This window comes from Drosophila takahashii, chromosome X (assembly GCF_030179915.1).
Source record: "Drosophila takahashii strain IR98-3 E-12201 chromosome X, DtakHiC1v2, whole genome shotgun sequence".
Taxonomy (NCBI): Eukaryota; Metazoa; Arthropoda; class Insecta; order Diptera; family Drosophilidae; genus Drosophila; species Drosophila takahashii.
In genome coordinates, this window is record NC_091683.1 from 25,212,438 (window position 1) to 25,497,756 (window position 285,319).

Genomic DNA, 285,319 nt, shown 5'->3' on the forward strand with positions numbered 1-285,319 from the left:
AGACGGACAGACGGACATGGCTAGATCGATCAAAAATATATATTCTTAATAGATTCGGAAACATACTTTCCGACGAAAACAATATACCCTTTTACTATACGAGTAACGGGTATGAAAACACAAATAAAACGCAGTGGAAAGCCGGGAGTTCTTTGACCCCCATTTGGCCATCGATTGATGGCCAATGACAGTTGGCATCTGGATCTGTTGGATGGCAAAAGTGAACGCTGTCTGGTATCTGGCATCTTCTCCCTTTCTCTGACCCAGACCCGGATGGTTGGATGGTTGGATGGATGGATGGATGGTCCGCCAGATGAGTGGGTCACTGCAGTCGCAGTCGTCCAAGTAGGTCAACGTCAACCCACAAGTGGCACCCACAAGAGATCAACAGAACACGATTTCCTCAAGTAACGCAATTTATTCGCCAGCCCAACATTTCAGCTATGCATTTCAGGCAATCTGCGAGCCGCAATCTAGATCCACCAGCGGCTTTCTTGCGCAGCTCGGCAATTACCGGCGATGGTAACGATCGAGTGCCACACATTTCTTTCTAACTAGTTTCTGCTGCTGCCGCTGCACTTTCACTACGAAATTGCACCAAAATCTAAGCCACATTGCATGGGGATTTTCGAGAACATTTTGGTCATGGCAACTGGAAATGCCTGGCCAAAATCAGCGGATGCAGAGAGACTCCAGCCTCAGCGACTCCCAACTCCCAGCTCCAAACTGCAAACTGCCAACTCCACAACAACATCAGGGGCAACGACAGCAAAACACATTTGACGTACTATCTGCGATGTACTTGATCTTTGTCGAAAACTTGACACACTTTTTTCGGTCAACGGCTGCTGGCGGCAGCAAATGGCAACGACTTCCAGCTCGGTTGCGGAAAATTCGAGGGAAATCGCCTGGCTGTACACAAAAAACATTCATCCCAATTGAGTAAAATTTGTTAATATTTTATAAGAAATTCGTATTGGATTTTATGTGTTATTTTGTCAAAAATGTATGAAAAAATTGTTTACAAAATAAAACAAGAGGGAACGTTATAGTCGGATGCCCCGACTATCAGATACCCGTTACTCAGGTAAAGGGAGTGCGAGGGAGATGGAGATAGAGATAGAACACGTTGATCACGCATAACTTTTTAACGAATGGTCCGATTTGAAAAATTTCTTCTACATTTCGATAGGTATTGATAAACACAATAAAACTGCATTTTTACTTTTCCAAAATATTAAAATTTTTAAAATCGTATATAAGCGATGGTGGGCGTTAGAGGGGGCGTGGCACCATTTTGAAACAAACTTGCGCTGCGTAGGAATTCCTAGAATCTGCATGCAAAATGCCAATCTTCTAGCTTCTATAGTTTCCGAGATCTCAGCGTTCATACGGACAGACGGACAGACAGACAGACGGACAGACGGACAGACGGACATGGCTAGATCGACTCGGCTAGTGATCCTGATCAAGAATATATATACTTTATGGGGTCGGAAACGCTTCCTTCTACCTGTTACATACTTTTGCACGAATACAATATACCCTTTTACTCTACGAGTAACGGGTATAAATATTTCCTTTTTATGTAAAATTGGTGTAAATTTAGTTTAAGATTTTAATGATATTTTGGTTACAACATTTTTAAAATATTTGAGAACAATTATTTGATTTAAAAAAAATTGTGTAAAATGATGTTAATTATTTTATTTTTCATTTAAATGTACTATGTTTTAAAGTTTTTTGTGTAAATTTCAAGTTAGTTAATAATGATATTTTGTTATAATTTTTTAAATATTTGAGAGCATTCATTTGATAAAATAAAATTTTATAAAATATGACTTCTTATTGTCAAATATAATATTTGGAATGAAAATGTACGAGTTATTTTGTATTTTGTTTTATATTTATTAAAATACATAAATTAAAATTTCATAATAATAAGATACTTCTAATTTTATTTACCATCATAATTTTTAAGTACAAATTCAAATGATTCTCGCATTTTTGTTCTGTGTAGCTAGCAAAATAGCAAACTTATAGTCATCGCGTCATCAGCATCGTTTCAAATGCAATTTTAAATTGAGAAAGTTTAGCGGTCAGAGATTGTGAATTTGCGACAAGCGGGGCCGCAGATGCAAAGATCTATGGAAGCAGAAATGCAGAGATGCAGAGTCTTTGGCTCCAGGCGGTAATTGACTTCCTGCATGGCGCTGAGAACGCTGGATTCTTTCGGTTTTGGTGGGTGGTTTGCATGGATAGTTGCATAGATAGATAGCAGTTCTTGGCCTCTGTTGTTTTTCACTTTTTTGCCAGCATTCAGCGCAGTCACTTTCTGCGCCACTGGCCCAGAAACGGGCCTTGTTTGCGGAGCCATCGAGAGCTAGGAGTTGGAGTCAAGTCGGTTCCTCTCCAGAGATCACAGATTTCTCCACTTCCTTTTGGCTGACTGCCAAAGCTGCTGACACAGAACTGTCATATCGAAAGCCAAAAGGGGAATATCAAAGCGAAAACAAAACGAAACAAAAGGGTTTTCGAACCAGAAATGCCGGACAGCTGCTGGGATTTCACCGGTCGGAAAAGCGGATTGGTTTTCCCCTGTCTTCTTGTTGTTACGGCACCAAAACGCAACGAGAAAAACATAAATAAATCAAATGAAATCCGCAACTGCAGCAACGCGTTGCAACGGCAACAACTTGCCAAAACAAACCCAAACTGAGAGAGACCCAAACTGAAAACCAGTTGCGGCAGTTTCCTTCCGGAATCAATTATTTTTCACTTTGCTGATTTTTCACGTTCATGGCCACAAATGTGCAGCAGCGGCAGCAGCAACAACTTGCAACAGCGTCAGTGTGTCAGTAGTGGCAGCCACTAAAAGCCCCACTAAAAGCCGGCAAAATCACTTGACTGACTGCCTTGTTTTGTGTTTTGTATTTTGTAGCTTTTGTTGCTTGTATTTTGTATTTTCTGTGTGTGCGTTTTTGCACATTTTTTTGGGCTGATGCCACCTTTTAGCTCCTTTTAGCTGGCTTTTCGTGTGTGCTTTTCCGAATGCATCGCATCGTATCGCTTCCCCTTTTGCGTTAAGTGACGGACTGGTAAGACTTTTCCAAGAAATTTCTATCGCCAACTCGACATTAGTTTAATTGGTGAAATTGGCTTCGGTTTTTGATTTGGATTTGGATTTTTGTGATGCGATGTTGCTTTTGTTTTCCACAACGGTCCCAAAGTCGCATTGGGCGAAAGTATCTGCCGGCCATATTCGGTCATCCAGATGGGAGCCTGATTAATGAGACTTTGGCAAACAGTTGGGGGACTCCCCGACTCTGTAATATAGCCTAAAGGGCAGATAATTTGTAGGCATCTTCCCCGTGGCTAGAAATTAGCCACATTATTTTAAAAGGGAATGAACAAGTGAGAACTAACTAAGTCTTTTTTCCAGACCATGTAATTTTATGTATATGAACGTAACAATCTGAATAAGTAAGATAATCCGATAAAAGTGTTATTATACAAATTAAAATAAAATTGCTTTTAATTGCCACGAAAACTAAAAAACAAAAACATACTTTGAGTTTTATTAAATTTAAATTTTTTTCGTTGTGGAACTTAAATTATTTGTTAATTTTGGCATTTTTAAAATGCTAAAAAATAGCCAAAAAGTGTGTGTTATCGTTGATAATAATAAATAATATATAATTGATATAGAATTTAAACAGATTTGTTCCGAAACCCAACCATATTTTTTCATTCTCTATAACTTTTGTATTAAAAAAGTTGCCAATTATTTTTGAAAACTATTTATTCTTTGAGAGTAAATTGAGGTGCTCTTATCGCTATTGAACTTCGCTGATTTCCCCCCACCGACTTTTCCCGAAACGAAAGACTTAGGCAACGAACTTGCTAGAAAAGTTGCAGCAATTTGCAAGCAGAGCGAAAGTTATCTGGCAATTGATTGATTACCAACTTTCTACTCTCAGAGAAATTATAATATGTGCAATTTGAGATGATTCTATTTGCTATTTGGGCCACAGCGAAAGCAGAACATTGCAATGGAGTGCCGTTACTTGTACTCTAACTATAGGCTAACTTCCTCTATATATCAGTTGTTAATGAACTTGCAGGAGACCTTGTTGAATCCCCGAAAAATGTGGCAAATGGCATTACCTAATTGGTGCGGTGCCTGAGGCCAGGGTTTGTGCCACTTTGTGGCCCACGTTGCGCATACGCCACCGATCCCCACTCTCTTTGGAGGCCGCTCTTTGGATCTCTTTCCCTCTCTCTCTCTCTCTTTAGGTTTGCCTGTTGCGGTTTGAGCGCTTTGACGTCGCCACTCCGCTCAAACATGTTTGAGCTCGATCCGCCGCTGTTATCAATTGGCGCGCGATTGGAGCCAGCCATTCGGCAACGCGCCGCGGCGTTGATAAGACGCAACGGGCAACTCGGCAGCGGGGCAACTGAGCAACCGAGCAACTAAGCATCTGAGCAACTCAACAACTGAACAACTGGCAACTGCAACTACAACTACACTTACAACTACAACTACAACTGCAGCCAGTTGCGTTTGATGTCTGATAACAAGCCGAATGCCAAATGTATGCCAAATCAAGTGCATTGAACTCGAGCGGGGCCACGACGTCGCTGCCGACGCTGGCTGCTACTGCGACGGCGACGGCGGCTGCAGCAGCGACAGCGCAGTCACCATCCTATCTTTAGGATAAATCCTTAGTAAATCCTTTATAAATCCTTTATTAAATCCCACTGCGATTTTCTCAGCATTTTCAACCTTAAGCTTTTGGTGGCGAGTTCAATGACATTTCACCTACTTGCACCTCGGAAAGATTGGTATTTTGAGGCACCCCCTTTTCTGGCCAAGCAAATTAAATTGCAATTGGCATTCATTTCGAATGGAAACTATTGTCCTGGTTTTTTATTTAAAAGTACATAATGGTCTCTTTATTTTAGAGTTATAAAGCTACAAAATATTAAAAATATATTGCATTATTTAAATAAGAAAATATATAGGATTCCATTCTTGATGAAAAAGTTTGATTTATTTTTTAACTTCATATTTTTGACTTTCAAAGCTCATATCTTGGTGAAATGGACTTGGATCGACTTGACATTTTGATGACGTATTCTAAAATGGTTAAACTTTAAAACTATAAGGACATATATTGGCCTGCTAGGGGTTTACTTTTACTTTCAGGACCCTTTTCGTTGGGCTTGCAGTGGAGGGAAAGGTGGGGATGGGGAATGGAGCATACAGATCAGAGACCCTCGGTGGACAAGCAAAGATCCCCAGCAGCTGCCGCTGCTACTGCTGCCACTGCTGCTGCTGCCTAAAAGCAAATTTATAACCAAACTTTCTAAAGTGTGAAAAGAAATAAGAAACATTAAAATTAAACAAGAACTGCTGCTGCTGCTGTAGCTGCGCGCAGAATCTGCAGCCGCAACGCTATGGCAACAGCAGAAAGAAATTTTTTCGGCCTATCTGAAGAGATGGCTTGTGGTTGTTGTTGGTGGTTGTTAATGGTTGTTGGTGGTGCCGCTGCCGCCGAGGCCCCGTCTACGATCCGCATCCGCTGCCCCCTCTAAAAGTGCCTGGCTCTTTTCATTTTTTTTTTTTGAGTTTTGGAGTCGCTGTTTTTTTTTGTTTTTTTTTTTTTGAGGGCAATTAAAAAGTTGTCGAGCTGCGTTGTCGATTGTCTGATGTCCGTTTGTCTGTTTGCCTGTTGTATTACGGCTGTTTGGCCAAAAAATGAACCGTTTTCGTCTTCTTGGGGCCTTTTTGTCCACGAATATTGTCCACGAATATTGTATATATTTTGGGCCGAGTCTCGGCCTATCTGCCCTGGCTTTCTTCTCTCCTCGAGCCAGGCAAAAAGAAAATCCACACAGTGTTTGCCTTTAGTTCCCAGCAATTTGCACTAAAAACTGCGGCAAATTGTTTGCCGTAACATGCGGGTGGGCGTGGTGGTGTTTGATTTGATTGAACATTTTCTGTTTGCCAGCTTTTATTTGGCCAACACAAACAGGCGGCAGTGGCAGCAGCAGCATTGAAGGGAAAAAGCGGCAAGAGTGCGAAATTTCTCTTCCTTGTGCTTCATGATTCATGACCTACCTTCAGAATATCCACTATATATACTCTCTATATCTTTTTTATCTTGGTAAATCTTTTCTCTCTCCCTGTTCAGGACCTCTCTATATAGCCACATCGCCTAGATGAGCTTTCTTCTTGGCCCAATCGACATCAATACGGCGGCGCAAGTCTGCACATATTCATATTTAACAACTTTCGGAGATGCTTTCACTTCCATGCCAACAATTTGGCAGCTGCTCGGCGGCGGCGACTTCTTCCGTGTGCGATTTGCATACTGCATCCGCATCTCTGGGATCTCTGAGTACAGATGGGATTGGTATGGATATATATTGGATAGATTAGCCAGATCCTAACTCTCGGATCCTGGGATCCCAGTGGATGGTGTGTGTGGCAAGCGAAGAGTAGGATGAGGAGGAGGCAATAACGTGAATATGATCATTAGCATAAATAATGGTGAAAAAAAACGGAAAAAAAATCAACACACACTCGTAGCTCTACCTCTGTATCTGTATCTTTGACTCTACCTGTGTTTATGTATCTGTATCTGTATCTGCGGCTCTTGCCTGTGTTTACAACACACATTTCAAAAGTCGGTGACTGTGGCACTGAGTTAGTAGTGCGTTAAGTCAACGAACGCAGTCGCGCAGACGTCGACGCAGCCGTCGACTGAGGAGCAGACGACGCCGACAGAGGCAGCGGGCCTGGGATTTCCAAGGGGGGGCTGCTGACTGGGATTGGGGGGCTCGCACTGGGACGATGTCATATGCCATATGCAATGCAAACGCACTTAACAGCTCTTTGGTTTGCTTGGGTTTGGCTTGGATCGTTTCGGTTTGGTTTGGTTTTGGTTTTGGCTTCGGGTTGGCTTTTTTCGCCTGGTTTTGCATGGCTTTCACAAAAAGCGTTGCAAGTTTGCTTCATGGCGCCGCAGTCGACGCAGTTTTATTTTTTTTTATTTATTATTTTTTTTTTGTTGATTTTTTGGCAAACTCTGGCATACACAGTTTATTGAACCCTTGGTCTCAGGGGTTCTCAGTTCTCGGATCTCGGATCTCGACTCTCAGTTGGGCGCCATTCATCATTACCATTCTCATTCTCGACGTGATTATCGCTCTACGCGGAGCACGAGACTTTCTCCAGCGTCGTCATCTCAATATTTATTCATATTCATTATTTGTTGGCCAGCGGGATTGGGGGAGTGGGTAGCGCAAGTTGAGTGCACCTGGCGCCCTTGTGGAATTCCTTGTTTGCCGACCATGTTTGCCGGCGATTGTTATCGAGAGGAGTAAGTACTTGGCCGTATCTGTATCTGTATCTGTAACTCTCCATATCTCCGAAAAAGTCGGTCAAAATGTTGAGGGCAAATATTTGAGGTGTGGAGATTGAGAGTGGGCTAACTTTTAAGCCTTTTGTCCGCCTGATAAGGTGGCTTACACAACGATTCCCCCACGTGACACCGGAACAGTGATTCGAAATGATATGATATGATACGATTCCTTTGGGCAGCACTATTACCATTGATGCTGCAACCGCCTTTTGGGCTGCCGTTCGCCAGTCCCAGTGGTTATGTGACTTATAGACTTATGGACTCAAGTGTCGTTACAAAGAGAAACACGCACCGTCCAACGGAGAGTAGGAAAAATTTCACCGCTTTTTTCAAGTTAACGATCGCTGCACGTTCAAGGGCCTTACGTAAAGCCCAAGTCGATCCGAACCGATCCAAGCCAAGCCGCTTCAAGTCTTGGCCCTTTATGCACAATGCGCATGAAATTAATTTGATTTTTTTGATTTGACTGTCGTCGCATATTGTCCAATGTCGCCCGGCACAAGCACGCCCCCAGTAGCAGCAGCCATTTAGACCCAGTTATAGAGATGTGGGCCCAGATCAACGGCCGCAGCTCAAATTATATTATAGTTGGTCGATTTCAAATTCAGTGTTTTCCATGTTTTGCATAATACAAATGCCTACCAAACGAAAAAAAGACAGATCGTTGAAAAAATCATTCGAAAATTAATGTAACTGGCGCTTGAATGCGCCTATGTTTGCTACCTTACAAGCTTAGAGGGTATACACGACTTATCACGACTTATGGTTTGTCACCTCAACTTGTGTCTTGCTTTAGTTACCTCCTCCAATAATTGTATGGGATATTTAATTATTCGACTTTGTGTTCATTTTAATACAGGGTATTCCCGGATCGGGTTGGTTTGTGATCAGCTTTGAACAGATTGTGACATGCTTTTAGGGTCGCCTCCGTTGGTGGCTCTTTAGGCAATATTTCTACTTTGCATAAGTAGAAATTTTTGTTCGACTTTGGTTTGAGTTTGGATTTTAGTTTGGCTTTGTATTTTATTTGCATTTCGTTGCCATTGCGGTCATTAATTTTATTTATTTTCGTTTTTAAATCAAAACTGGTTGGACCCTCCGATTGTTTGCTGTTGTTTGCCGTTCGGTTTTTGGCTTTTGTTTTATTTTAAGTTTGGCTTTTAGGTTTGGGTTTTGGGTTTTGGGTTTTGGCTTTTGGTTTTTGGGCTTGGAGCGCTGTCAACATTCATAATTTGTCATCGAATGCGTTTGTAATTTGAAGTGATTAAGCATTTTTGTTTTTGTATGTTTGCTTTGGCTGGTTTTTTTAATTTTGTCCGTTTTCAGCCGACTTAATTTTAGTTTCTGTGTGCGTGTGCTTTCATGATTTTATTTTTATTTTCTTTATGCATGGACTTTGCACTTTCTCCAATTAAAATGAAACTAAATAATCGCTTCAAGTTTTGGCGCCCTAACTTTAAATGATCAGGGAATTCGGCCCTTGTAGTTTAATACGCCTAAATTGCAATGAATTTGTAGTTTTTGTAGCTCAGAACTTAAAGTAAAACGAATTTATTTTAGTGTAAAAGTTAATATTTATATTTAAAATAAATATTTAAATTCCTGGTTAAATTATTTTAGCATCCTAAGTTAAAGATCAATTTATTTAAATATATTTTGGTTTCTCTTGGGAATTCCATAAAAACTTTTGGGCATTTTGGAACTTTTTTTGTGAAGAACTACAACAGGATATAGGATTGATATTCCGATTCCGATTTCGAATACGATCCCTGTCCCTGTCGATTTGTCGAGCCAGAAGCCCGTCCATTGGAGCGCAGCAAGTTGAACAAACTTTGCAAAGAGCGTGGATAAAAATTAAGCGCTTGAATTATCGTTTTGAAGGCCATCGCGGTATGAAAATGATCGGCGAACGAGGCTAGGCATGCGCAATAGTGGAGAGCACCCTCCCCAATGCTCTTCCTCCATTTACCAGAAGCTGGAGAAGATGGGAAGTCGGGGATGCTGCAGGGCGGCAAGGGGAAGGGCGGCGCGAGGTGACACGCTCAAAGTGCACAAAAGTTCAATAAACTAAAAAAGTGTCTTTTAAAACAGGTAAACACACACACAGATAGACAGACCGACATGCCCGCCTTATGGAATGGAATGGTATGTATAGTATGTTTACCATGTGTACATTGTTGCTGCTGCAGTTGAGTTGTAAAGCGAAATGCAGTTCTTGTCAAGCAAGCTGCTGCACCACCACCATCGCCACCGAGAATCAGAATATATAGCTGACGTATCCGATCCCAACCAGAATCCGAGCACAAGTCCCACCCGGCCAGCGGTGCGTATGAGTGATATGCAAAAGGCAAGCACTGGAGCATGGATCACATACAATACAATAGAGTACAATCAAAGTGAAACCTCAAAATATTTCATTTTTAACTGGTAGAGAAACAGCGAACTGTGTGAATTTAAAGTATTGGGATACATGGAATATAATATTCATACTTTTTACAGTAGTTACCTTAAAAACATAAATACTTATTGATATTCGATAAAAATAATACTTTACTTTAATAATATAATATTATTTTTCATCATTAAAATCTATGATTTTAAATTACTTGTTTCCTAATTTATATATTCCTACACAGAAAAAAATATGAAATAGGGTCATTTCTACAATATTTCATATCAATAAAAAGCCAATATGATGTTGATACTTTATCATTTAATTAAAGTTATATAAATTATTTTTTATTTTTTAAACAAATATTGTAAAATAAGATAAACATAATCTTAATTCATATCAAAATGATTAGAATAACTTAATCTTTAAAAAATATTAAAACCAGCACATATCAATTTGATATTTTGTGAATTTTTTTCTGTATAGTAATTAAATGATATAGTATTTTAGACTGGGGTTTATCTGATGTTTCTATCCCAACAAGAACTCCTTGGCACTGTGAAACTCCGGTCAGTGACTCTTAGTACATTGTACACCCTCATTGCTGATCGAAGTCTTGCAGCTGTGTGTGCGATTTTGAAAGTACCCGAAAAAGCCTGGCTGAGATTACCGGACCCGTTTGGCCAGGCCAGGCCAACCCAGCCGCCAAAAGTCCGGTCGACGGTCGAGAGCAGCACAGCACCACTTCCTGCCCAGGATGTTTTGGATCTTGCCTCTTGGATCTTGGATCTGGTTGAGTTCCGCTCGGATGGAGACCCCTTTTCGCTTCGCTTCGTATCATTTGTCTTGGCCAAGTGCACATATATTGATTAAGATTCCCATTCCCATTCCCATTCCGATTGCGAGTCCGAAACTTTCTCGCTCTCGCCAAGTGAAATGCCTCCGAGTGGAGTGGCCGGCAATCAGAAATCTACAGCCATCAACCTTTATTGTGCCACAAGAAAGAATCTTCGTGCTGTCTTCGCTCTTCTTCGCTCTTGTATCTTGGCTCTTTGGGGTTTTTGAACTTTAGAGCTTTCGTTTTTGTCGGCCAGCTGATGGGAGATTCTATGCCAATGACCAGCAGAAGGCTGTGATTAAGTTCCATATGCTCCAATTCCAATGACCCAAAGCTGAATGCTTTCATATTCAAAGTATCTGTATCTGTATCTGTTAATGTATCTTTATCTGTATCTGTATCTGTGGCTGGAAACTCCAAGCTCGAACCGGAGACCCACTAAAAAGTGAAGAAGCGAGAGTTGGCGGATGATGATGACGTTGAATGGCGATGGCGATGGTGATGGCGATGGCTCTTGAGGTGGCTTTCTAATTGTTGTTGCTGCTTGCCAGCTGAGTGCTCAGTCGCCGAGCAGCTGATTAGAAGTTCCCGCAGCCTCGGCCATGGCGATTCGATTGGCAAAACCACACTCGGACGTCGACGGAGGCAGAGACAGAGCTGCGACTTCTCTGTCGACGCTGGCTGCGACCGGACTGGGTTTGTCTTGGCTTGAATACAGATCTCTGATCCGCGGGTTCGTTGACCGGCAAAGTTTTTGAAGTTTACTGCTGTCCGTTGGCCGCGCTTTCAGTGAGCCAACTATGCAACCAGGAACCTAGATATGTATCTCAACCCCTCACCCCTTCCGACATCCCCTCCTGGGTCAGCTGTTTGGTCAGCTGTTCTAGCCAAAAGCTTCCGCTTTTTGGCCGCGTTCGTTGCCTTCTCTTTCGTTCGTTCGTTGGTTGACTAAACTCGAGTCGCAGACCGGACCGGATCATCATCTCCGGATCGAATCGAATCGAATCGGATCAACGAACGGGGCAAAATCAAAATCAAAATCAAAATCAAGTGGCTTCTATTTCGGGCACGGCGCTTAGATATTTTTGGCACGCTTCTTCCGGTGACTTCAAAAGTCGCGATGTCTTCGACCTTTCGGAATCGGAATCGCTATCAAAATGGGACTTTGAATGGGCATCTCTGCCCGCTGCCACCCACTAAATCGAGTGATTTGTATTCGATTTGTTTTGTTTTCTGTCGACAGCCTGCTTTTTTTTTTTTTTTGGCGGGGTTGACAAACTTTCCAGTTTAGCCAGCCAAGATCAGCTGTGTTTTTGACTGTATGGATGGTGGCTCCGCTGATTATGTAACACCAAAAAGTCAACGCAATTTTTTGAGTTTATTGACTGTAAAGTTTAAGTTTTTTTTTACTTATTTATTTTTTTTTTCTTGGTGGGATGCTGCGCGGCATCGATGATGAAAGTTTTTGGGGGTGGCGCCTGATGTCGAAAGAAAGTTGCCCGAAATAACCACAGTTAAGGTTGCCAAAAAAATCAAAAAAAAAAATAAAATAATAATTCGTTTAAAGTTTATTGACTTTTGATCCCAACGCATTATTGTTGGGGTGGGTAATGGTTGTTTTTGTTTTTTTTTTTTAATTTTTTTCCGTCATTTTGCTGCTGCCGCTGTTTGCGCAATCCTCTGCTGGTGTTGTTTTGACTGCTCATAATGCATATACGTAACGGTATCGACAGGAAGTCGATGTGGATGTGGATGTGGCTGTGGATGCGGTTTATCCGCCGCAGGAGTTCATTCAATGCCGGCTGCGGGTTCCAGTTTTTTCAGCGCACAGGGGTCGTCGTCGCATTTGTTGTGACTGTGACTGCTGCTCGGGAGCACGTGCTGCACTTGCGCGGGATGCCCAAGGTTGGCCAGTCACTCGAGGAAGTTGGCTGTGTTTTTTTGTCTTTTTTAAAAGGGGGATCTAAACTGCCGGGGAAATCACTTCGTTTGATTTCATGATTTATGAATCATCTCCTAGGAGCTTGAAAACTATCGATATTTTTTGACAAAACTAATGTGATAATATAGATATTTTGATGTTATCCATTAGATCTTGGAAACTATCGACATTTTCGATATTATTTGGCAATCTGGATTTGATAGTATCGATTTCTTACGCCATCTCTTTAATGCGTAAAACTATCGATATTTTCGATATTATTTGACCATATCGATTCGATAATATCGATGATTTGAAGGTAAATAATAATAAAATATCGAGAAATAGCAAACCCTTCCACTTTAATCCAATCTACTATCTCCATTCCAAGTTCGTGTCATTGAAGTCTTTTGTTTTAAAAACTCCCAAGATTCCCCCCAAAGTTCGTTGCACAAGTACAAGAAGTTGGGAAAAAGAACCTTAACTTGAAATCGATTTGCCACCAAGTTCGTGCCATTGAAGTCTTTCGTTTGCATGCCCATCGAGAGAACGCAAAAATTCTGGAGCGCTCGGAGCGAAAGAGACGGTGCTGCGAGTTCTGTTTCTGTTTCTGTTGTGTTGCCAACACAACAACGTTTCCCAGATCCCCCTGTCTTCCCCCTGCTCCCCCCTCCATTAGCCGTGTTGCCATGTTTTCTGGTTTGGCAGCTGCTTCTTGGGAACACTCACGCTCACACCGGCACACGCCAGTCGCCATCGCCGTCGCTATAGCCCCTTTGCAGTGGTATATGTAGGTCTACGTCCGATTTTACTTTCACTTTTAAAGGTTTACGAACTTTTCTGTTTACAAGTCAACGCTGCTGCCGGCTTCGTCAGCAGCACCGTCAACGCTGACGGAGACGTCGGCGTCGCCGAAGACAATGTACACGGGAAGAAAATGGAGATCATGGCTATTTAATGGTTACCTTAGATATTTTTTGTACCTTGTCTATGGGATAATAATATTTAGTTTTATTCTGTGATTTCATTAGTGTGTTGATAGCAATTATTATGGGTGTATTTTACATCTTTAGGGTCGTTTTCTTTCTCGCCCGTTTGGTAAATTAAAAGTGGAGTAACAGGCGGTCGAGAAAACGGCGCTGGGGTTTACTTAAATTTAAATATTTAGTTTGTATATATGGGCACTTTGCTGTCAGAGTAAACCAAAAATAGGCTTTTGTAGGAAGGTGTCAGGTTCGACACCCACTGATTATTCTTATTATTTATTTTGCTTTTTAATAGGTCTACAAGTGTATACTTATTTTTAAAGCTTTTATAAGTACTTTAACTGTATTATTATTATTATCTAATGCTCCCTTATACTCATTTGGTATACTTTTATACTTTGATCGTTTATTTTAAATTGAATTAGCAAATATTGAAGGCCTTTATAACCTTTTTTCTTTTCCTGTAGCGCACATTTCAAATGACGTTGACTTGGAGGAGGAGTTGGAGGAGGAGGGCATGAGGAGATCCTACCTCCGTTGCCCCGTGGCCCACTCCTCTGCACAAGGAAGTCGCCTTTGCGGCGCTTCGACTTCCTTGACATTGAAGCAAGGATTTTGGCCCCGCCAAAAGCGCACTCGCCTCGGAAGTCTCGCTAGCTTATAGTATTAGTGTGTGTGTGTTTCGGTGGCTCAGTGGTTCGCTGGTGAAGTGCTGGTGATGTGGTGGTGGTGCGGCAGCTAGCAATGCTGTTTTTTAGTCGGTCGGTCATTGACCGAGCCGTTGCGGCTGAGACGCAGTGACGCCGCTGCCATTGGCATGGCCGACGCGACGCGACGCGGCAGTTGCGGCAGTTGCGGCAGCTGCGACGTCGCTGTTATCCTGCCATCTAACCAAGCCAGAGTGAGATGCGGATACCCAGCGATCTTTGGCTCTGATGACGACAACATTAGCTGGTAGCTGCCGCTGCCGCTGCTGCTGCTGCTGCTGCCGTCGTCTACCCAACTTGTTGGACAAGTTGACGGCCTACGCGAGTGTGGAGTGTGCATTGCATTGATTGGATTGGGAATGGGAACGGGGGGGACTAACCAGGGGCAGGGGTACTTGGAGGCTTGTGCGTTTGCGCAAAAGTCAATGAACTCAGTGCCTGCAGCAAGCAGTGCAGCAGTGGGGGCGTCCAAAGTGGTATAGTAAAGTCACTACATAGCGACTGCTTGGAATTCGCACGCAGACACTGGCTGTTTGGGAATGTAGGTAAGCCACTTGTTGTTGTTTCTAACCTTTTTGCATTAACCAATGCATTAGGCAACCGACTCACTGTCAACACTCGGCGGAGTGCATTGATCTCGCCATTGAGTGCGAGTGTTTGGCTCCATTTGGCGTGTTTGCTTTGGGAATGGTAATGGAATGGATAATGGTTTAAATGGTTGAAATGGTTGAAATGGTTGGGGGGATGGGATGGCTTGACACAGTGACCGGGAAACGGATTGGCTTAATGACTGACTCTCTTTCGCTTTTTCAAAATCAATGCTCTGGCAATTAGAATGCAAGCTATCAAAGCCAAGCCCCTCTTTCTTCACCTTCTCTCATCGCCAGTGGGTGTCGCAGAACAGTTGCGGCACTCGACTGGCTGAAAAGCCATAACCATATAGCCATATAGCCATAGCAATAGCCTACGGTTGTAGGCCAGCGGTCAACGACCGCCAGCAGACCGACGACTAAAAAAGCAGCCGCAGAGTCGCCGTTGCCGCCGCCGCCGCCGCCGCCGCCGCTCAACCAGTTGAACGACCCACTGAACCAACTTGTCATTTGACCATGTCGCTAAGCTGCCGCTGCCGCTGCTGCTGCTGCACCATCACCACCATCACCATAAGTAATCAGTGGAAGAAGTCAGGAGGCACACACAATGTCCTGGTCCTTAATGGCTGTAATTATAAGCACACATTTCACCCATTTGTCAATGTGGCATGCAGCCTACCATGGGGCATGCAGCATCCCTTCTTCCGTGTGCCCCCAATCCATGTCAATTACCTTGCGAAAGTGCTCGTTGGCGGATATGAAGCAATAATAAAACCATAATGAGAGAAACAGCACGAAGAGGTACAGAATTTGGCAATTACTTATTATTGGACGCTGCCTCTTGGTTGACCAGCTGCCAATTTTCTGCGTTTCACGAGTTTGGAGTCTTGAGGTTCCTGTTCCCGCTGCCACTGCCACTGCAGTTGTTGCAATTAAATTTGGCCTCAAAAAAGCCGCCTCGCCAGCAGTCGAGCGCCCCGGGGAGAAAACCGGGAGTGGCTGCCGCAATCTTCAGCTCTGCGGGTCAGCGGCAATGTCCGTTGGGGTCATTTTGCGGCAACAATGTTGCAGGATCCCCATGTCGATCCCAGTGCCACAGGCCAAACGGATAGGCGCAACTGGTTGCCAAATGTATCAATTATCGACTATCACCTTCCGCGGGCGATGAGTGTGTGACCCACTCAGCTGGCCAGTGCTGCCCATGTGTCCCTTTTTCGTACTCGCCCAGTGCTGCCAATGTGTCCTTTTTTCCGCACTGGTTCCATTTTCAGAACTGTTATTAACTGACATTGAAGTTATCTAGAACAAGAAAGGAAGCTACCTTCGGCCAGCCGAAGCTTATATACCCTTGTAGACAAAGTGATGCTCACTCGGTGCAGTTCCAGGGATTCCAGATTCAGCGTTTTTATTTTAATTTTGTTTATACATAAGTAGTCAAGAATCAAAACGCCTACTTCCCACAAAGTTACAATGAATTTTCGCATAGAAACGGACAGACAGACAGACAGACGGACAGACGGACATGGCTAGATAGACTCGGCTATTGGTGCTGACCAAGAATATATATACTTTATGTGGTCGGAAACGTCTCCTTCACTGCGTTGCAAACATCTGACTAAAATTATAATACCCTCTACAAGGGTATAAAAAGGATATACCTTGCCTATGCCTATAACTGTTTTCGAGTTAATGTAGAAAATGATCATACATATTCTTTCCTAACAATATATTTATTAACGTTAGTTAGTTAGTTTTCAACGACAAATTAAAATCAGTATGTCGTTAAAAGCATTATGTTCTAACTTTAAATCACTTTATACTATGAAGCTTGTAAATATCTATAGATTTTACTAAATTGTGCTTAAAATTAAATAGTTTAATATCATAAATATCATATCATTTAATATCGTAAGCACCATTAGTTTCACAATATAATTTAATTATGCAGAGAGATCGAACAGCTTATATTTACTATGCAATTTAATGGGAACTTTGGGTTTACTTGGTCGATCTGTCATGTTTTTACCGTAGCTACTTGGCAGCACTGCTCCGCCGAAGTCACGTGTACGCGGTGTTTGGGGCTTCCCATTTGGCCAAAAATAATGCCAGGCACACAGTCACGGGGAAACGAATAGGGCTGATATTTAGATAAATATATATTTGGTGATTGAGAGACCTTACAGAGATCATGTACGAAGCCTGCTGACTAAAAGATCTCCCGTAAAATCAGAGATACTTTACTGTTTCAATTTTATTTTTATTTCTTACTATAGCAGGGTCTGTGCTGTACTGTACCGAGCCATGTTTAGGAGCCCAATGCATTTGCATGCAGCGCATGAATCGCGGGGAGCCGAGTCGCAATTGCATGCTGATGCGGATTAGCATGCTCCGCCCGTCCCGTCTCTCTTGTCACTTTATATAAATGCCAGGCACTTGGGGCTGCACCAGGTGCTTCCCCTAGCTCAGGGCCTCCCACTGACCACCCTCGCATTCTTGGTGCGCACTCTACAGGGTAGCAAAGTTGGCAATTTAGCAAGTGTCGCATTTACATTGAGATTTGTCGCCGTAATTGAATTGCCAATCGCTGACATTGTAATTGCCAGCGGGCGCAATTCATGCAAATGGAGAATGGAAATGGAAGCTTTCAAGATGAGATTTGTTAATCTCGCCCCTTGATTAGAGAGCCCCCCCCCATCCACCTTCCAGTGGGACAGTAGATGGGAGTCCGTGGAGCGTTGCACAATCAGAATGGATCGCCGCGTTTCATTGAGCTTGTCAATCGAGCGATGTGCTAGCCGCTGATCGATCGATCGATCGATCGATCCTGGCACTGGCACTGGCACTGGCATTATCCAATGCCTAGTCCAAGGCCTGATCGAAATTATCATATTATTATTCGAACGTATTGGAGTGCGTAATCACTGATTTTGGCCAGATCGATTTCGATTTCTATCTCGGGGAAGCTGCAGAACCCTTGCCCTTGTGGGAAATACCCAATAATATCGAATACAACACAACCTTGGATGATTTTCCTCTCGAAGAATGCCCGATGTCTTTAATCTTAACTCTTAAATCTGAGATCTGGTTATCTAGCTTTGCTATCTGGCCGAGATCAACGAACGCTTTCAATAGGAAATTGAAATTGAAATCGAAATCTAAAAACGAAATGAATACTGGCCCGCATTTTTCTTTGTCTCCATCATATATTGATTTCTGTCGCTATTCACGCTGTTTTCTTTCTTCAGTTTCTGCCACTAATATATGCGATGATTAGCGGATTAGTGGGCTGGTTATGAGCGATTAAGCAGCTTCGATTCGTTGTGGCTTGGAATTGGTATTGGAATTGAAATTGGTATTGGATTGGAGCTGATTCAGTTTCAGCATCGAGTCGCTGCGATTCGTTGACCCCGTCGTTGCAGAACCTTGGAATTAGCATAAATCGCTGCTGCTCCACAAATGTAGGTCCGACTCTTGGACACTCCTTGGCTAATGGGCGGGTTCGCCTGGTCAGAGTGATCATTTCATGGACAAGAGAGTTGGAACTAAATGAAATCACAGCAAGTAGGATACAATTTTCTTTTTTATTTCACATTTATTAGCCATTGTGTAATGTTTAATTATAATGTGTCTTCTTAGGAGGCAAATTACTAGAATTGAATTGGAGCAAAATGCAGTTGTAGTTGAACTAAACTATTAAGGATTGTCATATATTTATGTAATTACATAGAAGAGCAGTCGTTTCGTTTTATATTTTTATCATGTTTCATGAATAAACAAACCTAACCAAGATAAGTATGTTTAAAGTATATAAATAAAATGATATAGATTTCTGTTAATAGGATCCTCATTTACTTATTTTATAAAAAAATCGAATGAGAAAGTAAATGGAAATTTTTCAAATATAATCCTCCCTAAGTCAATGGAATATTTTAAATATTATAATATTGGCCAACGGCTTCCGGTTAAGTAAAAGTTAATCAAAGTGAAAAGTAAGTCAGTCGAAGGACAAGTTGGCAGCACTGGTGGCCTGGCCAAGATCCGCGGTGCTTCCCCGGCACGGGCCAGAAAACCCCCCAACTATTTTCCACGATGACTTCATTAAAGTGCGAGCGTATCAGGGTATCGATATCGTATCGTATCGGGTATTTGTATTTTCTTTTGTATTTTCATGTATATGTGAGCGGCACGTGCAAGCGTTTGCCTTTGTTTGTTGTTTGTGGATGGTTGTTGCTTGTTGTTGTTCGTGTGCTGGGCGGGCAGGTGTCGAAACAATGTGTGGCGCGCAGCTTAATTAGAATGTTGCCACATTGGTAAGGCAGCCAGTAAAACGCGCCCGAATAAAAGTGTCAGAACAAGTTGAGGCGGCAATTTGTCAACCAGCAGCAGCAGCGGCAGCGGCAGCGGCAACCAACTAGATACGCGGCCAAGTCAAGTCCCCACTTTACATTCGAAATGCATTTTTTTCGCATGCGATATACCGATGCATTTAAAGATACAGATACAGATACAGATACAAAAACAGATGCAGATACATACGTATATCCGCCAGCTCTCATTTTCAGATTTTATTTCAGATTTTTTTTATCTGATTTGTTTTTATACTGATTTACCAGACAGGCTCAAACTGGCTAACTTGGTGAGTGTGTGTCCATGTCCATGGATCCGTTCATGCGCAAGGTTTTCGGCTGTGGGGCCCGATCTTTGGCCACCCGCCACCCCAGCAGCCCACTGGCACTACTGCCACTACTGAATGCACTGGGTGCATTGACCTCAAAATGGCTCAAAAGCCATTGAACTGCTGCAGTCGCTCTTACTGCGGCGCGGCTTTGCTTGGCTTGTCTTGGATCGAGCTTGGCTCGGATCGGATCGGAACGGAACGGATCGTATCGGATCTGATCGTACAGAACAGAACAGAACTTATTCTCACAGGTAATAAGATAATTTTCGCAACGCTCTATGGGCACATAGCTCGAATGGATGATGCCCTGTATTAACAAAATGCCAGGAAGAGCCTTTTCCCTTCTAATAAGGGAAAGCTTCTCACTAAATAAACTTTTTATAGAACCCATAACGTATCTAGAAAAAAATATTTATTTATCCCAGACTTATCAGAGCTTTGGGTACAACCAGAGAGGATATAGAACTCCGATTTTGAAAATTAAAATTAATTTTAGAAATATTGATTAATTTGGTATTTGTTTTGACCTCAATCCTCATCCATTATCGATCCTTTCTATATGATAATCTTTGCACTACTTGATAATAAGGAAATGCCACAATAATAACTTAAATTTCAAAATAATAAGATTATATTATTATACGGTATAAACGCTTTTGTCAACCAGTGACTAACCTCTTCAGAAATAAAAAAATATTTATCAAATGATGATTACTTATGTTGTGTTTAAAAAATAAACTGCTTACATTTTTTAATTGAATTTGAATTTAATTTTAATTTAATAATTATAATTTTTGTACTTCCTAAAAGTGATGAGATCTTTCGAATAAATATTCTCTATAGATTTAACAAACAAATAAAATAATGTGAAGTATTTAACCCATATGGAATTATGTTTCTAGCCAGGTTTTAATGGTTCCAGCTTCGGACTCAAATAAAAATTGGAATCGCAATCTGCGAAGCTGCGGCCATTGAAACCGAGAATGAAATGAAAATGTGACCGAATGTAAATTCTTTTAATTTTATCGCCAACGCTGCGCCGGCTGCGGTTGTTCTAAGACCCAGCAGAATGCAGTCACTGGAATCCGCTGGCACGTTCTTTGGGTGGCTGCCGTAGCCGCAGCCATAGCCACAGCCATAGCCATAGTCGTCGGTTGGATGGGTTAAACGAACGCTCGCTTGGCCTATGAAAGATGTCAAGGTATCTGAAAAATTCGTATTCGATTTTGTACGCCAATCACATCCGTCCGTTCGTCCGTCTTTCTGTCCGTAAGTCTGTCCGTCCGTCGTGCAAACACAGCCGCAAATCACACAAATCACAGAAAACAAAGCCACTAATTGCTGAAGTCGCAGTTTTTGGGAGACGCCAGATGCACTCAGGCCCCCTTCACCTAAAAAAAAAAAAGAATAGAGATGGGTCGGATGACCATAGGCAGCTGACTTTACTCAGGTGTCTTCTTGAACAGACTACGGATTGATTTAAATGTAAGCGACGAATCGGCGCATTCCGCTGTGGCTTCCACCGCTGCCACCGCCGACTGACTGATGCACTGCCTCCAGTATTGCGAAGGTGAAAGGTATGGGGTATCCAGAAGGCGACTCGCCGAAAAGCGCTGACTCCGGGCGAAAGAGCAGACGAGGGCCTGGCCAGCTCGGTTCTGGGTCTCAACCTTGGACTTTGCCACCAAATGCGAGATGCTCCATTAATGTCGCTAAACCATCGGACACAGCACATTTGAAGTCTTGAATTACCATTCCATTCGCGGCGCGTGCCATAAAGCCTCGCATCGCATCGCATCGCATAGAAGCAGCGCGCGCAAAAAAAGGCAACCAAACACATATATTGGATGAGTGTATAAACATTGGAATTGGGTTAAAAAAAATAAAGCATGCAAACTACCTTGACACATTTTTCTGCACTGCAGCAGTAGCGGCAGAGGTTGGGTGGAGGTAGAGACGGGAGAAGGGAGAAGGGAGGCAGCGCTTTCGAAAATATTTGGTATGGGGTGTGCTAAGAGTAAACATGATGGGATGCGGATGCGGTCATACAGGAGGAACAAAGCCCATTCCCATTACCATTCCCATTCCCATTCCCATTCCTTCACTATCATCAATATGCTGTTGCAACCACATATACAATGGAAAACGCTTGACGAAACCCGTGGCCTGATAAGAGAACGCGAATACGCCACGTGAGCTGGGCGATCGTCACCACGAGGTGCCCCCGATTCGATTCGATTTCCACTTCTCCGGACTCCGAATTCCAAATTTCGTGAGCAATGCGCTGATTAGACGCATTATATCAGCATGAGTGAAAATGCGTCGTTCGCTTTCTGTGGGATGAGTCTCTTTTTGGATCTTCTAGTACCGATCCTTGTGGAAAAAGTTCAAATAGTAAATTAAAATGTATTTTAAATGCTATAACTGGACATTTTTAATTTTTGTTCTGATCTTTGTGGAAAAAGTTAAAATAATTCATTAAAATGTATTTTAAATGCTATAACTGGAAGTTCTAAACATTCAAATTCGATTTCCAATTCTGTAATTTTGATAACAATTTGTTTTTAATAAAAGATCGCTAGAATGGAATGTTTAGAACATGTTTTTTATAACTCTTAACTACTTATTTTCGAAACCCTATAAGACGGCCTTTAGAACTTTAGAATTACCCAAAGTTAATAGTTTTTTTTTTAAATTATAACGTTTCCGAATTAGGTGCTATCCCAGTCCCAGTCTCTTTGTCGTTTTTTTTTTATTTCGCCACACTGCACTATGGGCAAATATTCAGTCCTTGAGGCATAAACTCCAGTTTTAAAGATACAAATCTAAAATTTTTGTTATATACTTTTAAGGCTAAGATGTAATTTCGGTTTTTGTTGCTTTTTGAATCGGACCACATCTTCATCCTACGCCCACGCCGCAGATATACATTTGAAGGCAAGGATTTAAAGAAAATGTTGTTTGTGTTGGTAACTGTAATACAATTTCTGTTTTTGTTAAATTTTGAATTGGACCAAGTCTCCATCAACCGCCAACGCCGCATATTTACTTTTAAAGGCAAGGATATAAAAAAAATGAATTTGTTAATAAATATTTCATATTTAACGCCTTTCGCAACAAAACTGAAGTATCTTCTTGTTTGATATTTTTTGCCAAATAGAAGCACCATGCCAAATTAATGGCATCGAATTTTCTTTTTCTTTCGCCAATTGAGATGCCACCTTACGCTTTAATCGTGGTCCTGCCTCATTAGAAGTTAGGCATTTGCGACCAGGTTTGTCGCTTGGCAAGCCCTTTTCCAAAAATGAAATTTTCATGTTCGACGAAAGCCGCAGGAAATGTTCTTCCTTGAATCGGTCTATTATTCTATGACATTTTGGCAAATTACGACTAAAAAAGGCAACAATCTGCCTAATTTTTTTTTGACTATTGTGTGCTGACTATCGCTTAATTCGATTCCGTTCATAGTTTGCAAAACAAATTCCATCACAGCGGTTTGTTGCCGGTTGTTGCCGATACAAACATTAAGCAATGTGTAGTGACAGAACTCGAATGCAACTACAACATGGAGGTTTTACGTATAACGTGCAAAAACGTGCAAAAAGTATTGATATGGTTCGATTAGCAATTGTTTTGTTTATAACTTCCTATTTTTACCTTGCCTATACTCTCCTATACTCACATCTTACACTCCACAGAAAGCAAAAATACATTTCTTATTTGTCATCTAAAAACTAAGCGACAACTCATTAAACAAATGGACAAAAAGCACATATAATAAACATTCAGTGTTTATAATTTATTTAACAATCCTTCACTCTTTGTATCCATATTTAAACTTTTTTGGTTGGCTTACAATAACCAAAGAAATCGAGGTGTGAAAACTACAAAGTTTTTCGTCCCTTTTTGTAAACGTGTGACCCTATTTCAAACTTTCGAATTTCTTAAGGGAAAAAATAGCGAAAAACGCCAAATAAAATTCTTTGAAAATGGATTTTAGGTTCCTTTAAGTATTGTAAATAACCACAGAAGGTCATTTATGTAATACTGAAGAACAAAAAAATGTAAAAATGCCTCACTTTCGAATTTTTTGCCCATAGTGCACTGCCAAGCCGAAGTCAAAGGGTTTAAAAATAATTCAGGCCGCGTTGACAGGCTGCATCCGCTCGCCTCTGGGTTCATGTCCTTTACCTTTCCCTTTGCCATAGGATGTTGCCCCGACAGGCCAATGATCTTGGCGTCTGTTGAACCGTCTGCCACTCAAGAACATTGTTTGGGATGGGATGTGTAGATGTGTAGATGGGGAACCTAGTGTCTGGACAATGGAAAGGTTCGGCGACCGCTGCACGCAGCCAGATCCCAGATCCCAGAGTCCGTTGCCACTGGCGGGTCATTAAAATGTACAGGTAAATTTAAAGTTAAGGCTAAAGCGGCGATCTCAGTGATCGTAGATCTTGATGCTGCTCCTTTGTCCACAGTCCCCGTCGCGAGGAGGAGTCAATGGCCGGCGGATCTATTTTAGCGCATGCCATTGGCCCTGAACTTGTTTTTTCCAGTCGCGCGAGCCCTTCCACTTCCCCTTCCATTCGCCATTCCTTTCCAGAAGTTGCAGCACTGACATGACTCAGACTGTCCAGGCCGCCGCTGGAAATCCCCGGGCAAACCAAAAGAAGCTCCTTCTTTTGACCATAATCCTTATATTGTTTCGATTGTATGATCATTTCTTCTCTGTGCCGGGAAAACCCCGCCATATACGCGGGGTAAACCCAAATTCAAGCGGCGGTTTTGAGGAATACACAAGAAAAGTGCAAATGTGGCAGAAATAGAAATGGAAAGGTATCCGTAACCGAATAAATGTATCTGCCTGTAGAACGCCGAAGTTAGGTACTCAAAAGATGGGCCAGCAGGGTCGCTGAATACCCTGCGATATGATATATGATAAAATATCTAATAGAGCCCGGCGTGAACCAACAGTATGCTTATTATCTATAGATATCACACAAAATTTTACTACACAGAGACAAAAACGGAACAATATGGAACTGATATTGTTTCATATCCATTTTTCCATAACAAAATGGTATGTTTTCATATCAATATGGTACAAAATCATATGTTCGGAAATATCATTTTGATATGAAAACAGATGGGACCAAAATTGCTTGAAAAAATACCCGATGTATGACTATTTTTGATCTTATTTTTCTCTGTGTACTTATACTTATAAAACTATACAAAAAAGTTAATTATTTTTACATTTTGCTTTAGTTAATAATTAAGAGTAATATATTGGTTAATTTTACAAAAGTTTTTTGTTTTTTGTGTAAACAGATCAATACACAGAGAAAAAAAATGGAACAATATGGACTTGATATTGCTTCGTATCAATATTTCCTTAACAAAATCGTTTGATTTCATATCAATATGGTACAAATTCATATGTTCGAAAATATCATTTTGATATGAACACAGAACGGAAAATTGATGACTATTTTTAATCTTTTTGTTTTTCTCTGTGTATATTTAGATATCCTAAAGCAACGTTCTGTTGAGTGGGTGTAATGAATGTGCATATGATGAATACCCTCGGTAGGGAATGATTTAGTTTTCAAATTTTACTTTCGCACTCTCTTTTTTCCTCTTCCTCTTCTCGATGCCGAAACCGAAATCGAAATTCAAACTGGGATATTGATATTGCCGAGACCGATGTTACCATTGTCTGGACGGCCTTCGGCGGTCGCTCTTCCTCTTGCTCCTCCTCCTCCTCCGTCTTCCTCTTCCTCTTCCCGTTGCTGACGTAGACAGACGTTGACAGCTCGCCGCTGCCCTGTTTGCATTTCTGCCAAAGCGAAGACTCGTTTCAAATTCTAAAGAAATTCCAGTAATCGCAGAGCTCTGCTGGCGACTGGACGTCGGGACTCGAGCCGAGTGGAGGAGAACTCAAGAACCCAAGAAAGAAAACACCTCTAACAAGGAGTGAGTAAAGTTAAAAGTGAGAGCGATCGGAAATCGAAATCGAAAACGAAAGTGATGTCGGCAGCAGCAGCAGATACTTGGATGCCCTCGGCGGAGAGCCTGGGCCTTCTGCTCATCCCCGGCCTGCTCATCCTGGTGATCCTCTATCTGTGCGAGCACCAGTACGATGACATTATAGGGGTCACGCCGCCGGGACCCTGGGGCCTGCCCTTCGTGGGCTATTTGCCCTTTTTGAACGCCCGGGCGCCGCACAAGTCGCTCCAGGCGCTGGCCAAGCGGTACGGCGGCATCTTCGAGCTGAAGATGGGCAGGGTGCGAACGGTCGTCCTGTCGGATGCCAATTTGGTCAGGGATTTCTTTCGGCGCGACGTGATGACCGGCAGGGCTCCGCTCTACCTGACGCACGGCATTATGGGTGGTTATGGTGAGTTAACGCGATGATCCTTTAAGGACTCTGGTGATTATACCTTCTCCACAGGCATCATTTGCGCCCAGGGTGACATTTGGCGGCATGCACGACGCGAGACCATCGATTGGTTGAAGGCCCTGGGCATGACCCGTCGACCGGGGCAGCTGAGGGCCCGACTGGAGGAGCGCATCGGTCGGGGAGTCGACGAGTGCGTCCGGGTGAGTGATTACTGACTTACTGCACAGAAAAAAAATTGACAAAAGATCACATTGATATGTGGTGGTCTTTTTTATATTTTTTAAAGATCAAGTTTTTTGTATCATTTTGATATAAATAAAGATTATGTTTATCATATGTTGAAAAAATTGATAAAAAGATCAGATTGATATGTGCAGGTTAATTTTATATTTTTTAAAGATCAAGTTTTTTATATCATTTTGATATGAATAAAGATTATGTTTATCTTATTTGTTCAAAAAATAATACATTTGGCATTTTAAATGATATGATAAAGTATAAATTTGATATGTTTAAATCATAGATTTCATAAAATCATATGGGCTTTTTATTGATATGAAATAATGTAGAATTGAAACTATTTCATATAACATTTTTGTCTGTGTTCATACTGTTCGCATGCAAAAACCACAAGGCATAAATTAAGCCTTTTGTTTTCGCGTTTTTCCCTACTAAACTGACAGTGCGAACTCCTGTATAAATATAAGTATTTAAATAAAATGGAGAATTGGAATTTTTTGAGATAGAATATATATCATTAAAGCAGAGCTCCCTCAAAATTAGCTGAAATGTTAATATCCTTGTGATATCTGATCAACTGCTAATGCAAAAGTTGTAATTCGTCTATTTAAACTGTATTTTAAATTAAAATAAATAAATATATATACAAATATTAATATTATTTATAAATAATATTTTAGTTTTAATTTTTTTTAGTTAACATCTAAAGTTTTGTTCATTTTTAACCAGGGATCGCACGTAAGAATTACTTTTTTAAAAAAATTGACAAATAAGTCTTATTTTTCAATTTTTATTATAAAAGTTGACAAATAACTCTTATGCTTCAATTTTGTTGATTTTAATAATAAAAATTGAAGCATAAGAGTTATTTGTCAACTTTTATAATAAAATAAAGATTGAATTGAAATAACTCTTGAACTGTGGGGTACATTGGCTTAAAATTTATATATGTATAATCTACGCTTTAATACCTTTCTGTTGATATATTTTTTATAATAATAATATTTTTTACATCATCAAAAATATTTTGGGGACATATGGCATATCAACAGAAAGGTATTAAAGCGTAGATTATACATATATAAATTTTAAGCCAATGTACCCCACAGTTCAAGAGTTATTTCAATTCAATTTTTATTATAAAAGTTGACAAATATTTGTTGATTTTTATAATAAAAATTGAAGCATAAGAGTTATTTGTCAACTTTTATAATAAAAATTGAAAAATAAGACTTATTTGTCAATTTTTTTAAAAAAGTAATTCTTACTTGCGATCCCTGTTTTTAACCAATATGGCATGATTTAATGAAAGCAAAATATTGTTTTTTCATATAGAATTCTATTCTAGTAAAATTTTCATTTGTGAAATCTGCAAGGGTATTAAAACTTCGGCTAGCCAAAGCTGGCTTCCGTTCTCAAATTCCCGTTTTAATTATAAGTAAGCACTAAAATTAAATTGCAATTGTTTTTTTTTTAAATTTTAGCCAAGCACTAAAATTAAATTCCAATTGTTTGAAATCTCACATCCAATATAATATAGATAATTATCAAATGTCCTCTTCATTTTCCCCCGCAGCTTTACGAGGCTGAGGCGGAACAGAGCTGTGGCTCGGAATTGAACCCGCAACCGGCTCTGCACCACACGCTGGGCAACATAATCAACGACCTGGTCTTCGGCATCACCTACAAGCGCGACGATCCCGACTGGCTGTACCTGCAGAAGCTGCAGGAGGAGGGCGTCAAGCTGATTGGCGTCTCGGGGGTGGTCAACTTCCTGCCCTGGCTGCGCCACCTGCCGGAGAACGAGCGCAACATCAGCTTTCTGCTGGAGGGCAAGGCCAGGACGCACGCCATCTATGATCACATAGTGGCGGCATGTGCCAAGCGGCTGGCGGAGAGGCAGAGGGAGTTCAAGGAGCGCCAGGAGCAGAGGCGGCGGGAGAGGGAGCAGGAGAGGGAGCAGGAGAGGGAGCAGGAAAAGGAGCAGGAGAAGGAGGAGGCTGCGGAGGAGCAGATGCCGCAGGAGAACGATGAGGAGCTGGAAACCGACGAAGAGGACAGCGACGGGGATGAGTACGAGCCGCAGAGCATCCTGGAGCACTTCCTCATCCACCAGGATCGCGAATCGCAGCTGACCTGCGACGACCAGTTGCGCCACCTGTTGGCCGATCTCTTTGGCGCCGGCGTGGACACCTCGTTGGCCACTTTGCGTTGGTTCCTCCTTTACTTGGCCCGCGAACAGCGCTGCCAGCGTCGCCTGCACGAGCTCCTCCTCCCGCTGAGCTTGAGACCAACGCTCGAGGAACTGGAGCCGCTGACCTACCTGAGGGCCTGCATCTCGGAGACATTGCGCATCCGCAGTGTTGTGCCGCTGGGCATTCCGCATGGCAGCAAACAGAACTTCACCATGGGCGACTATCACATTAAGCGCGGCTCGATGATTGTCTCGCTGCAATGGGCCATCCACATGGACCCGGTGGCCTTCCCCGAACCGGAGGAGTTCCGGCCGGAACGCTTCCTCACACCCGAGGGCGCCTACGCGGCGCCACCGCAGTTCATCCCCTTCTCGGCGGGCAACCGAATGTGTCCCGGCGACGAGATGGCCCGCATGATGCTCACCCTCTTTGCCGGACGCATCCTCAGGCGCTTCCACCTGGAGCTGCCGGCGGACTGCGAGGTTGACATGGAGGGCGAGAGCGGCATCACCCTGACCCCCGCCCCCCACAGGCTGCGCTTCACCAGGCTGCCGGCGGTGGAGATGCGCGAGGAGCCTGACGGAGCGGTGGCCTAGGAACCGGGGATTGCCTGTCAATTTTATCGCACTCTTTTTTTTTGTATTTCCCTACGATTATATTATAAACTTTTGTGAATGGTGGCCGTTTAATCTTTTTCTTCTTTTGGGTGGCTAATACATAATCATTACGCATTTAAGAACTATTATTTAGTTAAAGATTTATCATTTAAAATTGTATTTAAGCTTTAAAAAAAAACTCTTAGCATTTTTTTGTTCTTCTTTTAAATATTTCATTAAAAAATAGTTGTAAATATTTGAAAAAATTATAAGGGGATGCTTTGTCTAAGAGGCCAAACTTACCTTTGGTTTTTCTGAGGCAATTTTGGTCCGACCTTTTCCTATTACCTTTATTTTAATGTCCATTTTTTTGTCCTCATAATAAACTGTAGTAGCTTTTTATTTAACTAGAGTTTAAGCTCAAAAGAATAGATGAGAAAATCAATGTATTCATTTTTGATTTAGCTGAATTTGGCTTAATTCTTGAAAAATTACTTTCCGAAATATGAACTACTTTAAAATACTGTCTGCTCTATTATATTATATTCCTTTAAAAACTATGGCATTGTTTGGAACTGATCCGAATATAGAGTAAGTCAGCATTAAGTGTACGGATTCCAAGATTGCCATCAAAATCTTCCATTTTTGAATACTTACGTGACCTTTAACACACATTTCCAAAGTGATTTGCCCCGGTTATTCGCTCGCTTTTATAGTTTCTAGTTTTTTTCACAGGTTTTTCTTTATTTTCGAATCGTTTGCCTATTTTGATGTGTGCTTGTAAGACTAAACCACAGTTTGTTTTGTTGTTTGTTGTTTGGACATTAAGCTAGCACTAATACTAGGAATAAACAAGAACGTTAGCTAACTAGACTTAATCGGCCTGCTGGCTTTACACATAGCAATATCGTAATATTAGCGATAATAATATTAATAACTAGTAATTAATATAATAATTAATAATAATAAAAAACATTAACATTAGCCGTAGAATCGAACGTAACTAGGCTAAAACTAGAACTAGGGATTTAATTACAGATTACAATTAGTTGAACACAGCTTCTTGGGGGTGAAAGAATAGAATTGGTTGCAGTCCTCTGTGTGTGTTTTGTTTTAGTCACAGCTTCCGGCTGCTCTCTTTGCTCCTAGCTCCTTAACATCCTTGGGGATTGGGGAACTGCTCCTCCCACGGGCGGATAACTACTAGTTTTTTTACTTTTTCCCTTAGCATTTTTGTTAATTTTTGTGTGTGTTTTTGTGGGTTCTTGTGTGTGTAGGAACAAAACCGTGCTCTGGAGCGGCTCTTCGAGCACATCAATTGGCGCCCACATTGCGCATGTGATGCGGATCGGCGGCGGTGGGCGCCAGTGGGCGCCGCTTGAGGCAGACCTTGAAGGCCTCCGGCGTGATGGTGGCGCCCACGTTGCCCTTCAGGCTGGGCAGTGGCTGACCCTCGGGCAGGGCGATGTCGAAGCAGTGCATGAAGGAGGCGAAGAAGAGGAAGAGCTCCATCCGCGCCAGCACATCGCCCAGGCACATCCTTCGTCCCACGCCAAAGGGGATGAAGTACTCCGGCTTGCGCACCTTGCCCTCCGTGTCGATGAATCGCGAGGGGCGGAACTCCTCGGGCTTCTCCCACAGATTGGGGTCCATGTGAACGCTGTTGATCAGCGGGATGACATGCGAGCCGGCCGGTATGGTGTACCCATTGACTTCCACATCCCTAAAATGATTGTAATGAGAGGGAGGAGCAGAAAGGAAAGGAAGTGATTAGTTGTGTGATCGATGCATCGGTGATTATCAGCTAAAGGCAGGGGCTGGGCCCACTGCGCACTGCCACTAATCTGGTTGCAGCTAAAAAAGTGGGCCACGCACTCGAAAAGCCAGCTGAATGGAGAGCCACGACAATGAATGGCTATCGCCGAGATCTGGTGTGAATGAACGGACCTCGCGGCATTTGCGTAGATCTAAAGCATCCAGTGCGTAAGCACTCCATCTGCTGATAGTTCAAACCCCTCCGCCTAGAATCTAATAATCTTTACAGAGGCTTACCTTGTGGGCGAGTGAGTGGTGGCCAAGGGAACGATGCTGGAGCGGCGCATGGACTCCAGTATGGTCGACTCGGTGACGGGCAGGTACTGCAGATCCTCAATGGTGGGCAGGCGATGGCGTCCCACCACCTGGTCGAGCTCATCCTGGACGCGGCGCATCTCCTTGGGGTTGCGCAGCATGAACACATTGATCCACAGCAGCGTGGTCTTGATGGTTTCCATGCCGGCGGAGAACAGATCGATGATCACCTGGACCAGTTGCTCCTCTGGAAAGACGAGGGACAGGAGGAATGGAAGGTCAGAGGGGGTTCTAGATGGACATGGCTATGCCCTACTGCTCAAAACTGGTCTAGACCTTTGAACTCACCATGATTCTTGCCATCGAAGAGCTCGGCATCCGTGCCCTCGGCCTTGGCCTTCTCGATCTCGCACAGGTAAAAGTCCACCAAATCCCGAATGTTGCTGGGATCGAAGCTGCGCTTGTGGTCATCGATGACGTCCTGGTAGAATCTCTGCATTTCGGCGCGATTCTGGGCAATCTTGTTCTTGGCCGTCGAGATGCTGGGGAAGCACTGCATGGTGGGTATGTAGTCGACGGTGTGGATCTCGCCGAACAGCCGCATGCCCTCCTCGATGAGGAAGTTGAAGCGCCGGAATTTGGGGTCATCGATGCTGAACCGCGTGGACATCATCAGGCTGCAGATCACATTGCTGACGGCCACCGAGATGACGGGCGACATGTCCACGGGTTTGCCATCGCTGGCATGCAAATGACCAATGAACTCGTGCACTTCCGTCTATTTGAAAAGAGGAGGATATCATCTGTTTCTGGGGAGGATTAGCACAAGCTTATCCCAACTCACCATGATGCGCTTCTGCATCTGCTGCTTGCCGCTGCCCATGTAGGTCATTCCGAACTGGCGGAGCTTGTCGTGCAGAAAGCGACGCTGATCCTTCCACAGCTTCCCGGTGCTGTTGATAATGCCTGCAAAAATGGGTAAGCGCAATTTGAGATACGGAATCGCCTCGATAAGCTCTGTTTTTATGCCGCAATTTTGCACATTTAATTGAGGTAGGCTCTTGCCCTACTTCGTCAAAACAAAATACCAGAAAAGAAATCCCAGCGGGAAAGGAAAAAAGGTGCCGCAATGCCTTATCATTGAGTGTGTTTCATATATGTATAAAGTAAAGTGCAGCTAAAGGCGATCGCGATCGCAATCGAAATCAAAATAAAATTAAAAATATATATATAAAATCGAAAACCGAAAATCGAAAATCAAAGAGAGCGTAAAGAAAATAAAAATAAGCTGACAAAGAAATGCCAATGGAATTTCTTCACTTAATAGGGGGCTTTAAATATTTAATGCATTACTTGTTCCCTTACAATCTCACTACATCTCAGGTACTATATACATATATATATATATATGGACTTGGCTCCCTTCTACAGATGCGTTGATAACTTTTCGCTTTCGCAGCGGATTTAAGGGAAATATTTCCAGTATTTATATTACAAACAGGTAGTAAACAGAGTAGTAAAAACTAATTTCATACAAATAGTATGTATGGGTTATCAGACCCCAGTTATATCACTTTTTCTTCCCCTTATTATAGACTAAGTGGGTAATAACTTACCGTAGCCGTTGAGGGTCTGCATGAAGGGAGTGTCCGGGCGTCCGGTGAACTCCTCGCGCCGGAAGCACTCGCGGATCATCTTGTAGTCGCTCATCACCACGGTCAGCTGGCTGCCCAGGCGCGTGGAGAAGAGGGACCCGTACCGCTTGGCCAGCTCCATGAAGCGGGTGTGCTTCTCGTTGCCCATGAAGAGCAGATAGCCGATGACGGGCAGGCCCCAGGGACCGGGCGGCAGCTTGCGGAGCTCACGGTAGTTTCGCAGCAGCCACTGGAGCAGGCTGACGAGGGCCAGGAGGCCCAGGAAGACCAACAGCAGATGCTGGGCATCGCCGTCCTGCTGCAACTGCAGTTGGCGCAGCAGAAACTTGATCAGGTACGAGTCGGCCAGCATGGTTGCTCCTTTCCTCCTTTGCTCCTTGCTTTACTTCAATCTCAACTGGGTTCTCTAGCGGATTGGGATTGCTTTTTTCCCTGGCTGCAGTTGGCGATGTCTCTTATTTACAGCACTGCTCGGCGGCCATTGGTCACTTTTGCTTTTATTCGCTTTCGACTGGCACTTGAAAAAAATATGTAGAAATATTTTTCGGGGGTGATTGTAGGTTGTAGGACCGAACAAAAAAAAAATTTGTCTTTATATTTTATTGTGTTGTCTTTGGGTCGGTAAATCGGTACACGGTATTGGGTATTTCTTTTATTTGGTTACGGCTGCTACGGAGTTACGGTGTCGGAGACTCGGAGACCCGGAGACGATTTCGCGTCGAGCGTTTATAGTTTTCGACTAATGGCTCGACCGTATGTCCTTGCCACTTTTATAACAACTCGAGCCCGCTTCGAGCGCGCGAGTGAGCGAGCGAGCAGAGCGCCAAACGAATGATCGACGGCGATCGAAGCGCGCGGCGCTCGGTCTCGGCTTCGGATTCGAATTCGGCTTCTCGGCGGCCTCAGCTCTTCAGCTTCAGCTTCAGCTTCAGCTTCAGTTTTTAGCTTCAGCTTTAGCTTTAGCATGCGGCGAAGCTTCAGTTCAGTTTCAGTGTTTTCAGCTCTTCAGCTCTGCAGCTCTGCAGCTCCGAGCGCCCGACGACGTCTGTTTTTGGGGTCTCCGCCTCTGGCTTTTTGGACGCCGTCTCGACGCCGGCAGAGGGTCAGCCCCCTCAGCCCCCCTTTAAAAAAAATATCTTGGGAACCTAAAGAGGGGGAGGGGGTTCTCTAGCCCCTACCCCCTTCCCCGGGTCACGACGAGCTCTCTAGACGAAGCAGCGCCAAACAGTTCAACAAGTTTAACCCCCCTCCCCCCTTGGAAGACCAAAGCAGCGCAGCCTCTGTCGGCGGCTCAGTGGCCACTATCACTCGGTTGCATCGAACCGGCAGCACCGATCCAACATCGAGCCCCCAATGCGATCGAACATGTCTGACCAAACTGTGTTTGAGTGGGGAGACGGAGACAGTGGACTCAAGAGATCGAGATCCGAGCTGCCACTCTCACTCTCTCTTTCTCTTAGCTTACCCAGAGATTTCTTTGAGTCTTACCATAACAACTAATCTTTATTTTATGCACTCGTCAAAGGGTTTATTTAAAGATCCCCCCATTTTAAATTCCTCTTCAGTACTATTATCATAGTAAGTTCACTTAAGACCCTTAATTCACCTTAATTTACCTAATAAATTAAAAAAAAGTGAATAATGTTTGTGTAAAAACAAGAATACCGTGTTATAGATCTTTAAAATTAAGCATTATAAATTCTTTACTTATGTAAATACATTAGGTAGATTTTATCTTACACGAATTTAAATTTGATTTTAGTTTAAGGATTGGTGTAATCCCAAATTCTGGAAATGTAATTTCCCAACAATAGCAAAGCTGAACCGAAATAAACTGCGATACGATATGGAAATGGATTTGAATCGATAGGCGTGAATGGCGGCTTTATAAAGTGTAAGCCCAGAGCCGCAAAAGCGGAAGCTGCTGCACTGGAGACCTCATCCGCGGATCCGCGGGTCTGCAGCTCGGGCCAAGCGGAATCGAAAGACCGAAATCCGATGCAAATTTGCATTTTGGGTCAATAGCGAAGCCTTCAGCGAGTTATCGCCGATCTAGAGTCGGGGCTCGAGAGTAGCATTTTGCGATATGGATTGTCGGGGGACTTTTGGGGCAGAGGGCTGGTATCCTACTCCTCATTCTCCAGTGGAACTCCCACAGGCCGTTGAACGGGTTTTCGGCGTGTGACGTCAACGGCTTGTAGCGTTTATTCAAGTTCAGAATCGATATTAACAATCAACATAACGATATAAACCATCAAGTGACAACAGAGACAGAAACCCACCTGAGCTCATTTTCGGAATTCAAAATTCAAATTCAAATGCATGCATCTGTAATCAATTCTGCAGAAGTTTCTGTTTCGGCTTCGATTTTTGTTTTGTATCTCTCGCCTGAACTTTTGTTTGTTTTCGGCTATCTTGGCTTTTAATATTTATCTGTTATGCCGGTTCTTTTGGCTTAAGGACAAGGTCCGACCCTCGGATTGGCTGACGTCGAATACGGAAAATACGCACAGTCAAGTCAGTCAAATTTCGAAATATTCATATGCATATGAAAATGTTGTGATTGTGATTGTCATTGGAATCAACTCGAAACGCAGAGACCCAAACAAATTGGATCGGCATTTCCATCGAGTTGAGCAAGAAGACTTCACGTCGTCGTCGTTGTCGTCGAAGGTTGCCCCATTGGAAAACCCTAGAAATTTCGATGCCTTTGACCCACTTATTCTACCTGGAATCGCCCAGGGATTTTGATTTTGATTTTGGGCCCATGGCAGAGCACAGCTATGATCCGGTTGTGTCCAGAAACAATTAACAAATATTTATGCAAATTGCATCTGGTTGAACAATTTATATATCATGTTCTGCGGCCAATGAACTAATTTGCATCTGCTCAATTTCGAATCGACATTAGAATACTGCCGAGAACGGATGACCCGGGATCTTGTGATCTGTTGTCAGGCGATTCGGCTTCGTTTTGGACTCCATTAGACCCAAGACGGCACGAGCCAGAGAGCTGGGATTCCAATTCCGAATCGGAATCGGAATGCAAATGCCAAATGTGAAGATGCAAATATCAAGGTCAACACGCGCTAGGGAATATCGATAGGGAAATCATATAATATCATATCATATCTGTTGTACAGTAGAGCCCTTGTCCACGAGGCAGGTACAGAGATTGGTATACTGATACACTACACTCAAAATAAATTTAACCCTAAATTTTAGAAAATCGCCATTAAAATTTCTTTTTTCTAAATACAAGAAAGTTATTTCTAAATCTAAGGAAATTTTTCTTAAGTCAAGAAAGTTTTCCTTAAATCCAGGAAGTATTTCTTAAATGTAGAAAATGGTTACCATGAACTAAAATCACCCTAAAATCTAGAAAAAATGCCCTTAAAATTAGAAATAATTTTCTGAAAAATAGAAAGGCAAACGAAAATAATAAAATATTTTGGCAACACTTTTTCTAAAAATGAGTGCCCTAACCCTAAAATTAAGCTAACCCTAAATAATAGAAACATTTTCTAAAAAGTAGAAAGTTTTTCTAAAAAATAGAAATAGTTGTTTTCACATGCTCTGGCACACCAAAATGTTCAATGCCAGAACTTGTCAGCTGCCGGGCGGCTGTACTCGTAGCGCAGACGGTTAATACGCTTGGTTAGAAATCGAATCGACCCTGGTTCGAGTCCCAGAGCAAACTATTTTTTACCTTTTTTTTAAGTTTTTTTTTTAAGTTTTTTTTAAAATTTGTTTTTTTACTCTTTTTTTTATTCTGTTTTTTTATTGATGGCAAGCGGTAAACCGAAAATAATTTGGTTTATATTTAGCTATTTACTATATACTACACATAATATAAATTGCGATAGCATAAATATATACATAAGTATATATGTATGTAAATAAGTAAAACGCGAATGGTCAAAATTATGCAATTAGTATTCAAATGTATTCTCCGCATGACCCTTTACATACAATGCTCGGTTTGCCACAGCAAATTTAAGTGCTACAATGGCCCAGTATGTAGGCCGTTCGCTCCTCGCGCGGGAGACCCGGGTTCGATTCTCACCGACGGACAAGTAAAAATGTAAGTTTTTTTCATGAAGATAAAATATTAACTAATCATAATTTCTACATTCCCAATCTTCCGCAGTCCCGTAGTCCACATTTACAACCAAATTTGGCTTTGGTTAGATAAGAAATCCAAGCGCAAATACATGATAATAAATACATAACCTTTAACATTCACAATATACAAGACTCACAACGCCTGCATATGTATATAGGGAGGAGTACATAATATAAACGTATATTAAAAAAAAAATCATGATTGAACATGTTTTTTTGTTTTGTTTTTAATTTCTATTTTTTAGGAAAATTTCCTACTTTTTAGAAATTTTTGCCCTTAAATTTAGTAAAATTACCCTAAAATTTAGAAATATGACGTCAAAAAAAATCAAAAATATAGAAAAATGTGACCCTAAAATTTAGGGCGAGCTTGTCTTGAAGACAAAAATAGGGCGATTTCCTTGACTTTAGGGTTAATTTTATTTTGAGTGTAAGTAGTCATTGAACCCGAATCAAGATCGAGCTGCCAGCTGCACATCTTAGGACACTCAGGTTACTAAAATATATACTGCCTAGGAAATCGAAAAAAACAAAGCACTTGAAACGCAGAGAGACAGGGTCAATGACTCTTTAGATCAGGACACAGTCCACTGTTCGCAATCAGGATAAACGAAGTAATGAAAAATGAAATGAAAAACGAGAACAGGAAAACTGTTTCATCGCTCTTTCTCTCCAAATGGCATTGAGTGCGGTCATTGGCGCAGGTCGCCGCTGTGCGCAGAAGTTTCCAGGAACTGCTGCCAAAAGGCTAATGACTGCTAGTCGCGATGCGAGCCAGTTACCAAGCCGAGAAACCGAGGGAAACGGCAGCAGCAGCAGCAGCCCAATGATCCCAACTCTAAGCGTACAGTCACGAAGGGCCTTCAAGGATGCCGCTGGGCAACTCAGCTGGATGACTCACAGCCCAGGAATGCGTCAAATCAGGAAATCTCTGGACGGGCCCAGGAATGCGACTAGCTACACCCAAAGAAATAACCATAGCTTACGTCTTTATAGTCCTTGTATTATAAATATAATAGATGTGGTATACAAGCGAGGTATACATAGATAATATAATGAAAATAATATAAAATACTAATATAAAACATGGTATAGTTATAATATTAAATAATGCAATAGTATTGTAGTATTACAGTGTTTAGATTTTGTAGTTTTGATTCTATACCGAAACTTTCAAAAGAATAATATGGTATAGTAGATGTAATACTAAATAATATAATATATTATAGTATAGAATTATTATATGGTATAGTAGATATAATACTACATAGTATAACATATTATAGTAGATATAATGCTAAATAGTATACTGTATTATAGTATAGTCTTATAATATAGTATGTATTTAGGTATAGTATTATATATTATATAAGATAGTATTACATAATGTTTAGATTTTGTAGTTTTGATTCTATACCGTTAGTTTCATTTAATATTTGCAAAAGAATTTATTTGGTTACTATGATCATTTTTTATCGCGTGTAGTTATGGGATATTGGTGGATAGTGCAAAAGGACTGGGTTGGCTGCTTCCGTTCGAATCGGATTCGAGGAATCCCTGGGCGATTAGATCATTAATTGTGGAACGATCGCTGCGATAGCGACATCATTCGATTTGATAACGTGTTTTGCGCCACTCGCACTCGCACTCACATATCTCTGGTTGCGATTTATGCATACCACTTATATAATATAGAATATAGAATGCTGATTTCACACACATCGCATATACATATGTGGAAACATTGAATTTAATGCGCAAGTAAAGCTTTGCCAGCGATTGCGAACGCAATTCTATCAATATATTCCAATGCGTATTAGTATTATATTATCTTCCCCAGTACCCTGCATCTGAGGTATATGGGGCTTGGGGAATGAGGCAAAAGCTTTCTGCCCCCTGATATTAATAGGGTATCGCCTCTTCGGTGTCTTTCGCCTGCTCCTTTGGCTCGTGATGCAATATTTAGAATTGTTTTCTGATGCTGACGGCGCTGCTTTAATGCGCGTCGCGACCTTGGGGCCGCCGAACAAAGCACCATTCTATACTTAAACACAAAACGCAATAAATAACAAATTTGCCACTGCCAAAAAAAAGAGAAGCACACACACTCGGCATTAAATACCACACAGGCACAGAGTGCGATGGGGATGGGGATGGTATCAAATGGAATCGAATGTTGTGGAGTCGAAAGGCATGGAAAGGGGTTTGGAGACTGAATGAACAACGCTTTGCACGCCTTTAACATACCCGAAATACGAGCAGTCCCCTCACAGAACACAGTCACAAAAGCAATCATCGATTGAAAGTTGTATATTATTCGACTATTTTTGTTTCCATACGCTATTTAAATTAACAGTGCGTTTCATTACTGTAGAATAATTATCATTAATCATATTAAATAAATAATATTACAGCTAATCATAAATACAAATAAGGTATCAATTTAAATAGTAGGTATGTTTTCATTGGTTTACCTAAGAACATGATGAGTAACAGATATTTTTAAAGAGTACAAATTTTTATTTGCATTTTCAAAGAGTTTTACCTTTCGATTTCTAGCATATTAAGTATTAATTGATCACTAACCAATTAAAAATTCGGTTTCCACAAGTGAAGTAATGTTCCCAAAACTGCAGCCTAATGTCATTATATCCAATTAAAATTGACTAAAAATTAAAAGCAGATGTTTTAGCACAAAATTGACTAAATGCCATGCTAGTAAATGCCAGAAAAATAGACCGCAATACCGAGGAGGAGTTATGTTTAATTGGCAGAGTAGGTTATTCATGATAGCTACAAACAAAAGCAGCTTATTGACCTGCAAAAAAAGAAACCAAAAAAAAAAAGCAAAACAAACAACATGTGTGTATGCATTCAATAGAGCAATTTTTCCACTTTAATGGGTCTTTTGTTATCAGAACGCATTGAAGATTAATGTAGTTTCAAATGCGAACACCATTAAAGCGTTGCCAGAATATCTAGGCATCCTGGTGATGATGATGATGATGATGATGGCTACCTTGAACCGGAATGGAAGTCGCTTGTTTATTTCACCAGAGGAGGGGGATGGATGACCCGTTCCCATCCATGGAATTTGCCAAGTGAGTGTACAAGTGTAAACAATTTTGCTGTTGTTGTTTTCTTGTGCTTCCCGAAAGTTCTGCGCAGAAGAAACCGAAGAAGATAGTCCTAATGGACTAAACAACAGACAAAACACTCGCCCCATACGATTTGTGGCGCGAAATATGCTAAGCAGCACAAGCACACCTCGTTATTATCGAGGTGCTCTTGAACTTGAAAAGCGACTCGAATTCCTGGTAAGCAACAAAAGCATAAACAACGAAGAATTAAAGAGAAAAATACAAATAAATACAGAAATAAATGCGAGAGCCTCATGACAACAAAGATGTCGCAGGCGGTCGCTTGTGATCTGGACATTGGCGGAACGGGAATCAAGTGGAATATTATGAAATCCGCGACAATAACAAAAATAAATCAGACCGTTCGATCGTATCGTATCGTATCGAATGGTATCGAATGAAATGGAATGGAATGGGTTGGCTGGCAGCTCATCTACATATTCCCCATCGCACCCATCCACCTCTCACTATTCGAAGCCCCCTGTCGCCCAGTTCATCCTTGTGGCCTTGAGCATTCATTAGTTTCCCATTCACCAACGCAACACGAAGCCAGAAGCTGAATTCTAAAAACGCCGCCACTCGAGACGTCTTGAGAATTTCACGGCAATTGAGCGGACAAAAAACGTGAAGAGCTTCGTGCTGGTATGCCATGTCAGGTGCGCTACAGCGATTATACAATCGCCACCTCTAACGTAGAATACTACCAATTATCACCCAGATGGGGTGTGGATTCTGTGGACATTATATGCTCACTCGTCAATATCCTTTCGAAGATATCAAAAGATCTAAGGCGAACTGGTGCCCTGAAATATTGCCATTCATTTCCAAGATCTATAACTATTTGGTATGTCCCTTCAATATCTCATTAAATATACCTTTATAATCGTTACAACTCACTTAGAATAATACCAAAGCTTATCAGATAGGATCTGCTTATGTGGGGATTATTTAACCTCAGGTTACCTCATATCCTTCCATTTCAACACTTCAATATAATAGATAAGATTTATAGATGTTGTGGGAACTATATCATAACTCAGGTATTTGCTTTTATTTCCAAGATCTCCTTCTGTGGGGATTATATCCTTTTATTTTATCACTTTTAAAATAATTACCAGGCATATCTTGGCGTACCAAACACCACACACACACCTTATATTACCATTTCCCAAGCTGTCACCCAAGACAAAAGCCCAGCGAAATCGGACACCCTTCCCGGTTTGGACGATGGTCAAAACAAAAAACGATGCCTGGCCTCGTAAATTGTTGTTTTACGTAAGCCAAGTCATTCATGCCGGGCGTGAAAGAACCCGAAAAAAAGAGCACGATCATCAGAATCCACCTCCTGCTGCTCCCCTGCACTTTTGCAGAGCTCTGGCTTCCAGGCTAGGAATACGTGTGAAAATGCCTGCAATTCATTGAACCCGTCTGGGGCGGGAAAAAACACACACAAAAAAACTGTTTGCGCTGCATTATGCAACCAAAACTTCTGGTGGTGGGGGTGGGATCCACTGCGTCGTCTACAATTCGCTACAAATAATACAAAAATATAAAAAATAAATAAAAAACAACAAACAAGAAGCACCCAAACAGAGCTGTCCGCTCGTAAATATGCACAGAATATGCGGTTCATTAAACTGCCACCGGCTACTGGCTTGTTGATCGGTTAATCGGCTTTAAGGGCCCGTCCCCGTCCGAAACCGAAACCGTAAACAAAACTGCGACATTTCAAGATCTAGAAGGTGGAAGGGCCCCCGTTTGAGGCCGTGGGGCAGGGGTATTTTGAATTGGGTATTTTGTATTTGGAATTTTTGTATTTGGAATTTGAAATTTAAAATTTGGCTAGACGTCATTCAACCTGTTGTTGTTCATGACTCATGGGGCAGCCGTCCGTTCACAGCCCTCAGTGGCCTTGAATCTCTGCGTTTTTGATTATCTGATTATAGTCTTACAAAAATAAGGGCAGCGAAGAAAGTGAAGCTTTTACTTTTACTGGGAGAAAGGGAGAACTCTAAGCCATTTAGGGATTCCTTAAAGTGACTGAAAAAATGAAAGAATCATGATAAGAATCCAAAGATTATTAAGAAGTTACCTGAAGAAATAACAAGTGATTTCTTTTACCCGGGCGAGTAAATGGATTTTAAAACTAATACTTGTATTTGTTGTTTTGTTTAATATTTTTATGATTTTAAGGGCGTTTAAAACAACATATTATGGGTTTAAAACAATATATTATGGGTGTTTGTATTTTTTTATATTTTCATATTATTACTATTTTTATTTAAAATTTCCTGTATAATACTTAAAAATGCTATAATCTGAATTATATGTATTTTACCTTAAATATTAATCTTTTGTTTGAATGTAAGGATAAGAACCCAAGGAATCCTGAAGATTAGTAGACAAAAACCAAAAGCACCATAGATCTTTAGAGACTTCCCTCAGTAAGCATGACTTGGGGCTTCTTTGGAATTGTGAACTAAGGGCGCGTGTCTGGGTGGCAATGAACTCTGAGAGGGGGAGGCCCTGCCTATCTTACTATTCTGCCTTGCGTAATTATTCGAAACGGGTTCGTCGCGCATTCCCGCGCTTTCCGACCCGAAAGACTCATTATAATTACCAAATGAACTGCTGCCGATTATATAATGACAAGCGATGCGCCACTCCACTCCTATCCGATTCAATCCACACCACACTTCACTCCATCCATAGACGAACGGCCTTGAGCGCGGACGCTGACACCTCCAAACGGAGCCGGACCACCAGGCATCATCGTCTCGGTAGCTTGTGTGTTTTTGAGCTACAGCTAGAGCTACAGAATGAGCATGGGCTTGAGCTTAGATGGTGACCAGAGACCAGAGACCAGCGACCAGAGACTAGCGACCATAGACCAGAGTTGGCAACACGTCAATGCCCAATCTCAGTCTCAATCTCAAGCGGTTTGTTTAGCATTCTTGGCGCGGTTCTGGCTATTGCGCCATAACGGGCTGGGTGGCGTGGGTCGTGGGTAGTGGGTAGTGGGTAGTGGGCATTCGAGGGGTTCGGTTCTCGATGGTGGTGCCTGGAACTGTGAACCCTGGTTCAAGCACCTCTGGGGTGGACCGAACCGCCTCCCCCTGAACGGCACGCATAAATTTAAGTATTCCGCAGAATCTGTTGGTCGTTCGATTTGCGTATATGGAACCGAATATCACCCCGATATCATCAAAGGCAGCGATCGGATAATGTGATTGGGGGGTTGGTTGTATAGTCTCTAATCGAGAATATATAATGCGAATTCTTCTTGACTTTTTTTTTGCCAAAACAAATGACAATCCAATTTCATCGCGCATTCCTGTTTCCCCCGCCACAAAACGGCGGCATTAGTAAAAGTTCGAAAACAAAACAAGCTGTATACCTGATTTTGTTGAATGATTCGTAGATTTCCGGATTACTAACAGGCGGGCAGGTGGCGTGCTCTTACTAGCTCTGTTCTAGCCATTCTAGCCAGTCTAGTCAATCTAGAATGACCATCTGCCTGAGAAAGCCCGCCAAAATGGCAAAGATGACTGAAATGCTCGTTGGGTTTTTTTGTCATATTCTTTGAATGGCGCTCGTAACCCCGCCCCGTTCCCCTGGAACCGCTTAGAACTAGATCTGCGTGCGTGGCTCCATTGAAACCTCTCGTATTGGGTTGTAAAAAAAAACACTATCCGCGAGGAGACCAAAACAGAACAGAAACCTCGTGGACGATCCATGCCGTCCGTATATCGAGTGTTTACGTTTTGCCTCTGATAGTTTTCGGATCTTCGGATCTTTGGACTTTTCGGCATTCAAGGTTACTCTTGTTTTCATGTCCATTGACCTATTTGGTTTTACAGGCATGCAAATGAGATTTTGGCTGGCTTGTTGTTTTGCGTTTCGGTTGCCGGGCCATTTGGTGGTAAGGTGGTAAATTCCTGGAGGGGCAATGCAAGTCCGCGAATGAGTCATCGAAGGGCCTAGGATGACGCAGTTATCAAACCCATCGAAAATAGTCACCCTTAGTCACTCTAGGAAAAAAGTGCTGGGCACAGCACAAAGTGTCCGATTGCACTCGTCGTGGTCATGGGCAGTCCAAGTATTTTTAGCTTTGAACTTGGAGACCTTTGTTTGTTTGTGGCGATTGGGTAACACGTAGCACGTTCATTGTGCCAGGTGTTTTGGCCCCAGAGTTTCTCAGTTGCAATCTCCGATGCTATCAATAAGCTATCAGTATTTTTGCACTTGAGAAAGTGCGTCATGGAATGTGCGTCATCATTTGCTGGGAAATCTTTGAGGTTCCTTCCCCAGCTTTAGTCGCTAATGAAGTGTTGGCCAAATAATCAAGTAAGCAACGAGTCGAATCGAAAATTGCTCCTTTTGGCTCGAATACTAAAAGACTGAAATCCAAATCCCCGATTGTTGTGTTTGCTTCTCCGGATTCTAATCGGATTAAATCGACATGTGCACTCGTCCCTCGTTCAACACACAATGCACACACAATGGGCTCTCTGTCTGTCTGCCTGTCTTTTTGTGGCCGGCAATTTAATTAAATTTTCTATTGCAGACATTTTTACCACCAAGCTGACCCCCAAGAACCTGCAAATGCTTGATTAATTTGTGCTCCTGATGGAAATGAAGTGTGGTCTTAATTGCCACTTGCATTTGTGCCAGCGATTCGGAACTGAAAGAACTGAAGGCTTAGAGCAGCAGGGTTTTGTCCATCAACATCACTCATACGCAACGGTGAGCCAGAGGCAGGTGAGCACTTTTGGTGTTGAACATGAGTTGCCAAAATGTATCCTCACATTTATCAAAGCCTTGTACTCTAAATCCTTTCGTAAGCTGAATAGACGCTGTGTGAGCATAAATCAGAAAATCTGGCTTGGCCAAAATTACTTTTATTTAATATTTATTTTGCATTTAAATTTCTTAGAGCAATCATTTCAATTCGGAATGAAAAATAAGAAATTCGATAGAGTTTGTTTATTTGTGGCAGATTTTAGTTGATTTGCAGGGCTTCTGGTTTTTTAAATCGTTAAACTTGTGAATGGTCTCGAGTGCCCTTAACAGCTAAGGTTGTAAATCTGTATTATTATTATTAGCTGCAAGCAAGAGAGTTATTTGCTCCCTAAAATGTATAGACCTAATATTGTTTTTTTTGGTTTGTGAAGGTTCCATCTTTTAAAAACGTATAAAATGAATTGTCTGCTTCGGATCGGAATGCTAGAAGAATACAAATAATTTTTTTGCTGCTGTACTATTTTTATACCCGTTACTCGTAGAGTAAAAGGGTATATTAGATTCGTGCAAAAGTATGTAACAGGTAGAAGGAAGCGTTTCCGACCCTATAACCTATATGTATTCTTGATCAGGATCACCAGCCGAGTCGATCTAGCCATGTCCGTCTGTCCGTCTGTCTGTCCGTCTGTCTGTCCGTCTGTCTGTCTGTATGAACGCTGAGATCTCAGAAACTACAAAAGCTAGAAGGTTGATTTCCCACACATATTCTTTGGCTTCCTACGCAGCGCAAGTTTATTTTAGCCGAGCGCCACGCCCCCTCTAACGCCCACAATCGCCCACTAACGATTTTAAAATGGGTCCTGCGCCCACATCTTTAAAGATTTCCGAAAAGTAAAAATGCAATTTTGTTGTGTATATTTATTCCTATCGAAATGTAGAAGACATTTTTCAAATCGGACCATTCATTAAAAAGTTATACGCAATCAAAATTTATATATCTATCTCCCTCGCACTCCCTTTAGCTGAGTTACGATTATTAGTCGGGATACCAACCCGAGTACAGCGTTCGCACTCCCTTTAGCTGAGTGACGGGTATTAGATAGTCGGGACACCAACCCGACTATAGCGTTCTCTCTTGTTTACTTTGGAGTCTATAATTTAAAAAAATTTTCAGAGCTACAAAATAATGGCTGGCATAAAAACAGTCGAAAAATAAATAAAAAATGGTTGGAAAAATAAAGCTTGTACTTTTTTTTTCATATTTTCTTCTATTTTAATTTTTAGAAAATAGTTTAATTGAACATATTGGATAAATATCTTATAATCCTGCAATTAAATGTAGGTAATGTGATTATAATTGTGTGATACGTTTTCTCAGAATCGTATAAAACAGATGATATAGACTGGTCGCCGGTTTAAAGACGAGCGGAAAAGATATCGGCTACAACAGGAACACACACCATATATACGTGCCTTAGAGTTCTACAGGTTCTGATCTCGGCTGCATTTCCACCGCCAGGTGGCGCTGCTACTGCTGGGATTCTCGACCTGAAATCGTTTTCCCCCCTTTCTTACTACCATTCCCATCCAATCGAACCGATCTCGTCTCTCTTCTGACTTTTCGGGCCTTTATGCAATGAGGCGCGCTTGCCACACCTGGCAGGTAGCTGGTCATCTGGCCGGAATACTTGTAGGCCGACTTCATGTAGGCTTAACAAAACTTTCACCGAATTTTTCAAGTGACAAGCACTCGGAATTCATGGATCAAAGACGACAAAAGATAATGGGAAGTATATACCTATAGCCGAACTAAAGGCAAATATGCTCTCGTACTCGTACGTACACGATGGTACGTCGACAATTTCGCTCGTTCGAAGGTCACTTCTCCCAAAAAAATAACACAACAAAAATAAAATAAAAAACCGATATCATACTCGGCGCAGCGTTTCGAAATTTAGCCAGATAAACAGCATAATTAATATACAATATACAATTCGAAACCCGTTTCAACTGGAATCCGTTAAGTAAACGGGGCCCGCCCGCCGACAATTGTATAATTTCGGGCAAAAAGGGCGTGTGGATTGTTGAGTGTGGAGTGTTGAGTTGTGTGCATTGCGCAAATCCGCCTCCATGTGGCTGGTCTTTTGCAGTTGCCTTCACCGTTAAAGGGAAAATGAAATGGTTAATACCCAATCGAAATCTGGTCAAGGTCGGTGGGGCTTGTGGGGCTTGTGGGGCTTGTGGGACACCAGACACCAGACGCCAGACACCTAAGCTCTAAGCTCGTCGGCTCAATTAACTTCAATTCGATTGCGGTCGTCTTTGGCGATTAGTGTCTGCAGGGAGCACTGAAAAGGGGCAAGGACGATAGTCCTGTACGGGACATCTGGGGTCAGTGGCCAAATCAATAGGCTAGGTAATAATGAAGTAACCTGCGTGGATTTCCAAAAGTCAAAATATTACGAAATTGAATCCGCACAAGCCCAGGCTTGTGATGTGGTTGCATAATCACATCCACGCTCGTCGTAATTTCATTTGGCCTGCGTACTTTTCGGCGGGGGAGTTGACCAATGGGATATGGAAAGTCGGCGCAGTGACCAAACGGTAATACGTGGAGGGATGTGGTTCATTCCGCACAGCCAACAGGCCAAAAAAGGACAGCGGTATGAGAGACATACCATGACATAATTATGAGAAACGAGAGTTTTGCACCGAGCTTAAAAGGTTTTCGCGAATTAATTAGGCATAACGTAGAGTGACAAATTACAGACAACCAAAGTGTGTTATTATGCTAGGAATTTTTCAAAGCATATTTGCTTATAGATATTTAAATTTCTTATATTATATTTTAAATATTTTAATAATTGTAAGCTGATATTTAACTAAATATTTTTCTATTCTATTAAACTCTATAACCGAATCCATTTTAAAAAGGAAAATATCTGCACATGGAGGAAGGTATGTCTGTATATCTGCTGTCAATATTTTTATTCGTTTAATAAATCGGATTATGTTGGGCAATCTGTTACGAGGGCTTAAGAAACGCAGCACCAACGAAAAATCGGTCTCCGCCTGAGTCATTTGAGTCGTTTCCCTAACTGCTTCCTCCCCCCGGGGCTCTGAGTACATCAATAAAATTGTCCACAGTCCGAAGCAAAAGCAAAGAAAGGCAAAAGGAGCATGGAGGCGTAGTCATCTGCGATTTACAGCCCCATCAGCGAGTCCCGCACTTGGCAGGAACAGTAAATACTTAATAAATTTCCTACCCTCTTCTAAGGAATGGGAATGGGAATGCTTGTTTGCCTGGGAATTTCCGTCTGCCGATCATCCGGAGAGGTATACGTGACCCGAAAGGCATGGCCATTGTGGCCAGTTGGCCATGATCTGGTTAAAATTCGCACATGAACGGGGGGAACATGGTTCGAATACCGGATACCCAGACCCATCTCGAATCCTTGGCTCCATTCGGTGCTCCGTTTATAACGTGTAATAGCTGCGGTAATTGTCACGTAGCAAACGAAAGGACACTTGACCGGCCGCTGGGAATAGGCCCATGTGCTGTGGGGAATGATATGTGAGTGGAAGTTGAGGAAGGGTATCTAGTATGAGTGGGTATACCTATTAGGGTAGTGGAAACAACGATAGTGGGCACCATCGAACATTTTGGCTATCGGTATTATCGATATTTTCAAAAATCAGAGAAAATAAAAACAAAGGAAAATTCAATATAAGAAATAATCTAAATGATACATTTTATTGCTTTGAAAATACAAAAAAATACTTGAAAATATAAATTACTGAACTATCCTTATTAAGTCAAGACCATCGATATTTTCTAAATTGTAAAACCATCGATAGTGCTATCGAACGTCGAGTGAGAGGAAAAGTTCGGAAGGGTATCTATCGAACATTTTGGCTATCGATATTATCGATACTTACGAAAATCAGAGAAAATAAATGACAAATTATAAAAACAAAGGAAAATTCAAAATAAGAAATAATCTAAAAAAAACATTTAATTGCTTAAGAAATACGAAAAATTAGTTGTAAAAATAAATTACTAGACTATCGTTATTAAGTCAGGACCAGCGATATTTCCTAAATTAGTCTAAATCGCCTTACCAAACCGAGTGAGAGGATTTAGGAAAGGGTATCTAAACCCCCTACACTCATCGCCTGATTGCATTGCGTGGCACCTTGCAGTTGGCCCAAAAGCCAGCGGCATGAGCAATTAGCCATTCGCCAATCATGAGTGATTGCCTGGCCAACCGCAAAGGAGGAAGAGCACCAGTCCCGCAGTCAAACAGTCGCACCTGCGATTGAAACAGAGAAGTGGAATTTCGGCTACGGATTTCCCACACACCGCTGGCTATGGAATTCGGAATCGTAGTTCATCAATCAGGCGCTCAGCCTGCTGGACCACAGACCAATTCATTTGCTGTCCTCAAAAGTGGCAATTGATTTATCCCAGGTCGAGGGAGCAGAGACCAGAGGCCCAGCCAATCGATCCGTTTCTGGGACTCATTCCTACTTTGTGCATCATTATTGTTATTTATGGAGCTGGCTTGGGATGGCTTGGGATGGCTGGAGATGTAGAGTCCTCTATCTAGACACTTCTTTGTGCTGTGTGCCAGGGCACTCCACTCTGCGGCTGACAGCTTAATAACTGGATGCCAGACCATCGCATGCAGCAGCGAAATTAATGGGCCAACTCATTAGCAGGAAATGGTCAACAATGTGGGCGATTTGCATCTCCTCCTCCTCCCCTGGAAAACCCTGCACTCTTGTGCCAAAATCCTGGCTCAGGCTCAGGAGTTAATGCCGAGGTGAAGCCAAACTGGCAGGCAATCAATTAGCCTTTTTTCGGGTGCTCCAAAAACAGTAAAAGTGATGATATGAAGATTTGAAGTTCGGTTGCCAAAAAGTATACAACACTTTGTCGAATGAACCCGAATTTAAATGTCGCTTTATTTGATTTTATTTGATTCGATTTCATCTTATTTACATAAAAACACAGAGATTCATACATCTATAAATATCATAATAATAATTGCAATTGCCAAAGTTCGTTGAAGTGTGTGGGGGAGCTAAAGTGAAACGTTTGATTGTATATATAATATATCTACTATTTATTTTGTATGCCAAAAAATCCAACACATTTCCCAGTTTTTCAGCTACATTCCATCTACTTAAAATTGGATTTTTGGCTACGGGTATCTTATAGTTTATTTTTGGACCTCGGAGTGGCTGGCACTCCATAAGCTCCGTCTGACAACCTTTTTTGAATAAGAGGAATCCCGTTGAGAGACCCCGACTACCCTGTAAAATCAGCCTGCTCTCAAATGCTTCTTGATTCGCTGAAACCTTCCGCTGTGATCAGCGGAATTTCTACATTGGGGGTATACCACCTCTATAAGGAGAACTTAAAAGAAAGAATTAATTTGAAGGCAACTAAAATTTAATTTAACAAAAATAAAAGTCTTCAAAGTGTAAAATTGTAAATAAAAATACCTGCTAGTTACGAAAACATATTTTTGTAGGATCTACAATAAATAGCTATTTAAATGAATAAATATTATAAATATAGACTTATATCTACTTATGTAAAAAATAAATACTTAATAATAAATAGCTGAAATGAAAAATCTATAAACTATTTATATAATAAATAAATATTAAATAATAAATAAATTGAATGAAAAATCTATAAACTGTGAAGCCATGAACCCTTTTTATTCGACAGGTATATTCTTTATGTCTATGTAAATTTGTATCCATTGCATGTGATGTGAATTCAATTTTGCACTCAGAATTGTAGAAACCTAAAACGCGAGGTTAAAGTCCAATAGCTGACCACTCTTAAAACACACACATATTAAAACACTAATTGGTATTATATTAAGAGCATTTCAGGGGGATGGGGTTCCCCATCCACATCCACACACATTCAGAACGCGGCAGAATCGTTGACAACCACAGTTTCTATTGCAGTTACATTGCATCATCACAAATTGCTGCACTCGATCCGCATTCGTAGTCCCCTCCAGCCCACTAAAGCGATTCCGTCTCCGCCATCTGCTGACGCCGTCGGCTGGCTCAGAGTCGCGGGCTCTCGAGGATCGTGTGGCTGGACATGACCGAGTTGGCCAGCGCAATCGAGTTGCCGGCCACCGAGAGATTCGTCTCGTTCTTGGCCCGCCGCCGCCAGAAGCAGCAGGGGGCGCAGAGGCGATCGCACACCCGCATCCCCTTGAAGGTGTCCACGAAGGCCCGTCGGAAGCTGGCGTTCATGAAGCAGTAGGTGATGGGATTGCAGCAGCTGGACGAGTAGGCCAGCAGCTGGAGGAAGCTGATGGCCGTGTAGTCCACATACTCGTACACCGCCGGCCCGAGCAGCATGGTCATCGTGTTGATCACGTACAGCGGCGTCCAGCAGATGAAGAACTCCAGCACCAGGACGAACAGCATCTTGACCACCCGCTTCTTGCTCTCCAGACTCTTGCTTTCGTTGGACCTGCAATCCAAAGCGGACTTGGCTATTTCGTTTCTCGGCTTCAGTTGGTTAACTCACCTTCGCAGTCCCGCCTCTGTGATCCGCAGACTGGGTTGCGACAGCGACTTCCTTCGCGATTCATTGTCGCTTATGTAGCCACCCTGCTGGTGGCGCATCCGGTGGACGCGACTGCAGCAGTCTGGGTTTCCGGTTCCGCTTCCGCATCCGCTTCCAGTTGCGGATACGGTCACGGCTCCAGCTCCGCCTCCTCCGTTTATCTGCTGATGACGCACCGACTTCACAGAGGCACTGCGCATGCAGTACAGATGCCTTCGTCCTTCGCAGGGACCTCCTCCTCCCACTGCTCCTCCGCCGATCAGCCTTCGCTTGCTGCCGCAGTGGGTGTAGTCCGCTGTGAAAAAAGGGGAAAAAACAAAGGGGTAAGTTGGAAAAGTGCTGTAAGACTATAGGCCGATTTAAATATTTTTTTCCCGATTTTTATTATTATTATTAAAAAAATTAAAAAAAATAAAGTAGTCTCGTTCTATTCGATAATACATTTCCAAAATTTGTCCAAAAAGTAGAATATTATTTTCTACCTTAAGTTGCCTTAAAAATTGCCCATACGACACGTTTCACAATAATAACTTAGTTCATCGCTTAAAATTAATAAACAAATATTTATATATATGAAAATAACAATTAGGCCCGTTTTATTCGATAATACATTTTCAAAATTGTTCCAAAAAGTAGAATATTATTTTCTACCTTAAGTTATCTTTAAAATTACTCATACGACACGTATGACAGTGAGAACTTGGTGGAAAAAGGTGGGATCATTCTGTCAAATTATAAATTTAGTTGAAATAATTGGATTTAAAAGGGAAGCGCAAAAAATCAGATGAATGGTTAAAACATACGCCATCTGGGTTAAAAAAACTTTTTGATCTTACTTAGGCAACAGTGCGTATGAGTGATAAGCATTGTAGCCCGCTTTATAATTTATTTATTTCAATTTTATTTTAGTACATGTGGACCACCCTAATGCTTTCATTTAACTACGCCCCTCACTAGTCTCTAATCTTGCGTGATTGAAACATTCAAGTGGAGTACAAGTCGGTTGATTGATTGATTGATACATACAAACAAACCGCCGTCACGAGGCTAATGAGCCGTAATCATGGAATCACGCAACACCAAAGCGGCTCTCGGTTCTCTGCAGGTTTGAGGTGATCAACTCACTGGCAAATGCCCGATGGAAGTCGTGGGAAGTGGGATTGTGTCCACCAGCATCCAAAGGGCTCCCATCTCGATGTGGCTGCCACTGCTGTGCCTCCTGTGCCTTATTGCGTTGGCCACTCTCCTCTGGCAGGGCAACCACTGGCGAAGTCGCGGACTGAAGGGACCTTTCGGCTGGCCGCTGGTTGGGAATATGCTGGACTTTGCCTTGGCCCGCCGTTCCTATGGCCAGGTTTACGAGCAGATATACAGGTAAGTAGGAGTTCTGGATGATTGAACTTTAACCTATCTTTTGTAGTCAGAATCCCGGCCTGAAATACGTGGCCTTCTATCGCCTGTTCAACGAACCCGCCATTCTGGTGCGCGACCAGGAGCTACTGCGTCACATCCTAGTGGGCAGCCACTTTGTGGACTGTGCAGAGAATGCTGTCCATGTCGACCCTCGCCGCGATGTCCTCGCTAGCCACAATCCCTTCATCGCCAGTGGCGATCGCTGGCGCATCTTAAGAGCCGACCTGGTGGCCCTCTTCACGCCCAGCCGACTGCGTCAGACTTTGCCACATGTGGTCAGTGCCTGCCAGTTGCTAAGGGCTCAAATACCCCTTAAGCTTGAGGGCTTTGAGGCCAAGGATCTGGCCACCCGCTTCACGCTGCAGGTGGTGGCCTCCGTGGTCTTTGGTCTGGATGCTCACTGCTTGGATCGGGAAGAGGAGTGCCCAAATCGCTGGCTGCAGTGGTTGGCCCCGCTCTTTCAGCCAAGCTCCAAATGGAGTTGGCTGGAGACCGTGTCACTGTTGCACTCACCCCGTCTGGGTTGGATCATAGGCCATCGGTGGGTCAAGAAGTGGAGCTTGAATAATATCTACTTCATCGATATTTTTCAAACATTTTTTCTTATCGGAAACATGGATGTTTTTCTGACGTCTGATAAACATTATCAAAAAAAATATTTTGATTTATCGAAACAATATTGTAATAATATCGAAAATATCGATTATTTCGATCATTTTCAAACATGATTTCTTATCGGAAATATGAATGTTTTTCTGACATCTGATAAACATAATCAAAAGACTTTTTTAGATTTATTGAAACCGTATTGTGAAAATATCAAAAATATCGATATTTCCGATATTTTTCAAACATCAATTCTTATCGGAAACATTTATGTTTTTCTAAAGTCTTATAAACATAATCAAAAGAAATATGTTTGATTTATCTAAACAATATTGTGAATATATCGAAAATATCGATATTTTTATAAAACTCTCAATCTGCCATCCTTAATCCATCATCCCCTTACAGCTATGTACCCCTGCAAATGCAGAGATGGTTCAGGGATTTGGTGGCCGGAAGGAGTGGCGGCGACAACCTGCTCCAATGGCTGGCGGAGAGCAAGAGGACTTTAACTAAGGACGAGCTGGCGGGGCATGCCACCACCCTGCTCCTCGAAGGCTACGAAACCTCGGCCATGTTACTCGCCTTCGTCCTTTACGAATTGGCCCGCAACGAGGAGGTTCAGCGACGCCTGCATCAAGAATTGGATGAGGTTGCCCAGCGACACGATGGCCAGTTGATGGACACAGCCGCCTTGAGTCAACTTCGCTACGCTGAGGCAGCGCTGCTCGAGGCACTGCGTCTTCACCCGGCCATGCAGGCTCTGCAGAAGCGATGCACCAAATCCTTTAGACTGCCGGCCCAAAAATCAGGTTGTGAATCTGAAACTGAATCTGCACTTCAGGTGGATGTGGGAACGGTCCTGGTGCTGCCCGTCCAGGCCATTCATCTGTGGGTTATCTCCTCCGAATTTTAGAGCTTTCCGGTAATGTTCTTTATTCCTTTTAGTGACCCCGATATGTGGCCCGAACCCAAGCAGTTTCGTCCCGAGCGCTTCTTGCAACAGCCACAAATGGGCTGTCGATTTTTGGGCTTCGGCGCTGGAGCCCGAATGTGTCCAGGAATGCGTCTTGGCCTTCTCCAAACGAAGGCTGCTCTTGCCACCCTCCTGCAGGATCACTGCGTCCTGCTGGCGGATCGGGACCAGGATCAGGTGGAGGTAGAGGTGTCCCCACTAACATTCCTTACCGCCAGCAAACGTGGCATATGGTTGCGTTTGGAGAGACGATCAACGCAATGAGGATAAGTTCATAAGGAGTTATTCAGTATTGTTTTTGAAGGAAATAAAATACTATAATGTCTAGAATTTTTGTTATCAAATTATCTTAAAAGTATCTAGTATCGACTTTTTTTTAGTATACCTATCCAGAATATTTAAATCCCACCGTATCAACCCTTTTCGCATTTTAAAATGTTCATACAAATTTTAGTATATTTTTGAAGATTATGTTAAAAGGAGCTAAATTTACCAATGACCTTGGGTAATATTTTTAATTTTTTTGTTGAACAAACGTAGCTTAATGACACAGCAGCTATAGCTACTATTAAACACCAAGGTTATAGGCAATTTATAATTTTCTTTTTACCTGACAATAAATAAATAAATAAATAAAAAATTTTTTTTTGAAAGAAATAAAATACTAGAATATCAAGTATTTTTGTTATTCAATGCCTAGGCCTTTTTCCAGTATCTTAAAAGTATCTAATATCAAAATTTGTTTTTAGTATGTCAGTTCCAGATTACATTTTAAAATTTAAAATGTTTAAATTTTCATTAAAATTTGGTATATTTTTGAAGATTATGTAGGAGATAAAATTATCAATGGCTTTGGGTAATATTTAAGTTGCTTTAGTGCTAATGGAACTAATGTGAACTATAACCCAGCCTTTGGCAGTTTTATTGCCGCTTGCGGTTTCCAAAATAGTTAAGTTGAGCGTAATTTAAATTGCCATTAAAAGCGCAGTTTGCGGATGATAACAAGCGAGTTCATAGAACGGAGATGATGGGGGGCATTTTGAGCTACTAATAATATGGCAATTCCGATGAAAATGTTTAGCCTGTGACCCGGCCAACACACACAAACACACAGTACCTCTTCGGGCTGGCAATTTATGACAGGGTAATGTCAGGCGATGGCCGTAAACGAGGGGCAAAAGTTTAAAAATTTAATCAAATTTATTGTCACACAGCAGCGCACGAGTATGTGTGAAAATGAGTGCCTCAGTTTCTCAGTTTCCAGTGGAGAAATTCTAGGCCAGGAGTGGCCTGGGATAACGGCCTTTAACGAGCGCTTAAATGCTCGTCTCGTGCATAATTTACGGCACTTAAATTGACCTTTTTTTGGCAGCAGCAGTAGCAGCAGGCGACAGTCCCATGGTCCATGGATCCAGATAGTGCGGAGGTCACCAGGAAACCAGGAAATGAATCACTCGATGACCTCTACCTCCGCCCCTCAAGTGCTGTGATAATTCCGTGTTCTAAGTGGAGTCCTATGCTAATGCGCACTTGCCATTTCCCTTGAAGGACTTAGCACGAAACCCTTTCATGTAAATGAGTCGCTTCGGGACTGTCGTCCTACCATCTACCATCTTCGAGGAGGAGCCTACTAGTGCCTCGAACCAAAAATTTAATTGAAGCAAAGACAAGAAGAGCTTCTCATACATTTTTGGCGAGATGAAAGAAAGTCTGCTGGTGATTTCCACGGGGATTCTACGGATGACTTGGCTTTTGGCGGGTGTGTGCATTTATCAAACACGTCACGTCAAGGAATTCAGGGAAGGGAGGCTGAGGCTCTCTCTCCACAGGGACTGTTCTATATTTGCGGCAGGCATTGCAGATTTTCGGAATATATATTTTAGGAGCAGCGTACTTTAAGTCAGCATTAAAGGCGAATTAGGAGAATTGATTTGCTCCAGCTTCTTGCCTGGGGCCTGGAATTTTTGCGTCCATAATCTGGGGATTATTCGCAGCATTCGCATTCGCTGAGTTAAGTACAGCAGGATGGGTGGCCATTCTAGCCACGGGGAGTGCTCTTAAAGCCGTCGATGCGAATGCAAATGAATGTGGAAACGCCGGGAGCCTTCGTTTGCAATTGCCTTTAGGGGGTGGGGGAGGGGGAACTTCAGGCTTTAGGCTCCCATTCTTATCAACCAACCATCCAATTCACTTCCGCGATTTAAGCTGGAGTCCTTGACACTCGGGAACCTCTTCGTGCGTGGCAAACATGGCCCTGTGACGCATTTCAGGGGTTTTTTCGGTTGGGTATGGGGTAAACTCAGTAGTTGGAACTAATCTCGAATGGCGCCTCCCACGGGAAAAAGAAACTGCTTACCGTAGTAGTAGTGCTGCTGCTGCTGCTGCTGGTGGGGCACAATGGTGTCCAGAGACTGGCAGTGGCTTCCGTTGGAGCGTCGCTGGCTGCCGGGAACCGGGGCGGAGGTGGAGGTAACCTCCGGGCCACTGCTGCCAAAGTTCATGGCCCGCTCGTTGCGCATGCTCACGTACAAGGTGCGTGTGATGAACAGGTAGGTGAAGCTCAGGGCCAGCAGGGGCAGCACCAGAAGGGCCAAGTCCAGGAACAGATTGTAGGCCCGCTCGTAGTTGAGGCTGTCCGCCGGCCACTGTTCGCGGCACTTGCGCAGTCCTGAAGGATGGGAAATCCCAAATAAATCTCCAGGATCTGGAACAGGATCACAAACCTCACTCACCTGGTCTACTGGTCGGCATTAGCTGGCTGAAGGCGGCTATCGGCGTCATGCACACCAGACTGCCCAGCCAAATGATGGCGATGATCTTGTTGGCATGGTTGATCGTCTGCCAGGTGCGCGACCTCAACGGATGGCAGATGGCGTAGTAGCGTTCGCAGGATATGGCCACCAGTGTCCACGAGGAAACGGCCACAGAGGCAGCTGTAAAGAAGTTTAATACTTTTATTTAGAAGAGAGAAACAATAGAATGGAAATATTATCATTCCTAAATATTCCAAAATAAAAATAAAAAAAAAATTAAAAATAAATTATTTAAGAATTTAAAATGTTGTAATCGGACCATTCTTTTAAAAGTTATGAGTAATACAGGTGGCACGCATGCAAGCAGTGCAAGCAGTCGTTTTACCGCTGGCATATATCTGATTAACGGGTATCTGATAGTCGAGGTAATCAATTCGATGATAAGAATAATATATATATCACTAACTGATGCCCTATTGTTTTCATAATTTTTAACAAAACTGTTTTTCATCTAAGAAATCTAATAGCTTAATTAGGTTTAGACAATACCTATTTATTCACCAGACTAAAATCATAATCAACTTTGTGGAATGAAATTACTTGAGTCAATCTCTTGGCAAAATCAAAAATATAGCTAATCTACTCCGGCCATTTGCTATTTGCCATTTGCCACCCTTCGTAAAGTTTCGACTTTTATGGCTCCGATATTAATGGCCATTTCCGGGCCGCCCTTCACTTCCCCCATAAAGTTTTATTCGAGCACTCATTGGCAATTGTTCCGCCTCGGTCCATCGTACTCCATTGCGTTCCCGGAACAATTAAAATGTTAATGTCTTTGTCAGCTCCAAGTTGTTTTCTATTTTTTTTTTGTGTTTTTGGATTTTTAGGATGGCGCTATGATAGCAATGGTGCCGCATTTAATCAAAGTCCCCCAAGTTGGGCTATCGTCGTTCTAATCGCCATCACAATCGCAATCCCCAATCCACAATCCACAATCCCAATCCCCAGCCTAATCCTGGTCGGCATCAACAGTGCAATAAAGGCCGAAACATATATACATTCGCATAACTTGGTAAGTGGATTCCGGGTGGGGGCGTAGCTCAAAAAACGGGTTGAGTTTTTGGTTTTCGGGTTTGAGTTTGGGTTTGGGTTTCACATAGAGAATGTGGCTGGCCTCATTGGCGGGATGATGAAACGGAACGTAACGGAACGGGCAAGCTCATTAACAAAATTAAATTTAGCTCCTCCAAACGCACCCTTTACCCTGGGAAAACGGAGTGTAGACCGTAGACCACGAGCCATGGCTCAGTGATTTCGAGTCCGCAGCAAAAATGTAAATTTTATGGAAATGCTGAAAATAGATGCCGATGCCAATGCCGGACCGCAACGTGGGAAACAACAATGAAAATGAATGAAACGCAAATACTCGTACGCCCACGGACTTTTGGAGGTGTGTGTTTGTGTCGTCTGAGGGGTGAAAATGGTGAAAATGGCATTGGAAATGGCTAAGCGGAAAACTGTGTCGACTGGCAGTCGTCGTAAATAGAATCGCTGATTGAACGCAAACAACGGACAACATCGAGAACTTTGACTTGGGCCAATTTCTTGTTTTTTTCCTCCACATGCCCCACATAATGCCCGGCTAAGTCTGGGACATCTCGACGATATCCTCTGATAATCGCCCCTTGAAACCTGTTTTACTTTTCATATTTTGCCGGGCTGAGGATTATTTTGTCGCAGTCATAAAACAAGCTAAGCTCCTGGGGACCCTGCTGAGTGGTAGAATAAAATGATTTAATATGCATTTCTTATCTGACAAACAGTGCTGTCAACGACCTATTTCAAAAACATGACAGATCGGCCAGGAAAAAAATAAAAACGGTGGCAAAAAATTGACAACCTTTTATAAAAACGGTGCTTCATTTTAAATTGTTAAATTCCAATTTTGTTACTAAATTTCATAGCTGGCGGCAAAAATTATGCCACAATATATTTTCAAACCAAAAGAAAAATGAATTCATTTAGAAAGACGATTATTCAAAATTTACTGTATACTTTTAGACAATTATTTTTATACATATTCCTATTATTATTCATTAAGTAAATACTCGCCATATTTAATCATTTAAAATATCTCAAAGAGAAACAAGGAATGGCTGAAACAGAACTGATGATGTTCCACTAATGTTTCGACCAATTTCAAGTTCAAAAAATGCAAACAGACATTTCTGACAAATTGACGAGCAGTCATCTCGAATGGAGCCTGTGTCCACATTCAGGTGCTCAAAGCCAACTCGGGTCGGAAAATGACAATGAGCCGGGTTGCCGTTTCCCCTGGTGGCTTGGCCACCTCCACCCACCATTTTCATTTCCATTTCCGCCCCCCCGAATGCCCGAATACCCAAATCCCCAACTCGCATCGTGCACTTGGGTGCGTGTTCGAGTGACAAACTTGAAATGGTTTTGCCATGCAGAAAATATCCTCGTGTGGTTATAACTTTATGTATGCTGCAAATTGTGGGAAATCAAATGAAAGAGCCGGGCTCTTAAACGGAAAATCTAACATTCTAGTTCCTTTGTTGCACATTCACATTCTGCCACAGAGAGGATGGATTCATAATTTCGTTCGGTCTGTTTTGTGGCTTGGGAATCCAGAGCTTGGGGCTGCCAGAGTTTTACCTTCGTTTTTCTGGACTGCAATTAAAATGACCTCATATTCCATCTGTTTATTGTCGCCTACGGCTTTTGGCTACGTTAAATTCTCAAAAAAAAGGAGGAGAAATACCTGAAGTGAAATGGTATTGGGGTTGGGTGTTGAGGTGAAAAGGTCAGTGTGAACCATTCTGGCTTTTCACGCTCCATAAAATGAACTTTTTAACTTTTCATAGCTTCTAATTGTGCAGTGCGTAGTGCAGTGGTCAGGTATCCTGGCAGCCTGCAAAGGCCAAGTTTCTCTAAGCTCTGTGGTTATTTGCCTTTCGATCTTCCCCAGGTTCTCCTCCCCACCTTTCAACTCTATTTGGCCATGCTAAAAGTTACATTAAATTAAGCTAACAACCGCAAAAGTATAACTGGCCCCTGCTGCCCAGGAGAACAAGCTGCAGTTTCGACAGGCTTCCATTTCTGGGAAGCCACCTGCCACGGGCAATTGGCCTGCATTCACATGCACAGAAAAAAATCAACTAGTGTTTTGAAAAACCTTTGGAAAAGTGGCTAAAAGTATAAAGCGACTTTAGGCTTACAAATATATTGTAGTATACTTTGCGACACCTCGATAACTAACTAGGTAATGCTGATGTAGGTAATCGTTTTTTATATGGAACTGATTTCAGTGATATCCTAGCAATAACCTATACTATAGATTTAGTGGATTGATTCTTACAGTTTGTCAGTACTTAGTCTACATCTGATTAAAAACAAGTTAAATGATTGGATATTTGATGTTAGTGCACCCAAACATAACTTGATATGAAACGATGATCGATTTGGTGTTATGTCATATTCATTTTGACTTGATATGCAGGCACCTCAATTCGATATGCTCGAAATGTAATGAGATCCCACTCCAAGGCAGAGATTGCGGTAAAACCGTTATGCGTATGCAATACCATAAATTTACCATGCGCATATCCATTTTTTGTGTGTAGCTACCGGATCTAGTATTTTTTTCTCCCTGTGCACTGCTCGACTGCAAAGGCCAGGTAAATAAACGCAGTCGTCGAGTGCGGTCTTGTGAACAGTCTCTTTAGCTTTTGAGGTGGCCAAGGATGCCAGGTCCAGGACTCCAGGACCTCCCCTCAAAGTCGCTTATTTGGCCTGTAATTTACGCCCAAGTTGTGAGTTCTGAGGTCAAAGGAGAAAGTTGAGTACCAATTAAAAGTACTGCCACCTCCAAAACAGATTCATCAGATCAGGCTGAAAGCTGAAAGGAAAGTGGAAACTAGTTGGCAGTCCAACTTCCTTTTGCTCGGATCCGATTTAAAACTATAATCCCGGAACCTCGACACTCGACGGCATTATTAGTATATCGCCTGTTTAATGAGTGTAATTTAATGCAAATAGTGTGGAGACCGCAGAGCGTGATGTGGCAGCAACTAATTGCTGGCCCCGCGTTTCGGCTGCGAGGGTGGATGGAAAAGTTTTCGGAACCCTCTTCCCTAATCCTATTGGCTGGCAAACTATTACGGTTAACCTCGGAGGCGCTGGTCCCATTTAAATGCTTTTAATTTTCTACGCAAATATTTGGAGTCCAACTAGCGCACTATTTTAATGCGGATATGTAAGTAGATTCACCAGATATACGCAATATATATTTATTTTGCACGCTTGACGTAAATTTTTAATGTAATTTATATGCGAAAATTTCGAAAATTGCAATAGAAATGAGCCTCATAAATTATGGTTATCAAATTGGAAATGACTTTAAGCGGGGCATGCAAACATGGCCCATTTTCAATTTCCCCACGCAGCTGACAGGACAACCCAACGACCTACCTACCTACCGAAAAAACCATATCCAATCCCAATCCAATTCCCAGCGATTGCCCTCTGGTCGTTGTTTTTGATTTAGCGCTCCATTCGCAACTCAATGACAATACATAAGTCCATCTTTGCCATTTCCAGTTACTGTTGCACAACGGCCAGACATAACATAACTGAAAGTGGATTTTTATGGACTCGAATCGGGCGAAATGTGCGTGTGTGCGTGCCAGGACTCGAGTCCTCAATAAAAATAATTCCAAATTTGAGACAACAATAAAAAACGACGGTTGGGCCAAAAGTTTGGCCTGTCGACCGAAAGGAAAGATTGAAAAAGCACAAGTAAATCGCGATGGTTCTTCGTATATGTATGAACTCCAACCTACCCTCTACTCCTCCTGCCTGACAAAAAGATGGATGTATATCCCTATAGGGAGTATCAGATGGTCGATTTGCCGCTTATTGTTATTTTTCCGGCCATCTTCCTTTTGATTTCGCCCCTTCTTGCGCTTGTGAAATTATATAAAAAAATCGGAACGCATTGTTTTCCCCGTTTTGATACGTAAAGTTATGGCCAACGAAGAGCAACTTTTCCGCCTGTGGGCCCCTGCCCATACATATATGTATTTCTCATAAAAAAGGGGCCATAGACTCAAGTGAAAACCCCAATCGACATGAATTTGTAAGGGGGAAAATTGTAAAACACAACAAATTAAAATGTCCTACACAGCTATTGGCAGATCGTATTAGAGGGGGGTTTCTCTTTTTTTTTTGGTAACTCTATAGCTTTGGATTTTAATTGGAAAACTAGAACTAACAGAAAGCTGTTGCATATTTTCCGGATGATTGGTTTAAAGAAGCAAATTTATCGAGAAACTGCAGTAAACCGAGTTTTATGGGGCTGCTTTTAGGGTACCGAATAGAGAGAGGCATTAAAGATTCACTTGAAAACTCCATTTGGTATGCAAGGTGGAAGGGGTATGGACACAGGTGCTGCCCCATTGTTGGCGAGGTGACCTGTTTATGTGACTGTCAAATTGTCGCTGCACTGCATCACCAAGGAGCTGCAGCAGTTGCACTTCAAGTGGCTGTCGCAACTCGACGTTAAACTCTTGAACTTAGATTTTCCCTTGGCCTGGAAAAGCCATAACATTTGAATAATGCATTACGCGTTCACCGTGTGCCGGTGAAAAGTTCACAGAACTTCCCAAATTGATGAGAAAATTACGCCGTTAAATTTGTACGGTTTACGAACCTTAAGTCTGCTGGACATTAAGAATTTCTAAGGATAGTGCTTGGTGACCCAGATTCCACTCTATATAATCTGTGATAATCTTTGCTAATGCCATTTTTGTATTATATCTGTATATAAACTGAACTAATACTAATAATTAATCCTTCAGTTGGCTTGAATAATTAAACTAACTATATGGTTTGGTGACCTAGATTCTATTTTTGATAAATTCTTTGACTTATTCTGTTATCATTGTTGATGCCAATTTTGTATTATATTTGTATTAAAATTAAACCAATACCAACAACTAATCCTGTTGATTTGCCTAATTAAACTATGACAAGTAATATGGTTTGGTGACCCCGATTTACCCTTTTGCACTCTATTCAAAGGAGCATCAGAGCTATTATGCTGACTTTGAAAATAAGACTATTTAAAGGCAAAAGTTACAATGTTCTAAGAATGTTCTAGGGGTTTGGTGACCTCGAACCCTCGCTTGTACCTATTCAATTTGCGACCCATCCTGGGCCTTTTTTTCTGCTGATGCCAACTATAAACAAGCTTTTGTGCTTGTGCCTTCCGAAAGCAAAGAGATTTGCATCGCTGGGCAAAGTAGAGGTTGACGGCGTGACTTTCCTCCTAAGACGACGACGCGGCTACTTTAAACACTCCGTAATTGTTGCCATGGCGGTGTTTTTTCAATCTTTTGCTCCTCCACTTTGAAATGCCTTTCGCCGTCACATTTTTATATTATTTTTTTCACCCCGCGATAAATTGCAAAATAAATTGGCTCCAAGGAAAACAGGTGACTAAAGGTGAACTAAAAATGGTGCCATAACGGGCTGACCCGCCGCAACAAACGGTGGACAGGTGAAATGTGAGCTAAGTGTGGGTGTGTGTGTGGCTGACTTCGATGCAATCCACTCTGAGTTGCATATAAGCCATGTTAATTTCACATTATACCCTGTCAACCGCACTTTGTGGTTGTTCTTGCCCTTGCGGTGCTCCTGAAAACCCTCAAAGGCGAAAAGAAGCTGAAAAATCACCTTTCATTTGTATTCCCTTTGTGCCTTGTGTCCTTAAGACGCCGCGAAACCCACCCACCTTTCTCCCCGACTCATTAATTCAGCTCAAAAGTATATTTCATTTCCCCACGCAAATAATACTCACACGCAAAATGCTGGCATTAAATATCGTTTTAATTTGCTCAGTTTTTAATGGATTTTTTTCTCCCATTTTCCACAATCCATTTAATGGACGACAGCTTTGATTATGATCTTGACAAATACATAAGGTTTTTATGCCCATTCACTCGTAGTGTTAAAGGGTATATTGTATTCGTTGGAAAGTATGTAACAGGAACCAATTTTCTTTGGCTTTGTAAAATAAGCAAATAATGCATTCTCCGCTAGGTGGCGGCACTTCAAGCGACTGCCTGCATATCTTCATCTCTCTCACACTCATTTGGCTGATATGGTAATGGGTATTTGATAGTTGAGGCACTCATTAAAATCAATGAGACAGGCTTCAGAGGAATCATGTGGTTTAATGGGAACCCATTTCCATTTTGCACTTCACATTTGCCCCTTCATGGCAGGTGTATGCAAATTGAGAGCTGGAAAACACAGATTGCCGATGATGGAAACAATGTTTTAATGCTTTTTTGCCACGGTACACAGAAGCACACAGAGCAGAGGCTTTTTTTCCTTCGTTGCCAATATTTATATAATTGAAAATCAATAGCCATGTCAATTTTGTGTAACTGTGAGTGTCATAACTTGCCATTATTTCGTTTCGACAACAATTTCTGTGCGGCAATAAAGTGTCGATTTCCACATTCAGATACGGGGAACTCTGAAAGGATGGTCCTCACAAAGTTGTGAATGTTGGTTGGACAAACAGAGGACAATTGCAGACTCATGAATGCCGGGGCTTCATTATGATTGAGTAGGATTAAGTTGAGTGCCACAGCCACATCCACATTCATATTCATATTCATTGGTTGCCCCGGAGTTTCGAGTTTTCGCCCAGTTAACTCTCATTAAAAGGGGGAAAACAACTCGACATGGGAGCAAAGAGAGCACACACATAAGTTCGAGTAATTGCGACCCAGTCAAATAAGTCCGTTTCTTTGCACATTCTTCTGTGCAAACTTTGGAGCCAAACAGAGTGGGCGGTGGGCGTGGTTGTTAAGAAAAAATAGCGTAAATAACATAACAACCCCCTCCAACCACCGCCCACATAAAAAGTTGCGACTCAAGAGCAGCGTGGTTAGTTTTTATTTCAATTCGCTTTTCCACTTATGCCATTTGGCCCCCTTAATACTTTCCAAGTTGTGTGTGCTGGCATAAATTTGCTCATTACTGCTGCCTTAGCCCCTTGACAAGAGTCACAAGAATTGCATTGCGGCCAAAAAGATTTTGAGACATTTATATACAAGTATATGTAGGTACTTCACATTCCCATCTCTGCTAATTAATGATTACGTTGACGTGGTGCTGATTTGTGTTGCCAAGAAAACGAAAAACAAAATATATATATAAAATGTATAAAAACAAAGGACCCAACATCCTAAGCAGCACAAAAACAAAGTACCGGCTAAGGCGACTGAGGGAAAATTCAATTAATCATTAATTTGCTGAGCTGTCAGCGACTTGGACGCACTGGACTTTGGCCCAATGGGAGGTCCGTCCACAGGTCAGGGTTCAAGGCCACCGAGTTTGAAGGAGGGGAAAGGGGCAAGGGGCAACAAGTGCAGCCAGGTCGAGCCCTCTGAAGGAATTCGTCCTTCGCTTTCCGTAATAAAATAAAACGAATGAATCCATAGATTCTCGGCTGCCAATTTATCGACCTTTATCGAACAGAAATTCCCTGTTTAAAGAACCCTTGTCTTTTTTATTACAAGATATATTTTTAGAGAGACTTCCTGCACTCATTAAAAATTCAAAATGTAATGCTGGTGACTCATCACTTGGAATAGTATGATATGTATATTTTTAAAACTTCAGTAGAAATATCTGTGGAATTAAATTTAAAAAAAATTTATATGACATTTTTCATTTACAAAATTTTTCATTTTATACTTTTTATTCTAAAAGCTTGATATTAATATTCCCATTTACCTTTAAAAATTCATTAGAAAAATCTGTGTAATTAAATTTGCATTGAAAATTCACTTGACATTTTTCAATTTTCATTTACAAATTTGCAAATATTTTTCTTTTTATTCTGCCATGGTTTTCCCTGAAATATGTATGTTAATGGATTTACAGAAGCTTATGCTTCGATTTTGCTTGGCATAAATAATGGGCATTACCTGTGTTATTCCTCCCAGGCAGATGAGGCGGAATCGAGGAATTGCCACCGACCAACCGACCGACCGACCGACCGACCACAAATGCATAATTACGACCATAAATCAAAGGGCGTGGTCACGCCTCCTTCACGTTGGTGGTGGCTAGGAGACCATAAGGACGTTGCAGGACATCGCTGCACCCTGACGTGATGATGGCCATAAATTGGTGGCACACAGCGATGACATTTTGCAGATTTACGACCAAGTCGACCGAGCCAACAGTGCAACAGATGGCCAAGGGATGTGCGTAGCTCCTTGGCCAAAGAATTGGGGTCGTCCTGCTTTCTAATCTTGCTCCCCCCGAAAGTCGAGTGCTTGCTCAACAAATTGGCATGTGTGTGCTCGCTCGCTCAAGTTGTTTGCCCGCCATTGTTATTATGTTGTTAATAAGTTAGTGCGGGGGCGGCCAAGATGGATGGATACGGGGATCCAGGATCCGGCAGCCCCGAAAACAAACTTGCAGCAAGACAAACAACATTAGCAGCGCGCGTCTAAAGCGGCGCAGGAAACAGGAAACAAGTCATGAAAGTGCAGGAGAAGGAGAAGGAGGAGGAGGACTACAAGGACGAAGGAGCAAGAAGCAAGGAGCTAGGAGCAAGACTACAAGCAAAACGCGACGTGACGTTGCATAGCGGAATGATTTTCGCAATATTGCGATGGTTAAAAGCAATTCCAGGCTGCTTAGGCTGCCAACTTGAGTGCTCCGGCAGCTCAGGATCGATTATGACGCTGTGTGCATATGGAAATTGGCCAGAATGTTGAGTACATGTTGCAGCTTCCGACTCCCCGAGTAATTTGCAATGGAAATGGGGATGGGGTTGGGGATGGGGATCATCTAGGATTAGTAAGGGGAACCTCTCTCCGTTGATGAGCGAATAATTAGAATGTCCTTTAACATGCACTCTGATTAAATAAGCAAATTAATGTCTTGAGCCCTCTACAATTTACTCCTGAAACTGCCCAAAAGCAGTAGAAGGTATGCTGATGAGCATTTCTGACAGGTGTCAGGGGCATAACCTCTTACAGAACCCGGAATCACGCCCCCGGGCGAAATGTATCACAGATGGGTGAACTATCTGTTGAGATGGTAGCCATCCCACCGACATCATCATCGTCTATCGTCTATGGAGACACAAATTAATGTCTGGCGAGCATGTTTTCCCAGCTGACTGGACTTCTCAAGGCCTCCACTTGAGATTGGGGTTTGGGTTTACTTTTTGGGGTACAGTCATTGAGTTAAAATGATTTTAAAGAGCTTCCCGTTGGTTGTGCGGGTGTGCAAGTGTGTGCGTGGGCCTTTTTAATCTTTTGAACCCTTGAGGATCCCAGAGCTCCGACTGTCGTTACGCAGATGCGGGCGGCCAACATAAAATACGGACGGCCATTGACAAGCGGATGCGGAGATGAGATATACGATATACGAGTAGTGTGTTCTTGCCAACGAAATATGATTTAAGCCATAAATAAGCGCGGAAATTGTGCGTAAAATCGATGGAAAACACACACACACTATATCGTTCTGTTGAGCGGAAAAGCGATGTGCATAAGCGCACAATCTAAAATACTTAGTATGGTCATCTAAAACTTATGGGGAAATATGTCACCCCCCCCCCCTTAAAGTTTGACTATTAAATTTAGTTTACACCCAAAAAAAATAGTCATAAAAACGAAACTATTGTTACATAAAATCTACACTATTGAGTGTCAAATTTGCATCAATTAGATGAGTATTAAATGAATACACTTCAAATGAAACTACAAAATATTAAATTTATAATAATTTATATGAAATTAATACTACTGGGTATATAATTTGTATTATCTAGTATTAGTCTAATACCACTTTTGTATACTACATCTACCATATTTTTAATACAACGCTTAGAGAATTAACACTTGTGATTTTTTTTTTTGGGTGTGATTAGAGGCTTTCGCTTCCTGGAAGGAACTACCAAAGAAGTTAATCTTTATTATTTTCTACTAGGATTTGTTAAGGACCAAACAGGAAGACATTATTGGCGGCGCCAGGCCAGCAGTAAATCCACTTTCTGCCTTTCCACTTCGGAAATGACATTTTTTTGAGGGGGGAGGTCAAGTGACCTTAACCCTTTTGGGTTCCAGTTGGAAACCGTAGATCTGGGGGTTAGACACAGCACATCAGGCTATCTGCAATCGGTCTACATATTCCTCTGTGGGAAATCAACCCTCACTTGGAAGCACTGGATGCGGAGGATTCACTAGCCAAGCGGTTCAAACGGAGCTGCTGCTGGCGGCGCCGGCGCCTGAAATACTGGCACGAGACCACCTGAACCGAGTCCATGAACCGATCCATGCAGCTGGACAGGCAGTCGCGTTCCGTGGAGCGCAACTCCAGGCCGGGAAGAGCGATGCACGCGTTGAAGCAGCGACGCGTCATCTTCTGGATGAGCTCCTGGATGTTGGCCAGCACGATCTGCTGGCGAATCCGCTCGAGGTCGTAATGGTTGGGCGCCATTCGGGATTACTAATGGTCGGAATGGAGTCGGAATGGAGTCGGAATTGTGAGCTGGGTAAGCACCTTTTAATTTGGACACGGGCCGGACATGAATGGACTGGATTGGCCTACTGATGATGATGACCCTAACCACTTACTTACCCTGTGCAAACTGTATGAGCTTGCAGAGCAGCTCGCCGAAGATGAAATGACGGAGGAGGGTGCCCACTAGGGTCACCGGCATGCAGAAGACCCCGAGCAGGATGTCCGAGATGGCCAGATTGAGCAGGAAAACGTTGGTGATGGTGCGCATGCGACGATTCTGGACGAGGGTCAGCACCACCAGCAGATTGCCAACGACGGCGCAGAGGAGGATGGCCGAGTAGCAGGGCACCACCCAGATGGGCACATCCGCTGAGACGCGCACCACGCTCCTGTTCCGCACGATGGGCGCCAGGGTGGTAGGGCTGTCCAGCGGATCCAGTGGATCCAGCGGATCCAGGCCGAGATCCAGTTCCAGGCCGCTGTAGTTGAAGAGATCGGAGCTTAGGGTGACCCCGTTGGAGATCTCTTGGCTGCCATTTGCCGGAGGGATCGCTGCCTCCTTGGCCAGCGGCAGCGACTGGCGGAGGAAGCGGTTAAAGGCGTCAATCGTGAGGCCGAAGGGGTTTCGCCACTGATCCCTAGAATCGCACTCGCACTTTGTCTAAATTCACGCAACAAAAAATCGGGGTCAGGACAGGAAACGCCAGCGATGTGGAGTTCGCCGTGGCACAGATTTCGCGTCCGCGTCGTGTGTCGCGCCTCGCAATCTTCGCGAAGCACTGACGGCCATCGGAGCCGCTTGCTTTTTTCCGTGACCCACAACACAGCCGGCGCCGAGCGACCGCAACATGCTGCCAAAGGACCAAGAACAGCGCAATTCACCACAGCCGCCACAGGCAACATGTTGCCATGGGACTTGTTGATATTTTTAAAGCTAAAACGAACCTAAATTTGGCAAAAGATCGGGTTAGTTAAAGATTTTTTTCAAAATCAAGTTATTTATTGCATTTTGAAATGAATTTGCTAATAAAATACTAAATTAATTATTTAGAAATATCATCACTCACTAAATGGGAAGTTTATTTACGCCGAATCATTCTGTTATGACCCCTTGCGGAAATGCCTTGGTGGACGTAAAACATTATTATATGACAGTGATGATAACTAAGTGGCTATGAAAGTCGGTTAACTTTGCGGGACAAACTGTTTTAATGTCAATGGAAAAAAACTACAATCTTAAAACATACTATATAAATAAATAGGGGAGAGTGGGGTAATTTCGTCACAGGGGCAATTTCGTCACCTGCAATATCTCGGAATCCATAAGTCTTAAAAATATATAATTTTTTTTGTTTTAGTCCCTCAAGACGGCATGACACAACCAATGCATTTCTTTTGCACAGAAGGCCAAGATAATTAAGCTATAATATTAAATGTGTTTTAACAGTTCAAAAGCTACATTTAGTTCTCGACGAAATTTTTTCTGTATGCCACAATTCAAAAGGAACAAGATACACGATTTTTTATATAATACACAGTGCATTTCTGCGTTAGTGACTTTTAACTTCGCGCCTAATTTCGGAAGAAAAATAATTATTTCTAAAAAAAGTACTGTCTGGGGAAATTTCGCCACCCTATGCTTAGGGTAAATTCGCACCTAATATAAATACATATTTTTTTATTTGACGAGCTGGCTAACGAACAGACTACCGGCAGCAGCAACAAATATAGGACGTCAACAAAAATGGTACGTTTGATCAGTGTAGCATACTTACAGGCGTAAAGTTCCCTACATTTTTCAGGTGACGAAATTGCCCCAATGGTGTGGCGATTTTACCCCCCTATGTGGCGAGATTGCCCCAGTATATGGGTTTTACTTTTTAATTTTTTATAAATCACCAAGGTAAAAAATAGGGGAATGCCACATTTTAAAGCTTGGTGCTAACCGCATTCAAGAATAAAAATAGAAATATGAAACCGTGCCTTAAGATGGATAAAAAATAGCTTTGAAAAAATGCTGACGAAATTACCCCACTCTCCCCTACTATAAAACCTTCAAGAAACCTGGCTAGGGGCTGCCCATATAATACGTAATAACAATATCGGCTATTTTTTAAGATCAAGTTATTCATATCATTTTGATATGAATAAAGATTACGTTTATCTTATTTTACATTATTTGTTCAAAAATACTACATTTGGTATTTTCTATGATATGATAAAATATCATGTTAATATGTTTAAATCATACATTATGACATAAATCATATCGGCTTTTTATTGATATGAAATAAGGTAGAAATGACCCTATTTCTTATAAATTTTTTTTAAATATTTTTTCATCCAATTCCATTAAGATGCTGATAGGTTCTGTCTGGAAAAAGTACAAATCTTCAGCTCTGTTACCCTGCGTAGCATACATTCCGGGGCAAAGCGAGATGATTGAGCCCCTACAACGTTTGGCAATCAGTGGGAGTAACACTGGGAGCCTGGCTGAATAATTTGCATGTCTCCCCGGGGAACTCCGGAATCAGTGCCGCCGACGGAAAGCGGAAGAGGCGAACGAAAGGCCACATTTGTCAACTTAATTAGCGCACCGCCGCCGGTGATGTGACTGCGTCGCCTTCTCGTCCTTTGTTCCTTCCGATGTTACACCTTTAGCTCATTATTTAAAGACTTTGCCGCTGTTTGTTTGCCTGGCGACCCAAAATTATAAATCATTCCGCCACTGGAGGAGCCGAAAAGTGAAACCCGAGCTGCCGGTTGAGTGGTTTTTTTGGCAACTGCGGCGGATCCTCAACAGGTTGTGCAGGTTGCAAACTTTATTTTGGGACCCCCTCCTGAAACGAGAGGCAATCGACCTTGGTGGACTAAATTAACTGCAGACGCATTTCTCCCAAAAGTTTCCCATCTGTAAATCTTCCGGCGGACCGCATTCCCAGGGAGCTCAAATGCTGATCGGTGGCCCCAAAAAGAAAACTTGGCCGAACGTTTGCCTAAATTGATTAATTCAATTTGACTCTTTCGGGGGCTTCACTCGCGAAAGACAAACTTTGCCGGGCATATAAATAATGCTGCAACATTAATTAAAGTGGCCAGAAGCGTTGGGCAGATTGAAAAGGGGGGAGTTGGCTTGGTCTGGTTATTTTCCAGCACTCCACGCTCCACTTTTATTTATTTACTTTGGACTTTAATTAATTTTAATTATTGTATTTGCATTGGCTCCATGGCTCAGTTGTTGTTTTTCGAACTTTATGGAGTGATTGCCGTGGCGTTAATGCAATCCAGGCAGCCGAAAATTACTGCTGATACAGATACGGATTTCAGATAAAGATATGGAACGAGTAATGCCAGTGAATCCACTAAAAACAGACGCAACAGCTACACTGTGAATGCATAATGAGCATGCCGGCGAATGCGGCTGAATAATGAATTAATCGCCCATTTCAGCTGCTCGTTCCCGCGATCAAAGGCCATTTATTACCGAGAACGTTTGCTTGGGGGTTCCTTTCCATTCCCTCCCAATCACCCCAACCTCACCCATCGAAACACGCTCCTGTTGTCTTAAGTTCCCTTTGTTTTCGGTCCGAGGACAAACCCGTAATAAACGAGGCTCCCGGAGTTTGCCACTGGTAAATTGATTCCTGCGCTGGCACAAAAGTTTTGGTCATGAGTCATGTCAAACGATTGACAACGTCTGTCCACAGGTCAGCAAAGGGGAAATGGCAAGGGAAAGGAGGGCCATGAGTTCCAGTTACTACTAGAAATTAACTGCCAAAGGTAAATAATAAAGGTAATAAGGTGATGATATTTCAAAAGAAACAATTTCTGTACTTAATATTGAGTAATTTCTGTACAAATGAAATTAAGTAAAATGTTAAAAGTTATGGACTTAATTGATGATTTTACAAAGACTGGTTGCCAAGATTGCTAAAGAATTCACGGTTATCAAAACAATAAGGAAAATGGCTGGTAAAAAGGTCTTTAATCGGCCTCCAGTTAAGTGAAACAGTAAAGGACTTAATATAAGTAATTTAATAAGGACAACTTAAGAATTCGCGTCCCTCAGATCAATGAGTAATGTGGCTAAAGAATGGTTGGAAAAGTAGCTTTAGAATCCGCGGCTGTCAGATTTATGATGTAAATAGTGTTTTTGGAGTGAGTGATTTTAAAAAAGTGTTTTTAAAGTTTAAAAGTAATGATATTAAATATAAAAGTTAAAAGTAATGGACTTAATATTGATAATTTTACAAAGATTGGTGGCAAAGGTTGCTAAAGAATTCGCGGTTCTCAAAACAATGATGAATATGGCTAGTAAAAAGGTTATAAATATTGGACTTAATATTGGTCATTTTACAAGGACTACTTAAGAATTCGCGTCCCTCAGAGCAAAAGGTTTTTAACCGGGGAATAACTACCCAAAGTACGCGACCATAATTAGGCTCCAGCCGGCAGAATATCCCACTGGTCCTGGTCCTTATCCTTGTCCTTGTCCTAGTCCCGGTCCTAGGGCAGCAGGGGATGAGCATTCGTATCCCGGGATTCAGTTGCGGATGTTGTGCTGTGTTGTGTTGTGTCCCAACTGCGTGGGGGCGTGACAGCTGCGCCCTCCTCCGGCGTATGCTCAGCATCACAATCAGCATTAGGAGCCACAAGACACACGGGTCCTGGCACAGGACAGCAGCCGGCTTAGGGACACGCACTCGCACTCGCACAGGAACAGGAAAAGCGAGATAATTATGGCAAATGCTTTGGATTTTCCGCAGCACACAAATGGATATTAAATTTTTGCTGCCGGCTGTGAAAGGCGGGTAAAAGCTGGCCTAATGGAGTGCACATCTGGCCCTGGGTCCAGTATCCTGTATACTGTATCCTGCCCACTGGCCACTGGCTACTGGAAAAGGTTTAAAGGTGTCCGACTCCAGCGCTTCAAGGATAATGATATGGCATTTACATTGCGCTCTCTGAATAAATATCATTAGGCAGTTAATTTTATATATTTACGCTGGCAAGTAATTAGGCTTCTCAAGAGGGGGAGACGAAGAGGAGGGAGTCCTGGGACCCAAGTCAATAGCAGGAGGACCAGGTTAAAACCAAGCGATGGCTTCGCCAGACAAAACAGCGGCTCAAACATCCTCGACCTTTCGGTTTATTGACTTGGCCCCCAAATCCTTTTTGGCTTTCGCTCGAAATTCCTTCTTAACGCCGAAAACTTTTTATTTAACTTGGCTCCTTGCTGTTGTTGTTGTTATTGTTCTTGCTGCAATATTTTACGAGCCTTTTGTTGCTGTAAACTCGAATTACGTTGAAATGAGCAATCTTCTGAGTTGTGAGTTCTCAGCTCTGAGCTCTACGTTTTCTTTCCTTTTACTTTCCTTCCTTTTTTTGGTTGCGGGCGATAGCGCTAAATACATAAATCGAGTCAAGCTCCGCAGAGAAACAAAGGAGAGAAGCCCGGCTGAAAGGCAATCTGCAGAAAGGCAGAAGAAACCACTCACTTAGCCAGTTAATTAGCTGAGTTGCCCTGCGATTGATTCAAACACAAGCCCAAGGGACAGGATTCCTATGCAAATACCAGTCTTGGGAGGCAAAAGGACATTCCACAACCCAATCAGTGATTAGGTTTCATTTGGATTTCGGGGCTCCCGTTTAATAATTCAAATTCATCTGGTAAACCGGTAGACTGAGGTAGCAAATTCGAATCGAAGGGAATGGAGCACCGATAGATATTAATTGAGCAATCAGGATGCCCGCCAGGATCCAGGGAGCACAGGTTGCCCAAACGCTTAGCCGGACTGTCAATCAGGGCTCGTGTTTCTCAGGAAATATAAATTGGCCCAGCTCAGCGGTGGTCCTGAACCCAGAGACCAGAGCCCAAAATCAAAAAACAAAAAACGAAACCCTCTTCGATGCTCGTTTCTATAAATAAGGACAGCCTGTTGGCAAAATGTATTAATACCTGCGACATGGCTGCCATTTGTAAACTGTTTTCTTTTTCTCAGGATTTATTTTTGGCAAGCCAAGGTAAATGTTGGTCCAGTGCCCAGTGGCTCAGTCTCCTATTATTTTTGGTCCAGGCTCTGTTTTTCCCATCGCCGTTTGGTGTTTACTGTTTACTGCCAGCTTTTTGCGGTGGAATGATTAATATTTGTGCACGCCCCCCAAGTCAGGAGGGAGCCATTCTAATTCAGATTCCGATTCCAATTCCAGCATTCAGCCCCCAAAATCGAATGCGGTACTTCTGCTCTGCTCTGCGGTGCTGTGCGCTTGGTCCTTTTTTCACACAGATATATCTGTCCCTCCGTACAACGGAATTAACCGGAACAAATTGTAGAATATCCCATGTCACAGCTTTAACTAATTTATTGCTTTTTACAAGGCTTTTCATATTTAAAGAAAAAATGTTTGGCTGGGAAAAATATGAATTTAAATTCGAAACAAGAAGAATCGCTTCGACTATCAAATACCCATTACCATGCTCATTTGGAAAATGTTAAAGCTAAATGTTTGGCTGGGAAAACAATGAATTTAAATATGAAAAAAGAAGGAAAACTATTGTCTACCACCTCGACCATTAGATACCAATTACTTAGCTTATAAATTATACGAATTATTATTATAAAACTCATAGCTGCTGCGTAATATGAGTTATACGATTTAATCAGCATACATAATTTACAGGACCTCTTTGGAGTACAAACTTTCTCATTACACCTTTGCTTTCTTTTCGCTTATGCCCAGAACTTTTTTGCATCCTTGTAAAATTGTATTTAATCTGCCATTCATTTTTAAAGATCACCAATATCAGATGCTTGGGATGAGCAAAGTTCCGGTGGTCCCTGTTCGTCGTCCTCTTCCTTGTGTGCCTCTGCCTGGTGCTGGGGCACATCCCTCATCGGACCTGCCAGTTGCACGTGGTCTGCGAGAAGGGGCAGCAGGAGGGTTGCCACTCGCAGTTCTTCTCGTGATCTTCCTTGATCTTCTCCGCGTACGTAAGGCGAGCCCGGCAGCCCATAGCCGAGTACTTACAAGGAAATTGCAGGTTCTCGGCCACATGCTCCATGGCAAGGTTACGGATGTCGGTCATGTGCTCCCGGCAGACGGGGCATTTACTATTTATCTTCTCGCGGCAGCCAGTGCAAATTAAATGGCCCTGGCAGCACATCTTGATCGGCGGAAAAATGACTTCCCAGCACACGGGACATTCCAGTTCCCCGACCAGAAAATCGTTTAATTCTTCATCCCGTCCTATCGGCAAGGGCTCCATCTTCTTCACTTCACTGGTATCCATTATCTCTACAATAAAAAACGCGACAAATTAAAACTTAAAATTTTATAAAAACACCAAAATTTTGTTGGATTGTAAAAATAAGGTAGAAAACTTGGTGCGTACTGAAAGCTAGAAAGGTTGGGAATACACAAAGTTACAACGACAAAGTCTGGGCCTACTCAGTAAACAACAAAAAGGATCGAAAAAAATATCTTGACTTTCAGACTCTTTTTGTCGAAAACTCTTATTTCTAGCTGTTACATTATTTATTTAATAACATTTTGTTTGCGGTGTCTCGACTATCAGATACCCATTCCTTTTGTGCTTTATTCGTCGACAGCGCTTATTTATTAAATTATTATTTAATATTACATTTATTATTACATTATTAGTATTACATTTATTATTTAATATGTAATAACATTTTCTTTGCGGTGTCTCGACTATCTGATACCCATTACTCTGTAGATATGTTCTATGACCTTTTCCTCTTTTTCCTGGCCAAGAAATCAGCACTGGTACTGCTGCTGGTCCGGCTGCCCACTTGGCAGGCGGAACACGTCCACATGGCCCACATGCGAGAGTTCGAAGTGTGGACGGAGCATCGGCCCACTCACACACATGCAGCCCACTTTGTTTGCTGTGAGCCCTTTAAATTGACGTTACGCATCCGCCCTGTTAGCCGGCACGCACTGAAATCTTTATGAATGGGCCGCGCGGGCCGCACAGTGGAATCGAATGATGAAATGAAATGGATGCCGGGCGGAGGTTCATGAATACGGACTGAAGACTGTCGACGTCCCACGTCGCAGGGCCCACAGTTCATGTGTGTGTGATGGCAGTCATTTGCATTTCGCTTTCATATTTTGGTAAAAAATTACAATGTGTGCGACATGTGGCTGAAATAAATCAGAAAGCAGCCCCCAGAAAGGCAGCCCAGGAGCCAAATTATGCGATGCTCTGATTTGTGGCCATTAGCTTGAAGCTTGCCAAGCAAATGTCATAAATTTCGAGCTCAAAATTAATGAAAAAGCAAGCAATTTATGGTGGCAAAGGTCGAGAGGGGCAGCAGCAGCCGAAGGGCCTGGGCCTTCGATACAAAAAATATGTATGGCTCGTGCTGAGTTGCAAGTGGAAATGGTAGGTGGATGGCCAAAAGACAAAGGCCCACTCAGGTGTCACCGGAGAAATGACAGCTCATCAAAAGCCCGCCGACGCCCAAGAAGACAAACAAACAGCCATTTACGCGTATCATCGAAGGGTGCTTTGATTCTAATTTTGATTGATGACAGTGGTGTAAACATCCAACAACCTAAGCTGCCATCCTCCGCCAGGAGGACGAGGGCCACCGGGGTTGCCTGGGAACACACAGACAGCATCAATGGCTTAGCGCCGGAGCACGAGCAACTCGGGGATTGGGGAAACTATTCTGCGATGTGTGACCTCTGCTTCCACCTGGGGATCTGTGGAGGGCAACGCTTGTGATCCGTGGCAGCAGGAATGAGCGGTAACGTGGCCGGAAATAGGCGCCGGTATTTATCAGGCACCCCTAAATAAACATTATTTGTGAGTTCTATTTTTGGAAATAAAAATGCGTTACAAATAAAAGCGTATTTTTACTTCACTCCTTTAATTTAGACACATTGAAACGATATCAAATTTCCATTTACTCCACAATATGTTTAAAAATCACCATTAATGGTTATTTTCTCTTTCTGGTATTTGAAAAAATTTAGTTTTTTAAAGGTGGCCACTCTTTATTGTTCGAGCCCTATACACAGAATAATTTTAGGATTTTTTTTAAAGGAGAAATAAATTAATTGAGACATAGCCATGAACAAAGGAAAAATACTCCTTGAGAACTTTTACCAATTTGCCCAAAAGTATGCTTTATAAAATTAATGATAATTAAACAGAACTTTTAAGTGTTGTACACACGCATGAATTAATTAATAAAGATTTCGTAGCTTAAGGCCCCGTAGCTATAGCTAAGTTTAAGTTCGTCTGAATGTCTGAACACATTATAATAATAATAATAATAATAAAGATTTCGAAAAAGTATAAATGCATTATTTTCGCCCTTATTATAATCCCTTTTAAAATCAAAATCAAAATCATCACTCTCGCACTTCTTTTGGCTGAGTAACGGGTATCTAATAGTCGAGGTACTCGACTTAAGCGTTCTCTCTCCTGGTTTAATCAAAAGATACAAATACTTTAAAATGTGTCTCCCCTCCGAATATCGAATTTCTGGCTGCGTAATGAATAATTTGAAACCCTCGGGCGCTACTTTGCTTTCGGATGGCAAGTTAAAGTTCGTATTCGCCAGCTCCCCAACTCCCGAACTCCCCACTTCGCCGAATCCCCATAATCCTGAACCCAAGGAGAACTCGCACTCGCTAATGCGATTAGTGTGTGAGTGCTGGCATCGCATTTGGCGAGCGATTTTTAAATCGTTTACCAGACAACACATCCACATCCACAACCCCAGCACAGCACAGCTTTATATCCCGGCATCCTCAAAGTGCATTTCAATTTCCTTCTGTGTTGACACGTTAATGTCATATGGAACACACACACAGAGAGATAGTCTGCTGCATCATTTCCCAGCCTCTTCCGGCTTTTCTTTGAGATTCGATTCATAACTTTTTCATCTTGGCTAAAAATAAAGCCGTTCGACACCAAAAGGAGCCAAAGGAGCTCAGCTGGCACAAACAAGGAGCACTCACCAACTCACCATCATCGTTATCTGTGTGTTATCCTTATCATTATCCTGCACACACACACACTCCTTCGAAAGTTTCGCGCACCGAAACATCCTCCGCCTGCTTATTTTGCCTTTCGGGCCAGGAGAGAGTAAACAATGGGGAACGAAGGACTCGAAACACTCAAGTGCAATATTTGGCAACATTAATTTAATGTCTGTACATAAGGAGCGCAATAAAACTTTGACCAAGTGCCACCTTTTTTTCCTGCAACACCAGTGGCTTGGCTTATCAATGTTTAAACAGAGCTGCATAACACAGGCCCCCGAAAAACAAAAACAAATGCAATAAAAAGTGCCAAGGAAGCACTTGAATATTTTTAAGACTTAAATCTTGTTTTTATTACAAGGAATCTTGTTACCTTGGAATCAAGGAATAAATTAAATACTTCCGCACAGAAAAAAGAATCGATATGAAATAGAGTCAATTCTACATTATTTCATATCAATAAAAATCCGATAAAATTTATGACAAATTTATGATTCGAAAATATTAACATGATATTTTATCATATCATACCAAATGTAGTATTTTTTGAACCAATAATCTAAAATAAGATAAATACAATCTTTATTCATATCAAAATGATAAGTGACTACACCCAAAAAAAACTCGATATGAATCGTAGGTCAATTTGACCTTTTTTAAGATCATTTTTAACTTGATATGGGGCCAGGTAAATGTGATATGTTCGAAATGTAAAAAATCTTATTTCTGACCAAAACGTACACTAGTGCGAGCGAGAAAACATGCTTGAAGTACGTAAGTTCGAATTTCGAATCAGTCTTTCTCCCTTCCACTCATGTCATTTTGCTCGCCATATTGATTCTTGCGCTCTTTTTCGAAGTTAGAGAATCTCCGAGAGAGAGAATTCGGCAAAATTATATTATTTAATGTAAATTTATGAATATTTCAGGTAAAAACGATATGAGTAGGAATAACCAGAAAATTACCTGGACTTATCGATTTTACGGCGACGTGCTTTTTTTTGTGTGTAGTGCTACAAATATAAACGTAAATTTGCTGCGTTAGAATAAAAAAAAATTAATTTTTAAAAATATAAAATTGACCAGCACACATCAATCTGATCTTTTGTCAATTTTTTTTCTGTGCCTGTATTCGGTGTAAAGGAATGCATAATCCTCAGATATCGGCGGCAGGTGCTAAAATCTTCTTCCTTTCTTCCTTCCCTCCCCCAATTAACCTTGTGGGATGTGAGGAAGGAAGGAAGCGTGGGCGACAAATCCGCTTTTAATTAATTAACATTTGACTTTGTGTACTGTGTGTCGGTGTCCTGTGAGCTAATTAGCGGTCGCAACCTCAACCCGCGACACCAATTAGTCAACCCCCTGCCCCTTTGGATGCATTCCTGTATTACCGTATTACCTGAACACACCTACATATGTCTGTCACGGCGAGACTAAGATGACATTGCATCATCAGCAAGCCACTTTGACCCATTGCGTTGGTGGGAAATCGGGGTCACCACTATACTACGACCTCCAAGCTCCAACGAGGCATAATTAAATCTGTAAGCTGCTTATGGGTCTTCCTTATGGCTGATAGCAAATATTACAGCCAATTGGCACGTGTCGCCCCACTTGAGAGTGGAGTTCCAGAGTTCCAGCTGCGACGGCGAAGATGCCGAAAGTCGCTGATTTCTGATTCTGATTCCCTGCCAAGTTAATTAGTTGTTGACTCGCAGCTTCCCTTCTCCTTTTTCCCATTTCTTTTCCCAACTAGAAAGCAAGCATGTGTGCCCGTCAAGATAAATGCCGGATGCCGAGGGAAGCCTTCTGGGCCAGCAATTTGTTAAATTTTAATTAAATTCCTGTTAGAATAATTGCATTGCCTGGCAGGCCAGGAAACCCCCGGTTGTTGCTTTATAGAATTACATGAAAAAGAAATAAAAATAAAAATCAAATAAAGTAAGGCCTCTATTAAAGTGAAAGTTTTCACATACAATTGATAGCTTTTAAGTGCACTTCATGAGGTCAGAGGACCCAACGCGTCCGCAAAACATTACTCAAAAACGCCCTCCGAACGATGGTCTATTTATATTTCAGGGCACGGAGGCCAACTGACCAGCAATTCAGACCCGTTATGTGTATTTCAGCCATTCGCTCATTAATCTTGTGTGGCGTCATGTAAATTTTACCCCGCCAACCACGTGACGAGTTCCCTCTTCAACTTTCAGCTAAGATAATAAAGTTTCGATATGTTGTTGCACGAAAGTTTAATTGCTGGCGGCTCCCGGGAGACAACATAGGGGACTTATCCTCGGGGTCGCTGTTTCTTAAAGGCTTCTACTTCAGCCAGAAATATCCAGAGTAATCACAATTTCAACTCGATTGGGCCTGCGGTTGTGGACTCTGGCCCCTAGGGGGCGCCACATGGACGGCAGGAGTGCCACGCAGACAGTTTGGTGACCCCGACGGGTCGCTAAGGTTCACAGACCCCCCAGAAAAAAAAATACATATGTATATGTATTTATCCCTAATCGCCATGTATTAGGAGCCGTGACCGCATTTTTAGGCATATTTTTTTGTTTCTGGCAACGGTCTTTCAATTCCAAAAATTGGGCAGCATATTAAATATTTAAGCGTCAAGCCGTAAAAATGCCAATTTTCAAATATAAATGAGAACACATGTATAGAAGGCGGCGTCTCCTTGTCCTTGGCTTTGTAGCATTTTCATCTGGCATCGCTTTGCAATTCAAATTAAGCTCCCCTCGTTTTTCCTTCGTCGGCGGGCAAAAAGCAGACGAGTGTCTGGACTTGGACATCCCGGGTCTGGAGAAGCCATCACCCCGAAATTCCACACCCGTCGACCCAGGCACATTGGTCCGGAATCGCCATTTCTTCGTGTTTCTGGGTTTCTGGCCTCTCGACGACCCAAAAAACGTGGAACCTTTTCTCTGAATAAACAAAACCTTCTTTACATAAATTAGTCGGCTTGGTTATCTCATAACTTGGCCAATTAAATCATCATTTCAAAGTGGAATACCTCTAGAAGTGTGTGGTAATCTGCATTTAATTATATATTTATTCCAGGTTTTCTAAGAATTTTAATCAAGTTCAAGAACTTCTTTTTGAAGAACTCATATTAAATTTATATATCCATATCACTTGAAAACTTTGTGAACAATTTTGTTATTAAACTGCATTATTTTAAAGCCATTTTGAATTGGCTAGAATTTAGATTAGTCAACAAGACTTAGCAGATGGTATTTTTGTGTAGAACCAACGATGAAATTCCCTTAATATTATTACCATTTTGCAGAACTTTTAAAGATGAATTTTCCAATGTGCCTTGTAAGAAGCAGCCACAAATATGCAGCATCCTCCAAAGGAAACAATTCCGTATCTGCCTGTCACGGCACTTTGCATACACTTAGCATATTCGTATATCGATGGCCCGTCGGACCACGGACACAAATTGATCCTGGCAGCAAGAAGTTGGACAGGAGTGGCCCGTTCGACAGGGGAGCCAATTTAAGTGTAATTGAGCTGCGTTCGGGGTCTTAAAGGTATATACGTACTTGTGCGAAAACTATCGCATCTTGTTATATCAGATCAAAAAGTGCAACGGGAGGAAATGCTCACGAAGTTAGGTTAAGGACAAATCAAATAAAAAGAAAGCACAAAGGCAAACGTAGCGCCAAAAATCTCATCCCAGTTTTGTTTGCATTCCAAATTAGAAAACTCGGAATCCACATATGTGTTTGTACCTACAAAGCTCGCAGTTTCGTTGGACATGTGATGATGCCACTGCCCCAGATAAGCTGCCACACCGGGGTAAACAGAAATGGCGCAAAAAGGGGTTACGACTTGCGAAGCAAGAATCCAAGGCTACTTATTAAAGCGTGCTTTTTTTTCATGGGGATATACAACACAGTGGCGGTTCCAGGATTTGGTTGTTGCATACTTTTGGAATACCCAAAGTCTATCCCTCGCATAATCCCACCATTAATGACTAAATAGCCTTGTAAGTACCTTCCCCCTCTGCTGACTGGTCAAAACAAAGTTTGACAGCAAACATCGACTTGGCTTAACAAATTCAATTTCATTAGCACAACAAGCATAATTAAATAGAACACGGCGGGTGAGTGGTGGCTTTTTTCGGGGATCCTCCCCTGGAATCGCGCGACTTTCAAGGAAGGGGCGACATCTGTCTCGGATTTGGCCAGCATCTTTCTAATCGGCTTAGCTGGCTAGAAATGGAAGACTAACTGTTGGAGGGAAAATTGTAAAGGGAGCCAGGAAAGGGAGGAGAAAAGCGGAAAACTTTTGGCATTAAGAGTTAAATCGTCTTCGAGATCCGGCAAACATCCACTCACCGACCAATGGATAATTACATTGCCAACAAGATGTCGCACATCCACTTCCATTAACGCAGTTTTTGGAGGGTTTGGTGTTTTAAGTGGAGGGGCCCTTCGGACCGCTTTTCTTCCTTCTTCTTTTTGGTGGTCTGCTGGAAAAGTGGCTATTATTCGCAACGTTTAAGGGCCAAAACCCAGTGCATTTGCATGCATGGCACCTGCACTAAAAGCTTCATTTCCTTCCTGGCTTCCCGGCTCAAAGGTAAACTCATTTCCGCTGCCTGCGTGCGAAGTTGGCCGCCAAAAATCCAGTTTTAGCCATGTCTGCCCTTTGCCTTCGCTTTTGCTGTCACTTCTTAACGGCTTCGCCTCCGACGTTCGCATAAATTGGCAAAATTTTAATTTTCCACTAGATTTGCGTGGATTTCCTAGGGTTGCGCTTTGCCTCTCCCTTTCTTTCGATTCGCTTCGCTTTGATTTTGCCACATTTGTTGTGTTGTGGCAAAAAAAAAAAAGAAAGAAAAAGGGCAAAGGAGGCTACAAATTTATGACTGCATCTCTTTGAGGTTTTTTTTATCTCTTCGTGTTCTGTTTGCGTTTCGCTCGCTTCATTTGGAAAACTTTGCTACGGCTCGCTTTTCCTTTTCCTCGTTTCCATTCCCATTCCAATCGCTTTCCTTTATTTTCCGTTCCTGCTGCCACGTCCTTGTCCTTGTCAGTGTCCTTCTCCCGTTTGCCCGTCTGCCAAGTGATATCAGTGCTTCCTTTATATTTCCCAGGCATATGACGGATACTCGTAGCGCTCGGGCACGCCGATAAAATTACCCGGCAAGTGCTGTCGATTCGTCCTTTTTCCAGCTTTAAGTGGTGTCCTTGCTCAAGTAAGGTTCATATCAAAATGAATTTCTTGTAAACATCACAGTAAGACTTTGTGAACAAAAGGTTATATCTTTAATAGATACTTAGATACATACATTCCGTATACTTTGGCTTTTTTTGCTGCAATACCAAAATATTTAATTTTTATGGGCCAAAAACAGGTATTACAATGTATAAATTAACATTTATAGCGGATTTTTCAACCATAATTTCTATCACGTTCTAATCAATTTAATGGGTTACATGCCAATCGGCTTTGAATTTTATAAGAAGTTTAACAAAAACTCTTTTTTTTAAAGAAAAGCTATAAAAAAGCACACAATTTCATTGAACGTAGTCCCTTCTCTTGCCACTTTAATTAGCTTGCTTTCTCGTTCTTTTGTTTGTAAGAAGTTGACAGCACTACTGGTTACTGGTAACCAAAGACCAAGGACCAAGGATGTCCTGCAATCGTTGCACATGATGAAGGCTACTTCGATGGAGGAGATAAAGGAAAATCGCGGAATGGGTTACGCCAGTTACGCCAGTCGAATTGAATTCAGCAAATCAATAAACGCTGCGCACATTCAATCCAAAATCTCATTTGAAGTGTAGCAATTGGGGCTGCTGGGTGACGTGCTCTCCTCGTCAATTTGATTAATTCCCAGACTTTTGCCAAATGATATGGAAATGCCGCGGGACGCGGTTAAGCGGAGGGGGCGTTTGTTTCAACTTGCTCGTGATTTATGGATGAGATAAAAACAAAAAATACACAAAAAAGTCGCGTCTGAATGCCAAAACTTTGCCTTCGCAGCAGAAAGTATGTACTTATTTTTAGCCCGGGCCGAGATAATGAGCGAAGGAGGACGAAAGCTGGGGACACAAACAAATTATACCTGATACCCGGTGGCAAGCGTCAAGCGTTAAGAGGCATCCATATGCCAAATGGGCTCATTAGAAGCCGGGGCGAAATCAAATTAAATCGGAACCCTCGCCAAGGAAAGATGGGACGAGGAAAGACGGACTTTGGAGGCGCCACAAAAATAAAACTCGACACCAGAGGCAATTTTAAATGGGCCTTACTGTATTTCAAGGAGGCGGATGATAAGTATGGGGTAAACCAGAAGGACATCTATTCCCTGTCCAGCGAGCGCAGCTGCTCCTCGACGGCATTGCGACAGGCCTCGTCCAGTTCGGTGGCCTGGATGCACTTCTGGACGCCCGCGAACTCCCGCTTCAGCACCGCAAAGGTGCTCGAATAGAGCATCTTGTCCTTGACCTTGGCCAGCGTGGGGCACCAGAGCATCAGGAAGAGCTTCTCCTTCAGGCAGGTGGACGAGGTGCCCTGGCACTGATGCTGATACGCATAATCGTAGACGGCAAAGCGGCACTGATTCGCCCCCGAACGTCGCAGATCCGCGAGGAAGTCATCGTAGGTCGCCTCCCGCACTCCCAGATACTCCACCTTGATCTCCAGCTCGTCCTGGATGACGAACACCGCGTAGCGATGCTGCTTCAGCTTGCGAATCTGCTCGAAGACCTGCCGGCACTCGCGGCTCAGCTCGATTCCAGATGCCATTCTTTTTCTTTAGGGTTAGCAGTGGAGCAGTTACGTCAACAGTTGGCCGCCAGTGGGTAGAGCAAAGAGCATATCTCAGCCAGGCTGGAAAATTTGGAATTTAGATTTGTTCGAAACCGAAAGGCGGAAACTTGCCAAAAGCCCTGGGCACAGCCAACTGGGATTGCGGGCTTCACACGTTGAGAAATATTATTATATAATTATAATTACATTTTTGTTAAATGTTTATATGTATAAATGTAGATAGTTAACAAACATTTTACTTAGTAATTAAAATATATATACACCAAACAAACAATCGATATGAAACGTACATTATATTTAATATCAATTTTAACTTGATATGCGGCCCCGTAAATTCGATATGCCCAAAATGAATATTTTATGTCAAAACGATATGCGTATTGCATTATCAGAAATTTACATGCGCAAATCGATTTTACGACGACATGTTTTTTTTGTAAGTATACATTTTATTCATTTTATTTTTAGTTCATTAAAAAAAGAGTTCCAAATGTTTGAGCAGTTTAAAATCAACTTTTTTGGCTTACCACAAAATATGAAAATAACAAAAATAAATATTTAAATGTAGTTTAAGGGCTATAATTGCTTATCTAATTTTTATTTATGAGATTTAAGTGTTGCTATCTAATATTTAAATGTTAAATATTTTAATTCCATCTCCTTCTCAATGTCATTCTAGCTTAAAGAAATTTCTGACAGTGCACTTTCACTGACCCATGAATATTTATGACCTCAACACCTTCTGCTTCTCGTACCCAAGTTGCTTACTACCTAATCAAATACAGATAAATTTAGAACTGTTTGTAAGCACTTTTGGCCTGTAAAGGAGGAGAATGAGGCTGCACATCCCGTTGGCTGCAACGAACGCGTGTTTGTGCATGCAAATCTGTTAAATGCCTTTTGTGGTCCGAAACAATGTCCATTGGGAATGAGGGATTGGAGATGGGAGGTATGGGTGATGGGGTTCGGCGTTACGAAAATCGGATCTCTTTGTGGATAAATTTAATGCCCCATTTTATTCGGAATGCGCATGTGTGTTGCATGGCATCTAGTTACGACATGCTGACTGACAGGAGCACAAAGGCGGTGGGCCGCAGGATGTGAGGATGTGAGAGTGGAGGAGTCAACTGCAGCTGGCGGCTCATCCAACATCCAACGTTCCACATCCCATATCCACCATCCAGGCACCCAGTGGCAATGAGTATTAATGGTTTCCGAGGGCGCCCACGACCTCAATGAATAAGGACATAAATGTCCATTAGTGCGGAAAATAACAACTTGCCGGATGTCCAGTTACGAGAAAGATTCCTCCTACTTTAAAATAGACTCAGTTATATTTTTATACCCGTTACTCGTAGAGTAAAAGGGTATACTAGATTCGTGCAAAAGTATGTAACAGCTAGAAGGAAGCGTTTCCGACCCCATAAAGTATATATATTCTTGATCAGGGTCACTAGCCGAGTCGATCTAGCCATGTCCGTCTGTCCGTCTGTCTGTCTGTCTGTCTGTCTGTCTGTCTGTCTGTCCGTCTGTCCGTCTGTATGAACGCTGAGATCTCAGAAACTACAAAAGCTAGAAGGTTGAGATTTCCCACACATATTCTTTGGCTTCCTACGCAGCGCAAGTTTATTTTAGCCGAGCGCCACGCCCCCTCTAACGCCCACAATCGCCCACTAACGATTTTAAAATGGGTCCTGCGCCCACATCTTTAAAGATTTCCGAGAAGTATAAATGCAATTTTGTTGTGTATATTTATACCTATCGAAATGTAGAAGACATTTTTCAAATCGGACCATTCATTAAAAAGTTATACGCAATCAAAAATTATATATCTATCTCACTCGCACTCCCTTTAGCTGAGTTACGATTATTAGTCGGGACACCAACCCGACACAGCGTTCGCACTCCCTTTAGCTGAGTGACGGGTATTAGATAGTCGGGACAACAACCCGACTATAGCGTTCTCTCTTGTTAGTTATGCGATTAAAGTCAAAACAATGGGCAACCAGGACGTTTCCCATCGATTGAGTCTGCTGAAATGTCAGCAGATCTCTCGAGTGCTGCGTTTGCCTTGCACTTAATTCCCTAATTAATCTGCGGAAGAGGCAAACGGATAAACATTTAAGGGGCCTCGAGTGGCTTGAGACTTGCGGAAGTGGTATTGCGCCTCCTCATCAAATGAGTATATCCATCTCGAGTGCAAATGTATTTAACTTATCCACTTTACCCCGCACAAAGCAGGCAAACTTCATTCCCATTCTGAAGGGAAGGAAGACTGTGTGTTGTCAACCGCTCTGCGCCACTTACAGACACTCGAGGATGAGTTCTCCCAACCAGACCTCCTCCAGGATCATCCTCCTCCTCGAAGACTTTCTATGCGTTTCAAATTCAATGCGCTTTCGGCCTCGGCTCATGCATATTTAAGCGCCTTTGCCGTGTAATCAACATGTATGGCTTATACTTTTATGCCATTAAGAGCCCTCGCTCTTCGGCAGCGGGAGAATAGCAGGCAAAACACTTCCTCATGGCCCGCGAATGCCCCCCCGAGGGAGGTTGGGCTGTAAATTAAATACAAAATAACGTAAAATACACTTGAGGCAGCCGCAAAGTAGACGGAGGAAATACGGGAAGAACAACAAGTTATGGTGGCTATGGCACACCCACTTTTTCCTGCCGCTGCAAAAGCCGCCCGGCGGCCATTGTTCAGCGGAGATTTCCTTTTTATTACGCGTAAATGAAAGACATTTGTCGTTGAATGTCGCCCAGCGGGGGGAGATGCCTCCCCTTAGCTCATCCACCCAGAAAAAGAAAAAAAAACAGAGGCCCGCCATGGTATTAAAAGTTTATAGTAGTTTATTATATTCAAGATACTCTCAAGATCCATATAGATTCTTAGAATTTTTTATAAACTCTCAAGAGCTTTTACAAACTATATGTAACTAAATGTATACAAGAATTTAATTTAATTTTACATTTTCATATTTTATTAAAATATATTTCTATTCAATTTTAAGTTTTCATATCAAATTAAAAACCTTGCAGCTTTAATATTTTTCCCTGTGTGTACTTTGCATAAGACGCCTGCTAAGTTGGGCAATAAAAATCGCTTTACGGCTGACAGGCGTCGTTTTCATGGCCTTCATGGGCCCACAGAACCGACATTGTTGACCAACATGCGAATGATTAACAAGCAATCGAAGCAATCACAAGGGAATCACTGAGGTCATGACGCCTACGCCATGACCCCCCTTACCATTGCCATTCCGATTTCGAATCCATGGTTCCATGGCTCTATGATTCCCATTCCCATTACGATTCCTGCTGACGAGGACCTGGGAAACTATTTTAATCGAAGGAGCGTGATTTGCTGTTCGAGGCAGATGGAGAAGCAGAATGGAAATGGAAATGAAATAAAAGGAACATTTTTGATTTAATTATTCGGTGCTATTCATGCCGGACTAACCACCCCAGTTTCATTGATTTGCACAGTTTTACTCTTTCATTCCGTTTGTTTATTCGTTTATTTGTTTATTTGTTCTCAAGTTATCGTAGGTAGGTGTAAGGGGGTCGTTCATGGATGCCAATGCTGATTCAGACCCAATTAGCTAGAAAAACCCCAAGGAAGCGCTGCGGAAACATGCTGCCGCAACATGTTGCTACTTGAGGCGTTACCAACTGAAGAGTTTTTAATGGCCAGGATCCCAGGATGCCAGGATGCTAGGATGCCAGGAACGGTGGCTGCACAAAACCTGAGCCAGCTGCATGGGAAAAGAGCAAAGTTTACGTTGAAAGTTCAGAACCCACCCACCTGGACAGAGCACCTCAGTGGGTGGTACTATACTATACACCTAAAGAAAAACTATTAAAATACAGTTTGAGCCTTAGTATTTGCTGTATTAAAAAATGCGGCATTAAATTACTAAACATACATTTTAAGGGATATGTGTCATTCAAAAAGTATTCAACAACAATGTTGTTATGAATTACTGTATCCACCCCTGTTTAACACTCATTAATGCGGTGTTAATTTAATACTAAATTATGGATGTATTCAAAAAGTATGCAACAAAAAGTTTCTCTAAAATACTGGGTCCACCCCTGTTTAGCATTCATCTCATTGATGCAAATTCGATACTAAAATGGTGTAGAATTCGGTTAACAATAGTTTCGCCCTATGACTATTTTTTCCCAGTGTATCAGACTGGGTAGTAGCAGTTCTTAGTACATAGGCTTCGCAGCTGCCTGGTGTCCACTGGATGAGCTTCTGGGCACTTAGACTTAGGAGGAAGGGCGGTGGTTTAGGTTCTGCAGTGCCATCGTTACTTACTTGTCGACACTTGGCAACTCTCCTCTCCCTTTGTCCCGCCTTTTTCTCGTCCATTAAAGCCAGTTGGCGTGAGAAAGCGCCCGCAGCACTTTCACCTTCAGAAGTCTTACCGGGGAAAGCAAGAACAATGGAAGTCACGGGTCGATGGAGGCTAGACCAGGTCAAAGTGACTGCTCGGTGTTTATGCGCGTGTATATACTATATAGCTGGGTACAATGAATGCTACATATATCAGGCGTTTTGCCAAATGGAAAGCCGTTAGCGACATCAAAGGCCTGAAGATCTGAAATGGCATAGAACTCATAAATTATCCGCAAATGCTCCATATTTAAAGTCAAGACGTGTGTGTCGATTTTCTTAGCATTTTTTGGCCATTATTTTGTGCGACTGCCTCGTGCTTCGACTTCCACTTCCGCTTCCGCACGAAATTCAAAATTGCCCTGGGTTGTCTGGCGAGAAATGTTGCACGGGAAATGAGAAACGGCAATTAGCGAATCAGCTATCGCTATTTTGGGTACAATGCTCCTTTTGCTTGGCGACAAATTGATGGATGGATAGATGGATAGATGGATGGATGGGCCGAATGATACAGCCGATTGAAGCAAAAGAATGCTAGTGGATCTCAAAAGAGAAGAGGCACAGGCCGTAAATGTCCAGGGCGCAACAGTGCGTATGAGCAATTTCCAAATAGTTTCAGTCCCAGGCACGTGCCACGTTGGTTATCGAAAGGAAGGAAGAAAGCAGGAAAGCAGGAAAGCTTCCCCCAAAAGAGCTTATTTGCCACAGAAATTGCAAGAGTTTGGAATATTTGCACCAACTATTTGGCCTTTGAAAACTTTTTCGACCAATGATAGGCTAGGGACCCACCCAAATTGATTCCCAATCCGATTGCGACTGCTTAAAGCTGCAGCTGGAGTGTTCCGGCTTTGACCAGCAATGCAAATTACTGCTGCCCAACTGGGGCATTCTATAATTGGCATTCCTTTCGATCGATTGCTCTTTGGAGTGGCAGCACCTGGACACGGCAAGCCACCTGGCTCCTGGCTCCTGGCTCCTGCCTGGTTGCTGGAGACTGATTGCATTGGCCCACTTATGCAACAGCGGCTCCTTGGAAAGAGCAAAGGACGTACAGGATGCACGCGGAAAAAAATGTTTCATTAGCAATACGAAGATATTAATTTCTAGTTTTCTAAATAGTTTTCTAAAGTACTTGTCCTAAAAAATAAAACAAAATAAAAGAATTTTTCAGAATCTTAATTTTGTTCAAAAGAGATGCTAAGTGCACTTAGCCCAAGAACAAAGTACAAGTACAATGATTTGTATTTTTTACGCCTAGGATAGTTTTCTAAAGACCTTCTCATAAAAAACAAAAGTACGCGAATTCTTCAGTAATATGTACATTTTTTGATAAATAAGAAGGTAAGTGCACTTAGTTGAGGGATATTTAGGTAGGCATATTTCAGAATTTTTACTAAGAACCTTAAACCTTAAGGAGCAACACCGTTTACTGGTATTTTGTATTTCTTCTTGACTCATTTTTCTGCGAGTGTCGCTTTGCTTTCAGATCAATTTAAGTGAATTGCAGCGCATTAACACAAGCGGTGATTAATGCGTATTCGCTGCCAGTAAATACTTTAATCGTCCTGAAATGAGCCATCAACTGCAACGAATCAACAAGGACTCAACAGATGGCTCTTGATTATCGAGTGGCCCGTAAGTTGATGCAGCAATTTTATCCATTAGCTGAGCTCCTTGGGCTCAACATCCCTAGAAACCCTCACGCTAATCAAATTGTAATGGCTCTTGGGGCAATTAAAGTCGCCTGGAAACATGGCCAAAAGGAGCCGCTGTTCTCCATTTGTATTCATGAATATCATCCGAATATGTGCCCCGCTCCTCTGGCCCCCGCTTATTTGGCACATCATCCTCTTCTCTGCGACGGCGTGTTTGCTTTTCGCCAACCGCGATGCCAACTTTTTCTGGTATGCAAATGAATGAAATGGCGATGACACGGCAAGTTTAGTGACTGCCGCAGACACTACAACTACAGTCATCATAAGAATGGTATATATAGTCTATATATACAGCTGTGAAAAAAATAATAGCACCACTAACCCAAAAAAATTTTAACTAGTCACCCTACTCACATTTTTTAACTTTTTTAACTTTTCAAAACGGGTTTTAAATAGTAAGACTAAACATTATTTGAATATGAAAAAAAATGTTAGCTTTATAAAAGGTTTCTGGACTTATTTAAGAAAATCTATGCAAAACTGGAAAAACGTACGAAAAAAATAATAGCACCACTTCTCTAAAAATAGAATAAAAGGTAGAAAAATGACAAATGGGTAACTTAATCTTTAGTTGGCGGTAGCTAACAAGTAAATCTAAGTTTAAAGTGTAAATCTTTTGCGATTTTTGGATATAATGACTTACTATCGATTAAACAAGTCAGGACCCTACCTATAAAGGAATTGGGGCCCAAAAGTCATGATATATTTTCAAATTTTGTTCGGAAATGATTTAAGACGTTTTAGATTAACTGTATAAACTGTCTTTAAAAAAAAAACTCGAAGATTTTTGGTTGTGTTATGGTCAAGCGAGTACACAAGTCACTGTATATTGCTGACTGAGTACTTTTGAACTTTTTCTTTGCTATCCTGACCGTGATCCTGGCCGGATTTTATTGGTCAAAGATTCATTTAAGAAGTATTTTGTATTCAGTTTAAGCTACGAATTACTACCGTATTACTATTTACATCATAGGATGATTCATGAACGATGTATTCATCCGTATTGATCTTACTTCAAGAAGGAAAAACAAGCCTATGTTAATACTAGGACCATGCTCAATAAATGGATGTTTTGGTACCATGTTTTTGGTCAATTTAGGTGTTTAGAAGACACATGACTTATAAAAAGGATTTCTTCTTACCCAATTTAACTTTGCCTTCACACATTCTCATAAGTTTGCGGGCATTCATTTGTAAGTTTTTTTGACGAGCCCTATGCCCTTGTAAATGTGTTTCGCATTTCGGATAGGATTTTTTTTTAAGTGCATGTTTTATAAATTTGTTTATTGAAACATTATACAACTATTAAAATATTCGCTGATATTTTAAGCACGTGTTTTAGTTTAGTTTTGGCCCTGATAAGATTCTTTGTGCTTTGTGATATAACATTTTGGAAGGAAAAATGGGCCAGAACTCGGTTTTTCTGTGATCCTTCAAAGTTTATGCCATTCTTAATGAAGATGATCCAAAACCTAACCAATCCAACCGGTTTTCATGACCGTTTTCCATCCAATATGTTTCTTTTTTGAATATTTTTCTTTTCCGACTTGGAAAATTTTCCACATGTCCTTGTATTGCCAAATGGTAATCAATTTGATGTCTGGATGTCAGGAGAAGTTAGTTTTAGTCGAATCTCATAAAATATATCCTTTATACACAAGAATATTGGCGCATCGTAACGTTTTATTTAAAGAAAACGGAAGTGGTGCTATTATTTTTTTCGGCCTTTTTTTTGACTTTTTTTCTTAAAATCTGAAAAAATTATATGTTGACAATATTTTCGATATCCGTATCAATTTTTTCAAATAGGTGGAATACTAATCAAGATAATAAAAAACACTTCTTATATAAAAATCCCCGTTTTCCACGTATTTCTTTAATATTAAGAACCTGTGACGAAGTGGTGCTATTATTTTTTTCGCAACTGTAGGTATATATAGCACGGTTCTCCGCATCCTCTTTCGTCGTCAAAAAGGTGCTACAGTTGCTCACTTTTGCAGCCATTAACATGCCAGGCACAAAGGCGAAATAATAATGGAGAATTTAAAAAGAAATCATATGGAAATATGTATATATAATAGAGATATATCAACAAGAATTATTATTAGAACATGTTAAGAACTCTATAATACAACAAAAATAGTCATAGAAACAAAATTATTGTTACAGGAATTTTATACAATTCACTATGGGCAAAAAATTCGAAAGTGAGGCATTTTTAAATTTTTTTGTTCTTCAGTATTACATAAATGACCTTCTGTGGTTATTTACAATACTTAAAGGAACCTAAAATCCATTTTCAAAGAATTTTATTTGGCGTTTTTCGCTATTTTTTCCCTTAAGAAATTCGAAAGTTTGAAATAGGGTCACACGTTTACAAAAAGGGACGAAAAACTTTGTAGTTTTCACACCTCGATTTCTTTGGTTATTGTAAGCCAACCAAAAAAGTTTAAATATGGATACAAAGAGTGAAGGATTGTTAAATAAATTATAAACACTGAATGTTTATTATATGTGCTTTTTGTCCATTTGTTTGATGAGTTGTCGCTTAGTTTTTAGATGACAAATAAGAAATGTATTTTTGCTTTCTGTGGAGTGTAAGATGTGAGTATAGGAGAGTATAGGCAAGGTAAAAATAGGAAGTTATAAACAAAACAATTGCTAATCGAACCCTATCAATACTTTTTGCACGTTTTTGCACGTTATACGTAAAACCTCCATGTTGTAGTTGCATTCGAGTTCTGTCACTACACATTGCTTAATGTTTGTATCGGCAACAACCGGCAACAAACCGCTGTGATGGAATTTGTTTTGCAAACTATGAACGGAATCGAATTAAGCGATAGTCAGCACACAATAGTCAAAAAAAAATTAAGCAGATTGTTGCCTTTTTTAGTCGTAATTTGCCAAAATGTCATAGAATAATAGACCGATTCAAGGAAGAACATTTCCTGCGGCTTTCGTCGAACATGAAAATTTCATTTTTGGAAAAGGGCTTGCCAAGCGACAAACCTGGTCGCAAATGCCTAACTTCTAATGAGGCAGGACCACGATTAAAGCGTAAGGTGGCATCTCAATTGGCGAAAGAAAAAGAAAATTCGATGCCATTAATTTGGCATGGTGCTTCTTTTTGGCAAAAAATATCAAACAAGAAGATACTTCAGTTTTGTTGCGAAAGGCGTTAAATATGAAATATTTATTAACAAATTCATTTTTTTTATATCCTTGCCTTTAAAAGTAAATATGCGGCGTTGGCGGTTGATGGAGACTTGGTCCAATTCAAAATTTAACAAAAACAGAAATTGTATTACAGTTACCAACACAAACAACATTTTCTTTAAATCCTTGCCTTCAAATGTATATCTGCGGCGTGGGCGTAGGATGAATATGTGGTCCGATTCAAAAAGCAACAAAAACCGAAATTACATCTTAGCCTTAAAAGTATATAATAAAAATTTTAGATTTGTATCTTTAAAACTGGAGTTTATGCCTCAAGGACTGAATATTTGCCCATAGTGCAATTGAGTGTCAAATTTGCATCAATAAGATGAGTTTTAAATAAATACTTTCCAAAGAATTAAATTGAAACTTTCGGTATAAAAATGAAACTACAAAATGTTAAGTTTATGATATTTTATATAAAATTAATACTACTGACTATAGAATATGTATTATTTAGTATTAGGTTAATCCATCTTTTTTGGACTTAATCTAGTATATTTTTAATACAACGCTTAGAGAGTTAACACTTTTTTTTTTGGGTGAACTTATCTTCAAGGTAACTTTGCCATAACTTATTAGATGGACTACTTTTGGCTTGGCCTACCCTGTAATGTGGCTATAGTCCGGCATGCCCCGCCATTCCCTTTTCGCATTTACCATGAACAGGCGGAAATAATAAAATGCAAAAATATTATTTTTTAATTAAGTCATAATAGCAATGTCTGCCAGATGAGAAAGAGGGCTAATCGGGAGTGGGCCTACCGTACCCCCACCCCCCTTGCCGAATGCTGTGTGAATGCTAATGACCTGTGCCAGGAAACCAGGGGGAATAATGCTCATTTTCGGAGGATAGACGGGAAGACAGGCTCCAGAGACGTGCTCACAGTTTTCGACAACGCGCACGCAGTTTGCATATTTTCACATCATTTTGCATTTCTTCAAGGACAAAAGTGGAGCTGGAGCTGCTCGGTGGGCGTAGCCACAAGGACACCGACCAAATTGCAGGACCATTACACCAAAAACACCCAAAAATAAAGCCAGAGGAGATGCCATGGCAACTACAAATTACCCAAAGTGGGTCGTCATCCAAACAGTAATTACTTGTATTCGAAGGGATACTTGACTTTGACCACCGGAAATTTGTGGTCCCTGCGGTTCTGTGTCCTTTTTCCCGGGTTATCGGGACATCGGAAAATCGGGATATTCGTCACTCGTTTAATCAATCAATTAATCAAAAGTTAGTGAGCCAAAGCTGCGGGGCGGGTGGATTGAAGCGATTGAAAAGATAAGGCAAACACTTAAGGGGTTTATTGAAGGGAATTAAATTAAATTTTCACGCTAATGAGCATCCCATCTGGTCGGAGCAGTGGGATGTGGGTCCTTTGAAGGGAGGGAAATGTGGTTGGTTGCCTTTTAAAGGAGCCAAACTGTACGTGTAATTTCTGGGAGTAATTTTCGTAATTTGTTCTGGCAGCCAGAAACTAATTTTGTCGGTGGTTTTTGGATTTGCGGCAAGAGTTTAGCAACTTTCACTTGGCATATGACTTTTTATCATCATTCCCGCGCTCTCCTGAGATACATTCATAAATCATTTGCTGGACTCCTCCTGTATCCGTATCTTTCCGCCTCATTTGGCCCGGGCTCAGGAATTAATCAAACTTGAAAGGAGCCCTCGTCGTCCTTTGGCTGAAGCGTTCGTAATCATCAGTGGCATCGAGGAGATAGGGATTGCATATACACATATATACTTGTTAATAACATGGTTTACAGGGGGATATTGAGGTCATCAAATGGAATAGGGATTATTTGAACAATTTAGTGGTATCTGTTTCAGTTTCCAATAACCAATATCATATGAAACCAGAGTAAACCTAATTTAAAATATATCTGGAGTGGGTTCGTTGCCTTGGGAGGAGCGCAGTTTCAATGGATGCTTCTGACGCAGCTGTTCGTGTCCAGGACGCAGGGAACGCTGCTCCTTGCGCACATTCCAGTGCAGACTGTACAGCTCCTCGTCCTCCGACTGGGAGCCCTGAGCCTTCTGGGAGGTAGTCGGTTTCTCCCTATCCCGATCCAGCTTCGTTTTGGACACCGAGTCACCGGGACGGGCCTGCAAGGCGGTTGGTGACTGGGAAAGGGCCTCCTCCGATCCAAAACTCTGTTCCAAAACCCGACTTTTGGGTATACTTCGCTGTACCCTCGGAATTCCCAGACGCGGCATTGCAAACTCTAGTGGCTTCATCTGTGCCTCCTGCAGGCGCATCTTGACCATTCCAGCGATGCTCGGTCCCGAGCGACGTTCCCTGGGAGGATGACCACCACTACCACTGGCAGCCAAGGACTCTCTTTTGGTCAGGGTCTTCAGATTGAAGTCGGACCAGAGTTTGGCCAACTTGTCGGCGGTTGAGGGTTTTGGTTCTTCAGTAGGCTCACCACTTGCCGAATCTTTCTGATCGCTATTGTCACTATTTGAAGTAGCAGTTTCCAGGAAGGCAAAGCTCTCATGGTAAAAGGGCTTCTCGGGCGGCTTATCTGTGGCACTGGGCGGTGCCATCTGGTACTCGATCATCTGCAGATTGTAGACATTCAGATGATATCGCATGCTGCGCATACGGCAGCGCACAAACTCGGCACTCATATGGCTTCCCAGCTGGGCGGCGATCTTCTCCCAGGCGTAGCGCTTCTGCTCCGGATCCTTGTGCTCCGGCAGCGAGGTGTTCCACAGGCAGGGCTCCGCCTTGTAGAGCTCCACCAGGCGCAGGTTGAACTCCTTCGAGTGGGTGGAGGGCAGTGAGGGAGCTGCACTCCGCATGGCCAATAGACGGCGCTGCCTTTCAAGACGTCGTTCCTCCATCATTTTGAAGCCGGCTTTGTTGCTTGTATGTTATTTGTTGTGGGTGATTGGTGATGGGAAAGCAAATGAAAACGAAGTGTATTGCTTGGCCCAGGTTGTTTCTATGGGGAAATTAGGGAATCCATTCCATTTCGATATTAACTTGGAACGCCACGTCTGTCAGATGAGTGCAAATTGGCTGTGGTAAGGAGGCAAGGAGGCCAAGTCAAGGCCATGTTGCCTCTGGGCAGGAATGCATGTGCACATGCACACTCGATGCCATCACTCACATGCTTCAGTGCATCCGCATAATTTGTGCTCCGGGCAGGATGAGCAGGAGCAGGACGAGCCGCTCAAAGACATCAGAATGTGGCAACCGCATAGTTGCCTCGGCAGCCAGGAAGAGGCCAAAAGCAGGGGCGGAAGCAAGTGGGTCACATGAAAGTTGCAACAAAGGACATGGGTCTCACTCGCAAGGGGCAGAGGGGGCGGGGAGGAGGAGCGGTTAAATTCGAAAGGATATGGCACGTGAGTGACGACAAAGCTCTGAAGGAAGCTTGCCAGTGCCGACATTTCGCCCTTTTTCTAGCACATCTTCCGCTTTTTGATATGGAAATTGTACCTAAGACAACTTTATATCCAAAAATATTATTATGTATTTACTTAAAGCTCAGAATCAAATCCCAAAAAGTGCAAAAGTGGCCAACAAAATTAAAACCTTAAAACATATTTTATAGAAATATTAACTATTTAATTTTTCCAAATTTGGATTATTATCTTTATTGTTTCCGCCAAAATTCAGATGTTTAGGATAGGATCTGAGTTTTTTGTTACAATAGGAATTTTTCTAAAGGGGTTTTATCTGTAACTTGGCCAAAAATTGTCCCAAATCAAAGATACAAACTGGTTTGAAGAGCTAACTATATACTAAATTTGTCTTTATTGTTTCCGCCAAAATTCAGATGTTTAGGATAGGATCTGAGTTTTTTGTTACAATAGGAATTTTTCTAAAGGGGTTTTATCTGTAACTTGGCCAAAAATTGTCCCAAATCAAAGATACAAACTGGTTTGAAGAGCTAACTATATACTAAATTTGTCCCTAACAGTTTTCGGGTGATTTAGAAAAATCCATTTTTGGACCCAATTTCGCATTTTTAATATAATAATATAAAATACAATATTTTGAAAAAAATTGCCAAAAAATAAAATGTTTAGGTTTAAATGCCAATCGATTACGAATTTAATAACGAGCTCTACCTCGTCAATATTTGAATCATTATTCCCCATGTTTTGGTCAAAATACTGATATTTTAGGGTGGAAAATATGGATAAGAATTACTGATAAAAATTATTGTTTTTTCTGCGGTTCTTTAGTCGAAATTTAAACGACTGACCGTTGTGAACAGAAATCGCTTGGAAATTTAACTACGAGCTCAACGAGGTATTACATTTGATATTTGGATCTTGCCTTTGGCCAAAATACAGAGTTTTTTTTTTAATAAATTAACAGCTTTCGGTGGTACTATTTACTTTGTTTTATTTATTTTTAAGATGTTTATTTTTATAGAGTGCCCAGCTAGTACTAACAATAATTTCGGCATCTCTACGGCCCAGAGAAATACGTAACTGCGGTGAAATTAAATCGCAGCTCAAGCCAAATCCGTCAACGCTAAGCTCTCCATCTCCAACTTCCTCACCTTCTGCTTCGCCCATTGACATTTGCAGGATCCGTGTCCGGTAACTCGGCTCTGCTCGGTTGGGTGTTGTGTGTAGGGTGTGAACTCGGCAGGAAGGGCATTTAATTAATTTCTCCGCCCACACGTGGAGGGCAACGGCGGGGCAGGAATCTCCGACACCCACGGAACGGAATGGAATGCCAGAGATTGCGACATTCCGATACGCGTCGTTCGTCAAATGCAAATGTTACGCACTTAATGCCAACATTTAAATAAACAAAATGTGTGCCAATTAAGCGCAGAGGGGAGACAGGAAGGACAGGGGTAATTTTGAATTTTGCCATTGTGCCGCCTAACGAACGTGAGTAATTAGGCTTAATTGGCATTGGGCCGGGCCTCTCCTCTCGCACGTTTGCATAATTCAACAATGAATATTGGTCGAAACGGTGCACAAAAAGCGGGGACAATTCGAAGCATTTGATTTGATCGCTTTCAGAAGGACTCCACTAATTGCCCACAGCTGAGAGAAAGTTTGTCGCTCGGCTCATCGAAAAGACCACTGGGAAAAATGAGTTTACATTTGGGAAATAATATAACAAAAATGTTTTATAAGACAGGCAAAAATATTTTTGAATTTAAGAATAGTTAGCTTAGACAAGACAAGACAAGAGATTCCCGGATTCCCGTTACTTAATTTTTGATGGCTCCACCTGGCGGATGTTTCAAATTTTGTGCAATAGTTCAATTTGAAAAATTGCTTCTATATTTTGATAGGTATTTTAAACACAACAAAATTGCATTAACACTTTTCCAAAATCTTCAAAAATGTGAGCGCCAGACAAATTGTTCCCATTTACGAATAATGGGGATAAAAATGCATTAGATATATTTAGGATTTTTCGAGTGTATATAAAGTCGTGCCAGAGGCACCGACAAAATTAATGCTTGCTCAAGCCTCGCATAATCCCCGGATGAGGGAAAGTCTCAGGCGGTGACAGCTTTGGGTTGGAACTATGCACAGGAGTGATTAATGCAACTTAGTTGGGATCGTGACCTTGACGACTGACGACTGATTTGACCACTTGTGGCTGCCGACCGCCCACTGCGCCAACGACTGTCGAACGAAATTAGTTGAGGGGCCCAAGAAACTCATTTGCCAGGCTCGAGAAGGAAAGCTATTATCCGAATAGTGTGGATTAGCTGGCAAATTCCCATACCCCCCAACTGGCAATCAGCAACAACAGATTTAGTTTTTCCAATTAATTACAATGCACATTCGATGTGACTTTTGTATTTTGCGGTTGCGTCTCCTATAAGCGGATTAAAAGGCATTTCCTTTGAAGAATTTAATTGCCAAAAAACATTTAGGTTAATCCCTTGGACAATTTCCGATAGACAAATTCATTTTGATTACCTACAAAAATGTAATTTTCTGGCTCCAAATGAGAAGCAAGCAAACCAATCCTACAGCAAAAATAATGTCATGCAATATTAAAAATATTTGTAAATATAACAGCTTTATAATAAGTTCGGGCTGAAATTGTAATAACCTCGGCAGGGGTATAAATGCAAATATGGGAAAAACAAACTATGTCAACAGTGAAACATTTGATTAAATATGAACAGAGAGCAAATAAATAGAAGGGGTTTCATTGTAATCCGAAAACAATGCCCTTGTTCATTATCCCAGCTATTCAACCCAATTAAGCAGCATTTTATTAAGGAATTTATGTGTTTCTTTTGTTATTAAGCGCCGGAAAACTTTTATTCCTTCTTTTTTTTTGTTGTATATTTTTGTCAACTTTTCAGCTTCAACTTTTGGCTAATAATTTGACCGCCAGGTTGTGCGCATACTGCCTCGGTCCTCTTGTCCTTGTCCCGGAATTCCGAATAGACAATAGAAAATTTAATAAAGTCACCATCGAGCAAGTCCCCAGTCCGGTAATTGAGTTTTGATGGTCGAATGTCAGGCGCCTCGTCCGGCCACATCTGTTGCCAACATGTAAATAAGGTCCTGCCCGCAAATAGCCACAGATGCCTGGCCACCCAGTTGCCTAACGACCACCATTTGTTGCCATCGGTCCGCAATATTCGAGTCATCGTGGGGCACCCTTTTGCCCCATTGCCCGGCTTGGCCCCTTTTGCCCGCTGAAGGGCTCGTGGTGGCCAGCCATGCGCCCCAAATGAAGGCCCAAAAGGCTCTAACACTTATTGCGACTTCAATCGGGAATGAGGCCGAAAATGGGGGCTCCGATCTCAACGAGGGGAAGGAGGAAAGACGACGGGGTACACGATTACACCAAAACAAAATATATAATGAAAGTTCGAACAAAAAAGTACAGTAGAGAGCGCTGTAGTCGAATGAACTGCTTGCACTGCTTGCACGCGCGGAACCTGCGGCTATTCCATTATTCGCACATAACTTTTGAATAAATGGTGCGATTTGAAAATTTCAAGATTCTAATATCGCCAGAATACTTACTGGTTTACATTTTTAAAATGGCCTTTTTTAATAAGTGTACAATCAGATTTATGGTTGCATATTCGTAAAAAATATTATAATCTATTCAAAACTCTTATCGTATCTAGAATAGTTTTGTTGGTTATAAAATAAACGTTTTTTTTATGTGTAGAGCTCCTACCATCCTACCATATTCCCGGCGGACGGAGGAGTTTTGTGCCATGTTTACACACAGCAAATTGTGTTTAAACTAGATGCACTGCAGCGCATGGGATTTGGCTGCCATTGCAAATGCATTTGGGCAGAAATCAAGCGATTTCTCGAATCCATTGTGCGGTGGACCGTGTGGTCGTGTTGGTTCCATTTTCATTAACAGTCCTTCTGTGGTGAGAAGATCTGCAAGAGTCACTGGGCATACCATACACATATACACTGTGAGAAAAATTTATGATTTCTGATAGTAGAAGGCAATTAAAGCTATAAAGTACTTTCAAATGATTACCACTTTTCAAGATCTTTTTACTCGGCTCAAGCTTCAAGATCTCTTGGGAAGTATTTTTCAATGATTGTGTTTTACAACATATTGTTAATTTTTTCCAGTGCTTGCATTTATAAATATTTGGGGTTGCCAATGAGTTTTTCCGTTCGACATTCGTTAACATTTTGGCAAAAACATTTGGCACATGGCTAACAAGAACACTATTTGCGCTGCGACGATCAAAGGCTTTAGCTTCGTTAATATTTTGCAATAAGTGTTGGTTTGATTTTTTTAATTTCGCTAACACAAACTAGACTTTCTTGGTAATACTTACCGATTTTTGGAATATGCCTACCCTTATTTATGGAAAACATTGAATCTGAGACCAAGCTAAGGTGGCAGGTGTTGACCTATCCTGGGAAAAAAAGAGGGGAGGCCCCTGCCAAATTCAACTCCAAGGCAGGAAATCAAAAATACTCCCAGCTGGCGCCTTAAATGAGATAACAAGTTTGTAATTTCGGCATAATTGTGGCCTTCGGATTTTTTGGGGGTTACCCCCTCTTATTTTTCGGAGTTGTGGGGCTGCTGTGCATTAATAATATTAAAATCAAAATCGCATATTTTTGTCTGTCGCTGACTGCTGCTCTGCACACCATTGCCGAAAAAGTTTGTTTTTCTTGCTTTTCGAATGGGGAATTTTATTCAGGGGGGGTTGGAGCTATGGAGTCGGGGGTTCGGGGTTAGGGGTCGCAATCCGGAAGCACACGTGCTGACAACAAGCCAATTAAGCGATTGCCTTGCTTCCATTTGGCCGGAATACCGGAATTAAGCCGACAAACTGATAACTGAAATGCCACAGGAATATTTCTGGTATATTTGATGGCCCCACAGAATTTCACTATTTGGCCAAATGAAATTTGAATCATTGCCAAGAGTATTCGTTGAACGGTTTTATATTCAATTTGAATTGATTGTGCTTTTGCGGGGGTGTCTCTGATTTGCATTAGAGCTTAGTTTTATAATTGTGATGGAGTGATTCGTTATTTAAAAATAGGAAATTGCTTTTTTTCTATATTATAGATGTTTTCTACAAGTTTTCTACATACTATCTACATGTTTTCTACATAATATATACATGTTTTCTACATTCTCAGCCCGGTTAATGACCTCGATTGCCCCGTCCCTCCTCCGCTCATTTCGTGGTCCTTGTACCCAAGGCAATCCACCACTCGAGTCAGTTAATTTCCATTCCACTTCGTTCCCTCTTCGATCCCTGTCGATTCCATTAAAAACTTTAATGAAACTGTCCCCGCCGACAGCTAGACAAACAAGGCAATAAACATTCCTTGACTTGACCCTTGATTTCTGATTTCTCAGCTGCTTCGCTTGTACACTTGACGGTTTTCGTACGACAAGTACATACTTTTCCAGCCTCCGTTGTTCTTTGTTTCACTCTGCTCTGTTCTGCGCTGCGCTGTTCCTTTTTGTTGGTCTTACCGCTTCAGTGGCAAAGGACATTTTAGCAGCCGTGGGCAGCAGCCAGAAATATTTATTATATTGTAAATATAATAAATAGAAGGGCCTTTGTGCGAATTGTTGGCAAAATCAAAGTCGTCTTGCCCCAGGGGCATGTGTACATATACCATATACCATATATGTGCGTCACACAGAAAAGGTATTCCAGTTGTTTTTATATGGCAGTTGGCATCATCGGCCTCACATGTTGAAATTGATATGTCATTGTGCGGATTTGCAGGGGATTTGGCGAAATTAATTGCGCTTAGAGTGTGCGAAATGTGAGGTGACAATGGCAATCTCAGTAAATCTTTATGGTGGAATATCTGGGGAATACTTTCGGTATCAGAGGCCATGATAAAAAGGTTCGCAGTAATTAAGGGGGCCACACAATTAAACGGCCTTTCCGTTCGCAATCCATTTAAAAAGTCGACTCGTGTGGCAACCGCTGTGAGTGCGGATCTCATTAAAAATTCAATAAATTTATAAAAAATATTTCAGTAAAAGAATGCAGCTGTTTGTTGTAGTTGCTTTCGCTTGGCCGCCGGGCAGTTCCACTGGCTGGAAAAATAAATGAAAATAAATTGTATCCCGCCAACTCGTTTAAGTCCTGCCACACACACACTCACACATTTATTAAAGTCCTGCCAAGTGAAAATGGAACGGAAATGAAAGCCTCTTGGCTGCAGAAGTGAAAAGCCGATGAAAAGCCAAGCGACAGGCGAAATGCCAATGAGAAATATCGACACGATTTGATTCTGCAGACAATGTTAACTAACGATGATGTTGGTGTGTTGAATTTGATGTTGATGCTCGATGGCGATGTTGAATTTGATGTTGATGCCGATGCCCAGAAACAGGTCGATGATGGTCCTGATGTTGATTTATCGTCCTGCTCCTGGTTCTCTGGGTACACAAAGCATCCGCTGGGCTGTGTCAAATGCCCAAAGCGGCCGAGTCGACGGTTTCGCCTGGTCAAAATGTCCCACGGAAGCCGCACATTGGTTTGGGCTACGAGGAAAATCTAGGGCCCAAAACCCCAAGTCAAACTGAAGAGTTAACACAAATCTGGGCTATAACACCATATCCTGCGTTGTTATTTTTATATTCTTGCAATTGGAACCCAGATTATAGAACCACCACTAAATGTATACGAAGTACTACAACTATTGTCCCTGGTTTTATCACAGCTCCTTGGCCAAGTGTGCCGACTTCGTTTTGGCCATTTCCGTTTCCGCATCGCTGGTTTTCACTCTTTTTGGCTGTGTGAAATATTTTTCGGCCTGGCACATAAAACTGTTGTAAAACAAAGCGGCGGCCCGGAAAGTGTGTGTTTTTGTGTGGGGGTGTCTTCCGGAAAGAACCATCATCTAAATGCCTACCACGTGACGTAAGAATGACAAACAACGGCGACTTGCGGGCTTTAACTTTATCAGTTAAAGTCATTTCTTCAAATGGTTGTGGCTTTAAGCTTTAAGGATCTGCGTTACGAATGATACCATTCAATGGGCGGAATCGAATCTTAATTTATTTAGCAAATAAGCAACTACTATTATAATATGTAGGTAGATATATTATTTCCGAATTTATGACATTATTTTAAGATTTTTATGTCAAGCCCTTTTGTCAGCAGTAGCAACTTCCCGTTTTTATACCCTTGTAGAGGGTATTATAATTTCAGTCAGATGTTTGCAACGCAGTGAAGGAGACGTTTCCGACCACATAAAGTATATATATTCTTGATCAGCACCAATAGCCGAGTCTATCTAGCCATGTCCGTCTGTCCGTCTGTCCGTCTGTCCGTTTCTATGCGAACTAGTCTCTCAGTTTTAAAGCTATCGCGATGAAACTTTCCCGAAGGTCTTCTTTCTATTGCAGGTAGTACATATGTCGGAGCCAGCCGGATCGGACCACTATATCTTAAGGCTCCCAAACAAATATAAGAAAATTCATTGTAACTTTGTAGGAAGTAGGCGTTTTGATTCTTGACTACTTAAAAACAAAATTTAAATAAATCGAAACGCTGAATCTGGAATCCCTGGAACTGCACCGAGTGAGTATTCTTTTATCTACAAGGGTATATAAGCTTCGGCTGGCCGAAGGTAGCTTTCTTTCTTGTTTTAGGCATCTTTTATATTAGTATAGATTACAAAAACAAACTTATGGAAACTCCATTTGATGAATGGTTTTAGAAGAGTAGATGTATTTAGCCAAGTTATAATATAACCTCATTTTCATAAATAAACTTCCTGTTAAACATTTGACCTTCATAAAGCCTTGGCTCCTCACTTACCTTTATTATAGCACTATATGTAGGCCAATGGTTGGGACTTACGTGTTAATAGCCATGTTTAACCATGGCCAACAAGACATTCCTCATTCCCCATTGGGAGTAGGGTAAGTATGGCCAGTTCGATGGCCTTCATTTGGCTGGATGCAGTCACGTGTGCTGCCACAAAACAAGGACATATTGTCATATATGGCGATCGAGTACAGTGTTCCACCATGACCAGGTCATAAGTATATATATATAGACACACTCTTTACTATGTACAAGCACCGAGTTCATGTTGAGATACAACCACCGACCGCCCACTGAGCCAGCAACTCAATCTTGGTAAAAATTTGTCGCACTGGAATTTCATTTATTCTGTTGACTTTGACTTTGTTGTGGCTGGCCACATCTCATACCCACGGCTATCTGCCTCGGCCCCCAAAAACCAAAAAAAAATATACAGAACAGAGCCCCAAAAACTAACGAGAGACTAACGCCGGAGGACAAACTATTCGGAATCGGCAGCTCTTTTTTTTTGGCTTAGCCCGGAAGTTGAAAACTTTGAATAAATCGTATTATTTGCGCCAAACTTGTGAAAGTTTGATCCAATTTTGGGCTTTATTAAATTGTTGACTTGAAATATTCATGGCGACGAACCAGGTTAAGCCGAAATAAATGGGATTTACGGGTAAGTTTTTTTTTTGTGACAACGCCGCGTGCTGAAAGGATGTGCTACAGGACCTCCTGCTACTCCTTTCGCTCTTCTTCTGTCTGAGAGACTGTAAATTAAAAAGCAATCCCTGGCGTGACCTCTCAAGTGGAAGACCCCCGTCATTATGGAGAGCGAGTGCACAATCAACAAATGCGAATCAAATTGCATGGACGTCGATGCCCCGAGGAGCAGCCATTGGCCACATGGTCGCCTTTGGTCGCCGTTTTGGTCATCAGCCTAGACAATCCGCGGCAACAATTGGGGTTCATCAGTGGCTGTTGGGGTTCGGGGTTCAACAACCTGAACTTGGAGGACTCCGAACTCTGCACAGAATGGCCATATCAATTAGTAGCCAAGGTTTACAACAAAGTGTCCGCGATTAGCCCGGATGTGGCATCTGTTCCAATTGAATTCAATCAAATGGCAAGTGACCTCCGCCCGCAGCACTAAAGTTATTCCATTTTATTTTATTGCGCTTATTCTATTTATTATTAGAAATGCCCAGTGGAAGTGAAAGTGGGAGCTCCGACAATTGTCAGCTGATGGTGTCAGCCCAAAGACATTAGGCCGCATTATTTAGGCTTTGGCTTTACATAATCCCCCGCTTGTCTGCTGTCTTTTCTGTCTCCTGTCGCCAACGGCTGTCAGCTGTGGCTCCTTGCGAGAATCGGAGATTGGTAGAATCGGGAGGGGTGACCCTGGGGAACCGAGACTCTGGCAAACACAAACACGTCAATGCCATAAGCAGCCGGGAGCCACCACATCCGGAACAATGAGCCGGCAAACAGGCGGACGTGGAACCGCCAGGACCTCCTCATCCTTCTCCCTCTGCTCCTTTTTGCCCTGGATAAATTAACAACCCAGCTTAGATGGCTAAGATGGCGTTTGATGAAAAATAGCACCGTAAAACTTGATGTCGAAAAATATGAAGTGGGCCGTAACAGCAATCAACAGGAAAAGTCTCCAAGTCCTTATGATAAATTCATCGATTTGGGACTGCTGCTGTGAGATTTGTTGAGCGACGGGGGTAGCTGAGAAGGCTGAGGAGCTGTTTATGAATATTCAATCATTTGCCAAGTTCATTGTGGCCACGATTCGATTATCCCATCATTATTTCCCTCCAACTAGATAAGTTGTTTGGAATGGGGAATGGTAATGTTGCTTTTGCCTGCCTGGGCATAAGGATAATAACGAATGGCCCACGCCCAATTAGTCGTTATGTGGTGAGGATGGGAGGATTGGGGGGGAGGTGACCTTGGTAGTCCCACACAAGCACGCTTGTCTCCAAAATTTCATCGAGGATTAATGGCCGTCACTTGTCGAGCGCCACATGCTCATCACTCCAGGGAGAGCGAACTACTAAAGTGTCAAAGTGCCACCCACCCCATCCAGCCAACCACCTTGCTCTTTCACAGCCAGTCGCCAATCGCCAGTCGCCTGGAGGGGCTTTAATCAGCTCTTTATAGTCCTGAATCCCGGATCGCCAGGACCTCACGCACACCTCCGGCTCATCGAAAGTGAAATTTGCGTGCGGTTTTGATTGTTTGCACCCCTTGACCCCATGTCATCATCGTCATCATCATCATCATCATTCGCTGTGGGAGGGTCGTATACTTCCTTCCTTCCTTCCGCTCTTCCTGCCCATCAAAACAAGCGGCTGAGCCAATTTACGGACATCCATAGTGTTTGTGTTTGTGACCCAGACGAATGGCGATGGCCAACGGCCATCCAGCGAGCGTGTCGTGAATATTTATACCCATTTGATGGGGGGAGTCTTTTTGCAGGAGGAGTGTGAAGGCTGCTAGAACATCTGCAAGTTTGATTGGATCAACTCCCTGGATACTGGATACTGGATACTGACGACAAACCAAATTTATCGTTTAACGGACACTACTATAATTGAGCCAAGAGCAGCGGATGTTATGACCTAGTTTTTTTTTTGGGAGGATGCTCCAACATCTACTCACCTAGAAGTTCCTCTCCCGAGTAATCCTCTGTCAAAAACTGTTCGAGGCCGCCAGTTGCAGTTTGACAGCAAAGACACCACGCACACACATCCTTATCCTCCTGCTCGAGTCGAGTTTTCTGGAAGTTTGTGCCTCTCTGGCACACGAAGTCATGAATAAAAGAGGAGGCAGGCGAACCAGGCAAGGCAACCCATCATCATCATCATTGGAGCCTCCAATCTACAGCCACATCTTCCACGAGTTCGTCTTGTCAGGGGGCGTCAGCGAATGAGATTGGTTGATGTCAAAGCGGCGAAAGAATATAAAATAAATTAAATAAAAGCCAAACTATGTCATCTGGTCAGCAGTTTTACCCCGTACTACACACTTTCACTTTATAACTTCTGTATACTGGGTATCCCAGATTCGACTATTCCCCAGCTGCGGGCTGATTATAAGGATGTGTCTCGCATGCTTTCTGGGCATGGCAGGACCTGCCTTTGCCGGAGGACTAGCCATAAATTAAATTACCCAAAAACCCAAAGCAGATTTGCTACGACTACGGCTGACAACAGCTCGTTTAGGGCCATACATCTTGCCGAATACGGATCTTCCGGGGCTATCCCATATATCCGGCTGGGTTCCACAAGGAAGTGGAGATGCTGATGGGGATGGGATGGGACAACGTCTTGGGGACGTTTTCTGCATACGACGGCAGTTTCGCCGCCTGTCTGTCAGTGCACATTTGCCTGGCCTCTGCCAAAGTTAAAGTTATGTGCATGAATAAAACAAATTGCAGCTTTTCGCTCCGCTTCATTACTCACCGCCTCTGTTCTCTGTTCTCGGCCCATTTCTTAACTTAACTTGGCCTTTTGCCATGAGAAATGGGGCGGAATATATTTTCGCACGCTTCTGCATAATATTATATTAATTAGAATGTCAATTCCGTATCTCAATAACTATTTAGAATAATATAAAAAGAGGGCATTAAACGAAAACAAAATAGTTAATGAAAATAAATACAGAAATATGTATGCACCTTTAAATAAAAAAATATTTATATGGATACGCTCAGCACTTTTTTAATGATTTAATCTGGTTTTTACTAAAGTATAAAAAAGGTATTGTTTAATGGAATGCAAAAAATGAATATTTAATTAATCATACAAACATAAATATTTGTTTTTGTTCGTAAAAACATTATTACTGTATAACCAGAAAACAAACACGTTGAATTATTATAAAGTAGGGGGAAAGATGGACGATGATGGCACTAAGTAGCCCATGGGAAACTCTTTTTCTGGCACCTTTTTCGGCCTCGCTCTTAGTATTTCCACTTTAAAATAATCATCATGGCCCTATTTTTCTTTTTCGGCCAGGGTGCGGTTGCCTTGGCCCGTAATTGTCGGCTCAGTTGCCTGTGAGCACTCGACATCTCGAGAACTTGAGAACCGAGACCACCACCTCATGTAGGACAGCTGGAGAACCGAGCTCCAGCTCCATAATGACAAGCGGATGGACATAAGCGGCTTGTCCTCAACTTAACTGTCGCCTTTGGGCGCCGCCCCGAGCTTGCAATTAAAAAATACTCACTGGCTCCCAATAAACCGGGGAAAAAGCTCTTTGAGTGGGCGCACTTACCTACCCCGTACTCACCTGCCAAAGATACCAACTTTAAACACCCGAAACTCGTTAAGATTTACTCTTTATTTATTTTATTTTTTATTTAGCAGCAACCTTAGGAAGTTCAATTGAAACACCGATAGACTAGCGTCTGAGTTTAGTTTACGAGTACGATCATAATCACAAGTAGGTAAAAAAAATACAATACTCCCCTTACCACAAAAAAAAAACAAACACTTTATATGGTACATATTTACAGCGATCCTTGGGGCGAAACCTCCTCGAAGAGCCAACAGCTTACAGCTGAGGACTGTCGGTGGCGCAGGGGGCGGTATTGGTCACCACCGAATTAGCGAGGTGCTCGTGCCGCGACCGACTTCGCCAGGTGCCCATGCCCATGGCTAGGCCGGGATTGAGACTGATGTTGGTGTTGATGTTGGCATTCGAATAGGCAGCCGGTCCCGCCTGGCTGGCGGAGAGTCCTCCAGCCACTCCGCCCATGCCACCACCTCCACCTCGTCGCCAGGGCAGCCCCTTGAAGGTGTCCACAAAGGCGCGCCGGAAGCTGGCGTTCATGAAGCAGTAGGTAATGGGATTGCAGCAGCTGGAGGAGTAGGCCAGCAGCTGGAGGAAACTGATGGCCGTGTAGTCCACATACTCGTACACCACCGGCCCAATCAGCATCACCATCGTGTTGATCACGTACAGCGGCGTCCAGCAGATGAAGAACTCCAGCACCAGGACGAACAGCATCTTGACCACCCGCTTCTTGCTCTCCAGTGTCTTGGCCTCGTTGGATCTAAGTGGGTTTAAATGTGGAGTGGTAGTGACTTGATCCGGGGATCCTATCTGAAAAGTACCTGCGTAGAGCCGCATCGTGAACGCGAATACTGGGCGAGGAGGTCTTGGCCAGCGTCACCGTCGTCGTCGTCGTGGTGGTGATCACAGTAGGAGTTGTCGCCCTCGTTGTCAAAGTTGTCGTTGCCGTTGCTGTTGCCTCTGCATTGCCATTGTTGTTGTTACTACTTTCTGTACAGATTAAAGAAAATATAGAAAAAGGTTTTATTTAGATTAGATTACTACATAAACGTACACTGGTACAATAAAAAAATGGGTTTGCAAAGATTAAAATCATAAATTTTAAATATTTTTCGCTGTTTTTCCGGTTTTTATACGGAATCCTTTTAATTTAATAATAATAGTTAATTTAAAGATTTTGATCTTTGATTTTAAAATAAATTCTTTTTTGACTGACTTAAAATGGACTAACACCCTACCTTATATTTTGCACTTTGAATCAAAGATTTTAAAGTTACATCACGCTATTTAAATACTTTATTAATTAATTAAAATTAATTTAGATATTTAACAAAAATCTTTGCTTTCAATATTTTCCACTTCACGAATAATACAATTTTAATGTGATGTGTTATGGATATCATGTCATGTGTAAATATTAATTAATTTAAATTTTTAATAAACATTTCAATGATTTATTTCCAATGTACGAATAATACAATTTAAATGTGAAATACATTTCTCTATTTTATAGAGTAGTTTTAATACTTCCTCGTGTAATTATTATGCTGATATTAAACTTTTTATATTTTTTACCAACTTTAATTTCTGTGCATATTAAATTATATTATTATAGGTACCTACAAACGTAGCTTAAGGCCACAGCAGCTATAGCTACTGTTAAACACCAAGGTTATAGGCAATTTATAATTTCCTGTTCAACCTGACAATAAATAAATAAAGAAAATATTATAGGTACCTACCATTATAGACCGCGGTGGCGGTGAGGACCAGGATGCAGTTGCTGCTGCTGCTTGTGCCCGGCGTGGGTCCGCCTCCGGCGGCAGTTCCTCCTCCGGATGCGGGCAATGATTGCTGCAGGATGCGCCCGGTGTCCTTGGCCATGCCCACGTAGAGGGTCCTTGTGATGAGGATGTAGGCCACGCAGAGCACCAGAAGGGGAAGGACGAGCAGCAGGAAGTCTAGCAGGATGTTGTAGAAGAGTTCGTAGCCCTGGTCGGGCCAAAACTCGCGGCACTTGCAGTAGCCTGAGGGTCGAAAAAAAAAGGAAAAAGGGGAGGGCGTAACAACTGGCTGATAATCTCCTGGGTGTTTTAGCTACTCACCAGGACGACTGGTGGGTATCAATTGACTAAAGACCGCGATGGGAGTCATGCACAGGATGCCGCCCAGCCAGATGAAGCCGATGATCTTGTAGGCGTGGCTGATGGTCTGCCAGGATCGAGAGCGTAGAGGATGGCAGATGGCGTAGTAGCGTTCACAGGATATGGCCACCAGGGTCCAGGACGAAACGGCCACGGAGGCGGCTAAAAAACGGGAAATGGAAGGAGCAGAAGGAAACTTTAAGGAAGGACTCAGCTGCACCCTGCTACGTGTCGAGCTCCGTGTCAAATCGCTTTCATTAGAAAGTCCTTTTGCCCGCACTCGTTGCATTTTAATTACACCATTTGCATATTAAAACCAGACGACGGGCTCCCTCACTTCACACTTTACTTCTGTGTGTGTGTATGTCCTTAATCAGAATGCGGCAGGCAAACAGTACACGATGCAATTTGCGGAAACTGCAATTAAACAATTCCCCCGCCGCTCCCTTTTTCTTCTCTTCTCCGCTTCTCCTTTTTGTCCGCCTGTCATTTAAACCTATTAGGAGATTCCCCATTATAAAGCAATTTACCCCCTCACACATTCCATTCCCTGGGGTGCGATTCCAAACGGCAATGGTATCAATGGTATGGTGTGTAAACAACATGCATATGCATGTCTGCAATAGGGTGGACCTCAATAGGAAAATACTCGAAATAGGTAAATGTACTCTAGGGTGGTCAAAAAATTAGAATCTTATTCTTAAGTATTAGTACAATCGAATTGGGTTTGCAACTATGCCGCCCAAGTAATAAAATAAAATACCTTTTTTATCGAGGGCAACAGTGCGTATGAGTGATAAACTTTTAAGCCGATTTTGAAATTAACCTTTATAGTAAAAATTGAAAAACAAGACATACTTGTAAATTTTTTGAATAGGTTAACTCTTATTTACAACCCCTGCAGTTTTCAGACCCCAAAATTATTGTTTTTTTAAATGTATTTTAGTAGGCCTTTAAAATTCCCATTAAAATGTGGACAGAAAAATGTCTGATAACACTGTGCAGCATTTTTAGTGCTTTTTAAATTTACCTCGATGGATGCTATATTTTTGGTTTCGTTACGAATTCCCAAGTTAAACTGCGTTTTCCAAAAAGTTCCCCGACGCAAGGATTCTTAGCAAAAGGACCTCAAAGTTCGAAAAATGCTGAAATTGGCCAACTTTGCGGAGCTCTTAGAGGCAAATGGATGCATGGTTTGATTCCATGTTAAAGTTTTTTAAAAGATACACCCCTTATCTTTTAAACCCCATACTTAAAAAATTTTTAAGATTTTTTTTAAGGCAGAAACAAATTCTAGAAAACGTAGTCAAAAAACATAAAAGTATACAGCAGCGGTCAAAATGGTAGTAGTGTTGCCGCCCTGTGTATTTAAAAGTTTGTTGTTGTAATTGATCTTTGACTGGTAATATTGTATTGATTATAATTTTACTATTAGACTAATTGGATAAGAAAAAATTACAACATCAAACTTTTAAAAACACAAGGCGGCAACACTGCTACTATTTTGACCGCAGCTGTATGTTTTTCAGTTTTTTGACTATGTTTTTTGGAATTTATTTCTGCCTTAAAAAAAATCCTAAAATTATTTTATGTATGGGGTTTGAAAGCTAAAGGGTGTATCTTTTAAAAAACTTTAACTTCGAACCAAGCCATGCATCCATTTGCCTCTGAGAGCTCCGCAAAGTTGGTCAATTTCAGCATTTTTCGAACTTTGAGGTCCTTTTGCTAAGAATCCTTGCGTCGGGGAACTCTTTGGAAAACGCAGTTTAACTTGGGAATTCGTAACGAATCCAAAAATATAGCATTCATCGAGGTTAATTTTTGATGCTGCATAGTGTAATTAATATATAATTATTTTTTTATAATAATTAATTTATTTCTTCAAATATTGGTAAGGGCATTTTTACAAATTTTAATTATTTACATAAAAGAAAATGTAATTCATTGGAACTTTAAAAAATAAAATCAGTTTTCTGCATAGATAACTAAACCTTCGAATCGAACAAGGTCCACTCTAAGGGACCTCGCCCTCGGGCTGCATTGTCGCATTTGTCTCGCGCTCAGTCGCGTTTGTTGAGCTTAAACCGCCTGAAATTGAAGTTTACTTTTGATTGACGTGAGATGAGGTCAGGTATGTAACGCTCTAAGCCACCGAAATACTAGCAGATGGGCGCCTAAACTTAAAACAAACACAACGCGTTGCCATTTTTGGATTCCGACCTTCGATCGCTCAACTTTAAGGCTTTTCGGCTAAGCAGTTTGATTGAACGCGAACATCTTGACAACTAAATCATTTCGAGATGCCAATACATGTTCTGGCATACTTTCGTTTTACATACCCCTGATTTCCCCGTCCCCGCCACTCAGTCGGTGGTGGGTAATTCAATTGGCAAATGCAAAACTGACGGCAAATAAGGCGGCGGCGAAACCAAATTGAATTCGATGCCACCCCCGTTTTCCACGTCCAAGATGTTTTTCTTTTGGCAACTGATTGAATTTGATTTGTGCGGCGCCGAGAGAGAGTGGGCAGCGCACGCCTTTAGGGCCAGAAAAAGGACATGGAAAAGGACGAGGAGACCAGCAGACGTGTTGAGCATATTACGCATACGACACGCAGTCCTCGAGCCCCGCATAAATATGCGACTCTGACAGGCCGGAATTTATAAGCGTCAGTTGGGTGATAAAATTTGATTGCCGCAAATAAAAAGGGCCACACTCAGCAAAAAGTACGGGCTTTCCTGCTTTCCTCCTCTTCATTTGTCCAAAGAATGCCATCCGCCTAAGTACTCATTCAAGTGTTTTTTCCTACTCCAGATAGCCGTTTTTATTGTCGAATGGTAATAGATGTATCTCTAAAATTCCTAAAAGTGAATCATGACATTTTGTGCAATCTGAAGATTTGCTTTGAGACTTAAGCTGGCACTTCAACCATAATTGTGACTTAAACAGAGAAAAGAACTTTCTAGTAATAATACAACAATTTGTAGAATAATGTATTGGGAATTTAGAAAACCCCATTTTACAATTTTAATACATTTTTTTCATCCCTTTTCAACTTTGGATGTTTATATTTAGAAATAAAAAAATATTTTAAAATAATATTATATATTTAGATAAATAATATTATATTCTTATTTTTCATACGAGCAACCAGCTCAATTATACCCGTTACTCGTGGAGTATATACGATTTTAAAAATTTCAATATTTTGGAAAAGTAAAAATGCAGTTTTATGGTGTTTATCAATACCTATCGAAATGTAGAAGACATTTTTTAAATCGGACCATTAGTTAAAAAGTTACGGCGGATCAAAGTTTTTATCTCCATCTCCTTCGCACTCCCTTTAGCTGAGTAACGGGTATCTGATAGTCGGGGCTCCCGACTATAGCGTTCTCTCTTGTTTTGTTTAACCTTTTGCTAACTCTAAAAAAATAAGTTTGTAATTAAATCACATTTTAATGCCTTAATCCCTTTTCTTAAACCTTTCTTAATTTTGATAGGGGGCTGTCCATATATTACGTAATCACAGTTTCGACGTTTTTTTACCCCCCCCCCCCATGTAAAGAATTCTTCATACAAAAAAAAAAAAATTTGCACTAGAGTAATCATTTGGTGGCCCCCCCCCCCCCCTAGATGATTACGTAATATATGGACAGCCCCTAGTTTATATTTAAAAATAGAACATATTTAAAAGAAAAATGTATACAAATGTAGACTGATTTTTCATAATATCTCAAAACTTTGATTTTCGAGAAACCCACTAAGTTTCTTTTATAAGTTTTATAAGTTTCTTTTCTTAACTTACAATTAGTTTCCTAGGGTAATTTCTAATTTGATAGATGCATTTCTTTCAGTGCTCTTACAAAAAGACCGCAAAAATGTGCTTTGACCAGTCGTCGTGTTGGAGTAAATACATCTGTACTTCTGTACCAAAACCGGCGAAGGAGAAGACGTTTGCGTGCCTGTCGCTCGAAAGGAACTTGGTCCTGTGATTACAGCTGCAGGCGTTCCAGGTTCCAGGTTCCGAGTTCCTGTCGCCTGTCGCTCGACCCAGCAGATTGAGTGCTCCTCAGATGATGTAACATATTGCTTGGGTTTGGGCTTGAGTTTGGGAATGGCTAACACAACAAAGCGGTAAAGAGGTGCTAAAATACCAAGTCTTTAAATTAGTTTGGCATCATTTCGAGTGACTGACAACTAGATGCGGTTGCTGATGAAAGAGTGACAGGGCGGAAAAATCATTCTGAGATGGGGTGTCTCGGTGTCAGCAGAGATTTTGGGGCTGTGACATGACCACACTCGAAGGCGAAAGCGATATCATGATATCATGGTGTTCGAATGCCCACTTTCCCAACAAGTATACATTTCCCTTGCAAATTGTGCACATTGTCAGCGAATTCGTCGAGTATTCGTCTAGTATTCTCGTGGTATTCAATCCGAATAACCAAGGAAACCGAACAATTTTTCGGGGGGCGAAACTCATTTAAATTCAATGATTCTGGCTCTCACAAATGCATTCGTTTTAATGCGGGGATTTCCACAATCGTGGTCGGCGGGGGGAGGTGGGGAGGGGTATAGGGGGTTTTTGGGATTTTCCCGCAAGCCTTGGCAATGGTAAAGTTTGACGAAAAACGAAATCAGAGTTTGCCCAAAATTCTATTTAAGTTGAAAGAGAAACAAAGTTGCTAAAACGCCCGGCGCTTGCTTTTTATCGAATTAAGTACTCCAAAGTGGCTAGGTGGTTGGGCGCCAACTTGGCTAAGCTAAGCTATCTACCTCGGAAAACCTCCACCCCCCCAAAAAACCCACTTTCACATGTCTGGAGCAGATTCAGCCGAGAGTCTCCCTCTCTCACTCTGGGTGATATTAATATTGTTTTCAAGTGTTTCTTTCCAAATTCCAGATTCAGATTTCCTACTCTGCGGGCCACTCCACGTGCACATGGCATGCGGGGTTCTTATCCTTATCCTTAGTGCATTAATTAAAAAACTTCATGCTTAGCAAATCCCAAAAGGCAGCGAAAGTTTCACCAACAAAGCGACAAAGTTCAGGCAGCCGTAAGTTTTGGGCATAGCCAAAGGCCGAAAGGGAGTTTTTGTGGGAGTTGATGGTGAAATGTTCGCAGCTTTATTTATGAACAACACTTATTCTTATGCCTGCTGCCAAACAATTAGCCAAGAAGCCGAGAGTGTTGGCTAAAAACGCGTCAGGCAAATGGTGCAGGCTGGCCTACTACCCACTATTTCCGCACGAAACTAGAACCTTTTGTAAAGGACACTTTTTGCATTCGCCTACAATGTGTACATAACGCCCAAAAACTGCTGTCGAACACATGTTCCGTCAGCTTATACGGCCTAAAACGGATCCCCAGGACCAGGACCCATGGCCACAAATGGTAACGAAAAACCAAAAAAAAATTGGGAAAAAAGGGGAGAGGAAAAACAACGAGCTGCGCCCGAAATTGGTTTTTGTGTTCAACATTAAATTTGACTCTGTTTCGGAGAGGAAAAAACGCGGACTGCCAGTGTCCTTTTTTGGAGGTGCCCCAAACCTGGAAACTGAAAACTCCATAAATACACACCACGCCCTATAGAGGCGTTTTGATCTCAAGAGCCACCAAAGGTCGAACTTCAACTGGTTAAAGTACTTTCAAATTTGATTGCCTTCGACAACTGTTGCGAACAGGGTTGCCAACTTACTTGCACAACAGGATAATAAAATTGGTACTCAGTTTGTGAAATGAAACAGGAAAGTGGAACTTTTCTTTTTAGACGTTAAAAGTTCGTTATATTTTTTAAAGTAAGTACTTTCAAATTTGATTGCCTTCGACAACTGTTGCGAACAGGGTTGCCAACTTACTTGCACAACAGGATAATAAAATTGGTACTCAGTTTGTGAAATGAAACAGGAAAGTGGAACTTTTCTTTTTAGACGTTAAAAGTTCGTTATATTTTTTAAAGCAAGTACTTTCAAATTTGTATTGCTTTCGACAACTGCTGCGAAAAGGGTTGCCAACTAGCTTGCAGAACAGGATAATAAATTGGTACTTAGTTTGTGAAATCAAACAAGAAAGTTAAAGGTTTTCTTTTTAGACGTTAAAAGTTCGTTATATTTTTTAAAGTAAGTACTTTCAAATTTGATTGCCTTTGACAACTGTTGCGAACAGGGTTGCCAACTAACTTGCAGAACGTGGAACTTTTCTCTTACATTTTTAGCCGTACGTTCAAAAAGTTCGTCCTATACTCTTTCTTATACAAAAAACATAATTATGGCTTAAACTTGGGAGTTAGTTAAATTCCTTTTGAAATAGATTATGAAAGTTCTACATGTTCGGGAATTGAAGATAAGGTTTCATTTTGTAGGCTTGCATTACTATAAAATAGGTGAAAGGCAAAGGTTAAAACCAAAAAATAGTGGAAAAGACCTTTTTCGAAGGTGACATTGTGCTACCTTGACTCGTAAGCAGCACAGTTTAAGGAAAAGGTCCTTCCTCCTCCCACGCATCGTTTGCGGCCCAATGAGTCTCGTTTCTTGAATACCCAGGGGGGTATTCCGCCAGGGTTGCCACCTGTGCCAGGGCCATTAGGAGACTGTGTACTGTTTCTGTTTCTGTTTCTGTTTCTGTTCCACCTGTAATTGTTATTGCAGAACCCCCCATACCAGCCCATCCCATTCGCGACCCTTGTCACATGCTGCATGTTGCACGCTCCCCAGGTGCGTGCCGCTTGTACATGTCAGTGGGTATCAGTGCTCCTCCTCCCCCTCCTCCTCTACCACCAATTGAAATGGTTATTTAATTCGTAGCAAAAGTATGCAATGCTTTTTGCACACGCCCCCCGCTTTAAATTGCGCAGCCAAGTATGCTACGCATTTGCGTTTACGTTTTTTCCGCCCTGTTTCAAATAGTTCTCCCCCTCTTTGCCATTCGAGATCCAGATCCGTAATCCCATTTGTATCCCCGACCAGGATTACTCCCACATTACGCAATGAGCCACAATTTCTGGTTTCGTTATCCGAAATCCCCGAAATATACATATATATTTATGTACTTGCTAGTAAATATGAGGAGGCTACGCTCTGCTAATGCGCCATTCGCATAAACACAAAGAATGAGGAGAGCTGTCCGAAAAAAGCCCATTTAATTGTCCGTCGCCTCTAAATTACGCCCACAAAATGTCTTTTTAATCACGTCCAACTGTCGTCTTGGTAACGCATTTTCTGGATTTGAAGTTATGTAAGTAGTCTTCGTCTCCTTTGGATGCAAAGTATCCACAAGGCAAACAATGGGAACACACAGGGACACTCTGTGTCAATAACATGTCCTAATATTATGATTTCCATTTCCAGAGCTTTATTTTCGTGGAAAAGGCGACACGCAAGCAAGGATAAAATAAGCTGGCTAGCGGAAAAAGGGGTAAGGTAGCCCCGAAATGGGGACACCTTTTAGCCAACTTGTTATTTTCCCCCCAGGACAGAGCCCAATAAAACGATCCACATGCGACGATAATCGTAAAAAATTATTTTAATGCTCCCCAGGAACCTCCCACCACTCACATGAGGCATAAATAGAGCCCTCAACTTATGTATTTGTAATTCCAGCTAATTGCAGACCGGAGAGCTCTACACGATAATAATTGGGGCAAACAAGCTACACAGAAAGAGGAATCTAAGCAGATTGTTATTGAATTGAGAACGTTTGTTCTTTAAAACTGAGAACATTTGTTCTTGAAAACTGAGAAAATTTGTTCTTGAAAACTGAGAACATTTGTTCTTTAAAACTGAGATCATTTGTTCCTTAAAACTAAGAACATTTGTTAATTAAAACTGAGAATATTTGTTCTTGAAAACTGAGAACATTTGTTCTTTAAAACCGAGAATATTTGTTCTTGAAAACCGAGTAAGATTAAATGTTCTTTATATCAAAACTAAATGGTAAGGAGAGATAAGTTAATTTGAGATTTAATTAATAACTTTATGATACGTATACACTACCAACTGGTCTAATTTTTAAGCATGGAATCCAATCATCCAATTCAAGACGATTGCACATTAGGAACTCAACTCAGATGAGAACGTCAAATTTCTCTCTGTGTAACATTAGGGAGTCCACCAAGGCGTTTACTCACCTTGCGAGAACTGGAAGAGCTTGCAGAGGAACTCGCCGAAGATGAAGTTCCTTAGTAGGGTGCCCACCAGGGTGACCGGCATGCAGAGGACGCCCAGCAGCATGTCCGAGATGGCCAGGTTGAGCAGGAAAACGTTGGTGATGGTGCGCATCCGTCGGTTCTGGACCAGCGTTGAGATGACCAGCAGGTTGCCCAGCACGGCGAAGAGCAGGATCACACTGTAGCTGGGAATCAGCCAGACGGGCATGCCACTAGTGCCTCCTGTGCCCACGGCAATGGGACTTGGACTCGGCGAGGATGAAGGGGAAGTGGAACCGGAACCGGAACCGGAAGTAGTGCCCAGGGTGATGGCCATTTCGGTGACCAAATCGATATAGTCGCCATTCTCCGCAAAGCTGGCTATGCTGCTGTTGGCCGCCAAGGAGGCAGTGGCTCCAGTGGCTCCTCCAGTTTCGTTGTACGGACCCACCGTCAGGGAAACTATGTGTCCAGCCGCACGGGGCGCATTGGCATAGTAGTCGATCAGTGCCCGATATGCAGCCGCCTGGTCGGCATCCCCGCCGTCCTCGTAGTTGAACATCCCGGAGGGGGGCAATCACTTGCCACCACCACGGGACGTGGACATCTTCCGTGTCGGGGTCACCAAAAAAAAATATGTTTCCAATTCACAAAATAAAATCCACTCAATTGCAGTTGAAACGGCGACGCTTGCGCGCAGGCTGGCGGGGATTTTGGCTATGGAACTCCGGCAGGAATCTCGGGAGGACACGAGGAGGAGGCGGTTGCTCGCCTGCTACCGTTGCGAGTAACGCGTCGTGGGCAACTGACGACTGGCGGACGAGGACGCCTCCGCAGCGCTGATGCGAAGATGCCCCAACATGTTGCGTGGGCGATGGCGATGGCGCAAACTCACCACGGCAACTTGTGGCCAGCAGCATGAAGCTGGGATAGCTGGGCTAGCTGGGTAACATGTTGCCTCCTGATGGCGGGACAAATTAACGGAGCAGAGCCACTGCATCCCATTCAACGTTTGGCCCACGCTCCCAGCAAATCATCGAATCAGTCGCATTCCAACGGCAGTTAAGTCCAAGAAAACAGTCGTCACTCCTCCCCGATAACTTGGTGTTTATTATTTGTACAAATGTTCTGTGCTAATTTCACGGCTTGCATTCCCAGCCGACGCGTTGGGCACTGAACAGTGATGGGTAGACTACATATATATAGCTTGAAGTTTAGGGGTTATTTTGTAGAAGAAGAGAAAAAGATTTCTATATGGCAGAAACTTATATTAACCCCAAATATATTCCATTAAATAAAATGTAACCCGTTGTACTAAACATACTTATATATAGCTTCAAGTTTGTAAATCTTCTGTTCATTTTGATGACTTGGTGACCCCGATTCCTTGTTAGCCCTTAAAGAAAGGTGCTTTAAATATATATTTCCAACCCCAAATATATTCCACTAAATGAAATGTAACCCGTTGTATAAAATGTCTTTGGCAGGATGATAGTACTCAAGGCTTTCTTGGTTTGGTGACCCAGACCTATATATTATCCCCTAGACTTACCCTATTGATAAGAAACTTAAAAAATCATTTGCAGAATCTTGTGAAAATGTGTTTTTTTTTTTATGTTTGTTTCATATTATTGGTAACTTTAATAAGGTGGTGACCCCGAGCATTGCTGAAATTGCTCTCAGACTTCTATAAATCTGCCTCCAAAAAATTGTTTTTAATTATGAGTCTGTTCTTAATCTAATAATAAAGTTTATAAATCATACTACTTTACAAGCTGATTTGCGAAAGGTATATTATTGGTGACCCTGAGCCAAGATTTTTTAATTGACACACCCAATTTTCTTTCTGTGTACGGATAAAATACTAGCCAAGATTTGGCTTTTTTGGTCTTACCGAGTGGACTGCACTGAAAATGAAACTGAAAATGAAGCCAAATGCGGCGACGTCGTCGTCGCATATCATGCTCACTCTTTCGCTCTCCCAGCTGCTGTCCCTGTCGCACCGGCTGGATTTTTATCAGCTGCTGTTGGGGCCTCTGCCGCGTCCGCTGCCGAGTGCATCTCGCTCGCACCCACGGCGACTGCGCCGCCGACTTCGGGCGGTCGTCGCTTCGTTGGAGTTGCAGACGCCGGCACCGCCGCATTCGTGAGATACAACTCGTGGTGGTCGGACGACGAAGTTCAGCGGCTGCTCCAAAATATCTGCAACTGTGCTGGTTCTGTTCTATTCTGTTCCTCCCTTCTGAGTGCCTACACTTTTTTTTGTTTGTTGGCGTTGTGCTTTCGCCGTCACTTTGTCACTTTGTTACTTTGTCACCTTGCGAGCGATCTTCTCTCCGCCGGACTACTCCGTTCCCTCCGAGACTCATCCGCGATCCCCAGAAAGATCCGAGATCCAAGATCCCAGAGCACCAGCATCCCAGCTGCACATCGACACCAAATCCAAATCCAGAACACCAGCATGTCGGACGGCATCGAGGTCGAGCAATTGGTGGAGAGCAAGCCGAGAAGGGTGAGTAGTGGGGTGAGTAGACGGTCGGTAGTCGGTAGTCCTGCCCCAGGGTCCACGAACTGTGTGTGTATACAGGCAGGGGACGACCGAAAATTAAGAATTATAAAAGATTGGATGGAGAGCCGGAGAGCAGGCCAGAGAATATCTCCGAATGCACCGAAAAAAATTGCATATTATTCAAAAATGCATTTTTAACCAGTTTAAAAATTTCATTAAGCCAAAAGGTCATTAAACTCGGTCTTATGCCAACAAACAAAAAAATACTCAATAAGTTGATAAGTTATCAAGAATTAATATGCATAAATATGTACCTACACCGGTATTGAACTTGGGCTCTAGCTACAAAAAGAACAAACTTTTTTTAATATTCTTAAAAAACTTTATTTTTAAAAATTTAACTAGTTACAAAAAGTCTTAAAAGAGTTAAGTTATTTCTCTCCATAAATAAAAAAAAAGTATTGAACTTGGGCCCCCGCTATAAAAATAAAATTTTTTTTTTTTAATTTTCTTTAAAAAGTCAAAACTATTTCTTTTAAAAATTTCACTAGTTACAAAATGTCTTAAAAGAGGCTGTAAAAATCGAGTTATTTCTCTTCATAAATACGTCTACTGGTGTTGAACTTGGGTTCTCGCTATGAAAGAAACAATTTTTTTTTAATTTTCTTAAAAAAGTCAAAACTATATTTTTTAAAAATTTAATTAGTTAGAAAATGTCTTAAAAGAGGCTGTAAAAATCAGGTTGTTTCTCTCCGTGTACCGACACAGACCCCGACTGGAGTTGCCGAAGCCCAGGCCCATGCGGCGTGTGTGTATCTCTCTGGGCATGCGTGAGTGTCTGTAAATAACTCTGACATTGGCTCGCCGGCTCGAGACTCCACAAGAACCGGCCCAGAAGGCCAGGGCCAGGGGCGGGGTTGGGATGGGGCTATCGAAGGGATGCAGATGCAGCAGGGGGAACCTAAAAAAGATTGCGGGGGCGGATGCAGATTGCGGGGGCGACTTCGACGGGTTCGATGCGACGCACTCGATGCATATCAAGTTCAAGTGCGTTTTTAGTGCGGCCACCAAAACGGCTAAACGGCTGCACTTGTTCTCGAGACACCATCGATAGCGATACCATCCCCCTCTAACCAAAACTGATGCTCTGTGGTTTCAGAGTCTCCCTGGCGAACACGTATACCTTTCCAGATTACGGTGTTCAAAAACAGTTGCAGTGCTTTATCTTTGGGTCTGTTTTTTTGCCAGCTGATCGCCCGGATTCATGTGACTTTTATTTTTTTTGGGTGCATAGCACTTCAGTTTGGGGCCGGGAGATTCGTAAACCTTATCTCTATGGTTCCAACAAAGAGTTATAAAAATAATAATAAAGCGATTTTGAGTTATCCCAGTGGACAGCAAGTTGCACACCCTGCAATGTTCGACAAGCGCTTCCTGACGCGCCAATTTTGGTCATCCACTCCCCGAGTCGTCGTCGTCACCTTCAGGCGGCATGAATCACGCACTTGCAACCCCAATCCCCCTTTTTCCCCTTCCGAAATCGCCGTCGTCTGAGGGGCGTGAGCAGCGACAAAAAATAAAAAGAATAAAAACAGTTTGCTCCTTTGTTTCCTGCTGCACTGTGTGTGAATCAGAAGCAGAAACCAAAAATGAAAATGAAACATCGACGAATGCGAAGAAAATATAAAACAAAATAAAATAAAATAAATAAAAATAAAAAAGAGGGAAAAAAGAAAAAAGAACACCCGCAGCAGCAGCAGGCATTGACATATCGGCGGTCCCAGAGACTCGGAGCAAGTACGTCATTGCGACTGCGCCGCGACAACTGGCAATTTGTCACTACATCGTTTTTTCCTGTCCAAGGCGAAGCGGTTAATAACCGATTGGAAGGTATTTATTGGTTATATTCGAATGATTTCATTGATCGACCGATTCAAGGCAAAGCGGTTAATAACCGATTCGAATGAGTTTATTGGTTATTTTCGATTGATTTCGTTGAAATACCGATTTGAAGGAGTTTATTGGTTATTTTCGAATGATTTCATTGAAATACCGATTTGAAGGAGTTTATTGGTTATTTTTGAGTCATTTTATTGATTGACCGATCCAAGGCAAAGCGGGTAATAACCGATTCGAAGGAGTTTATTGGTTACTTTCGATTGATTTCGTTGAAATACCGATCTGAAGGAGTTTATTGGTTATTTTTGAATGATTTTATTGAAATACCGATTCGTTATGGTTTTGAGTCATTTTATTGATTGACCGATTCAAGGCAAAGCGGTTATTAACCGATTCAAAGGAGTTTATTGTTTATTTTTTAATGCTTTTATTGATTGACCCATTCAACGTTTTTGTTTGTATAAGTCGAAGCCGTTTATAACCGAGTCGTAAGAATTTATCGGTTATTTTTGAATGATTTCATTAATTGAACAACTCAATCTGTTTTTTCTGTCTAAGGAATATATTGGTTATTTTTTGAATGATTTGACTTCATAGATTGACCGATTCATATACCGCCAAGAATATCCCGCATAATGCACTCACTCACTTACTATAAAGTAGCTTCCTCTGCCTCGCCCCTACTTCATTTCCCCCTTTTTTTTGTTATTTGGAATTTTTCTGCCTCTTATCTGAAATTCATTAGTCAACATAAAACAATTCCAATCCACATGTACATAACGAACATGAATAAAAAACACAAGCCGAAGTGCACTCAAAGCTAATCGAATACACTCACTTTGTGCATACTTAATTTTTTTGTGTTATGAGCAAGTTATTTCGATGATACCAGAAATGGATTTACATTCGTATGAAAGAGAAAAAGATAGGGGGAAATATCTTTGAAGCTAGAATCACTAACATTTAATTATTAAATTCATTTTTATTTAAAAAAAATATCAATTAATTTGTAATATTTAACTGTAGGAACTATAGTATTTTTATGATACTTTTAGCTAGGGTATCAACACTGCAGTTCCGAGCACCTGGCTTTGGACTCGGATTCAGTTTCGTTTTCGTTAGCAATTTTTATTTGCTGTATTATGCTTGGCTACGTTTAGCTGCAGTTTTAGCCATGTGGATGCTTCGCAGTACTCGTACTCAAACTCTCATTGCCAGGCATTATTACAGGCGGCTGATATTGATAGATATAGAAATATGCACACAAATAATACAAAGTATATACATATTAGCAATGCAATGTGTGCTGAATGAATGCACAAATGGGCATATATGGTTCATTACGTATACGTATTGTATATATATATTTATATATATATATCGGACATGGTCGCATTGCCATTTCAGTGGAGCGTCGAGCTGCCTGGCAGATGGCTTTCCTGCTGATCAATTGATGATTTATAATAACATATTTATTAGACTTGAAATTCATTTCCTTCCTATTTGTGAGTGGTTTTGTTTTCACGATAAGCCATAATCAATTGTAGCAGCGCTACTGTTTATCGCTCTCCATAGAGATCTTGAGAACATGACACACTCTGGATTTCCTTGGAACCAGGCTCCCCAGCCCTATATCTATATCTGTACCCGGTGAGTAAGCGACAACCTCTAGTGGAGTTTTATGGTGTGTAAAATTGAAACAGCCGAGCCCCAGAGATTACCAGTTTGCCGTTTGGGAATGGGAATGGCAATGGCTTGATTTACTTAACACTAATTGCCCCAACGCGATCCCAAGAAGTTTCTATAGACATACATAAAATAAAATAATTTAGAAGTCTGTAGTTTTGTTATCAATGTTTTAGGAACCGATTGCGTCAGTCGCCAGCTTTCCTATTCTATATGCGGGCCTATCCTATCCAATCCCATACGATCTTTGGGGTGCAGTCGCAGTGGTGTGATCTAATTTGTCGTGTTGTTATTGTGTCAGAGTTTCTCTGAAGAGATATGGCTGTGGGGACTGACTGTGTGTGCGGACTGTTATCGGGCTTATCGGCTGGAAAGTTAATATCAGCTAATTTTAGCCAACAAATTGGCTCACGTACGGGGCCACAGGAGCAGCTACATATGTTGGGAGTACATATATATAAATCTCCTATCTGGCTTTGGGGGGAATTTTTTGTTGGGTTTCGGGTTTTTTCGGTGGGTCATTTGCTGCAACGGTTTCTTCGTCGTCCGCTCTTTTTTGGCACAGTTCGCGTCCGCATTTTGTGACTAATTAATTCAGAGCCACGAAACGGGAGCTTCCGAGCTGCTCTATAGTTCTATAGTATCTCTATCCCATACCCCAAGTTCTCACCGAGCGATGGATGCGATGCGTTGGGTTGTGAAAGTCGTCGCCCGAATCATCTTTGGGTTTAATTGTTTGGCTTTTTGATATTTTCGGCAGTCGTCGCTTTTCTAATTGATTTTTCTCACCAGACGACGCCGTACTCTCCGGTCATTGAACGCATTATGTATCTGTATCTCCATCTTCTATCTTCTATATTCCATCTGTATCTGTATCTCTAGCTGTATCTGTATCTGTATCCGCATCTCTGTCCCAGCTTCAATGTCTATTTTTACTCGTCTCTCGTTCCTGTCTTCAAACCCGCGTTCTGTCTTGTGGCCAGCAGCACTTCTCTTTGTTTGTTGTCATCCCGTTCCGACGACCCGAACTCACTTATCAAATCTCTGATTCTGACCTGCTTTCTGTCGGCTACTGATTGAAAATTGTCACGCGTAAATTACTTTCAATACAGCGATCCGCTTAAGACAATAAGGGAACAAAAGAGAGCGCTTCATTGGGGGCTTACATTTTCAGACCCATGAGTGCACATAATAAATAAAGGCATTGATCCGAATTCCAGTCCATTTCGTCGCTTTCTAAGCTACTGGCCTTTTCACCTATTTGTTTACTGAAATGAGTAAATATGTTTTCTTAAGATTACCTATTTATTTTCAAAATATGTCCTTAAACTCTAATCATATTTTTTTAAAAACCGAAGTTTATGTTTTGACTTTTTCCTTAAGTTTCAAATCGCACAAAATAAGTTTATGTTAATACGATTACCCGACTATAAGATACCCATTAATCTGTAAACCAATTATAATCATATTTTTCTTTAAAAACCTAAATTGATGTTGTCCTTTTTTACTTCAGCTTCAAATCACACAGAATATGTATTTGTTAATACGCTTGTCCCCCGACTATCAGATACCCATTACTCTGTAAACCAATTATAGTCATATTCCTTTTAAAGCCGTAATTTTGCTTTTGATTTTTTTACTAAAATATTTATTTGTTAATAAAATATACCCAACGTGTATACAAATCAAATAAAAACACCTCTTAACGAGGTAAAAAACTAGTGACGACCGCACCTTCAACATACAAAAGTTCTGATATCAACATTTGTGACGAAAAATTATTACACTCGTCATTAAATAGACTTTCTAATATTTTCTCATTCGGCCCGCCCTAGCAAACTATTCCAGCATTTTTCCCTTCACAGGCATTTTCTATTGCAGCGTGCCGAATGAGAAAATATTAGAAAGTCTATTTAATGACGAGTGTAATAATTTTTCGTCACAAATGTTGATATCAGAACTTTTGTATGTTGAAGGTGCGGTCGTCACTAGTTTTTTACCTCGTTAAGAGGTGTTTTTATTTGATATCAGAAGTTTTTGTTTGTTTACATTTGCTCTCATAGGAGCTAATATATACATTTAAATTTAAATTGGTCAATCATAATTTTTAAAATATTGTATTTTAACAAATTAAGTTAAAAAGGCGTTGAAGTATTTCAAAATACCTTTTAAACGAGGTATAGCACATGTCTGTACCTTTAGTAGTGTAGAACTTACAAACTAACGAAATTTAGCTATTTTTAGCTTTTTCCCGCTAAAGTAGCGGCTTTTTCCAAAAGTCGTAGAACAAAAGATTCCTATATGGAACTCTTAAGTGCAAATTTACTGATTCCATGACCCTAAAATACAGTTCGGATACCCTCCCACAAAATTCAATACTCAGGGAGCGTTAATTGTTCGAGCTGGCAAAAGTGGCTATTTTCGTATAAAAATAACTTTTAAACGTGACTTTTTACAGTAATGTGTTATATACCAAAATTTAAGGAATCTCAAGGGCTATACAGTTTAAGGTTTTAAAGAAAATCGTTAGAGCCGTTTTTGAGAAAAATAAAAAAAAGCTAAAAAAAAAGTTTTAAAAAATTGTCTTTTGTTCATATTTTTTTAATTATTACATTTACACAAATTGCATATAGAAGGCGTTTATAGCATTTAAAAATACCTTTCAAACGAGATGCAGCACAAGTCTGTAGCTTTAGTAGTATAGAAGTTACGGCTTTCCGATTTTTAGCTATTTATAGCTGTTTTCCCGCTAAACTAGCGAGTTCTTCCAAAAGTGGTAGAACAAAAGTTTTTTATATCGATGTGATGAACGTCATATAAAATTTTCAAAACTTAAAAAACATGTTTTGGACAAACTGACAAACTGACAAACTGACAAACTGACAAACTGACAAACAGAATTAAATTTTCATTTTGGGAAGACGAAGAAAATCTTATTTTGGCTATAACTTTTGAACGGAGCGTCGGATTTTGACAAACGACCCCTCATTCGACGGGTATTTTCAAAAGGAATACAAGTAAAATATTGCGAGGGGGCAATTATCCCCACCGGCCCCAACAGCTCCAAATTTCGAAATTTTCACTTTTTCACTTTCACCGCTCTCTCTCCCAAGCCAATTGATTTTCTTAGAGTCTTGGTATGCAATCCTGTTAGTTTTTGCAATACCTTTCGATAGGTGTATCATTCATTATGATCGGACCATCACAGTAGATTTTCATTTCTTCGTGTATATATAGTAGTTGCCTTCGCACACTCTCCTGGTGCGCTTCGTCACTACATGGACTGCCGTCCATAGTGATAGTTGCCTTCGCACACTCTCCTGGTGCGCTTCGTCACTACATGGACTGCCGTCCATAGTGATGTTAAAATGTTTTTTGAAATTATCATCAAAATATGATATAGCCATTAAAACGGTTCCTATTTTTATATTGCCATTGTTTTATATCCAAGACATCTACCTATATAGCCCCTTTCATGATTTCCAAACATTAGGTTTTTAAAATACAGCAGATATATGGTATATGCTATATGCTGACTGTGTTTATGAAGCACTAAAAGCCCAACATATTGCTTTCCGTGAATCTGGCCGAACGTAATGCAAGTGGGCGATTCAATGGCGTGCCGTCTTTTTAAGCGTTTTGCGGTGGCCTGACACGGAAACGATTCGAACTGAATTAAATACGAAATTGAAAGCGAAAGCCCCGATCGAATCTGACTCATAGATGGCGCCGTCAAGAGCACTTGGCCGCCGGTTGAGTGGAGTACATAAAAGTTATTCATTATCGCAGACGATGGCTTTGGGATTCGCTGGGGCGGAGCGGCACTCACTTCCGTTGTTTATAATCCCGATTTTGTTCCTTCCGCAGATGCCATTGGCCACCTCCCTGGAGAAGGACTCGATCCGCGAGGCCTACGAGGATGTGCGCTCCGATCTCACCGACACCGAGTGGGCGGTATTCAAGTTCGACGGCGCCCAGATCATCGTCCACGGAAGGGGCCAGTGCTTCGAGGAGTTCCGACAGCAGTTCGGCGACTCGGAACGCGCCTTTGGCTACATACGCATCCAGATGGGCGACGAGATGTCCAAGCGCAAGAAGTTCATCTTCCTGACGTGGATTGGCCAGGAGGTGGGCGTCATCCAGCGGGCGAAGATGTCCACGGACAAGGCGCTCATCAAGGATGTGCTGAACGTAAGTGGCTGAGGATTAGATCTAAAAGCAATCCTATATATAATCTATACCTATATCCTCACAGAACTTCGCCGTGGAACTGCAGGCGGGCGTGGAGGCCGAACTGGACATTGAGCTCTTCCGGGAGGCGTTGAACCGTGCCGGCGGTGCTAACTACGGAACGGGAATCCGGGATAACTAGGCGGCCTCCAAGTTACTTTATATATATATACATTTTTTTTTTTTGCATCTCTCAACTGCTTACCAAACTGCTCCTTTCTCTTTAATTATTATGAATTAATTTTATGAAATTTAAAAACTGTACATTTTATGTAATATTATACAAGCAATTGTAACATTACTGGTTATCTATTCTTTTCCTTTACTTTTATTGGAAAAAATACGGCATTCCATGGGTATTTTACAAGTGTACTGTTCGAATTTCTATTTAGATTCAAGGACTAGGCCAAAAAAAAAACACACTTGGTTTAAACTTGTCTAGTTTACTGAACAAACACCGGGTGGACCGATTCGTAGGGGACAAGCGCTCCTAAGGTGTAAATGGTGTACATAATTTTGAGCTTAATACTAAGGAGATGATGAATAGAGTAGGATGCGTGGAGAACACCATGTCTAGAGTAGCTGGAAAATTGCCTAATTGCGTCACAGTCCGCAGAGTCGCTACCTAGCGATCCCGGAAGAGTACCGAGTGGAGAGCATCGATGTCCACCTCCACGCCGGACGAGTTGGTGGTCACGGTGCGAGAGCTGCGATAGAGAAATATAATTAATATAAGCCAGTGATATCCTCACAGAACTTCGCCGTGGAACTGCAGGCGGGCGTGGAGGCCGAACTGGACATTGAGCTCTTCCGGGAGGCGTTGAACCGTGCCGGCGGTGCTAACTACGGAACGGGAATCCGGGATAACTAGGCGGCCTCCAAGTTACTTTATATATATATACATTTTTTTTTTTTGCATCTCTCAACTGCTTACCAAACTGCTCCTTTCTCTTTAATTATTATGAATTAATTTTATGAAATTTAAAAACTGTACATTTTATGTAATATTATACAAGCAATTGTAACATTACTGGTTATCTATTCTTTTCCTTTACTTTTATTGGAAAAAATACGGCATTCCATGGGTATTTTACAAGTGTACTGTTCGAATTTCTATTTAGATTCAAGGACTAGGCCAAAAAAAAAACACACTTGGTTTAAACTTGTCTAGTTTACTGAACAAACACCGGGTGGACCGATTCGTAGGGGACAAGCGCTCCTAAGGTGTAAATGGTGTACATAATTTTGAGCTTAATACTAAGGAGATGATGAATAGAGTAGGATGCGTGGAGAACACCATGTCTAGAGTAGCTGGAAAATTGCCTAATTGCGTCACAGTCCGCAGAGTCGCTACCTAGCGATCCCGGAAGAGTACCGAGTGGAGAGCATCGATGTCCACCTCCACGCCGGACGAGTTGGTGGTCACGGTGCGAGAGCTGCGATAGAGAAATATAATTAATATAAGCCAGTGATTGCTTTTCACTATATGGGCAATTCTCTGTCGGGTGCGGCATGTAGCGTGTGACAGTCACTTCGATGCCAATAAAAAATTAACCACCCAATATTTTAAATTCAAACCAAATACATTTTAAAGAAGAAAGAACAAGAAACACTATGAAATTAACAGCACTAAAATATTCCTTCACGTTTCGTTACATTAGAAAGTTAAGCAGGAAGTCAAAAAAGTCACTTCTATTGGTGTCGCGTGCGAAAGTCTTGGTTTTTTTTATACATCTTAAAAACGAAATAAACATCCTTTAATTTGAGCCTAGTGCCAAAATAAAAGAAGTCGTGGAAGACGGTTTTTTTTCATCTGCAAAGCGTAAGAACGTCGCGTGCGACAGCAGAGAATTGCCCATATATTTCTTACTCACCTGGCGGAGTGGGCCGAGCGGTGTGAGGAGTGCGGATTGACCAGCACACAGTGCATGGGCTGGTCATCGAACTCGCGATGATGATAGGCATCCACGGCCATCTCGGCGTGTTCCAGTGACTTGTAAATCACCTCCGCCGTGCCGGGACGCACCACATGGGCATCGTACATTGGTCCAATGTCGCTGAATAGCTCGCGTATATCCGCAGTGGTCACGTTAGTATGCAGATTGCTGACCAACAGGCGATAACCGCCCTTGGTGTTCGATGTCCCCAGCGGCAGTGTGGGCGGCGAGCGTCGCATGCTCATCGGGTGGGCCATCGATGGAGCCATGCCACCACCAGCAGAGGAGCCTCCCCCGCCACCACCTCTATTTTCGTTGGCATAAATACCATGGGATACGCGACGATCGGGCTCACCGCCAAATAGACGAGCTCGCAGCGATTCCGGCAGATTGGTGGTGTTAACCATGTTGCGTTGACGCCGCTCGAAGAGCTTCTCGCTGGTATCCGTGTGTCCCACCACCAGAGGAGTGGGCAGCGAGGGTCGCTCGATGCGATTGCGGGCCACCTCGTAAATGGCAAACGGATCGTTGGCTATGTTGTTCTTGAGCGGAGCCGTGGACATCTCCACGTCGTCGTCGCGATTCAGGTCGAAGCCACCAAAAGTGTAGCGCGGCGGCGGCTGCTGGCCGGTGAAGTTGCCAAAGTGCAGGGTGCGGGTGATCTCCTCTGGAAGGAAAAATGAGGGGGTGTTATAGGGGAAAACTTCCTTAGTGCCTTTACTTACCATCCTCTAGGTCCTGCATATTGTCATGATCTATGTAGCCACGCGGAGCGAAGGGTTTGCCCGGCTGATTGGATCTGGAGGCGTAGGGACGACGCAGGCCCGGCGACTTATGACCACCTCCGCCCAGACCGACGACCTCGTCGTCCGAATCCCACTCCGTTTGGATAATGCCGCCCGGGCGGTTCGACATGGTGATGGTGCGCTGGCCAAAGTGACCCATATGCACCCCAGATCCGCGGGCATGACGAGATGGCAGTGGCTCTCCGTCGGCATCGAGGGTCGGTCCCAAGGGGCGGGACTTCTTGCGCTCCAGGAGCAGCTGGCGGGCATCGATGCCCGAGTCGCGCATGCTCTGGTTGAGCAGATCCCGGGCATCGGCTATCTTGGCACGTGTCTTCTGGATGATCTTGTTGCGGGCGTCGAAGGAGCGCTGGGCGGGCGGATCCGATTGAGAGCCACCCGAACCGGTGGCCTTGAAGGCCGGCTTGTTGAGCACACGACGCGGCTTGGTGTAGTTGGCATTGCTGCAGGGGGAAATCAGGAAAGATAAACGCATGGAGTGCAACGCCATTTTTTCCGCCTTCGTACTTACAACTTCTTGTCCGCGGGTCGACCGCCATGTCCACGCTTCCGCTCTATAATCTCGTCCAGGCTCAGTTCGATGTCCATGGCTCCCGGCTTTCGCTATTAGCGAAAAGATGTTAACGATGTGCTAGAGAAAGCAGTTCTCCAAAAAAATTGCAATTTCAATAGTATTTTCTACTCGGTTTGTTAGAAAAAAAAAAAAGCCAAGGCGTTTCAGTGGTGACACTGGGGGGAAATTGTCGGTGCTATCGATGAGAACTATCGATCAGCACTATCGAAAGTAGTCATCGCTTAGGTAAGCAAATAATTAGGGGGATTCCCTAAACTGTTGAATTGCTGAATTGTTGAATTTTGGTCAGCTGTTAATCAGCTGTTCCATACAAAGTCAACTTTCAGAAATTTCAGCAATTCAACAGCCTCGAGGCTGCTAAAAATTTTGTTGAATTGCTGAAAAGCCAGAGTTGTCACCTTTTTTTAAAAGTCTTGGCAACTCTGTAACATTTTTGTATCATTAGTACGCATTATTTATTTTAAAACCAACTTAGAAAGCATATTTGTGGTTCTTTTTACCTTGCTAACACTTTTAGACAGTAACTAGCAATAATAAATCAAATTTTACATGCTTTAAGTTCCGTGAAACTTTTCAACAAATAACAGCTGTTTGAAAATTCAACAGAACCCATTTTGGGTCGTTCCCTTAATTGCTGAAATTTTTTGTTGAATTTTCAACAATTCAGCAATTCAACAGTTTAGGGAATCCCCCTATTAGTTTCTTTATGTTGGAAAATGTGTATTCTTAAATATATGCAAAGAAATTCAAAAATAGTTTGTACGTTTTATTTTCAATTTAGTAGTTTTACTTCGTGTCATAAATCTGTTTTTAAGCAACTCTTCTATCTGAAAATATTGCCCCTATAATTGTTTTCTTTATTTTGTAACGTTTATTCTTATAGCCTCTTCCCATAGAGTCCATCCGTTAGAAACGGTTGGGATTTTTGACGAATGTGAAACTCGTGTTCCCACAGAACTCCATCCACCATCTACCATCCAATAACAGCTGACTGAAGAGCAGTTGCTCAGCTCAACATTAACGAAGGGGGATTTCAACTCGGGAAAACTGTTGTAAAATTGCGCTCTCCTAATTTTACTGTAGAATAATACAATAATTAGATTAAGAAAATAGTTTAAAAACATATCTGAACGTTTATAACATATCCTACAACGAGTATGCATACATATTGCTGACAGGGGGGAGCCTAACCTCTCGTACCCCACACTCCGGTCTAACTACGCCTCTGTCTAGCCAATATTAATCTGGCACATTTGTAAAAAAAAACAAATTTGTGCTGTTTTGGTAATTTATAGCAACTTTGGAACTTTTTAGGAGTACATAGTACCCTTTTAATTAGTATTAGTTATATTTACGAAGTGCAGAACATATTTTGACACTTTGCTGCAAACATTGATATTTTCGTACGCACTTTTTGGCCCACACATAGCAACCTGCTCGCGAATGCTTTTCCGCTCATAACAAACTACAAATAATTCAAAAAGACCCAAAAAACAATGAGCTGAAGCATTATTTCATTTTCTCCCGCCATCGATTTGATTTGTTCTCGCAGTCATCGTTCCAATTTTCACAGTCAAGAGGAAGAATTCAGAGTTGCACCGAGAAAACATCGCCCAACTATCGCATAAAAGAGCCCGTCAAAGTCCGTCAAAATTGGATGGCGGACTAACTGGGAAATTTTCGGAACGGCAAAACCTTACGGACCATCCGTTCAACGGATGGTAGATGGTGGATGGAGCTCTGTGGGAAGACCCTATTAGATATATGCAAGGAAATCGAAAAAAGCAAAGGTATGTAATGAAATAATTTGTACCATTTTATTTCCATTTTAATTGTTTAATTGGGCAACTCTTGTGCCTAAAAATAATACCTCTGTCGCATTGGTAGAAATCAATTTACAAAACAACACAATTTATATATTTGCATAATCGTGCATAATAATAAAATAATAAAAATAATGGGTTTATATTTTCAAATTATTGAGTAAAAGTTATACTGTTGTTCATTTCTAGTTTGAGCATATTATATTCATTTTTAAATTGTTTGCATTTCCGTCCTTAATTCTTATAAATTAATAATTTATATATCTACTGCACCTCTTGATCTTAATAAATTATTTTTGTTATTCTTAAAAATTATATTCTTGCAGCCCTTTTTAGTGTTACCCTTAGCTAAGACCAGAACTTTATGTGTTTTAGTTGCATCCGCCGCCTGGCCACACTGCTACCTCCCGCACATCACAACAACAACAAAGCGTAACACAGGGGAAAAAAGAGCAAAATAGTGCCAGGCCAGCTACCAAATATTTATATTAGAATTTCATTTTCCGGCTGCGAAAAGCGCGCTTTTTATTGCGATTACTTAGTCTGCTCCCCCCGACACACACACACACACACACGCAGGCACACGGTGATTGCGCAATTCCAGTGGAACGAGAGTGTGCTGGTGTGCGGGGTGTGTGTGTAAACAAAATCGAAATCGAAACAACGGGAATTGATTTAGAACGAGTGGAGCGGAGCTTTTGATGGGCAACTCGCAACCGCGGAATGCGAGCAGAAGCAGAAGGACATCGCAGTGGCCACAAGGAGGAGGAGGAGGAGCAGCAGCGGAACTAGGCGCCACCACCGATCATCGCCAGCAGCAGGAGCAGCGGGAGGAAGAGCAGCAGGAGGAGCAGCAGCAGCAGGAGCAACAGGAGCAGGTCGTGAATCCCAGGAGAAACCAGCTGCAATCCGATCCTCCAGGCGAGGCGGAGCCACAATCACAGCAGGTAATGAGTAATGAGAGGTGGTGAGTGGGTGGGTGGTGGGTTGCTTGGTAAATAGGACAGGCTGATAAGGCAACCCACATAGGTATAAACATACAAACATATGTGCGTATGTATGTGTTGACCATGTTTTCCCTCGTCAGCGCAAATAAATACTGCGTCATTAATGGGCGTTGGGTTCGCATTTTACCCCCCTTATTCAATTACGACGCGGCTTTTGACCCCTGACCCCTTCCCACCCCCTCGCAATCCACCCAAAAACAAAGCACGTGCGTGGGGGCGCTCTTTTCCGCACTTTTCAAATGCCCCCAAGTATTTCCGCATTCGCATACGGATTTTCATGGCCATGCCAATTGAGCCTCCCGCTGCGCAAATTCTGGCGCCCCCTTATCAAAACCGCCCTCCCCCCGCCCTCTCGTTCCACCCCTCCAGCACAACCGAGGATCACATAGCCCACATGGAGATCCAGAGATCCAAAAGATCTGTTCAAACATATACATATGTATGTATGTAGACTCCATGTGCGTGTGTGTAACCATACGGAATATGGTGACCCTCAAGCGAAGAAACGCTGGCCACAGTCGCGGTCAAAAATATTGAACAAGTGTCTCAAAAACAAAAATAGTGAAAATCACCTTTTTATGAAATTTAAAATTTAAAATTAAAAAAGTATAGAAATCATAATATGTATGACAAGAGAACCTCATCAGTTTTACAAACATATGAATGGGTTTTATAAAAGAGCATTTAATACATTATGAACTACCTGTAGCTCAAATTGTTTAAAAATGTTTATTATTATTATTGTAAACACTTTCTTTTATGAAATTTAAAGTGAAAATTACAAATTAAAAGCTGTATGGACTAACAGATCAGCATTAAAAAATACCTTTTCAAAGATATATTTGTGTAAACATATAGCAACTACCTGTAGCTCAAGTTGTTTAGAAATATTCATTATTTAGCATTGGAAACACTTTCCTTTACGATATTTAAAGCACAAATTACAAATGAATTCTAATTCCTTTTTTTAATTTCCTTTTCAAAGATACATATATGTCTAAACATATAGCAACTACCTGTAGATCAAGTAGCTTAAAAATTCAGCATGTATATATTTTTAAGAAATCAATATATTTTCTTGCAATTGTTTTAAGGAACTTTTTTTTAATTTCGAAACATCCGATAATCTACCACCTTTTGTGGACCCCACTGTATGGGCTGATTTTGATTCGCTCTCTCGCTCTCTTTTGCGATCCGAACCCAGCTGTTCGATCATCGGTGTCGTTATTTGTTTGCAAATATTCACAGGCCATAACGCACGTGTCGTCGCCCAGTGAACATCGCAAAATCGAGTCTACGCCTCCGTAGAAACTCATAGATAGACAAATAGATAGATTGACGGGGTTCTGCGAACTCATTTAGCTGAATTTCCCGGCGAAAACGGGTCGGGTAACCGTCGAAAACGACTGGCAGGTAAGCCGTAATAAATCCGCAGAGCCGCTGAGTTTTCAGGCCCTTTTGTTGGCTTCCAGTCCAGCTTTGGCCATTTAGCAGACAGACAGACAGTCCGCCGCGTGTTCAGTTTTATAATATAGTGAAGGGCAATAGCTATATATACCTACAATCGCAATTGTGTATACCAAATCCTAATGATCTGACTTGGTTTTTCAGCAGCAACAGCTTTCTACTTGGAGTCTCGGCAGCCTCAGCGGAGGACGACTCAACTGGAGCTTTTCCGGGGCCCGCAACTCATTTCGCCATCGGAACAAGGCGACGCGAAAGAGGTAGATTGCCTTTAACCTGTCCCTTTGATGGCCTTTTAACTTATAGAACTCTATTTCTTCTCAGCTTGACCTCGCTTCATGGCTCTCGTCGTGGCAAAACACAGTGGCACCGACCTCTGACTAACTCAATATTTAATTCACACTTCAAGGAGTCCAGCCGCAACGATCTGTACCAAATCGAACATCTGGTGGCCAAAGGAGCCTTTGGCGTTGTCTTCAAGGTGTCCACTAAAAGCGACAAGAGCTTGTGTTACGCCTTAAAAGTGCTAAAGAAATCAAAGGTAATCCTTTAATTCAACCTGGATATTTAATTTATTTTTTTAATATCCCAGCGCTATAAGTGCACACTTATAATTATCGCGCTAGTCACATTGAGTTGATATTTTTAACTTATTATTATTTTTAAGATATTTGAACAATTTTCCTTGCTTACATACTTAATTCTTTTATTATTTTTTTATATATTAGATATTCGAGGAGAATTAGTTACTTACCCATATTTATTTTTCAGCTCATCGAGGACAATAGCGTGCGGCAGATCAAGGACGAGGCCGACATACAGAAGGTTTGCGGTCATCATCCGTTTATCGTGAAGCAAATTGATCTGTGGCAGAACCGTCACAACCTCCACATTCGTACGTTGAGATAAGATTGTAATTAGACTTCCGAAAGCATACTAATCGCTCTGAATCCCTTGCAGTATCGGAGTACGTGCCCAACGGCGAGTTGTTCTCAAAAATAACGCACTTCTCCATCGATCTGGTTCGACTGTATATCGGCGAGATAGCACTTGCTTTGGGTGAGTTATCAGTTAGTCCCTTTTTAAGCAATATCTAAAGTAATATGTATGCTATTACAGATTTCCTGCACAACGCCGGGATCATTTATCGCGATGCCAAGCCGGAGAATATCCTGCTAACGCAACAGTTTCACATTAAGCTGACCGACTTTGGCCTTAGCAAGTGGCTCAAACTGGGGGCCAATACGCGCACCATGTGTGGCACTTTCAAATACATGGGTACGATCTAATTCAACTTAAACATAACAAAACAAAACAAAAACACTTGAGTAATAGATTTAGCTGTTAAGAGGCGCGCCGATCCATCGCAATCCAAATCGTTCAAAGGCATTTTCGAAAAGAGGGCCCAGAGAAAGCAACTTAGAAGCAAAGGGAACAGAGCAGTATAGGAAAATAGAGAATACATATTATATATAATCTCCTGTTACGCTAGGATACTACTAGATACTACCGCTTAAGCTAAAAAACTATGTACATTTGAAAAGAGAAAGGTTACTTCACTAAAAAAGCAACTGTAAGCTGTGAAAAGCAGTAAAGAAACAAGACAGAGAACAGATAACCCAGATCAGACTAAAAAGAGTCACAATACTGACGTAAAACTGTACATAAAACAAAGTTACCGCGATGAACGCACGCTCGCAGGTCTTCGATTTGACCATGGAGGGTCGTCAGGTGGACGAGGCGGTGGCCACCATCTTTCACACCGTCCTCTTTCACCGCTGCCTGGGCAAGTACATGTATACGGGCGATGCCCAGTACTCCATCGGTACGGTCGGCTACACGGACGTCGATTGCAACTTCATTGACTTCACCTACGTCTGCTGCACCTCCGACAGTTTGACGCACAAGGTGAAGCGGGCCATCAACTCGTTTAGCGAGAAGCTGCGCTCCAACGAAAGCTGCGGCTCCGGCCAGATTAGCCTGGAGTTCTTTCAGAAAAAGAAGAACCGCTGGCCCTTCCCACAGGAATCGATACCGTGGGAGGTGTGGACAGTCCACCTGGATCTGATCAAGCACGAGAACGAGGACGAGCGGCAGCTGTGCCGCGAGAATGTCTCCGATCTGCTAACCGAAAAGGTCATCTACATCACCGAGCTGATGAACCGGCACGACTACGTGCCCAAGACGCCCAGCCAGAGTGAGCTGGACCTGATCTTCGACACCTCCTTTCCGGACGTCCAGCCGTATCTGTTTAAGTTCGATTACTCCACCTCGGGCTCGGCGGCTCCCTCGATGGGCAATGCCATGAAGAAGATCATCAAGGAGACCCTCGCAATGTGACGGGCTGAAAAATTAGTTGTTCAGGAGTTTATTTATTTGCATATTGCCTCTTCTTTTTTTTTTTTTACCGTGTTTCTTTTGAGTCATTTGCAAGGGTGATAAGTTGAGATATCAAGTAGTTAAATATTTATGGCATGTCCCTGCTGAACTAGATCGTTTTATATACCTAGATTTTTCTGCCTTATGACCGTATGGGATTTTCCTTCAGAAAATGTGGGCTAACTGACTGGATTAATTGCTATAATTTCTTATAAATAAATCCAGTCAGTTGGTCGTACGGTTATTCATACTTTTAGTTGTTATTATTGCTTTAGTTAAACAATAGGTTCTATTGACCACCGGTACATCCATGGGTAGATCCTGCCTTGCAGGACCTGAAAAAGAGCAGGAGCGGTAGAGTTGTGTAAATAGCGATGCTAGAAGGAGATGGATGCAATTAGCCACCAAACTTACCTTGCTCCAAGGTCCAAATGCTTAAAGATCCCTCGATAATCCATGCAAAACGTTCCAAAATGCAAGCTTTGAAATTACCTGTCGGCAGAGCAAATGCATTGCGTTAATTATATCTTAATCGCCAGTGTAAATAACGATGCAAGCTATGAAATTATAATGCGATGTTCGAGAAAAGGAAAAGAAATGATATGAAAAAACATTACGAATTCAGAACCCATCTAATGTTGAGATCGAGGCAAGTAGCGATGTAGTTGAGATGTATGTATAAAAGATTGTGATTGTACTTGTAGTGATTAAACGATAGTACCGACTCTATGTATCCATAGAGATCCAATATATAGATGTGTATGTATGTAAATCAATGTTTATCTGTATGTCCAAGCTATAAAAGTAATCGATAAATGTACTTTACGACTTAACTAATATATTGTAAAATCGAATTAAGCAGAATAAATCCTTTGAAGCACACGTTCAAAGTAGAAATGTAATTGGCCTTTTTGCGACCATTATTATCTAAAAAAAAAAAAACAATAAAATCATTTCGACCAGCTGCATTAATCGTTCGTTCGTTCGTTCCAAGTTTCTGCTCTACCGCTCTCTATATAGTCCATTCTATAACCTATATCATCCGTATTCGGCCCGCCGAAGTGCTCACTATTTAGCCTCTTTTGTCACCATTTGTTTGCGGGTGGGTAAAACGTTCTCCACGTCTCGTATCGTTTCAGCCCCGGAGATTCTGTGCGGCGAACCTTATGGCCATGCAGTGGACTGGTGGGCCTTGGGCGTCATTGCCTGTCAGATGCTGACACAGAAGGTAAGCCACCAATTCCGGTAGTCAGTAATTCAATCGGTAATAACCGTTCAGTTCAGAATGCGATCGCGATCTCGATCTCGGCAATCCGATTTCGTTTTTTCCGACGCAATATGGAACTGGTTTGCATGGGGAATGCTCTGTAATCTAGTAATTGCAATAGCCATCAGAATATTTCTAGCTCAGTTTAGCTCGATCTATACCATTCCCCCAATGAAAGTAACTCGAAAACACTTGTGTATTTTTGTTTTTCGATTTTTATTTAAGAATTTTCTCAGTCTATATAAAATCATATATACTTCCTCTCATATATACGTTATAACACTATCGTTATTAAATGTAGTTTCATTATGTTCGAACTCAAATAAAAAAAAAAGGGCTTTTCATTTCATATTTGTATCATAGGCGATACTCGAGGGCTGGTGAAGTGGTTTGGGTGTTTTGCTTTAAGATGGACCGTTGGACAGGCTGATCTGGGATTCTTGATAGGGGGTGCTGGGGGGTGTTGTCTTGCAATGACTAAGATTTAATTAAAATTACATTAATTAAATTATAATTATAAGTATTACTTTATGCCATCTTAGCGGTTTGTCCTGTTTGTTGTGTGTTGAATTGTTATGCCTACGCGTGGGTTCCTTGCGATCTTTCAGAATCCAATCCACTTGGTTCTATTGTTCCTTCAAACTCATATTCATATTCATGGTTGTATGTGTCATTTCGTTCTGCTCCATTTACAACTAAGGATACCACTAACTACGATCGTAATATTAAGACGCTGCCAAGGCGTAGCAGTGGTGCGATGGTCGGTAGGGGGTGGTGGTGCGGCTGGTGCGGCTGGTGGTGCTGGGTTAAGGCATGGTGGTGGTGTAGATGTAAAGCTCTCTCTTACTATCCCTAGTTCTCCTTCGATTCGCTGCTCTCCTCCGATTCCTTCGACTCCGAGGACTCATCGACCTTGGACTCGGACTTGTCCGACTTCTCCTCCGATGACTTTTTCGGCTCAGTAGCTGCCGGAGCAGCCGGTGCAGCCGGTGCAGCCTGGGCAATGGGCTCGGCAATGGCTTCGGGGCTCTTGGTCACGGCAGCCTCGGCTGTCTCGTCGATCTTCTTGGCCTCGGGTGCGGCAGCCACCACAGTCTCCTCGGGCAGGGCCTTGGCAATGGTCTCGGCAGGCTGCTCCTTCTCCTTGACGGGCTCACTGACCTTGGTGGCACCGGCGGGGGCCAAAGGGGCATTGGTCTTCAGGACGGGAGCGGCCTCGGCCACGGTCTCGGTGCTCTTCTGCTGATCCACCGGCTTGGGGGCCTCACCCGACTTGGCCTGGGCAGCCTGGGCGGCAGGAGAAGCGGCAGGAGAAGCTGCAGGAGCAGCACCAGTCGACTCGATGGACTTCTTTTCGGGAGCAATCACCTGGATGTTGGTCTCCGTTTTGGCTGGCTCAACGGCTGGAACCTCGGCCGCCTTAACAACTGGCTCCTCGATGGCAGCAATCGATTCCTTCTTGGCGGCGGCCTCAAGCTCATTGATCCTCTCCTGGCGGGCAGGCTGCTCCGCTGGAATAGTGGTGGTGGCGGCAATGGTCTCCTTTTCAGCGACGGCTACAACGGGAGGAATGGCTGGCTCCTCGGCGGACTTGGCATCAATCTTGGGCTCCTGGGGCTTGGCCTCGTCGACGATCTGCTTCTGGACCTCGGCATTGGCGGCCGGTGCCTCGGGTGCCAGCTCAATGGCCTTGGGTGCCTGGTTCTGGGCCTCCACCACAACAACGGGCTCCGTTTCCGTGCGAGCGGCCTTCTCCTGCTTCTTTTCGGCCTCAACGGCAACTTCCTTTGGCTCCTCCGGCAGGGTCTTCTTCTCGGGAATGGCTGGGGCGGTCTCTACATCCGGCGCACTCGACTTGAGCTCCACGCTGTTGATCTCCTTGGCTGCCGATGGCTCAGGAGTGATGACAGCCGGTGCAGCTGAAGCAGGGATCTCTGCAGCCTTGGCTTCAATCTTGGGAACCTCCACCACGGGCAACTCGGTCTTGGCGGCAGCGGGCTCAACGGCGGTGGGCAGGACGGTCTTGGTTAGCAGATCGGCCTTGGAGCCGCTGGAGTCCGGCTGGATGGCCACCTCCTCGTCGGGAACGGGCAGCGCCCAGACGCTGGCCAGGCACACGGTGGCCAGGAAAAGCAGTTGGCACTTCATTCTGGAAATAGCAAATACAGGGAAAATTTAATTGGACTTTCTATTCCATTCCATTTGAATTGCCCAATCGTCTTCCGCAGAATTATGTTTCGTTTGCCAGATTCGTTCCTTTGTGATTCGATTAAATGAATTGAAATTGGCGGTCGCCGCAGTTCGTAGACCCCCAGTAATCCTCCGTCTAATGACGCCTCCTTTCTCCCTGAGCTCCGAATGGCCCACATTCATTCGTTGCGCTTATATATTCAAATGCGGGCACTTAAGATCACGATGATCACGGTGATCACTTAAGTTTTTCAGTGGCTAAACTCGGTCCATCCATCTGATAACGGCTGACTTGCAAATTTATAAGCACATCTGCTTATTTCCTTATGCTAATTAATTCGGCCGCTTTTTTTTTATGGCCATCGATAAACCCTAATTTATTAAGCAAAGAGCAAACGGTATTCGTAACGGTTTGGGTTCGTAAAACAAATATCTACATGAGGTTCTTGAGCCCCAAAAAAAGAAGCATATTTGAATATATTTGAGTATCCAGTATCCCCATACCCATTGTATTGCTGTCTTTAACCATAATTTCGTGGATGTTATGCAACTCTGTCTCTGGTCGAGAAGCCGGTGGCCCCCTGCCAAGATACCCAAGAGATACCCGAGATACGATCTTTATAATTTACGAGCAGCGCTTGTTGGCCGAAAAAAAAAACAAGCACAAAAAAACTGCATTTAGGACCCGCCGCCAAGACTTGGCAATCGAAACTTGTTAAGAAATGCTGGTGGTGATTTGCGAAACCCAAGCGATTGCTATTGGTTCACTTAGTCACTTTGGATGGCCCCCGAGATGCAGATAAGGCAGGCAGGCCTTGTTTTAAGGATATACCATCGTCACTCACCTTTTATTGAGAAGCAGCTAAAACGTCGGTTTAAAACTGTGTTTTTGCTTTTTGGCACACTGCGTATCACACTAAGATACACTTATTCTTATCGTTTTTTCGGATTTGATTTTCTGGGATTTCGCAACGCGCCCTGCAAAACCAAAAACACAACGCACAAGGTTAACAAAAAAAAATGGGTATTTGAAAAAAAATATTATATATAAGATGGGTTTATGGTTTATATGGTTGATATGGTATATTCCTAATCCACTGCTGGCTTCGCCTGCCGCGTGTTCTCACCGGTCAGTTTCAAGAAACACTTTGAGTGGATGGTAGCGCGCCGGGGCGTTTATATACACTCGGCGGCGGATCACGAACGCCCGATGCCCGACGCCCGACGCCCCTCAGTCGACGTCGGCAGCGCGACGGCAGAGCGGTATGGCCATAGACAGCGTGCTAGGCACGAACGTCGCAGCAACAGCAGCGGCGGCGGCAGAATCTCTGGAGAGGATGGGGCAGCGGGAATGCGTACGTGAGAGCCTGGCAGGATCCCCAGCCACATAGTACATAGATATTTTTAGGCTGCCTTGTAACAGAGGAACCCAAAGAACCAAGAACCCCATGCCATATACCATATACCAGTGGTATAATACCATACAAGAACCCTTTCTCCATAAATAGACGCTGTCTATTTTTAAAGCGAATGCAATTTGTAAGTCTTCCTTCTTCTGCAGACTTCTTCGCTGCTGACCGCAGGGAATCTATTTATAAACCAAACTAGCCAGGATCGGATCGAACTAGCCGCGCCTGCTGATCGATTGCCATAAGCGTCATTAAACGCAGCACGATTTTCAAATGCAGTTGGTACGATACGATGCGATGCGATACGATGATAATATCAGCAATCAGCCAGGGCCAAAGAAAAATGCTTAATTGTGGTTCATTGCAATTGGCGGGGTCGCTTGGTAGATCGGTAGATCGGTAGATCGGGCGGCAGAGGAGTTTGGCGAAAAACCGGTATCGACTTGGAACCGAGACCTGACTATCTGCTAGTTCCACCGCCACACCACCATTACCATCCAAGCCAAGAACTTTAGCAATCGAACCAAAGAAGGACTAAGCCAGAAGACCAGACCAACACAGACCAGGCTGCATTCGATCCGGCCGAGGAACATCATTAACATAATCAAAGCAGGGGGTTTCCGATCGTTGATTATCTTAGAATGATAAATGCCTTGGGGCAGCTCCAACAGCTCAAACAGGCCTGCGGATTCTTTTTATAGACTGCCTCCACATATATGTACATATAAACCAAAAAGGATAGATGATGCGTATATATTATATACGTGGAAAGTTCCATTCCCTGCCAGAAATTGATATAAAAAGCGTGCGTGGGGGGCGCACAATTGATTATATACAACCCCCAAAAATCTGGAAACTAAGGGTGAAAAAGCCACCCGAAAAATACCTATTTATAAAACCAATCTTTTGATCTCTATAATACATAACGCACAAATTGCATCTTTATAGATCATATATTTGATAATTCAATGGATTAAACTAACAGATCATATTAGTATTCCAAAAGTTTTTCCTACACTAGATCTTACTGTATAAAATGTCTCCGGTCATTACTTTTTCTTTGGGTGTACTCATAACACCAAATGCCTTATAGAAGATACGACTGCGTCGACGTCTCTAAGGTCAGACAATCGTTTAGCGGAAAAGTTCTGGGAGAGCTCTTAAGTTAAACGTGCTCTGATTGGATTTAGAAAGACTCTGATTCGAGAATGGGCATGATAATACTAATGGTGCTGGTGCGAGATCGTAACAGAGAGATGGAAAAGATAAACAGGGGAAAGCCGCATAAAGTCCGCTGTCGAGAATATTTGAACGCGACCCATCTGTTTATTTACGACCAGTTTGAGTTCGGTTTTTGGGTTTTTGGTTTTTGGTTTTTCGGTTTATGAGCCTTTGGATTATCGAACATCGGACCGACTGTCTACCTGTTTCAATTCTATTTATAGTTCGGTAAGATCGAGTCCCGTTGCCTGTGTACCTAGGACACCGAACCGAGTGTTAAATGTATGCAAAAAGCGATAATAGCCCAAATACCCAAATACCCAGAACCCGAAAATCCAAAAACATTTATGGCCCACTGCCAGTCGTTTGCTAATTGTGAAGGTCGATCTACAGCGCCGGTGATCTCGTCACGAAAATGAAACTCATAATCTTTAGATACTTACGTTTAGAAAAATCATGCATAATTGCAATTATTAAGTTGCTCAATGATTTCCATGGATGAACGGCTGAGAAGCAACAACAACACTATCTGCCCATGTGAACTATGTGTTCATAGAAAAAGATGACGCATTCTAATAGTAGTAGTGGGGCTACAGTACTCATAATCTAAGCTTAACTTTGTTTTATAGCTGGTAAATTGATAGATTTTGTAAGTCTAGTCCCCACTACTTGCACACTCACCAGAAGATCCCCCAAAGCCATTTAATTGCTTGATCTAAAAAAAACTCAGCTCTGCTGGAGAACAACGAAGTTGGAAGGAAAACCTGAAGGGACAATACAAAAAAATTAGAGTACTTAGCCGATATTTAAATACTCTGGGTTTTGTATCCATGAACAAAATAAAACCATATTTATGCAAAACAGGGAAATACATTTTTTTAAATTTATAGTTAGAAGGAAAACCTGAAGGGACAACCCAAAAAAATAAGAGTGTTAGTACCTAGCCGATATTTAAATACTCTAGATACAAATATAAACAAAATCAATCAATTTTTATGCAAAACAGGGAAATACTTTTTTTTTTAATTAATAGTCCTAACCTAACTTTTTTAACCACTTTATATTAGCGAACTCTATTAAAGATACATTAAAATTTACTTATCCCATCATATTGATCTGTATGGCAAAGTTAAGCTCTGATCTATTGACTTTAAAATGAAACGAAAACTGTCCCCATTGGGTGGACATGTGCCGAGATGTAAGAAAAAATTCGAAAAAGGTCAGAAATTTAATTTTAAATCTTAAAAAAAAAACATTGCCATCGAAAAGAAGTTAGTGGTATTTTCGTGATATAGGGCTCCCAACACTAACAGAATTTGCCATCAATTGCTGGGAAGCACTTCAAGAATTTTATTTGGTAAACTAGTTTTATTCTTAAAAAATCGGAATAAAATGTTATCTTAAGCTGAATTTGAGTTTTTGAAAAATGATTATATTCTAACAAAGTTCGCTTGCATTCGGATGTAAAGAATTCTATTTTTGCATATAATCCGATGTCTAATAGTAATAGTATAAGAATATTGTATACTCTTCAGAAGCAAACTCGTTCTAAAGAAAGGGCAGCTTAACCCAGGCAAAAGACCCATTCCAACGCCAAATCAAATCCAAGCTTTTGGCGTTGAGATGGTGGAAAATTGGCCGGGATCGCACGAGATGGCATTGCTTTTCGAGCCGATCCTCTGGATCCTCTGGTCGGATCGCAGAAAAGATCCAACCGAAGCACCGAACTGAAGAACTGAAGAAGTGAAGAAGTGGGGAATGGGAATGGGAATGCGGCGAGCAGGCCAAGTGGTCAGTTAATGGTTAAGTTGCACCGGCCTGCTCATTTTCTTGCGACATTTTTATGCTCTTGACTTGCATAAATATTTGCGGAGCCCGCAAAAGGGAACTGGCCAGTGGGCACCTTGGGACGTTTGGATTTTCTACAGGCTCTCTGCAGCGAAAGCAATAAATTTGTGCGCCGCGGACACGACTTCCACTTCCACTTCTGGCCTGGCATGGAGTGGCCTCTTTGGTGGGGAATGGAATGGGGATTGGGGGACTAGCCCCGTACTCCTTGTACTCCTCCTGGTCTGCTATCATATAATATAAAATGCACATGCGTTGCAATCAACATCAACATTGTCCTGGTCGTCAACACACAGCCAGCAAAAAAAGAGGGAGAGAACTAGAGAACTAGCATAGATCGAGGCGGGCAGGGGCATTATCATCATCATTATCATTATCATCCTGAAAGGTAATTACACAGGACAACAAACATTGGGTTCTGTTTGAACCGAACTAAAAGGAAGCTAGATATGGAGAGATTTCCCTCCTATAACTGGGAAACCAAAGAAATCCCAGCTCTTAACTGGGAAACCCCAAAGAAATTCCATCTGTATCATTATCATCCTGAAAGGTAATTACACAGGACAACAGACATAAGGTTTTATTCAAATCAAACTAAACGGAAGCTAGAAATTTCAAGATTTCTCTCTTATAACTTGGCAACCAAAGAAATCCCAGCTCCTAACTTTGGAAACACCGAAGAAATCCAATCTTTATCATTATCATCCTGAAAGGTAATTACACAGGACTACAAACATTAGGTTCTGTTCGAACATTGAACCGAACTAAAAGGAAGCTAGTGATGGCGAGATTTCCATCTCATAACTGGGAATCCAAAGAAATCCCAGATCTTAACCTGGAATCACTAAAGATATACCATCTTTTGTAGCACAGTGTCCGTTTTGCCAGCACAGATTGCTGCATGCCACATCCACATCGAGGCACATACACTTACATACTTACTCGTGCCTCTTTGCTGCGAGTACTAGACCTGCGCGATCAGCAGTAAGCAGCGGCCGAGTCGCCTTTGTATCTCATGGATACATAACTCTTTGTTATTGGCCTTGAATGTCCTAAGCACGGAAAAGAGGTCATTGTCGCATAATACACCGCCTGTCCAGCCAGTCCAGTCTATGCAGTGAACAGTGGACAATGACAGTGGCTAGTGGATGGTGGATGGTGGCTAGTCCCTCTTCCCTTGCATTTTCCCCCAAGGGGCAACTGCAAAATCTATGCGCGATGTTCGCCTATTCTGTTTGGAAATTTGTAATTAAAGTAGACACGCATTTTAATGACTGCAATTGAAAAGGGCCCAGCCCATCGCGGTCGGGTTTCTGGAGGCGATCAAAGATCAAAGAGGCCTTTGACCAGATGTTTATGTACATGTGCATATATTATAATAAATATCTTGAAAACTTATCGATGGATTTACGCCACATCTTTTACTGTAAGAGCTTACTTCCTGCCGCCGTTTGTTTAGGACATCCTCTCATCGGCAGCTTAACACTCTGAAAACCGCAATGGTCATCTGAAATGAAATCTTGCAGATTGTTTTGCGGTTTTTGCTGCTGCGCACTTTGTTTTGTCAATCTGTTCTTGCCGTTCCTTTTTTTTTGTTTAACTGACTATGCAATAAGCGATGTACAGTCGATTAAGACAATTAACTGTGGACATTAATTCTAGGAAATATAAAAATAATAATCACTATCAAGTTTTTTTTGCGCGCACTAAACTTTGTCGCGACGATAATTGGCCAACAGCCGAGCGGCAGATGGAGAAGGAAGGCGGTTGATGACCTATGATAGTTCAAACGAAAGATGGATTCCAGCAACCCATGACTGGGCCAGGGCCAAACGGATGATTCTGTGATCTGGTTAGCCGAAATCAAAGGCAGAAATCGCATATCACAGCTATTTGGAATACACGGAGAAAAAGAATTTTAAGCACAGTGGAATACCTACTATCATATATGATATCTATGATACCTCTGATCTTATACGTATGATATCTATGATATTATACCTACTATCATTTATGATACCCCTATGTTCTTATACCTATGATACCTCTGATCTTATACCAATGCTATTATCTATGATGATATCTATGATCTTATACCCACTATCATATATGATACCTCTGATCTTTTACCTATGATATCTATGATATTATACCTACTATCATTCATGATACCTCTGATCTTATACCTATGATATTATCTATGATGTCTATGATATTATACTTACTATCATTTATGATATCTGTGATCTTATACCTATGATATCTATGAACTTATACCTATGATATCATATTGTATTAACTGGTTACCATTACATAAGCTTTCTTTTCCATACCAAAAATGGATAATATTTGCATGGGCATTTGAAATTGATTTGATTTGTAGTGTAGTTCTGATGGAGTGACAGTGATTTCAGCTCACGTGCCGGCAATTACAATTACCATGCGTCACATTGCCAGCTATGTAGATAGGTAGCTATGTGGTAAGGTAGCGTCTGCGGGAACCAGAGCAGAATCAGTGGAGCGCTCGTCTCATCTCATTTCGCAACTTGTTTTCGAATCAACGAACCAGGAAGGTGGCATGGTCAGTCCCTGTACCGCCCTGCTCTACCCTAGCCTACCCTGATCATTACCTCTCCCCTCCCTCCGCTCGCTCGTCTGTGATTTAATTTAATTTTTCTAAGCACAACCCAAACTGTTTCACTTTGTCAACTTTTCGTTGTTTGTCAGTTGGCGGCCGCAGCCGCATTGATTAAGCTTAATTCGTTGCTCCAAATGCAGGTCAAACCTTTCGAAATCTCTCGGCATTAGGTTAGCGCTTAATGCATCCTAACCGAACTGAACTGAACTGAATGGTTTATCATATGGCATATTGTATGCTCAGGCAATCACCTTGAGCCCGGTAATGAATCTGGATGACTAAGGGGCAATCCACTGACATTTCCCGAATGCCTAGCATTTTGCGACGTGAAAGTGACAGTGTCGCCCAATCATAAATGTCACTACCCCTTCATTTTTGGGTCATGCCTGAGTGACAAGTCCAAGTTAAGTTCAAGTGCGTGCATTGCTTGGACTCGAACTCGAGCCATCCTACATCCACCATCCCCATCCAACAACTACTTGCACATGTACACATACGAGTATTCAAGTGCAGACACTGTAATTAGTAGCTAGTCAGTGTCAGTAAGTGGCTTTTACATGACAATTGCGTTTGTCAAATTAGATTTGCATGAATTTTGCTATTCTATTCAATGCGGAGTGCTTGTAGATTATGCTACCTATATATGATACATATAATGCTGGTTGATCGACAGCAGTGAAACTTTTAATAAGAGTAATGAATAAAAAACATTGAGGAATTTCTAACACAATGTCTACTAAATTTCTATAATTATAAGCGCAATCTTTAGAGATTTTTTTAATACATATAAGGCATAGTGGGATGGGGATGACAAGTACTCGCCCGTCGATTCACTATATCATTCTGGATCTGGAACGTACTCGGCAAGTGAGAGTGCGAGTATTACAGCACTCTCCATGGCGACAACGACAATATGTCCAGCATCAGAGCGACGTCGACTCAACTAAAAATTGTCTATTTCTATTTTAAAAGTAGTCGCCCGCTAATTGAATCCAATTTGCATGCATTAGCGTTCGCGGAGCCGAACTGAGGTCTAGTTGAACGGAGCCGAGATCTAAGACATAGGCTCAGGGGTCTTATCCAAGTTATCCCAGCATACAGATTTCCAACCGCCGGCATCTGTATCTTTTCGTAATCACCATAATTGCTGCTTCTTTGCAGACTCATTGCAGGAATTGAGTGAAATAGAACTTAAAAAGTGTTTCTTGTTGGGCGCCAAATTAGAAAAAGTTTATTGTTAGGCGCTTCCTGAATTCTTCCTTATGTTATAAATGTATCAAGTGCTATTGGGTGCAAAATTAAATATATTATTATGCTATGGAATGCAGAATATTTGATTTATCTAGATTTGAGAGTGTCGTAATATAAAATAGAATATAATTATATAGTATATCATGTTCAAGAAAGAAGTATATCATGTTCAAGAATGTACACACAAAAAAATTTGATTGGTAAAATTTACCTATACGGATAGTTACGTAACTATAAAAATTAGTTACGTGTATTTTGTGTTTGCCTTGGGTGTGTGTCTATTTAATTGGTACAGTTGAAAATTTTTGTGGTTGGGGACTGTTTGACATTTATATTAGTTAATTTTAACAATTTTTTATATTATATTAGTACCTGTGTAAATTTGACCTAAAGACTTTCCTAAGAAAGCTTATAAGCAAACTCAAGGAAGGTTAACCTTTGCATATAAGGGCTATGTTGGGATATGTTCTGTAGATACTAGATAAATATAAAATATTTGTCATTAATTAGGTTCTCTCCTTGGGAATGCCCAATACTATTATTATTATATGTTAGTAATAACAAGGGTATACCGAGTACCGAGTGTTTACTCCACTTTATTGAGTTCCATGGTAGAGAACTCGAGCTGACGCTTGTGATTTGCGGATTTGCGTATTTGCGTGTTCATGCGTCTGTTCCGAATTGTTTGGTTATTTAGATATGATTCAGGGCGCCACCATTAGCATTGTTCGGTCGATCGTGTTGTCACCGGACGCTAATTATTTATTTTTTGGCATAACTGACGAGCGGAAAAAACAAACAGAGGTGGCTCATCGCTTTGGTAGCTTCGCTTTGCTTTGCTCTACCAGTGATTTCTTGGAGAAACAGGTATTTTTCATATAAATTTTGGCATAGAATTGCAAACGGGTTCGACACTTGACTACTTTCCAGATTCGCATAAAAGTATACTTTAGCAAAGGTCTTAATCTGTCTTTAATCTCTCTGATTAATCTCGGGATTTTCCATTTGCAGTCGCCGAACATTAAGCGCCACCTGCTGCTGCGCCGTCGGGAAAGTGTGGAGCCGGAGGACGGCCTGTCGAATGCCCCCTCCTTTGCCCAGATCAATGGTTGTCTGCAGGACAGTGACAGCGGCGACAGCGAGGACTTCCTGCCGGAGGAGGTGCAGCACCTGGCCCACGAGGGCAGGGATGTCCTGCGCAAGCTGCTCACCATCGAACCACGTCAGCGAATCCGCAGTGTGATGGCTCTCCAGAGGATTGCCCTCTATAAGGGCTATAGCCTGAGTTCCAAGCAGCTCCTAAGCGTGCGTTTCGGTTTTTGGATCAAGATTAATCGCGGGTTAATCCTTAACGATTCCTTTTGTTTTTTAACAGCTCTCTCCCCGAGATATCATAGCAAGAGATGGCATACGGATCTATGAGGACAGACAGTTCGATCAGGCAACCAGCCAGTGTGCCATCGATGCATTCCTGGACTTCTAGCACCCGCAATTCGAAAAAGAGCCATCGAAACAAAGTCACAAGGACGCGATGTTCAGCCATACAAACAGTTTCCAATTATTTGGGTATTATTTAAACTCTACCTTTCCATTAAATTTAAAATTTTTGCATAAAAAAACTTATATACTCTCGACTCGATTAACAAAGGCCTTAAATTCATTAAGAGTGAACAAATGTTTGTTAATTAATCAATATATTTTTTTGTGGCAATGTTATATAACCTAAAATCATTATACAAGTATTCAAAAGCTTACAGTGATACAACTTTATGAAATTCTAATTTTTTATTCCATTCCATTAAGTAAATGAAATATATTAGCTGCATTTTTTATTATTGAGTGTACACTGTTAATGTTTCGTTATATGTATATTTTTTCGAGCTTGAGAAGTAATATTTTAGAGTGTTTACCAGCGTGCCAAAATTAAATGTTTTTATTGTACTAGAAAATAAAAAGTGCTTTAAAAATCTATAAATGGTCTGTGTATTAAAGGGATTAAATAATACTAGCTAAAACATGAAAAGATAATAATTTATATTATTATATTCAGCCCTTCAGTTGTATATTTTCATTTTCTTGTTGTTGGATCTCTAAAGTTTTCCAAATCCAAATCCGAATCCCAATCCCGTGTTGTGTCAAAATCAGTTACGTCAATGGAAGGCGTCAAATGCGTTTCCTGTCCAACGTCATGGGGTCGTGCGTGGTGTTTGTCCAAACATTCCATGGAGGAGTAATTGAAAAGCTCCGCGTGGGTGGCTATACATTACCCCATTCAAAGCCCACCTACGCTTTTCCCCAGAGCTTTTCCGTTTAAGCTTTGTCAGCTGCTCAGGACGGCAGGATGTGTGAGAACGAACAGCCGGGAGTAGCGAGAGCGAGTCCGAGAGAGCGAGAGCGTACTCGTTGGAATCCTTGCAGAGCGGCAGAGCGGAGGCGGAGGGGGCAGCAGCAGCAACAGCGGCAGCGCAGTTACAGTTATTGGCAACAACAAATACATACACATGCACACTCGTACACTCGTACACTCGCACATCGATATCCGTATCCAGAAGAGTTCCTTTCTAGAGTCGTCGACGTCGGGTGAAGTGGACACAAAAAAAAGTGGACAAATTTCGAGTGGAGCATGGACTACGGTCACCGATGACTGCCCAGTGACTCGCAGGCGAGGCAGTTCGTCAGCCCACACAGGGACACACACACCAAACGCACACACACTCGCTTACATGGCTCTGCGCGAGATTAGGCAACTCCATCCAGGACACTAGACCCTCGACCGCCATGGCACTGGTGCACACATTCCTGGGCACCTGGGAGGTGAGTTTGAGTCCAAGCTATACTTAAACATATATGTTATATATACTATACACATCTCAGATCGTCTGCTGCACCTTCGAGGGAAAGCGGGAGCTTTCCGGTTTAGAGGGGTAAGCCCACTCTTTCCTCATCAAATATTTCACATAAACTTACCCCCCTTTCAGCATTAAATTCCGCCTGGATGACACCAGCGATATTACCTGGTACAATGACCTGGTCAGCCCACTGCCCGAATCGAAGGACTGCGGCACCTTCTGCGAATCGGCCAGCGTGCTCTTCAGCTGCGAGACCTTCGACGTCCACGAGCTCAATCCGCGTCTCGTTTTCGGTGCCTTTGCCGGCCACAGCATTGAGTTTAGTGTGAGTATCTCTGAATAATCTACTCCAGGATCCTAGGATTAACCTCCCTGCTTCCCAATATAGACCAATACCTTAACGCCGACTGATACGCTGGTTTTGAGCTGCGAGAACTGGTATGCCGTCGAGTGCAAGCGCCTGCAGGATGGCCAGGCTGCCGGCCAGGAGAAGCAGCTGAGCTTCGGCGAGGCCCTGCAGGAGTCCTACTTTAGCGACGTGATGGTCAAGAGCTCCGGCGGCCTGGAGTACGCCCTGCACGCCTCCATCCTTCGGCTGAATGGCTTCGATTGCAGCATGTGCGTGAATAGTGCTCCCTCGTCGGCGGCGGGGGCGGCCGCTCGTCCTGCGGCGAGGACCTGCCACAGCGGTCCGAATACCCCTAATCCCATTAGGATATCCGTGGCCCCGGCCAACGATGAGGGCGGGCATGACAAGTCCCTGCCACGCCTGAATCTATCGCCCATTTACCTGCAGCCGCCCTGTGACTTCCAGACCATGCCAGGCTTGGGCACCCAGCGAATGCATCAGTTTAGCAGCAGCTTCAATTGCCTGAGCAACGGCAATGCCGGCGATTCGGCCTCGGTGGCCAGGACGACGGGTCTGCTGAGCCTCGAATGTGGCGGTGGCGGCGGTGGCGGCGGTGGCATGTACCGTCTGCCGCCCACCTCGCATTCGGATTCGCACCTGGAAACTTCGCAGTCGCACTGCAAGAACATATTCAACTTCTGCCAGGACCTCATGCTGCAGCCGACACCCACGCCCCTGCCACCGGCCACTGGTCTGGCCATCTGCAGCATCCGGAGGCCGCCGTTGTCGCCGTACCGCGCACGCAGTCCCTCGCCGTTCCCCAGCTCCATGGACACGCCGCCCTCGTCGCCACTGACGCCCGTGGGCGTTCTGTGCAACCTGCCCACCTTCCTGCTGGGCCCCATCCTCCACTGGCTGTACACGGAGTCACTGCTACCCGATCTGGACGAGGATGTGTGCGAGAAGCTGATTAGCTTCGCGGAATCCCAGCCGTCGCTTACCAAACTGGTGGAGCCGACTCGCAAGTACCTGCGACTGATACGACTCAAGAAATGTATGTATTTCGGGTAGAGCTAGATATCCATTGAAAAGTATCGATAAAATCTAAAAATATTCTCATTATGTAAACGATATTTTCGATATTTTTAATGGTATCGATAAAATCGAAAAATGTTCTCATTATGTTAACGATAAAACGTTAGAAAAGCATCAATTGTCCGATTCAAATCGAAAAATATTCTAATTATATTAACGATAAAACGTTAGAAAAATATAAATTGTCCGAGAAGCGCATCTATTTAATGATATCGATAAAATCGAAAAATATTCTCATTATGCTAACGATAAAACGTTAGAAAAGCCTGAGTTGTCCGATAAGCGCAGATGTTTAAAAATATCGAAATTATCGATATTTTTCAAGCTGTAATTACTGGGTATAAACCTTATAGGAAGTAGGTGACTTACCCCTATCGTTTTCCCTTTCAGTTGTGGTCAACGTTACTATGGATCTGCATGGCATTCTCAATCGGGTCATTCAGTGCATTAATCCGGGGAACATTACTCGCGATCCGGCGCTACTCTATGCAACATTTCAGGATGCCCTGCGCGAATGTGCCATAGGTAAGATTTAGGGTATAAAGCATACCATTCCAGATTTCTATATAATCAAACCTATATGTCCAGGCTGCGCCAAGGTGCTTCAATTCTGTAATATCTTCATCACGGACGCCACACACATGACACGATATCAAAAGAACGAAATTGTCAAGTACGTACGCACCCGCATTCCCATTTTTATGTCGCAAGTTCAACAGCTGCTGCAGAACGTACTCGGGGTCTTTGTGGGCCTGAGTGTCGATGAGAAGGCCGAGTTGGTGAATTACCTAGTACCTGAAGTAAGTGAATTCTTCAGATCATGATGAATGTATCTTATGGTTCCATCTTATCTCAAACAGATTGAATCAACCTTATTTGTATTGACCGCTGTGATAGAGGAAATCAAAATCTCATTGGAAATCATGTGTAAGGTGAGTTGGAAACTAGACTTATATGAAATGTGCATAGTATATGATAATAATTTTTAATTTGTAGGACCTTAAGTGTTCCCACTTGGATCTCCACCTACAACAACAGCAGGCCGACGATGCTATTGTCATGCAATTGCAGATTGCCGATGGAGGCGAACCCTCTCCACGTCCTCGTCGCGGTGCTCCCGTGGGTCTGACGCTCTATGATAATCTCACGGACAAGCAGCGCCTGAGTTCCGCGGAGAACGATCTGAAATTCGTTCTCTACATGTACGAGGTGCGAAAAATGCGCGACATTTACGGCCGGATTGTGGCGGCCCTGGAAATAATTAAGGACAAAAAGTGAGTTGGGTAATCTTATAGGGTGATCCTATCTCTAATAAACCTACTTGGCTTGCAGGAGTACATTCTGCGAAATGGATTTTCTGAGCAAAAGTAGCACAATCCACCAGAACCTCGAGCAACTGATCATGGACATTCCCGCATACATCTTCATCGTGGAGAACTTGTCGGATCGACTGGACGACAAATTGGGCTGGAAGGAGTTCAAGTTTTGCTTCAAGCTGGCCACCAGTCAGATAGTATGTCTTAGTTCGATTTTCTGGATAATCTTGTTAATAATCCGGATAATCTTCCTTACAGAACGGCGTCATTGCCAAGTTACTCGATCACAAGGATGGCCTGCGGGATGCGATCAGTCAGATCTGTTTGCTGGTGCGAAAGCAGGAGTTCACACAGTCCGTCATTGAATTGGGCTTATTGGACGGCACCAGTGGGCTGTCGAACAATCTGAAAATGGCCGATCATGAGAACAACCTAAATCAGGGGCTAAGCGATAAGGAAAAGCCGATCTATCTGGATCGCAAACAATATTATGATTATAATAGCATTAAGGTAAATGAGATGGATATTCCAACAAACCTGCTGACTAACGATCTATTTGCACTTCAAGTTAAACCTCATACGACATCTCTGTGAGCCACCCATTGCCGCCAGTAGTAATCTCTCGAAGAACGCCCTGCGTCTGCTGCACTCAACCCAACTGGCCGACATGGAGTTCGAGGTGCACACCTATGCCTCGACACCAAGCAAATCAGAGGCGGGAACTGGAAGTGAAAGTGCAACTGCAACTGAAACAACAACGAAGGCCCTTCAGGTGCACAGCTTCAAGGCTCACAGGGTGATCGTCGCCGCTCGCTGTGAGTGGTTCAAGAAGGCCCTGATGTCCGGGATGCAGGAGTCCATCAATCGAAAGGTCATCATCACAGACACCTCACCCGTAATATTCCGGCGCCTGTTGCTCTACCTCTACGGTGCTCCCATCGATCGTACAGTTGGCGCCGAACAGGTCTGCGAACTGATGCTCCTGGCAGATCGTTACTCGATCGATGATCTCAAGGTGAGGATATCCTTAATTCAAACGACAATTTCACTTCATTTGTGATTAAATCTGCATGCATTTTATTTTTTAGCAGTTCACATTGATTTCTTAAAAATGTTCCACTTTTTGTTTTCAAAAGAAAGCACAAACAAATCTGGCAAATTCAAAAAATGCATAAAAATTATTCATTTATTCATTCGATTCGAAATAAATTAGAAAAACATTCAATTTATTTCACATACATTTGAATTAAACAAATCAGAAATTTCATGGCATACTATGATAAAACAAAAATTGAATGATTCACGCAGGGCTCTAGTATACAGGGGTGGTCAAAAGTATTTTCACAAATGTTAATGTAAACTGTACTTATATTTTGAACTTATAATATAAACTTTTGGCACCTATAGAAAGAGCACTTCAATTCCGTTTAAATGACACAAACATTTTTTTAACCCATTAAGACCCATTTGAAAAGTGAGCAAATTTTGCGAAATTCAAATTTTCAACTTTTTTCCTGGGGCTTAAAACAAAAATGTTTTGATGCAAAGTTGTTCCCCAATCAAAATTAATAATAATAATAATAATAATAACTGCAAAAAAATTTTTTTCAAAATATTTTTCCTTGTATTTTTTATGATTTTTTGAATGGAGACCTCTTAGTAAAATTTTGTATGAAAAGGAAGAAAAAGCGGCAAAAATAGCTATTTTCAAAAAATCATAAAAAATACAATGAAAAATATTTTGAAATTTTTTTTTTTGCAGTTATTATTAATTTTGATTGGGGAACAACTTTGCATCAAAACATTTTTGTTTTAAGGCCCAGAAAAAAAGTTGAAAATTTGACTTTCGAAAAAAATTGTCTAATTTGCCCACTTTTCAAAGGGTGCTTAATGGGTTAAGAAAATTTTTGTGTCATTTAAACGGAATTGAAGTGCTCTTTCCATAGGTGCCAAAATGTTTATATTATAAGTTCAAAATATGAGTACAGTTAACATTCAAATTTGTGAAAATACTTTTGACTAGGGTTGTATATTAAAAATAACCTGTAATTTTCTTTAAAAAAAACCCTTAGGAATTGTGCGAAAATACCCTGTACTCCCTAATTGACGAGGACTCCGTGGTCTGCCTACTGGGTATTGCGGATCGCTACATGGCCACCGCATTGAAGTCGAAATGTCTTTCCTTTCTCTCGCAACATGCGCAACTGACCAAGTGTGAAATATTCAAGGAATTGCCACAGACACTTCAGGTGACTCCACAGACTAACTATATTTAGATCAATCTTATTTAATATATATTTCAGCTAGAGGTTATGGATTTGATACATTGGTTTGGACGCGTCTCGGAGCCGTGGAACGATCGCGGGTTCAAGCCGCGCAGCAGCTCGCGGCACAGCCTTAAGAGTCCTTCGAAGCCACGCTCGCGATCCCGCAAGTCCTCGCCCTCCTACATGTGACGCCGACAAAGCGCCATTGAACACACGAATGCCAACTTCTTGTGATAATTTTAGAAGACTTCGCAATCCAGACGGATAATATAGTCAGTAAGGAAGTGAGGGCATAATGAAAGCCATGAGTTTAGACTTAACCGGGTGAGAGGAAGATTGTTTAAATCAGCTACAGGAATGACAGGGGCTCTCGTCCCGCGTCTCTGTCCTGGTGAAATATAACATAATATCACCGGGGCAGAAGGACTAGCCCTAAATATCAAGCCAAAGAGCGAAAGGCACACATGACCTGATTTTAATGAGTTTTACTAAGTTCACTAGTAGATACATAGATAGGAATTTGGCGTATTCACACTTTTCTCTAATTAATTTACGTATGTGTAGGAATGATATTTCCACAGGTGTTACCCATTAGGGCCAGACAACTGAAATATGTAGGTAGAAGCACTAGATCGAATTGATTTTTGGACAAAGATCGGTGTAACAGTTACGTTATGTAAATACACAATTGAGTAATATATATAGAAAGAATTTTCGAAACCACTCCTTTATTTTGAGATTTCTTTAGTTTTGTGGTCCACTTGTGAGGTAGGTTAGTTGTACTCTTGTATTCTGACGGGTAGGTAGAATTTAGTCCTTTGGAGAAGCCAAAGTGAATAATTGTTTTATATTGGGCAAACGGAATATTGACATAATACCAACATTTTCGGTCCACCGAAGATTATGTGCTACACTATTTTAAACTAACTAGTGTATTTTGACATATAGACACAAATTAAATTTAACATTAGACTATTGACCCCGTGACGAATTCCCTTACAGTGGCTATGGGAAAAAGGGCGGATTTTAAGTAACGAACGCAGCGTATTTTTTCATTCGATTTGAAAGCGTATCAAATTAACAAAATATATGTACAAATATTATGTGTAAATTATATTATTGTACTTATTCAATACATTTCTTGTTGTCTTTTTAAAACATATCACAACTTAACTCTTTTTATTAGATACCGATTATAAAATGTGCGTATGTAAGTAACGGAAGTAAAAAACAAAGTTGTTTGAAAAGTTTTTTGCTTCGGTACTAATGGAGCAACATAAAGCGGTAAGTTCTGAACGGTATGGGTACGACCTTTGGTTTCATGATTATGATAATTCAAAACATCAACTGCGAAGATATAGTCAGATCATAAATCGTAATATACTGATCAAGATTACTGATCAAGATTGCATTAAAAATAAAATAAAATTTCTTTCTTTTTAAAATTATTTTTTTGTTATTACTCATACGACACGTATGACAGTTTGAGTTTGGTCGAAAAGAACCGTTCTCCCATTTTCATTAATCGGTTAGCCTTGCCTTATTAAAAAATGAATTTCGTTGGAATAGATGGTTTACCAAAAGGAGATTTAAAAAACAACCACCTTTTTTACCAAAGGCAACAGTGCGTATGAGTGATAAATGTTGAAGTCAATATGCAGACCGTAAAAACGTGTTTTTTCAAACCATTTCAAAATTTTGGATATAATATAATTGTGTTAGACAACGTTTTAAAGGTTTCTTACTTCAAAAACGAATAGCATCGTGATATAGACCAAAAACTTGAAAATTCAGCTCATCAAGATATCCGCTCTATACGGTTGGGAAAATCGTACTCAAATGTTATTTAAATTCATGCAACAGTCTGAATTATTTTTTTCCCTACTAGTATAATTGCTATTCAAATAACCAACGGCAAAGTTGAGAGCAAGTAACGAGAATCACACTCGCCATAGAGATGGGCGGATGAGCGATAGTCGGAAGGAGCTGTGATTTCGTGCCGCATTTCCCCTTCCAGTGCCAAAGTTCGCGGGGCACCTTCGCTTTCCAGGGAGCCGCGGGCACTTGTTTTCCCGACTGCGTTGCCATAGGGCTGACCGCAGCTTTTCCACCCGAAAACTTGGCGCTGGCGCTCTCGCCGCCACTCTCGCTCGCCTCTCTCTGCCGCTTTTCTCTGTTTCTCTCGTCGCGACGGGTCGGGTCGAGTCTGCCGAGAACAGCAGGAAAATCCATTTTCCATTTTCCTACATGCGGACACTGGCTCAAAGTATCGTGTGCGGCGTCCTTGTCGTGCGTGCGTCGTTTGCTCGCGCTGACGGTGTTTTTTGAGTTCAGGGAGCACTAGCACATCGCACATCGCATCGAGCAACATGGAAACATAACTATTGGCGAGGCGGAATTGGAATCGGAATAACAGGAAATCTAAATCATCTAGGAGAATACGACAACTAACACTTAATTTTCGCAATCGCACAGTTTTGAATCGATACAGAGTGTTGTTTTCGGGAAAGATGTGATGCCGTTTTTTTTTTTTAAGTGAGATTTTTCCCTATTTTCCCCCATCAATTTCGGTGAGAGTGCTGTGCAACGAAAGGGAATACGCAAAATCTTTTTTTTTTTCGAAAATCGCGAGAGTCCCCAAAGGAGAAGGCTTCACATTGAAACGAAAAGGAGAAGCGAAAACGAAAACGAAGGAAAGGCAGCGCAATAAGGTAGCAAAAAAAAAGATGTATTTGTTTGTGTGCGAAAGTGCGAACACCGTTAGTTATGCTAACATTGACAGTGAAAATGTGATGAAAAATATGATGGGAAATCGTCTGCATGTGGAAAAGTGCCAAATAATACATTTTCACTTGACCCAGACGCACACCAACACACAATATGGTGATGGTGTGTGGCGAAGAGAGTGAGAGTTCCGGGAGAAGTTGCGAACCAGCTGCTCGGTGGACGTAAATATTTAATTGCCCACCGAATATATGTATACATACTACACTTGTATAAAAATACGGAAATTTGTGTACATAGTGATTTTGTTTATTGTATATTATTGCAAGCGAATTTCGAGGCAAAGGTGTGTGGTGTGTGCTGTGCGAGAGTCCAAAAAAGAACAGCACACTGTAACTCCCAAAGTGAAATATGTAACTGTTTTGCGCAAAGTTTTCTGCCTTTGTTGTTGTTCTGGTTGTTGATATTGTTGTTGCACACACAGACACCCTCGCAAAATCATCATCAATTACGCCCCCTCCATAGAAAAACCAGAGAGTGTGTGTTTGTGTGTCTGTGCTATCTTTGCGCCTATCAAAGCTCGCTCTCTTCGCCCACAAACATACATGCACGGGGCACCCGCACCCGAGCACACACACACACATAGTCCGCCCATAGGCACACTTTCTCTGATACTGTACCGTTTTAGTTTATTAGCTTGTATTCCCCCTCGACAGTGGTGTTAGTTGGCCAGAAAGTCTGTAAAAATGTTTGTTGACTCGATCTACAGTGGAGCCCCCTCAGGGTGAACAACGTTATTCGGCTTACGTCAGCCCAAATCAGGCAGGTCTCCGCATTACAGGAGACATTTTGGTTGAGCTTTAGATAGGTACCTCCATTGAGAGGGGAATCTCCAAACCGAACAACGGTTTATTAATTGAAGCGATCGTCTATATTACGTTAACATCGGGTTCCTTAAGACCAGGAATCTCAAAAATTAAGGATGCAATATTAATATGTTTCCCTATTAACGGGAAAAGAATAAAAATGGGATTTTAAAAAACAACCAAATCTAAAATTTACAGAATACAGCTTGTATTATAACAGAATGAGACGAAAAACCTTTTTGACAAGTAAAAATTCTTTTCCATTTATTCACGGACTCCAAGGTACTCAGAATATTAATATCTTACTTCCTTAAATGGTATTTTCTCCATTTATAATATTTATTTATATATTTATCAATACATCATCAAGGGTTCTAATATTTTACAGTACATTAGTTAGCCACAAAAATTCCCTTAAAAAGGTGTCTGAAAGTATGCAATGAACCAAGAACGTATTCTTTCGAAATGAATCCCTCTGATTTTCGGAATACATTAAAAACCCTTTATAAGTGACAAGAAAGCCCTAGTGATTTCTGGGTGATACCACCTTATCTGGATCCTTATCGTCTCTTTAAGATATATGGATGTATGTATACTACTCAGATCGTCATCGGGTTTTGTTTATCTTTTCTTCTTTGTTCGCACGTGAAATATTTTTCAACAAATTCTGAAATATGTGAGTGCATGTGCGTGGTCATAAGTTATAGGAAACAGCCCATTACTCTCTCTTGGTAAAATAATTTAGAAATCTAATGTTAACTGAGTACTAAAAAACAGGCCGAGTACATTTATTAGCACAATTTAGTTATAAATTTGTTAAGCTCAATTTAGTGTTATTCAAAGATTGAAAGAGTACAAACTTATTTTACGCTGAGCCGAAAGTACATACCGAATACAAATGTGGAAGTGTTGATGCCCATTTGTACACTGCACACTGTTATTTTCGCATTTACGGCGTAATTACTCAGCCAGATCATGATGGAAAGTCGGCGGAACGATCGCAACTATATTCATGTGTATACAGCCGAGATCACCGAAATAGTGCCAGTCCCCCCCGCCGTCCATATCGGATAACCAATGGGATTCGGAAGCAAGCACAATTTTTTTAGATTTTCTAAAAATTTCTTAATCAAAATCCTCTGTAGATATATGATTATATTCCACTATTTATCACAATACTTCGTTAGCGCTTTCACTGCCATTAACGTCTATTGTTTTCCCAAGATGCAAATTTTAGGATCTGTATTTAGTCAGTTATTAGGAAAGCCGTTCATTTCGGATAACCAATGGGATTCGGAAACAAGTACAAACATTAAAAAATGTATTAATCTATAATCCTCTAGAGATATATGATAACATCCCACCATTTATCACAATACTTCTCGAGCTCTTTCACTGCGATTAAGGTCTATTGTTTTCCCAAGATGCAAATGTTAGGATCTGTATTTAATCAGTTATTAGGAAAGCATTCCGGCATAGTTCCTATGCACTGGTGCAGTTGGAAGAGCAAGGTGGGCGTAGGAGTGGATGTAGGGGTGTACGGGTTTAGGGGCTTGGGGGCTTGGGCGTAGGCGGTAACGTCAGTGATTCGGTGGCCTTGACCAAAGTAATGTGTGGGAAGATTAAATCCTCAAAAGAACGTAAACAATGGGGCATCTTAAAGTAATCCTTTAACAAAGCCCCCTGCTTATGGCAACTCAAGAGCACAGCAGCCAGCTGTAATCGCATCAACTACGCCGTGCGCAGTGCACTGCACGGGATGGTAATCAATATCAATGCAAAGATAAGCTCCTACCACTCCTACCAGCCGTAGGCATCTTGAGTATTCCCCAGTATTCGGTATTCGGTATTCGGTATTCCGTAGAGCCGACTAAATGCGTCTTCAAAGTCAATTTGCATCCCGTGTTTGTGTTGTGTGTGTGCTTCTTCAGACTTTAAGAATATATGTACATAAGTATGGGAAAGTTCCTATGGTTAATTCCACCTACTAAGTACTATATAATATATGTATTGTACTTATGTATTTCAGTGCCCTATGGTTTTTACTGCCTTGAGGACGGGATTCTCGTAATCCCATAATCCCCATTGGCAATGCAGCTCATTAAGTCTTTATTTATTTGTTTAATCGGTCAATAAGAAGTCCACAGGTGTGGAGTGAATATTTGTTTATAGTTCTCGGCAATGTTTCATCTGTTGCCAAAGCTGGAATACAAGTCGAATGGCGGATTTATAAAGAAGATCAAACATCGGAGAAGAGCAATATGATGGAACTAGTTGAAAACTTTCCAAACAAATAAAAAATATACATATGCAGGAGGTTTGTAATAAAATGTGGACAAAACCAATGTGCAGCAAATTAATAAACTTCTGCTCTAACTGTGCGAATATGTAACAGCCGATGGACAAAAAAAAAGGGAAAAAGAAGGGGGTAGAAACCCAAAGGCAGCCAAAGAGTCAACAACAACAAGAACAACAATAACGAAGGCAGGAAACCTCCCTCGCAAACGGAAACTCATTTGCCAACAGTTTGAAACCAACTTCCGGCCCAGTAACGACGACAACGACAAGGGCAGCCGCCTGCGACAAATGCATGACAAAAGTCACATTACAAAAAAAAAAAAGGAAAAAAAAGGGGCCAAAGCGGGTGGGTTTGAGGACGTTCGCTGGATGGGCGAGGCTCTCTCGGAAAATGTATCAGCAGCAGGAACAAAGCCCCGAACGAAATCAGCGCTACTTATCAAAATTAGAACAGCAAATATCGCCAAACAAATTAAATATAGTAAAGCAAACTTTCCCACTCAGTGTTTGCGTTCTCTACTTTTTTTTGTGGACCCTTGCTACAGGAACCCCCCTAAACCCTGGTAAAAAAATATGGCCCAATTTTATTATTATTATTTTGTTTAACATAAATATAATTCAAACATAATATTTCCAGTTATATCAAGGTTAGAAAGTTATAAAAGAAAGAAAGATTAAGCAAAGGCTTTAAATGGAATTTTAGCAATATATACAATACCACAGTTTAAAAGTTACCGAAAAGTGTTCTATTCCGAATCCTGGAATTTTAGGTTCCTTTGCCAGCCAACAGATGAGAAAGCTCCGTGTTTTCCGGAAAGTGTATGCAAATGCACACTGTCCTTTGAGTTGTTTGCCTTCGCTAAGTACGCACGGCGCACATCTTACGTAATTTAATTAAATCCTTTTTAATTTTCCAGGTAGAAGGAGAGAAGTCTTTGCATAAGGCACCTTCTAATGCTTTGTTTGCCCGGAGCTCGGTGCTTGATTGACAAATGAGTGAATCGATGCGGAAAGGCAGTGCATTATTGATTGAAACTGTCCTGCGGGTGGAGGTTCGAATTGACTTAAACGTCGCCCATTCCGCGGGAATTTCATTCGATCTAGCTTCTCCCCAAATAGTTCCTTAGCCCGGCTAGCTCTTAACTTGCAACTTATAGTTGCCATATTGGTGTCACAGCCCCCGTTTCCGATTTCCGCCAATGGAAGACGCGAACACTCGGAAGGCAGGCAGCCCTTGTTATTTTTAAATGCTATCATTAAAGGACGAACAGTAAAACTGGCACGCAAGCGGTGTAGCTTTGACACAGATAGAAAAAAAAACATCATATCAAAATCGAATTCATGTGATATTTACAAAAGAGTATTGTTTTTGAAAAATAAATATATCTGAAATTAAATTTTGTTGTTTACTCCTTAAGAGATTTAAAGATTATGATTATGATACTTTCGATATTTTTTATCGGTGTACTTTGTCACAGATAGAAAAAAACCATCATATCAAAATCGAATTCAAGTGATATTTACAAAAGCGTATTGTTTTTGATAAATACATATTGGAATTTATATTTTGTTGTGTACTCCTAAAGAGATTTGAAGATGATAATAATGATACTTTCGATATTTTCGATATTTTTCTATCGGTGTACTTCTTTTTTCTACTCGACTGGAACGGAACGGAAAGAGGTCGATAGGGCAAAGTGCGTGTGTTAATGACAAAATGGTTATACAAGTTCGCGGCGGGCACGCACAAACAAATAAGGATAAAGATGGCCCAGCCGAAATTGAAATACCCTTGATATGGAGTTCGATTCTTTGGGAATCCTACAAAAACCTTCCTGAAATTGTAGAAACTATCTTAAAAGCTAATGAAAAGTACTCTTATGTGAATTCCAGCTTTTAGGGAAATATTAAAAGAAAATATGGAAAAGTGATGTGTCTAAAGTTTATACTATAAACAGGAACTGCATTTAAATTGATGTACTTTCTTTCTTTCGTACGCCATTTGTAGGTCTTCACCTGCACACAGCACCTTTAAAGACCTGACGCTGAAAACCCGCCACTTGGAGGCCATGAAAGCGTGCTATTTATGGATAGAAGAAGTAAAAGGAGTCCCAATCAATTTAAACATCAATTCAACATCTTGCGGTGGGTGCTAAAGGAAGCTGGCCGAGAGGAGGGCACCCAAGAAGGGCTTCGGGGGAATCGCTTTTAACGGAAGGAAAAGAGAAGCCAACCCGACCGAATCATGAAACATTGTAAGTTTGTTATGATGGCGTGTTATCCAATATACTTACGTACATACAGTTTATTCCTGGAGTAAACAACTAGCCAAAGCTTAAGGTCTTTAAGGGGATGCGCATTTTATGAGAAACTGTTGTGTTTTTATGCTTGGATTTTTGATTAATTAAATAAAACAAGTAATTACCATTGAACCACCTTAAAATCAGCTTTAATTAAAAGTAACGCTTATAATTTCTAGACTAATAAAAAAATCCTAAGAAAAAAACGACTTGAATTAAAAATCTAAAACGAAAACCGAAATTCGGAAATAATTAGCAACATTTATAAAAAATATTATTTAAAATTTACTTTTAAAAAAATATTAAATTTAAATTTTTCCTAATATTTTCAGCAAATATTTCCATACACAAGGACATGATGGAATTCGGATAACTGCAACCGAGAGCCACGTACAGAAATAGAATTAGGACCTTGTTGCCGAGTATTTCATTTCGCGGTTATAAAGCGCGTTAAAAATCATGAATCCAAGAGATATTTATAGAGCGCGTAAATGAAAGCACACTTCCGAACGAAGCAACTCTGATACATAGCACCCAAACCAAACTGTTCCCAGCGGATCAGTAAGGACCAAGAGGAGGAGGCGGACGAGGAGGAGGAGGCGGAGAGCGGGCACAGCGGCCATGGAACCACCCGGCGGATTGCCGCCGGACAGGGATAGGCAGCTGGTGCTCCGGAATCAGTCGGCGGCCCTTGTGCCCGTGGTGGTTTCCGCACCACCACCAGCACCACAACCACAACAAGCCACTGCAACCACGGGGCCATCAACCACGCCCACTCCACAGCCCAGCAAGCCAACCAGCCTGAGTCTTCAGCCGCATGGAGCCCTGCTCCAGGCCATGCAACAGTTATCTCCGTCGGCCGGCGGTGGCAACAACAATGCCGCCACCGCCGTTGCCACCGCCACGAGCAGCAGCAGCGGGAATGCCAACAGCGGCACCAGTCCCGCCCTGGCCTCCACCGCCACAGCCATATCGGCGACCACCCAGGCAGCCACTGCCTTCAGCGGCAGTTCGGTGGGTCACCACCACCTGCAGCACCACCACCAGCAGCATCCGCATGCCCCGCAACAGCAACCGAGCACAGCGGCTGTGACACAAGCCCACCATCACGGTTCCATATCCGTCACTGGGTCGTCGTCGGGCGGCGGCGGACTCATCGGTTCCAGTGGCAGCAGCAGTGGCAACCAACAGCAGGCCATCGAGAAGCTATCACGACCCATGGCCTTCGATAAGGTGGGTCAGGTGGGATTCTAAGATCCTTAGGTTTGCATTACAAAATGTTCTTTGTATTCCTTTAGATGGAAATGTTGGTGCGAGAGATGCAGGACCAGGAACATGGAGTGCCCGTGAGGCAGCAGAAAATGTTTCTGACATCCATACCATACGCGTTTATGGGTACGTATATCTAGATTGGTAATGGTCTTTAACTGAGGGGGCTTGAATATGATTGTCAGTTTTGAGCTGAAGAATTCGCGTTTTGTTTTTGCTAATGTTCACCATTTAAGGATAATTTAGGGCGAAATTTAAGTGTATTATATACATATATGCTTCAAGATATAGTAACAGTAATCAAATAATATGTAATAATTTGTAACTTTTTAAAAGTACACTGAAAGAAAAAAGATTAAAACCAAAGATTCATATTATACATATCTTTGAATTAAATACAGTATTCTTAGCTATAATTCAAAACATATGAAATTGCATAATTTAATTGAAAGATATTTTAATCATGGTGAAAAATATTATACTGTAATATTTTAAGTCTATAAAAAATATTTAAAACAAATTATATCTATTAGTGATTGATTTGACCTGTTTTTAACATAAATGTGAGGATTTATTCAAACTAAATAATATTTTTCCATATTTAAAGTTAATAACACCCGCAATTAACCCTTTTCTTTTAAATAGTGTATATGAATATGAACCCTATTTTCTAACTCATATTTTGTCTCGCCTTTTAGGATACGATTTGATTGAGTGGCTGATGGACCGCCTGCAGATCGAGGAGTCGGAGGCCCTGAACATCGCCAATCAGCTGTGTCTGCACGGCTACTTCTTTCCGGTGAACGACTCGAAGACGCTGACCGTGAAGGACGACTCGTCGCTGTACCGATTCCAGACGCCCTACTACTGGCCCTGGCAGCACAAGGCGCCGGACAATGTGGAGTATGCCATCTATTTGGCCAAACGATCGCTGCGCAACAAGCAGCGCCACGCATTGGAGGACTACGAGGCCGAGGCGCTGGCCTCGCTGCACAAGAATCTGAAGGGCAAGTGGGACTTCATCTCGATGCAGGCCGAGGAGCAGGTACGGCTGGCCAAGGAGCGCAAGAAGGGCGACAAGATTGTGGGAGACTCGCAGGAGCGGGCCTATTGGCGAGTCCACCGTCCACCACCTGGCCAATTCACGCCGTTGGAACCGTGTCCAGTGCCTTCGCGCGATCGTCAGGGCCTCAAGCCCAATAAAAAAAAGACTGTCGATGATATGCAGCGCGACGTTGATTATCTGAGCAAGTCGCTCAATCGGACGCGCATGAAGATGTCGCAGGCCTGCGAGTCGCTCGTCTGCTACTCGGAGACCTTCTCCGAATACGACTTCTTTCTGCAGCCGGCCCTGCCCTCCAATCCGTGGGTGACCGAGGATATCGCCTTTTGGCAGCTGAACAACACCTTCGTCGATATTCCCACGGAGAAGCGCGTCAAGCGCTGGGCCATTTCCATCGAGGAGCTCGTCTCCGATCCGACGGGCCTGCAGGAGTTCACCGGGTTCCTCGAGAAGGAGTATTCGCACGAGAACATACGCTTTTGGATAGCGGTCAATCGATTGCGGCGATCGGCTCACTCCCAGGTGGCCAGGAAGGTCAACGAGATCTACGAGTGCGTGATGATTACAGAATGTTATTATTATTATTATTATCTAATGCTTTGTTGGGGTCTTTAATACGAGCTATAGCTAAAGATGTTTATTAATTGATTATTCATTTTATTTTTGGCTAACTCTTATGACTTGTTTAGTATTTTGAAAGTATTAAGGAATTGATATTCTTATTATTATTTTTGTACGAAATCTACGAGTGCGTAATGATAACAAAATATTATTATTCTTGTTATTATCTAATGCTATATTGGGGTCTTTAATACAAGCTATAGCAACAAAAAATCTGATTTATTGATTATTGAAAGTATTTAGAAATTGATATTCTTATTATTATTATTTTTGTACGAGATCTGCGAGTGCGTAATGATTACAGAGTATTATTATACCCTTGCAGAGGGTATTATAATTTTGGTCAGAAGTTTGTAACGCAGTGAAGGAGACGTTTCCGACCCCATAAAGTATATATATTCTTGATCAGGATCAATAGGGGAGTCGATATAGCCATGTCCGTCTGTCCGACTGACCGTCTGTCCGTCTGTTTCAATACCGTTTGCGAGCTCAGTTTAAAAGCTAGCGCCTTCAAACTTTCACAGTCGTCCTAAAACATACGTATGCAGATCAAGTTTGAAAGCCGACCCGATCGGACGTCTATATCCTATAGCTTCCATAGGAACAATCGGATATAGCTTTCACAAAATGAAGATATTTCGCTCAGTGTACGAGCTATTAACCAGAATCTTTCTAAATCTTATTATTTTACGCATACCTTGATCAGGGTAAAAGCGCGTGCCAATCGGACGTCTATATCGTATAGCTCCCATAGGAATAATAGGGTGAAATCGGTACAAATTTAACGTTTTTCAGGATATTTCCCGCAGAATATAAGCTATTGACATAAAACTTTCCAAATCCTATTATTTTATGCATACCTTCATTAGGGTTAAAGCGCGTGCCGATCGGGCGTCTATATCCTATAGCTCCCATAGGAACAATAGGGTGAAAAATTTTAAAATTTTATTTTTTTCAATTATAAAATATTTTGTTGTTTTTTAATTCATGTTGCTATTCTAGTCAAGTTTTCATTCGTAAAATCTGCAAGGGTATTAAAACTTAGGCTTGCCGAAGTTAGCTTCCGTCCTCGTTTTTATTATTATCTAATGCTATCTTGGGGTCTTTAATACGAGCTATAACTTAAGATGTTTAATTATTGATTATTCATTTTATTTTTGTCTAGTTTTTATGACTTCTTTAGTATTTTGAAAGTATTAAGAAATTGATATTCTTAGGGCCGTTTTCTCGTCCGTTTGTTAAATTTAAAGTTGGATTAAAACCTTAAAATCGTATGTGAAATCAGAGTTTTAACCGTACTTTAAATTTAACAGGCGGACGAGAAAACGGCCCTTATGGTTATTATTTTTGCACAGTTGTTTTGGTGTTTTGGAACTAAATGATTGTAGATTATTATTATCCTTATGGTCTAATGCTATCTTATAGGTAAAACTATAACGTAACATATGGTTTATTATAGAGCTATGTCTATAATTGGTTGGTGATTATAATTATTATACTTTACAGTTTATTATGATTAACTTAATATTTAGGTACTAATTGGAATTTATTTTTTTTACTAGAATTTTTTTAACAGTATATTATATTTTACCTAGTATTTTCTAAAGGGTTTTACGATGCAGTTCTCTTTAGAAATTTGCAGATTTCTTCGTTCCAATTAATATACTAATAAATCTATATATTTTCAGGGAGTTTTTAAAGCCGGGAGCACCGTGCGAGATAAACATTGATGGCAAGACCATGGAGAGCGTGCTGCGGGGCCTGAAAAATCCATCGCGATTCACCTTCGACTCCGCATCGGAGCACATCTACATGCTGCTGCTGAAGAAGGACTGCTATCCGCGATTCATTCGATCGGAGCACTACAAACGGCTGCTGGACACCGGCATCCAGCCGTCGTACAAGAAGCGCTTCTTCAACTTTGGCGGCGTTAGCGGAGCCAAGAAGAAAATGACAGCGGCCCTGAGTAGCCAGCCGAATTTGGGTGATGCGGCCAAGGGAACGAGTGGGGGAGCCGGCAGCTCCATGATGCAGGCACCGCCGCCCGGGAATCTGGCCCGGCGACGAGGCAGCGATCGCAGCCTCACCGGATCCGCCCACGAACTGGCCGTCATCGGGGTGAACAAGGATGCCGGCTCCAAGGTACCGCACTCTCATTCCCAGAGTAATCTCAGCGAAATTCCCTTCAGGTAAGTGGCCAAGATCCTGTCTTACTAAGAGATTGAGAAAGAGAGAGATCTTTCGAGTGAGTCGGTTTAATATGATTGATTTTGTATTCTGATTTTTCGCAATGTTTGATTTGCCTGGAAAAAGAGCCAATCGTTTTCATTTTGTGGTAACAAAGCCTTTGATTTGGTTTACATTCAACAAGAAACAAACATATATACAATATATATTAACTTTTTCACAATGCGCACGAGACCTTAAGAGCGAAAGCCAAGCAAAGAACTTGAAAAATCAGTTGAACAATCGATATAATGCCATAACAATTGATTATATCATATCACACACGCACTGCAGTAGCGATTCGATTTACCGGGGCGATATGCCACAACGCCACATGGCGGTCATGGATATTGGGATCTATGCGGCCTACGGGAATCGCGAAAGTAGTTTGCAGGCACTTCCGTAAGACATGTTTATTCATTGGTATTCGTATTGGTTTTGCGAAACGCTTACCACTTGTACTAAAAATCAAATCTTGTACTTTCCAATCCTAAAACGTAATGCAAGTGTTTTCTTTCCATCTATTCTTCCTTGTTTTTTTGTTTTTTTTTCTGTGTTCTCGTTCGATTTGTGTCCCAGACCCATCCAACCTTCTGTTTCTATCTCCTTGTCGCCTTTTCTACCCATTTTTAAAGACGCGTTTGGGGCAAGTGCTTCAAGAAGGAGGCTATGAGTGTCTAGAAAAGCACAGTTTTAGTGTCGATTGATTTTTAAATGATTATTTTAAAGTAACGAGAGAATGCCTTCCAATTGCTGGGCGAATGGGCGACATGAAATCTTTTTTAAACTTACTCGTTGTCTAACTTCACCGCCGCAAAACCTTAATTATAACCGGTACTCCGGTCATTCGAACAGGAAGATTCATTTATAGAAACAAGGGTTTTAATCATACCAGTAAAATACCTTTTTGTTTTGAGTTAAGATAAATTTAAGTATTAGTAGAGAAACTATATAATTTTTTTTGGAGCTGAATATATCATATAGTAAGAATGTTTGGTAATAATGAGAAAGGATTTACTTTGTTTGTTGTTAAAAGTTAATTTCGATAATGTTTTAATTAAAGTCTGAGTTCTGACGCCAATAACTACATATTACTAGCGAGCTGTAGGTAACGAGTACGAGTAGCGAGTATGAGTAACGAGTACCGGGTATCTGAAAGTCGGTATCCTCGACTTTGGCATTCCCACCTGTTCTTGTTGTTTCCCGTCATCTGTCCAGCGAACTCCTAGTTGCCCTCGGATTCTATATACATATATATCACCACCACTATCACTGCTGCGATCCTGTTTGCCTCGCCTCGCCTCTTTTCTTGACCTTACCAACTGTCTCCGAATTTAAATGCATAGTTTCAATCGTTGCTCTGCCCGAATGTTTGCTGTCGTTCTATATATTGTGTGTGTTCTGTAGCTATTTCGATAAATGGCCGTTTCCGTTTCCGTTGCCGGATGCTTCTCCCATGCGCCTCTTACCCTTCTTTTTCCGTTGTTACCAATTGTACATATATATACGCATATGTATGTATGTCTACGTGTTCAACACCAGCCTTTCCTTTTCAACCACCAGTCTAAGTGTATGGAAGCTTGGTTATTTCGAAACTACCATAATCCCTGTGTTTTTTGTGTTCATGTATATTGACCCGCAGAGAAACGCCAAAGACGAAGACGACCACCGCCACCGCCCTGGAGACAACGGAGTCCACGTCGTCCTCCACAGCTCTCGTTGTGGCGGCCAGTGCCAGTGCCGTCTGCCCGTGGGACGAACCAGACGAGCCCGATCCGCCCCCTGCGCCATCGATGCAGGTAAAGCTGTCCGTGTGTCCCTGGGAACTGGATAGTGCCGCAGAGCCACCGGCAGCAGCGTCTCCTTCGGCCACAGGAGGAGGACAGTCGAAGATCTCAAGTTCCACCGGTCAGTCACTCCGATTGAATAGGTAGGTGTGCACATCGAATACATCACCAACCACAAGTTTCACCAACTAATTACGTTTTATGCACTTAGCACTTCCTCGGACAACAGCGATGTGAATGACCGGATGCAGCGGAATCTGGGCATTCGCCATCAGAACACCGTGGACAGCGGGGAGGCGGGCATAAAGCGTCTGATTCCCAACTTTTCAGAGCAGCGTCGGGCTTCGGTCTCATTTACTCCCAGGTAAGACTAGGTAAAACTTCAATTATATCATCTAAAGTTCACTGTTTTTCCGTCATAGCCCCACTCCGGATTTCCAGCTGGGACGAACGGTGGCTCCAACGACAACCAGCTCCTCCTCACCCACTGTGGTGACCAAGGATCCGCCCTCCGGCTCGGATGTGGATGCGGAACTGGACGAGGAACTGAGCAAGCTAGCCCTTGGCGAGTCGGAGCTGCCGCTTTTGGTAGTACCCACCCCCACGCAGAGCCCGCCGCCCATAGCCAAGATTACGCCGCCGCCGCCGCCGGATCAAGGCGAGGATCAGGTGGCGACCACCACCGAGTCGACAGAGACACCGGAGACCTCCTGCTCGACGCAAAGCAACGCAGTGAAGGAGGTAACGGCGGTCAAAGAGGTCCAGATTGAGCTGATCGAGGAGGGGGGCCACACAGAGGGGCCAGGAAGTCCGCCCACCATTAAAGTCCTGGAGCTGGAATTGACCCAGGTGCCTGCTGAGGAGGCAGCAGGCGAGGACAGCACAACTACCACCAGCGCCACCGAGAATCAGAATCAGAATCCAGTGATGGCCAACGAAAGCACAGAAATAGAAGCGCCGCTGGTTTTGGACGAGCTTTCACCCACCACCGACGAGTACCAGGAGGGACTGCAGTTTGGGAGCGATGCCAAGGATGCCGTCGACGACTTCGACAGCATAGACGTGGGCTACATACCGCCGGCACCCACACCGGCTCCATCCATGGCGCCGCTGGCCGAGCTGGACGTGGATACGGTGGACGATGAGCCGTTCCCAGAGTCGCAAGTCCCCGTTCCCGTTCCTCCCAGCAGCAGTAGCAGCAGCAGGGAAATGGTACTGGCCTCGGCCTCGGTATCCGTAACGGCCACGCCCACATCCAGCAACGAAGAGGCGCGCCGGAGGCGGAAGAAGCGGAATTCGGAGGGCAAGAAACTTAGCTCCTCGCAGGACGAAAAGGAGAAGGCCAGCGGCAGCAGCATGGATGCCGATCACAATGCAGTGTGTCCCTGGGAAGACGAGTTAGTATAAGATCATAAGATCATAAGATCATAAGATCATAAGATCATAAGATCATAACATTATTTATCCACAGGAACGTCACCACCAACGATGGAACCTTCGTGAAGACATATGCCACACTGGGATACTTATGAATAAAACCAAATCTGTTCAAGACGGTGGTCAACAAGTTGCTGAAAAGGAAGCCATACAAGAAGTAAGGCCTGGGTTAGCTAAGTTTATTATACGGAGTATCTATTATAATACGTACATGCAAACATATTATGTAAATGTAAGTATTTAAATCGATAAATTGATAAATTGATTATGAGTGTATATGTAAATGTTAAATGCTTCTCATGTTCTTGAAAACCACCAACCAATAAGGCACCCAGTGGTTTGTTGCTGAAATTTTCAAAAATACGAAAACGACAAATGAAAATGAACGGAAAACGGAAAACGGTCTATGAATGCTACAAACAAACAACAAAAATATATATACTTTATCTACAGACATACATACTTATTTACAAATCGAGGTGGCTAAGGTGGCTAATTAGAATTACGAACGAAAAACAAAAAACCAAAAAACAAAAAAGGAGAATAATGTGTTAACAGTTGAATTAACTCCAGTCGAAATAATGCCGCCTTCTGATCAGTTGTAAAATCGAAATACTTATATAAACGGAGCTTAGAGATTCGGCGGCAGACATACTTTAATGTATACAATGTATATGATCTTTCTGCGCATAAGAAACAATTTTCCATAGTTCATTCAAAAGCTAAATGGCCATGGCCCCTTTTTAAAGTCTAGACACAGTAAATAAAAGCAAGTTATAGCCAAGTTCGCGAATAATAGTCCCGAAACCGAACCCCAAAAAATAAAGTAAAGTTTAGGGGGAACATGAATTTTCTGCAATAACAATGACTTCAGGTTATATAAAGTTATATAGTCGTTGGTATAACAGGGAATTTGTGAGATTTTACCATTAGGACAGATTGAGAAGAGTTGGTGAAGGGCGGGTTATTGGAAATACCTGCGATTGGGGACAATATACCAAGCTATACTCTTTGAAATTCGACCTACCTTTGCCCTTTGCCAACTCAAAAAAGCATGATGATCCATTTAGTTGGTAGTACAATGTGTTTAGCCGGATGTAACATGGCCTATATACTCTTCTATGTTTATCCATGCCTCCGAATCAGCCACAAAAAATCCCTTGGATTATATTAAATGCACAAGTTGCTGCGCAAGTAGTTCCCACTTGATTTTAAATTGTAACTTTTAAATTCATTTGCTTTATTCATTTCTCGCTTCGATAATTAAAGACCGTTTCATTTCACGCGTACATGCCAGAACTCACGAGCCCCAACTTGATGTGCAGTGAAAATGAAACACTACTATTTAGGAGGATACAATTTTTAAGTCTACCAATGTCCGTATAAAAAGCCTCTTAGTTATTTTTGGAAGAAAAAAAATCCAAACTGACTTGCGCGAATAACTTGTGCGTTTTAAATTACACACTGTCCTAAAGACTACTTAGTAATTTTCTCTATTTGACTAGAAATGTATTGAGCTGCCCGCCCAAACAATCGCAGAAATCGAGCTATGCTGTATAACACTAACAACTTAAAGTCAACATCGATGGGAGTGAACCGTGATGGCCCCCTGCATCTTTAAGATCAAATTACTGTTCAATTCGAACGTGTTAACCTTACAAAAAACAAAAACACAAAATAACAAGAAATGATTAGAAAATCAAATTAAGATGAAATCCTGGTTGTTCGCGACTAATACCTTTATATGAATCGAAAGAAGATAACTTATCGAAGAACTATTACAATCTAAGTATATTTATATTTTCATTGTGCATATGAATTAGCTACTTACTGTCGAACCCGTTTTGCTGGTAAACAATCTTTGTATCGGATATCTGAATTCTCTTTGTGCTTTCTATGCTAAAAAAAAAACCAAAACCAAATACATTTTTCAAACTACTTCAATTAAAAACGCAAAACCTAAACTCTAAAACGATATATGTACCAAATGTTGTACCAAAATGAGCAGAGTTACATACATAAAATGCCGAAGACCTAAGCAGATAGCAGATCGATGAAAATGTTGCATAGATATTATGAAACGAGGAGGGATACATATAGAGAAGTAGGATCGAGATGAGATGTGCCGTGTGTAGGGCGTGCGTACAAAAATATGTACATGAAACCACCGTTAACTTTGCTTAATGCGAGCCGAGCAATTAAAGAGTTAAAAAATAAATACAAAATAAAAAATAAAAGAAAAAAAATATAAATCAGCAGCAGCAATAGTTCCAAAATTGTTGTCAAAATATAATAGCAGCTTTTAGAACAACACCAAAGGAAGTTGTAGTAAATGCGGAGGAAAATTGTATTGTTGTTGTTTTTTATGTACATTTACTTTTTTGTATTACCGTTGTTGTAAGTCAAATATGCCAAAAAGAATAGTTTATTAAGAGTTTACAACAAAATTAAAGTGCAGGCAAGATATGAATTACTTTAACGCAAATCGCAAGAAAAAGTTCCGAATGTTTTTAGTAGTCAATGGTGAATATCTTTTAATTGCTTATACTAAGAGTTCCCATACATATTTATGGGATCCTTGCCGAAACGGAAACGGAAACAGAAATCTTAAATGAATAAAACAAGCGCGGCTGTCGACTTTACTTTTCCCCGGTACTCAAAAAAAAGAAAATACAATAAGTTATTAACTTAAAAAAATATAGCACAAAGAGTTTAAAAGATGAAATAACATGTTGTTAGATCGTATTCAATGGTTACCTGATTTTATATGCGTTGGCACATAGACAATTTATTAATTATCCAAGATCTACAGATTTACTCAAATATATTCAGCACTCTGAAAGAAATTGTCCCAAGCATAAAAGTTCACATTCATCTTATTTTAAAATTTAAAATTATTTGAAATTTTAATATCAAATTTGAATGTCTCCTATTTTCTGGGAAATACTTTAACAATTTTAAAGATCCGTTTCAAAAATTCCTGATACATTTTCAGAAAAATATTTTCTTATTAAAAAATAAATTTAATAAATACGACTTTTCATGGTTAAAAATACATTTTAGCCGACAGTAGTTGGAATTCTGAGTCCAAACATGTTGTCTGTTGTTTGGTTTTATGTAATATTTGATTTTTGAGTATCGGGTAAACATAGAAATAAAATACCTTAAAAGGTACAGTGGATTGATCGAGCCGGCGCAGCGCCATTTTGATAATAAACAAAATTCGATAACTAATGTATGTTTAATAAATTACATAAGTATGTACTACTTCACGCGACAGGTGGGTAGCCTTGCCCTACAAATATTTACTTTAATTTCTGGATAATTAGTGCTCATATCACTGATTAGAGAACAGGAATGCGCAAAACAATATGCTTAATACATAAGATTCCAGAGCTTTTAGTAACGCCATGTAAATTCTGGGTCATGAATACAGTTGTGAAGAGTGTAACCGAGGCGTTTGTTATTATGTATTCAAGTCATTTACTATAAGTGTATACAGCTTATACTATTACAAAAGTGTTAAAAACATGAATTATTTTGAGAAAACCAAAAAAAAAAGAAAAGAATATACAACAAAAGTGTTAGTCGGTAAAAGAAATCAAATGTAAAACAATTTAATGTAGACTGTACTAAAGAATTCAAGGATAATTGAATATCAACACTCCATCACGCAAATAACTAAAAGGAAATTCGCAAATTGAATAGAAGTTGATGGGAAAATTATTTGCACAGTGCAGAAAAACGTGTTATAAAATTATTATACTATGCAAAAAATATATATTATTGAATTATGCTGATGAAATTAAAAACCATAAAAGTATGTAAAAAAAAATTCAAATACAAATGATTTAAATGAAGTACAATAAATATTCAAGTGACGAAAATGTACGCGTGGTTCTATTGATTGGGAAATGAGACATTTTTTGGGTTGGCGAATGTAATTTTAAGTTTTGCGGCTCCTCGATATCAAATGGCGCCTCCTGTTATCGATTGAGTAAAGACATCGATGATGCTCAGACAAACATCGACTGCAAAAATGTGCTTCCACCCCTATTCGATTTGATAACATTTCGATAACATTTATAAATCTTAATAAGTATTCCATATTTTTGTTATATTCAAAAATAATAACAAATGGAGCTGGTGGCCATCCGGCCCAAGGCGCCGGGAAGCACTAATCAGAGCGGGAGCCAGCGACTGCCGGCCAGGAAGCCGGGACAGCGGAGGATGTACCACTGCGGCGTCTGCTTGGCGGGATTCCCGCGTCACTTGGCCACCAAGCGCCACGAGCAGCAGTGCGAGGCCAAATTGAGGCGCCTGTTCGTCTGCCGCCACTGCCTGACCCTCTACGGCGAGGAGTCGCGGCTGGAGCGGCACCGGCAGCGGAAGCACGCGGACGGACAGTTCCTGTGCCTGCAGTGCGGCAAGCGGTACGCCTCGGCCACCTTTCTCTACCGCCATGTGGTCAGTTGGCATGGCGAGCAGTCGCTATTCTACTGCGCCATGTGCGCGGATAACTGCAACGATGTGAAGACCTTCAGCGGAATGCGGGAGCTGCAGGAGCACGCCGACGAGGTGCACCACCTGCGCTCCCTGGGCTCCACGGCCAGCGAAACAGGTGGGTTATGTTCATTCCATATATATACTTTCTTATAAAATTCCATGTATAATTTACCAGGCAGCCTGGTCGACGAAACCGAGGACCTGGAGATGCTGGAGGAGAACATCGAGGACATCCTGCCCAGCGTCGACTGGGACGACGATCTCACCTTCGGCTGGCCCATGGACCTGGACAAGGAGTCGTGCATTTCGGACGGCAAGCCGAGCGTCTTTGTGTGCCCCTTCTGCGCCAACGGCTTCTCGGGCAGTCTGGGTCTGGTGCGCCACCTGGAGCAGATGCACGATCGGAATCCCCTGGACTGTTGCTACTGCGGCAAGAGCCACGGCAGCCGCGAGGCCCTCCGGTCCCACCTGCAACGTGTCCACGTTCTGCTGCGCGGTCATGTGTGCGCCGTTTGCCAGGCGGACTTTGCCACCGCCGATCATCTGAAGAAGCACGTGAATAGCCGCCACCTGGACCACCGGCCGCACCAGTGTCCCACCTGCGGCAAGAGCTTCGCCCAGCGGTGCCACCTCACCCAGCACATGGCCACGGATCGCGGACACGAGCAGGGCAACCACGTCTGCCAGCTCTGCCTGTGGCCCTTCTTTCGCGCCATCGATCTCGAACGGCATGTCAACGAGAAGCATCCGTAGCAGGATTCGGGATGAGATGTAAGGTATATTCGACTGCCAGGATATTAGGATTAAAATTAGAGTTAAGTCTAAAGACGACATCAACAGTGAGAAAACATTACCTACTATTTTACTACAGAATACCAATTAGGCAGTAGCATCAGCTAAAATAAGAGAAAAGTACTTGGTATTTTTGTTTTTTGTTAAGTTAAAATATAATTTTCTTTACCAAAAAAAAGTTCAATTTAAAATTAAGAGCTCTAAACATAAATAATCAATAAATTATGATTATTTGTTAACCAATAATATTTAATTATTCCCACAAAGCTAACTTAGAGTTAAAACTATATCCAAACTTTAAATATAGAGCTTTAGCGAATTAGGCCTTCAGCCAGCGTTTGCTTTGAAATATACAATATAGATTTCACAGATATTATTCTTAAACTAGTATTATATCAATAAAAAACAACATTGAAAAGGATTAGTTGGTGTAGCTTTTTCGCTGAGAAAATTGTTGAGTCATTAGAGATAGATTTCTAAATACCTTTAGATGATATATCTTGATGTTTTTCGTTGTACTAAGCTTTATCGTAATATTCGAGGTCCTAACAATCTTTGCTTTGGAATATACAACATAGATTTCACAGATATTATTCTCAAACTAACTTTATATAAAAACAAGAAAGGAAGCTACCTTCGGCCAGCCGAAGCTTATATACCCTTGCAGATAAAGTAAAGCTCACTCGGTGCAGTTCCAGGGATTCCAGATTCAGCGTTTCTATTTTTGAATTTTGTTTTTAAAGAGTCAAGAATTAAAACGCCTACTTCCTACAAAGTAACAATGAATTTTCTTATATATCTTTGAATATTCCAATGGGAGCCCTAAGATATAGTGGTCCGATTCGGCTCGCTCCGACATATGTACTACCTGCAATAGAAAGAAGACTTTCGGGAAAGTTTCATCGCGATATCTTTAAAACTGAGAGACTAGTTCGCATAGAAACGGACAGACGGACCGACGGACAGACGGACATGGCTAGATCGACTCGTCTAGTGATGCTGATCAAGAATATATATACTTTATGTGGTCGGAAACGTCTCCTTCACTGCGTTGCAAACATCTGACTGAAATTATAATACCCTCTACAAGGGTATAAAAATATATATTTAAAAGGTTTATTTGGTATAGCTTATTATCTAAGAAAACTTGTAAGTCATTAGATATCGATTTTTGAATACCTATAGATGATATATCTTGATGTTCTTCCTCTTACTAAGCTTTATATTCCTGTAAATATAGATTATATGTAGTAATATTTGAGGTCTTAACAATTTTTAATAACATCAAGAGCATTGGAAAGGCTTTTTACTAAGCTTTATCGAACTTGGGATTTTGTGATCCTGTAGATATAGATTATATATCGTAATATTCGAGGTCCTGACAATCTTTGCTTTGGAATATACAATATAGATTTCGTAGATATGATTCTCAAACTAACTGTATATCAATATGGAAAAGGTTTAGTTTAATAGCTTATTTTCTGAGAAGATTGTTGAGGCATCAGATATAGATTTCTGAATACCTATAGATGATATATCTTGATGTTCTTGGTCCTACTAAGCTTTATCGACCTTGGAATTTTGTATTCCTCTAGATATAGATTATATATAGTAATATTCGAGGTCTTAACAATTTTTAACAACATCAAGAGTATTGGAAAGGCTTTTTACTAAGCTTTATCGACCGTGGGATTTTGTATTTTGTATTCTTGTATTTTGTATATATTATATATCATAATATTCGAGGTCCTACAAATCTTTACCAACGAAGAGCATTGAAAAGTCGGGAACCTGGGGCCCCATGGGTTAACAGTGGATCTCGTACAGCAACTGTTAACTAGCAGCTGATCAACAACAGCCCCAGATCGGGAGAGCGCTGAGCGGATCGCAGAGCGGGAGAGCGAGCGCAATGATACCGCCGATCGTTACTGCTATTGTTATTTGTGATTGTGATAGGGGCACGGGTACGGGCACAGGCACAGTAACTTGGCCCACACCGACGACACGACAGTTTTGAACGGAACTTGCTGGTGCTTGGATCGCAGTTCAGATCCGATCCGATCCGATCTCCGCGAAGTTGGCACATTACCGATTTTGATTCCGCCGTCGACGCGCTCAAATATATATCACAAAATATTAAACATTATTCGTGCTTTTTTTTCTTGTTTTCCGTTGAGTTTAACCGATTTGTGAGTGGTGATCCCTCTGTATAATTATATAAAGGATTTTGTTAAAGTGATTCCTTGATTTTTGAGACGTTTTCGCATCGAGTAAGTTGTCTTTTAAACTACACATTTAAGTGGGTTCAGACAAACAAGCCAGCGACCCCCAAGTCCGTCTAACATTTAAACTAAAACAGCTTTTTGTTATTGTTTATATGTTTTCCACTTCTGCCCCATTGAAGCCGGGCCTTAAAAAAGCTCTCTATAGCGCATAGCCTTTTGTTTTTTTTTTTTTAATAGCTTTCGGCCAAAACCAGAACAGAGTTTTATCATTACCAAATGTAAAAAAAAGTACAATTGCAATTAACGTTTTTTGATGTGGCTGCTGAGTTATTCCAGTGGGTCTGTGGAAACCCCCATGTGAAAACTGTTGCGCTTGAGTTCCCCCACAGATAAAAACAACGTCTGAGCCGGGCTTTAATCGATATTCAAATCAAACTACGTCAAATCGCGTGTGAGTTGTGGATTGCTTAGGGTAAATAAAACTATATTAACTTTTTTATAATCAAAGATTTCTGGTTCAATTAGTATTTAAAAGCATTTCTTTCTTAGTTTATTATGAAATTTAAGTCAATGATTTGTTTTAATATTTCAACATCTTACATAAAAAGAGTAATTAATGTTTTAAATGTTTTCATTCCGAATTAATTCCTTAAGTGGAAACTTCTTATAAATACGTTCTAAAACTATATTATCCACTATTGTGTTTGGTTCTTTTTTATTTAATCACAATAAAAAACATCAGTCACATATAATATATTTATTTAATAAATTCTATAAATCTTTTTTCTGTAAAATAATCACGTTCAACAGCAGGAAAATGCCCTGAAGCTTAAAGTCAGTACGTGTTATATTTAGAATACATAGTAAAGGGTATAATTAAAAGTAAAATGGGCTTAAAATGTCAAGTATGTCAAATTATTACAATTAGTTATAATAATTTTCAATAAATGACTAGTTAAACATCGGTTTATTGTGTTCTCACATTCCAGACAGTTCATTTAACTTATTCGATACTTTCTCTTAATGATAAATTAATAAAAAATGTATATTTATACATAAGTCGAATAAAGTTCTTTTTAATAATGTGATTTCATTTTACTTAAATGAATTTTTTTGAAAGAATTCCTTTAATATCCTAAAATAGGACTGATGTTTCTTAGGATTTCTATACATATTTTCTCTTACTGAAAGTTAAAGTCGCTTAATCTTTAACTCGCATTCCAGACGAGACGTCTCTGTTAACCCGGTCCCTTTGGGGGGCCTTAAATCCATAATTTATCTTGTAGAACCCATTGCCCTCCTGTTGCCCTAACTTTTGTTGTTTGTTGGCATGCTCCTCATCAACATTATTCCATGGATGCAGTGGAATTATTATCATGTCTATATTGTAATTGATTTGCCTGAGCGAATAGCCAGACGAGGAGACAAGCTCTGTGCCTGTGCCTCTTCCCTGATCTGCCACGCCCTCGCCACCCTCAACCGCCCCTTGTTGCAGGCATATCATTAACGCCGGAGTTTTCATTTTGTTTTGGAGCTCTGGCGGTGCTGCCCGAGCAATTGCCTGGCTGGGGCACTCCTATAATTGCGGACCGCCCAAGTTGGCATCTCGATTGGGATATGATTCCTTGGGGTTTCTCGATTTTTCTCCTTGATATTATTATTTCGTATACGATATCTTTGGGTGACGCACCGGAAAACAATGCCTCGAAAGTGGAAGAAAAACTGCTGACACCTGCGCAAACTAAATTAAGATCTGTTAGTCCATTCTATCGACTATATGATACCTAAGATTCAGGGAAGCTAAAAGTAAATATTTTATAAAAATGTATTACCTTGTAATATTATTAGATTCCCATTAAAAATATTGTATCAATTACTTTAAAACTATTTTCTGATTTAATTTTTAAAAAGTTAAGCAATAATTACTGGGTATTAAGAACAATTATTAAGAGGAGTAACAAAAGTCTGTTCCTTTCGCAATAAGTATTCGCATTCATACTTATAATTTTAAAACGTGCTTAATTTTGTAATCTGTACGCAGTCAATGTCTCGCGCTCTCTCCCTCTCTCTTTCCCTGCCCCTGTTCCTGTCTCCTTCTATGAATCTGCAATATCTGGGCTGACGAAATGCTTCAGTAGCAACAACTGATAAGACTTGGCTAGACGTGCAATGTTAACCGTTAAAGCGGGTTAAAGAGACCTTCGATGTGACAGGTTATGCAATAATCATTGGTTTAATTGTAGAACTGGTTGTGATTTGAAAAAATGTCATTTTACTTTGAACCCTGTTTAGAATAAGTTCTTTGCTATTTTTAAAATATTAGAAAAACTTAGAAATACAAAAAAAGTACATTACTTTCATAATCATCATATGTATGTTTATTTGAAATTAAAAATCTCCAAAATGTTCAATTCACTGTTAACCGTTAACAGCTGTTATTTTAAATTTAAGCTTGTGCAGCAGCCCCAAATAAAAAAAAAACAGAAAAACAACAACAACAGGAGGGCAAAGGAATGTCAAGATGAATCACACAGGTGTGCGTGACACCTGGCAACAGAGAGTGAGAGAGAGGGAAGAGAGAGCAAGCACCCAAGAGCAGGAGAAAATAATATGAAAAAAAACAATAACAACTGTTGGTCTGTCATATCAATCGACATTTGCTTAACTGTTAAAGAGAAAAACAGAAAGGAAAACAATGATAGCAGATGGGTGTGGGTGTGTGTGTGTTGATTGTACACCTAAAACACAAGTGCAGAAACATACACCAATAAAAAACAAGCGCAAACTCCTCTGGTCCCGTTACAAGACGAGCTTAAAGCTATTTTTAACACCATCCGATCTGTCTCCCCTTCCTCCTCCTTCTCCCCCACTTTCTGCTATCTCCTTTCCTGTGTTGTTGTTTGCACCACTCTCTTCTCACTTTACTCTCCTGCGGTTTCCCTTAAAACACAGCAAGAAACTAGGATTATTTTAAAATTTAAACATATTTTTCTAAGATCAATAGTTACTAAAAAAGTGTGAAACTATTTTTTTACTTCCTAGAATGATATTTAATTTTGGTATTTTAGATTTGTAATTCTGGGAATTGACAATTTTTTTTGTTTTGTTTATCAAATATGAGTTATTTTGGACTTTAATTGTAAAAGGATTCACTAAAACTCCTTTTATTTATAAGAACAATATTTGATCTTGATTTTTTACCAACCTTATTTGTTTTCCAATTATCATACCTTTAAAAGCCTTTGGTTCCGTTCTTTATTAATCTGCATCATGCATGTTGTGCTCTTAATTGGGGTTTGGTGACCCCAAATCATTTGTTTTAGGCCTTATACCAACCAGTTTTAAACTGCTTTATTTATTTCAACAAATACATTTAAAATTCAGGGTATGGTAACCTTCTCCTGCGTAATCAGGCCTTTTTTTTCATCCCCAATCTTTATATGTACAAGTATTTTCTGCTCCATGGGGGAGCCGATTCCTATGTTTACTTCTTCCTCTGCTTCCTCATCTTCCATTTATTTTTTTTTGCATTTTAATGAATGAAATACTGGTGCAATTTTACTCATATTATTTTTTTTATTAGCTGATAAAGCGCCTTGACCAGTAGTAGCTAAAGCTATACGTATATCAAATATGTATGTATGTTTATTGTATCTGCAACAACAATTACTGGGGTCTATCATTATCACTAGGCGTGCGTTTCGTTATCGACAGCAAGTTGAGCAGCTGAAAGGGAAACGCGAACTGACCTATAATAAGAATTTTCATATTTAAGCAGTACGCAAAAAAAGAATAAGAACAGGCCAACCAAAGCAAGCGAATGACGAGAATAAAAACAAATAACAAAATACATTAAATGCCTCAGGCACAGTGGAGCCTGCACTTGGACTAAAAATTAAGACTTGAATGGAATTAATTTTAAATGCAAAACTGAGGTTTTATAAAACCACCTAACCTACCCTCATTACTTTAATAAACTAAAAATTCTTAATATAATTTTTAAAATGATGCTTAAAATTTTAAAGTTTTCTTTCAAGTGCACCATTATAATCAGTAACTGAAGTTCACTCCCATATACAGGAAATATTAAACTCCCTACGCATTTTGCATTCGAAATGAAGCGAAAAAGATTTTTCATATAGACAGGAAATCGGCCAAGTTCTTCACCCAAAGAATTCCCATTGAAAACTCCTTGATTGCCGCTGATTACACAAGACTTTAGTCTTTAGTCGGTGGGTTGGGGAACTGTTTCTGATTTATGAGTCAGGGCATGGCCATAATAAATGAAATGGGCAAAGAGCCGCCGAACAAACGTGGTTCATTCATAGCCAAAAGTGGTAGTGGAAGTGGCAGTGCATTGTTTAATACCGTGTAAACATTTCACACAATCGGGCATTCGGGTTGACTCACCCGTTTTGTAAGACCATAGCTAATGCAATTAGCAAGCCCTATTCTCTGGGCTTCCTATCTTGATTATTATCAATAAACCCGTTAAAATTATTTATTTTTCTTTTGTCATCAAATATTTGTTGAATTAGTAACCGTCATTTACCTAGTCATTTAATGGTCCGCAAATTATTACAGAATTAGCCAAGTTAGATTGTTGTATTTCACTCTTATCTTAGTTTTTTATCTTGTTTATAAATAAACATTGTTATTTTTTTTAGTAACCGCTTGGAATTAATAACAACTTACATTATTGAGTTATATTATAGTCTTCCTTTTAATTAAAACAAATGTACGAGTTCACAAGCTTTTAACTTTGAATGTACTTATAATGCTTTTACAGTTTTTTAAATCAAATTCAAATCAAATTAAATTATTTTTTGATTTTTGTAGAGCTTATGGGGTGCTTACCTAGTTGGTAGTGAGTAATGCTATAGCTTCCTGTCCTTACGACTTTATTGTCATGCAATCGGCTGGCTGATTGTCTCATTGATATGCCTGACGCACGATTTTGTACCCTCGAGAGCGGTGTTTGCTTATGATAAGACTTTTTGTATCAATGTCAAGTTAGCCATATAGAGGTTTTGCTGCCTCGTTGGTCAACATCAACAGCGCATTCATAACCGAACTGACCCTAATTCGAATGGTAAACGTGCCCGCCCACCTGTCACCCACACCTAAAAACTACACCTGCCGGTTGTCTTGGCCCAAGATTTGACATTGTAAGTCGAGAAACCAGAAGAAGAAAAGCAAATTAACCACTGCACAAACAAGACAAAAGCCTGCGAGAAGAAAACAAATCTCTGACACTGACGTTTTCCCACTCGCCCCGTAAATCAAGTCGTAAATCATTCAGGGGGAATCTGGAGAAATGATGCGACTTTACGTTTTTTACACTCAGAACAAACCATAAAAAATATTTGGAATTGTTAAGGGTTCGTTTAGAAAGAATTCCTTGAATTCCTACAAGAATTTTTTAAAAATACAATGAGTTTTAGTCACAATTTTCCGGAAAAAATGTCTGTAAATTCCAATGTGCACTTCCGCAAATTCGAATTAACGCCTGATAAAAGATTACTTGATCAGGAATTTATGGCGCAGCTTGCTAATCTGAAGATTCTGAGAAATATCAAATGCCGGGAATAAATCACTGGCGAATTTATGTCGGTAAAACTGTGACGTTTTTTCCAAAAATACCAAATGATTCGCCACAGGAAGCTATGATTACGTTCTTTGTTAATTTTAATTCATACATTTTTTAGGAGTTCGAAATAAACAATTTTCCTAGGAATAAAAAAGAACTAGCTGGAAATTTGTTTAAGTTTTTGTTTTTATAGTAGTGAAATATTCAGACATATTTCGATCAGAAATTGAACAAAAACAAATTGTTTGTTAAAGAATTGGTGGATATTTAATCTACTTCTAATAATCACAACAAAAATTCTAATTGTAATTATATTCATTTTTTTATTTTGTAGATAATTGGAACAGTTTTTGTGTCATCAGCCGTAATTCGGAGCTATTTTAAGAGGATCGAATGGCCATGTCCCGAACCCGAAGCAGAATATTCAAACCTGTGGTGGTTCCACCGCTTCTTTTGCTCCTCCTGATCGTCGGCAGAGCAGCGGGTGCAAATCTTGTATCCCCAAACCACAGACTACCATCGCAGAGGTTCTTCTACGCCGACACTGCGATCTCCGCCTCCTCCTCGCAGACCAAGGTGCGACTGCTCCGCCAGGCGGATGACCCGAATGCTGCGCCGGAGGCAGTGGAGGGCAGCTGCTGCCAGGGAGCAGCCGCCGAAGCCGGAAAACCACTGACGGTAAGACCGCGTTAAACCCGATATTACAACCCTTATTATATCATTTTATGTCACAGATATTCTGTATAATCGGTCAATTTTAATTGTCCTTTAGAATTGTTAGTATAGATAGGTATATAAATTTAAGTTTTTAATAATTTTAAATTCATTTTCAGTAGTGCATATATTTTAAATACACTTGGTATAAGATAATAATATATTAAAGATAGGTCTTTGAAAAATTGAATAGGAAATCCACTTTAAACGAATAAACGAGTTTATATTATTTAACTTACTACACACTAATGATTTAAGTGATAAAAATTCATCGGGATTTTTTCTGTTGATAAAAAAAAACCCAAAAATATGATAAGGCTCTGAATAGGAAGCCTTCATGGTAATTTCCCAAGTTTAAGTTTCGGGTTTTTCAAAAGTTTGCATTAAATCATGGAAAGTGGATTTTGATTCAGGCCCTAATCTAAAAACCATTTTGATATTAGATATTCTGGTTCTCAAAATGGAACCTTTTTAGTTAGCCTTTTAATTACCAAATATTACTTTAGTATCTGGCGAGAACCCATCTCATGCTGCATCCAGATGGCGCCACTGTGCCGCCTAGAAACATTGCATATTTGGGTCATCGTCATCGCTGCTGTTTTGTTTGCAGCTTGATAAGGCGTAGTCTCACTGCACAACCCCAACGCGCAGCCCGATCCCAAACCCCGATCCCAAACCCCAATCCCAGACCCCAACCCCATCCCAAGATCGGGAGAAAGCCGTGGACAGTGGCGCCGTTGTCTCAGCCTCTTCTCACGGAGCGAAAAGATAGCAATCTAAAACTTGGACGTATATAAAATTAAATTAAAGGTTGAATCTTTACTTGAAATGTAATCTTCCTGATAATCTAAAAAAAAACTATTAACTATAGATGTTTATGTTTAGTTTACAGATGAAATTGTAACCAAATGTTATGGAGCTTATAATAGGACTACTTTTCTCCCAGTGAAGACGCATTTTGTGCTTCTGTCTGCGTCTTTGGCATTGATAGCGATGATCGCCTTGATTCCAAAACAAATAATTCGCATTACGTTTTTAATTGGGCGTTACTCACTGGCAGTGGCCCCCTCTTCCAGCACTTTCTAACCACCCAGCACCCAGCCCAGGCATTGTTTGCGTCAGTGCCAAGATAAACAGAAGATTTCCTTCCCCGGCGAAGAAAGCCAGGCGGCGCACAGTGGGGTAACAGAGGCCGATTTTGCGAATTAATGTTAAAATCAAATCTCAAAAATCTCTAAAAGTAATGATGGCAGTTTATGGTACATTGAATGACCTTTCATAATCTAAAACTGAAATCGCATTTAGTTTTATCAGACCAGAGATATTCTTTCTCAAAGTTACACTTTGATTCACATTTCATCAAGACAATCCAAATTTTACTTTTTCTTCATTTTTAAAAAAATATTAAACTAACAATGTTTAATGTACCAAAAAACTGTAAATGCCATTGTTTTCTTTTAAGTGTTAACTAATTTTTTATTTAAAAACAAAAATTTAGAATTAATATATTATATTTTTAATAAATAATTTTAATACACCTTAAATTTAACCTGATTCTGAGAAATCTTAAAAGATTTCTCGGAAGAGCCGGGTTTCGCCGTTTTCATATTTTACTGAAAATTTCTCTGATATATAAACTTTCAAATGTGCAAAAATAGAGGTGCTGTTTTGTGCTTTTTTTGAGAAAAGTTAATAACAGTAACCTAACCTCAAAAATTAAAATTTTTCCAGAAATGGTTTTATTAGTATGTTTGCCTTTCTTGGGTATATTTTAAGGAAGTAAAATACACTTTTACTAACTTTTAGGCAGCAGAGTTGGAATCTTTTGTTCCTGTACCTCTATCGTTTATAGTTATGGAGATATCTTCACATTTGTAAGCCAAAAAGGTGTTCTTACTCTTTTAGCTTTTGTGGGTGAATTAATTGACCAATCCGAATCAAATTTGGCTCTAAATGCATATAAAACAATTAGATAAAATGGAAAAAGACCTTTAAGGTTAACAGTCAGCCCAAACCGTGAGAATTGTTATTCGATTTTCAATAAAATTGTTCGATAAAAAAAATATGGCGCTGCAGTGTATCGATAAAAACAAAGCTTCTTTGCGTTTTCTTCTCCTTCGGATGGTGACTTGTTGTTTTCGTGTACATTTTATAATTATACTTTTGTTTCAATGGATTCACATGTAAAAGGTATGTTATTTGTGTTAATTAGTTGTGTTAGTTGTGTAGCCCACCTTCATGTGTTCCGTCACAGTGTTTAATGTTTTTAATGTGTACTAGTAAAATTCTACGTAGTTGAGTGAATTGTCGCAGGTTTGATTGTGTTTGTCAATGTACGTGTGTTTATTACACATTGTTAACCAAATTTTCCCGTTTTTTGGTATCATTCTTAAAAATATTAGCAGAAGACGCAAAAGAGCATTTCTTCTCTCATCTCGAGCTGTATAAAATCTGGAAAGAACAACGCCACTTGAGTGATTCAGAGCAGTTGGATTTGCTATTTAAATGCATACAGAGACGAGTAGATCCTAGCAGTGAATTAATCCCCGATTATAAAACAAAAATCACACGATTCCTAAGAGAGCTACAGCTAAGGTGGAAAAAGTCACGCAGGTTAGCGCCCCAATTCCTGAAGGCCAATGATAATTGGCTAAACTCTTCAATTGTATTTAAAAGAGCTGCGCAAAAGAAACGAGGTCGTCAAGAAGTTGCTTTTGAAAGTTGTAACATTCGCTCAAAATACAAAAAAACTATGGAATTAAGGAGCAACTCCTTACCTATGCTTTCATTTGCGACAGAAACGAAATTAAAAGAAGCTGGTAATGTGGAAGCTTCTAAGTTTGTTGCCGAGCTTGCGAATTCATCACCCACAAGATCCAAATCCTTACGAAAATTAGTAGACAATGCTAGAACTGTGACAAAAATTCCAAAAGAAAAGGCTTTAGCACTTTTTATAAATGCTAGTCTAACAAGACATCAATACAATCTTATTAGAGTTTCGGCCCCAGAAAGATTTCCGTCTTATACAACAATTCAACATGCCAAACGAGATTGCTACCCACTCGAAAACTCAATAAAAATTACTGAAATTTCAGCGGAGGTTACTCTACAAGGGCTTCTTGACCACACCTCTTTGAGGTTGGTATTACTGAATGAGCAAATGATCCCATCTTTATCAGATGAGGATTGCAAGCTCTTTCGTTTGTATAGCAAGTGGGGTTTTGATGGTAGCTCAAGTCATACACCATACAAGCAATCATTTGCTTCTCCTGATGCCTCAGATGCTAATGTACTTATAACATCACTTGTGCCCTTGAAATTATCAAGTCAGGGTCAAACAATCTGGCAAAACCCTCGACCTTCCTCTACTAGATTCTGTCGACCTTTAAAAATTGAGTTTATCAAAGAAAATTCCGCTACTTCAAACCAGGAACATGGAAGGGTGATTAACGAAATTAAACACCTAAAAAGCTCATTTGTCGAGATCGGAGACAGAACCATAGAAGTTTCTCATGAAACAATCCTGTCAATGATAGATGGTAAAGTGTGTAACGCTTTGACGGAAACGACTTCCACCCAAAGGTGCTATATATGTGGCTGTACAAGTAAAGAATTCAATAAGATTGATCATATGATTAAAGTTCCCACAAAAACCGAAAATTTACAATTTGGCCTATCAATTCTTCACGGCTGGATCCGTTTCTTTGAATGCCTTCTTCATCTATCCTACAAGTTGACAATTAAGAAGTGGCAAGTTAGGAACCCTGACGATAAGAAAATTGTTGCTGACAGAAAAGCTCAAATTCAAAAAGATTTTAGGAATCAGATGGGACTTATAGTGGATCAACCCAAGCCAGGTTGCGGAAATTTTAATGACGGCAATACAGCTCGAAGGTTTTTTAAAAACGCTGAACTTTCTGCTAAGATAACTAATATAGACTTACAACTGATTAAAAGAATGCATACTATATTGATTGCAGTGTCATCTGGCAAGGAAATAGATGTTATCAAGTTTCGTTTCTTTGCACATCAGACAGCTTATCTTTTTGTAGAGAGATACCCATGGTATTATATGCCTCCTACCTTGCATAAATTTTTTATTCATGGCCCAGAAATTATTGAGCACGCTTTGCTTCCAATTGGCCAACTTTCAGAAGAGGCGCAAGAAGCAAAAAACAAGGATTTTAAAAAATATCGGGAACAATTTTCTCGAAAAATCAGTCGAGAAAAACAAAACGAAGACGTTTTTAAAAGGCTACTCATAAGTTCTGATCCAATAATAACCTCTATATCGGATTTACACAAGGAGAAAACCACTAAAATACCTAAAGAGGCTCTTGACTTATTGAAGCCCGCAGAAGAAGATTCAGATACAGACGAAGGTGCAGATAGGGACGAAGATACAGATACGGACACAGATTGTTAAGACTGTTTAATAATTTTAGTGTTAATAAAGTATTATGAAAAAAACATACACAAAAAAACCGAACTTTTTGGTCAAAAAACTTTTTATGCGCCTAAATATCAATTGAAAATGGTTGGACAACATAAGAAATGTTTTTATTTAATATTTAAGATATTAACAATTTCCTAAAATAATAATATAAAACAAATTTACTGCAAATGCATTGGGACACACGAAAATAACAGAATAACATAGTTTTCGTCTATTTTACTAAAATTAAAAATTTATTTTAAATACTAAAAAAAATATTTTTTTAGTAAATCCGGTTTTTATATTATAAGTGATTTAAACTTGTTTAAAAAATATATTTTTGGGCATCGTATCATGCTTGGTTGATTTGATTCGCACTTTTGGCCTCTGTTACCCCACTGTGCGGCGGAAGGGTTTCGGCGTCGAATTGGCTGGGTAAACACGCAGTTGGGGGTTCGGTTTCTGGCCACTCAACAAATACCTAGAACTACACAGAAGTCGAAACAATAACAGCCAGCGATATCGGATGGCAATTAGTAATTAGTGTTAGGCCAATTGTGATAACACGGGAATGCGATTCGCTTCCTGGAAGTTTGTCAACAGCTTATATATATATTGAACAATTTTTATTTTGTTTTTTGGCAAAGCTCTAGAAAATTTGTTTTTTAAATAATCTCACTTTTTTCTTTGTAATTATGTATATTATAAATATTGACAACAGTTTATAGGGAATGTAATCTTAACTACGAAAATATATGGAATAAACACTTTTGTTTTAACAAATTTTTTCTATATATCCTAAGGGAATTATTATTATTATTTGCATCAAAAACAATTCAAAAATTTCTCAAAGTAAAATATTTAGTAAATTGATTTATTGAAAAAACTCAAGATCAAAATAATCTCACTTTTTCTTTGGATTGCTTTTATTGCTAAAGTTAGTTTTTCTTAGCGGTTGTTTGCAATTTGCCCTTGAACTTTCTCCGCGTTTTGTGACGCAGCATTCGCAAGAGCAACACCAACAAGTTATCCCCTCACCGAATAATTAACAGCTTCGAGTGGCAAATGTCGCTAATGAATCATGGCCCAGAGCATGGCTGTATAGCCGTATGGCTACCGTCACATCTACGTGCAAATTGGCCAAACCAAATCGTCGGCGCCGAGAACTCGGCACGTGGCTACGATTCACTTGCTCCTCTTCCGCTGGGAATGACAGCTAAATCGTGTTTGAAAACAGTTTAAATACCTGGGTGACGCATATTGTTATATTTGTTGATATATTCGTGTATTTATTCAAACTATTTATATGCAGTTGACGTCCGTTATCTATACTCAAATGGGAAACAGTAGTAGTGGCCCATGACTAAGTTCAAATGAATGTTTTGGTGGTGCTTTAATCTATGTCCTAAATTTCTTTCGCAGATTCCACTGACCGTGTCCGCTGAGTTGACCAACGTGACTGTGGATTATGATGTTTCCGGCGAGATCCCCTCCTCGAAGGGTGAGTTTTACGGAAATATTTATGCACCCATCAAGATATCTAAGTAAATTGTGTATTATGTTTCCTTTTCGCAGAAAACTTCAAGCGCAGCATCTCAAAATGTAAGTCAAGCTATAGAAATAAACCTTCTATTACCAAACTAAGATACGATAATAGATTTTAAAAAAAAGTAAATTTCAATTTATTTTTTTGACATAAAAGTACATTTTAATGATTACACTGTGCAGCATTTTTAGTGCTTTTTAAATTTACCTCAATGAATGCTATATTTTTGGATTCGTTACGAATTCCCAAGTTAAACTGCGTTTTCCAAAAAGTTCCCCGACGCAAGGATTCTTAGCAAAAGGTCCTTAAAGTTCGAAAAATGCTGAAATTGGCCAACTTTGCGGAGCTCTCAGAGGCAAATGGTTAGATTCGATGTTAAAGTTTTTTAAAAGATACACCCTTTATCTTTCAAACCCCACACTTAAAAAATTTATAGGATTTTTTTAAGGCAGAAACAAATTCTAGAAAACATAGTCAAACAAGAAAGGAAGCTACCTTCGGCCAGCCGAAGCTTATATACCCTTGTAGATAAAAGAATACTCACTCGGTGCAGTTCCAGGGATTCCAGATTCAGCGTTTCGATTTATTTCAATTTTGTTTTTAAGTAGTCAAGAATCAAAACGCCTACTTCCTACAAAGTTACAATGAATTTTCTTATATTTGTTTGGGAGCCTTAAGATATAGTGGTCCGATCCGGCTGGCTCCGACATATGTACTACCTGCAATAGAAAGAAGACCTTCGGGAAAGTTTCATCGCGATAGCTTTAAAACTGAGAGACTAGTTCGCATAGAAACGGACAGACGGACAGACGGACAAGGCTAGATAGACTCGGCTATTGGTGCTGATCAAGAATATATATACTTTATGTGGTCGGAAACGTCTCCTTCACTGCGTTGCAAACATCTGACTGAAATTATAATACCCTCTACAAGGGTATAAAAACATAAAAGTATACACCTGCGGTCAAAATAGTAGTAGTGTTGCCGCCCTGTGTATTTAAAAGTTTGTTGTTGTAATTGATCTTTTCCTGGTAATATTGTATTGATTATAATTTTACTATTAAAAACACAGGGCGGCAACACTACTACTATTTTGACCGCAGCAGTATGTTTTTAAGTTTTTTGACTATGTTTTCAGGAGTTTATTTCTGCCTTAAAAAAATCCTAAAATTATTCTAAGTATGGGATTTGAAAGATAAAGAGTGTAACTTTTAAAAAACTTTAACATCGAATCAAACCATGCATCCATTTGCCTCTGAGAGCTCCGCAAAGTTGGCCAATTTCAGCATTTTTCGAACTTTGAGGTCCTTTTGCTAAGAATCCTTGCGTCGGTGAACTTTTTGGAAAACGCAGTTAAACTTGGAAATTCGTAACGAATCCAAAAAAATTGCATCCATCAAGGTAAATTTTTGATGCTGCATAGTGTTATTTTTGATTATTCAGAAATTAACAAAATATTTACCAATAAAGGTAAATTCGTGATTTCTGGATCTCGAGAATATTACATCATCGTTCGAGTGTTTTTTTAGAGTCCTATATTTTATTCCAAGTTCCAACTTATTTTTTTGACATAAAATTAAGGTTTAATGATTGTTTTCGATTATTCAGAAATTAACAAAATATGTATGTATAAAGGTATATTCGTGATTTCTGGACCTCGAGAATATTATATTATCATTGGATTGTATTTTCTAGAGTCCTATATTTTACCCTGAATTTCTATTTATTTTTTTGAGATAGAAGTAAATTTTAAGGATTTTTTTTTATTATTTAAATATTTACCTATAAAGATAAACTCCGGATTTCTGGATCTCAAGAATATCATCATCATTCGATTGTTCTTTCTGGAGTCCTATATTTTACCCTGAATTCCAATTTATTTTATTTTGACATTAATGATTATTATACCCGTTACTCGTAGAGTAAAAGGGTATACTAGATTCGTGCAAAAGTATGTAACAGGTAGAAGGAAGCGTTTCCGACCCTATAAACTATATATGTTCTTGATCAGGATCACTAGCCGAGTCGATCTAGCCATGTCCGTCTGTCCGTCTGTCTGTCCGTCTGTCTGTCTGTATGAACGCTGAGATCTCGGAAACTATAAAAGCTAGAGGATTGACATTTTGCATGCAGATTCTAGGAGTTCCTACGCAGCGCAAGTTTGTTTCAAAAGGGTGCCACGCCCCCTCTAACGCCCACAATCGCTTATATACGATTTTAAAATTTCAATATTTCGGAAAAGTAAAAATGCAGTTTTATGGTGTTTATCAATACTATTTTTTAAATCGGACCATTCGTTAAAAAGTTACGGCGGATCAAAGTTTTTATCTTCATCTCCTTCGCACTTTCTTTAGCTGAGTAACGGGTATCTGATAGTCGGGGCACCCGACTATAGCGTTCTCTCTTGTTTTAAATTATTTTTTATGATTTTTGACCACCAGCCACCGTGAGGAATGCGACGCCGGCCAGCTGCTCGCCGCAGCCCACGATCGTGGAGCTGAAGCCGCCGGCGGAGGACGAGGCTAACTACTACTACATGCCCGCCTGCACGCGGATCAGTCGGTGCAACGGCTGCTGCGGCTCCACGCTGATCTCCTGCCAGCCGACGGAGGTGGAGCAGGTGCAGCTGCGGGTGCGCAAGGTGGACAGGGCGGCGACCAGCGGACGCCGGCCGTTCACCATCATCACCGTGGAGCAGCACACGCAGTGCCGCTGCGATTGCCGAACGAAGGCGGAGGACTGCAATGTGTATCAGTCGTACCGCAAGGACCTGTGCCGCTGCGAGTGCCACAACACGGATGCGCGGGACAAGTGCCTGGAGCAGGCCGAGAACAAGTACTGGGTGGACGACAACTGCACCTGCGTGTGCCGCTACAACCAGAGCTGCACCACCGGCACCGTCTTCGATGAGACGCAGTGCAAGTGCACCGACGTGAGTGGCTCCCGATAGGACTCCACCCTAGTTGCCCCTGAGGCCCAATGGCTCCCGGTTCGGGCGAGGGATTGGTTGCGTTCTGGTCCGTTCTGGTCAGGGGATCGGTTGTACTCTCGTCCTTTTGGTTGGTTTGCCTGGTTGGTTGCTTCCTGGTGGTGGCTCTCTAGCTTAAGCTCCTTCCTGCTCCTTCCAATAATATGCAGCTAGGCTCCTCGAGTTCCTTGCGTACTTATTTTATATGTTCAGGATTGTAAATATGTTGTATTGAAAGTTATACTTTACTACTCTGCATGTTTACATGCAACGAATTCTTAAATCTTTTTTTGTAAATATTTTTTAATATGTATATTTTAAATAATTTATTCAATGTTGAAAGTATTTATATAGATATGTTTATTTTTTCTGTTATTTTTTCCCGAATATATAAAATTTAATTTTATTTATTTCTTAGTAGTTCGAATTTTACAATAATAATAATAATTACAATATAATAATAATATTCTTGATCAGCATCAATACCCGAGTCCATCTAGCCATGTCCGTCTGTCAGTCTGTCCGTCTGTCCGTTTCATCTTTCTATTGCAGGTCGTACATATGTCGGAACCAGCCGGATCAGACCACTATATCTTATGGCTCCCATAGAAATAATCAAAAAAGTAAAAGAAAAACTATTGTAACTTTGTAGAAAGTAGGCGTTTCGATTTTTGACAATGTAAAAACAACATTTTAATTAGGCATACCTGCCTAATTATAATTATATAAACTTCCGCTGGCCGAAGTTAACTTACTTTCTTGTTTTTAACTTATTCTGACGCATGAGTTATTTACATAGTTTATACATAGTTTCTAGAATGAATAAATTATTTAAATCAATACAATGTAGACTTCTTATTATATTATTATCTTGTTATTTTGTAGCATATTTTATTCTCAAGTTTTGTTTTTATTTATTCACCTGTATTAATCCAACTCGTGTTTATTCTGTTCTATTTTATTATTTGTTTAGCTGTTAGCCAAATAACTCACTCTATTTCTTTCCCTTAATTTAAGTTTGTCATCGTCCTAACACCTTTTACATGTCTTTACTTCTGTTTCTCTTGTGTTTCATTTTAGATCAAAAATGTCGAGTATTATTCTTAGAGTCCACAAAACAAAGCACACTCCACAAATTAAATTTGCTTACCTTTTTGTGATATTGTTACATTAACTTTTTCGGAAAAAGGAACTTAAAATTAGCGATTTGTTAAGGTTAAAAATAAAAAAAAAAATTGTAAAGAAAATTGTAACATATACATAGTGAGGCAAAAAAAAGGGAGAAGGGAGTTGCATTGTGTGAGTACCTGTCCTGCTTAAATGTTTAATCAACCTGCCAAAAATAATAGTTCTTATACCTCCATGACTAACCTCGCCGCTAATTTAAAATATCGAAAATATCCAATTGCTTCGCCCTACCCAAAGTCCCGCTTTTTAAAAAATATGCCTTTAAATAAATATGATTTCTGTATTAAATGTATTTCTTTACTTTCCCCCCGATTAGCCTGGCGCACCCATCAATGTTTTGGACCGCAAACGCTTCATTGTCCAGGCCGTACAGGTGGACCCCGATAACACCACCCTGTACAGTGTTTGAGTACAGTTAACAAACACCGGGGAGTACGAAGGAGAAACGCCAGCTTCCTAGAGGGAAATCCCCGAGTACTGAGAAAGCAATTACCGAAGAATTGCACTAAGCGTAGTTGCCTATGTACTTTAAATTATTTATAGTTATCGATTAAACATAGCCTAAGACCACTGTACCCCCTTAAAAACTAACTCACAGTATTTTCCCCTTGCTTCTGCGGCACAAAAAACAAGAAAAAGGGGGTTTGCAAAAATCTCTAACGATTGGATGTAACTTGAAAATGTGTTTAAAACTGGACAAACTATACAATTTTGGATACATTTTCTAAAAAATTCCAAAATAGAAATTTTTGCGCAACCCCTGCGTAAATATTAATTTTATTAATTTGTTAATAGTACTTTTTAAGCGCCTTCCACTTTGTCGCGGCCTTGTATACACTTGTTTATTTCCGTTTGTTTAAGTTTTAATTCATTCTAAATTAATCGTCCACAAATTAAATGCTATCCAATAATTCGCTGTACTCCATTTGTATGTAACTTTTTTTTGTATAAACTGTTAGACCTAAGTTTACGTAAAGAAAATACAGACAAAGTATTGAATTATTAAATTATTCAGATGTGTTTTTTATTTGCAAAAGTCGGGTTTGTGACAGAAAACGCTTAAGCAACTATTTCAAAAAACTTATCATTGAAAATTAGTTAAGTAATAAAGGGGCAAGTTCTGTGACTTGGAACTACATTTTTGTATAATCTAACACAATTTTAGAAGTACTTAAAAATAAATATCGTTATTGCCATCAAGCGTTTTATAGTTCTTAGTACTTAAATATAAATATTATTATTGGCATCTATCGTGTTTTTAAAAGTAAATAGCGCCATCTAGCACATTTGCAATTCAAAGGTTCTGGCAATAGCGCCATCTATGAGTACTTACGGTGTCTTCCACTTAGCCGGGACACCAACCCGCGTATCCTATATATCGATAGACATCGGATAGCTTTTACTACCACCTCCTTTATCGATAGTTGTAGTCGACAGTCAGCCGCCTCTAGCGAAAATTTCATGCGCCAAAACGTAAACTAAAGGAGTTCCATTGAAAATAGAGCGATAATAAGGACACCCAGCCGACCAATGCGTTGCGCCGCGAGAAACTGAGACCGGGGACACCAGATTTCGACAACTGCAGTAGAGCATCCTGCGCGGAGGCGGCGGGGAAGAAGGCATTTCCACCTGGTGGGTGGTACAGCAGCGCAAGAAGAAGAAGAGCGGCAACGCTGCAGTCCAGTTGATAAACAAAAGGATAACAAATAAAGCGGAGCGAAAAGGATTCAATCGACAACTGGACAGGATGTCGAGCAGGAGAAAGTGAGCGAGACCCTTTACACTTGGCCCTGCAACAACAGAAGTTTCGAGATTAAGATGCAGGTGAGTGGGCAGAACCAAAACAAACAATTTCACATGTAGGGTAAATACGTATATTACATAGATGAGATTCCTACCTAAATATTTAATTTATCATTGGGAAAAGAGAAATATTTATATAGATATAGAATCTATTGAATAAATTGGGTGAAACATCATATCATGGTTCCTTATGATCTCATGATATCATGAACTATAGGATCAATAGGAACTATGAGATCATAGAATGTATAGGAACTGTAGGCTCCTAGGATCTATAGCAACTATAGGTTCATAGGATCTATAGGATCATAGGATCTTTAGGAACTATATGATAAAAGGAACTATAGGATAAAAGGAACTATATGATCATAGGAACTATAGGACCTTGGGTTATGGAAACTAATAATAATAAGTGAGTTTGGTGGTAAAACCTGGGAATATGATAACAACTTTGAAAACAAATAACTTCCTATATATAGACTATATATTTAAACGATTAAACGATATTTTTTAACTGGGTTTTCGTTAATTTATTATTATTTTCATACAATGCGATTATACTCTAATCCCAGCAGTCTGAAAACTATGTCAGATTTTTGGGATCGCTTCTCAAAATTCGTCTGAAACTCTCTGACAAATTTGAATTTGCCAAATATCACATTTCTAATTTCTCGAATCTCCTTTCTTAAATATAAAACAAAATGTACCAAAGCAATTCACGTATCACTACGCTAACATATCTTCGAAACCAGAGAACCCAGAAGATGAAGGTAATTTATGAAGCGGGTAAATTACCATCCCATCCAGCACATTACTAACCTTCCTCCTTTCGAGTAACTGAATTAATTTGTAAATCCCGTTTGCCCTGTTTACTTTTCCAGCAAATGGACGATCCGCCATCGCTGCCCGTGGGCACGGAGGTGAGTGCCAAGTACAAGGGCGCCTTCTGCGAGGCGAAGGTCAGCAAGGTGGTGCGCAACATCAAGGTTAAGGTGGCCTACAAGCAAGGCCTGGGCTCGGGCATCGTCTCCGATGACGCCATCAAGGCGCCGACGGGCCAGCTGCGCGTGGGCGCAGTGGTCGAGGTGCGTCATCCGGATCGCAAGGAGATCGTCGAGGCGACCATCACCAAGATCCAGGACTGCTCCCAGTACACGGTGGTCTTCGACGACGGCGACATCACCACACTGCGGCGAACGGCTTTGTGCCTCAAGAGCGGGCGGCACTTCAACGAGAGCGAAACGCTTGACCAGCTGCCGCTGACCCATCCGGAGCACTTTGGGAACCCCGTGGTGGGCGGTCGCAGGGGCAGGCGGCGCGGCCACCTCAACGAGGACAGCTCCGAGGACGACGAGGAGAGCGATGCCAAGGAGGTGGTCAACGAGAAGGAGGAGAACATCGGCAAGGTGGTGTGCGTGGAGACGGAGTCCAAGAAGAAGGACAAGGAGAAGTGGTTTCCCGCCTTGGTGGTGGCGCCCACGGCACAGGTGAGTCGCCCCGCCATCGAGAGATACATATATAAAAGTTAATATCAGGGTTCGGAAAACAACACACACTGTAAAAAACTTGTGTTATCAACATGTTGAACGTCAAAGTGTTTAATTCAATAAAAGTTATTAACTTGTGTGTAAAAAATAGAATCCTACATATGTTAGAAACATAAAAACCACACACATGTCAGTTGTGTTTTCTACACGACGTGTTATTAACACGACATGTAATTTTACACAGCGCGCTTTTAACACAATGAAAATTAAAAAATGCACGTTTTTCCAGAGTATAAGAATTTATATATGCTTTGAAATGGTTAAAACTAACATATAAGATATCATGGTCCATATTGGTTTTTCATTTTCCCCTTGACTCGTTAATGTCAGTGAAATGTTATTTTCATTTGTGTTAAAAACGCAGTGTGAAAAAACACGTCGTGTTAATAACACAGTGTGTAAAAAACACGTCATGTTAATAACACATTGTGTAAAAAACACAAGTGAGCTGTGTGTGCTAACAATTATTTTTCACATTTCAACACTTTTGTATTTGACACACATGTCAACAATTTTGCTCACACTGTAAAATATAAATACATTAATCTACATTCCGTATTTGCATTCCCCAACAGGCCACCGTTCGCATTCGCGTCAAGGACGAGTACCTGGTGCGCTCGTTCAAGGACGGCCGCTATTATACGGTGCCCAAGAAGGAGGCCACCGAGTTCACGCGCGAGGTGGCCAGCAAACAAGATGTGCCTGCTGTGCAGGCGGCCCTCGAGTTCCTGGACAGCAGCATTTTGCCGGCCCACTGGGACCGGGACTCGTTGTTCGGCCTCTCGAACATCTCCAGCGACGACGAGGGCGAGATTGACTCGGACTCGTCGGATGACGAGCCGCACGAGGAGAAGGATCGCTTTGTGGCCCAGCTGTACAAGTATATGGACGATAGGGGCACACCCCTGAACAAGGTGCCCTCCATTCAAAGCCGCGACGTCGATCTCTATCGTTTGTTTAGGGCGGTGCAAAAGCGAGGCGGCTACAACCGCGTCACCTCGCAGAATCAGTGGAAGCTCATTGCCATGCGCCTGGGCTTCACGCCCTGCACGGTGAGCGTGATGAATCTGGTGAAGCAGGCGTACAAGAAGTTCCTCCAGCCCTATGGCGACTTTCACCGCAAGCTGGGCTGCTCCATGCTGATGACCTCGCGCAACTCCAATCGCAGCAAGGGCCGGAGTCTGGTGCGGGCCAACTCGGTGGCCTCGCCAAAGCCCATGGAGACTACGAAGACGGAGACCATCAGCAAGCTGGCCCAGCCCAATCAGACCAACGTGGTGGCCTCAACTTCGGCAGCAGCAGTAGCAGTAGCAGCCTCTTCTACGCCGGCGAGAGCCGTATCCATCGCCTCGCAGTCCGCTGCCGAGGAGTCGGGCAACACCAGCGAGTCCAGCGTGGTGGTGGAACCACCCAAGAAGCAAAGGAAGGGCTCGGCGGCCAGCAGTCAGCAGGGCAAGGTCAAGAGTCTGGTGGAGAAGTACGAGGAGAAGTCAACGGCAGGGCAAAGCTCGGCGGCTGTTGCATCAGTTGCCTCCTCGGGTGCCGCTGCCAGCGGATCTTCGGCTGCAGCCACAACAGCTACTCCAGTAGCAGCCACCACGCCATCATTAGGAGCATCTGGAGCAGCAGCAGCAGCAGCCACTTCATCCTCGCTTGTTACTGGAAATGCTGCAAACAACAAAGATGCCGAATCGGATCTGCCGCTGGCCAAGATCAAGGCAGCGGCTGCGGCGGCCGCCTCCTCCTCCTCCTCCACCAGCAGGCACAGCATGGAGAAGGAGACCAACATTAGCTCGGGCAGCAGTGCCTCCGCCTCCAGCAGGGAGATGCAGCGCAGTCGGGATGCCTCGCCATCGGGTAAGTGCAAATTAAGGCTAAATTTCAGAACTCCATTTAGAGCCCTGCATGAATCATTCAATTTTTGTTTTATCATAGTATTCTGATTTGTTTAATTCAATTTTATGTGAAATAAATTTAATGTTTTTCTAATTCATTTCGAATTGAATGTATGAATGAATGATTTTTATAAATTTTTGAATTTGCCAGATTTTTTTGTGCTTTCTTTTGAGAACAAAAAGTGAAACATTTTTAACAAATCAATGTTAACTGCTTAGAAAATAATACTCATGCAGATTTAATCACAAAATTATGGCCCTTTCTTCTTCTTGAAATTGTCGTTTGAATTATTTCGGAATTCATGCCATTCATTCATTAAATTCTATTAAACTCAACATTCGAATTAATTCATTCATATAAAACAAAAAATTCAAAATAATTCATTGAATCCATTCATGCTGGGCTCTAACTCCAATCTTTATTTTAGATAGACTATAAAATATCGTTAGACAATCTTCACTTTGACTTTGTGATAGGCATTGCCCAGAAAAAATTCAAAATAATTCATTGAATCCATTCATGCAGAGCTCTAACTCCAATCTTTATTTTAGATAGACTATAGACAATCGTTAGACAATCTTCACTTTGACTTTGTGATAGGCATTGGCCAGAACGCCGCGCAGATTCCAAATGTGCTCGAACTTTTCCGGCTGCACATTGTACGCCGAGTCGACGGCCTTGGCCCAGATCTCCACGTCGCCGGCCTTTCGTTGCTCCTCGGAGACGGGCAGACGGGCGGTCCACAAGGACCAACCGTAGTGCCTGCCATCTGGGATGTCCTCCTGCTCCAGTTCGGCCACATGCCAGCTGGCGCCCTCGTCGTTGGTCAGGTCCACGCGCACTATCTTCCTGCCGCCTCCGCTCCACGCGTAGCCCTTTACAGTGATATATTTTCCTCCCTCTTCGCCGTCATCCTCATCCACTTTTACCCTGGCTCCCGACTGCGGCGCACAGATGGCCGAGGTCACCGGCATGGCCTGGATGGCATCCGACTTGCTAAAGTCCACCGTATCCCAATCGGTGCTGGGACTGAAGCCCTTGTAGTCGTTCTGCTGCCAGTGCGAATCCGATTCCCGATCCGCCACCACGATCCGCGTCAGCCACTTGACATTCCTCGCACCCACTGTGCCGGGTACAATCACCCGAATGGGATAGCCATGATCCCGGCTCAGCGTCTCATCATTCATCTCGTAGGCCAGGATGACATCTCCCCGGGGATCCAGGGCCTTGGCCAGCGGTATCGATGCTCCATACGGATGCGAGGTGGGATCCAAGTCGGCGCCCTCGAAGATCACATGCTTGCTTTCGTCCGGTTGCACTCCCTGCGCCCTCAAAACATCGCACAGTCGAGCTCCCGACCACTTGGCATTGCCCACTGCACCGGCTCCCCACGAGAGACCTAAAAAGAATCGATGGAGAGTCAAGTGGGAGGTTACTTAGAAGCAGGGTTCGGAAATTGATACACATGTTAAAAACATGAAAGATGTTATTTTACAGTGTGAGTAAAATTATTGTTAAAAAGACGTGTTTTTTACACACCGTGTTTTTAACACAAATGAAAATTACATTTCACGGACATTAACGAGTCGAAGGGAATATGAAAAACCAATATGGGCCATGATATCTTATGTGTTAGTTTTAACCATTTCAAAGCATATATGAATTCCTATACTCTAGAAAACCGTGCATTTCGCAGTTCAACCACGGTTGCCAGATTTGGCTCTTGGCCCATTTTCATTGAATTTTGCTCTTTTTTGCTAAAAGCGATAAAAAATATTTTAAACTTGAAAAAAATCGAATTAATTTTTTTATTAATGCAATTGTGCCAGATCGAATCTAAACTGCTCCGCTGGTATGATAATTTGATATATGGTACCAATTTGGCTCTTTTTTATTCAAATTGGCTCATTTTTATTCTTTTTTTGGCTCATAAAAAATTTTTGAAGTGGCAACCGTGATTTTAACATACAATTCTGACACTATGATGTCAAAAACTCATTGTGTGAAAAACACGCTGTGTAAAAAACACGTCGTGTTAATAACACAAATGACATATGTGTGTTATTTATGTTTCTAACACATGTAGGATACAATTTTTTACACACTAGTCAATAACTTTTTTTGAACTTAACATGTTAATAACACAGGTTTTTTGCAGTGTGTGTTATTTTCCGAACCCTGCTTAGTACACAACTCACCCTTCACCGCCTTCACTTTTGTCATCTCGGAGCGTCGATTGCCGCCGCACATGATGGCCGCCGTCACGGAGTGCTTGGGCAGAGCCTTGATCCCCGCCAGACTGAGGGTCTTCTCCTGCCCCTCGCCACCGTCGATCTCCAGCTCATAATCCTCGGCACTGATCACCGGCACCGGCAGATGGTTGCGCACATAGAACAGTTCGTTGGGTGTGTAGAATTGTTCGGCCAGCAGGCCAATCGGTGGTTCTGCGTTGAATGGCCTCTTGGAGGCGGGCTTAAGCAGCGCATGTCGCTGTGGCTCCTGCGACCACGGAGAGCCCAGCTCATCGTCCACAGTGGCGACCAGTTCTCCCTCCAGATTGCCAATACGAAAGCCTTCGAGGAGCTCCAGAACCTCCAGCGTATTGTGCTGCTGGTAGATGGCCCAAAAGGGATCGATGGCACTGCCGGCTGCCATCAGGATCTTATCGCCACCCGGATGATTCTCGGCAAAGTCCGTCACATCGTAAACGCCCAGGCCGTAGGTCACCCAAATGCGATTCTCTGGGCAATTGTGCTGCTCCACTTGCTTCGCCTTGTAGGTGGGCAGTTCCTTTCTTAAAGTCACGTGCCAAAGTCTAGCCAGTGCCTCCTGTTCGTCCTCCTTTTGCTCCTCGAGGAGCACATGGTGGCTTCTATGGGTCAGCCAGTGGTAGCCGAGGGTCAAGCCACCTGCCCAGAAGGCGGCATAGATCATTTGCTCTGTTCTGCTGCCCGGGGAACTCCACTTGTGCTGCTGCTGCTGCTGCTGTTCTTCCCTTCCTCCATTGCTGGTGGTCACTAGAAGACGCCGCTGCTGGTGGTGCATTAATCCCGCCCAGCTGCGCCTGAGCAAACGCATGATTATGTAACCGCAAAACCACCGGGAAATCACTTGTTTCGAATCAAATCCAATCCAATCTCCAAGCTTCTTCAAACTCTGCTTCTTGCCGCTCCGGTAAATGTGCTTTTATTAGTGATATGATGATGTCTTCTGTTTGTCCACTGGCGACATTGGCCCCTGCAGCCTCTGGCCCCCCAGCTGGGTTGGTTTTATTGATAAGCAATCTGAAATAGCGCTAATTCGGTTGTTTACCAGCCGACCAGCCGCCTTGTTGACAACGGACACACACTATTATATTTTGTATACGATATTTGAGACACCGAACAACCCTGTTTTTGGGTACCTTTATATACCCTTTCGAAGGGGTACCATCATTTGGCCAGGAGCCTAAAACTAGTTCGTAGATCATGAGTAGATACTTTCAAAAACTAGAAAATACAAGTTGAAACAACTTTGCGTTCAAATCACCTCTAATATTTGTATTATATAAGTAATATTTTTGAAAACATTTTTAAATTGTCTAAAGTTAGGCAGAAAACAGGCAACTGTATACCTTTATAAATACCAAAAACTTTCTTTAAACGTCTTTGTTTTAATCAAGAGGTTTTTAAATCTTCTACCGACCTATATTTGAAAGAATTCGAAACAATTTACAAAATATAATTTAAAACATTCCTTAAGATTCCTTAAAGATTTTTAAAAAACCTTAAAAAAATGTGTTACACATACAGTATATATCAAAATAACTTTATAATATATATTTTAAATCTTCTAAAGACTTCGATATCAAAATAACTTTATAATACATTTTTAAATATTCTAAAGATCTTCTTCTTCTTCAAAAGAACTTTATAATATATTTTTAAATCTTTAAAGACTTCGATTTAAAAGAATACCAAAAAAATTACAATATATAATTTAAAACATTACAAACAATCTTTATAGATTTTTTAAAAAACCCTCAAAAATAAAAATAACTTTATAATAGAGTAGTTAGAATATATAAACTTCGGCTTTGCTTCGGTTGGTTTTTTAAACGCACGAAGAACTTTCACGCAGCTCATTAGTATCGATACAAATATCGATAGCTCGACAAAAACAGTCGGCCAAGAGCAATTAACTAAAAATGCAAGTTAATAAAGGCACTAAGCTCGTTAAAATACTCAAGTCTGTAGATAAAAAGCTTTCGCAAAGCACTTGTTGCTTTGTTTATATCTGTGATATCTGATATTTGATAAGGGAAGAAACTATCTTCTTTCTCTTTCCTATTCGAGATATTATGCTTGAAGATATATGCGAAAATATACAAGGGAAAAGATACACAAGTGTATGTAAAGATATGATATCTTAAAAACACTCCTTTTTTTTAATACTCTCTTGTTTGTTATTTATTTTTGTTTTAAAATCTAAGTCAGGGAAATGGTAATTAATTAATTAGTTCTCCCTTGCTAACTGGGGGAGCTTTTAAAAATAGTTTTCAATAGTTTACTGTAAATTTACAAGTTTAATAAATATTTTATGTTTTATTTATACTCTTAATAATTCACTTAGAATTACACTTAATTTGAATACTACAAAAGGCTCTAACAAAAATTGTGCTTTACTAAACTAACTAAAAGTTAAAAGAAAAGTTTTTTAAAAACCTAAAAAGGAACACTTTTAATGGAGAGAGATAATAGAACCACAACATTTTAAAGATTGTAGATATACTGTTTTACAATTCCTAAATGGAGTTTTGGATCATTTCGACATGAGAATTACAAGAAATGAATTAAAAATATACCCCAACAAACTAAAATTGAAGATTTCAATTTAATAGTATGCCTTATAACTTGAATCTAGTTGGAATGGAAATGATATTTACCCAAAGCAGCCAACTCTCTATGTTTTCCAGCGATAACTAATGAATATTCCCTTCCTTTTTTCAGTTCCTGGTCCACCTCCCTCCGGAGGAAGCTCGTCCGCTGGAGCTGCCACCGCCCAGCCGGCGTCCACCAAGAAGGAGAAGCATCAGCGGAGCAAGCAGGTTGACAAGGATAAGGACAAGGACAAGGAGAAGGACAAGGAGGAGAAGCAGCCGGGCAGCGGCAAGCGGAAGAAGGAGAAGATTAGCGTGGAGAAGATCGACACCGGTGACTTTGTGGTCGGAATTGGGGACAAACTGAAGGTCAACTACCACGAGAAGAAGTCGCCCAGTTCGCATGGCAGCACCTACGAGGCCAAGGTCATTGAGATTAGTGTCCAGCGGGGAGTACCCATGTATTTGGTCCACTACACCGGCTGGAACAATCGCTACGATGAGTGGGTGCCGCGCGAGCGGATTGCCGAGAACCTGACCAAGGGATCCAAGCAGAAGACCCGCACCATAAGCACCAGTAGTGCGAATAGCGGTAGTGGTGGTGGAGGAGGCAGTGGCTCCCTTTCGCAGCAGGTTCCACCGGGAGTGGCGGATAAGCTGGTTAAGGATGGTTCCTCCAAAATACCACCTTCAGCGGGAAATTCCTCTGCAACCGGAGCTCCCTCTCAGCCAGGAGGAAGTCTGGGGGGAGCCAGCTCCACGCCATCCCTGCTGTCCACGGTGGTCAGGACCCCAACGACCACAACCACGACGGCGACGACGGGAGGAGCCAAGCGGGGACGCGGACGCAGTGACTCCATGCCGCCCCGCTCCACCACACCCTCGTCGGGAGTGGTGGCTACCAACTCAGCTCGCACTAAGTCCCCAGCGGCGGCGGCATCTCAGATGAAGAAGCGTCCAACGAGAGTGACACCGGGTACCAACACTCCGCGTCGCGTTTCGGATGCCTCGATGGCCTCCGAATCGGATTCGGACTCCGATGAGCCGGTGCGGCGGCCAAAGAGGCAGCAGAGTGCCAAGGAGAAGCCTCAAACGGGCAAGGCGGCGCAGCAGGGCGGTAAAGGAAGGGTGGGCAGTAGGGCCTCCTCCACGGCACCGGCTAACCATCCCAGCGATGATTCCGAAGAGGAGGATGAGGAGGAGGAGGATGCAGCTCCCTCCAAGCAGCAGACCACCTCTGTTCGTGGATCCCGCGCTGGAGGCAATCGCGCCATGAGCAGCGGCGCCGCTTCCGCCAAGGGACGCGACTATGATCTCAGCGAGATTCGATCGGAGCTCAAGGGATTCCAGCCGAAGCTGCTAGCAAAGGCGGTGGTTAATCAAGAGCAAAAGGAGAACGCCAAGAAGGAGTCATCCGATGAGCCAGCAAATCTGCCAGACATCAAGAAGGAGCCCAAACAGGAGTCCTCGGCCAAGAGCAGCTCCACGGAGCTCTCCTCCGAAACGGAGTCGTATGTGGACGAGGATTCGCAGTCCTCCGATTATCGCAAACAGGCAAAGGGCGCTGGGAAGAAGGAGCCCTTGAAATCCTCGCTGGTTGTAAAGGAAGAGCCACTCAAACTGGAACCCAAAACGGAGCTTAAGGAGGAGGAAGCCAAAAGCAAGCCCTTCTTGTCGGGAGCGGACATCAAGCCCACCGCTTTGATAGCGCCAGCTAGATTTGGGAACACCTCGGCTAACCAGGCGGCTACCTCAAGCGGATCAACCTCCACTACCCCCAAATACACTTCGGTGATTGTGGAGAAGCATCTAACCATCGGTGGGAAGAAAACAGCCGAGCAGCAGGCGGGTAAAAAGCAAGACCCAGTGAAGAAGCAATCGATTGGAGCAGCCACTAGCTCCTCGCAGGAATCCAAGAAGTTTGCCGAACCGGTGGCCAGCTTGAAGGTGGAACTGCCGGCCGCCTGTTCGCCCTCATCTTCCTCCTCCTCGTCCAGTTCCTTCTGTTCGTCGGGCTCCGCGGTGAGTTCCAGTTCGGCCACTCGTTCGCTGCCCGATATGAGCAAGCTGGAGATTAGCAGTGGTGCGGGAGCGACGACACCAGTGGCCACACAGCCAGCCAATGCCACCAATGCCAAGGAGTCCAAGTACAGCAGCAGTGGAGCAGGAGGAGCAGGAGGAGCAGTTGCCGCTGGTGGATCGGGTTTAAGCATGCGAAAGCTGCTATCCTCGGATGTCTATGAGTTCAAGGATACAGAGCCCTTTGAGTTCGAGAAGCGCATCTCGCCGATGGCCTCGGTGGGCGGAACTGCGCCGGCCGGAGCCACTGGAGCAATTGGAACAGTGGTGACTCCTCCTGGCGCTGCCTCCGTGATCACAGCCGTAATGCCAGCGGTAGGAGTCGCGGGAACAGGTGGAACAGCCTCCACTTCACCCGCCGCCCCAGTGGTCAGTTCGGCGGCCAGGAAGCTGGCACTCAAGGCCAGCGCCATGCAGCAGAGTCTGGAGCAGCACCAGTTGCCTCCAGCTGGACACGAAAGGGGATACACTGGAATGCCGACCGCCTTGACAGCAACCAAGCTGAAGAAGAGAGGTTCTCCCTTGAAAGAGGCCGCCTTGAGCCTGGAAAAGCCCAAGATCTACAAGCTGGACAAGGAGCAGGTGCAACAACAGCCGGCGGAGCAAAAGCAGCTAACCCCGCCCACTTTAAAAGTGCTTCAGCCGGCTGGCCAAGTCACTCCCTCCTCCAGCAATGCGATCAAGATGCACACGCCGCCGGGAGCTGGAGCAGCAGCAGCAGCTGGATCACCCAGTCAACTGGCTCCTCATCATGCCACGCCCTTCGATGCGCTGCGCAAGTCGCCCAGTTTCAATCTCAACATCACCGCTTTGAATGAGGAACTGGCGCAGACGGTCCAAGAAACCACACGCGCTCTAACCGATGCACTGCAGCCGCCTGAGCCACTGCCACCGCCGCCGGCTAGTGCAATTAACCAAGCGGCGCCAGTGATAACGCCAACGCCTCCAGCCGCCTTGAGCTGCCCCAGCACTCCGCCCACGAGCTCCAACTCCGTGCTGGCCTCGCCCAAACTCCAAACTCCGCCGCAGGCTAGCGGCAAACAGCCGCCTGCTCCTCCGCACATCGTGGGCAGTCCCTTCATCGAAACGAGGAACGTCTTCGAGCTGAGCACCTCCAACGAGGGCAGTGGCTACAGTTCCGGCGAGTCCAAGGACAACAAGCTGGAGAAGCTGGAGAATGTCAAGATCCTGCTGGCCGGAGCAGCCGGTGCTGCCTTCGACTTGGATGCCGGCAGCTATGAGCAGAAGACCAGCTCCATAGCGGACAAGGTGCTGAAGGCCATAAGCCAAAAGAAGGAGGAGGTGGAGAAGGAGAACAGCAAGAGCAAGCCGCCAGTTGAGGCGATTGTCGAGGAAGTGGTACCCAATCCACCGCCTGCCAAACTGGAACTCTGCAGCAGTGCCATCAAGCTGGATACCCTCAAGATGCTAAGTGAACCACTGAAGATTCAAACAGGTCCTCTGCTGGGTGAACTCTATAGACCCGGACCGGCGACCAGCAGTCCGGAGACCAAGTCCCTGCTCGAATCCTCGCTGCCCGCCAAGAACAGCGAGCTGAGCGAGACAATTCAGAAGCTGGAGTGCGCCATCCAGCAGCGGAAGACGCCCGTGGGTGGAGCCCTCTCCTCGCTGGCCAGCTCCACGGCGGGCACACCGCCCACCGCCCATACGCCCAACTCCACGGCCACCGCGGGAGCGGGATTCTCGGATGAATCCATGGACAGCACCGACTCCGAGCAGCGTCTGGTCATCGAGGATGTGATTGCAGAGGAGCAGACGACCACCACAACGACTGGGGAGCAAAAGAGTCCGGGTTCCGGGCAGGAGGAGGCTCAGACAGCCGCCGTGGTTACAGCGGTTACTGCGGAGACGGAGGGCACTAGCAGCAGCACGCCCACGCCGCCAGTTCCGGCACCCGTTAAACTGGAAGTGGGTGGAAAGGGAGTACAGCCGGGAATACAGGCGCCCATTGCGCTGAAGCCTACGGAGGGCAGCTCCTTTGCCGGGAAACTACCACCGCTGGCCAAGCTTCAGCCGCAGCAGCAGCAGGAAGAGGTGGCCACTAAGAGCATTGGCTCCTCCTTTGGCATACCCATTGTGCTGCCCGAGATTCCCGCCTCCGTGGTGGTGGCCACTCCGGCGCTTATGGTTTCCTCCGCCGCCGCCATTCGTCACAGTCCCGGCTCCACGCCGAGTTCACCAGCTCCTGTTTTAATGTCGCCCAAGGGCTTCATCACCACGGCACCAAAAGTGGAAGGCGAAGTGGGAGGATTGCTGCTGAAGGCCTACACAGCAGGAGTTCCAGTTGCGGGAAGCGTAATAGCCACCACCGGCGGAGGAGCAGCCACTGTCATCTCCAGTTTCAACCAACAACAGCAGCAGCAACAGCAGCAGCAACAGCAGCCAACGACGACTAGTGTGCCTCCAGCTGCACCAGAGATCCCAGCCAGCTACATTTTAGATGCAGAGATGGCCGAGGCGCCCAACAGCAGTGCTCCAGTGGTGGCGCGACCCTTTGTTATGCACGCCGTGGGCAAGGAACTGTTCAATGTTGCAACACCGGCGGCCAGTTCGCCGCTGATCAGCGATCCCCACAACGAGTCCATCAATCTGCTGTGCGAGGAGACCATACCGGGCAGTCCGGCGCCCAATTACGGAGGCGCCGAGCAGCTGCCCGCCGCCGCTGTGAACTCGGCGCTGGCCATTGTGGGCATAACGCCCCTGCCACCCGACACTCCGCCGGCGGGAAAGACGGTCGAGATTAATCCATCAGCGCCCAACAGTTCGCCGGACTCGGCCAGTCAGGATGAGAGCGGCGAGGAGACAAAGAAGAGTGCCGAGCACGGGAACGAGGAGGACTCCAGCGGATTGGGGGCACTGAACAAGCGCAAGCGCACCCGGAAACCCCTGCCCATGAGCGCCCAAACGGCGGCCGCCGTGGCGGCGCAACTCCAATCGCTGGGCAAGCGGCGACGCCAGGTGTCCGGGATGCGCAGCCAGAAGACCACGGCCACCACAGGTAAGGAATGCTTAATAAGTAGTAGGGTTCGGAAAATAACACACACTGTATTAAGTTCAAAAAAATGATTGACTTGTGTGTAAGAAATTGTATCCTACATATGTTAGAAACATAAATAACACACATGCCATTTGTGTTATTCACACGACGTGTTATTAATGTTCTTTTAAACAGCGTGTTTTTAACACAATGAGTTTTTGACATTAAAAAATTTAAAAATGCACGGTTTTCCAGAGTATAAGAATTCATATATGCTTTGAAATGTTTAAAACGAACATATAATTGGTTTTTCATTTTCCCTTCGACTCGTTAGTGTCGGTGAAATGTAATTTTCATTTGTGTTAAAAACACAGTGTGTAAAAAACACGTCGTGTTAATAACACATTGAGGAAAAAACACAAGTGAGCTTTGTGTGTTAACAATAATTTTTCACATTTTCACAACACTTTTGTATTTGACAAACATGTCAACAACTTTGCTTACACTGTAAAATACAAATTTTCATGTTTTTTAACATGTGTGTCAATTTCAGAACCCTAAGAATAAGTAGCCTTATTATTGCGAAATCTAATGGCATATTAACTCTTTTAGCTGGCTCCGATACCGACGACAACTCGGATAATATAGCTCCAACTGCAGGGCAACAGCAACAGCAGCAGCAACGGCAGAGTGCCCGCCAGCAAATGCTGCCCCAAAGCAACGCGCAGCAACAGCAACAGCAGCAACAGCAACAACAGCAGCAACAGCAACTGCTGCAACAGCAGCAGCAACAGCAGGCGTCCCTGCAGCAGGGAATCCAGACGGGCAATACGCCAGGAGTGCGTCCATGTCCATACAACTTCCTCGTAGAGCTGGGTAAGTGCTTTGTAAGGCTCATGAATCCTCCTACTCCTCTATTAACATCCCTTTCTCCTTTCTTTCCTCTGCAGATCCTGCGCTCAGCTCGGACGAGTGCATCACCATACTGCGCAAACAGATTCAGGATCTGCGCAAGGCCTACAACACCATCAAGGGCGAACTGACGGTCATCGATCGCCGGCGCAAGAAGTTGCGTCGCCGGGAGCGCGAGAAGAAGCAGCAGCAGATGCAGAGCCAGCAGCAGGGCAAGATCTGCGCCTAGCTCGGATGGAATATACCGCCTCCTACTCCGTCGAACAGCGAGAACATCAATCTGGAAACGTCTGCAAATTCAAATGACCTTAGAGCGCCAGGAAAAAACGAATGAATATCGTTGCGAATGGCCGATCACGAAGAGCCGAAATTGTAAATCTATTGATTTTTTTTTTCCATTTCTAGTTTTAAGCGCAAATCTATAGGGTTAAGCGAAAATTGTGTCTGTATAAATACATTTCATAAGATGTATGTATTAGTAAACAAAAGAAAAGGAATTTTTAAAGTTAGGATCACCATTCTACAGAGAAAGTTCAAACAGTTTTAGTCCAGGCTTTGTTTTTAATTTGATTGAATTTCGGATTGATTCTTAGGAAACGGAGTAACCTCCCTCCAGGAGGATGTGGTGGCCGTTAACGAAGCTGGACTTGCTGCTCAGCAGATAACCGGTGGCATCGACCACCTCCTGGACCTCGCAGAACCGATTTAACGGAATGTGAGCCAACAGCGGTCCACTCTTGGCGGGATCCGACCAATTGTCGGCGCCCATTTTGGTCAGCACCACGGTGGGATTGACGGAATTCACCCGGATCCTTCGCGGACCCAATTCCAAGGCCAGCGACTTGGTCAGCGAGTCCAGGGCCGCCTTGGTGGCACTGTAGGCTGTGTGCCCGCCAAAGGATCGGCTCGAAGCTATCGAGGATACGTTGACAACGGAGGCGCCGTCTCTGAGGCGCGGCAGCAGCGACTGCGTGACATTGAACACCGCCTTGATGTTCACATCAAAGTGGCTAGAAGAAAAAATATAGTTTAATATAAACCTATTCCATGATACTACCATACTACTCTAATATAATAAAAGCTACACCCAAAAAAATCGATTTGAAACGTGGATCGATTTTATATTATTTAAGATCAATTTGAATTTGATATGCGGCCAGGTAAATTTGAACTGGTCGAAAGGAACAATATGGGCTTTGCATGACCTGAAATTTACATGGCCATATGGATTTTACGGGAACACACTTTTTTTGTGTGTAGGTAACATTTTTGGAGGTCAATTGAAGTGGGTTTCCAGTTGCCCTTTTCCTATAATCTGGTCCTGATAATCGTTATCATACTATAGGAATTCGGTGTTAGTGATCTTCCGAAAGCAGCGAAACTTTTCTTTGATAAGAGAGTCATTCTGATTAATGATCAGCAGAAAATGTAAATAGATGGGGGCTTTAAATATGCCTTAATTCAAAAAATACTACAATACTACAAAATATACTACATAAAAATAATTATAAACAATTAGATTTGATAATAATTATAATATTTTCAAATTATAATAATTATAATATTTTACAATAATTTACGTTTCCTTTTATAATATTTTACAATATTTTACGTATTATTGAAAACTCGAAAGTCTTATAAAACTGGACATAGTCTTAATAAGTTAAAGTAGGTTTTAAACAGGGAGATAGTATGGAAATTCCCGTTCAAAACCTACTTTTAACGACCGAACGATCCTAACTTGTCAGTATCTTGGAGTTCTTGAGATACAACCCACTTACACATCGAAATCCTGTTCAGTGAGCTCCTCGAACGGCTTAATAACCGCCACTCCGGCGTTGTTCACCAGTCCGTCCAGCAGGGGAACCTTCGCCAGGCCCTCGCGCACCGCCTGCCACCCGCTGAGGTCCAACTGGAGCGGCTGGATGTGCACCGGATCGAAGGCCACCAGCTCCTCCAGCTGCTCCGCCTTCCTGGCCACCGCGATGACGGTGGCTCCCGCCGTGGCCAGCTGCTTGACCAGGGCCTGTCCAATTCCGGCTCCGGCACCGGTCACCAAGATCACCTTGCCCGCAAGATCGGCCCACATGGTGATTGGATCGGATTGCTACTTTAAATCTATAAATCTATATTCTGCCCGGGTGGAAAGTTCCGTTCCGAGTGCAAGGGGATCGCTGGAAGAACTGAACTGGAAATTGTGTTTACACCTTATCGGGAGCAATAATCGCCGGCCAGAGCTTTCTTCGGAGAATCCGAAACTCAGAAGCTTTGTCTCGCTCTCTTCGCTGGGCTAGGTGTCGTTTAAGGTCGTTTCTCGATCGGAGATTTGCAGCAGATCATCTACAGGGGGTTGCAGTGAGGCCCCCTAAACTAATAAAAAAAATTATTGTGGGTAAAAATAGAGTCACCGATAAGCTTAAGATTCCGGATTTTAAGGAGCGATCCGAACCTGTTTGTTAATTAATTTTCACAGGGGGTTGCAGTAAGGCCCCCTGAACTAATAATAAAATTAATGTGGGTAAAATAGAGCCTCCGATAAGCATAGGATTCCGGATTTTAGAGCGATGCGAACCTGTTTGTTAATTAATTTTGAGTGCTAATCTGATGACTTTCAATTATGTGATAACCTTTTAAAATTTTTTAAAAATTTACACATGAAACCAGTTCTTAAAGATCTCAATGCTCCCTAAAATGTAATCACTATTCAATCCTATTTTTCGCTTTTTTAATTTTTAAAAAACATTTCAAATTTTCCATAAAATTGATTAAGTAATTTGTAACTGGGCATCCTTTCTTTAGGATTTGTAGAATGTGGTCATTACCGTTCTAGGTCAAATTGGTGACCCCGTTTAGCCAGTACTCCACTATTTTTAACCAAATTTTAAACAAATTAAAGAAAAATCTTATTAAAATTTAAAAAAAATGTTTTTTTTTTATACGTGTCAAAAAATTAACGTTTGAAGATAGATATTTATGTTTGGGCTGATGAACATTTTTTAATTTCTACAAAACTTTAATTTTTTTATTAGTCTAAAAATGTAATGTGATTTGAAACGTTTTTGAATAAATTTTTTTCATTGAGGCACCTGAAAGTATCGTAATAGTTTAAAAAACATCGATAGTGCCGCCGAAGGCGCTCACTCGATAGTGTCGATAGCACCATCGATGATTTGGCTGCTCTATTTCACATCTCTAACCGAAACAAGCTGTCAACAAAACAATTTTAATTTTTAGAATTAAATGAATTTGTGAATAAGTCTGGTACAAAGCAATGGCGCAAACGCAAGCCCCAGGTAGGTTTACACCTATCCCATAGTTACAGATTAATTTAAGTGCTGAACTCCACGTTTTAGCCGCCAAGCGCATGAAGCTGGCCCAGAAGCCGGCGAATCCCGTCGAGGAGGATGGTAAATATGGGCAAAAAGGGTATAAATGGGTTAACATGTGCACTAAGGTGATCTACCATCGACAGAGACGCCGTCCGTGTTCAATCCGAAGTACCGGGTGTGTCCCTACCTGGACACCATCAACCGCAACCTGCTGGACTTTGATTTCGAGAAGCTGTGCAGCATCTCGCTGACGCGGATCAATGTTTATGCCTGTTTGGTGTGCGGCAAGTACTTCCAGGGGCGCGGAACGAACACCCACGCCTACACGCACTCGGTGGGCGAGGCGCACCATGTGTTCCTCAACCTGCACACGCTGCGCTTCTACTGCCTGCCGGACAACTACGAGATCATCGACTCCTCGCTGGACGACATCAAGTATGTGCTGAATCCGACGTTCACGCGCCAGGAGATCAGCAGGCTGGACCAGCTGCAGCCGAAGCATTCGCGCACCGTGGACGGGGTGCTCTACTTGCCCGGCGTTGTGGGTCTGAACAACATCAAGGCGAACGACTACTGCAATGTGGTGCTGCACGCCCTCTCCCATGTCGGTCCGCTGAGGGATTACTTCCTGCGGGAGCAGAGCTATGCGCATGTCAAGCGGCCGCCGGGGGATTCGATGTTCACGCTGGTCCAGCGATTCGGGGAGCTGATGCGCAAGATGTGGAATCCGCGCAACTTCAAGGCGCACGTCTCGCCGCACGAGATGCTGCAGGCGGTGGTGCTGTGGTCGAGCAAGCGATTCCAGATCACCGAACAGGGCGATCCCATTGACTTTCTGTCCTGGTTCCTGAACACCCTGCATCGCGCCCTCAAGGGCAACAAGCAGCCCAATTCGTCTATACTCTACAAGATCTTTCTGGGCGAGATGCAGATCTATACGCGCAAAATACCGCCCGTGGAGCTGGACGATGCGGCGAAGGCGCAGCTGCTGGCCACCGAGGAGTACAAGGACCAGGTGGAGCACACCAATTTCATCTACCTCACCTGCGACCTGCCGCCGCCGCCGCTGTTCACCGACGAGTTCCGCGAGAACATCATACCGCAGGTGAATCTCTACCAGCTGCTGGGCAAGTTCAATGGCAGCGCCGAGAAGGAGTACAAGACCTACAAGGACAACTTTATGAAGCGCTTCGAGATCACCCGCCTGCCGCAGTTCATTATCCTGTACATCAAGCGGTTCACCAAGAACACCTTCTTCCTCGAGAAGAATCCCACCATTGTGAATTTTCCCATCAAGTGAGTGCGCTTGGATCCAAAGTAGAGCCCTGCATGAATGGATTCAATGGATTGTGTTGAATTTTTTGTTTTACATGAATGAATTAGTTAGAATTTTGAGTTTAATGGAATGAAATATGAATTATTTCAAATTTTTTGTTTTATATGAGTGAATTAATTAGAATTTTGAGTTTAATAGAATTGAATGAATTTGAATTTTGAGTTTAATAGAATTAAATGAATTTGAATTTTGAGTTTAAAAGAATTGAATGAATGAATGGCATGAACTCCGAAAATATTAAAATTATTAAATAGAATTAAATGAATTTGAATTTTGAGTTTAATAGAATGGAATGAATTTGAATCTTGAGTTTAATATAATGGAATGAGTTTGAATTTTGAGTTTAAAAGAATTAAATGAATGAATGGCATGAACTCCGAAATAATTCAAACGACAATTTCTTTTGAAGAAGAAATTGCCATAATTTTTTGATTAAATCTGCCTAAATTTTATTTACTATGCAGCTAAAATTTATTTCTTAAAAATTTTCCACTTTTTGTTCTCAAAAGAAAGCTCCAAAAAATATGGCAAATTTAAAAAATTCATAAATATTCATTAATTTATTCAATTGAAAATGAATTAGAAAAAAATTCAATTTATTTCACATAGAATTGAATTAAACAAATCGGAAATTTCACGGAATACTATAATAAAACAAAAATTGAATAATTCATGGTTCTCTTGAAGAAGAAAGGGTGATTAAATCTGCATGAATTTTATTTTCTAAGCAGTTAACATTGATTTCTTAAAAATGTTCCACTTTTTGTTCTCAAAAGAAAGCAAAAAAAAACTGGAAAATTCAAAAAATTCATAAATATCCATTCATTTATTCAATTTAAAATGTATTAGAGAAACATTCAATTTATTTCACATAGAATTGAATTAAACAAATAGGAAATTTCATGGCATACAATGATAAAACAAAAATTGAATGATTCACGCAGGGCTCTAATCCAAAGCCATAAACGTTATGCTTAAACATATTGCTTTAATTTTCAGGAACGTCGACTTTGGCGACATTCTGGGCATGCGGCAGCGCGACAAGGATGTCAAGGACACGAAATACAATCTGGTGGCCAATATTGTGCACGACGGCGATCCCAAGAAGGGCACCTATCGCGCCCACATCCTGCACAAGGCCAACGGCCAGTGGTACGAGATGCAGGACCTGCATGTCACCGAGATCCTGCCCCAGATGATCACGCTAACCGAGTCCTACATTCAGATCTACGAGCGCTGTGCCGACGCCTCGTGATCCCTTTGAAATGTAGTCCCACCTAGATGTATTTTGATTACCAAACACCATGATCCAAAACTAATATACGTAGTAGTCGCGGTTAGCGACTATGTGAGGCCCGTAAAGAGCAGAAATGTTGATGTATTTAATTATATAGCCCTAAGTAAGCATCAGCTGTGCCCCGAAAACAGCCAGCTATGCGCATGCGTTGTGCCGCAGATTGGGGCCACGACCAGCCAAAAAATCGATGGCATCGCCAGTCGTTGGGCGACAGAGTGACTGAGTTGTTTGAAAGCATGTCGGAGCAGCCGGAGAACAACAGCTACGAGCAGGAGTGCCAGCGGGCGGAGCTGCTGGGCCTCCAGCCGCCGGATGCCCAGGAATTCGAGCGGAAGCGCCAGGCGAGATTGGAGCACGAGTTGGCCGAACAGGAGGCCGCCGAGGCGGTGGTATGTACTGCCCTCTAACCAAGCGAATCTCCCACTGACTCCGCTCACTCTGCTGCTTCAGCTGCTGGAGCAACAGGACGAGGGCCTGGCCAATGTGGGCGGCAAGCTGGGCGAGCTCAATAGCATCCTGTCCAGCACGCAGCAGAAGCTCAATCGGTTTAAGCAAACGGCCTGTGGCAGCTTAACCAATATATTCGTCCGAGGCAGCTCGGGCTCAGTGGATCTTTCAGCGGGCATGGGGGGATCGGGATCGGTCTCTGGCCAGGAGGAGCAGCGTCCACCTGTCCAGGAGCAGCCGCTGGCCAAGCCACCGCCGACGGCCGCCGAGGTGAGCGCCGCCAAGGCGGCCAAGCAGAAGCGCATGGACTCGCAGCTGGACAAGCTGGATGCGCTGATCAACCAGGCGGACAATGCCCAGATAGCCATGAGCGAGCAGACCCAGCAGATGCGTCGCCTGGCCAAGTGAATTCGAGGTGATGATCTGGGCAGGGTTCTGAAAATAACACACACTGTAAAAAACTTGTGTTTTTAACGTGTAAAAAATAGTATCCTCTATATGTTAGAAACATATGTTTTTTACACAGCGTGTTTTTAGCACAATGAGTTTTTGACATTAAAGTGTCAGAATTGTATGTTGAACTGATAAATGGTTAATGGTTAAGACTAACATATAATTTATTTATGGCCCATATTGGTTTTTCATTTTCCCTTCGACTCGTTAATGTCAGTGAAATGTAATATTCATTTGTGTTAAAAACACAGTGTGTAAAAAAACGTCGTGTTAATAACACATTGTGTAAAAAACAGAAGTGAGTTGTGTGTGCTAACAAGTATTTTACACATTTTAACACTTTTGTAGTTGACACACATGTCAACAATTTTGCTCACACTGTAAAATACAAATTTTCATGTATTTAACTCGTGTGTCAATTTCCGAGCCCTGGATCTAAACCCCAAAAATGAAAACAATTGTTTTTACTTTATAAAATGATTACATGTACGATTCCCACTTTATTTACCCTTTCTCCTCAGGTGATCTCCTCGTCGCCCGAATCCCGGCCAGACTTCTGTCCTCTTTGTCTTGGATGAACACATGAGTTTCGCTTAAAACTAAACACAAGTTGAGATTACATACCCAAAGCGTCTTCAATCACATTTGTCGAGTGTGCAGACAGTGCGCGTCGCGACTGTATGAAGCTCTTACAGTCGCGACGCGCACCGTTCTTCCTAACATTCATTCCGTTGACTTTATACATATAAATAGGTATTTTTTATATAGTTTACATGGGAGTTTTCAAAAATATAGACCACTTTCTCGGCTATTCATTGTTAATAGTTTATAGCTCAATTACAGATATTTGACAATAATAGCTTTGTTGAAATATTTGCGTTTCTTTTTCGAATTATACAGAGTTTGAGTACACTTTTTTTGTTTAATTTTGATTAGGTTTCTTGAAATGTTAGCATACATACAGTATATACATAAAATATATTCTTCTTTTTTTTGGTAAGTCACATTTTGGAAAACTTTTTTCTTTCAGTTCTTTGGAAATATATAAAAATTGAATATTTGAAATATTTCAACTTACTCTTCTCGCCTTCTTTTTTTTTACTAATTTACTATTAAACGGAACGTCAAAGTGTAAGCAAATAACTAGTTTTTGATTACGAGTACAGTGCGTTTCGCTGCTGTAAGACAAGCATTGTTTATCCAGCTAATACTTGTTGCAAAACGTTTGTTAAACTATATCAAAATGTATATGCGACGATAGAGTCAAGTGATTAAATAAAATTTTTCTCCACAAAACAAGGTAGTCTTAAAATGGATTAACAATCTTTTTCGATGCTAATAATTATGGGTTGGCCATTAATTCTACTACAAACAACGAGAGCAAGGGATTTTGAATAAAGTTAGCTCAAAAACTAAATGAAAATGGAATTAATTTCTATGTACAGCCAACAGCGATAGATTCCTTTGACTTACGAGCTAAGCTGGGGCTTATAATTAGGGACACTACTTATCCTCCCAGGAGGCGGACGAGGAGGAGGTGGACATGTTGTCGCAGGAGCGCGGCGGCGTGGGACAGCGCTTGAGGAGCGTCCGCTTGCCGAGCGAATGGACGGCCGCCTCTTCGGAAGCGGTGTCCGTATCCGAGTACTCGTCGTCGCTCTCGCTGGCATGTCCTGCATCCGTCTCGTACGGATCCTCCTCCTCCTCCTGCTGCTGCTTGGCCTCCAGCTGGCCCAACTGATGATCCTCGGGCTGCTCCTCCTGCTCGTAGAAGAAGTACGACAGCTGCAGCTGCTCCTCCGCCGAGTTAACGCGCCAGGCGTGCGGAATCAAGGCGCCGTTGAGTTCGAGTCGCTGCTGCAGGGCCAAAAACATGTCCGGCGAGATTTCCATCTGAGGCAGCGACTGCTGCGCCTGCCACTTGGCCAGCAGCGGTGGATCCGGCCCAAAGGCTCCGTAGTACAACTTGCAGGCGCGGTAGCAGCGCAGCCGGTTTGAGTCCGGGCGGATGCGGCGCAGCACCCGCAGCTGCGACTCCACCACGTGCAGGAACATGAACTGCTGCCGGCGGCTGGGCAGCGAGGTGACCAGCACCGCGCGACTGGTGCTCAGGCAGAGCTGCGGCAGCGGCTGGGGCCAGAGCGAGTGCAGCAGCCGCTTGACCAGCTGCGTCAGCGTGGAGCTGCGAAAGAAGTGGCGCTGGGGGGCAGCAGCAGCAGCAGCCGCCGGCGCCGCCGCTGCGTCGGGCAGCCAACGCACTGCATCGGCCCAGAGGCGGGCGGCGTCGCCGTTGAACATAGACAGGCCCAGGAAACGCATGCAGCGCTGGCAGTACAGATGATCCTCCCGCTTGAGCACGCGTGGATTTGCTTCGTTTGCGTTTATAACCACATAGTTGAGGCCATAGAAGAGATCTGCTGCGGCGGGCACCAGGCTCACCGGCGGCGCCTTGCCCTCCGCTCCATGGTTGTGGCAGAAGAACTCGCTGGGATCCACCACGCAGCTGGGGAACTCGCGCAGCCTGCGGTAGCTCCTGGCGGGCACCAATTGCGCCCGGCAGTCGCGACAGTTGATCGTGAGGAGCTCGTTCTCCCGGCAGGAGAGGAGGAGCGGCGCCAGTGGCACCTCCACGGCGCCACCGTCCACGGTGGCCAGGTCAATCTGGGTGTAGTTGAAGCGGAAGCTTATGTGGCTGCCGCTGACCAGGAAGGTGGACAGGCAGCCGATGTCCATGCCGAAGTGCTCGTGCCGGAGGAGCAGCAGCTCGGAGTCGGAATCGGAGTGGGAGTCGGAGCTGGAATCCTCCTCCTCGGACTCCCGATTTTCTAGTTTCTCGCTGATGTAAACATTGTGGTCCCGGATGACGACGCGCGTCTCGTGGCTCTGCGAGATCTGCTGGTCGAACAGCAGGAAGGCCACGCCGCTGCGCAGGTTGGGCCGCAGCTCGATGCACAGCCCGCTGATGGGCATCTTGTCCTGGCTCCAGAAGCTCTAGAAGATCGGGAAACTAAATTGTGCGAATCTTGTAGTTGGAGAAACGTCGATAACCAACATCGATAACATTAAGTTCGGTCTTATTAAAGTGTCCATGCTAACTTAGCCGAGTCCCCTTCTGGGATTGTGTCTTGGCTTCACCCATCCCTCGGTCACACTGTCGATAGCCGCGGAACGAATAACGCCTCGCGATATCGAATATATATGCGAACAGCAATGTTAGGATACAACGTTTTCTTACATTGGCAGAACTGTTGCGCCTCTGCCGCTGCTCTGCCAATGTAAGAAAAACATTAACATTGCTGTTAGAAAAACCATGAAATCTAACATTTAGGAGCGCCAAGTTGGCGGAAGGAGAAACTGGTTTAAGGAAACGGGCGCCCTCTATGGAAACATTTGGGAGCTGACAATTGGTAATTGGAACGAAATACAATCGTTGTGGAATATCGATGGAGGGATTTTTTAGGGGGAAGGCTGAATTTTCATCTCCAACATTTGATGTTCGCAAACATCGATGTTTTCGATGTTTTCGATGTTTTCAATAAGAACATCGATGTCTTACAAAAATTATTATTATTTTAGGGGGATTCCCTAAACTGTTGAATTGCTGAATTGTTGAAAATTCAACAAAAAATTTCAGCAATTAAGGGAACGACCCAAAATGGTTCCTGTTGAATTTTCTAACAGCTGTTATTTGTTGAAAAATTTCACGGAACTTTAAGCATGTAAAATTTGATTTATTATTGCTAGTTACTGTCTAAAAGTGTTTTAAAGGTAAAAAGAACCACAAATATGCTTTCTAAGTTGATTTTAAAATAAATAATGCGTACTGGTGATACTAAAATGTTACAGAGTTGCCACGACTTTTAAAAAAAGGTGACAGCTCTGGCTTTTCAGCAATTCAACAAAATTTTCAACAGCCCCGAGGCTGATGAATTGCTGAAATTTCTGAAAGTTGACTTTGTATGGAACAGCTGATTAACAGCTGACCAAAATTCAACAATTCAGCAATTCAACAGTTTAGGGAATCCCCCTTTTGTTTTTAAATAAATCAGTAGAATAATATAGCCCAACTGAAAAACGTATATAGTTCATTTAAAGGCAAAATAAACAAAGGCTTTACTCGGCAAAAAATTAAACAAAATTGATCAACAATATTTAAGTGATCAGCATATTTATATTATAGTATTATAGGATAATTATAAAAATCCACCGCCGCTTCCATCCTACACCACCAGTTGAATATCTAAAATCATGTCAATACAGTAAACTTAAATTCCGCCTTTTTCTTTTATAGCCTCTTTCCATAGAGTCCATCCGTTTGAAACGGTTGGGATTTTTGACGAATGTGAAACTCGTGTTCTCACAGAACTCCATCCTCCATCTACCATCCAATAACAGCAGACTGAAGAGCAGTTGCGTTGCTCAGCTCAACATTAACGAAGGGGGATTTCAACTCGGGAAAACTGTCGTAAAATTGCGTTCTCCTAATTTTATTGAAGAATAATACAAAATATAGATTAGGAAAATAGTTAAAAAACATATCTGAACGTTTATTACATATCCTATAACGAGTGTGCATGGATATTGCTGACTGGGGGGAGCCTAACCTCCCGTACCCCACACTCCGCTCTTACTACGCATCTGTCTAGCCAATATTAATATGGCAAATTTGTAAACAAAGCCAAATGTGAGCTGTTTTGGTCATTTATAGCAACTTTGGTACTTTATAGGAGTACATAGTACACCTTTAATCAATATTAGTATCAATATTAGTATAATCAGTATTAGTATTTACGAATTGCAGAACATATTCTGAGACTTCGCTGCAAACATTGATGTTTTCGTACGCAGAACAGCTTACATTTTTGCCCACTCATAGCAACCTGTTTGCGAATGCTTTTCCGCCCATAGCAAACTACAAATAATTCAAAAAACCCAAATGATAAATGCTGTATCTGCTGCGGATAGGAAATACATTTTTGTGAATACTAAAAATAAACTCAAAAATTTACATCAGTGAGGCTACGGCATAATAATTGAACCGAACAGTGTCGTGGAATAACCGCATAAGGAAATGGTAATGCGGTTATTCCACGACATTTTTCGGCTCATTCATTGGAGCATTCATTAGAGGCTTAGAAAGGGACAAATATGTTTACATGTACTGGGATTTGTTTGGATAAGATGACATGGTCACTTAGAATTTAGATGTTAAACATATGTAATTGTTTTTAATTTTATCATATTCGGCATTAATTTTTAGAAAGGCAATTTTATATACATTTTTAGGCGCAGTTGTGTCTTCATTTAGAAATGTGAGCGTTATTTTTAGTTGTCAATGGAGTAATTAGGCTTTAAAATAATTTTTAATTGTTCTTATTTGTTCATAGCACCTAATTAGTCGCAAAAGGTTTGACAATTCAACCAAAAAGCATCAAATCCATTTTTATTATTGATCCCATTTCACAGTAGCTCTAATGAAGGAGCAAAATTGAACTTTTATTGGGTCATTTTAAAATACCAAAAACTACCAAAAGTGCCAATCGGTTTTCACAATTTTGCTCATTAATTGCTCATTGCAGCTGACATATATCTGTCTTGTTCGCACATACGTAAAACCGTATAGACTGAGAAAAAATTGCTCTAATGAATGAGCCGAACAATGATTCCACTACTACGGTTATTCAACCGCATTATAGGGTCTTCCCACAGAGCTCCATCCACCATCTACCATCCGTTGAACGGATGGTCCGTAAGGTTTTGCCGTTCCGAAAATTTCCCAGTTAGTCCGCCATCCAATTTTGACGGACTTTGACGGGCTCTTTTATGCGATAGTTAGGCGATGTTTTCTCGGTGCAACTCTGAATTCTTCCTCTTGACTGTGAAAATTGGAACGATGACTGGGAGAACTAATCAAATCGATGGCGGGAAAAAATTAAATAATGCTTCAGCTCATTGTTTTTTTGGCTATTGTTGAATTATTTGTATTTGTTATAAGTGGAAAAGCGTTCGCAAACAGGTTGCTACGAGTGGGCCAAAATGTAAGCTGTTCTGCGTACGAAAACATCGATGCAAATTCTCAGAATATGTTCTGCACTTCGGAAGTAATAACTAACCCTTATTAAAAGTGTACTATGTACTTCTATAAAGTTCCAAAGTTGCTATAAAAGCCTAGTACTCAGTTCGGCTAAGAGTTTCACTAGTCGAAAAATATTAATCATTTAGTATGACCGAAGTTTTCGGAGTTCATCCGCAATGCATGGTCTTACTCTCAGCAAACAAATCAACTGGCGCCAATTTTAAAATATTACAAAACGTTGAGCCGACCTAGGTCGCAAGCTTTAAATTCCCTGTTGGAATGGCGATATGTATTGCAGCAACTCCTACAGGCAGTTTTCCAATGGTTTTTGTGGTTTTCCTTCCATTTATACATTGTTATTGGCAAACCGCTTCTGCACAAACACAGCCAAAGATCAAATTTTTTATTCTTTGGGCAGCGGCTAAAGGCGTTCATCGGAATTCATCCGCTAAATCTAGTATTTTTTTTGGTATTTCCTTACCATATCCTTAGCTCAACTGAGTACCGCGGTGAAAAAAGTCCCCGGCTAAAGGCTTTAGCTACCTATTTGCCTCTCGCTTACTCCTATGCTTAGCTAGCAGTTTTCGTCGTACTGAGTACTAGGCTAAATAAACAAAACAGCCAAAATTTGGGTTTGTTTCCAAATGTGCCATATTAATATTGGCTAGACAGAGGCGTAGTAAGAGCGGAGTGTGGGGTACGGGAAGTTATGTATGTATACATACTCGTTGTAAAAGCTCAGATATGTTTCAAAACTATTATTTTATGCTATTTATTTTATTATTACACCCGTTACTCGTAGAGTAAAAGGGTATATTGTATTCGTGCAAAAGTATGTAACAGGGAGAAGGAAGCGTTTCTGACCCCATAGTGTATATATTCTTGATCAGGGTCACTAGCCGAGTCGATATAGCCATGTCCGTCTGTCCGTCTGTCCTTCTGTCCGTCTGTCTGTCTGTCTGTCCGTCTGTCCGTCCGGATAAACGCTGAGATCTCGGAAACTACAAGATCTTGAAGGTTGAAATTTCCCACACATATTCTTGGGCTTCCTACGCAGTGCCACGTCCCCTCTAACGCCCACAATCGCCCACTAAAAATTTTAAAATGTGTGCCAGACACATTTTACACACATTTTGCCCACACTTTTAAAGATTACTGAGAAGAAATGCAATTTTGTTGTGTATATGTATACCTATCGAAATATAAAAGACTTTTTTTAAATCGGACCATTCATTAAAAAGTTATGCGCAATCAAAATTTTAAATATCCATATCCCTCGCACTCCCTTCAGCTGAGTGACGGGTATTAAATAGTCGGGACACCCACCCGATTACAATAAGATTACGATCGATTTGCCGAGTTGAAATCCCCTTTCGTAAATGTAGAGATGAGCAACTGCTCTTCAAGTCAGCTGTTATCGGATGGTGGATGTCCTCTGTGGGAACACGAGTTTCACATTTGTCAAAAATCCCAATCGTTTCACACGTATAGACTCTATGGGAAGAGGTTATTAGCCGATGTGAGTACTAGACTTTAAGCGAAAACCACCACTGTGTGCACAGGCTATTATGCCCTTTTGACCCTGATATAAAAATATACAAAAGGAAATGATTCTTGAGTGGTATGGTTTTTAATATTTTCGTGTGTTCTGAAGATTGCACACCAAAGACCTTCTTATAGCGCCTTCCCACACAGATCGATTAATCATCCACAATCCGTTCAACGGATGGTCCACAAGGTTTTGCCGTTTCGAAAATGCCCATAATTTGTTTTCTTTTACTATCGCATCAGAGAGCTGCAACGAGTATGATCGAGTACGATCGATCATCGCGCGATCATTTTCGTTTAATCCGGTAAACTCACTCGGCAACGAATAATCACGAACAAACCCGAAAGCCAAAGTACGATCCGATCAACTACCCGACTCGCTTCGTAACGATCAATGATGTGATTTTGAACTTCGGGTGTAGGTGAACAAAATGATCGTTCCGAAGCGCTCAATCGTTCCCGATGATTGCGACCTCGAGTCAGTTGTACATGAATAGATTGTGAACGGATTAATATGATTTCTTGTGACGACGAAATAAAATAGATGGAGAGTGCACTTCAATGTATTACACACAAAAAAAAAACTTGGTAAAATTGACCAACAAAGATAGTTACGTAACTATTAAAATGGTTACGTGTATTTTGTTTTTGCTTTGGGTTTGTGTCTTTGCTAATTGTGTGTATTTTGTTATTGTGAAATGACTATTTACTTAGTAGAATTGACAATTTTGCTGGTTAGGGCCTGTTTGACAATTATTACAGTTGATTTTACCAAGTTTTATTTTTGTGTGTACATATATGTTTATTGAGAAATATTTATTCCATATGAAACTTTTTCCTTTCCGGTGGCCTGACAACGTGTAGCTTCCATTTGATATTAGTTCTAAAACGCTTTTAAAATCTATTACTTGTTGTCATTTTGTGCAAATATAAAAATATGTTGTGCCAAATATAAAGCAATAACACGAACTGCATTGTCATACCGATAGGCGCGAAGCACGATCACACCAATCGATTGCACAAAATATTCGATCACAAACGGGTAAAATCTTCAAGCCGAACGTTCACACACGATCAGATCACACACTTGAACGATCACAAACGATCATTCATGGCACGATCGCATTCGCTCACCGCTCATTTCATTTCGCTCACCCGAAGCGATTAATCAAAACGGATACGAGTAAATGATCGGGTGTACCCGAAAATGATTGACTCGTTGCAGCTCTCTGTATCGCATAGTTAGGCGATGTTTTTCCTTAAATTTCACAACTTTCCAAATATCCAAATTTGACAAACTTTTTTTTTCTTTTTATGCAATAGTTTGGCGATATTTTTTCGGTGCGACTCTGAGTTCTTCTTCATGACTGTAAAAAATTGGAACAATGACTACGAGAACAAATTAAACTGATGGCAAAACATTAAGTATTGCCTAAGTTTATATTTTTCACTTGGCTATTGGTAAATTATTTGTAGTTTGTTATGAACGGAAAAGCATTCATAAACATTCGTAAACACATTGATAAAAACATAAATGTTTGCATGCAAGTCGCAGAATACTTTCTGCAATTCGTACAGAATAAGTAATATTCATTAAAAGTGTAAGTACTCCAATAAAATTCAACTTTGTTATAAATTACCAAAAAATTTGTTTATATTTTTCTATATTAATATTGGCTGGACAGTGGCGTAGTAAGAGTAGGCTGTCGCCCAGCCAGAATTTTGTATGCTTGGATATATATATTGTAATTTCAAATATGTCTTAAACTTTTTTCGTATGCTATTTATTGTATTATTCAACAAGAGGACTAAAAAAACAACATTTTACAACAGTTTTGCCGATTGGAAATCCCCCGTCGTCTATTTCGAGATTAACCACTGCTCTTCAAGTCAGCTGTTATTGAATAGTGGATGCATATGGCGCTCTGTGGAAATATGCGTTGCACATTCTTAAAAATCCCAGCCATTTCACACGGATAGACACTTTGGGTAGAGGCTATTAACCAACATTTTGTGTAATATTTCGAAAATAGCCGATAGTATTTAGTGGCTAGGCGATATGGCTTCGAAATATGCCGATAGTTAATCGACATTGTCGATTGTGCCCAATCTGGCCGATAGCAAAACAATAACAAAAAAACCTAAACATAAACAAACACGAGCTCGTCGAAACTAAACGACGCCATGGGTTTTCCGCGCATCCTCAGCAAGAACAACAAGATCTACACGAAGCTGGGCGAGTTCTGTTTGTCGGGGGATAGCTTTTGGATTGTTTGCCACACGTGCCAAGAGGAGCTCCAGACGCAGGATCAGTTCTGGAAGCACATACAGGATGAGCACAACTTCATGCACGGGGTGGCCAAGGTGGGTTGTGTGTGATTTTATTGCTTGAGGGCTAATCGTCGTTCATTTGCAGCAGGAGCACAGTCGGACCTCCAGTTACTGCCTCACGGATGTGGAGGCTGCGGCAGCGGCGGCCACTTCAGGTGGTAGCTCGCAGCAGGGCTCAACTGCTGTTAGTGTGCCCCTGGCTTTGTATCACTGCTCCACCAAGTACTCCGAGGAAGAGCAGCGTGAGGTGGAGCTCCACGAGCAGCAAGTTCAAGTACAACAGCAGGTGCAACAACAGGTACAACAGCAACAGCAACAAGCGCACCAGCAACACCACGCTCAACAGCAGCAGCAGCCACACCAGCATCTGCAGCAGCGCGATGTGGCCAAGGAGCTGGCCGAACTGCATGCTAATGCAGTGGCTGCCGCCGCAGCTGCCGCTGTGGTTTCCACAGGCGAGGGAAGCACACCCAGTAATAGCGGCATTGATATCAAGATAGAGCCCGCCAGTCTCACACTAACACCCGAAATGCAGGCTGCTGCAGCGGCTGGCGGGACCATTTATCATCTGCCGCATCTAGTGCCAGCACCTGCGCCGCCTCCACCACCCACGGCGGGATTTGTGAGTGTCAGTGCCAGCACAAGCACCTCCAATACAGTCAGCACCACACCGCCCAATGTGCTCCAGCAGCAACAGCAGCAGCAGCAACTCAACATGTCCGTCGTCCCTTCCACGACAATGGCCGCTGCGATGCTGGCCGCCAGTCAGGAGCAGCTACCAAAGGACTCCAACAGCACGACTGCCAGCGCCGGGAGTGCAGTGTCTTCAGATGACGGAGAACGCTGGTACGTCTGTGACTATGAGACATGCGGCCTGAAGTTCAAGTACAAGTCCAGAATGGAGCTGCATCGGGTGGTGCATAGCAAGGAGCGGCGGTTCAACTGCGAACTTTGCAGTGCGTCCTTCAAGCAATCGTGCAACCTGTCCACGCACCGAAAGAAGAAACACGCGCTCAGGGGCATCAAAAGCGAGATACTGCCGCAGCGCTTTTAGGTTGTAGATAACTCAAGCCCAGCCTTAAGATCCCCTAATTGTCACTTGTTTAGCTTACTGAAAGTCAGTCACTAGGACTATATTCTAGCCAGCAATTCTCATAAACTCTGTCCGAACATTTCGTCTTAGTTTATGAGGGTTGCGAACCTACAATACTTGCATGCTTGCCACACGACTAAGAATGTTTTTACCTTTTCTTAAAAGCCTTAAAGGAGCAGGAACGACAAAAATCTCTTGGTTTGGCGATCACCAGAAAATGTTTAAGGTGTTTCAGAATCTCAATATTTGCATTATTGTATATTTCCAAGCCGATTCAAAAACTTATTTGGTTGCAACTTGCCTTAAAAATAGAGTTCCAAACTACCCCGATGACACCCCCAATTGTAAATTAAAAACTTACCCACTGCAATACTCTTGTGGCAGGCAAGCAACCTACCTGATATATATTTATATATTCTTATATATATATATATATATATATATAATGTCTAATGTAGGCTTAGTTTCCCTTGTAAATGTAGTCTTAATGTTGAAGCGGGGTTATGTTAACCTCCTACGATTTAGATGTACATGTAATCTTTTATATAGATGGGGTTAATTAAAAATCTATACAAAATTTTCGGGACGATTATGTTGAAATTCAACCGAAAAAATTAACGGGGTCCTAGAACTTGTGCTGTTTCGGATGTATTGAGTAACTTTTCTCATACTTTTTTTTAAGAACTTCTTCTATTGCATGTAAAACGTTTACTCAAAGGGTCTTTTTCTCCTCTTTGTGGTAATTGGCTAGTTTGAAAGTGTTTATTTTGATACATACTGACGAGAAAACGGCTGAAAAGTTTTATGGGACACCGAAATTTTACTTTCGGGAGCAATTCGCTTAGAAGAGTTGAAGTTACAGTTGAGCAGGGTTATCTACGTCAGTTGTTCAGTTAGTTACACTCTATAAATATACATGTTCTGAGACCAGAACGATAAAGATGGTGTATGTACCATAAGATCAGTCAATCAAAAGCAACCAATCACAGCAACTGCAGTCGAAAACGATAATATATAAATATTACAATACAAAGTCGTCTCAATTCTAGTGTTTTATATGTTTGGGTGGGTTGACAAAAATACATAATATACCTAAAAGTACAAATCTTTCAAGAAATTTGGCAAGTTGGACCATTTTTTAATGAAGTATCTATTTATAAATGACTTTTCCGACTTCAGGTAAATGTCAACTCATACAAATTTCTTTAAAAATTTTAGAAATCTCGCCTTTGTTGCCGATCTTCTGAAAATAGCAACAAATTCTTGAAATCAAAGCCAACATCAGCTCGAGTTGATTAAAAACTTCTCAGAAATATTTTTTTATTTTAAGATTTATTAAGATTTATTGAAACAAGAAAAAGAACATTTTTTTAATAAAATTTTTTCGGTTTCTTTTCTAAAAGGCGACTTTTTGTAAGAAAACGTCTTAAAACAAAGGTGAAGTCGCCTTTGGCAAGCTTTCAAGAAAAAGGCTTATGAAGTGTATTTAATCACATGTGAAATCATTTTTCGTCAAATATGTTGATATCAAAACTTGTATGTTGCATGTGCGATCATCACTAGTTTTTTACCATAAGTTTTTGCTTGAACTTATAAAAAATTGCTTCATTTTTTATACCCGTTACTCGTAGAGTAAAAGGGTATATTGTATTCGTGCAAAAGTATGTAACAGCTAGAAGGAATGAAATAAACTTGCGCTGGGTAGGAAGCCCAAGAATATGTGTGGGAAATCTCAACCTTCTAGCTTTTGTAGTTTCCGAGATCTCAGCGTTCATCCAGGCAGACAGACGGACACGGCTATGTCGACTCGGCTAGTGATCCTGATCAAGAATATATATACTTTATAGGGTCGGAAACGCTTCCATCTCCCTGTTACATACTTTTGCACGAATACAATATACCCTTTTACTCTACGAGTAACGGGTATAAAAAATGAAACAATTTTTTATAAATCGATTATTTAATAAGCGTTTATGCGGCAGCCTCGGCAAGTAGCAATTTTTAAACAACATAATATTTTTTAGTGATGTTAATATTTTTTTAATATTAATATTTTTGCTTAATCTCATATCTTATCGTGTATGAAAATGGATGATGTGCGTCTTTTAGTTATTTTTTTTTAAATAAAAAACAGAAAAGTACGTAACATTTTCCGAATTCGGTTCAGATTACCTATTTTATACAAAATTTCAATAAATTTTACTTATAGTTCGTTGGAACGTTCAATCTGTAAAAATAAAACGCAAAAAGCAAATCCTTCTCACTGTCCTAGGAAAGAAATTACAAAAAAAAATTAACTTTCTGGCCCTGTGTGCGCTGTAAGGAGTGGCGAAGAGTGGTAATATATTTTCAAAATTGGTATTAGGATAAATATTGAAAACGAAGTGATTTGCCCTTAATACTGTTCTGAATTTTAAGGCTGTTATAGCCAGATTAGACTTCACCTACGCGGATAAGACGCCCATACAGGTGATTCAACAAGAAATTAACCTTATGAGGCAGTGCGACATGCCCTTGACGAAATATTATGATGAAGTTGAAAAAAAATTAACTCTGTTAACAAACAAAACGCTGATGTCTCATGATACTGCATCTGCAACAGTCCTGAACGAAAAATACAGGAACGACGCACTGCAGGGTTGAAAAACTCTTTAAAAATTACAGTTTTTCCTGCAAAACCGAAAGATCTGCCCACTGCCCTCGCACTAGCACAAGAGGCACAGTCTAGCCACGAACGCAGTGCATTTGCAGCCACCTTTGCACGACACGCCGACGAAAAAATGACAATTTTAGCCGCTTTTTCTTCCTTTTCATACAAAATTTTACTGAGATGTCTCCATTCAAAAAATCATAAAAAATTTTATTTTTTTGCAGTTATTAATAATTTTTGTTTTAAGCCCTAGGAAAAAAGTTGAAAATGTGACTTTCACAAAATTTGCTCAATTTTCAAAGGGGTCTTAATGGGTTAAAAACATTTTTGTGTAATTTAAACGGAATTGAAGTGCTCTTACTATAGGTATCAAAAGTTTATATTAAAAGTTCAAAGTGTGACTACAGTTAACATTTAAATCTGTCAAAATATTTATGCCGACTAGGGTATGATCACCAAGAGGGCTGGGGCTCTGCCATACAATATTAATACGATTGCGACTATCCGCTCAGACGGGGAGCCGGTATTTTCTAAGCTTTACTCTGATTTTATCAATGCCGAGGTTAAACAACTTCTAGCAGACGGTATTATCAGAAAGTCACGATCACCTTACAACAATCCTGTACGGGTTGTTGATAAAAAAGGCCTTGATGAAAGTGGCAACAAAAAAAAAACTTCTCGTTATCGATTTTAAGAAACTAAATCAGAAAACGATTGACGACAAATACCCAATCCCAAGTATTTCTACGATACACAGTGGGGCGAAAAAGCCAAAAGTCTGCCTTAAATCAGCGGAGCCCTATAGCGATTATCTTTTGATGAGGTATTGTTAAAAGCAATTAAGTATATAAAAAAACATCAAAAGGTGAATTTTTTTAGTAAAAAGTTTTTGTTGTAGGAAATTTTTAAGAAAAAACAAGAAAGGAAGCTTGCTTCGGCAAGCCGAAGCTTATATACCCTTGCAGATCATTCTATTAATTTACAAATCGCAAAAATGTTAAAATTCCTATTATTTCACATTAATTATACCCGTTACTCGTAGAGTAAAAGGGTATATTGTATTCGTGCTAAAGTATGTAACAGGAAGAAGAAAGCGTTTCCGACCCTATAAAATATATATATTCTTGATCAGGGTCACTAGCCGAGTCGATCTAGCCATGTCCGTCTGTACGTCTGTCCGTCCGTATGAACGCTGAGATCTCGGAAACTACAAAAGCTAGAAGTTTGAGATTTTGCACACATATTCTTGGGCCTCCTACGCAGCGCAAGTTTATTGCCGAGCGCCACGCCCCCTCTAACGCCCACAATCGTGTCCTGCGCGCACATCTTTAAAGATTGCCGAGAAGTATAAATGCAATTTCGTAGTGTATATTTATACCTATCGAAATGTAGAAGACATTTTTGAAATCGGACAATTCATTAAAAAGTTATACGCAATCAAAATCGAAATGTAGAGGACATTTTTCAAATCGGACCATTCATTAAAAAGTTATACGCAATCAAAATTTATATATTTATCTCCCTCGCACTCTCTTTAGCTGAGGTTCGAATATTAGATAGTCGGGACACCAACCCCAGTACAGCGTTCGATCTTTTTAAAATTAAAATCGAAATTCGGAAATATTTAAAAATAATCATATCTCAGAGTAGAAGAGAATGTAATAAAAATCAACAAAGATATAATTTTTTTCCTATTAATTTACATTTAATTTTTCGACCGTTCCTATGGCAGCTATATGATATAGTGATCCGATTTTTTAAATATTTAATTCAAAATTCAGAAACATATAAAAAAAAATATTCCCAAGAGTAGAAGATAATATTTGAGAAAACACCGAAGCTAGAATTCTTTTTAACGTTTCCTTCCTATGGGAGCTATAAGATAAAGTTGTCCGATCCGGTCGGTTCCGACATATATACTAAAATGTTCAATTTTCTAATATTTCTCATTAATTTTCCGATCGTTCCTATGGCAGCTGTATGATATAGTCGTCCGATTTTGATCAAATTAATATTGAAATTCGGAAATCTTTAAAAAGAGTGATATCCTAGAGTAGAAGATAATACAATAAAAAGCAAAGAAGCTAGAATTTATTTCCTATTACTTTTCCATTAATTTACCGATCGTTCCTATGGCAGCTATATGATATAGTAGTCTGATTTTTTAAATATTTAATTCGAAATTCAGAAATATTTAAAAAATAACATCCCCAAAAGTAGAAGGTAATATTTCAAAAAACACCGAAGCTAGAATTTTTTTAACGTTTTCTTTTCCGATCCTTCCTATGGGAGCTATAAGATATAGTTGTCCGATCCGGTCGGTTCCGACATATATACTACCTGCAATAGAAAGAAGACTTTTGGGAAAGTTTCATCCCGATAGCTCAAAAACTGAGAGACTAGTTTGCGTAGAAACGGACGGATCGACTCGTCTAGTGATGCTGATCAAGAATATATATACTTTATGGGGTCGGAAACGTCTCCTTCACTGCGTTGCAAACTTCTGACATAAATCATAATACCCTCTGCAAGGGTATAAAAATAACTTACAGGGCTCTAAGTTTCCCAAAGTTTTATTTAATTTAACTTGATTTTTGAAAAAAAAATTATCTAAATCGGTAAACTATATCTTATAGCTGCCATATAAACGCTTATTACACAGGTGAATTTCTCGGTTCTTTTTCAATATTGGTTCATATAAATCGGGATCTTTAAAGATTTCCGAGAAGTATAAATGCAATTTTGTTGTGTATATTTATACCTATCGAAATGTAGAAGACTTCTTTCAAATCGGACCATTCATTAAAAAGTTATACGCAATCAAAATATCTACATATATCTATCTCCCTCGCACTCCCTTTAGCTGAGCGAGTACAGCGTTCGCACTTCCTTTAGCTGAGTGACGGGTATTAAATAGTCGGGACACCAACCCGACTATAGCGTTCTCTCTTGTTTTTTTTAAATTGGTCAATGATCACTATGGACGGCAGTCCATGTAGTGACGAAGCGCACCAGAAGAGTGTGCGAAGGCGACTACTATTATATCAAATAAAAACACCTCTTAACGAGGTAAAAAACTAGTGACGATCGCGCCTTCAACGTACAAAAGTTCTGATATCAACATTTGTGACGAAAAATTATTACACTCGTCATTAAATAGACTTTCTAATATTTTCTCATTCGGCCCGCCCTAGCAAACTATTCCAGCCTTTTTCCCTTTACAGGCATTTTCTATTGCAGCGTGCCGAATGAGAAAATATTAGAAAGTCTATTTAATGACGAGTGTAATAATTTTTCGTCACAAATGTTGATATCAGAACTTTTGTACGTTAAAGGCGCGATCGTCACTAGTTTTTTACCTCGTTAAGAGGTGTTTTTATTTGATATCAGAAGTTTTTGTTTGTTTACATTTGCTCTCATAGGAGCTAATATATACATTTAAATTTAAATTGGTAAGCCATTGTATTAAACGAATTAAGTTAAAAAGGCGATGAAGTATTATAGCACATGTCTGTACAAACTAACGAAATTTAGCTATTTTTAGCTTTTTTCCCGCTAAAGTAGCGGCTTTTTCCAAAAGTCGTAGAATAAAAGATTCCTATATGGAACTCTTAAGTGCAAATTTACAGATTCCATGACCCTAAAATACAGTTCGTATACCCTCACACAAAATTCAATACTAAGGGAGCGTTAGTTGCTCGAGCTGGCAAAAGTGGCAATTTTCGTATAATAATAACTTTTAAACTTAACTTTTTACAGTAATGTGTTATATACCAAAATTTAAGGAATCTCAAGGGCTATACAGTTTAAAGTTGTAAGAAAAATCGTTAGAGCCGTTTTTGAGAAAAATAAAAAAAAGCTAAAAAAAAAGTTTTAAAAAATTGTCTTTTGTTCATATCTTTTAACCTATTACATTTATTACATTTTGTCCAAAACATGTTTTTTAAGTTTTGAAAATTTGATATGACGTTCATCACATCGATATAAAAAACTTTTGTTCTACCACTTTTGGAAAAACTCGCTAGTTTAGCGGGAAAACAGCTATAAATAGCTAAAAATCGGAAAGCCGTAACTTCTATACTACTAAAGCTACAGACTTGTGCTGCATCTCGTTTGAAAGGTATTTATAAATGCTATAAACGCATTCTACAATTCTACGAGTAAATTTTAGGTAGCGTACTTATTTAGTCGCATCTAAAATCATTTTTCGTCACAAAAGTTGATATCAGAACTTTTGTACGTTGAAGGTGCGATCGTCACGAGTTTTTTACCTCGTTTAGAGGTGTTTTTATTTGATATCTTATAGGTGTCATAGAATCAATCAAGGAAATACAGCAAAGTTTCAAAAAAATCTGGTAGAAATCGGTATTTATTTCATATCTATATTTTTAGTAAAATAACATAATTTTAATTTTAAAACCGAAATTTGTGTATTATTTTATCATTATCTTCATCAATACCTTCACATAAGTAAAATATCTTCATGATGTTAGGACGCGCGGATGAACCAGGGCTGACGATATTTCAAATTATGAACATTTCTTGCTAACTTAAACTGCGGTTTTCTCAGAAGAGGTACAAAGGGGCTGGCTAATTTTCTCAGAATTTTTAGTTGAATATATAAACTTTTTTAAAAAAAAAGAATTTAACGGGGATCTAGGGTGTAACACTACTTTACATCCAAGAATATGCAAAAAAACTCAACTTTTTTGGACCACTTTTAAAAAAATAAAAAAAATAGTAATTATGCACTTAAAATGTATATCTTTTTTTTAATATTCTAAGAATTTGTTGCTCTTAAAATTTCAATCGTTACATATGGGCACTTCCACCAAAAGGTCCACCAAGCCAAAAAAAAAAGATTTCCACATGATTTTGCCGCCATATTAGTTTCTACCCTGAGCTAAACTAAAAATTTGGAGTATAGTTTGATTATTTTTATGACAAACCCCAATAATATACACAAAAGTTAGTTTTTGGCTATTTTTTTGTTATTTTTTTGACCTGTCTTCTGTTGTTAATTTATCCTATAGGAATGCTAATATGTGACATTTTTCTATACTGAATGCTTCATTCACATGCTAAACTATTAAGTTAAAAGCAAAACATCCATTGAGAGATAGAGGTAAAGAAATCCGCTTTACAAAACAGTCGGAAAAAATGTCCCGAGCGACATGTCCCGAGCGAATGTGGTTGAAACTGCATAAAAAAACGGCAAAGAATTTTTGAGTAAAACCAAAAGCATTTCACAGCGACATGTTTGAACAACATTCTAAAAAAATCGCGTTCAAATATTCCAACAGAATTCGCTAATTTCTGGTGTTGTATGAACTTCCCCGAAATCCACTTCTATTTTTGTCCCGAGCGAATACGGCAGTTCCTTACCGAAGGGTGCAAAGGCGGATGCCCAGAATTATAGAGGTATTGCTAAATTGTCGGCTATTCCAAAAGCCTATGAACGTATTATCACTTCTCATTTGCAACATTTATGTTCCTCGGTAATATCACCGTGTCAGCACGGTTTTGTTAAGCGAAGATCGACTACCACCAACCTACTTGAATTGTCATCAATTGTAATAAATGGATTTAACAATAAAATGCAGACTGACGTTGTATATACAGATTTCAGTAAAGCCTTTGACTCTGTTAACCACTCTCTTCTTTTATTCAAATTAGATTTGCTTGGGTTTCCATGTAATCTATTAACTTGGATTTCAAGCTATTTGAATGGGAGGACTCAGAGGGTTATATTTAAGAACGCTGTTTCAAAAACGATCCATGTGACATCTGGAGTACCTCAGGGTAGTCATTTGGGCCCTTTGCTGTTTACTTTGTTTATTAACGATCTTCCCTCTATTGTAACACATTCTCGTGTACTAATGTATGCTGATGATGTTAAGCTTTGTTTGACATATAATAATATAGAGTCTGGTTTTGGCTTACAATCAGACATTAATCATTTTAAAGTATGGTGTGAGTATAACCTCTTAAATTTGAACTGCCTAAAATGCAACGTAATGACCTTTTATAGGGTTACCCCTACCTTTATAAGTTATTCGCTTCAGAATTTGCCACTTGACCGTATATATTCAGTAAATGATTTAGGCGTTCTTCTGGACCCGAAGCTTAAATTTGACTGCCACATAATGTCGACAGTCAATAAAGCTATGAGTGTTCTCGGGTTTATAAAGCGTTGGTCAAAAGAATTTGATGACCCTTATATAACCAAATTATTATTTACCTCCCTTGTCCGTCCTATATTGGAATATTGTTCTTCGGTTTGGAGCCCACAATACCAAGTCCACATTGACCGTATAGAGTCGGTACCAAAAAAATTTCTCCTTTTTGCCCTTCGTAGTTTGAACTGGGATCAAAACGTAAGGCTACCTTCCTACCAGAGTAGATTATTATTGCTTAATTTACCGACACTTGCAAATCGTAGAATAATGCTTGGTACCATTTTTATGCATAATCTTATAAGAGGTGATATTGATTCTGTAGAACTTGTTAGCCGCCTAACTTTTAATGTTCCCATTAGACTAACACGTAATTATCATCCTCTTAATTTACCTCGATGTACATCAAATTTTGGTCTGCACGAGCCCTTTCGCGTTCTATGTAATAACTATAACGTTCATTTAATTTGCACATCAACTTCTATCCCGGTATTAAAAACTAACATTTTAACTCATTTGCTTCACTCCTAACTGCATGTTTTTTTCATTATTTTGTCCCGTCTTTATTGGTTTTATGTATTCTTCCTCGCGAACTCGCATTTTTGCCCAAATTTACAAAAGGGCCCCGCGCGTAACAAGCACGTGCTTGGTGTCGTTGGGCCACTTGTTTGTACTTCTCGTAGTGCATCAACGTCCATCATATATATCTTAAAAACTAAAAGTGGTACAAAATCAAGATTTTTACAAAAAATAGAGCTTGGGAACAGTAAAAAGAAAAGCCCATAATTAAAATTAAAATCAAAATGTGCAAATGTCCCGAGCGACATTTTGGAAGTGCCCATATACAACTTAAGCCCTTAGGCGCTTTCTGGAAAATTAAAAAAATGTATTAAAATACTTTTTTTCTTATTGGCTACAATTCTATTTCGAAAAATCAACTTTAACAAGAAAGGAAGCTAGCTTCGGCCAGCCGAAGCTTATATACCCTTGCAGATCATTCTATTAATTTACAAATCGCAAACATTTTTAAATTCCTATTATTTCACATTAATTATACCCGTTACTCGTAGAGTAAAAGGGTATATTGTATTCGTGCTAAAGTATGTAACAGGAAGAAGAAAGCGTTTCCGACCCTATAAAGTATATATATTCTTGATCAGGGTCACTAGCAGAGTCGATATAGCCATGTCCGTCCGTCTGTCCAGCCGTATGAACGCTGAGATCTCGGAAACTACAAAAGCTAGAAGGTTGAGATTTTCCACACATATTCTTGGGCTTCCTTCAAAATTAATTTGCAGTTAGGAAATTAGGTTGTCAGGACTTTCTTATATCTTATTTCCGCGTTTGTTGAAAACCTTTGCATAAACAGCCTTTCTAGAAGATTCTTCCAGAGAGAGAATCCGAAGGCTACTGGTAGAGCTATATAATAAATGAATGCGATCTAAGTAAAGGTAGTGAAATCAAAACATTTCCTAATATGCATATGTACATACGTATTTGATGAAAAGTTCGAATCTTAAGCCTAGTACTCAGTTCGGCTAAGAGTTTTACTAGTCGAAAAATATATGAACGCTGAGATCTCGGAAACTACAAAAGCTAGAAGGTTGAGATTTCCACACATATTCTTGGGCTTCCTACGCAGCGCAAGTTTATTTCAGCCGTCCCCTCTAACGCCCACAATAGCCCACTAATGATTTTAAAATGTGTCTGGCGCCCACACCTTTAAAGATTTCCGAGAACTATAAATGCAATTTTTTGTGTATATTTATACCTATATAAATGTAGAAGACATTTTTCAAATCGGACCATCAACATAAAACGTTTCTAATTTAAAATTAAAAATTTTTAAGTTTAAATAAACATCTAAATGAAATAATAAATCCTGGCAATCCATACTAATAATAATCTTAAACTTTTTGAAAGATTTCCAAGTCTTCCTCTACACGCTCCTCCTACCAGCCGCACTGCCCACTCATTTGCGTTTTCTCGACGGATCAGGAAAGCGGAACAGGAAGGTTACGTTAGCAGACGCACAGGAGAGCATGGTTCTCCGCTTGACGACCATTAACGACTACAACAGGAGCATACAGGAAATAATCAACAAGTATTACTGGGTTAAGCTAACTGTTCAGCCTTTTAACATTGTCGTAGGCAACTCCGAGGAGGACCTAGAAGGGTTTTATGTATTTTTTAACAATAAGCTTCTAAATCTTTGTTTCAAAATGTTTTAAATAATACATTAAATACCCCGAAGCGTGCAGTGACGCCTGGTTATTTTTACAAAAAAAAATCAATATAACCACCAAATACGACCTTAAGCGAGCAAAAGTAACTGCTTTGATTAACGAATTGAAAAATATGTAAAAAAAAAAGGAACACATGCTTCAAATGTTTAAATGGCTTTGAGCAGCCGAAACAGCTCATTAACCATTTCAAACGCAAACACTGTTATTTACGCAAATTTCTTTAAAAATTCAATGCCACCAGAACTTTAGACTGCAATTAGAGAAATTTTACAAAACTGCACAGAATGTTTCTGACATGAAACTGTTAACGAAGCTGAAACTTTAAAACGCCTCTCACTTGAAACTTATTTATGCCAAGAAACGGTTTCCTCTAAAGCCTAGTACTCAGTTCGGCTAAGAGTTTTACTAGTCGAAAAATATTAATATTTTAGGGTGACCGAAGTTTTCGGAGTTCATCCGCAATGCATGTAGAATGGTCTTACTCTCAGCAAGCAAATTAACTGGCGCCAATTTTGAAATATTACAAAATGATTAGCCGACCTAGGTCGCAAGCTTTAAATTTGCTGTTGGAATGAGGATATGTATTGCTACAACTCCTACAGGCAGTTTTCCATTGGTTTTTGGGGTTTTCATTCTATTTATAATATGTTATTGGCACACCGCTTCTGCACAAACACAGCCAAAGATCAAATTTTTTAAGCCTAGTACTCAGTACGACGAAAACTGCTAGCTAAGCATAGGAGTAAGCGAGAGGCAAATAGGTAGCTAAAGCCCTTAGCCGGGGACTTTTTCCCACCTCGGTACTCAGTTGAGCTAAGGAAATAGTAAGAAAATACCACTAAAATACTAGATTTAGCGGATGAATTCTGATGAACGCCTTTAGCCGCGGCCCAAAGAATAAAAAATTTGATCTTTGGCTGTGTTTGTGCAGAACCGGTGTGCCAATAACATATTATAAATAGAATGAAAACCCCAAAAACCAATGGAAAACTGCTTGTAGGAGTTGTAGCAATACATATCCTCATTCCAACAGCAAATTTAAAGCTTGCGACCTAGGTCGGCTAATCATTTTGTAATATTTCAAAATTGGCGCCAATTTTTATTTTTTGATTTCTGGGGCTTCTGGGGGCCAAATCGAACAATTTTAACTGCAAACTTGTTTAGAATGAAATTCTCTTTCGATCTAGGCAATTCGCGAGTCTGGCCGATGTTCGGAAGTGTGAAAAAAATGCATTCAAAAAATCAGGTCCCCACGTTTTGGGGAATATCTCCCCTCACAGAGCGTGCTCCACAATGCGCGCTAGCTTAGCTTAAAGGTCGTCCTTTGAAGGACATTTGAGGAAAATTGCATCAAAAAATTATCGTCAGTTTTTGAGAAAATCAGTTAACAGTGGACCAACCCATGAATCTGCCCATACAAAAAAAGTCCTTAAAAATTAATTTATCCATAACTTTTTTCACAGAGCGTGCTCCACAATTTCGAGCTTATAGTATGACGGGGAGTTAATTAAGCTATGCTCCCTGAAAATTTTATTAAAAAATTATCGTCAGTTTTCGAGAAAATCGCCTAACAGTGTTTCAATTTTGAACGCATATTAGAATACCGCCAACCCCAGTACAAGAACCATGGCCAGCTATGACATGAACCGCAGTATCCGATACAACAACCGACTTACAAATTCAATATCGACGCTAACTTAAATTAATTATTTTTGCCTCTCATAGAGCGTGCTCCATGTTGCACGGTATCCCGAAAAATCAGAAATTAAGTGAACTAATTATAGTAAAAGTTTCAAAAAATTATTATCGTCAGTTTTCGAGATATTTGTCCAACAGTTCAGCTGTATGGGAAAATACCCCCAACGGCCATCGGGTGCTTCCTGTTTTCGACGCTAACTTAAAATGAATTATTTCTCCTTTCACAGAGCGTGCTCCACATCGCACGGTATCCCAAAAAATCAGAAATTAAATTAAATAAATACAGTTAAAGTTTCATTAAATTATTATCGTCAGTTTTCGAGATAATTGAGAAACATTTAAGCTGTTTGGGCAAATGCCGCCAATGACCATCGGGTGCATCATGTTATATTTCTGCACTTAGTGTAGACACTAACCATACTAATAGATCGATAGTCATTCGATATTTGGCACTACAGAGCACTAGCCATTTTAAATTTATATATTCTACTAAGTTATAATCTTTGTAATATCTCGCCCACTAACGCTCGTTCATAGCTGATCATTTTGACGACTATTTTATCAAAATCGGTTTAACCGTTCCTGAGATATCCTCTATTTTACTCTTAATTGCCGAAGTTCGCAGTTTTTGCTATGCAGCCCTCGTTACATCGCGGGTCTTACAACACTGTTGCACTTATGTACTTGTACTTGTAAATGCAAACCGCGAAAATTGTAGTTGCGTTGCTCAAGTAAAATAATAAAAATGAGCGATAAAGGGAATAAAAATAAAAAGGGTGGTGGCGAGCGGCCGGAGAAGAAATTGGAAAACTCGGGGGACCCCCAAGGGACCCAAACATTGAAGTTCGAGAGGTGTTCTGTAAGTATTTTACCTTTATATATAAATATATATATTACAATAGTATTAATACCCAATTTTTTTCAGAATTTTAGATTTTATTTCGGCTGCGAAGAGCCTCGAATGAGGAAGAATGAAGATTCCTCTTATTCGGAGAGCGAGGAAGAAGCTCCCCGTTCCCGCCGAAGAGGAAACCATAGGGCTAAGGCCCGGCAAAAAAAAGTTATAGACTTAGATGTAAGCGATTTGCACATCGACGAAGAATTGCCGGGCCCAAGCTCAAAATGAAAAATGTTAATAAATAAATTAAATGAATAAATTGATCCTGGTTGGTTATGAAAAAAGCTTGGTCTACGACTTTCGGAAAAACCCGACAGTTTGGCGGGAAATCAAAAAAAAAACAAGAAAGGAAGCTACCTTCGGCCAGCCGAAGCTTATATACCCTTGCAGATAAAGTGATGCTCACTCGGTGCAGTTCCAGGGATTCCAGATTCAGCGTTTCTATTTAAATTTTGTTTTTAAGTAGTCAAGAATCCAAACGCCTACTTTCTACAAAGTTATAATAAATTTTCTTCTATTTGTTTGAATATTCCTATGGGAGCCTTAAGATTCCGATCCGGCTCGCTCCGACATACAGTGGCTCCATCGCATAATCGGACACCTACTTTCATAAAATAAGCATGCAAAAAAAATGAATAAAATGGGTTAAATTCGTCGTTTTTTTTGCTTTTACTTATATATAATGCTAATATCTTCCAAAAACATAAACAAAAATTACATATTTTCCACGAAAACACTTAGTTTTCCAACAAAAACAACAAAAAATCCGATTTTTAAAGTTCAACGAATAATCGGGCACTCGCTAAATATGGTTATTTTTTATGGAACTTGCTGCAAACTTGGGGTTTTTGGCATTGAGATTACTTTGTAGTAGAAATTAAGAGAAGAAACCATCACTACACTGAAAAAAAAAGTTTAAATGGCTCCAAGGAAAGCCATTTTCTGTGAAACTTCGTCAGTTGATTGGAAAACTCAATTTCGAACTGAAAACTGTTCGGAAAGTCACTGGATTGGTCGGAGAAGTCAAGTCTATTGTCCTGGACATTATAATGAGGTTCCGGGATACATTTTAAGATGACAATAGAGGCGGGAAAGGCCAATTCAAGATGTTAATGACGGCATAATTCCAAAGTACCTTAAGATTTTAAAGGATAGCAAATATTTAAAAAATTATTTTTTAATGTTTCTTTCGTTGGTCTGAAAGTGCATTAAACAACCGACAAAATGATGTATCGTTTATAAAAATCGGTTCACAACTTACCTAAAAAATGGACCAAACTATAACCAAACCAATAACTGCTTGGTCAAAAAGCACGATTTCCATACAAATTTCAATAAAAACGAAGCTTTCAGCTTAACAAGAATGTTCTCGAACCCATCTTTTATAAACGATACATCATTTTGTCGGTTGTTTAATGCACTTTCAGACCAACGAAAGAAACATTAAAAAATAATTTTTTAAATATTTGTTATCCTTTAAAATCTTAAGGTACTTTGGAATTATGCCGTCATTAACATCTTGAATTGGCCTTTCCCGCCTCTATTGTCATCTTAAAATGTATCCCGGAACCTCATTATAATGTCCAGGACAATAGACTTGACTTCTCCGACCAATCCAGTGAATTTCCGAACAGTTTTCAGTTCGAAATTGAGTTTTCCAATCAACTGACGAAGTTTCACAGAAAATGGCTTTCCTTGGAGCCATTTAAACTTTTTTTTTCAGTGTAGTGATGGTTTCTTCTCTTAATTTCTACTACAAAGTAATCTCAATGCCAAAAACCCCAAGTTTGCAGCAAGTTCCATAAAAAATAACCATATTTATCGAGTGCCCGATTATTCGTTGAACTTTAAAAATCGGATTTTTTGTTGTTTTTGTTGCAAAACTAAGTGTTTTCGTGGAAAATATGTAATTTTTGTTTATGTTTTTGGAAGATATTAGCATTATATATAAGTAAAAGCAAAAAAAACGACGAATTTAACCCATTTTATTCATTTTTTTTGCATGCTTATTTTATGAAAGTAGGTGTCCGATTATGCGATGGAGCCACTGTAGCTTAAATGTCTTTGCAATAGAACAATGTAGGTAACAAATTTATTTATGTTCATTAATTTAACAAATTGTGATTAGCGCACTAATTTATAAGTATTTTTTGTACTTGTAGCGATAGGAAGAAATAAAACCAAAATTAAATTAAGTTAAATTAAAACAAGAGAGAACGCTAGAGTCGGGTTCGTGTCCCGACTATCTAATACCCGTCACAGCTAAAGGGAGTGCGAACGCTGTACTCGGGTTGGTGTCCCGACTAATAATCGTAACTCAGCTAAAGGGAGTGCGAGGGAGATAGATATAGAAATGTTGATTGCGTATAACTTTTTAATGAATGGTCCGATTTGAAAAATGTCTTCTACATTTCGATAGGTATAAATATGCACAACAAAATTGCCTTTATACTTCTCGGAAATCTTAAAAGGTGTGGGCGCCAGACATTTTTTAAATCGTTATTGGGCGATTGTGGGCGTTAGAGGGGGCGTGGCACTCGGCTAAAATAAACTTGCGCTGCGTAGGAAGCCCAAAAATATGCGCGGAAAATCTCAACCTTCTAGCTTTTGTATCACTCATAGAAATTTTCCGGTAAAATCGCCCTAAAAACAGGGAAAATCGCCCTAAAACGGGGGTCAATGGCGACTAGGCGACAAATCTAGGGCGAATCGCCATAAAAATAATACCAAAAAAAAACAAAAAAAAATCAATTAATTTTTCGATGATGGGGGGGGGGGTGTGTGTGTGTGTGTGTTGGTTGATATTTCCTGAGAACAGGACTCAACACATACACACACACACACAGACACGAACATCGTTTCAGATAATTTGTTTCTTGAATTGTCGGCTATACCGGACGATGCTGTTGGGGGCAGGAGGCAGCAGACTTGTATAACCGCCGGTTATAACTGAAAAATCATCTTTGTAATCGAATTAAGGAGATGTATATAAGGAGAAAAAACAACTTACTTGAGAAAAACATTAGGGTGTCTCTACGAGGGTTCGAACCCACGGCCTCTCGAGTTGGAGTCTAACGGTCTAGCGCTGCACCACAGTCCCATCGAGCTATGCAACGTACAAACCCTGTACACATCTTATTTTTTTGCGGTCTAAGTTATACAAACAAAAAATTGTATTTTTTGCTGGTGACTGGGATACTTTGGGCCGTTTCCTCGCATGCTTAACATAAATTAGTCTTTAAACTCAGAATTTCCATATGTATTTAGGTTTTTAAGACTACTTTAAATTTAACACGCGGACGAAAAAACTTAATTAGTAATAAAAACTGTAATAAAAAAAAAAGTGTTGACTCACACAGGAATCGAACCCACGACCTGTATTTTCAAACAGCAAAGCTGAAAGTGCGAGTGCTTAGACCGCTGGGCTACCCATTCTTACTCACTTGTCTTGACTTGTCAACTACACACACATGTACATAACATGTTTTACATGTATGTATTCATTTATTGCGTCATAAAATTTCGCCCTAAAAAACAGGGCAAATTGGCCTTTTTGGAGAAACTAACCCTAAAAAATATTTTCCATGGCGATTTTTCGTATATTTAGCCACCCGTATAATAAGAAAATTTTTCGTAGCTTTAGGGCGACCGCGGTTTTAGGGCGACTTTTCTAGTATTTAGGTAAAAATTTCTATGAGTGTAGTTTCCGAGATCTCAGCGTTCATACAGACAGACAGACGGACAGACGGACATGGCTAGATCGACTCGGCTAGTGACCCTGATCATTAATATATATACTTTATGGGGTCGGAAACTCTTCCTTCTGGCTGTTACATACCCTTTTACTCTACGAGTAACGGGTATAATTAATTTAAACAAATTTCTTTCTGCGCCAATAGGTTCGAACTTCAGACAATTTGACGACATCCCACGGAGTTTGAAGAAAAATCGCATGGGAATTCATTTTTAAAGATAATTAGATGATTACTTAAACAGTTTTGATATACAACCCTAGTCAAAAGTATTTTCACAAATTTGAATGTTAACTGTACTCATATTTTGAACTTATAAAATAATTATTTTGGCACCTATGGAAAGAGCTCTTCAATTCCGTTTAAATGACACAAACATTTTCTTAACCCATTAAGCACCCTTTGAAAAGTGGGCAAATTATAAAATTTTTTTCGAAAGTCAAATTTGCAACTTTTTTTCTGGGGCTTAAAACAAAAATGTTTTGATGCAAAGTTGTTCCCCAATCAAAATTAATAATAACTGCAAAAAAAATGTTTCAAAATATTTTTCCTTGTATTTTTTATGATTTTTTGAAAATAGCTATTTTTGCCGCCTTTTCTTCCTTTTCATACAAAATTTTACTGAGAGGTCTCCATGACCATGGTCATATCGTCTTAAATTAAACACATAACGGATAATTGCGTTGAAGGCAACTACTAGTGTGTGCGTATCACGCACATCACAGTGACCAAAAATTTCTATGCCATAGAAGAGAGTGGGAACAAGAATGGCTTTAGAGAATAATAATCTTATTTGTTCTGGTACAAATGATTTTGATGCTGAAAGCTGACGCAACAAACCGTATGTGCGACCAGTTGCTTTATCTATATGCTTGCTCCATGATAAGGTTTTGCTAAAGGTTATGCCAAGATTTACAACATGATCTTCATAGCTAATAGCTGTATTATTATATATCGACACTTGTGTCGATCACCCTTTTACTGATTACGATACACTTTGATTTTTTTGGGTTTATTCCCCAGCCGTTATTGTTAGCCCACTTCTCAATTATGGATAACATTTTGTTACTTACACTGGCACACACATTTATATCCTTGACAGGGTTACTAACATAAATTTGGACATCATCAGCGTATAGGTGTACTTCACATTCAGACAAGACACTCGGTAAATCATTCACATAAATAGAAAACAACAATGGCCCTAACACAGATCCTTGAGGTACTCCCCTTGTAAGTTGCCTAAAGGTGGAGATATTGATCCCAGAGACTACAGCTTGTACTCGATCTGTTAGGTAGGATTGAACAAGCTTGACCGCTGTGCTCGAAAAGTTAAAAATATTTTGGAGTTTTGCAAACAGTATGTTGTGATTCACCGAATCAAAGGCTTTGCTGTGATCAAGAAGAGTCAAAAAAGTAACACAATTTTTGTCAAGCTGCTGCCTGACATCTTCCACAATATCAGTAATGGCACTAATACAACTTCTGTTCCTTCGGAAACCAGACTGTTTGTCGTGTAACAGTGAATTGTCGTGCAAAAAAGTTTGTATTTGGGAGGACATAAGGTTTTCAAGAACTTTTGACAGGAAGGGAAGTATTGATATGGGTCTGAAGTCGTTATTTGGTTTCGGAATTTGGGTTAAGAAAATTTTTGTGTCATTTAAGCAGAATTGAAGTGCTCTTTCTATAGGTGCCAAAAGTTTATATTATAAGTTCAAAATATAAGTACAGTTAACATTAACATTTGTGAAAATACTTTTGTCCACCCCTGTATATTTAACTGTCAAGTGAATCTGCGGTTTTCGAATAAAGAGTGGAACCAATTTGACAACGCTCGAATGTGTGGCAACCAGGGAATCAAACCGAATCTTATTTCGGTACCGGTTCCGGTACTGGTCTCATACCGAATCTGCTTATTCGGGAAACGGTTATATTTGGTTCTGGTGTTGGTACCGGTACGTTCCGATACAGGTAAAAACAATTTCATTTAATACTTTCGTTAAAATATTAGGGGAAAAGTGAATGTTCAAAGAGCCTTTTGATTTTAATTGTTATTTGGTCTAAGTTCTTAAAAAATGGATGGAAACTAATTTAGGACGAACTAAAATTGATTAAATTAACATAAATAAATAGTTCCTTTTAGTTTGGAGTACTTTTTGTGTGAGTATTATTTACTTTTAAAAGTGTCTCAACTTACAGACCTCTTTTTTAAAATGTCGTTTTTTGGGACTTTTCAAAAAAAATATTTTTTCAGTTTTCCCTAAGTGCTTAGACCGCTGGGCTACCCATTCTTACTCACTTGTCTTGACTTGTCAACTACACACACATGTACATAACATGTTTTACATGTATGTATTCATTTATTGCGTCATAAAATTTCGCCCTAAAAAACAGGGCAAATTGGCCTTTTTGGAGAAACTAACCCTAAAAAATATTTTCCATGGCGATTTTTCGTATATTTAGCCACCCGTATAATAAGAAAATTTTTCGTAGCTTTAGGGCGACCGCGGTTTTAGGGCGACTTTTCTAGTATTTAGGTAAAAATTTCTATGAGTGTAGTTTCCGAGATCTCAGCGTTCATACAGACAGACAGACGGACAGACGGACATGGCTAGATCGACTCGGCTAGTGACCCTGATCATTAATATATATACTTTATGGGGTCGGAAACTCTTCCTTCTGGCTGTTACATACCCTTTTACTCTACGAGTAACGGGTATAATTAATTTAAACAAATTTCTTTCTGCGCCAATAGGTTCGAACTTCAGACAATTTGACGACATCCCACGGAGTTTGAAGAAAAATCGCATGGGAATTCATTTTTAAAGATAATTAGATGATTACTTAAACAGTTTTGATATACAACCCTAGTCAAAAGTATTTTCACAAATTTGAATGTTAACTGTACTCATATTTTGAACTTATAAAATAATTATTTTGGCACCTATGGAAAGAGCTCTTCAATTCCGTTTAAATGACACAAACATTTTCTTAACCCATTAAGCACCCTTTGAAAAGTGGGCAAATTATAAAATTTTTTTCGAAAGTCAAATTTGCAACTTTTTTTCTGGGGCTTAAAACAAAAATGTTTTGATGCAAAGTTGTTCCCCAATCAAAATTAATAATAACTGCAAAAAAAATGTTTCAAAATATTTTTCCTTGTATTTTTTATGATTTTTTGAAAATAGCTATTTTTGCCGCCTTTTCTTCCTTTTCATACAAAATTTTACTGAGAGGTCTCCATGACCATGGTCATATCGTCTTAAATTAAACACATAACGGATAATTGCGTTGAAGGCAACTACTAGTGTGTGCGTATCACGCACATCACAGTGACCAAAAATTTCTATGCCATAGAAGAGAGTGGGAACAAGAATGGCTTTAGAGAATAATAATCTTATTTGTTCTGGTACAAATGATTTTGATGCTGAAAGCTGACGCAACAAACCGTATGTGCGACCAGTTGCTTTATCTATATGCTTGCTCCATGATAAGGTTTTGCTAAAGGTTATGCCAAGATTTACAACATGATCTTCATAGCTAATAGCTGTATTATTATATATCGACACTTGTGTCGATCACCCTTTTACTGATTACGATACACTTTGATTTTTTTGGGTTTATTCCCCAGCCGTTATTGTTAGCCCACTTCTCAATTATGGATAACATTTTGTTACTTACACTGGCACACACATTTATATCCTTGACAGGGTTACTAACATAAATTTGGACATCATCAGCGTATAGGTGTACTTCACATTCAGACAAGACACTCGGTAAATCATTCACATAAATAGAAAACAACAATGGCCCTAACACAGATCCTTGAGGTACTCCCCTTGTAAGTTGCCTAAAGGTGGAGATATTGATCCCAGAGACTACAGCTTGTACTCGATCTGTTAGGTAGGATTGAACAAGCTTGACCGCTGTGCTCGAAAAGTTAAAAATATTTTGGAGTTTTGCAAACAGTATGTTGTGATTCACCGAATCAAAGGCTTTGCTGTGATCAAGAAGAGTCAAAAAAGTAACACAATTTTTGTCAAGCTGCTGCCTGACATCTTCCACAATATCAGTAATGGCACTAATACAACTTCTGTTCCTTCGGAAACCAGACTGTTTGTCGTGTAACAGTGAATTGTCGTGCAAAAAAGTTTGTATTTGGGAGGACATAAGGTTTTCAAGAACTTTTGACAGGAAGGGAAGTATTGATATGGGTCTGAAGTCGTTATTTGGTTTCGGAATTTGGGTTAAGAAAATTTTTGTGTCATTTAAGCAGAATTGAAGTGCTCTTTCTATAGGTGCCAAAAGTTTATATTATAAGTTCAAAATATAAGTACAGTTAACATTAACATTTGTGAAAATACTTTTGTCCACCCCTGTATATTTAACTGTCAAGTGAATCTGCGGTTTTCGAATAAAGAGTGGAACCAATTTGACAACGCTCGAATGTGTGGCAACCAGGGAATCAAACCGAATCTTATTTCGGTACCGGTTCCGGTACTGGTCTCATACCGAATCTGCTTATTCGGGAAACGGTTATATTTGGTTCTGGTGTTGGTACCGGTACGTTCCGATACAGGTAAAAACAATTTCATTTAATACTTTCGTTTTTTTTTTAAAAAAAATTTGAATGTAATATTGTTAAAATTATTTTGATTTTTTGATGTAAAATATACATTATCAGGGGTGTCACAGAAACCGTCGACGGTTTTGGGGACGGTTGGTTTAGAAACCAACCGACCAAAACCGTTGGTGTCACAGGAATTCGAGAGATTTCCTTTTTTCGGAAAATTTACCGAAAAACGACCAGGGCTGGACGCATACACTAAATATCGAATATTCAATAATTATCGAATTTTATTTGACTTATTTGGACTATTTTCCAATAAGTTTTAAACTTAATTTATGTTTTTCTTGCAAAATTACAAAAAGAATATATGTTTAAAGCGCATATTGTATTTAATGAAAGAAAAAAATTAAAAATTTGAATTACCCGCCAGGCTACATATTGCAGCCCTGAACAACGGTTTGCGCGGCTGCGTTGGTTTATTTTCATTTCTAAGTTGGCAAGACTTTTATAAGCGAACTAAAATGCCGTCTGCTCTAGAGTACTTGCGAAGGCATAAACTGCGAGAGGCTAGGACGCAGAGGAGATCCTTACAAACGGTTTTACATGGACTACCATGGAGATTTAACTCATTGGCCAGGTAGTAACTTTTTGCAAAGGCGGCCTGTTTTTATTAATTTCTCAATAACTACAACTTCTTTTACCATAAAATTTTTACCAGAAATAAGTTTTATTTTTAACTACAATACTAAGTACCTTTGAATAAATAATTCGTTAACAAAACATTTCGATAACTAACTCCGAAATTTGGACAAATTTTGTATTTTTAAGTGCTAGCTAATTGGTAACACTGCCAGGTAGACGGTTTGCCGACGGATTTTTTAAACTAATTTTTTGTCACAGAAAACCATTCCAACCGAATTTCTGCCGAATAGCATATCTCGGTAACACAGACGTCATTTTTGACGGTTTCTAAATCCCCCGTATTTTGCCGGACGTTTTGATAAAATTACCCAATTTACAAATGTTTCCCAAAAATATAACTTTATTTAAGACAACTCTAATGAATTTTATGAACTACCTGCATACTACGATTTTTATGCCTACTTCGGTTTACATTTAAAAATATGCTTTTTATAAAACCTCTCGAAAAAATTAGCTGAAAAAAATCCGTCGGCAAACCGTCTACCTGGCAGTGTTACCAATTAGCTAGCACTTTAAAATACAAAATTTGTCCAAATTTCGGAGTTAGTTATCGAAATGTTTTGTTAACGAATTATTTATTCAAAGGTACTTAGTATTGTAGTTAAAAATAAAACTTATTTCTGGTAAAAATTTTATGGTAAAAGAAGTTGTAGTTATCGAGAAATTAATAAAAACAGGCCGCCTTTGCAAAAAGTTGGCATCACTGTCGTGAAAAAATGTCCTATTTTTGCCAGGTAAAACGCTGGCTGTGAAGAAGAAGAAGACATACATGTAAAAAAGTACAACATTTTTGTTTATTATTAATTTAAACTAATAAGCTTTGCTAATTTTCAGGGGTAAACATAGGTTACCAGCGCAAGCACCATATTCTTCCGATTCATTCGCGATAATATCGACATTGCCAAAGGATTTACTCAGGGCGGCCGCATTCTTGTGAAAGGACCTGGCCAATGAGTTAAATCTCCATGGTAGTCCATGTAAAACCGTTTGTAAGGATCTCCTCTGCGTCCTAGCCTCTCGCAGTTTATGCCTTCGCAAGTACTCTAGAGCAGACGGCATTTTAGTTCGCTTATAAAAATCGTGCCAACTTAGAAATGAAAATAAACCAACGCCGCCGCGCAAACCGTTGTTCAGGGCTGCAATATGTAGCCTGGCGGGTAATTCAAATTTTTAATTTTTTTCTTTTATTATGTACAATATGCGCTTTAAACATATATTCTTTTTGTAATTTTGCAAGAAAAACACAAATTAAGTTTAAAACTTATTGGAAAATATTCCAAATAAGTCAAATAAAATTCGATAATTATTGAATATTCGATATTTAGTGTATGCGTCCAGCCCTGGTCGTTGTTCGGTAAATTTTCCGAAAAAAGGAAATCTCTCGAATTCCTGTGACACCAACGGTTTTGGTCGGTTGGTTTCTAAACCAACCGTCCCCAAAACCGTCGACGGTTTCTGTGACACCCCTGAATGTATTATGTATGCACTAATTGGACCCTCCTGGCTTCCAAAGTAACAGGGATTGTTTTCAGCAGTATGAAAACTCCAAAATCGCAACCAAGAACATTATAATAATTCTCCAAACTCAATAAAATGTTAATTTCTACCAAAGCACTAGCTCAATTTGTGTATCTTGAAATGTAAAGAGCTCGAAAATACTATCGTGTTAGCAAGTACAGCAACCCTTCCTATTTGCAGCTGGTCACGGCAAAATCAAATGTTATCGAAAACAGCTGATCTCTGTGTCAATCTCCGACAAGTCAAACTCCGACAAGTCACTCGTTCTCGAGCAGCTGAACAGAACGGATCGGTGGAACGCATCAGAGTAGTCAACTAGCGACAGTATACGAAGGACAGAAAGATTGCGTCTTGGCTTCGGTGACTGTTGGTAGCAGATCAGTACTTTGTGGTCAACACCACCGCTTTCTGAAAGTCTTTCATGGACCATCCCTCGAAGTTCTTCTCCTTTAGTTCCGTCGTGAACTCCTCGTGTTCACGTCCTGGACAATCACCCGGGAATTGGCTGCCAGGTTTTTCGACCACTTTAGGCCCACCTCCGCGAACTTTGCAGATACAGGGACCTTCGTCATCTCTGCCTGAGTTGGCGTGCGAATAATGGCGCCGCCTCTCTTCAGCTCATCCACTTGTGTTTTTTATTGACTAGTTTTTGTTCTTCTTCTTAGCGCCGGTTACGGAAAAGACGGTGTCGGTGAACTTCTGAAGAGGGCGCGAGTGCGTCGGTATGTTCCATGCCCCAGCGTTCCTTTCCCGCTGATTAGGTGCATTGTCTGCGAGAGACTGGGATTGCGCCCGCCGAGACTGGGGAATTCCCCTACCTCGTTTAGATCGGCGGTAAAGGCGGTATGGTCGGTGGGCTAGATGAAACGGAGTGTCGGCTGCTAGAGGGAGAGATGTCCCCGGATTGGTGCTCCCTCTTGACGCGCGACCCCGGCAGTGAGTAAACCGAGTCGAATGAGGACTCCTGGGCGAGTGAGGAGCCGTCCGAGTTAATGACGCGTTAATTGGCTTTCGTTTTGGCGGGTATATGCTTTCCGGGTTGAACGGTGATAGCTAAATCCACGCACATGAAGTCACTGTACGTGTACGCCCATCTTGTCACCAAGCTTTGGGTACAATACTTTGTGCAATCATTCTCCTCGTGGAAGTCCCTATTGAAGAAGGCGTCCGTTACGAATTAATTAATGTTCGCATCGGGCAAATCGCCTATATGTAGGACCTCTTTCTTCAGAATGAAGGATAAATACATAATGTCGAACACTTGGATCATTTGCCCTCCGGAGTCATCCCCGCAAATATTACAGAATTTCCTACTGGGTTATGGTATCAATAACACAAGTTTAAAAATAACTTAGTGTTTTTTAATCAGGTGTACATACTAGAGCTCGTAACTAAATGCTCGATCATTTTTCTTTACTCTGTCGGGCTTCAATCAGAACACTAAAAAATTTGTAAAGCTCTGTCTTTGTCTGAGCAAAGACACTTTGTTTTGTTTTACTCGTTTATATTACGTTCAGTAAGAGAGCAACATTTTCGTACTGGAATTTAAAAGTGTCCTGTTAACGTTACGAATGTTAATTTTCCTATATTGCTCTAAACATCTTAGCCACAAATTAATACAATGCATAGTACCTAGTTGTATAATATGTTACTTAAATTTTGTTTTTTGGCAACATTTTTAAATATTGTAATTTATTGTTAAACGACAAAAATGTTGTGAAGGCTTGTCTTCTCCTGAAGAATTCGCGGTATGTTTTTTCCTTTTTGTCTGAAGAAAGTAAGTTCGTCTGACACAAAAAACGCATTATCACAAAGGGTCCTCCTCTTCTGAAGAATTCGCGGTGGGTAATCCCTAGGAACAAAGGAATGTTAGTTTTCTTGATACCAAAACGCATTTTAACTAAGGGTCCTCTTCTTCTGAAGAATACGCGCTTAATTTTATTCTAAACTTTCAGTCGAATTGGCTCGAACTAGTCTTTAGAAAAACTATCAATTCTTAATAAAGAAAACGACGCCACGGCCTCATGGAGTTTGTTATCCGCTTGGGTGCGCGTAACTCTCTTTGGGCGAAATTCGTATGGAACATGGTCACGCAGATTCCAACCGAACCAATATACTGCCAAATCACATTTAATATGGAAAGACACTTCCGCCAGATTTTGAAAGGCAGTGTCACAGGAAAACAGGTTCCTAAATAGAAAAAACGGAAATGCTCAGTGTCTGAGCAAGACACTTTGAAGAGTGTCTCCACGAGGAGAAGGAGGAAGTTTCACCAAGTAGGGGGTCTACATATTTTTATAATACTTAATATTGTTTTTGTGACTAGTGCATCAATTTAAAAGGAAATCAAGAAATCCTGGAAAGCACCAGGAAATAAGAAAGAAATAAATAAATGAATAAATATAAGCAAAGGGACAAAAAAAAAATGGAACACGGAAATATATATATTTTTCAATAAAATATAATAATGGGCATGTGGAACCGGATCCCTTAACTATTTGTTTTGTATGTGCACAATGTTGGAAATAATTTGGCACTAAGGATAAGTGATGTAACTTCGGGGCGAAACTTCGATTTCGATGTTCATCATTGTTTGCAAAGTGATATATCGATGTTTTGTGGAACATCGGCTAGAAACATCGATGCATTGATGTTTTCAACTCATTTCGTTATTTTTCGATAATTCAGTTTTTAGAAGCCTATTAAATTTGTTGTTGAGATTTTTTACTATACTTATATATATATTTCACAATATACTAACTATATATGACATTTCAAACACAGGGTTAATTAAAACAAAAACCGCGAATTTGTTCGTGCGGCACTGAAACCATATTTTGTGCAATGTTGTAAAACTCGACTCCCGATGTTTTGTTAGACATTGATGCGTCGACAAACATCGGCATAACATAAATCGTCGAAAAACATCACTATAACAACTTGGAAATGTGTGAACGGCTATGTAATAATTTCGAGTGTACAAAATTTTGGGAAAGGAAAAAATGGAAAAATTGCCGCTCACAAAGAAAAGGAATTGAAGTATATAGGGGAGAGGTCTGTAGGTTGAGACGGTCTGTAAGTTGAGACTCAATTTTCTCAAAACTTATCCACTAAAAAAATTGTTTTTATTTTTTTTTGTAGTCCTTTTTAGTGACAAAACTTTTGGGGAAAACATTATAAGCCAGGCTCTAGCCAGATTAAAGCTGTGAGAGTCGTGTACCATTTTTCACCAAAAAAGTTTTTGTCTACTTTTTTAAAATTCCATTTAAAATTAATAACGTCCTTAAATTAACTTGGTAAGATATTTAAAACATTAGTTTATTAACTGTTAACTAATTAAAAAAAGAAATACCTTAATGTGACAGTCAGAACAAAAGTTATTAATTTTTTCCCGAAACATCCCATTTTGTGTAAGTTGAGACACTTTGAGCGTGTAAGTTGAGACACCCGTTTTTCATACAAAAAGGCCTTAGGCCAACAGAGGTCGCTTTCTGCCTAGTACATTTCTTTGATATTAGGGGAAAAGTGAATGTTCAAAGAGCCTTTTGATTTTAATTGTTATTTGGTCTAAGTTCTTAAAAAATGGATGGAAACTAATTTAGGACGAACTAAAATTGATTAAATTAACATAAATAAATAGTTCCTTTTAGTTTGGAGTACTTTTTGTGTGAGTATTATTTACTTTTAAAAGTGTCTCAACTTACAGACCTCTTTTTTAAAATGTCGTTTTTTGGGACTTTTCAAAAAAAATATTTTTTCAGTTTTCCCTAAGGATAAAAAAATTTTTTTTAGTTTTTTATTAAGCTAATAGACTTACCTTTCGATCAGTACCAAATGCGTACAGTTTCATAAGTGAATGTCGAAATGGCAGATTAAAAACAAAAGGTGTACCAACCTACAGACCTCTCCCCTATTAAATGCCGTTGCGTCGGATTTAATCGCTTTTCGATTTAGACAAGATATCATACAAAAATTTTAACGAAATAAGGTTCGAGCAACTGGCTGTATGACTGGCAAATAGTCATAATAAAAGGGACTTATCTGGAAGGGCTAAAGCCATCGTAGCTGCTGGTGAAAATCCAGAAAAAATTCCAGAAGAGGAAAAAAATATTGGAAATCCCGGGGGTGGCTTGATTTTAGAAAGAAAAGTGCGGCTGAAATCCGCGCCGAATTAATATCGAAAAAACGAGATAACCTTCCGGCTATTTCGCGACGGGTGTGTGTTTATTGTTACACGCTTTAGCCTAACTTAGCTTATGGACTCCAAAGCGGAGCGGAGACTTGCGGGAGAAAACTTTAATTTATTAAAAAAGGAACCCTCACATTGAAAAACTGTATTTCCAGTTGAAGTAATCTGATTGACTTTGTGGCTTTTGCAATAATTCCTCTAAAACGTCTTCTTCATCTAACTAAAAAAAAATCGAACTACAAAAATTGTTTTTTTTGTACGGGCAAATCCTGATAAACGTGTTTCCTTAATAGTAAACGTAAAAAATGTTTCAGGCAAATCAAAAATGAGATAAAATTCTTTTGGCCAACTCTTTTCGGTTTGTAAAAGAACGGCCCATATGTGTAACTTCAATGTTTTGTGAAAGTAATATGACGTCAAAAAAACACCTAATTATACGTGTATTACAAAAAAACAAACCGCGAATCTAGCATTTATTATAGACTAGCAGGGTCGGAAACTAAAACTGAAAACTAATCATGCCTTTTTATTTCCTAATTATTTTAAATTTTATCATAACTTTTTTCCTTAATTTCCGCAAAAACAACAGTAAATTGTCCTGTGCCAACTACTAAAGAATATAAAAAAAACAAGAGAGAACGTTATAGTCGGGTGCCCCGACTATCAGATACCCGTTACTCAGGTAAAGGGAGTGCGAGGGAGATGGAGATAGAGATAGAAAACGTTGATCACGCATAACTTTTTAACGAATGGTCCGATTTGAAAAATTTCTTATACATTTCGATAGGTATTGATAAACACAATAAAACTGCATTTTTACTTTTCCAAAATATTAAAATTTTTTAAATCGTATATAAGCTATTGTGGGCGTTAGAGGGGGCGTGGCACCATTTTGAAACAAACTTGCGCTGCGTAGGAACTCCTAAAATCTGCATGCAAAATGTCAATCTTCTAGCTTTTATAGTTTCTGAGATCTCAGCGTTCATACAGACAGACAGACGGACAGACGGACATGGCTAGATCGACTCGGCTAGTGATCCTGATCAAGAATATATATACTTTATGGGGTCGGAAACGCTTCCTTCTCCCTGTTACATACTTTTGCACGAATACAATATACCCTTTTACTCTACGAGTAACGGGTATAAAAATTCCTAATATTCTTATTGGTTGCGTAAGAAACAAACAAATTAATTTTTCGACACAAATCCTTACACTAATTTCTTCACAACACTAGTACTTTGTTCAAAACATATTGTTTAAATATAGAATGTCAAACAGGGTTGAGCATGTAATTAAATTCCAAATCGATTAGCGTGTAAATCTAGAAAATAAACTTGTTTTCTTAAAAAAAACATTGTTAAAACATACCTCTTTGTCTAAAAGATAGCTCTCCAACAACCAATATGATAATTTTGGTTAAGATTTATGAAGTTAGAGGAAACTTTTTTTTTCATTTATTTTTCACCTTGATTAGAATAATATTAATAATAAGAAAGGCAGGTGGAAGTGGATGCCGTGAATCAAATTGTTTAAACATTTTCATTTGTTTAAACAATATGAGGCGCGTCACAGTGGGGCGAAAAAGCCAAAAGTCTGCCTTAAATCAGCGGAGCCCTATAGCGAATATCTTTTGATGGGGCATTCTTAAAGGCAATTAAATATGTAAAAAACATCATAAGGTGAATTTTCTTAGTGAAATTTTTTTGTTGTAGAAAATTTTTAAGAAAAAAAAAATTGTTTTTTTTTAGAAAAAAAATATAAATAAATTAGTTATAGGGTTCTAAGTTTCCCAACATTTTTTTTTTAATTTAACTTGATTTTTGAAAAAAAAAAATTGTTCAAATCGGTCAACTATAACATATAGCTGCCATATAAACGCTTATTACAAAGGGGAATGTCTCGGTTATATTTCAAAATTGGTTCATGTAAATTGGGATTAAGGCATTATTAATAATTTTAGCTCTATGCTTACCTTTTTTTTAATTGGTCAATGATATCTTATAGATGTCATAGAATCAATCAAGGAAATATAGCATATTTTCAAAAAAAAGTGGTAGAAACCGGTATTTATTTCATATCTGTATTTTTAGTAAAATAACATAATTCAAAATTTTAAACCCAAATTTGTTTATTAATTTATCATTATCTTCATCAATACCTTCACATAAGTAAAATATCTTCATGATGTTAGGGCGCGCGGATAACCAGGGCTGACGATATTTCAAATTAAGAACATTTCCTGCTAACTTAAACTGCGGTTTTCTCAGAAGAGGCACAAAAGGGCAGGCTAATTTTTTCAGAAAATGTAGTTAAATATCTAAACTTAAAAAAAAAAAGAATTAAACGGGGATCTAGGGTGTAACACTACTTTACGTCCAAAAATATCCAAAAAATCCCAATTTTTTTGGACCCCTTTTAAAAAATTAAAAAAAATAGTAATTATGTATCTACAATTTTTATTGTTTTTTTAATATTTTAAGAATTGGTTGCTCTTAAAATTTCCATCGTTACATATACAACTTAGGCCCTTGGGCGCTTTTTTATGTTTCGAAAAATCCACTTTATAAATCTGTAGTGGTAGAACCATTCATCACAGATCACTCTTTCCTTTTGATCACTATGGACGGCAGTCCATGTAGTGACGAAGCGCACCAGGAGAGTGTGCGAAGGCGACTACTATTATATAGCCGCAAAATTGAAAATCTGCTGTGATAGTCCGATCGTAATGAGTAATACACCATTCGAATGGTATTGCAAAAACTTAAAGGATTGCATACCAAGACTTCAAGAAAATCAATTGGCTTGGGAGAGAGAGCGGTGTAAGTGAAAAAGTGAAAATTTCGAAATTTGGAGCTGTTGGGGCCGGTAGAAGTCTGTAGAAGTTACGGTTTTCCGAATTTTAGCTATTTATTGCTGTTTTCCCGCTAAACTAGCGAGTTTTTCCAAAAGTGGTAGAACAAAAGTTTTTTATATCGATGTGATGAACGTCATATTAAATTTTCAAAACTTAAGAAACATGTTTTGGACAAACTGACAAACTGACAAACTGACAAACAGAATTAAATTTTCATTTTGGGAAGAAGAAGAAAATCTTATTTTGGCTATAACTTTTGAACGGATTTCGTCGGATTTCGACAAATGACCCCTCATTCGACGGGTATTTTCAAAAGGAATACAACTAAAACAGCGGTCGGCAGCGTCCTATTAAGTTAGCATAGGGAATTGCTCTGCTCACACGCTGCCCCTCACGGACACTGTAAAACAGCAGTCTGTACACACACATCAATGAGCTGCCCTGTGCAAATTACTCACACAAATATAAAACAAAATGTCATCGTATGTGTGTGCCGACCGCTGAACTAAAACATTGCGAGGGGGCATTTATCCCCACCGGCCCCAACAGCTCCAAATTTCGAAATTTTCACTTTTTCACTTTCACCGCTCTCTCTCCCAAGCCAATTGATATTCTTAAAGTCTTGGTATGCAATCCTTTAAGTTTTTGCAATACCTTTCGATTGGTGTATTACTCATTACGATCGGACTATCACAGCAGATTTTCAATTTTGTGGCTATATAATAGTAGTCGCCTTCGCACACTCTCCTGGTGCGCTTCGTCACTACATGGACTGCCGTCCATAGTGATCAATTTTTTTAAACTCATAACACTTATTTGCCGTCCCTGCCATAAAGTATATATATTCTTGATCAGCATCACTAGACGAGTCGATCTAGTCATGTCCGTCTGTCTGTTTCTACGCAAACTAGTCTCTCAGTTTTGAGCTATCGGGATGAAACTTTCCCAAAAGTCTTCTTTCTATTGCAGGTAGTATATATGTCGGAACCGACCGGATCGGACAGCTATATCTTATAGCTCCCATAGGAAGGAAACGTTAAAAAATTCTAGCTTCGGTGTTTTTTTTAAATATTACCTTCTACTCTTTGGAATATTATTTTTTATATATTTCTGAATTTCGAATTAAATATTTAAAAAATCGGATCACTATATCATATTGATGCTATAGGAACAGTCGAAAAATTAAATGGAAATTATTAGGAAAAAAATGTATTATTATTTTTATTAAATTCTCTTCTACTCTGGGTTATGACTATTTTTAAATATTTCCAAATTTCGATTTTAATTTTAAAAAGATTGAACTACTTTATCACATAGCTGCCATAGAAACGATCGAACGATTAAAGTGAAATAAAAGAAAATTTAATATTTTTGCGGTTTTTAAAGCAGGGGTATATAAGCTTGCCGAAGCTAGCTTCTCACACTGCCCAGCCAGCGAGTATAGCCAAGTATAAAAAGGGTAATTATGTCGATTTTTTTTCAACTAGCAACTTTTTAGCGCCCTCATCGAAAAACTTTATATATTTTATAGAAAATTCTCAATCGGGGGTGTCACAGAAAACCATTCCAACCGAATTTCTCCCGAATAGAAAACCTCGGTGTCACAGACGTCATTTTTGACGGTTTCTAAATACCCAATTTCTAAATTGCCCAACTTAAAAATGTTTCCCAAAAATATATCTTTATTTAAGATAACTCTAATGAATTTTATGAACTACCTGCATACTACGATTTTTATGCCTACTTCGGTTTACATTTAAAAATATGCTTTTTATAAAACCTCTCGAAAAAATTAGCTGAAAAAAATCCGTCGGCAAACCGTCTACCTGGCAGTGTTACCAATTAGCTAGCACTTTAAAATACAAAATTTGTCCAAATTTCGGAGTTAGTTATCGAAATGTTTTGTTAACGAATTATTTATTCAAAGGTACTTAGTATTGTAGTTAAAAATAAAACTTATTTCTGGTAAAAATTTTATGGTAAAAGAAGTTGTAGTTATCGAGAAATTAATAAAAACAGGCCGCCTTTGCAAAAAGTTGGCATCACTGTCGTGAAAAAATGTCCTATTTTTGCCAGGTAAAACGCTGGCTGTGAAGAAGAAGAAGACATACATGTAAAAAAGTACAACATTTTTGTTTATTATTAATTTAAACTAATAAGCTTTGCTAATTTTCAGGGGTAAACATAGGTTACCAGCGCAAGCACCATATTCTTCCGATTCATTCGCGATAATATCGACATTGCCAAAGGATTTACTCAGGGCGGCCGCATTCTTGTGAAAGGACCTGGCCAATGAGTTAAATCTCCATGGTAGTCCATGTAAAACCGTTTGTAAGGATCTCCTCTGCGTCCTAGCCTCTCGCAGTTTATGCCTTCGCAAGTACTCTAGAGCAGACGGCATTTTAGTTCGCTTATAAAAATCGTGCCAACTTAGAAATGAAAATAAACCAACGCCGCCGCGCAAACCGTTGTTCAGGGCTGCAATATGTAGCCTGGCGGGTAATTCAAATTTTTAATTTTTTTCTTTTATTATGTACAATATGCGCTTTAAACATATATTCTTTTTGTAATTTTGCAAGAAAAACACAAATTAAGTTTAAAACTTATTGGAAAATATTCCAAATAAGTCAAATAAAATTCGATAATTATTGAATATTCGATATTTAGTGTATGCGTCCAGCCCTGGTCGTTGTTCGGTAAATTTTCCGAAAAAAGGAAATCTCTCGAATTCCTGTGACACCAACGGTTTTGGTCGGTTGGTTTCTAAACCAACCGTCCCCAAAACCGTCGACGGTTTCTGTGACACCCCTGAATGTATTATGTATGCACTAATTGGACCCTCCTGGCTTCCAAAGTAACAGGGATTGTTTTCAGCAGTATGAAAACTCCAAAATCGCAACCAAGAACATTATAATAATTCTCCAAACTCAATAAAATGTTAATTTCTACCAAAGCACTAGCTCAATTTGTGTATCTTGAAATGTAAAGAGCTCGAAAATACTATCGTGTTAGCAAGTACAGCAACCCTTCCTATTTGCAGCTGGTCACGGCAAAATCAAATGTTATCGAAAACAGCTGATCTCTGTGTCAATCTCCGACAAGTCAAACTCCGACAAGTCACTCGTTCTCGAGCAGCTGAACAGAACGGATCGGTGGAACGCATCAGAGTAGTCAACTAGCGACAGTATACGAAGGACAGAAAGATTGCGTCTTGGCTTCGGTGACTGTTGGTAGCATATCAGTACTTTGTGGTCAACACCACCGCTTTCTGAAAGTCTTTCATGGACCATCCCTCGAAGTTCTTCTCCTTTAGTTCCGTCGTGAACTCCTCGTGTTCACGTCCTGGACAATCACCCGGGAATTGGCTGCCAGGTTTTTCGACCACTTTAGGCCCACCTCCGCGAACTTTGCAGATACAGGGACCTTCGTCATCTCTGCCTGAGTTGGCGTGCGAATAGTGGCGCCGCCTCTCTTCAGCTCATCCACTTGTGTTTTTTATTGACTAGTTTTTGTTCTTCTTCTTAGCGCCGGTTACGGAAAAGACGGTGTCGGTGAACTTCTGAAGAGGGCGCGAGTGCGTCGGTATGTTCCATGCCCCAGCGTTCCTTTCCCGCTGATTAGGTGCATTGTCTGCGAGAGACTGGGATTGCGCCCGCCGAGACTGGGGAATTCCCCTACCTCGTTTAGATCGGCGGTAAAGGCGGTATGGTCCGTGGGCTAGATGAAACGGAGTGTCGGCTGCTAGAGGGAGAGATGTCCCCGGATTGGTGCTCCCTCTTGACGCGCGACCCCGGCAGTGAGTAAACCGAGTCGAATGAGGACTCCTGGGCGAGTGAGGATGCGCCTAATGTCTTATGTCATGTTCTAATGTCTTTGCTAGCACCTTGGCTTCTGAGCCACGCCCGCATTAATTTCATCCATGGCACTATGGGCAAATATTCAGTCTTTGAGGCATAAACTCCAGTTTTAAAGATACAAATCTAAAATTTTGTTATATACTTTTAAGGCTAAGATGTAATTTCGGTTTTTGTTACTTTTTGAATCGGACCACATCTTCATCCTACGCCCACGCCGCATATACAGTGGTGGCCACAAGTTTAGCACACCATGCATGGTGCATTTCCTCTTAAGGATATTTCCTGAACCGCTTGCCTTTTCGCCTCTCTTTCCTTACGTAAATTTGATCTATAATTAGACCAACATTCTCTCTCAATCTCGGCGCTCTAGCTTTTACCGTTCCTTTTTGGCACTCCTTTTAGTGAAACAACATGCGAAATAGGCTGGTCACAAGTTTAGCACACTTTTCATTATTCTTCCGCTGGGTCAAGACGAATTAGTTTTTGGTGCATTAAATGATAGCACAATTCTTGATATAATTGAGAGAGATGAAAAAGTTGGGCTCACGATGGCTAAAGGGCCCAGGTGCACCGCGGCACTGAGAGAAGTCGTCCAGATCCTAAAATCATCTGGAAGGGCTATAACGGAGATTTCAAAGGAGTTGCAATGTTCCCGAAAAATGGTTTACAATGCTCTGAGTCATATAAAAAACAATGGAACTGTACAAAATGTCCGGGGAAAGCCCAAAGCCCGAAAAACAAATATTCAAGAGGATAGAATTATTGGCAGAATTTGTTATAATGACCCTTTTAAGTCCTCCAGGATGATCAGAGATGAAGTATCATCAAAATTTGGTATAAACGTGTCCTCCAGGACTATAAGAAGACGATTGAATGAAAAAAATTTACGTGGGTGCATTGCGCAACACAAGCCGCATGTGTCCAAAAAAAATTTGCAAGCAAGACTGACGTTTGCCAGGGAGCATTTAAAAAAACCGTTAAATTTTTGGAAAAATATGCTGTGGAGTGATGAATCTAAGTTTTGCCGCTTCGGATCTGATGGAAAGCGATATGTTTGGCGTCCACCAAATAAACAGCACAACCCCCGATACACTTTAAAGACCATCAACCATGTTGGTGGAAATGTCATGGTGTGGGCAGCGTTTTCATGGCATCCCACCGGGAAAATTCCTCTGGAAAATAACATATTTTCAAGAGGTTTCTCCATAGAAGCGGAAGGGACTAAACCTCATTCACCCCTTACATTTCTTCCATCTCTGGTTTCAAAATACACGGGGGTGACACAAAAAGTAAGGGGGAAATGAGGTTTCTATCTGGATCTCTGGCAGAAGAATGCAGGACAAAATCCACTGGTTTTTCGACTTCCCGCATTATAGATTTTCCACACGTACCCAGTTATGGTTTTCCTCCACTTGCAATATCTGCTTTTCTACACCCTCCCAGTTTTGGTTTCTCCAGACCCTCGCAGTTTTGGTTTTGCACTGCTTTGCAGTATCTGATTTTCCACAATAAAAATCATGTTTTTTGTAATATTTGTTTGTGTATTTATTAATAATATTTACAATCGAAGCATTGGAACTACAAATTTTTAATGCCTGAAGCATTCCCGGGTTTTGCTTGGCCGAATGCAGTACTTTGATATCCATTTCTTGTCTGTCTTCTGAAAATATCAAACATAATTTAGATATGAATGTAAGACCTGGAATAATAATAAGAGTAATTACCATTATTAGGTATCCGCACAAAATTAAAGGATCTCTCCAGAAATTATGCCTGGTTTGCCATGGCCGATCATTTACCACCTGTTCAGTTGTTTTATGTCGGGTATCTATATCAAAAACTATGAGAAGAATAAATAAAATATGACAAACGCAGGCGCAACACTTCTGGTCCCAAGAAGTCTCAGTCGGCCTGGCTGAAATAAATGTTATATTTTGATTAAGTTAAACAACTAAGTTAGTACTGAAGTACTATTTAAACAACCATTTAATGAACACCTCACACCATTTACCACTGGTAAAGATTAAAAACATTTCAAGTGTCACTGAAATGCAGAATTTGTGTTGAAGATAGCATCCGGAGGCGTATATTTATTAATGGCGAAAATATCTGTGATACTAACCTTTGTAACGCTGAAATAAAGGTTATAAAAAGACAAAATTCATTTTATCACTCACCTTTTTATTGTTTTTTAGATTAAAATTAACTATTTTCACTTTTTTTTCACTTTTTCCAACAAATTTAAAAATGATGTGACCCTGCATTATATTCTTGATAATACCATACAAAATGCAGATAAATGTGGGGTAATTTTCTTTGTAAAGTTGGGTCACACTTTGGCGCCGAATAAATATTTAAACAATACTTTTCAGGGACCGTAATCATTAAAGGTTACGTATATTATAGGAATATTAGGCATTTTTCGTGTTATCAATACCACCAACACGAATTTTTATATTTTAACAACACTTAAAAATGGCTTAGGCCACGATCTGACGATCAAATTATTTTATTTCACAGAAAATGTTTAAAAATGTAAAAAACAACAATAGTTTTCTTTGTAATTTAATGTAATTCCTTGATAAATGTGATCAAATATTTTAATCGTCTTACCGTGGCTTTTCTCTATAATTTGGTTGAATCCCACATTCATCCTTATTATTATTTGAAAAATGTTGAGTAAAATAAATTAATATTATCATTATAGACATTATGATAATAATGTTATATAGTTTAATTTTTTTCGATTAACAATTATTAATATTTTTTCTACGACTTTTAAAATTACTAAAAATTAAAACTAAATGTGAGAACAAGTCTTTTGGTTTTGGTGTAAATCATAGGATTTTTGAATATTATAAGTTGGTGATTTTTTTGTTAAAAAATATTATAATCGTAGTGCCACAGAAATCACACAGCGCATAAATGGCCTGATATTGATGCTACTCAGAAACCCACCCTCATTTAGCGCTCAGAAATTATCTATCCCTACACCGCCGCCTGCAAAAAGGAACAGGATTTCAAGAACACAAAAACCAACTTCTCACATTCCCGCTGGGATGTAAGGGGTGAATGAGGTTTAGTCCCTTCCGCTTCTATGGAGAAACCTCTTGAAAATATGTTATTTTCCAGAGGAATTTTCCAGGTGGGGTGGGCCCCATACATAAGATAGACATGCGTATGGACCAACACGTCTACAAAAATATAATTACCGATATAATGATTCCATTTGCTGAAGAAAACATGCCATTAATATGGCGTTTCATGCACGACAATGACCCTAAGCACCCCTGCAGGAAAATTGCGAACTAGTCTGAAAAACAACTAGTTATACAACTAATATAAAGCAACCGGAATTTGTCTGAATGCATTTGGACTACACAGGGTCTAGAAAATTTGTGCTAGTCGAAAAAATGATTAATACAAAACTAGTAAAAAAGAAACTTGTCTCGGACTAGTACCTTTCTGACAAAAAAAACCTTAAAAATATTTAACTGGTAGAACAAATACATGTTAGGGTGTAGTTAAAAGGCAACTGGAATTCTACTATTTGCAAATGAAACACATATGATCCAAGTCTTGGGAAATTTATCACTAAACAAATCAAAATCTCGAGGTCCTCGGTTCAATCCCCAGTCTCTGTACATTTTTTTTTTGTTTTTTGTTTGCTAGGTGATGCTTTAGTTTTATTTTAAACTTTGTTTAATCTGTCCGAGGCAATATATATGTGAAAAATCACTGTTTTTGAATTATGTCACACTAAAATTCATAAACCTTGTTAGGGCATTACAAAATGTGATGCGTGTATGGCTCAATCAGTTAGTGTGTCTACAAATCCAAAGGTCCCGGGTTCAAGTCCTAGAGAGGGCGACTTGCCTCAAAAAAAGTAAGTTTGTTTTAATTCCATTTAATTATCATTTACTGTATTTGATTACATAATAATTATCAGAAATTCTCTAAGATCCGCGCCTATTGATTGGATACTAAATTAGGAGAGCGTCAAGTTGGGCATCGTCAAGTACTAGTGAAATGCAATCACTTGATGGTTTAGAGATTATTTTTAATTTTTTCGTGAAAATATTTTTTTGAGTGTAGTTTAACAGCTGTAACTATAAATTGGTTAACAGTCACTAGTGCAAAACTAGTAGCAAATGGACTAGTTGTTTCCGACGACAAGCATATGAAAAATGGACCACTTCGTTACAAGGAAATGGACATAACTTGAACTAGTTAACCTTCTTGACCCAACTAGTATTTTACTGGTCCAAAACTGATTCCGTTTCCTGCAGGGAGACTTCACGTCTTGTTAAGAATTGCCTTATGGAGAAAAAAATTGATGTTTTGGGGTGGCCGGCCCAATCCCCGGATCTCAATCCTATTGAGAACTTGTGGAGTGATATTGAGAACCATATTCGATCCGAAAAACCCGCCAATTTAACTGAATTGTGGTCTGTAATCCAAGAAGGATGGTACAACATTCCCCAGCAGCGATGTGCGGCCTTGGTGGAGAGCATGGCGCGCAGGTGCGATGCTGTCATCAAAAATCATGGATATCCAACTAAATACTACGTTTTTTTGAGAAAAATCCCCTTTTGTTACGTTGTAAATAAATTTTTTTCCAAGTGTGCTAAACTTGTGACCAGCCTATTTCGCATGTTGTTTCACTAAAAGGAGTGCCAAAAAGGAACGGTAAAAGCTAGAGCGCCGATATTGAGAGGGAATGTTGGTCTAATTATAGATCAAATTTACGTAAAGAGAGAGAGGCGAAAAGGCAAGCGGTTCAGGAGATATCCTTAAGAGAAAATGCACCATGCATGGTGTGCTAAACTTGTGGCCACCACTGTATACATTTGAAGGCAAGGATTTAAAGAAAATGTTATTTGTGTTGGTAACTGTAATACAATTTCTGTTTTTGTTAAATTTTGAATTGGACCAAGTCTCCATCAACCGCCAACGCCGCATATTTACTTTTAAAGGCAAGGATCTAAAAAAATGTATTTGTTAATAAATATTTCATATTTAACGCCTTTCGCAGCAAAACTAAAGTATCTTCTTGTTTGATATTTTTTGCCAAATAGAAGCACCATGCAAAAGCAATGGCATCGAATTTTCTTTTTCTTTCGCCAACTGAGATGCCACCTTACGCTTTAATCGTGGTCCTGCCTCATTAGAAGTTAGGCATTTGCGACGAGGTTTGTCGCTTGGCAAGCCCTTTTCCAAAAATAAAATTTTAATGTTCGACGAAAGCCACAGGGAATGTTTTTCCTTGAATCGGTCTATTATTCTATGACATTTTAACAAATTACGACTAAGAAAGGCAACAATATGCTTAATTTTTTCACATTGAACAAATGAATAAAAAAACACATATAATAAACATTCAGTGTTTATAATTTATTTAACAATCCTTCACTCTTTGTATCCATATTTAATCTTTTTTGGTTGGCTTACAATAGCCAAAGAAATCGAGGTGCAAAAACTACAAAGTTTTTCGTCCCTTTTTTGTAAACGTGTGACCCTATTTCAAACTTTCGAATATCTTAAGAAAAAAACAAGAGAGAACGCTGTACTCGGGTTGGTGTTCCGACTAATAATCGTAACTCAGCTAAAGGGAGTGCGAGGGAGATAGATATATAAATTTTGATTGCGTATAATTTTTTAATGAATGGTCCGATTTGAAAAATGTCTTCTGCATTTCGATAGGTTTAAATATACACAACAAAATTGCATTTATACTTCTCGGAAATCTTTAAAGATGTGGGCGCAGGACCCATTTTAAAATCGTTAGTGGGCGATTGTGGGCGTTAGAGGGGGCGTGGCGCTCGGCTAAAATAAACTTGCGCTGCGTAGGAAGCCAAAGAATATGTGTGGGAAATCTCAACCTTCTAGCTTTTGTAGTTTCTGAGATCTCAGCGTTCATACAGACGGACAGACGGACAGACGGACAGACGGACAGACGGACAGACAGACAGACGGACAGACTAGATCGACTCGGCTAGTGCCCCTGATCAAGAATATATATACTTTATGGGGTCGGAAACGCTTCCTTCAAAAGTGTCACATTGACACCTAAATAGGGGCATATTGATGACTATTTTTTTTGGGTGCAGCACTTCCACTCTTCTGCATCTTGGCCTCGTTATGATATTTGAGGCTGTCACGGGGGGACTTCCACTCCATCTTGCAACTTTCATCTAAACATATCAGTTATCAAATAAAAACAGCTCTTAACGAGGTAAAAAACTAGTGACGATCGCACCTTCAACGTACAAAAGTTCTGATATCAACTTTTGTGACGAAAAATGATTTTAGATGCGACTAAATAAGTACGCTACCTAAAATTTACTCGTTCGGCCCGCTTTAGCAAATATTTAATATCTATACGAAAGTTTTCTGTTGTAGCGTGCCGAATGAATAAATTTTTGGTAGCGTACTTATTTAGTCGCATCTAAAATCATTTTTCGTCACAAAAGTTGATATCAGAACTTTTGTACGTTGTAGTTTTTATACCCTTGCAGAGGGTATTATAATTTAAGTCAGAAGTTTGCAACGCAGTGATGGAGACGTTTCCAACCCCATAAAGTATATATATTCTTGATCAGCATCACTAGACGAGTCGATCTAGCCATGTCCGTCTGTCCGCCCGTCTGTCCGTCCGTTTCTACGCAAACTAGTCTCTCAGTTTTAAAGCTATCGGGATGAAACTTTTCGTAAAAGTCGTATTTCTATTGCAGGTAGTATATGTATATGTCGGAACCGACCGGATCGGACAACTATATCTTATAGCTCCCATAGGAAGGATCGAAAAAAAAACGTAAAAAAATTATAGCTTCGATGTTTTTTGAAATATTACCTTCTACTCTTGGGAGTATTTTTTAAATTTCTGAATTTCGATTTTTTTTTTGTTTTAATCGCATCACTATATCATATAGCTGCCATAGGAACGAACGGAAAATAAATATGACATTAATAGGAAACAAATTATAGCTTTGTTGGTTTTTATTGTATCCTCTTCTACTCCGGGATATGACACTTTTTTTATATTTCAGAATTTGGAATTAATTTTTTCAATTATAATCGGACGATTATACAGCCACCATAGGAACGATCGGAAATTTAAATAGCTTCTAGGAATAGAAAATTATAGATTTGGTGTTTTTGACATATTATCTTATCAAATAAAAACACCTCTTAACGAGGTAAAAAACTAGTGACGATCGCACCTTCAACATACAAAAGTTCTGATATCAACATTTGTGACGAAAAATTATTACACTCGTCATTAAATAGACTTTCTAATATTTTCTCATTCGGCCCGCCCTAGCAAACTATTCCAGCCTTTTTCCCTTTACAGGCATTTTCTATTGCAGCGTGCCGAATGAGAAAATATTAAAAAGTCTATTTAATGACGAGTGTAATAATTTTTCGTCACAAATGTTGATATCAGAACTTTTGTATGTTGAAGGTGCGATCGTCACTAGTTTTTTACCTCGTTAAGAGGTGTTTTTATTTGATATCAGAAGTTTTTGTTTGTTTACATTTGCTCTCATAGGAGCTAATATATACATTTAAATTTAAATTGGTCAATCATAATTTGTAAGCCATTGTATTTAAACGAATTAAGTCAAAAAGGCGATGAAGTATATCAAAATACCTTTTAAACGAGTTTTAGCACATGTCTGTACCTTCAGTAGTGTTGAACTTACAAACTAACGAAATTTAGCTATTTTTAGCTTTTTTCCCGCTAAAGTAGCGGCTTTTTCCAAAAGTCGTAGAACAAAAGATTCCTATATGGAACTCTTAAGTGCAAATTTACTCGGATACCCTCCCACAAAATTCAATACTCAGGGAGCGTTAGTTGTTCGAGCTGGCAAAAGTGGCTATTTTCGTATAAAAATAACTTTTAAACGTGACTTTTTACAGTAATGTGTTATATACCAAAATTTAAGGAATCTCAAGGGCTATACAGTTTAAAGTTGTAAAGAAAATCGTTAGAGCCGTTTTTGAGAAAATAGCTAAAAAGTGATTTAGAAAAACAACTTTTAGCCATACATTTTAAACTATTGCATTAAGCCAATTTTACCCAAGGCAACGCGATTAGCATTTTAAATTACCTTTTTAACGAGGTGTAGCACGAGTCTGTAGCTTTGGTCGTTTAGAAACTATAAGCCGTCAAAATCTAGCTTTTTTCAATGATTTCCCGCCAAACTAGCGGGTTTTTCCAAAAGTTGTAGAACAAACGTTGTTCATATCCTGCTGCTAGGCACAGTAAAATTTAGTTCAGGATCCTAAAACCACGATTTGATGCATACCCACAAACAAAGGGACAAATTATTTCATTTTGGGAAGAAGAAGAAAATCTTATTTTGGCTATAACTTTTGAACGGAGCGTCGGATTTTATCATATGACCCCTCATCCGACGGGAATTTTTAATAGAAAAACTACTAAAACATTGCGAGGGGGCATTTATCCCCAACGGCCCCATCAGATCCAAATTTCTAAATTTTCACTTTTACACTTTCACCGCTCTCTTTCCCAAACCAATTGATTTTCTTGAGGTCTTGGTATGCAATCCTTTAAGTTTTTGCAATACCTTTCGATTGGTGTATTACTCATTACGATCGGACTATCACAGCAGATTTTCAATTTTGCGGCTATATAATAGTAGTCGCCTTCGCACACTCTCCTGGTGCGCTTCGTCACTACATGGACTGCCGTCCATAGTGATACTATTCGGGATATAATTTTTTGTATTTTAAAGAATTTCCAATTCAATTTAATAAAAGTCGGATGACCCTATCAAATAAATGTCAAAGAAACGGTTAAAAAATAACAAAATTAGAATTACGAATCATATTTTATAAAAAATCTATCGACTATATTATTATGCTGAATGGGGTGGTGTCAGGTGTCGAATGGAACCGGTGTACACGTGTCCAAATTTTAAGGTAGACCACCTACAGTCAGAAAAAAAATCGCCCTGAATTTTAGAAAATCGCCATACTTTTTAAGCCAAAGGCAGCTCGCCTTGCCTTTTAGAAAAAATATTTCTAAAAATTAGAAAAAAAATTTCTTAAATGTAGGGTTAGTTTTTGCAAAATTGAATAAGAAGAAGAAAAAAAAAAATCGGGGAATCGGGAGTTATGCCGACTCCACCCCTCTGTCGGTGTGGGGTGTTGTTGTTGGGGTTCTCGTTTCTCAACTTATTTTTCTCTTCTCTATTTAAACACATGGATGACGTCACGATGCTTGTACACAAGCACACTTTTAATCTTAAATTGTAACTGAAATAATAACTGAAATTATTATATTATTTATTAATGATAAACATAAAAATCAAATAACTTACTATCTTGAGAAAAACATTTTGGTCGCTCGCGGGATTCGAACCCCTTACCTCACAGTTTGCAGTCAAACACTCTACTAGCTGCGCCAGGGAAGCATCGCGAGAGGCGCTGTACAAAGTACATTCTCATTCTGTTCTCTTGGGTTATAGGTTTATAGTCTTATTTATCCATTATGTGTGTGTTAGTTTACCTAAATCCTTATTTGTATTAAAGTATACATATTAATGCGCTAAAAAAAAAAAAAAGACGCAAAAAATGTCCGCCTCGACGTGGGATCGAACACACGCTTCCGAATATAAGCGTAGAAAACAAATAATCCGCTCGCATTAGACCCCTAGGCTACCGAATGGGCCAATTTCCTAAAATGTAAGGCGATTTTTTCTTAGTTTGAAAGAAAAATTTCTGAATAACAGAAAATTTTTCTAAAAGTGGATAACAAGAGGAGTTGATTTAATCAGGGTACGTTTTTCTTATTATTTAGAAAAATATTTTTGAAAAATAGAAATATTTTCTGAATTTCAAGGCGATTTTCAAAGTATGGCGATTTTCTAAAATTTAGGGCGATTTTTTTCTGAGTGTAGGTATACCCGTTTTTCCTATTTTAAATTACAGAAATAAACACAAAAAGGTTGACACGAACCTAGACAACAGGTAATAATGGAGTTATTACACAATCCTTAAAGTAGGTAATCAATCCGGTTTACCTAATTCACCTAAGAATTGTCCCTAAAATCGGACATTGGTCGCCATCAAAAGGGTTATCCGAAGGTTGATAGCAGGTATAATCTAACCCTATATATTGACTCGTAATCCTAATCCCCGGATTAGTCTGTGAAAAACAGTTGCCGAGTGACAACGTATACCAGTATTTCTTTATTGTGCGTATGTTTTATACTCAGTTAATATCTTTACACCGGAAGTATAAAGTGAAAAGTAAATAAAAGCCCACCAAAAAGTATAAGGTGAAAAGTAAACATAAAACCATAAAAAGTGAAAAGTAAATAAAAAACGTCTTGTTAAGAATTGCCTTATGGAGAAAAAAATTGATGTTTTGGGGTGGCCGGCCCAATCCCCGGATCTCAATCCTATTGAGAACTTGTGGAGTGATATTGAGAACCATATTCGATACGAAAAACCCGCCAATTTAACTGAATTGTGGTCTGTAATCCAAGAAGGATGGTACAACATTCCCCAGCAGCGATGTGCGGCCTTGGTGGAGAGCATGGCGCGCAGGTGCGATGCTGTCATCAAAAATCATGGATATCCAACTAAATACTACGTTTTTTTGAGAAAAATCCCCTTTTGTTACGTTGTAAATAAATTTTTTTCCAAGTGTGCTAAACTTGTGACCAGCCTATTTCGCATGTTGTTTCACTAAAAGGAGTGCCAAAAAGGAACGGTAAAAGCTAGAGCGCCGATATTGAGAGGGAATGTTGGTCTAATTATAGATCAAATTTACGTAAAGAGAGAGAGGCGAAAAGGCAAGCGGTTCAGGAGATATCCTTAAGAGAAAATGCACCATGCATGGTGTGCTAAACTTGTGGCCACCACTGTATACATTTGAAGGCAAGGATTTAAAGAAAATGTTATTTGTGTTGGTAACTGTAATACAATTTCTGTTTTTGTTAAATTTTGAATTGGACCAAGTCTCCATCAACCGCCAACGCCGCATATTTACTTTTAAAGGCAAGGATCTAAAAAAATGTATTTGTTAATAAATATTTCATATTTAACGCCTTTCGCAGCAAAACTAAAGTATCTTCTTGTTTGATATTTTTTGCCAAATAGAAGCACCATGCAAAAGCAATGGCATCGAATTTTCTTTTTCTTTCGCCAACTGAGATGCCACCTTACGCTTTAATCGTGGTCCTGCCTCATTAGAAGTTAGGCATTTGCGACGAGGTTTGTCGCTTGGCAAGCCCTTTTCCAAAAATAAAATTTTAATGTTCGACGAAAGCCACAGGGAATGTTTTTCCTTGAATCGGTCTATTATTCTATGACATTTTAACAAATTACGACCAAGAAAGGCAACAATATGCTTAATTTTTTCACATTGAACAAATGAATAAAAAAACACATATAATAAACATTCAGTGTTTATAATTTATTTAACAATCCTTCACTCTTTGTATCCATATTTAATCTTTTTTGGTTGGCTTACAATAGCCAAAGAAATCGAGGTGCAAAAACTACAAAGTTTTTCGTCCCTTTTTTGTAAACGTGTGACCCTATTTCAAACTTTCGAATATCTTAAGAAAAAAACAAGAGAGAACGCTGTACTCGGGTTGGTGTTCCGACTAATAATCGTAACTCAGCTAAAGGGAGTGCGAGGGAGATAGATATATAAATTTTGATTGCGTATAATTTTTTAATGAATGGTCCGATTTGAAAAATGTCTTCTGCATTTCGATAGGTTTAAATATACACAACAAAATTGCATTTATACTTCTCGGAAATCTTTAAAGATGTGGGCGCAGGACCCATTTTAAAATCGTTAGTGGGCGATTGTGGGCGTTAGAGGGGGCGTGGCGCTCGGCTAAAATAAACTTGCGCTGCGTAGGAAGCCAAAGAATATGTGTGGGAAATCTCAACCTTCTAGCTTTTGTAGTTTCTGAGATCTCAGCGTTCATACAGACGGACAGACGGACAGACGGACAAACGGACAGACGGACAGACGGACAGACAGACAGACGGACAGACTAGATCGACTCGGCTAGTGCCCCTGATCAAGAATATATATACTTTATGGGGTCGGAAACGCTTCCTTCAAAAGTGTCACATTGACACCTAAATAGGGGCATATTGATGACTATTTTTTTTGGGTGCAGCACTTCCACTCTTCTGCATCTTGGCCTCGTTATGATATTTGAGGCTGTCACGGGGGGACTTCCACGCCATCTTGCAACTTTCATCTAAACATATCAGTTATCAAATAAAAACAGCTCTTAACGAGGTAAAAAACTAGTGACGATCGCACCTTCAACGTACAAAAGTTCTGATATCAACTTTTGTGACGAAAAATGATTTTAGATGCGACTAAATAAGTACGCTACCTAAAATTTACTCGTTCGGCCCGCTTTAGCAAATATTTAATATCTATACGAAAGTTTTCTGTTGTAGCGTGCCGAATGAATAAATTTTTGGTAGCGTACTTATTTAGTCGCATCTAAAATCATTTTTCGTCACAAAAGTTGATATCAGAACTTTTGTACGTTGTAGTTTTTATACCCTTGCAGAGGGTATTATAATTTAAGTCAGAAGTTTGCAACGCAGTGATGGAGACGTTTCCAACCCCATAAAGTATATATATTCTTGATCAGCATCACTAGACGAGTCGATCTAGCCATGTCCGTCTGTCCGCCCGTCTGTCCGTCCGTTTCTACGCAAACTAGTCTCTCAGTTTTAAAGCTATCGGGATGAAACTTTTCGTAAAAGTCGTATTTCTATTGCAGGTAGTATATGTATATGTCGGAACCGACTGGATCGGACAACTATATCTTATAGCTCCCATAGGAAGGATCGAAAAAAAAAACGTAAAAAAAATATAGCTTCGATGTTTTTTGAAATATTACCTTCTACTCTTGGGAGTATTTTTTAAATTTCTGAATTTCGATTTTTTTTTTGTTTTAATCGCATCACTATATCATATAGCTGCCATAGGAACGAACGGAAAATAAATATGACATTAATAGGAAACAAATTATAGCTTTGTTGGTTTTTATTGTATCCTCTTCTACTCCGGGATATGACACTTTTTTTATATTTCAGAATTTGGAATTAATTTTTTCAATTATAATCGGACGATTATACAGCCACCATAGGAACGATCGGAAATTTAAATAGCTTCTAGGAATAGAAAATTATAGATTTGGTGTTTTTGACATATTATCTTATACTATTCGGGATATAATTTTTTGTATTTTAAAGAATTTCCAATTCAATTTAATAAAAGTCGGATGACCCTATCAAATAAATGTCAAAGAAACGGTTAAAAAATAACAAAATTAGAATTACGAATCATATTTTATAAAAAATCTATCGACTATATTATTATGCTGAATGGGGTGGTGTCAGGTGTCGAATGGAACCGGTGTACACGTGTCCAAATTTTAAGGTAGACCACCTACAGTCAGAAAAAAAATCGCCCTGAATTTTAGAAAATCGCCATACTTTTTAAGCCAAAGGCAGCTCGCCTTGCCTTTTAGAAAAAATATTTCTAAAAATTAGAAAAAAAATTTCTTAAATGTAGGGTTAGTTTTTGCAAAATTGAATAAGAAGAAGAAAAAAAAAAATCGGGGAATCGGGAGTTATGCCGACTCCACCCCTCTGTCGGTGTGGGGTGTTGTTGTTGGGGTTCTCGTTTCTCAACTTATTTTTCTCTTCTCTATTTAAACACATGGATGACGTCACGATGCTTGTACACAAGCACACTTTTAATCTTAAATTGTAACTGAAATAATAACTGAAATTATTATATTATTTATTAATGATAAACATAAAAATCAAATAACTTACTATCTTGAGAAAAACATTTTGGTCGCTCGCGGGATTCGAACCCCTTACCTCACAGTTTGCAGTCAAACACTCTACTAGCTGCGCCAGGGAAGCATCGCGAGAGGCGCTGTACAAAGTACATTCTCATTCTGTTCTCTTGGGTTATAGGTTTATAGTCTTATTTATCCATTATGTGTGTGTTAGTTTACCTAAATCCTTATTTGTATTAAAGTATACATATTAATGCGCTAAAAAAAAAAAAAGACGCAAAAAATGTCCGCCTCGACGTGGGATCGAACACACGCTTCCGAATATAAGCGTAGAAAACAAATAATCCGCTCGCATTAGACCCCTAGGCTACCGAATGGGCCAATTTCCTAAAATGTAAGGCGATTTTTTCTTAGTTTGAAAGAAAAATTTCTGAATAACAGAAAATTTTTCTAAAAGTGGATAACAAGAGGAGTTGATTTAATCAGGGTACGTTTTTCTTATTATTTAGAAAAATATTTTTGAAAAATAGAAATATTTTCTGAATTTCAAGGCGATTTTCAAAGTATGGCGATTTTCTAAAATTTAGGGCGATTTTTTTCTGAGTGTAGGTATACCCGTTTTTCCTATTTTAAATTACAGAAATAAACACAAAAAGGTTGACACGAACCTAGACAACAGGTAATAATGGAGTTATTACACAATCCTTAAAGTAGGTAATCAATCCGGTTTACCTAATTCACCTAAGAATTGTCCCTAAAATCGGACATTGGTCGCCATCAAAAGGGTTATCCGAAGGTTGATAGCAGGTATAATCTAACCCTATATATTGACTCGTAATCCTAATCCCCGGATTAGTCTGTGAAAAACAGTTGCCGAGTGACAACGTATACCAGTATTTCTTTATTGTGCGTATGTTTTATACTCAGTTAATATCTTTACACCGGAAGTATAAAGTGAAAAGTAAATAAAAGCCCACCAAAAAGTATAAGGTGAAAAGTAAACATAAAACCATAAAAAGTGAAAAGTAAATAAAAAACCAAAAAAAGTATAAAGTGAAAGAGTGTGCAAACTGAAAATAATAAAGTATTAATATACTTTTCTTCATTTGGTAAGTATTTTTATAAAGCGAAACATGATTCATAA

At 40.8% G+C, this 285,319-nt stretch overlaps 24 protein-coding genes across 35 annotated transcripts; 13 read left to right on the forward strand and 11 right to left on the reverse strand.

The window, feature by feature from the left end:
• The first annotated feature begins 25,436 nt into the window (after positions 1-25,436).
• On the forward strand, positions 25,437-29,168 carry phtm (cytochrome P450 enzyme phantom). Its single transcript, XM_017160115.3, has 3 exons — positions 25,437-25,942; positions 25,997-26,145; positions 27,762-29,168. Exons 1-3 carry the CDS (start codon positions 25,573-25,575, stop codon positions 28,974-28,976), a joined length of 1,734 nt encoding a protein of 577 aa, XP_017015604.2. The 5' UTR covers positions 25,437-25,572; the 3' UTR covers positions 28,977-29,168.
• A 531-nt stretch (positions 29,169-29,699) lies between these two features.
• Positions 29,700-33,547, reverse strand: Cyp18a1 (Cytochrome P450 18a1). Its single transcript, XM_017160120.3, has 5 exons — positions 32,663-33,547; positions 31,891-32,012; positions 31,395-31,824; positions 31,029-31,293; positions 29,700-30,699 (listed from the first exon to the last, which is right to left on the reverse strand). The coding sequence occupies exons 1-5, from the start codon at positions 33,051-33,053 to the stop codon at positions 30,291-30,293; spliced, it is 1,617 nt and encodes a 538-aa protein (XP_017015609.1). The 5' UTR covers positions 33,054-33,547; the 3' UTR covers positions 29,700-30,290.
• A 16,806-nt stretch (positions 33,548-50,353) lies between these two features.
• CCKLR-17D1 (Cholecystokinin-like receptor at 17D1) lies at positions 50,354-75,944 on the reverse strand. The gene is made up of 6 exons (XM_044396135.2): positions 75,555-75,944; positions 68,771-69,314; positions 57,047-57,247; positions 56,671-56,982; positions 51,281-51,614; positions 50,354-51,223 (listed from the first exon to the last, which is right to left on the reverse strand). Exons 1-6 carry the CDS (start codon positions 75,942-75,944, stop codon positions 50,806-50,808), a joined length of 2,199 nt encoding a protein of 732 aa, XP_044252070.1. The 3' UTR covers positions 50,354-50,805.
• On the forward strand, positions 52,466-54,631 carry Cyp308a1 (Cytochrome P450 308a1). The gene is made up of 4 exons (XM_017156312.3): positions 52,466-52,693; positions 52,740-53,273; positions 53,747-54,229; positions 54,287-54,631. The coding sequence occupies exons 1-4, from the start codon at positions 52,515-52,517 to the stop codon at positions 54,576-54,578; spliced, it is 1,488 nt and encodes a 495-aa protein (XP_017011801.2). The 5' UTR covers positions 52,466-52,514; the 3' UTR covers positions 54,579-54,631.
• Positions 68,227-68,737, reverse strand: LOC108067341 (mitochondrial import inner membrane translocase subunit Tim13). The gene has a single exon (XM_017156314.3). The coding sequence runs from the start codon at positions 68,627-68,629 to the stop codon at positions 68,342-68,344; it is 288 nt and encodes a 95-aa protein (XP_017011803.1). The 5' UTR covers positions 68,630-68,737; the 3' UTR covers positions 68,227-68,341.
• Positions 75,945-84,933: 8,989 nt separating the features above from the next.
• Positions 84,934-85,597, reverse strand: LOC108069720 (cofilin/actin-depolymerizing factor homolog). Its single transcript, XM_017159929.3, has one exon. It carries the CDS (start codon positions 85,444-85,446, stop codon positions 85,000-85,002), a length of 447 nt encoding a protein of 148 aa, XP_017015418.2. The 5' UTR covers positions 85,447-85,597; the 3' UTR covers positions 84,934-84,999.
• A 10,508-nt stretch (positions 85,598-96,105) lies between these two features.
• Positions 96,106-97,755, reverse strand: LOC108069719 (uncharacterized). The gene has a single exon (XM_017159928.3). The coding sequence runs from the start codon at positions 97,667-97,669 to the stop codon at positions 96,689-96,691; it is 981 nt and encodes a 326-aa protein (XP_017015417.2). The 5' UTR covers positions 97,670-97,755; the 3' UTR covers positions 96,106-96,688.
• A 12,686-nt stretch (positions 97,756-110,441) lies between these two features.
• On the reverse strand, positions 110,442-121,869 carry CCKLR-17D3 (Cholecystokinin-like receptor at 17D3). The gene is made up of 5 exons (XM_017159940.3): positions 120,641-121,869; positions 112,476-112,676; positions 112,113-112,397; positions 111,192-111,360; positions 110,442-111,130 (listed from the first exon to the last, which is right to left on the reverse strand). Exons 1-5 carry the CDS (start codon positions 121,218-121,220, stop codon positions 110,629-110,631), a joined length of 1,737 nt encoding a protein of 578 aa, XP_017015429.2. The 5' UTR covers positions 121,221-121,869; the 3' UTR covers positions 110,442-110,628.
• A 919-nt stretch (positions 121,870-122,788) lies between these two features.
• On the forward strand, positions 122,789-131,283 carry LOC108069727 (coactosin-like protein). The gene is made up of 3 exons (XM_017159938.3): positions 122,789-123,170; positions 130,620-130,943; positions 131,008-131,283. The coding sequence occupies exons 1-3, from the start codon at positions 123,120-123,122 to the stop codon at positions 131,122-131,124; spliced, it is 492 nt and encodes a 163-aa protein (XP_017015427.1). The 5' UTR covers positions 122,789-123,119; the 3' UTR covers positions 131,125-131,283.
• A 126-nt stretch (positions 131,284-131,409) lies between these two features.
• LOC108069726 (uncharacterized) lies at positions 131,410-134,444 on the reverse strand. The gene is made up of 4 exons (XM_044393122.2): positions 134,237-134,444; positions 133,645-134,168; positions 132,857-133,586; positions 131,410-132,418 (listed from the first exon to the last, which is right to left on the reverse strand). The coding sequence occupies exons 1-4, from the start codon at positions 134,311-134,313 to the stop codon at positions 132,337-132,339; spliced, it is 1,413 nt and encodes a 470-aa protein (XP_044249057.1). The 5' UTR covers positions 134,314-134,444; the 3' UTR covers positions 131,410-132,336.
• A 2,057-nt stretch (positions 134,445-136,501) lies between these two features.
• S6KL (S6 Kinase Like) lies at positions 136,502-154,771 on the forward strand. 2 transcript variants are annotated; one of them, XM_017159932.3, is made up of 9 exons: positions 136,502-137,069; positions 138,744-138,853; positions 138,918-139,134; positions 139,365-139,488; positions 139,554-139,652; positions 139,713-139,871; positions 142,112-142,200; positions 153,808-154,101; positions 154,172-154,771. In XM_017159932.3, exons 1-9 carry the CDS (start codon positions 136,824-136,826, stop codon positions 154,277-154,279), a joined length of 1,446 nt encoding a protein of 481 aa, XP_017015421.2. In that variant the 5' UTR covers positions 136,502-136,823; the 3' UTR covers positions 154,280-154,771. The 2 variants fall into 2 exon arrangements, with proteins under 2 accessions (XP_017015421.2, XP_017015420.2); XM_017159931.3 differs by having other exon boundaries at positions 136,503-137,069; positions 138,741-138,853.
• On the forward strand, positions 139,878-141,874 carry Atg101 (autophagy-related protein 101). The gene has a single exon (XM_017159935.3). It carries the CDS (start codon positions 140,277-140,279, stop codon positions 140,931-140,933), a length of 657 nt encoding a protein of 218 aa, XP_017015424.1. The 5' UTR covers positions 139,878-140,276; the 3' UTR covers positions 140,934-141,874.
• bnb (bangles and beads) lies at positions 142,432-145,607 on the reverse strand. Its single transcript, XM_017159934.3, has 3 exons — positions 145,557-145,607; positions 145,275-145,407; positions 142,432-144,388 (listed from the first exon to the last, which is right to left on the reverse strand). Exon 3 carries the CDS (start codon positions 144,385-144,387, stop codon positions 143,092-143,094), a length of 1,296 nt encoding a protein of 431 aa, XP_017015423.2. The 5' UTR covers position 144,388; positions 145,275-145,407; positions 145,557-145,607; the 3' UTR covers positions 142,432-143,091.
• A 753-nt stretch (positions 154,772-155,524) lies between the features above and the next one.
• Positions 155,525-161,834, forward strand: LOC108069728 (uncharacterized). Its single transcript, XM_017159939.3, has 13 exons — positions 155,525-155,610; positions 155,671-155,720; positions 155,775-155,970; positions 156,034-157,048; positions 157,480-157,614; positions 157,678-157,889; positions 157,950-158,021; positions 158,086-158,363; positions 158,422-158,602; positions 158,664-158,915; positions 158,974-159,420; positions 160,478-160,654; positions 160,709-161,834. The coding sequence occupies exons 1-13, from the start codon at positions 155,575-155,577 to the stop codon at positions 160,859-160,861; spliced, it is 3,204 nt and encodes a 1,067-aa protein (XP_017015428.2). The 5' UTR covers positions 155,525-155,574; the 3' UTR covers positions 160,862-161,834.
• Positions 161,835-163,243: 1,409 nt separating this feature from the next.
• LOC108069721 (uncharacterized) lies at positions 163,244-181,154 on the forward strand. 5 transcript variants are annotated; one of them, XR_011419628.1, is made up of 12 exons: positions 163,244-163,383; positions 168,569-168,815; positions 169,193-170,093; positions 170,159-170,255; positions 170,828-171,743; positions 173,502-174,002; positions 174,334-174,441; positions 175,682-175,969; positions 176,038-176,190; positions 176,249-177,223; positions 177,298-177,742; positions 178,769-181,154. XR_011419628.1 is itself a non-coding variant. In XM_044396212.2 (11 exons), exons 3-11 carry the CDS (start codon positions 169,482-169,484, stop codon positions 177,356-177,358), a joined length of 3,711 nt encoding a protein of 1,236 aa, XP_044252147.1. In that variant the 5' UTR covers positions 163,244-163,383; positions 168,569-168,815; positions 169,193-169,481; the 3' UTR covers positions 177,359-181,154. The 5 variants fall into 5 exon arrangements, 2 of the variants coding, with proteins under 2 accessions (XP_044252147.1, XP_044252146.1); XR_011419627.1 differs by having other exon boundaries at positions 177,298-177,495; positions 177,591-181,154; XR_011419629.1 differs by having other exon boundaries at positions 177,298-177,495.
• A 161-nt stretch (positions 181,155-181,315) lies between these two features.
• LOC108069730 (zinc finger protein 467) lies at positions 181,316-182,982 on the forward strand. The gene is made up of 2 exons (XM_017159941.3): positions 181,316-181,884; positions 181,945-182,982. The coding sequence occupies exons 1-2, from the start codon at positions 181,401-181,403 to the stop codon at positions 182,520-182,522; spliced, it is 1,062 nt and encodes a 353-aa protein (XP_017015430.1). The 5' UTR covers positions 181,316-181,400; the 3' UTR covers positions 182,523-182,982.
• A 1,539-nt stretch (positions 182,983-184,521) lies between these two features.
• Positions 184,522-202,147, forward strand: Pvf1 (PDGF- and VEGF-related factor 1). Of its 5 annotated transcripts, none has more exons than XR_011419666.1 (7): positions 184,522-184,831; positions 190,711-191,054; positions 196,948-197,026; positions 197,101-197,127; positions 199,513-200,143; positions 201,120-201,338; positions 201,544-202,147. XR_011419666.1 is itself a non-coding variant. In XM_017154402.3 (6 exons), the coding sequence occupies exons 2-6, from the start codon at positions 190,770-190,772 to the stop codon at positions 201,634-201,636; spliced, it is 975 nt and encodes a 324-aa protein (XP_017009891.2). In that variant the 5' UTR covers positions 184,531-184,831; positions 190,711-190,769; the 3' UTR covers positions 201,637-202,147. The 5 variants fall into 5 exon arrangements, 1 of the variants encoding a protein (XP_017009891.2); XR_001770326.3 differs by having other exon boundaries at positions 199,513-200,130; XR_001770325.3 differs by having other exon boundaries at positions 199,513-200,003.
• A 515-nt stretch (positions 202,148-202,662) lies between these two features.
• Positions 202,663-217,871, forward strand: htk (AT-rich interaction domain hat-trick). Of its 2 annotated transcripts, none has more exons than XM_017154331.3 (6): positions 202,663-203,051; positions 203,912-204,517; positions 205,153-206,434; positions 211,462-216,429; positions 217,021-217,284; positions 217,359-217,871. In XM_017154331.3, exons 1-6 carry the CDS (start codon positions 203,046-203,048, stop codon positions 217,547-217,549), a joined length of 7,317 nt encoding a protein of 2,438 aa, XP_017009820.2. In that variant the 5' UTR covers positions 202,663-203,045; the 3' UTR covers positions 217,550-217,871. The 2 variants fall into 2 exon arrangements, with proteins under 2 accessions (XP_017009820.2, XP_070074923.1); XM_070218822.1 differs by lacking the exon at positions 202,663-203,051 and adding an exon at positions 203,654-203,800.
• shop (sulfite oxidase) lies at positions 206,977-209,815 on the reverse strand. Its single transcript, XM_017154342.3, has 2 exons — positions 208,672-209,815; positions 206,977-207,872 (listed from the first exon to the last, which is right to left on the reverse strand). The coding sequence occupies exons 1-2, from the start codon at positions 209,549-209,551 to the stop codon at positions 207,043-207,045; spliced, it is 1,710 nt and encodes a 569-aa protein (XP_017009831.2). The 5' UTR covers positions 209,552-209,815; the 3' UTR covers positions 206,977-207,042.
• Positions 217,862-219,516, reverse strand: LOC108066031 (L-xylulose reductase). Its single transcript, XM_017154350.3, has 2 exons — positions 219,102-219,516; positions 217,862-218,330 (listed from the first exon to the last, which is right to left on the reverse strand). The coding sequence occupies exons 1-2, from the start codon at positions 219,407-219,409 to the stop codon at positions 217,910-217,912; spliced, it is 729 nt and encodes a 242-aa protein (XP_017009839.1). The 5' UTR covers positions 219,410-219,516; the 3' UTR covers positions 217,862-217,909.
• A 953-nt stretch (positions 219,517-220,469) lies between these two features.
• Usp39 (ubiquitin specific protease 39) lies at positions 220,470-223,356 on the forward strand. The gene is made up of 4 exons (XM_017154364.3): positions 220,470-220,613; positions 220,674-220,727; positions 220,793-221,945; positions 222,985-223,356. Exons 1-4 carry the CDS (start codon positions 220,592-220,594, stop codon positions 223,238-223,240), a joined length of 1,485 nt encoding a protein of 494 aa, XP_017009853.1. The 5' UTR covers positions 220,470-220,591; the 3' UTR covers positions 223,241-223,356.
• A 63-nt stretch (positions 223,357-223,419) lies between these two features.
• Positions 223,420-225,485, forward strand: LOC108066053 (uncharacterized). Its single transcript, XM_017154390.3, has 3 exons — positions 223,420-223,671; positions 223,733-224,144; positions 224,704-225,485. Exons 1-2 carry the CDS (start codon positions 223,420-223,422, stop codon positions 224,135-224,137), a joined length of 657 nt encoding a protein of 218 aa, XP_017009879.2. The 3' UTR covers positions 224,138-224,144; positions 224,704-225,485.
• Positions 224,641-227,244, reverse strand: LOC108066046 (uncharacterized). The gene has a single exon (XM_017154376.3). It carries the CDS (start codon positions 227,150-227,152, stop codon positions 225,686-225,688), a length of 1,467 nt encoding a protein of 488 aa, XP_017009865.1. The 5' UTR covers positions 227,153-227,244; the 3' UTR covers positions 224,641-225,685.
• A 6,409-nt stretch (positions 227,245-233,653) lies between these two features.
• On the forward strand, positions 233,654-235,807 carry ATbp ((A+T)-stretch binding protein). 2 transcript variants are annotated; one of them, XM_017144999.3, is made up of 2 exons: positions 233,654-234,170; positions 234,226-235,807. In XM_017144999.3, exons 1-2 carry the CDS (start codon positions 233,991-233,993, stop codon positions 235,189-235,191), a joined length of 1,146 nt encoding a protein of 381 aa, XP_017000488.1. In that variant the 5' UTR covers positions 233,654-233,990; the 3' UTR covers positions 235,192-235,807. The 2 variants fall into 2 exon arrangements, with proteins under 2 accessions (XP_017000488.1, XP_017000480.1); XM_017144991.3 differs by having other exon boundaries at positions 233,667-234,170; positions 234,223-235,807.
• The last annotated feature ends 49,512 nt before the right edge of the window (positions 235,808-285,319 follow it).

Bases quoted from the DNA above. Each gene is read 5' to 3' on its own strand.
- phtm (XM_017160115.3), top strand. From the start codon at position 25,573: ATGTCGGCAGCAGCAGCAGATACTTGGATGCCCTCGGCGGAGAGCCTG. The intron at 25,943-25,996 runs GTGAGTTAACGC...CCTTCTCCACAG, and splicing joins CGGCATTATGGGTGGTTATG to GCATCATTTGCGCCCAGGGT. The intron at 26,146-27,761 runs GTGAGTGATTAC...TTTCCCCCGCAG, and splicing joins GAGTCGACGAGTGCGTCCGG to CTTTACGAGGCTGAGGCGGA.
- Cyp18a1 (XM_017160120.3), bottom strand. From the start codon at position 33,053: ATGCTGGCCGACTCGTACCTGATCAAGTTTCTGCTGCGCCAACTGCAG. The intron at 32,013-32,662 runs GTAAGTTATTAC...CCATTTTTGCAG, and splicing joins GCAGACCCTCAACGGCTACG to GCATTATCAACAGCACCGGG. The intron at 30,700-31,028 runs GTAAGCCTCTGT...CAATCATTTTAG, and splicing joins ACCACTCACTCGCCCACAAG to GGATGTGGAAGTCAATGGGT.
- Cyp308a1 (XM_017156312.3), top strand. From the start codon at position 52,515: ATGTGGCTGCCACTGCTGTGCCTCCTGTGCCTTATTGCGTTGGCCACT. The intron at 52,694-52,739 runs GTAAGTAGGAGT...TATCTTTTGTAG, and splicing joins GTTTACGAGCAGATATACAG to TCAGAATCCCGGCCTGAAAT. The intron at 54,230-54,286 runs GTGGGTTATCTC...TATTCCTTTTAG, and splicing joins CCCGTCCAGGCCATTCATCT to TGACCCCGATATGTGGCCCG.
- LOC108067341 (XM_017156314.3), bottom strand. From the start codon at position 68,629: ATGGCGCCCAACCATTACGACCTCGAGCGGATTCGCCAGCAGATCGTG.
- CCKLR-17D1 (XM_044396135.2), bottom strand. From the start codon at position 75,944: ATGGATACCAGTGAAGTGAAGAAGATGGAGCCCTTGCCGATAGGACGG. The intron at 56,983-57,046 runs GTGAGTGAGGTT...CCCATCCTTCAG, and splicing joins AATGCCGACCAGTAGACCAG to GACTGCGCAAGTGCCGCGAA. The intron at 51,224-51,280 runs GTGAGTTAACCA...TTTGGATTGCAG, and splicing joins ACAGAGGCGGGACTGCGAAG to GTCCAACGAAAGCAAGAGTC.
- LOC108069720 (XM_017159929.3), bottom strand. From the start codon at position 85,446: ATGGCATCTGGAATCGAGCTGAGCCGCGAGTGCCGGCAGGTCTTCGAG.
- LOC108069719 (XM_017159928.3), bottom strand. From the start codon at position 97,669: ATGATGGAGGAACGACGTCTTGAAAGGCAGCGCCGTCTATTGGCCATG.
- CCKLR-17D3 (XM_017159940.3), bottom strand. From the start codon at position 121,220: ATGTTCAACTACGAGGACGGCGGGGATGCCGACCAGGCGGCTGCATAT. The intron at 111,361-112,112 runs GTAGGTACCTAT...TAATCTGTACAG, and splicing joins CGCCACCGCGGTCTATAATG to AAAGTAGTAACAACAACAAT. The intron at 111,131-111,191 runs GTACTTTTCAGA...AAACCCACTTAG, and splicing joins CACGATGCGGCTCTACGCAG to ATCCAACGAGGCCAAGACAC.
- LOC108069727 (XM_017159938.3), top strand. From the start codon at position 123,120: ATGTCGGACGGCATCGAGGTCGAGCAATTGGTGGAGAGCAAGCCGAGA. The intron at 123,171-130,619 runs GTGAGTAGTGGG...TTCCTTCCGCAG, and splicing joins TGGAGAGCAAGCCGAGAAGG to ATGCCATTGGCCACCTCCCT. The intron at 130,944-131,007 runs GTAAGTGGCTGA...ATATCCTCACAG, and splicing joins TCATCAAGGATGTGCTGAAC to AACTTCGCCGTGGAACTGCA.
- LOC108069726 (XM_044393122.2), bottom strand. From the start codon at position 134,313: ATGGACATCGAACTGAGCCTGGACGAGATTATAGAGCGGAAGCGTGGA. The intron at 134,169-134,236 runs GTAAGTACGAAG...TTCCCCCTGCAG, and splicing joins CGACCCGCGGACAAGAAGTT to CAATGCCAACTACACCAAGC. The intron at 132,419-132,856 runs GTGAGTAAGAAA...TCTCTATCGCAG, and splicing joins CGCTCGGCCCACTCCGCCAG to CTCTCGCACCGTGACCACCA.
- S6KL (XM_017159931.3), top strand. From the start codon at position 136,824: ATGGGCAACTCGCAACCGCGGAATGCGAGCAGAAGCAGAAGGACATCG. The intron at 139,135-139,364 runs GTAATCCTTTAA...TTTATTTTTCAG, and splicing joins AAGTGCTAAAGAAATCAAAG to CTCATCGAGGACAATAGCGT. The intron at 154,102-154,171 runs GTGCGTTTCGGT...GTTTTTTAACAG, and splicing joins GTTCCAAGCAGCTCCTAAGC to CTCTCTCCCCGAGATATCAT.
- Atg101 (XM_017159935.3), top strand. From the start codon at position 140,277: ATGAACGCACGCTCGCAGGTCTTCGATTTGACCATGGAGGGTCGTCAG.
- bnb (XM_017159934.3), bottom strand. From the start codon at position 144,387: ATGAAGTGCCAACTGCTTTTCCTGGCCACCGTGTGCCTGGCCAGCGTC.
- LOC108069728 (XM_017159939.3), top strand. From the start codon at position 155,575: ATGGCACTGGTGCACACATTCCTGGGCACCTGGGAG. The intron at 158,603-158,663 runs GTATGTCTTAGT...TCTTCCTTACAG, and splicing joins AGCTGGCCACCAGTCAGATA to AACGGCGTCATTGCCAAGTT. The intron at 158,916-158,973 runs GTAAATGAGATG...TTGCACTTCAAG, and splicing joins ATGATTATAATAGCATTAAG to TTAAACCTCATACGACATCT.
- LOC108069721 (XM_044396212.2), top strand. From the start codon at position 169,482: ATGGAACCACCCGGCGGATTGCCGCCGGACAGGGATAGGCAGCTGGTG. The intron at 170,094-170,158 runs GTGGGTCAGGTG...GTATTCCTTTAG, and splicing joins GACCCATGGCCTTCGATAAG to ATGGAAATGTTGGTGCGAGA. The intron at 174,442-175,681 runs GTAAGACATGTT...ATTGACCCGCAG, and splicing joins AGTAGTTTGCAGGCACTTCC to AGAAACGCCAAAGACGAAGA.
- LOC108069730 (XM_017159941.3), top strand. From the start codon at position 181,401: ATGGAGCTGGTGGCCATCCGGCCCAAGGCGCCGGGAAGCACTAATCAG. The intron at 181,885-181,944 runs GTGGGTTATGTT...ATAATTTACCAG, and splicing joins CTCCACGGCCAGCGAAACAG to GCAGCCTGGTCGACGAAACC.
- Pvf1 (XM_017154402.3), top strand. From the start codon at position 190,770: ATGGCCATGTCCCGAACCCGAAGCAGAATATTCAAACCTGTGGTGGTT. The intron at 191,055-196,947 runs GTAAGACCGCGT...TTTCTTTCGCAG, and splicing joins AAGCCGGAAAACCACTGACG to ATTCCACTGACCGTGTCCGC. The intron at 200,004-201,543 runs GTGAGTGGCTCC...CCCCCCGATTAG, and splicing joins CGCAGTGCAAGTGCACCGAC to CCTGGCGCACCCATCAATGT.
- htk (XM_070218822.1), top strand. From the start codon at position 203,732: ATGTACCAAAGCAATTCACGTATCACTACGCTAACATATCTTCGAAAC. The intron at 203,801-203,911 runs GTAATTTATGAA...TTACTTTTCCAG, and splicing joins AGAGAACCCAGAAGATGAAG to CAAATGGACGATCCGCCATC. The intron at 206,435-211,461 runs GTAAGTGCAAAT...TCCTTTTTTCAG, and splicing joins TCGGGATGCCTCGCCATCGG to TTCCTGGTCCACCTCCCTCC.
- shop (XM_017154342.3), bottom strand. From the start codon at position 209,551: ATGCGTTTGCTCAGGCGCAGCTGGGCGGGATTAATGCACCACCAGCAG. The intron at 207,873-208,671 runs GTGAGTTGTGTA...GATTCTTTTTAG, and splicing joins AAAAGTGAAGGCGGTGAAGG to GTCTCTCGTGGGGAGCCGGT.
- LOC108066031 (XM_017154350.3), bottom strand. From the start codon at position 219,409: ATGTGGGCCGATCTTGCGGGCAAGGTGATCTTGGTGACCGGTGCCGGA. The intron at 218,331-219,101 runs GTAAGTGGGTTG...TTTTTCTTCTAG, and splicing joins ACTGAACAGGATTTCGATGT to CCACTTTGATGTGAACATCA.
- Usp39 (XM_017154364.3), top strand. From the start codon at position 220,592: ATGGCGCAAACGCAAGCCCCAG. The intron at 220,614-220,673 runs GTAGGTTTACAC...TCCACGTTTTAG, and splicing joins GGCGCAAACGCAAGCCCCAG to CCGCCAAGCGCATGAAGCTG. The intron at 221,946-222,984 runs GTGAGTGCGCTT...TTTAATTTTCAG, and splicing joins ATTGTGAATTTTCCCATCAA to GAACGTCGACTTTGGCGACA.
- LOC108066053 (XM_017154390.3), top strand. From the start codon at position 223,420: ATGCGCATGCGTTGTGCCGCAGATTGGGGCCACGACCAGCCAAAAAAT. The intron at 223,672-223,732 runs GTATGTACTGCC...CTGCTGCTTCAG, and splicing joins AGGAGGCCGCCGAGGCGGTG to CTGCTGGAGCAACAGGACGA.
- LOC108066046 (XM_017154376.3), bottom strand. From the start codon at position 227,152: ATGCCCATCAGCGGGCTGTGCATCGAGCTGCGGCCCAACCTGCGCAGC.
- ATbp (XM_017144991.3), top strand. From the start codon at position 233,991: ATGGGTTTTCCGCGCATCCTCAGCAAGAACAACAAGATCTACACGAAG. The intron at 234,171-234,222 runs GTGGGTTGTGTG...GTTCATTTGCAG, and splicing joins TCATGCACGGGGTGGCCAAG to CAGGAGCACAGTCGGACCTC.